This window comes from Thunnus albacares, chromosome 2, assembly GCF_914725855.1.
Source record: "Thunnus albacares chromosome 2, fThuAlb1.1, whole genome shotgun sequence".
Classification (NCBI taxonomy): domain Eukaryota; kingdom Metazoa; phylum Chordata; class Actinopteri; order Scombriformes; family Scombridae; genus Thunnus; species Thunnus albacares.
Genome location: NC_058107.1, coordinates 30,270,435 through 30,500,238, shown reverse-complemented (window position 1 = coordinate 30,500,238; position 229,804 = coordinate 30,270,435). Strand labels below are relative to the sequence as shown.

Here is a 229,804-nt window from a genome sequence, read left to right as displayed (position 1 = left end):
CACACATTTCCTCTTTAAAGCTGTTTTATATTTGAATATTAAAAATTGATCAAATTACTACGTAAGTTGTGAATTACTACATATAATGTGAAATTTGTGGCATAAAGTCTTGCAGCTCATTCTTTGTTTTTTTTTTCTTTTTTACTGCCACAATTTTAGTTTTGGCTCACTCCTTCCACTGTCACTTTGTTTTCAGGCACAGAAGGCAGCTTTGGTAAACCTACTGTATGCTACCTGCTCAGTATCAAACAACAGCTAGCTTGTTAACATAGTGGAGCATTTAATAGCTGAATAACCAAATATCGTCCTGGTGGTGGAGACGAAACAGATCTAAAAGGAGAGTGTATGTATTTGCTGGATGTCTAAATAAGGTCAGCATATCAACTTTAAAAAGGGATAATTAATCAATGATGTGTCCACAGCATCTTGCGCTGCCCTCAAGTGGCCAAAAAATCAATTAAAACAGGTTTGAATACTTACAGAGGAATTTCACCACTGTAAATAGGATGATTTCTTAAGATTAGGTCATCTATGTTGTGCAATTGTGTTCAAAATTGTAAAAAGTATGTCTTCTAAGTGTTGGAAAGTAAGTGTTGGAGCCAAAGGCAGATCGTTAATACAGGGAAGTTTCCTCTTCATCTTGGGAAGAGGAAAGTTTAATGTCATTCATATATAGGCATTTCCCACATTACAACAATAGGAATCAACTTGAAAATCAGTGAAATCACCCTTTTTTAAAAAAAAAATTACATTGTATGCCACCGGGTCTGATTCTGCCTTTAAAGCACAAAAACAGATTGCTTTATGGCACAAATCAGGAAGAGGGTTCTGCTTCTCCAGTACAAATTAGAATATTTTGATAAACTTTTTAGTTTTACAGCACAAATCGAGGTTACATGACAGCCTGTTCCAAGCAAATAACAAGTGATGTAATAGTTGATCCCTGACATGTTTTGGGGTCAAGCTGCTTGTTAAGTAAATGCATTGGATATTTTCTTTGTGGCCTCAAGTCTGTTGAATCCAGATCCATCAGTCATCTGAGACCCCATGTTATGCTGCAGCAGTTATTTCCTGCATTCGGCCTCTTTACAGCTTATTTTGAAGACGTCACAAGTCAGAGCATACAGCTAAGGCACAACATTGCAGTGATGTGGTAAGCCAAGATTCTCATTTCTTCCTTTACAAATTTAAATGGTAATCATAATAATGTGAAAAGCAAAAGCGCTTGAGCACAGTCTGAATCTTTCTGACGGCCACATTAGATGTGGTAATTATTGCCAATTCCTTACCCCGTGGAGCTGCAGAAAGACAGACGCTGCTGCCAAGTCAGAGGCATTGTTGTGGTGACATTTGAGTGGAGGATCAAACCGCTGATGAATAATCCATATTGAAAAGCTGCTCTTTCTGCCAAATGTCAAACAGCAGCAGGAGCCATTGTTCCAGGAGCGGACTCTAAAACTTTTCATTCACCATCATCATAATGCTGTGTCACATCCTGAAGTGAATGTGGCAATGCAGGGTGCACTGAACATGGAGTTGTTTATAATCTGGAGAGTTTAAGGACAGTAGGGTTAGACTGATAAAACAACTATGGTTGAGTAGGCCCTTTATTACGCAGTATTTCACAGACTGTTAGTCACATAATCCACTGCTCTTATGATAGACATCCCTCAGTGACTATGCCTTTTATTGCTATTGCCTTTATTGTTTTTGTCAAAACAAATTTGCAGCACTGATATGCATCCTATACAATGGGATGGACATATGGAGATTTTTTACAAAGTCAAGAGCTAAATAGTGTAAGTTAACGTTAACAGTGCTGGCTAACTAACCAGCTAAAATTGAATTAGCTGATTAGCTAGCTAGCACCTGAATTCCCCTGTCCTTAAAGAAGCTAATTATTTCACTTTTATTCAGTGCTTCATGATGGTCAAAATGCTGTTAACTTTCCCAGTTTGAGGTGAGTAAAATACAATTACTACTTTTCAAACATTTTGGAATAATCATGTTCAAATTTGAAGGTGTCAATCCAAAAATGTTTTTGTTAGTACTCAATTCAGTTTATTTTAGTCTTCTTAGTATAATCATAACTTCTTTATCTGTTGGCTTATTTTGTAGTGTTTCATCTGCAACTTTTTATGCTGCCATCTTGAGAAGGTCTTCTATGCAAAAGAAGTTTCCAACCACAATAGAACTTACCTGGTTGAATAAAAAAAAATAAAGAAAAATCATTTTAAATCCACAGCAAACCTCGGCAGACAGATTTGCTTAGTCTACAAGATCCAATGAAATTCATTTCACAGATACTCTTGATTATGGCTCTGTCTGGTGAACTGAACCATTGGTGACAGAAAATAAATTTTATAGAAGTGTAAAAAATTTCTGTAACTGTAGCTTTGCATGTGTCATCATCACAGCAGTAACCAGTCTATAAATTACTCTCCTATTCTGGATGATAAAAAGGGATCCGTTATGAAGAAGCCCCACGATGAGATCTCACAGCAGCGCTACATCTCACAGATCTAGAAACCCTCACTCTCATCCTCAGCCAGGCCTTTCGACATCCATCCTCTGCTATGCTTTTGTGTGGAAAGTATGAGCCAACATGAACTTCCTGCTCTCTTCTCATTGTTTACTGCAACAGTTGAGGAGATGAAGACAAAGATCTTGATGCTGCAATTAATCATAGGTTTCCTGTGAGTGCTGTAACTTACCTGATAAGCTTTTTATTTTCATAAATTAATCCTTCACTGCTCCAGTTGGCAAACAGAGCAATCCTAATTATCCAGCTACAAAGCCAGGCAATGTTTCAGGGCTTGCAGCGTGTCCCCACATGAGAAAATATATTTGAATTAACAACAAACAGCCTCCATTGGTCATGCTGCACATCAGATTTGGACAGACTAGACAAAACAAATTAGCATGTGCCTACGGTCAGTACAGAGCACACCTAACAGAGGGTTTGCTGTTTTCTGACAGAGGTCCACCGCCCCTGGGCTTCCGTAAACACAAACACACCGCCTTGGTTTCTAAATGTTGGCTGAAAACAGGCTCAGTGTACACAAACATACACCCCTTCATGTCATACACTGACGCAGACTGTGTTCATGGCACAAGTCCTCAAAGTGAACACAGTCTCTCCCGGCACACTTTGCTGTTAATTTAGGCGTTGGTGGAAATGACGCAGTAGGGTAGCCTCAGTGACTCTATTTGGGAATGTATTAAATCACAACCTTTCTGAATGTCTATATAAAGGCTGCTTTGTCCCAGTTACAATTTTCAAGTTGGTTTTTATTATACATGTTTTACACATATACAGATTTAGCTTGGTGGAAAGTACATTTGCTCAAGTTCTTTACTTAAGTACAATTTTGATGCACATGTTAGTGCATAGTTTATAGTTTATTTCCATTTAACATTACATTTCAATCTACTCCACTATATTTCAGAGACAAATACTGTACCTTATACTCCACTACATTTATTTGACAGCTTTAGTTACTAGTCAGAAGACCTAACCGGTCAAGGCAGATGGCTGCCCACCCACCCTGGTTGTGCTTGAGGTTTCTTCCCATTAAAGGGGGTTTTTCCTTGCCGCTGTCGCCAAGTGCTTGCTCATGGGAGAATGTTTGGTCTCTGTAAATTAAAGACTGTGGTCTAGACCTGCTCTATATGAAAAGTGCCCTGGCATAACTTCTGTTGTGATTTGGTGCTGTATAAATAAAACTGACTTGACTTGATTTTGTAGATCTGACATTCAAAACATGATTCATTTTTATAGACTAAACTACCCAACAGTCTATAAAGTAGTTCATATTAGCTTCACCTTGACCAGCTACAACATTAAACTTACACATTCATGCATCAGTAGGGGATTGTGATATGGATGGCATGTTGTTTCACTCTAATTTATATAATGATATTGATATGTACTCTATCATGATGTATCTTTCAATTGATTGATTAAATTGAGAAACCATATATACAGTAAATGAAATAACCAGATCACTTTGTCTGTTTCACTGGCTCATCTGGTGAATTAAATACATGAATAATCAAAGTACTTCATCACATCAAAAAAAAAAAGTGAATCTAGTATTGCTACGTTTGGCTTAATGTGTGTCATTTACAGTATATATCATATTGCCCATCTATATGTATCGGTAGTATTACTTCAATCATATAATATACAGTATGTGAATGTGAGACTGACGGGAACCATTCTGCCGAAGAGTGAATACTTTAACTGTTACTACCTATACAGACATTTTCAAGTCAGTACTTAATACCATACTTTTACCTGTAATGAAGTATTTTATATTGTTGTATTGATACTTTTACCCAAGTAGGATCTGAACACTTCTTCCACTTCTGCAGATTTAACAAGACAGAGTCTGAGGCCGTGCTAGCAGCTCTGTGAGACTGTATTTAGGTACAAACACAATAACAACACAAAGTACAGCTGAGGCTGATCAGAATGTTATTAGTTTAACTTTGACCAGTTGGTGGCGCTAGATGAAAAGTCAAGGTATGACCAAGGTCACCTGAAAGACTGAATATCTGCACCTCATGTGAAATCAAATTCATCCAATAGTTGTTGAGACATTTCACTAAAAATAAAGAATGCAAACCTAATGGTGGAGCTAGAGGAAAGTCAGGGGATCATTGACCGATCGATGGATATCTGTATGACATTCCATGGCAGCCCATCTAATAGTTACTGAGATATATGTCTGGACCAAAGTGGTGGACCAAACCAACCATCCCTAGAGCCACATCGCTAGCACAGCTAAAAGTGCACTTAAAGTTGAAAAAAAAAAGTTTTACCTACCTTTGTGTATCCAGAGGTACAAAGACATCAAAAGTTAATGGCCCTGCAAACAGACAGTGACCCTTTATGTGTTGTAAGTGGAAATAAATTGTATTACCTTGCCCAGGAAACTTAAAGGAAGCCTGAATCCTTGAACTTCCCATGAGGCTAGGTAACCATTGTTCACTTCATTTGTTTTGTTTTTGCCGCAAGTCAAAGTCAAGAAACTCAATTCCCAAGACTTTCCCTTTTCCCCGCAGCACTGAATCAGTTATCTAAAACTTAACCCCTGTATAACCATGTATCAGATGTATCTCTGCTACTTTGCTGTATAAAGGAATAATTCTTTGGTTTACAAAGATTAAAGTAAATTATCTGTTCACCTGTAAATCATAAATACTAGTTCTTATCAGGAAACCACTGATGATTGGTGTGTTTAACCTGATTATTTCAGACCAAGAGATACAGTAAACCAAGCGATACAGTACAGTATCCTACACGGCCTGAAAGGGGAAACTGTTTCTTGAGCAAACTTGCAAATTCCTTACAGATTGAGCTTCACTGACTGAAGACCTTGTTTTTGGAAAAGCAGTTGAAAGAGGCTTGTAACACTGTGGGATTTGTTTCAGGCCAGATAAAGATAACATTAGCAGACGAACAACGAGGTTACTGATCTGAGTTTTACTTGTAACAGAGAAGCATGAAGGCCTTATCGAAGGAGTCGATGAGTTACAGTGCAGCTCTTGTTTGTGGGACTTTGCTCAGCCAGGCATGATGGTGTACCACTTAGTTCTGTATTCAACCTAGTACAAATGTGGCTGTTTAGATCTTAGTAGATCAACTATCACAAAGAGAAGAAACAACTTTGTGTACTCTTTGCAGTGCCGGTAACAACATTCAGTCTGTATATCATCTGCTGGACTATAAAGCGGAATTGATCTCACAAAATGAGACATCTTTACTTTGCTGTATAGAGTTTTAAATGTGCACCACAAATATCAGCATATGCACTCTGATACTAGAGCGGGATAACTTCTGCAGATGCAATCTTCAGGTGCGGCAGTCTCATTTATCTGTCATCCTCTCAGGGCTTCGGAGAGCGTCTTTATCAGGGTTCCACAGAAAGGAATTCGCGAAGACCTCAGATGAAATATGGAGGGATTGGTTTCAGCAGAATCACTACTAGCAGCCCTGAGAGGAGGAGATAATTACCACTTTGACAAGCTTTGATCACAGGTACAGTTATTCTCAGAATGTCGGTGTTGATAGAACAATGAGATGACGAGCCTAAAATTCAGATGAATTTGCCCTAGTTTTTCTTTTTTTTTTTTTTTTTTCCTCGTTCATGTTTATATTCTGAATAGAGGCACTGTCTAGCACATGAAGAGACAAGAAGGACAAAATGAGGGTAGTTGACGTGGCATGGCTTAGCTGTCCATAACTCTCTTTTGATTTTTAGAAGTACAGAAGGGGATCTGATGATGGCTGCTGAAATGTACTATGGAAAAAAAAAGAAAAAAAAAAAAAAAGTGGTGTGTTAGTCATCCATGACCTGTAAATACTGTGGGTGGAATGAATCACCGTGGTTTCTTTTTTGTCAGGGGGCAGCAAATTATTCAATAAAATGACAGAGGGATCAGTGAGGCTTGAGCTGGAGTCAGTTTTAGAAAAGAAGGAGGTGTGGAGTCATGAGGGGTAACGCTGGTGGGAAGAAGAAGAAGGAGAAAGAAAAAAAAAACTCAAGGTGAGGATGTAACCTCACCACAAAGAAGAAAGGTTCAGTTCATCGAGAGCTCTTTGAAAATGCATCCAGACCACAGTGCAGCCCTAAAGCAAACATGACTCCTACACTACCTGTTTGGGCTAAACTAAGATGCAGCATTTGTTAGTAGGGCCACCCAGGTACAGGAAAGAAGAGATCTTTGTGTGTGTGTGTGTGTGTGTGTGTGTGTTTGAAGGTCAAACAAGTCAAATGAGTCAGTGTTTTCCTCTCTGACCTCAAAATGTAAACTGAAGATCCTGTGAATTCTTAAGCAAGCCCTTTGTTTATTATGTTACATGGGTTCTCATAGTTTGCGAGGGCATTTTTCCACTCCTGCGTGATTTCATTTATATTTTACCTCCTCCTGTATCCTACTCATGAGCCCTGCGCTGATGTTGTTATCCTGAAGGCTCAGATGCCTCAGGGGAAACTGCGTCCTGCAAAGCAGCGCCCCCATGATGTCGTTTCCTCCCACGTCGCTGATGCCGTTCCTGTCCAGGTCCAACTGCCGCACGCTCATGTTCACTCTCAACATGTCGGCCAGCAGTCTGACCCCGGGGTCTCCCAAGTTGTTCTCATCTAGAATGATCTGTGTTAGTGAGCTGTTTCCTCTGAGGCTGTCGAAAAGTTCCTTCCAAGCTGCGAGGTCAGCGCCACTTGTCTGAGCCAGCCCTAAGTACTGCAGATGCGAATGATGCCTTAAATATGATGCTAACACCTTCACCCCGTCGCTGCTCAAGCTGTTTCCTCCGATATCCAGTTCCAAAATTGCAAAAACCCTGACAGAGCTCCACCCAGCAGGGAGGTGAGTTAGCATGTTCTGCTCCGATGAGAAAAGCATTGCCTGTTGGATGGCGGCAGCAGCTCTTACTGTTTGCTCCTGCAACTCGGCTATTCCATTCAGCAGGGTCAGCACTCCATGGTCACGCAGTTTGTTTCCAAACAAGCTGTAGATAGGGGGAAAAAAAGTGGTAACCATGGCGATTTGTTTGGATTCCTTCATGACTTGCTCATCTCAAAAGAAAGCCAGTTGTACCATAATGTTAAGTTTTCCATTAAAAGTTACAACAAACATTTTTTCCAACTGTCTAAAAAAGTCACTTACAGGTTTTGTATTTGGTTGTTCTGCAGCTTCATTGAAACTTTGTGATATTTTCATGGCTAGAATTACATCTAATCAAAAGATTCTTCATGTCTGTGATTTTGTACACACTTCCCTGTTATTGAGTCTAACATATAGGGAATCTTTATTCAAATGAAAAGTTGCTTAATTGCACCACAGTTATGGATGATGATGTATGCAGGGAAATATATGCATGCATTTTCATCATCATTGTATGAACAATTTTGCCCCTTAGAGTGACATATTCGATCTGCAGTGCACAACAAAGAAATCGTTCAGCATTTTGGTAAATATGTTATTCACTTCCCAGCAGAGAGTTAGATGAGAGGATTGATACCACTCTCATGTCACATCATATCTGATTAAATATAATCTACAGCCAGCCAAAGATTAGCTTGGTGCAGAAGCTAAGACTGGAAACAGCCTAATTCCTGGCTGGGAGCTGTCACTGGCTGTCTGGCAAATGCCCAGTGCCAAGAATTAGTCTGACACATAACCTTCCTTGTGAAACAGCCAATTGTTTTTACACTCCAGGATTTTATATTGTTTGATTAAACAAACAAGATACAATGTGTTAATCAGTCATCATCAGATGACTGGTGCTGGTAGACTTTGTTACTGTTGGACAGAGCCAGGCTAACTGCTTTCCCATTCCCAGTCTTTGTGCTAAGGTACCGCAAGCAAATAGCTGCTAGCTCTAGTCTCATATTTAACGGACACATGTGAGAGTGGCATCAGTTTCCTCATCTACTGTAACTCTACGCCAGAAAACAAATAAACGTATTTCCTAAAATGTCCTTTAAACACACTATTCTTGTCCTGTATGTGATACCAGCTGTGCATGGACTGCACTGCATCTAATGTATGTCAGCTGCACCCTAAGTTTCTGTCAATATGTCTCTAAGCCTAACACTCTGACATTTACTGTATGTGGTGCATATGAAATAACTCAGAAATGTAAAGCAGTGGGGGCATTTCTTCACATAAATGTCAAGGATTATATAATTCAACGGTGGAAGGCTAAGATTTTATATTCTGAAGAAAAGGCCATCCTTGGATTTGCTTCTCACTGTCTCTTCAATCCTGTTATTTTCTTTTCTAAGTCATGTTATTCAGCGTGTTTCCGAGTCAGATTTTAATGTAACTTGGATCAGTTTAGAGTAAGAAAGCTGAGACTTACTGTAAACTTTTGACCTGAGGCTTCACTCTCAGAACGTCCAGCAGGATGTGAGCACCATATGGGCCGATGAGGTTGAGGTTGAGGTTGAGCAGCGTGACCTCCGACAAGCTGCTCTTCAAGGCCCCCGCCAGGCCCAGCAGAAGGTCGTCTGTCAGGCCCGTGTTCCTCAGAACCAGCTGCTCCACTTCATCAGATGTGCTCAGGACTGTCATCATCGCTTCCAGCTACAGTGACAAACCAAAATAAAGTCAGAAGGGCATTTGAATAGTGCTGTTATTGTTGGATTCGGTTTGGTTTGGTGCGAGACTTTCATTTCCAAAAGTTCAGACATATTTACAAAAGGTCGTCTTTTGACTGGAAAAAAATGATTGGTATGCATTTGAGAGTTTATCCACTTGGCTCGCAAGGATTTCATGAGGCCAAGGGTTGTAGAACTATGAAAAAATGTTGTTCAAGTTAGAAAATACTTTTTAAAAATATGTTTTGCTCCTGGTACAATATGATCTCCTACATGATGATGCAACTCTATGAAGAAGTGATACAAATAGAAATATCTCATCTAACTTGTAGTTCACCTCAACCACCAGACAACAAGTTTCTATCATGCTGTTTATTTGTAAAATACAGAAAGTTTTGTTGCACAGGCGGATTATTTTTTTCCTCTATTCAGACTTTAGAGTATTGCAAACGTACAGTGTTTACTGTTTGTGCGTGACAGCAGCAAAGCACCAAAATGTGCTGGCTGGGAATGAGATGTGAGCGGGACAGGTGCTGGAGGTTTTCTAAACACTGAGTCGAGGTGAGAGTAGAGAGAGACATATGGTCTGGCTGCCGGCCACATCCACTGTGCCACTTTGCTAGACCTTGAGGAATTTTTCAGGAACTGTTGGAAACTTTTTCATCATGATGGATATGACTGAGCCAAATTCCTGCCTGACCCAGATAACGCTCAGTGACCATTTGTTACAACCGTTTGTGTATTAATCTTCTAATAATGGCATAATCCATTAGCTTTAAATGATTTTATAGTTCAATAATCAACTTTTTGCTAATCAAATAAATGTTACATATGGCATAATGCCCTTTTCAGGTTAAGTTACTGAAATATGTATCAAACATTGTGAAGTGTAAAATCATTAAACACACTGACACTGAAATGCATCCATCCCTTTTAAACTGCATCATCTTATTCAAATTAAAAATTGCCGTTTGCATTGGGATATTTTTATGCTTATTAAAAACCTTTTTTTCTGCAGCAGTATATTGCTATTTTATACTATAAGCTGTAAAACTCAATAATCGGTATGCAAACAGGAAAAACATGGTCTGTGCATGGTACTGTATGCATTTATCTTTACACTGATGAGAAATGTATTAAAAGGAAATTATTTTTTATAGTGACAATCAGTTATATTATTTGTCAATTAAACTTTCAGCACTGACACAAATTAACACAGCTGCATACACAGGAATGTGATTGTTTCCAGGGAGTTTTGCCAGTAATTTAACACTAAGAGCTTTTCTGGCAAAAACAAAGATTCACCGCAATAATTTGTGTTGGACACACACCTGTGCCTGCAGGTCTTGTTCTTTAACAGGCTCTTCTTCGCCAGAGCCCTGGCTGGCCTTGTCCTCTTCTTTGTCTGGCTCCCCATCAGGCTGCAGGACAGTGTCACTTTCTGCACTGAGCTCCACATCTGAGCCTGAAGCTTTGGGGCATGATGACAACCTCTTCTGGAGCCGGCACCTCTCCAGAACTTGGCATACAGAGAGAGAAAAAAAAAAAAACCAACTCAGCCACAATAAAACTGTCTCTCTTTATGCCAAGTGTACATATTGATACCTACTGTTGATGTGAGATTGTAAATAATAAAAATCTAAAATTCACTTGGTTCAATAGAGAAAGCAGATCTACTGCAGTGAGATTTATGTATGCTGGCATGTGTGTGTGTGTCTGTGAACAATGTCTGCATAACCTCTCCCACACGTAATCTATCTTTCTTCAAGCAGACTTTGTTCAATTCATCACTTTGTTGTAAATTCAACCTTTTCTGCTAAAGTGTATTATGTAAATCAGTTACAACACTCCGGGGGATTCCAGTCCATTCCTACTGTGCTGTGGTTTCTTTACTCACTGTTTGCCTTGAACCAGTTGTGTTTGTTTGGGACTTGCTCCAACGCAGCACTCATTTCCACACATTCTTCATAGAAGTCCTTCAGTCTTTCCCCATCTCTGTTTTTCCCATTTGATCCCAGGTCCTTCTGTTTCTCTCTGTTCTGCTTAGTCAGTGCTTCCTCATCCTGCAATGACTCTTTAAAAAGAAATACTCCTGTTGCCATTTTTTTCCCCCCACAAAGAATATTAAATGGAAAGACCACATGCATGGACTGAAGGTCGTCTGTAGCTCCACTTGAAAGAGTGGAAGATTTTATTCTCCTTTATTTTTCCATCTTCTCTTACAGGAATGAACACAGCAGCTAAAATGAGTCAAACAGTGCTCACCATGAACTTTGCTTGTCTTGTTCGATCGCAGCTTCTCTGTCGGCGGCGTTGAGACATTGCTGGTTGTTTTCTCATTTTTCTGCTCCTCTCTGGCAGATGATGCTAGACTTTCACATTTTTCTGTCACTGTTGACCTCCGTGAGACCTCGGAGCCCTTGCTGTCATGTCCCTCTTCCCCTCTGCTATTTCCGGCTGTTTTGCCTTTGCTCGCTTTCTGATTAGTTTGACCCTTGTGTCGCTTCTTCTTTGAGATCTCTTTAATCCCAGCTACAGCGGGGTCTTCGCTGTCTGTGGATCCACCGCCACCTTCCTTGGTGTGTTTTCTTGTCCTCCTCACTGATTTCTTCTCTGGTTTGGCGGGCATAAACAGAGGGGATGATGAACATGACTCGATGGTTCCTGCATTGGAGACATTAGAGACAAAATGAAGGGAAAAAATGCTTTGTGGGCCATTTTGTCTTTAAACTACTCCATAGAAATCAAGGATTGGGCCTAATGTCAAAAAAATGTTGATGAATAAGCTTTATGAAGTAATGGAAAATTGAGACACTTACTTCCAGGCTTTGTACCGTTGCCAGGGCTCTGCTCTAGAGGGAGAATTAAGTTCTCCTTTGTGCCGTTGTTCAGTTGCTGGCAGGAGCTGTATTTGTTTCGAAGACTTGTACATCTGAAAAAGATGAAAAATGTGCTTTCATCGTGACTTGCTTTCCCTCCACCGTACAGCCTACCACCACCGTGTCATGCATTATGCATCCTTTATCCCCCCACAATACATTATATCTGCAGACTGATGGTTTTGCCTGATCTGTTTTGACTGGTACTAATTTCACATTTTCTGCCAATGTTATGCTGTTCCTCTCCCAGAGGGTGAAATCTGACCTGTAACAGGGTATCCCACCAGCCAGCCACACAAGTCTGAAGCAGCTCTTCTTGCCCTGTTGGAAGCCAGGAGCATAGCGGTACTCACAACAGGAGCTGATTCTGGCCAACATGATACCATTAACATACAGGGTAGCGCTGAAGGGATAACCTCTGTGTCTCTGAGAGACAAACTGGAACTGCTCTGAAAGGTACAATGAGAAAATATTATGACACACTTGAAAGACAAAGATGGTAATGTTTGACATTTTTAACATATTCAGCGTGGTTATCTGTCTTGTTTGGATTATATTGTCACAAAGATCATCATCACCATTCATAATGCTGTGATATAGTGCTGCTTCTGACTGTTTAGTACTGTCTTTCTGTTGCTGGTTCAAACTGTTACACTCAGTTCAGTATAAAACTAGTCCTATACATACACTGTTTATTAGGATAATGGCTGAGAAACCAGCTCTCTGACGTCTTGCATCAAGATTATTTCTGTGAGTTTCACAGTCTTTCAGTAAGCTTGTAACAAGGCATCAATGTACTATGTGTCACAGCTGAGCTGACAATGCTGCTCTCAGTCACCAGTGAGGGAAACTCCAAAGCAAAAAGCTTCTCATTCAGTCAGTGACAATCATGATTTACTACAGACTGTTTTGCTTGAGGATTTGGTGTTTAAAGGACATAGCTGGCAATTTTCTGTGTTTTTCTTATTGTCAACAAATCATGCAGAGCCAAACCAAGAATACATTGATCCTATTTACAATATTGTGTGTATATCCAAAGCCTGATGTATCATATTTATCCCCAGTTCTATTTACAGTGCTTCGCTTGTTATGCAACATATCACAACCTCTTGACTTTGTACTACATTGTGCTATTTTAATACACTTTAGTATAAAGTCAAGAGGTTGTGATATGTTGCACAACAAGCTAGCGATGCTCTGTAAATAGAAACACGTGCCAATGCATTCGCAGTGGCGTACTTACACAGCACTACTCTTGGAGACTGAAAATGTGATCACTGTTATTGTTATTATGTCTTTGGCGCCGTTCTTAAACAAACTAATATGACCGAACTCTTCAAGGCCAAGGAACACGTCACCCAGCTCAGTTTTGTGGCTCACTGACGTTATTTATTTTTGGACAACAACAGAGGTCTACGGCACGGAGGATTACGATATATCAGGCTTTGGATACACACACATTGTTAGTTTGGCTTTGCACATGAGATTTGTTACCAATTTTTATTCATTTATTTTATTTAAAAGGGACAGTGTACAGTTAAAACATAAATGTCACCACTTGATGCACTGCACCAGATTATAGCTGCAAGCTAATTCACATCTGTAGTCTGGCAGGTCAAAGCAAAAACAAAACAAAAAAAAACAGCAATGAGAAAAATGTAGAAAATTGCCAGCCATATCCTTCAAGATTTGTTTGTACATATGCTAAACAGGTTTAAGAAAAGCCAGAAAGATAAACATGTTTAGCAGAATTATGTTTTGTCATTTTTGTTTCCTAACTGATCATCTCACAACCCAACATTGGAAACCACTTGCATACCGTACTATATTTCACATTTTTGATAATATGTCATATACATACAATATGTCATATTTTGATAGGAAACCAAATCAAGATTCAGTCAATCATACAGCTTATCAAGTCCCATTCAAGAACAATAGACTGAAGGTCACAAGTCCAAGACAAGACAAGAACTGTTGTTATGTTCTTCTACCATCATATTTAGGCCTATAAATTGACAGTCAGTGGTTTCTGATGTGTAAGGGCATTAGTTAGTGGCACTAGATGTACCAGTCTGGTTTAAAAAATAGCCTTATATATTAGTATATTATACATTACTTAATGGTGAACCTTCACTCTGCAGACAAACACTACATATCCCATATAGTAGCCAATATACAGTATATATTTAGTTTAACATCAAGAATACGATAAAGGTAAAAAGAGACATTAATCAGTATAATTTAAGTAGTCCAAACAAACTTTATAAACGTATAGTCCACTTTAAATGTACTTCTATGTGCATTGGCTCCTCCTTTGTTTTATTCCGTCAGCTTCTACAGCTGCAGCGGATTTGTAATCAGATCACACACACACACGCAGTTTCAAGCAGCAATCCACATCTTCTCTCTTCTACACCTGCCTGATATTGTGATTTGGTCCCCGGGGTGACGGCTGTACAGTGTGTATCAACATGCACCAGCTGCATAGATGAAATGTCTTGTCTGCTGACTTTTTTTTTTTTTTTTTTTTTTTTTATGTGATGGTTGTCTATCAGCTTTCTATTCTTGTTCAACTCCAATACTGCCTCAGACAAAATTGCTCATCAATGTCATTACATTATGTTGCTTTAAGGGCTGATGAGTAATTAAATGCGTGAAAAAAGGGGGTGAAATTGTATCATCTCTAATTACCCTCACCCATAGTTTTGGAAATACTGCATGTCAAACTTTAATCTTTCCTGTAGGCAATCTTTTAAACTATCCTAATAGCAAAGACATTTAACACAGATTTTTTTTTTTCATGTATTGTACTTTAAAAGCTAAACGCTCTCTTGTGCACATTCTAGCAACACAGCTTTAAATTTCACAGCTCATACCTCCTGGAGTCACCAAACCCTTGAAGACACAGATATTCTCCCCTCCGTTGACTTGCTGCAATACTTTTAGTTCATCTTGAGTCGACCCCGACCCTGACCCCCGGTGGCCTTGTCCTAGGTAGGTCATTGTCACAGTGACGTTGGATTTCTTTGCCTCTCTTTGCGCCTTTAGGTTACTCTGATATGACGAAGGAGGAGAGAAGAGAGAGCAAAAAAACATTTAAATGCGAAAAAGAAGTGCCAGATCATATTCACTGGGAATGAAATAGATGTCAGATTACCTGTTTTTTAGCGTGACCTCCAGTTCTCTGCGAGCACACTGAAGAGAAAGATCCTCTTCGTTTGTCATACAGGTAAGGGCAGGACTGACTCAGAGCCCCTCTCATTGAACTAAGATTTGAAGCCTTTGTTGTGATGGCAGGGAGATAAACGTCATCTTTACCAGCTCTGCTAGAACGGCCTGTTGGACCCTCCAGCTATAGGTGCATGCAACAATTACAGGGATGTTAAGTATATCACATTTAACATGTTATCCATGTCTTTTGGACGGTTAAAACAATATGAAATGACAATCAAGCTTCACTAATTTAGGGAATCAAGATTAAAATGCTGGAGCTGCTCCACTAACTGTGAGAAAGAGTTCTTTTTTATGGACACAAAATCAGCACATTTCAGCAAAAAGGTCATTTTGGATGTTCAAAAAGACGAAAGCTACTGCAATGTTTAAAAGTTTAAAAATTTAGTAACATGACTCAAAAGTCCTTGAGTAAGTTTTACAAAGTGTCGGCCACTTTTCTGTTCTTTTTTTACTCCTTATTTTAATCATTTGAGTACTTTCATCTCATATTTTTTTCTCTATGTATAGCAGTTACTTGGTTTTCATGAACAATCTCTTTACTTTGTCATTTCTTTTTTAGTACAGTAGTGTTTGCATGTGTGGGTTGTATGTCTGTGTATTTTTTGTGTCAGAAAAGTGCCTGGTGTTGGGCTAACAGACAAAAATATAACTGTAAGGTAATTATTTGTTCAACAAAAATATGAACTATTGAGTCAAAATCTTCCTTAACTTATTTCCATTGTTGACACTAGTGATTGGATGTTACTTTTGGAGAGCATTTCAGGACGTTCGTACTTGTAAATTACAAAAAATGACAGTGTTTTGATTCTAATTAAGATTGGGTTTTGGTTTGTGCACTTTAAGAGCCACAAGTAAAAAAAAACGCAGACCAAAAACCAAATCTGCTCAGTCACGCCCCCTTAAATACAGCATACTCAACTGGAACTCACAACTTGCAGTAAATCTAGAGTATCAATCACTGTAATAATAATAATATACTGTTAAAGAGAGGACAGCTGACCTTGTAGATCTCCACAGTGTCAGGACTCTCGAGGAGAAGGAGTTTGCTCTTGGCTCTGATCAGACTGGCAATGGAGTGGATCATTTTAGCATCTCTACCAGACTGAGCTGGGATCTGATGAAAGATATCATGAATCACTGCTTGAATTCACAAAAGAGGACGTCCAGATGCATTACCAATTATATTCACAATATTGATATGCTTGGAAAAGGCAATTTCAGGCAATTAAACAACCAACAATAAAGATGTGGAGCTTATTAAACACTTACAGGAGTATCTCTGTCTCCTCCATGGACTCCTCTGTAAAACAGATCCTGAAGGAGAGTCTTGCTGTTTCTCCTGTTTCTTCTCATTGATTTCTTTTGATACGACTCCATTGCATCGATGCTCCCACAGCTGAACTGACAACAACATACAGTATATGTTCGATCACATTGTTCTTCAAATGTTTACATGTATAGATCACAAAACTTCAGAAACCAAGAGTTAAGTGTCAGTGCTCTGCCGATATTACTGTGACCTTACAATGATTATGAACACTTACTTATCATGAACAATTACTGCTTGTAATAACATGGTAATGATGGGCTAATATAATTATTTTGTGGTAATTACAGAGGAAACAACCATAAATTGCAGATTCAATTTATTGCCATTGCACAGTAATACCATAGAAAAAACAATTGCTGCTGGAGGAATGGAGGAATAAATATTAAAGAAAAAGTTAGGCGTGTTGGGAAATACACTTTCCTCCCTAAAGTTAGAAGAGAAGATCAATTTAAGTAGGAGCTAGAGCAGATGACACTTAGCTTAGTTTAGCATAGCATATAGACTGGAGGTGGAGGGAAACAGCTAGCCTGGCTCTCTCCAATATTTAAACATACCTTCTAAAGTTCAGTAGTTCACTAAGTAATCTATTCACTATTATCTTAATTATCAATTATTTATTAAAATAGTCATAAATTAACAATTTAATCCATGCTCAAACAGAACAATTAGTGGCCTTAAGGCGTTTTCACATTATTGCAGAAAAACAGTTTTACAGCGCGATGGCTCTGTGCGGATGTCCGTGGTGCACCAAGCACAGTGGAGGTGCAGTGAAAGTTCAAATCTATTGAACTTTGACCCAAGCTGCCCTAACCTTTGTGGCTGCAGCAAACCACTGTTGACCACTGCTTGAACTGAAAGATGGACAAAAAAACTGAAAACCCAACGGTTAGCAGGTTTTTATAAGCCAGTCCACCAGGTATATCAGAGGAGATAAAGAAGACGCCTTATAGTACAGCACCACCAGGAGTTCCATAGTGGTAAATCACTTCACTGACCAACATGGAATGTGAAGTGCAAGACCCTTGTTTTTCTGCTGTAATGTGAATACAACTTTAGGGGGGAATTACATACTGTAATTATTTAGGCCAGGCTTAGCTGTTTCCCCCTGCTTTCTGTCTGTGAGCTAAGCTAAGCTAAGCTAACCACCTACTGACATGAGAATGGTATGATTAATATTCTTATCTAACTCTCAGCAAGAAAGCAAATAAATGTATTTATCAAAATGTAGAAACATATCTTTAAATTGCTCACATTTGGGAGTACCTGGGCTTTGAGCAGCCATATCAACAATAACGATGAAAGTATTGGTAATATTAGAGTTCAGTTTTTGCATTGAGGTAATAAAGATGCAAAACTGTGAGGGTAACAATGGTGGAAAAGCTTCTTAATATGTAGCAAAAGATGTTAACAGTAACATGATAATAAATGGGTCTTGACGATATGATGCCCTTACATCTGTAATTAACAAGACATTAGTGTAAGATGATAATTCGGAGATGTAGGAAGCAATTCAGAGTTTCTGAAACCAGGAGAAAATTATCCCATTATTACCTTATTATTGAGCTGTAATGTGAAGTGCTAGCCAATGATCATATGACAGAAGTGTGAGGAAATTAAATTAAGTTTAAGGGAGGAGGGAGAAGTAGAGCAGGTTTTTTTTTTTTTTAATTCAGTAGAGGCTGAGGATGATATAAAGTACTGAGATGAGAGTTCCCAGGTGAAAATGGATTTTGACTTCCTCTTCTCATTAAACTTGTAAAGTCACTGTGGTTCTGCAGCTCAATGAATAGAGTCAGGCAAGAAAGCGGCCTTGGTTGAGGGTTCAATTCTCACAGGGACCTTGTGTTAAAAACAAAATAAATCTACCTAGGGGAAACTAAATTAATATGACAATGATCTTTAGTATTCCACTCGCGCTAACAAACCTCCATTGTTTCCTGCACAGCTTGTCAGTGAATTACAGCATTTGTAACCCAATCGCTGTATTCTGCGGCCATGTCATCTGCTGGGCTGATTGCCTCTGGGAGAGGAGGCAGCAGGCAGACAGCCATGTCCTGAGATAGCCTATGTATGCATGAGCGCACCTCAATTTCAGATGGTAAATAGCAGAAAAACTAGACCGGAAAAAGTATATGTTTTTATTGCCAAGGCAGCTTCTTCTGCTGAGGGTTATTGTGATTCCCCAAAATGTAAGCAATTACTGTTGTTGCAAGACCTTCCCCTGTGCATTTTAGTGGCTGGAAACATAACAAACCTTGGTAACTAGAACAACAGCAAATCTGGAATGCAGAAAAGATGCGGTAAAAAAATGACTGATATCATATGTAATAGCTGCATGTGTTTTGATTAAGAGCTTGGAGTCATCTGCAGTAACAATGTTCAGTTTGGGAGCTATTTAACAAGCAGATAATCAATTATCTGTGTGGAAGTAACTCAGTGTTACACCTCACTGCCTGTAATCAAAACAGACTGTACATTGCATCATTATATTGTCATTCAGATTTATTCCCTAACTTCAATGTCTTGACAAACACAATTTTTTAAACGGATCACTGCAAAGTCAACTACTTAATACTAATTAATATTATCATAACAGATATATAACATGAAAAGTTTGCAAGAGTTAATTAGATTATCCCTCCCTGCTTTTTGTGCGTAGTGCAAAAGCAAAACATGTTATCACATTGCTTGATTATCACTTGAACATTTCACGGTTATTCTGACTAAGAAGTGTTAATATTTACGACATGATTTGATCCTTCAACAAACTTTCCCACTAATTTTCCATCAAACCCACATAGGAAAGAGAGCTTACCTGCTGTCTTGTTCAGGTACAGAGCTGAATGTGTCTTTCCACCCGGTGATCTGATACGTCCACAGCTGTTGATCTCCTGTTCTCTGCTCTCTCTTCACACAGCCAGCCAGTGACACCTGAGCAGCTGACACCTTTGACTCCGGACACACTGGTCCCTTATCCATCTTTAATCGTCCCTTACCTTCACACCCCGCCCAGCATGTTCTGCTGTTTAAGAGGCATTTTTCTCAAATGATTAAGAAGCATTTTAAAACTCAGTGATTTAATTTATCAATTGATTCATAAAAATGTGTAGAATATCTCCTTATTGCCAGGTTTTCAACTATTTTTTTATTTTTAATTTTGAATCTTTATGCTGACACCAGTATTTTTAATTAGTGTGATTGCTGCACTGTTTGGCTTTTAGAAACTTCTTTTAAATGTCAAAACGTGACTTCTTCAGGAGATTGCAGTGATTTTGGATAATTCTTTGAAATATTGGAATTTATAATGGAAGTCTATGGGAGCAATGTTTGAAAGTTGAAATCTTAACAACTAAAAGTGCTAAAATATTAATATTTCATGAACAGGTGTCCCATGTAGAAATGCTTAACATATTAAAACATGGTACCAATAGCGCCACCATGTGGTGAGTTATTATGTGTTTTACGTTTTGGCTAATAAGTCATGAACCCTGAGGCGAAGCAAAAGAATATTTGCACTGTGTGTTCCTTGGATGAAACCAATTCGACTGATATAGGCCACGCCGATTTCTGCCTAGAAAAAATGTAAGCCATTTTGGATTTTTTTTGTAAACAATTTTTTTGCTTCTTTTGGCACATATTTCATCTAATTTTCATCAAACTTGGTACGTGCCATATTTAGATGATCCCAAATAAATACTTAAAGTTTGTTTTTGAGTATCACTTACTGTTTGTTTGTAATTGGTTAACAACATTTTGAAGGTGTAGCCTGATGCACTTAGGGATGGGGATAACTTTTCAATGCAAGATACGATTACAACCAAATTAGGGAATGTTGTACATACAGCCACATTGCACAAGTGTGTAACATTTCTACAATTCTACCTACAGGGGGGGCTACAGTAACAGTATAAGATGATATTTCTACAATTCTGTTGTCTATAACAAAATAAAACCTCTCCATGAGTGTTAGAGCCATTTATAAAAGAGACATAGCTGGAAATAATTTAGATCTCGCTGTATTTGAATAGCTAAGAATAATAAGCAGTTCCATAGTTTCATGGCAGTATGCTTAATTAGGACCAATAATGATCTGGTTTGTGATTGGTTAAAATTTATAACATGTGCTATGTGCATTTTAGATAGTTAAATTGAAGCAAATGAGCCATGAGAGCACACCATTCTTTGACCATGTTTGCTGTGTACGTGCTTATTGTTCGTGCCATATTTACTATATTTATCATGCTTGTGTAGTATGTTTTAAACGGTTGAAATGAAGAACATGAACTATGGAGTTTTATTGAAGCATGCGTCAACTACATGCTTGGATTCTACTGCTTAAGAGGGCATTTTCAAGAGATAGTTGGGGTCACACTAACAATGAGAATGTGCACAGGATTGAATCATCGCACCAATAGCCCAACCTTGTGGCCATTAGTGAAACACCACCATACTACTTATTAACTGCCATATCTCTTAAATGTAATACTCCATGGTAACCAAATTCGGCAAAGTTGTACAGATGGGGATGCGGAACAAGTCTGTAGCATTTTCAGCAATGCTTTGTGATTTTTTCATCTGTCAGCATTCACACGCATTTTCCACAGGAAATGCACTTTCTAGTTTCTGCAGAAATTGCATTTTCTAGTTTTGCTACTTCTTCTTATTTCACATTCTGCAAGTTTTCTGGACCTTTTCAACTGCTGCATACTTTTTCTGTTTTGAACTATATTCCAGCAATTTTATATTAATTTTTAAACATCAGAATTTATAATGGCAGTCTGTGGGAGGAATGATCCAACTTTCTTGGAACCTTTGTAACTTTGAAACTCAACTGCTCTGACATACATTGGTCTACAGGCTCCATTCAAACTTTAAAACATTCACAAACTTTTCAGAGTCGTTTTCTGTTGTGATATCTTTTGTACTTTCGGAGCAATTTAAGTCCAAAGTGAGGGCTTTTACAGTAGTTTTCACATCTCACCAGTGTGTCATGATCTGGCAGAGGGGAGAGCAGAGATTTTTATGACCAGGAAAAAAAAATTCTAAACACGTCTCACTCCCACAGTTTTAACTCTCCAAGCACATATCATACCTCAAAGTGTTTCCACAAGCCTCCACTCTGTCAAAATGTAAAAATATTTCCCATAAAAGTTATAGGTTTTGAGATTTAAACCTTAATTGATAGGGAGAGCGCTGTCCGGCTCTCATTGACTGTAATACAAACTGTAGGTGTGCAGGTGCTTCATAAACTTGCAGATTCTCTCTTCCTTCAAACACTGTGTACAGATATTATACATTTTCACTCTCAGCTAATCCTTTTGCCACCAATGATGTACAAATCTCTGGGCTACAAGCTTTGGGGTGCTGACACATGATCAGTGGTTAAAAAAATGTTCTGCACTGCCTGTGCCATTGTTTTCCTATGCGTAGAGCGGTCGGTGGTGCCCAACTTGGCAGAAGCGCAACCCTTGGTGTGGCTCGCCACTCAAAATTGGAGAAGGGTCTATTTGCAGTCTTGCAGACCTACATGACACACCCACTTTACTACATGACACACCCCACTGATGTTGTCACCGTAACAGCATGTTACACGACACACATCCTCTGACCTCTAACCCTAACCCTAACCCTAACCCTAACCATCCCACTGCTCATGCCTAAACCTAATGTGTCATGTAGCGAAGTGGGTGTGTCGTGGAGATACTGTGAGTCTGCAGATAGACCTATTGGCAAAATTGCCACCAAGCGCTGTGCTGAAAGTTTTCAAATTATTTCAACCTTGACCTTGATGGCCCTTGACCTTTCACAACACACAAAGCACAACCAATGAGATAACGGCTGTATGTGACATAGCCAGTATACGTGCGCTGCGCTTTGCCTTTGCACCAAGTGTCTGCACTATGCTCTGTCACGGTGAGCGAAGAGCAAATTTCTTATCATCTGAAGGCAGCTTTAGTTTTTGGCAAATCAATTTCTCCTCAACAAAATAGAAACACCTTGTCAGTTCCCCTATTAGATCCCAAGGTTGTGAGTTTGATCACTGTTAAGGGCAGCAATCAGTAGAGTTGAGGGTGAAAAAAACACAGACACATGCAGGTGCTTCCAATCTATTGATTTATTGATTGCAAAAGGCTGTGAGGCTGTCCTTCTGATAAGACCCATCTCTGTCTCTGTTTTAATCACCTCAAATCCTCAGGTTTCATTCACAATTTAAAATCGCCTTTGTCTCACAAACACAGACAAACAATACATATAAAAACAACATAATATTCTGGCACGCACTTGTCGCCTTCTCTAATCCAGTTCCCAGCTACTCCAGCTCGCTTTCATATTATAAAAATGTCAGAAGTGTCTACTTTGCAATTTAAACTCTTAATATGAAAACCTGATCATACTGATGTTCTTCAATGAGTCATGATAGCTCATAGATAACACTTCCATCTCACAGACAGGAGGTCACAGGTTCAATCCCACCCATGGGCAACTTTAATCATGGTAGAATAGTAATTCTACTCAGATTCCAGCAATTTTTCAGTAACGCAGTGTGATTGCTTTCAGCAAAATGCACTTTCAGAAGAAATTGCATTTTCCAGTTATTATTAAGTCCTTACTGATCTGCCAGTAGCTGATACTAACACATGCCAAAGCTGATAAATGCCAGAAAGGGTTTCAGTTTTAGTTTTGTATTACAGAAAAACCTCAGAAACAGCATTTATACCAACAGACACCGAAGACACCAAGACTCAACTTTTTGGGCAGTAAGTGTGGTATATATTGCTGCATTTATAATCCATGTAAAGCAAATCAGAGATTTCTTATGAAACATATTATACATGTAAAAAAATAATTGCTGAAAACATGTAAAAAGACTGTGAACTATGTAGTACTGAATTGTGGAGTTAGGCCGTTAAACTGTTTTTCACCATTTCTGTGTTACCAGTTTTGTTGGGTGTTGTCATGGAGATGGATTTGTTATTATCTCCTCCAAATAGCCCTCATAACTCATGCTAAACTTTTAGTAAGCCAACACAGACGAGATTAAAACATCTGAAAGCTCCAGAAGGAACACTAAGACGTGGATCTTGTGTTGGGATTGTTTTGTCAAACTACTATTTTAAAGGTCAAGAATGAACTTTCATGCATAATAAAAAAGGTGCTGCTGGATGGAACCTCAGTCATGTGAAATGGGATGAAACTGGGACTGAAATAATGTGGAGCAGAACCAGTGACATATTGGTCTTATCTGTGTACTATCTCTGTACTAAATCCATGATTCATTGCATTAAAGTTTTGACTGTGAATGGTTTTGTTGCCAAGCATATTGAGGAAATACAGAGGGAATGATCCCTTTAATCTGAGGTATTAAGATGACATGTGATCACCATCCTTGATGTTTCCACCAGTGGATATGAAAACTATTAAAATCTCCTAAAAAAAAAAGAGGCCAGCAACATGCACGTCTCTTGATCAAGTCGAGAGACTGTACAGATCTTGCTATCATATGGTGTTATTGTTATATAACAGGCATCTTCCTGTAGTTACCCCATAAAGACCTTCTCATTCTCTCTTCATCTCTCCTCTGTGAGCCGTTTGAATGGTTGTACTGTGTACACACCTCAGAGCTCTCAAAAAGCCTTACCCGCCGCGTACACTGGCTCCATGCAGTTTCTTATGTGCCGTGGCACATCCAAAGGACCTCTGGAGGCCAACGGGCTCCGTCTGTCTGCTGGATCCATTACATCCATAAACTGATACGGGGTCTGAGTGTATTTGGTTTGGCAGTGCAGCATTTGCTTCCCGCCATGTTCACTGAAGCGATGTGTCAGTTTATTATGGGCAAGGGAGCAGGAGAGGCGATTCATCATTTTCTTTTGCTCAGCATCTTTTGAAGGCTGAGATTTGTAAAACTCATCAGTGATCAATGAGGAAATAGAGGTTGTCACAGTGAATATTTGGAAGTGTGGCCAAATTGATTATTGATGTTGGACTTTATAAGCTGTGTTAAAGCCATGTAATGGCTTTTTATAGACAGCTTATGTAATATCTTGGTCTCAGGGGACAGTTTAGGTCACTGAGCATTCATCCTGCCTCTTACTGTGAGAACCAAAAGAACAAACTATATTCTGCTTTTTATTGTTCTACACTGCATATAAAATGATGGTCTAAAGTGCCATTTCCAACCTTTTTCGCCCCTCACACCCTGATAGCTGTATCAGATGAGCTCAAACACTCCTTCAGTAGTTGCGATGGCTTTAATGTACTTGTTTGACAGCAATTAAAGGTGAGAAAACACAGTGGCTGGAGTGGATCCATGCCTACATGTGTGAAACCAAACAAGACACAGTTATCTAGAGCTATTTAGAATTCATCTAAATATTTAGTATCTCCCTTTTTTTTCAAAGGGTTTAGTTGAGTTTGAATTCATATTATTACTACAGAAGCTGGATGTTTCAAATTTTTCTATCCATTTAGATTTTTTCCGCTGGAACTACTTTTCTCACACTCTCATTTGCAACCCTCGAGGTGTTACAATTCACTCAGGTTGCTGTATTATTGAGTGGAGCTATCTTAGCTGCCAGTTTATTGATCACTGTGACAACCAATATACTAGCCTCACACCAATTTGTAATCCAATTTGTGTGTTAATTTTCCCCCTTAACACACACCCCAACCCTTTATCTTGTTTTTAAAGCTTAAGTTCACGTTTTCTCTGTCCCATCACAAAAGTCAGGTGCCCATAATAACACTAGAGTAGGTTTTGTTTGTCATAATCATTCCTTCTATTCATAGTGGTCAGTAAGAGATAGTTTCATAATGCATTATAATGCAGTAGTAAGTAAGGAAAAAACTCACAGTCCTCATTCTGTGCAAAAACATACTCCAAAGTTCAGCTGAAGCTAATATGAGGTTTCAGTAGTGTGAGTTATCTTTGCATGAAATTTCCTCTTTTTAACTTCTAGGTGTGAAATGTATCACTGCATAAATGTGAGCGGGGTGTTCCTGAAAAGGTGAGCATCATTCTCAATGAAACTAACCTGATTAAATTAGGGTTAAGAAAAAAAAGTTTACAAGACTAATATAACACATATAATATATTTAATCAAATAGAAGTCTGGCCTTATTCATATTTACATCTAACTCATCAAAAAGCCAAGGACTGTGACACAGATTCTCCCATTTTCTTTGGTGCTGTACAAATTATGATGATTTAAGAGTTAATTTACCATGAAATAGCTCAACAAAACCTTGAAATATTCTGGGGCGTACATGATCAAAAATTTGAACGGCTGTTTAATTTTATGTGTTTACATTAACTTTTCTCTCAAAAGCCTTAAAAAAGAAGGTAAGACGTACTATTATTGTGATTTCTGCAGTATTATATAGTAAATGTTTTTGTCAGTGATTTATGAATGTTGTTGTAGACAATGAAGGTCTCTGAATATGAAAGTTGTTCAAGTCGGTGTCCTTTATTTTTAAACTTTTTTGTAGTATTGTTTGAAAATGTATACAGTACTCTGGAATTGTGAATTCATTCATTCATTATGGTCTTCCTGTAATGAACAATCATTTTCCAGTAAAGAACACCAGGCAGTAAAACAATATTCTGCTGAAACTCCAACAGTATCCATGATGAATTATAATTAGTAAGCCATGCAGTGTGTTTATGGAGCAGCTTCAAGTCGTTCATCTTAATGTGACACATTTACATTCATGGCTCTCCAGTTTCTTATTTTCACATGCCATGTGGTGTTGGAAGAACAACCTGCTTTCCAAAATGTGATTATACATATTGGGAATATCACAAAGTACAAAAGGCACGATAAATGCAAGGCAGAGTCCTGCCACCTACTGTAATGATGAATAAACCTCAGCTGCCATGACATCCCTCTCATCCTGTTGTGTCAATGTTTCACCACTTGAGGGTGCCAGAAGACCAATCAGACACATCATCCAGCTCTGTCACATTGGTTCATTGCATATATATATATAGTGAGCTGGCTGTGGTCCTTGAAACTCTCCCGGTGGTCTGTTGTTGCTCTGTGGCTAATTACCTCCCTATTTCTAAAGTGCTGTATCATCTGTTCCTGCTGTCAGAAACACTAAGTCAAGGCTGCTTATTGCGGCCACTCAAAATTTTCAACTGGCCTTGAGTTGAGTTTCCACAAAATTCTGGACCTGCAGCACATACCGCTGTTGTCGCCAAGCAGTCTGGGATGTACGGAGCACTTTGGCGCCTGGTTGCAACACTGTATCACATTTCATGTTATGGTCAAATTAATTTAATACCAAAAAAACAGCAGTACATGACATGGGAATTATGTTTTCTGGAATCTGGGAATTGGCAGTGGGGAGAAGCAGTGCTCATTGTGCAGAGATTTCACACATTAGGAATTAATCATAGCATGCCAGCAAATACAAACACAAACATGTGTGATAATATGTTATTCTCAGCAACTATTTGCGGTGTTGCCCCCTTGTCAGGTTTTATTTTTTTCACATTAGGAATCATTTACTGGCAGGTGACCTTTACACGTTGCTGTAGCCTCTTCTCTCCCCGGCAGGACATTACCTCTAATATGCAGTGATAGTGAATCAATCAATGCATGAATTACAATAACAGCTGAGCAAATCCATAATAATATTACAGATATAATGACTATTGTGCTGTATCTTATGAGGAACACTAGTCCTTCAGTTTATTAAAATCACCAAATTTGAAGATGAATCATTTCCACTGGACAGTGACAATGTAGTATATCCTTCTTATATACAAAGAATGAAAATTAAACTTATACAAGACATAAGCTACACAAATAATACACATATTTGCATTGGTGCCTTTTTGTTCCACTTGCAAAAAATGTATGTATCTGCAACATTAAGTTTTGTTTGGTTTCACTGGGTGCATATTTTAAGAATTTCTGCTCATAACAATAGTGTTTGGGCCACCGTACATGAGGTTCAACAATGGGGCCTTACAGTATGTGACACCACCTGTCTGAGATCTTGAGTTAACACATCATCCGTGTACTGTGTCAGCGGATGGCATGAGTGGCCTGTTCCATCTGTGCAGAGCAGCAGGGGTGCCGGACCTGATCCCAGCTGGAGTCTGGCATAACCATGTGGCAAGCTGGCACCTGTTTGACCGACAAATGAAGCGGGCTGCATGTGAGGGCTGCAGCAAAAATATGACTGATGCAGCCTTAATGTTGTCCTACCCCCAAAATTATTTTTCCATTATTTCATTATACATAACCAATAGCTACAATAATATAACAACAGATACATTAATCAATCAATTGCACATGCCCATCTACATTAGCAAAAGTGCACACACAGAGTATGATACATAATGTTTGTGCCTACCTCAGGGGAACCCTGTAGTGTCTGCGTCAGAAGAGAAGCTGGTACTCAGGGTAGGAGCCATGAGTTGGGTCTAAAATGATTTTTTGGGGCGGTCTGTTGGTGTATGAGAGCCTGTGATAATGGATACTGAAAACTGTAATATAACAACCAAAGAAGTTGTGTGTTCCGCCTGAAGGGGACATGGGATGGGAGTCAAGTCTTGTAAAGCAGAGATGTGAAATGGTGAGGTTGTGGAAACGCTTTGCTCAGTTGCCAGAAGAAACACTGACCACAAAAATTTTTAACTGGGATCGAGCACACAAATGATTCTTGGTCGAGAGAGGTCACTGCAATATTTTCTCTTTTTTTGAGCAGAATTTTATTTTCAGGACTAACTTGTAGTATAATATAAATACAGTCAAACAAAAACCATTAAAGATCTATAAGGAACAATGCAAGGAGGACATTTGTAATAAGCCAAAGCTTAGAAATGATGTTCAAATCAAAGAAGATTAAAACACAGAAACATATATAACATTAAATTATCAGAGAAGGCAAAGCTCCCTGTGTGCTCAGTTAAGAACTGGTACTTTGAGGTAGGCAGATATAAGAGGATGAATTTCATTTTGTTTCATTTCCCTTTCTAAAATGATTTGAGGAATCATTTGTTTGAAGAGATTCAGTTGAGGAATTCTGATTAGTTTTGTTTTTCTGAAGGTGCTACATCAAGTTGGCTTTTTAATGTGGATATTTTTGTTTTGCTGAGATTTATAGAAATTGTATGGCAGCTAAGACAGAGAACACTGTATCCATAACAGGACTGAATGAAAACTGAATGTTTTGAAATGTACTCTTCTTGAATTTGTAGACCTGTACATTGTGCTCTGTCATGTGACCATCCTGGTCATTGTTGAGGTCTAGTGTCTTATAAGCCCATATGGATCAGGCACCAGAAAAGGTGCAGGACACTCAAATAAACAAATCACTCAATCAATCTGCATACACTTCAAAATTGAGGTTTTGATCACCTACCACCATTATCCACTAAGGGCAGTAATCATTGCTCCGTGGCTTTAAATGTAGCTCTAACACAGGAAGTCTCTGGGTTTTAACCTGACTTTGTGCTGATTTGCATCTGTATAATTTGCATGTTCTCCCTCATGTTCGGATTTATATTTATTTATTTGTATTGCATTTTTATGATGTTTTTACTGTGTGTTATTATCCAAAAGTTTTAGGCACTTTAGGTGTTTAGATTCTTATCCATGCAACACCATCAGGGAGGCATCTGATTGGTCCCAAATTTATTTTTGCAGCATGACAATGACCCCAAACATTCAGCCAGAGACATAAATAACTTTCTTCAGCATCAAGAAGAACAAGGAGTGCTGCAACAGATGGTAGCCCCCCACAGAGCCATGATCTCAACTTCATGGAGTCAGTGTGGGATTACATGAAGAGACAGAAGCAACTGACACACCTAAATCCACAGAAGAACTGTGGCAACTTCTCCATGATGCTAGAAACAACCGACCTGCCAAGTATCCTGAAAAACTGTCCACAGGTGTACTGAGAACTGCTGCTGTTTTAAAGGCAAAGCGTGCTCACACCAAATATTGATTTGATTTCAGTTTCTTTTGTTTAGTGCACTTTGTATAAGGTTAATTGATAAATGAAAACTATTCATGGTATTATTTTTGAAAACATCCTCCCATTACTTTTAGTGCCTAAAACTTTTACACAGTACTGTATATTGGAAATATTTGACTTTAAATCTAGGTTGGAGTTTGAAACATTATACTGTACTTTTACACTGTTGTTTTCCAGTACAGAATGACCGATGTCCAAGTTGGAAGTAGAACAGAGAGGCGATTATGTTACTACTGTGTGTTAGTGTTCAGTTGCCAAGACACCTGAGAAGCCACTGTGGTAGTAATGTAGCTTATCATCCACTGGCCTTTTAGTCAATGGTACTGAATGACAACACAAGCGCTAATTACAAGTGTAAAGAGGAAGCGATTAAATTGGCCCTTCAGGTCATTATGTATCTATATAATTACTTGTTCGTTTGTAGCCTTGAACTACAAATTCCATGATATGTAGCATTTATCTGTCTGTATAAAAGATAAACAGCCTCTTTGTAATTTCCCCACTCAGATCAAGATTCAAATCCTCACATATCAGCACTTCAGTAAAAATAAAATGGAAAAAATGTTGAGTGAGCCATAAAACAGGCAGAATCGGGACAGGCACCTATGAATTTTATTTTAAAAAATCTCAGATGATTTCTGCTTGATGGGAGGTGAAGTGAAGTCACTCCCTGCTGGAGTGTTACAGGCAGGAGATTAGTGTGTCTGACATGAAGGTATGCCTCCTCGGGTTTGTATCTCCATTTATCACACAGCAGTATCCTTACTGAACAAATATCTTCTTTCTTTTTCCAAATAGGCTGAGTGGAGGAGAGAGAGACACAGCCACCAGGGACAGAAGAAAAATCTACTCTGACAATAAATAGTGTATAAAAAAAAATAGCTGTAGCTTTTATTTTATTGTTTGGTGATAGTTTTTATTAATATTTTATCATACACTATCATACAAGTTGCTAGTATGTATTAACATGTTGTGAACTCAAATAATTATCCATTGATACTGAGTCAAGTATTAAAAGTGGGAAGTCAATATAAAAGGAAAACGTGCAAATGGTCAAATAAAAAAAAAATATGGCCTGCTACTTTTGAAGTGTAGTTTCCAGCCAAGAGCCAAGAGGAGAGTGAATACTGAATGACTCCAAATGAATGCTAATATTGCTCCATGTCTGCTGGATGTGTGAATAAGCCACTGTTTGCTGTGTCAACTTTATAGGGTGATAATATGTCAGTGTTGTGTTTACAAATTGCCCCCAAGTGGCCAAAAAATTAATTCATGCATTTAAAATGGCATGACATTTGAATGTAAGCTGTGTGTAATAGTGCTTTAGGACCAAGTGTTCGCATTGCATAACCTCAATAACAAAATATTGTAGCTCTGTGGTTTTGCATATTTACACCAGACAGACTTGAGACTTGAATATCTGAGCTTGAGTCAAGTCTCAAGTAGGCCGAGTCTAACAGCGGTCAAGTTTAAGTCTTCGGTCTTCATTTTTGTAACTTCAGTCTGAAGTCCAAAGAAGAAGTCCAAGTCTTGTATATCAAGTCTACAGCTCAGCACAACACATTCATATTTCTGTCACTCCCTCTGAATCCAAGAGGAGAATCTTTACCCCACGCCGCAATATAACATGCTATACAAGAAGAAGTCCATTATATCAAGGCAGAGATATCAATTTTAACACTGACAGCAGTTCTGATAGAGCAGAATGCGATGTAGCTCCAGTGACTTTTCACGTGGAAAAACCCATTTGCTGTGCTTCTGGAACTGTAACAAGTTATTTGTTATCAAAAGTCATTCTAGGAAATGTAGGAAATTGCTAACCTGAAATAGATAGTCAGGTTGAGGGTAAGACGATGGTGCTCTAAAAAAAAGTACCTTCCAACTCTCCGTAACATGAACTCAGTGTAAAACAGTGTCAGAGTATAAACGAAAAAGCTTTTTTCCATTACTCTCCTATAGTACCCCTGTGTAAAAGGTAACACTGGCACAGAGCATGGTGCAGGTTTATGATGGTGTGTGGGCTGGATATAAGATTCTTCTGAGATCTGTCCGGGAAGTCAATAAAGATGTGAATCTGATTACTAAGCCTCTGTCATTCAGGAACACACTAATGAACTGGTGCTTCTGGTTTGCTGTGTGCTGCCCACACTCAGCTGCAAACAGCCCATCTATAATGGTTTTCACTGATGGCTGCTTGCTGATGGATTCGCAATAATGCGATTAAAGCCATAATAACAATTTCTCGATGTTAATAATAGCAACCTATATGCACATGCAGAAGACAGAATTCAGAGTATTAATGATATTTTAATGATTTGGTTAGGGATGTCAGTGAGTGAAAGAGGCAGATATTGTGGCTTCACTGATGTCTTTTAGTTGCACAGGCTTACGCAGATAGTATGTGGTTTGCTAACAGTTGTTTGCTGATATTATGGCTTCCAGTGGTGTTTCCTTTGACTCCCACTTTTCATCAGATATCTGATCAAACTAAGAACTTAAAGGAAATATTGCATTGCATCAACTGCCTCACCTACTTCGGTTAAGGATTTTCTCCCTTCTCAACTAGTTTGTAAAAAAAAAACAAAAAAACCAGGGAATGTTAATGACTTTGTATGCAACCAAAACCCAAAGTCAATATATCTTGTGACTGTAGTTTATGATAGTTTCTGACAGTTTTCTGTAATCAAATTCGACTGAAAGTTTGCTAGAAATAACACATTACATCATCTTGACAGTATGTTCGCCTAACTATCCAGCAAAAAGAAAGCAGAAAAGCAAGATAATGCTCATCACTAAATTGTAAATGTTCTGTTCCATGGGTCTCTTTAGCAGCAAACACAGTCAAATGTCATAACAACTTATGATTTCCTATGCTGTACATAACCTCTATTGCGTCTATGTAATGTATGCATGTCATGTAACTATGAACTGTTTCAAACTGATGGAGCTCTGAGCCTGAACTTGAATACATTTTAAGATCTTCTGTGTTCTCTTACAGCCCTCCCTGAGTCCTCAGTTCATCCCAGATCATCTGTCTTAAGTGTCACCAAGTTAAGCCGGGGCAGCTGTTAACTTTATAGTGTCCGGGCTCCTCTTCCTAAGGTACATTTCATGACCTCTACAAATATCACTTTCCCCTCAAGTGGGTTTTTGTGTCAACCGCAGCACTTTTTTTAACAACTGCAAAATACATGTGACATCTCCACAACCTTTAAAGATCCCACCGGCATGCAGGGTCAATCTCGCCACACCGCTGGCTCTGTTTGTGTTTATTTTACCGGATCAAAGACTTATTAACTTATTAATGCTCATTTTCAAGGACTGAATACATGTTCTGTATTGTATATGATATGTCAGGAATCTATGTGGGATGATTATACAATGATATTGCGGCAATTTTCCCTTCAGTTACGGTAATACTAATCTTACTTGTCCATATCAAGGATGATATTTTTAGTAGTCAAACATGGCCTTGATCTACGCCAGCACTTACTTTTAGAAATGTACACAATGTGAGCGATTCAGTGAAGGTGATTTATGGCTGCAGCTGGATTTATATATTGGATATACGTAAGTAGGACCTCATTAACTATGAAGCAAATCTGATATGAATGAACAGAGATAGTAATTATCACCTTTCAATGGTGATAAGTTAAGACAACGACAGTTTGAACTACTGCACTCAAGGGAGCGCCCTGGCCAATAAAGTAAATGCACAAGCTGAAGATATAGTTGTCTGTTATGTGATCCTAAATGGTGTTGTTTGAATCGATTGTGTTTTATGGTCATAATGCAGGTTACATGATATAGTATACTAGCAAAAATATACACAATATACAATATACAGATATCCACAACAAAGAACACAGATTAAATGGGATGTGTATTTAACATGACAGGATAAAAGGATAGAAACTGTAAAGGTTAAAACAAATGCACACATGCAGATTTCATTATCTAATGTATTACATACAAGTACAAATAATGGAATTTAATTAAACTACATTAACTCATCTCTACACTTTCTTTTTCCTTCAATAAAAAGTATGTATTAATATGTGTGTAGGTTTCTTCACAGTCTATCCAGATGAAAAAGTCAAAAGAAATTTCCTGATGCTATTTATCTAATCCAATCCTTTCTCCACGCTATCCCATGTTCTACAAAACAGCTTCATCACAGCAATCGCAAAAGTCACCCAGCAACACAAAGACCCAACCAGCATTCACAAGCCACAAACACCTCAGACACATTCCAGACTACATCTTCTTCTAATGTGAGAGGAACGATGTGTTAAGTTTGAGGATCACTTACATGGGTGCCATTGCAGATCGCCTTATTGTTATGACATGATTGACAGGAAGTCTCCAGGGACAGCTGGAGGGGGGCTAGTGTGTCGCAGCTGGCTGGATGCCAGACAGACTCTCTGGCATGTGAGACGTCCTGACGAGACAACTCAGGGAAGTCAGCTGCCTGAGGTCTTTCCTCGCACACGATGACCGTACTGTACTGCGCACTACATCACTCAAATCTGACTGACTGAATGGAGGGTCACCTTTCACAATGTCCAATTCATATCATGAGTCTGTTTTACACATATTTTCTGACCTCTCCTACTGTAGGGTTTGGAAGCGTTTCAGGGATTTTCCCTTAATCTAAAAAACGGTGATGGTGAGGACATTTGTTGCATTAACACATGTAAAAAAGGTCCGGGGCTTATGATCAAATGCCAGGTCTTCCATTTATACATGTACTCTGGCAAACTCTGAGAATGACTTAAAGGAACATTCAGACTCTCTGGGAATTATGACCGTTTGCCGTTAAAACCCAAAATGAAATGAGAACATTAGTTTTTAACTACATTTTTCTGCATACAGCACAGAATTAGCAATGGAACAAAGAAAGGCCATTAAATCAAGATTCACCTGGGCTTTGCTCAGATTTATGACTGTGAGTACAGGACTTGATACATTGCATGCATTCACCAGGCCAAACTGTTGGTCACAAAATAGCTCTGATACATACGTTACATACCTGCTTTGAAACAATACCACCCTGTTTCTAAATGTACAAAAATAAAATAGCAATAGAGTTTTTGGAAGGCATATATCTTAGCTTTTGACAGATGCTAAGTGTTTGCCCTTTTACTAGAGGCAGCTTGTCTATCTGGACTTGTTAGTATGTACTGAGACCACAGATATGAAAATAATGGTGATGTTTTATCTGTGTGAGATTGCCAATAAGCATATTTCTCAAATCTGTGAAAATATTCTTTTACAGAAACCAGATTATTGCTGGATGAGTCAAGACTTGTCTATTGACCATATGTATATATCTCATCCATCAAACTCATAGTCCCAGTTACTTCATCTCATCACTGCCGTGACATAGATACAGGGGGAGTTTGCAGAAATAAAAATTAAGCTGCCACCTGTTCCTCTGTAAAATGTATAGCAGCTATCAGCCCCTGAGCATAATAAACAGTTTAGCTTGACCCCCACGCACATTGTCACTTCATTTGATTTATTGCTTTATAAATAACTCTAAATCTTTTTTGTTTTACTACTTTAGGTTGCTCATCTGCACCCGATCATGCCCCAAATATGTCTGATTAACGACAGGCCCCATTACTTATTCTGGTTTCTGAGTCAATATTTAATTAAAAAAGGTAATACTATTTCATATTAGAGTTATTAAAACAAAAGGATATTGGAATTTGATTAACTATCATATGTTGACTGGTCAGTGAAATCCACAGTAGATTATGATTATTACCCTGCGACAGCTGCAGCATAAATAAAAGGTTCAAGAAGAAACGTAATATACTGCAACTGTCCACCCATATTTTTCCTTTTTTCATTTTTTCATGTCAGTGCAAGTTAAGTGAAAATTCAGACACTTTTACATGAAGAGCCTGTTTATGGTCCAGAAGGGCCTGTCAGCAGTTTCTTTATGATCACAGATTTCAATAAACCCTTGACCTCTTGAAAATTTGGGATTTTATAACCTAATGTCTCGAGTGGCCCCGGGCGGGTGCGGCCAAGCTGCCAAGGTCGCAAAGTGGCCAAATAAAAGCTGCCAGCCAAGTGTTTGGGTCTCAGTGTTGATTCTGGAGGGGGGTATGTCTGGGACATTTCAGAGGAAGGAACTTTAATCATTTCAGTGGGCCTTTGGGGAAATCTCAGCCACTTCTAACTGGATAATCAGAAGGATCTATCATCTCTCTTTATACGTCCTTGGACACCTCTTCTGTTGGATTAATTCATCAGGCCTTGTGGACAGGAGCACAGCCGCTGCTTCACCTGGTGTGTTTGGGTCATTTTGACTTTTGATTATGAATTCTTAAGGATTTTGTTCATAGTATAATTCTCATTTGGTCATTTAAAATGTTTCTATAGATTAATGAGTTAATATCTATCTGTCTGTCTATCTATTGTTTTATTCTTGCTGTTCTAGTACCATGCTCAAGATGAAGGACAGATAAAGAGCGACATGTCTATCACCCAGCATCATGAGGAAATAATTTAGAAACAACAGCAATAAAATGAGAAACTGACAAAATCCGGGAACAAAGTTAAAGACTTTCATTAAGTAAATTTAAAGCCTTAAAAGAAACATGGGATACTCTTCTATCTATCTGTCTATCTATCTGTCTGACCCATGTGCGTTATGCAGATGAGTCAGTCCTATAGACGGAGCGTTGCACTGACAACAGAACAGCAGTGACTAAATTGAATTTGATCTTCCTTGACCTATAGGAGATGAATCATCATACCATCTGAGGTGTTTTTCCGCTGGACAGATATAAATATATAGGCATTCATAGGCATAGGTAGTCACGCGAACCTCAGCGAAACGAAAGAGCGGGTGAGAGATTTGCAGAAGGGGAGCTGACAGGCTCGTGTCACACAGTAACAGAGACCTAAATCCATCTGATGAAAGTGTGAAATGATGAAGTCTAATGTTGCTGCCAACACTAACTGTCAGTATGATAGAAGGGAAACCCTGTTACCCAAAAAGGCACTCATAATCACACAGACAGTAGTAAAATTGGTCAATAATAGGGCTGGGTGATGTGTTTTAAGTCATTATAAAAATGTGAACATTCATTCTTGACCTTGGAAATAGTAGTTCACATACTGTACTAGATTTTCCTGAAACTTTCAACTGTGTCTCTCAGTCTTCATCACGATCTACCATCCACTGATACTGTAAGATGCAGTTGAAAGCTCATGAAAGAGCTAGTAAGTGGACCTTTCTTTGTCAATCACAATATACATATATACCATTCAAATCCATAAACGATAATACTGAATTATCCCACAGCCAGTTATTACCTGTTTATAAGGTGAATAAGCATATTATGTTCAACAACCATTAACTGTTCTCTACTAATACTTATATGACGAGTCACTTAGACAGTTGCAAAGATTAAATATGGAAAATATGTATCTGTAAATTGATAAAAAGTTGTTATTTGCCTTTTTTTATAACTGTTGGGTAAAGGGCAAAAGATGTAAAGTTGTTTGACAGATATTACAATTTAAACTTGAACCCATGTATAAGAAAGTCTCACTCTACCCCTGCATGTCAGCTTATTAAAAGGAATATAAAGGGAAACAAGGCTGGTTAGGAAGAAAACCGGTATTCTCTTGATCTTCCATGCCACATGGTTGCCTGCCTGTGGTCTACACTCACACCAATGACGCAGTAATTAAGAGCCACTGATGGAGGCTTGTGCGAACCAAAAATTGAAAACATGTCAACAATTCCTTTGGCATGACAGTTGTAAAATTGAAGCTCAAACTGGGGTGTGTAAGAGGAGTCTTGGGTTTCAAGCTGCAGGGATGGTGGGATGATGAATCACTTGGGGAAGTTGGTGTGGGTGGTGGGGGTGGGTGGTGTTACTGAGGGGAGGTGGTTTTACTCCTTGGAGCAATTAAGTGCAATGTCCTTCAGAGCAGAAAGCTGTGACAGCAAGTAGTTTGAGGATAGACTGCAGGGAACACAGTGTGTACTGATAAAGCACAGAAGAACAGATCTTGACTGCGGTCTGTGAGCAAAGTACTGAAGAGATAAAACATGGGAATATACAATGAACAAGGGTAAGGGTATTAATCCTATTTATAGCCTTTGTGCTGACACATTTAATGGACGTAAAGTTGATTTTTAAACTTGTTTTGCACCATTTAAATTAACTTCTCATTTTTCGTGTAATTGCAGCAATGTAATTAGGAAATGGAGACAACAGTGTGATGTCATACCGTGACTGTGCACATATTGTAAAGTTCAGTTTGAGACAAAATAATGGTACTTCGACAATTTTCAAAAATAAAAAGGTCTTTGAATCTCTTAATTTGCTTAATGATGACATTTGCTGACATCATCCTTAAGAGCAGATCATAACTCCATAATGCTGTTTGTTTGTGTCTATTTAATTTCATTTTATCACTGTGTGCTGTAGGGCGGCCCTTGAAGAACCAGAGCCCAATCACACAAAGATCAAAGAGAGCAAAAGAGGGTCCCCCCGCCGTCACCGCATGTCAGCCCCATTCTCCAACCGCAGACAGCACAGCAAACTTCCCCCCAGAGATGTCTTCAATGACATGATGTTTATGGGTCAGTTCCTGCATCTGTATAGATCTGACAAGTAGAGTTTCTGATTTTAAAGGGGACTGAACCTTTACTTTCAAGTGCAGTTTTAACGGTTCTAGTTCAATGGTTAGGATGGAGGACAGAAAATGTGTCCATTATAGTATTATGTGACCTGACATTATGAAAAGTAATACAACGTGAAAAGTCCAAGCTAAGAGTCAAGCTTCATACTCTAATATGAGAATGGTAGGTGATCTCATCTTCTCATCTAACTCTCTGAAAGAAAACCATTAAGTGTTTATCCCAAAATGGGGATTTTGAGATAAACCCCATAGGGTCTATCACAAATCAATCTGTTTCACCCTCTAATATAGTTGTCTAATAGCATTTATGCTTATGGTCTCTGTATGAGTGCCCTACTGTCTCGAGGCAGCCTGCTCGAGGCTACTGTGGTCACATTTTAATGTTAAGTCTATGCCTGACAGTAGCACTTGCTACAGAAATCTTTTGTTAATATTTAATGATTAGAACTTGAAAATAATGAGCTAACAATTTCACTTTCCTGTGAAAGTTTTCCATCATTATGTGCATCAATCATGACAAGTCAGAAAACTAGACCTGCATTTAGAGTTTCCATATCTGGTGTAGACATACTGGGCACACTAGCTGCTGTACATACTCTATCAATAAATTCAATCCCTATGGTATTTTTGGCAACTGGCAAACTGGTCCTGGCAACTGATAAACTGAAGTGCAACCCCTAATAATATAGTAATGCAAAGGCCATTAAAGACCTACAGAGAGATGTCAAAATGAAGTACAAAACTGAATAAATGAGTGAAGGAACATAACAAATGTTTCCATGCAGGGCAAGAGAGCTCACTGGATGGTATAATGAGTATGAAAATTATGTGAATCTGATGCAATCACCCAATCTCAACCTAATTGAGCACTTTTCAGAGATTTTGGAGCAACGTGTCAGACAGCACTCTCCACCATCATCATCAGAACACCAAATGAGGGAAGTTTTCTGTGAACGTCATCCCTCTAAAAGCATTTCAAAGACTTGTTGAATCTGTGCCAAGAAGCACTGAAACTGTTCTGGTGGCTCAACTCCTTGCTAAGACACTTTATGTTGTTTTTTTCCTTTAATTTGTCACACATCTGCGCCTTTACAGTCTCATAAATTCACGGAGATCAGTTTGGCAATCTTTCACTTTCCTTGATCATACCTCTTTCTGCCAAGGATCACCATGGAAACCAGTCAAAACAGCCCAATATTATTGAATCTGTGCCTAAATTGACTTGATTAATGCTTCTACAGCATGTAGAGAAATTGAAGTAAAAACAAAAAAAGTTGTTTAAAAGAAAAACTTTTCACTTTTTAATGCAGGTTTAAATCTTTTTTTGCAACTGTCTGCTGCTGATTAGCAGGTTTTAGGTTAACAATTTCTCAGAAAACCATTCAAACTAAACCATAATAGAGCTTTTTTTCTCCTTTTATGGCAAAACCACAACAATAGACCTTTCACCAGCAGAGAGAGAGTACAGAGGATATATGGTGATTGACTTATCTAACTAAGGTTTTGTGTGCTGTTTTGTTTCGCTAGTGGGTGGCTGGACCCAGAAAGACCCGTCTTGTTTGGTAGAGCAGTTCTGTCCTGAGTACAATGAGTGGAGGAAAGCAGCACACATGATCAACAGTCGTGGCAACGTGGCTGTGGGTACACTGGATGGCAAGATCTACACGGTGGGCGGGGAAGATAACGTGCGATGTTACAGCAGCGTGGAGAGGTGAGCTGCAAATTCAGACTGTATTTCCAAAAAATGTGTGCATAATAGTCTCGTCAATTTTTCAAGTATCTTTTTCTTGAAATGTCATTATCAAATAACTTGAATTTTTCTCTTGTGCTACTATGGCTTTAAACTCCTCAAGGATTTCTTGCTAGAACTTCACATCATCCTTTGAATAAACTGAGTTTGTTTTGTAGCGTGTACCTTAAATTAGTTTTAAAACAAATTGTTTTTAAAAATGTTTTAATTTAATGCAAACATCAAACACTTCTGAATCCATAAGTAAAATTGAAATGGTTTAACTTTGGTTTGGGTTTGGATTTCCTGGTGATTCAAATTGAAATGGGAGCAGAGCCAATTAAACAGCATTTCGTTCCAGTAACTCACACTTACTGTTACAGCAGGACAACATGTAAGTGAACAATGTGAAGCTGAATCGATGATTTTGAAATAATTGACTGAATCTGACATTTGGGGATCCTGCAGAGGATTCCTCCCATGTTGAGATAAGCTATGTAAATGTAATGCAGGTGCCACGTGGAGACACTGTCAGGAGCTGTCAGGAGCTGTCAGCAGCGTGTGGCCCAGATGCTGAGGGATGGGACCATGTAGGGCAAGAGATGTCTCAAGGTTACATTCCAAACTAGGAAGCTACATGTAAATACCATTGTCCCATTGTGTAAAGTATATGACTTTATTTAGCCAGAAAAGGGGCCCAAAATTTAAAAAAAATCTTTTACAGTGTTCTAGTCAAGATAGGAGCAGCATATACAACATACAAGACCAAAAAGTCTTGTCTGTATGACAGAGGAAGATCCACATGCAAAATGGTTTTGACAGTGAACAGTTACTTATATGTTCAATATTCACAGAAGAAAATATAATCTGGAAGGCATTTCATTTACCCCAAACAGGCTATGTAAAATGTATTAAATATGCTCATATGCTAATATAGAGTAATACTATACTAATGCTACTATAATAACGTAATACCTAATCCCTGACTCTAATCTTAACCCTCACCAACACTGCATGTGTTCCTTACCCTTCCCCATTCTTGATAAAAGGTCAGATCCCAGTTCTCACTGGTAACAATCGTCCGGATTCAAAGTCAACAATTCACAGCACATCCACTCTGGGGATTTACAGCCATGACACGAAAGCACATGACCAAAACGACTTTGCTTATTCTCAGTTTTCTTCACAGAATACATAACTCATTACCTTCACCTGAGGTCTGGTAATACTGTAAGAATTTACCTGAACTCAACACTTGCGTCATATACACCACCCTGATACTAATGGGAAAGGTCTGATTTGTTGTTATTTACATCACTGAACAGCAGAGGTCAGCATTAAGGCAGAAATTGGATATGGACCTTTGGACATTGAGTACCCTAAGCCATGTTATTAAAGAATTGAGCAATGCGCTGCCCGAAATCCCCACATTGCAGGATTTTCCCCATCTGCTTATGTTGCCAAGACATTTCTCCCTTACAGGGAGAGAAAGTTGAAAATAAACCCCATCTCTCTCACACACACACACACACATGTGCTCTGCTCCACTGTATCACATTTCACCTACTTCCTCTCCTCCTACTCTATCCGATATCTCGAATGAGCTGGCTATGTTCCCAATTCCCACAGATAGTCACTTTTTAACTGAATGCCTGCCAGCTAATCTCAAAATGATTATCCCCAGCTGGCTGCAAACCAGTCGGGAAAGCCACGCTCCAACTGATCAGCTGTTAATGGCCTGAACCAGCCAGCTCTCATTTTGGTTACCTGAGTGTACCTAATCTCTGAGGGCTGGTTACATCGCTGTTGTGACATTTCAGAGGGACTGCTGGCTTCCCACTCAATGAAAAATTTGCCAATTAAAGGGAAGTGTTGTTTTGTGGGATGTGGGGTTTTCTTCTAATGGCCTTGAATGGAGAGAAACTTCTTTTTAATGGCCTTCCCATGGAGAGGAAACACTCACTCAGCTCAAATACTTTCTCTCAGTGTGAAAGTGTGTGTGTGATCCTCAAAAACACATGGTTGCAGGCATACAAAATACTAAAATATATATATATATATGAAAGCTATGAAAGCTTATATCTGTGTATGTTCTATTCATGTTGTTGTTACCAACCGCTGATACCAACACTTTGACATCTCCGCTCCTTGACCTCCATCATGGCAGGTACAACCCAGACACAGATAGCTGGAGTGCAGATGTAGCACCCTTGAGCAGCCCCCGCAGCGGAGTGTGTCTGGTGGAGATGGACGGATACCTGTTTGCTATTGGAGGACACGACGGCACTGCTGCCTTAAATACTGTGGAGAGGTACTGTAGCACGAGTGCTTCTAAAGACCATTATATTGTTGGAGACAATTCCTTTTGTAATTACTGTAAACCAATAAGATTGCACACAATACATGATGAGGTATATAGGGAGCTATTACTGAATTAATAAGACCTTACTTTTTTATAAATCAGTTGTTCACTCATTGGAAATGTTGATTTTCCTTAAAGAGATTAACATGTTCAAAGTCTATTTTTTTCATTCCTATTGTTCCACCATCTGCTATTGTGGGAAACCTCCGTGTTCTTTGAAGAAATGTTCTGATTTGTGCCATAAACAACATAAACGAAAGCAAAGCCTCTTTTACATATGAATGTAAAATGAAATTGGAATGAGTAGGCTGTGTCTTGCATATATCTCAAATGAAAGCATTAGAATTATTTAAATGACCTGACATCTTCTATTACTCCGAAGGCAATGTCAAGAGACTGACTCAGAGGAAGGAATAAATAAATGATTCATTTTGGTTATACAGGAACATTAAGTCCTAATGATCGACAGATCACTTGTTAAACTGCTCTGCTAAACTTCGTCTCATTGCTATAGGTATGATCCAGATATGAACACATGGAGCAAGCAAGCAGCCATGCTGACTAGACGCACCAAAGCTGTGGCTGCTGTGCTGCATGGTCAGTTATATGTGATCGGGGGGAATGATGGAAATATGGCCCTCTCTTCAGGTGAATGACACGATTACAAATAGAAACCTTATCTTTGACATCTATGTAACCTCAGGCACTCACAAATGAAAGCCATTTTTCATAATCGGTTAAAGAGCGGATACAGTCGATACACATGTAGGAGATTGTGTGAGTTTTGATATCTTTCATACTATAAGACCATTATTTTACTTTTAACTGGTCATAGGATCTCATTCTGTTAGGAATATAATTAAAACATAAAATATCCTATTGGCACACACTGTGTGACAAGTCTAGTACAGTTTGTTCTTACATTTCTTACCATCATTTGTCACTGGTGAGTCATTCCAAGTTCTTGCAATTTGATTTCAGTCATATAATAATTATATTTTCTTTTCTCATTACAAAATCCAAAGTTATATTACACACACACTTGTGTATCAGTCTGCCATCCAGACATTTATGTGTTCATGTATCCAGTTACAACGGGGATGAATTATACAAAGTCAAACAACTTTAAGAAGAGGAATAAGATAAAAATGATAAGGATCATTTATTTTTCACGTAGGACTGGTACTTCAGAAAAGTTAACTGTTATTTTTGTGATTGTAGATATTTTGTAAATAGACTTATTCCCACCATTACTTTAAATCTCAGCTTATTTTGACAGCTTTTTGACATGTGGCAGGACTTTAGCCACATATAACGACTAGCTTGACCTTTTGTTTCTTGCGAGCCCATAAACACACGCACGCACACACACACACACACACACACACACACACATACACACACACACACACACACACACACACACACACACACACACACAACTAACAACTAATACTCAGATAAAGCACTCTGACATAAGTTGTTCAAGTATCCAAAGTATCCAGGGAAACATAAAGTACATATATGCACACACACACACTTTCTTGTGCCCCTTTAACTTTCCAAAGAAAACAAGGGGTTTATGTTGTGCTGCCACTTGACAGTGTCTATTTCTAGTCTGTGAGAAGTTCAGGTCAGTAAAATTCCCACAACCCCTTTTTGGTTTCCATCAAGGCTGGGGTCTTTGATTCCAGTAATGACAAAATGACATGATATTATTGTTTTCATAATTCAAAAAATAATGATTACAAAATAAATGGAAAATCTGTTTACATCATGGAATCCTTGCTTTTTTAATATGACAAGTTTACATTTTTCATTTCCAGTTGACACTGTGGGTGTATGTGATGTGCTATTGTGTGTAGCTTTGCATTTTGTACAATGTGTTCTGTGTGTTTTTTGCTTTGTACTGTTTGTTATTATGCTGTTATATGTTTTAATTGTAAGGGACTGCAGATGAAAATTAGCTTGAAGCTAAATCTGGTACAGTGCATCATTTATGTTAAAAAATGTACACTGTCCGGATAAATAAATACAATTTCAATTTAGGACAGTAATTTTAATGCTTTTCATGCATAAAATTGCAATAGATCCATGTAGGATGGACATATCTGTATATAAATATAAACACTGGCTGTCTGTAAGATAGTGTTACTCAGACAGTGTGTGTAGCTGTGTGGTATATATGGCCTCTTCTGACTTCTGCTGTCCTTTGAATGTTCCCCAGTGGAGCGATACAACCCTGTAGACGGTACCTGGTCGGCATGCGCCCAGATGCGGTGTCCAAGGGAGAACGCCGGCTGCACTGTGTACCTGGGATACATCTACGTGGCCGGTGGCAAAGACGAGCTCAACCTGGAGCTCTCTGTTGCTGAGAGGTTTGATCCCGACACCATGAGGTGGACTCCTGTCAAATGCATGAGAAGCAAGAGGGACAATGTGAGTGATGGATCGGATGTCAGACCTCCTTTCTGTTTTAAGGCTCAGTTTGTTTTTACATACTAATGAGACGAAACAGGACTACTATGAATAAGGGCAGGGCATAACTTTCCTTAACCTTTTTCACCTAAAAGAGTCTCAGGGTTTCATTACTGTTTTAGGTTTCCACTGTCTAAATATCTAAATATCTTTCTGGCATGCTGCAACCCTGCAATAGATAGTCAGGGATAGAAAATAGACGGATTTTCTGGTATGAAAACCGAACACTATTGTGAACTTCTGCTCTGATCATGTGCCTGATGGCTAAAAGTTCAGTTTATTCTCAACATAATTTGTGTAAACTGTTGAAATTATGGTGCTACCAAAGTATATAATGGTGGAGTGTCAGTGTTGCACTCTTTGAGGAAAGCCCAGGGCTGTTTCGTAATATTAAAACAGAATAGTCATGTTGGTTTCATCTGATTTAAAAGCATCTTTCTCATAATTACTCTCTGTGTACACTACATCAGATGTCCCTCGTGGTCTTCAATGATGCGTTACTGGCTATCGGAGGCTTCGACGGTGTCACCAATCTGAAAACAATAGAAATTTACAGTCATGAAACCAACACATGGAGGTAAGAAGAGAATCACTGCTGTGACATCTTTGATGCTGCTAAATGCTCTTGGCTGTCGCGGGGTTTTTTTGACCTGGCCTCCAGGAGATCAATCACAAAACGCTCAAAGCTCTGACATCTTGTTTCAATTTCCTGTTGATATTTAAAAGCCAATATGCTTAAAGGAACAGGTCGTGATTTTAATCAATATGATAATTACTGTTATACACCCACAACATTTATATCATGAATACAGATTATAGTTTAAATACTTACACAACAAGGTACAGGGATAACTAGGTCTTAAAGACAGTAATCATACAGTACAAAGTATTCACCTACCTTGTAACTCAATATTTAAACAGCAAGCAGTACAGTATAGTGTGTTTTTAACAGCAAGGGGATTTACTGAGTAAGAATGAGATGGATAACATAAATAATTTTATATATAATCGGATGCCACACTTATGAAGAAGTTAAAGTTTTTAATTATTCACTTAGTGTGAAGTTACACAAGGTGTAGACACTGTTAAAGGGACAAATGTTAACTTTGACTTTACTCAAAGTCATGCAAGACATTTAATAAAAAGTGATATGATGAATGAGGAGAAAGAGAGCAGCTTTATCATCCAGAGTAATTACTCCTACTCATTAAAATTCAAATGTAACATTACGCTAATTAATTTCACAGATGACTATTTCCATCGTGATACAGTTGTAAAGTGAATTTCAAGCTTTGGACAAAAATACTTTAAATCAAGACAAGTCTCAAGACAAGACACACAGACTCGCTTTGTGATTCATGCGCCACGTTCATATAAGGCTCCTACATATTATATAAGCCTTCAGGCGGCTGCTTACTGAATCCGAGTGCTTCACTGTCTGAGTCTGACTGTTTCTCTCTCCGTCTGTTTTTAGACACTTTGGAAGTATGAAGAGCAAGCATCCGGGAGGGCGAGTGGCTGTGCTGCGACTCAACAATGCTCATATTATATGAACAGGACAGAAGTGTTAGAGAAATAGCCTAATGGATGTACGCCAGGCTCCAGGACACAATGTGATATGGTTCACGTAAGGCAGCGTAATGACTGAATAATTGAAGAGTGCACTCAAAAAATGAGACATCGCGGCATTAGTCAAAGCTGGCAACCGCAGTTACAAAATGACTGCAAGCATTAAATTAAAGCCCATTATAGGCTACCAGGTTACCATTAAAGTTATGCCTATTTTTATGTCTCTAGCTTAAAAAAACAGACCTCTTTTATAAAGATGGATCAGTACTGTAATTTTCAGGTTGCTTTTTTTCCCCCATTAAAAGATATGTTGAATTTTAGATTGACAGCCTTCAAATGCAGATTGAATGTGTAACTAACATAATATAAGATAAAAAATCATCACAATGTGAAACAAGATAAAGTAACAAAGTGTTTTTGGAAATCGTGAATGAGAGTCTAATGTAAATATCGCAATTTCATGTTCTTATCATGTGTGTTTATATGGAGTAACAGCTGTTTCTACAGAGTAGAAATGAAGCTTAACATGGAGATAATGCAGGTGTTTGGTTAAAAGAAAGTGCAGGATTCAAAAGACACAAAATACTTAGACTATACAAGTTATTGGATTATGAAACTAGTCGTTTTAACTAGAGCTGCAACGATTAGTTGATTAATTGATTAGTCGACTGACAGAAAATGAATCGCCAGCTATTTTGATAATCGAATAATTGTTTTGAGTCATTTTTAAGGAAAAATGCCAAAATTGTCTTGTTCCAGCTTCTTACATATAAATCATTTCTGGTTTCTTTAGTCTATCTAATATGATATTAAACTGAATATATGTATTTGGGTTGTGGACTGTTGGTCAGGACAAAAGAAAGAAAGGGGAAAAAAAGATGTTTTACTGACATTTTATAGACCAAAAAACTAATCGATTAATCGAAAAAATAATTGACAAATTAACCAATAATGAAAATAATTGTTAGCTGCAGAGCTAATTTGAACCTAAATGTATTTTAAGATTAAATGGATCTTTTGAAGGTAAGAAACTCAGTTGGCTGTTGGAAGTGTAGAAAGTGACCTGGATGATGTAAAAGTGACACATGACTCCTTCAAATAATAAAATGATATATTTTGTGTTTAATGTGTTTGGAGCCTTCATTTCAATTTGTATCTGATATAGTTTTCCTTTTACCATGTAGATGTTAATCACACTGCTACATTTTGTGTGTTGCAACAGCTTCTGTGAACATCTGATCCTACAACACTGACTATAAAATAAATATTTATAGTTCATAATTAAGCTTGTGTAAACATTCACCAAAAACATAAACACAACGAAATCAGCTGGATCAAGTTATGGAAAAGAAATCTATGGGAATCAAGATCTGGAGGGAGATAAGCGAGTGAGTGAGATATGACTGCTGGTATGGGAAGGCATAAGTGGCTGTGTGGGCTTTAAAATGATGACGCTCAGAGCTCTTTCCCCTGGAGAATAACGGGCTGAAATGTGGAGAGGCTGAGCACAAGGAATGCACACAGACCAATACGGTTTTTCTGGAGACATACAGGAACCAGCGGTGTCTCCCACCTGTGACTGAATACACAGAATGAATTTTTTTTTCAATTTGAGGGGGACATTTGTGAAGCAAATAGCAGAGGACAGACCTGTTGCAGGTATGTAGTAACATAAAAAATTAATATATGTAGCCTGCTAAGAGATTGTGAATTCCTAGAAGTCACTAAGAGTTTGCATGTACTGTATATACTCATTGATGTCGGATATTATCACATTTTGAGAGAAATATAATAAATAACTTAATAAGTGGGGACTGTTTTGGTCTTAATATTTTAATCCCAAAGCAATGTTTTGTGACAAATGTTTATATAGTTCATTGGCATGCCGAAGCCTTGGTTTGACACATTTATTTATATTTATAGAGACTGATATGTAACTGTTAGAGCTATATCGGTTCAGTTTCCCATTCATAAATACATAACACAGCAGAAAAGTTGCACTTTCCACCTCTTGCCGACAGATGACTCTAAATGATGAGGACACGGTGTATAAGCATTGGATCAACACCAGGATTTCACACCATGGCATGAAACAGAGAAAGCATTTGTCTAGAAATAGTCCTGCATCTTTAAAACACAGATAACCGGGATTTCACCTCATGATAATGCGGAATTACGCGAGCTACTGTTGGATTTATTCATTTCACTAAAAGCCTTTTTATGAGAAGTTGACTGTCAGCATCAGTTTCCTCAGAAGACACTGAATCATTTCAAGGTTGTCCGGTAGATGGCGAAGCACTCGTAGGTGACTTCAGGTTGGAAAATGAGCGCCCTCCTTCCTGCTCAGTAGGAGGAAAAGATGCTGATGCTGACAGCGAAAGCATGGCAACCACCAGCAGCGACCGCAGCGCGCTTACATGATGTTTTTAGAAGCGTTTGCCAATGCAGCAGAAATCAGCAACTGAGAAACCAAGGAGAAGCGGTACACTCTGTGATTTCAGACCCGGCGTTTGACGTAGGAGCAGTTTAAAACGGGTACACGGGATTGCGAGTTTAGAGGCAAAGAGGACACGAGGGGCACGTAAAAATTAAGTTTATAATCGCCACTGCAGAGCTAAAAATATCAGTTAACGTTCGTCCTCCTTCCGCCAAGCAAAGTAGTTCGTCAACAGTGGCAAACAAAGTTGTTGCTAAGCGACAGTGAAGTCGCCGGGGCTCGCGCATTAATATTTAAATTAACTGTCAGGTGTGCGATAAATCAAACGGTTTCGAAGGCGTGTCAGCCAATCAGAGTTGAAGGCCGGGACTAGTTTTTCCTCATAAACATAAATAACGCACCACGCGAGTCGTTAGGTGGCCAAATAGGGTACAAGTGACTGACAAGCTAGCCTAGCTTGTTCAGGACCAGTCTTCGGTTCTACTGAGGATCTACAGCGGATTGTTTTGATTTACCTGGACGTGTTGAGCTAACTCCACTGGACTTCTGTGACCCCTTAACTGCTGGAGTGGGCTTCCCTCCCCCTTCTTTGTAATTGCAATTTCCCAATGATGACGGAGCTTTCGCAAGGACGCTTTCATGGGAAACATCCTCTGTCACACAAACAACGCTGTATGGAGAGTGTGCGGAGGTTATCTAAACCAAACCAGTGTTTGTAATGATGGGACCCCGGTCAGACACGGGAACATAATCAGGTAAATGAAGTTAGCAAGAAGGTAACCTATGTATGCTTCTATAGAAGAAGCCTGACTTTACTTAGCTACAGTTTCTGTGGCATACAGTAAGTGAACTCTAACTACTTAATTTAGTAAAAACTCAATGATATCAGAACCTTATGGTACAGTTTTGTATTTCCTATGTTGTCATATTGGCAATGGTGCTCTATTGGGAGTTTATTTTTAGCCCTTTGCAGCTGTTTTTTGTTTGTTTGTTTTGTTGTTGTTGTTGTTGTTGTTGTTTTAACGGTTATTTATAGCCTCGCCCTAAAAGTTATGGAAGGATTGTGGTATCATTAGTACATCATGAAACTCGCATTAGCCGTTTTGGAGGCCAAACGTAAAATTGTTCTCAAATATTTTTGCATTTAGATTGTAATGGTTATACTGTGCGGCTTGTTTTTACAGATGGAAATGATCTTTTATGATTTGTGTTGCCATTAATAAACTTTTCTTTGAATTTCACTGCATTTCAGAGATAAATCCTTGTCCAAATGGCAATTTTGACATTTTTTTTTTTCAAAATTTTGTCTTTTATAACCACAACAAAATCTACTGAAATGCTGTCAGTGTCTCTGAGCATGCATAATGTTTTAGATTTTTCTACATGTTACATCAACCCAAGGCATTTTTTAATACTTTATGTGAAGCAGACTACAAATTTTCACACTTAAAAGTCAGCCTCCATTTTTTTTTTATTCCTCTCATCCTGACTCTTTGAGACCAGTTTTTATCTCTGACCTGCATATGTTTTTCTTTGCTCCATCTGCTTTCTTTGCTCTGAATCTTCTCTCCATTAAGTCTCTTACCGGGAGCGACTTTGTTCCCCATTATTATGGTCACTTTGCCTCTTCCATTAAGTCTGCTCTCAAAGGTTGCATACTCTGTATTTTTATAAGGGACAAGGGTTATTTGACTTGCATGGTAGATTTGTGTCATCTTTTTCTTTTTCTTCTTTTTTTTTAATCTTATCATCCACTCTCCTTAGCCTCTCCTTACCCCTGAAGTAAAGGACACATCGAAGACAATGTGTTCTTTGCTCTTCGGCACTCACCTCCTTTTGTTTCCTGTTTTCCTTAACTTTTATTTCCTCATCTCTTCTTCCCTCTCCTCACCAGCGCTCTCCTTTTGTAATCTGCCCAATCTTTCCTCTCTGTCTGTGCTTCTGAGGGTCTGCGCTTTCTCTGTTAATCAGGAAGAGCATGTCTCTGGGTGCTATTAGCCCACTCAAGGCTGCCCACAATGCACTATGTTGCGCACACACACACACACACACACACACACAAATACATATTACCCTGCTTATTGTTCCCTCTGTAGAGGCTTTAGAGAAAAACCAAAGCAATTTCAACCGGATACACCAATAATAGATCATATGATTGGACATTTAAAGCCATCCATAAAATAAGCTGAACATGGCTTCACTCAAGTAGAAACATACACACATGAATGAATCATGTTCAGCCAGAAAGAGCATACATTGATAGGTTGTTCATATATCGTTGAAAGCAGAAGTGTGGTGGAAATGTCAGGGTTGCTCTGCGGGCAGAAAATGGGTTCAACACAAGGTTCGTACGGGTGCTGGAAATCCTTAAATGCTTGAATTTTAACACAGTATTTTCAAGTTTTGAAAAGTACTTGCATTTTGAATAAAGTGCCTGAAACTGCTTGAAATTGTAATTGTAATAAGGTGCTGGAAAAGGTTGAAAACGCAGCTTGAAAAGTGCTTGAATTTGATTTAAGAGAAAGTGTAGGAACACTGTTAACACCTCCAGTAAGAAGATCTCTCACCAAGCTGCATGATGTAAAACATACTCTAAGGTGCCTTCAATAAACACATAAGTAGATACTAGTTTCTTGACTCACCTACTTCAGAATAAACAGTATGAATAATAAAACACCATCCACCGGGCACATGTGAGAAAGTTAACACATTAATATTAAACTGCATTAATATGTGTCGGTGTAATCCTTTCTGTAAAGAGCAGCACATTTCAGAGGGCTCGCTGAACTCTGAGAAGAGTTAAGCTGCGGCACAAGCGGCGGATATAATCGTATTACATCCTCCTTAAGTCTTAAAGAGGTGCATTTTTAATAAGTGTGTTAAAACTATCTTTCTCCCTCTTTCTGTCTTTCTCTCTCTCTATCTCTCTCTCTACCCCACACAAGAGGCAGCCATGAGCCCTCCACGCCGATCATCGAGTTCCCATGGTGACAGGTAATTTCCTGAAACACTTCATTCCCCGACATGTCATAATGAGGGTCACAGTTGGAACACATATACATATACACACACTCACACACGCACTAATATGTAGCTACAAACATTTGCACATGTGCTGTCATGTGTGAGTACTGGCTTTGTATCTTATGTCTCTATTGTAACTGTCTACTTTGATGATAAAAAAAGTCATTTTTCTTTTTGAATAATGCATGGGATTGTCTTTGTTCATTTTACTGTTTTAATAATACATGATGTGAAATAGGAAAATTATTGTACATCAAATCATCTTGTTCAGACTTTCATGCACGACTTGCTTTGACTCAGAGAATCAGGTCAACGTTTAGAATTCCTTTCACAAATCAATTCATTTTTCTTCAACATACAGCATGTCATACTCCCTTTTAACATTCTGTTTTCGCTCATTGTACAACTCTGTAACAGCCCTTGGATTTCCCAGAAGAGTATATCTTCTCCTCAGAACTGGACATTTCCTAGATTGCTTTACAGTATACAATACAGTGGTATGAAAAAGTTTAGGCACCCCTCTGAGGCTGCGTAATAATTTACTCTGTCTCCACAGAAAATGATCACATTGGCATGCCATTCATTTTCTAATAACAAGCTGAATACTGGGGTATTTTCCAGACAAAGATTTTTAGTGTAGCAATATTAAGTTGTATGAAATTAAATCAGACAAAATAGGCTGTGCAAAAAATTTGGGCACCCTTGTCATTGTGTTGAATTGAACACCTGTAACTACTTAGAACTGATTAATTGGAACACAGAATTGGTTTGATGAGATCATTAAGCCTTGAACTTCATAGCCAGGTGCATCAAATCATGAGAAAAGGTATTTAAGGTGGCCAATTGCAAGTTGTTCTTCTCTTTGACTCTCCTCTGAAGAGTGGCAACATGGGGGCCTCAAAACAACTCTCAAATGACCTGAAAACAAAGATTGTTCAACATTATGGTTTAGGGGAAGGCTACAAAAAGCTATCTCAGAGATTTCAGTCATCAGTTTCCACTGTGAGGAACATAGTGAGGAAATGGAAGACCACAGGCGCGGTTCTTATTAAGGCCAGAAGTGGCAGGCCAAGAAAAATATTGGAGAGGCAAAGGCGAAGGATGATGACAATGGTCAAAGACAACCCACAGACCACCTCCAAAGACCTACAACATCATCTTGCTGCAGATGGTGTCACTGTGAATTGTTCAACAATTCAGTGCACTTTGCACAGGGAGAAGCTGTATGGGAGAATATACTTTTCTGCACACACACCACAAACAGAGTCGCTTGAGGTATGCAAAAGCACATTTGGACAAGCCAGCTTCATTGTGGAATAAGGTCCTGTGGACTGATGAAACAAAGATTGAGTTATTTGGTCATACTTGCTACCCACAGTAAAATTTGGTGGAGGTACCATCATGCTGTGGGGCTGTGTGGCCAGTGCCGGTACTGGGAATCTTGTTAAAGTGGAGGGTTGCATGGATTCCACTCAATATCAGCAGATTCTAGAGAATAATGTTCAAGAGTCAGTCACAAAGTTGAAGTTACGCCGGGGCTGGATATTTCAACAACAATGACCCTAAATACTGCTCAAAATCTACTCAGGCATTCATGCAGAGGAACAAGTACAATGTTCTGGAATGACCATCCCAGTCCCCAGACCTGAATATCATTGAAAATCTGTGGGATGATTTGAAGCGTGCTGTCTGTGCTCGGCAACCATCAAACCTAAGTGAACTGGAGATGTTTTGAAGGAGGAATGGTCCAAAATACCTTCATTCAGAATCCAGACACTCATTAGAGATTATAGGAAGTGTCTAGAGGCTGTTATTTTTGCAAAAGGAGGCTTGACTAAATATTGATGTGATTTTTCTGTTGGAGTGCCCAAATTTATGCACCTGTCTAATTTTGTTTTGATGCATATTGCACATTTTCTGTTAATCCAATAAACCTCATTTCGCCACAGAAATAATGCTGTGTCCATCAGTTATTTGATTGATCAAAATGAAACTGCTGATCCAAACACCCAATGATTTATAAATGAAAATAATGGAAATTGTCAGGGGTGCCTAAACTTTTTCATACCACTGTAATTATAGTATATTCTCTCTGGAACCTGATCTGTTGTCAACATGAAAAATGTCATTGCTGTAATGTAACTAGTTTTCTAAGTAGCCCAGTGCAAAAGTGAGCATGTTGATGAGCAGTTGCTTCTCTCCTTCTCATCCTGCAGGACCTCCACCGAGAATCTGCAGAAGAACAACAGCAGCAACTCTGGTGTTATTCTGGACATCTCAACTCTCAAGATGGCAGAAGTCGATTCAGAGGTGCCCCCTCTTCCGCCTCGCTACCGCTTCAGGGACTTACTACTGGGGGACCAGACATTTCAGAATGATGACAGGTAGCATAAAAAAACACTGTGATTGTATGTATTATGGGAAAGGCTGGCCAGATATATTCCTGGAGGAGCCTTTGTGTGTGTGTGTATGTTTGTGTGTGTGTGTGTGTGTGTGTATTTATGCGCGCAAATATCCACTTTATGCTCAAATCTCCCTAGATACTTTAAACACTGTTTCAACAGTCTATGTCAGATAGATTGCTTTGTCTGAGTGTTAGTTTAAGTACCCACTTTCCGACAATAAGCTTCATCTACTTCAGTTACTGTTTTCCTACATTTCCCAGAATTACTTCTCACAATAATCCCCAGAGAGTCTGCCCCTTGCTCAGAACTCGTGGCTACTGAACAAAGAAATCAGTATCTCTGCCTCCTCTGGCTCTACATCCCTGTATAATTTTCACATCAGTTTAAAAGGACTTATGACTGGAAAAAAAATGTTCTCCCCGATTCTGAGGGATTAACACCAAAATTCAAGGTACATTACTAGTAGTGTTAATATGGTCTGATTGCTTTAATAAAAGTGTTTCGGTAGATTTCTCCTTAACGCTTTTTCCTCTTTCTTTGAACTAAGCGTGTAATAGCCTCTCCCTTGGCTCTTGACTGGTATAGTCACTGGAGCACTGGAGTGTTTGGGAGTCTCCTAAGATTTCAATTATTGCTGTTGTTAGAGAGGCACACCAACAGATGCTGTTTGCTGCCCAAGAGAGGAAGAATTAGCCAAGCATCAGCCATGGCTGAGTACTGCGGAGCTCTCCATGGTACTGAAATGAAGCCATATCACTAAAGGATCAGCAATCACTTCAATATTGGCTTGCACAGAGCAAATTGGAGAGCATTGCTATATACTCATTCTATTGCTTTGCCAGTAACATTAAATCTAAAGTTAACAGAGATTCATTATCTCAACTGTTTTACATTGAGAAAGTCACTTCACTGTGTTTGTTAAAAGATCTTTTTAAAGGACCAGTATGTAGGATTTAGTGGCATCTAGTGGTGAGGCTGCACATTGCAACCAACTGAACACCCCTCCCCTCACCCCTCCCTACCAATCGAGTAGAACCTGTGGTGGCCGCGAACGTTGTGAGAGCTGGGAAAGGCCCTCTCTAGAGCCAGTGTTTGGTTTGTCCATTCAGGGCTACTGTAGAAACATGGCGGTGCAACATGGCGGGCTCTGCGGAAGAGGACCTGCTCCCTATGTAGATATAAAGGGCTCATTCTAAGGTAACGAAAACACAATGATTCTTATTTTAATAGGATTATACACTAATTAAAACATACTTATGAATACTTTGTTATATTTCTGCTAAGTCTGTTCTGCTGGATGCCACTAAATCTTACACACTGGTCCTTTAAGACTGTGCTGTAAACTGTTGTAATCCATTATTTTTGGCAGCCGCCTATAACCTGGGGGTGTTTGACATATCAGACACAGTTGCTTTATAATCAGCCAAGACTGTGGCCTTAAGGACCGAGGTTAGCCACAAAAAATGTAGTTACTCAGATTTTGGGACATTTGCCACTGAAACTTCTGCCTCATACGGAATTCTTTCTGTTCCTTCACATATTGGTAGATATTTAAAGTGTGTCAGCCTGTGAACCCTGACTTATCCCATGTTTTGTTACGCCCCTACCAAGGGGTTATATTTAAATGTTTGTTTTGTTGCTTTGCATAGCTGTTCCTGCCTGTAACAGTACCATTTATAATTTTATCAATCGTTAAATCTGACAGACGGTACATTGTGTTTGTTATCTCCCCAACCCAGGCCTTTGGTTGCCAGCAGCAGCAGCAGACATGTTTCAGCAATGAGTCAATAACCTTCCGTGGATGGCTGTGGTCTTTTGCGATTAGCTCATTGATCTGTATCTTGTATGAATGGAAAATGAATATTGCTGCTTGTGAAATTTCACTTTGAACCCAAAATCTTGTATGAAAGCAAATATGACATTCTGTTTTGCCACCATTGTCTCTTTCTCTCTCTCTCCCTCTCTTTGTGTTCACTCTCCCTCCGTCTCTGGGGCTCCCTGCAGTAAATTGCTGTCAGTATGTTTTATATCAATGCAGGATCTTTGGTCTGCACATAACATTTAGAGTTACAGTCCAGTATTCGACCATTTCCCCCCACACACTGGCCATTGTTCTTTCCCAAGTGATGCAGTGATTTGTCAGTATTCGACTACAGACGCTTATTGCTTTGTTTTATTTACGACTCTCCAGTTTTATCCCTACTGTTGACATAAAAGATGACAAATGGTTTGAGCCAAATACGTGTGTGTGTGTGTGTGTGTGTGTGCATGTAGATCATAGTGTGCATGTTTCATCCAGTGGGTCCCCTGTGAAATAGTTTTGATGATCACTATTCAATTGCAAAGGGTAAATGGGGCTTGTTGCTGGGCTACCGGCACATCTAATGCGTGTGTGTGTGTGTTTGCATCCATATACAGTGTGTGTATGCACATGCTAGGTCTTGTCACAGAGCTATATAATCCACAGATCCTGCCATTAAAAAAAACACAGCAGCCTTTGTGTCTTCAAAACAAAGAGCAGCTATAAACTGCAGCTTTTCACACACACCTCTGCACAACGCGTGTTATCAAATGAACGAAGATGCGATAGAAGAAGACACCATTCTCGAAAGCATCTTATGTTGCTGTGCTGTAATTGCTAGTTTCCGAGCTATGGAGTGTAAATGGAAGCAGACGATGTCACTGGGCTTTTGGGACGCTCTATTTGTTAGTAGATGATCTGCTTCTGCTCATGGTTTGTGATCTTGATTATTTTCTGCGCTGATGCTTTGTCGAGTGTAAAGCCTCAAAACAAATTAACCCCCAGAGGGAGAGCCAGAACCACCCCCCTCACTGCCCTGATTGCCTTTTGCATCTGTTTCCTTGTGTCTGTCATAGTGGGCTATGAGAGTAAAAAGCAGTGGGTTGAAGGACTCAAGCAGTGATAAATGACTTAATATAACAGCGTCACTAGAAGGAAGTCCAGTGCTGCAGCTACAAGAGCAGTCGGATTCTCAAACAGGTTTATAACAAAGACAGTTTTAACTGGTTATCAAAACCAAATAATATAAAATTGAGAATAAAGGTGTGCCCTCTGGAAATGTCCATTACTACTACTGTATCAGTGAATTGTGCATATGTGCACAGATATGTTAGAAAGTGAAATTTGAACAAGGAAGCAGCTCTGCAAACACACGTTTGAAGCAGCTCATCTACTGTAAATGACCTCTTTTTTTTATTTTCACTGCCAAACACGGAGTGAGTGACATGGATGAAGTCCTCCGTCATGGTATAATGGTAGAATTGTAATATAATGATTTTATACTTCAGTAGTGTGAATTCTCTTGAAAATCAATTGAGAAACTGTTCATAAACAAAATAAGCAGACAGGAATGTCCTAATCCAGCAACTTAAATACCCGACAAATCAAGGTTCAAGCTTAATGACATTGATGCCAAAATACTGCTGTATAAAAATCCCATAATATTGATTTTCAACTTTACCCACAATGATGTAAAGAAGTGATTCCCAACCTCTTTTTTTGTTTGTTTTTTTGCTTGAGACTCCATCTTATTGCAGGTTGCAAGTTTGTTTATTTTAAAAATTACCTAATTGATGATTACATCTGTTTGTATTGCTGTTCATTGCTTGTTGTCAATGTGAGCCATGTAACGCAATCTCGTTCTGCTGTGCACCTCTAGAGTGTTTTAGAATGACAATTAAGTTAACCTTCAACCGTGAACATTGAAGTTGTGAGTTATTTGATTTTTAGAGGCCAAAAGACTTCAAAAGATCATCTTGTGACCCCTTGTGGGAGTCCTGACTCTCAAGTCAGGAAGACCCTGTCTAATACACCTAAAGGGGCTCAACTTTAACTGAATAGTATAAACAATATGGCAAGATCTCTGCCTGAGGGCAAATTAATTTAGTCCCACAGATGATAACCTCATTGGACTGATAATGTAATGTTTTTGTTGTAACGATCTCAACAAAACTATGAAAACAAGACACAGCTCCTAAAAAATTCAATTGCAACAGTGTTGAATAAATGTATTCATTGACTATGAATGAGTACATGTAGGTGCATTTCGTGATGTGTTTATATAGTTCTGTGGGCAAATGTGAGTCTCTCACTGCAACAATATTAAGGCAATAGGCCTATTTATGCTGTTAGAGTATGTGTGTCCTTGTATTTCCGTTCATCTCTTTGTGTCTATGGTGCGGACGTGGGCGTACACTGCAGGAAGCAGGAGTTTAGAGGGGGGGGGGGGTCTCCCTCCTGAGCTGTCATTATCTCCAGGGTTGGATGTCAAAGGGCCATAATGACGGCTCGGCTGTGTGGGTGTTGAAGAGGGGCGATCACGCTGAAGTCAAAGGTCTGACAAGCGACTGGTCTGTGTGTGTGTGCGAGTATTATCTGCGCAGGTGTTCGTGTATGTGCTCTGAGCGTGGACACACGTGTGTGTGTGTGTGTGTGTGTGTGTGTGCACCTGTTAGTCTCTGATTATACATTTGACTGTGTGTATGTGGGTTTATTCCTCAGTCTGTCAACCAGCAGAGGAGGCCAGCCTCAATCAACGTCAGAAATGGAAACAAGCCACCAGACATCCTCATACCTGCCGACAGGGTTGAAAACAGAACAGCAGGGAGAAAATTAGTTCCATCTATCTTTCCTCCGCATGTCTAATCTTGTTTGGGTTTTTTTTTTTTGTTTTTTCTCTTCTAATCAAGGCAGGATACTGATGGGAGTAATATCGACAGAATGAGTGGTGTTAATTGGTCACTAAATCAGCTCTTAACAGCTTCCTGTGAAATGGTGGCGCTTGGAATGGTGACCCAGCGCTGATGTATGTTCTGCTGTCGAGCAACAGCTAGTCTGCAACACAGATCATTCACTCATGTTGTAAAAATCTCTGTTTCCCAAAATGACAGCTTTACAGCAGCACAGAACTGCTTTTCGAGCCAGGCGGGTATTTCTGAGGTTATCTAAAGTCATTCTTTTACATTGTTGAGTTTTCTGAAGCCACAGGTTTTCCCCTGACACTATATTTATGGCAAAGTATAAATGTCATGTTTTGATATGGAGAGATGGGGTGCATCACTTGGAGTCGTCCCTCTAGATTTGTTTCCGTCCAGAGAGATACTACAGAACCAATCTCCAAGTGGAATAAAGTGTCCTGAGATGATAGTTGTGCTCTGATACTGGCAGCAGCTGTTTGTTTGCGCCGAGTCTGTGGCAAGAGCGACTGCCGGGATTTGATGCTCGGGTAATTTCCATCTGAGCGAGTTTAAGAAGCTGATGATGAGGTAGAAAACAAAGACAAAGAGGGAGACGGAGAACATAAGGAACACAAAAAACCCAGAGGAAGGAAAAGAGATTGGAGGAGATGACAGACAGGAGAAAAGGACCAGAGAGAAATGAGGCAGACAAGTGGAGCGTGACACTGAGTGAGCGAGTGAGTGATGATGATTAGATTCAATAAGTCATGGAGGACTAATGGTCTGAGTGCTTGCAGGCTATGTTCACACTGCACGCCCTCATGCACAATTCCCAAAATTCAGGATGGTGGTTTGTAATTATGATACTTGTGTAAACTGGGAGCGGTGTCAAAAAGTCACACATAGTGTTATAGTTGATTAACTTTAAGAAGAATCGTATCATGATGACATGAACTTATGTCACTGTTATATTTGTTGTCCAAGATAATTATTCCAAACAAGCTGTAATGAAAACAAAATTAGTTTTGATCACACAAGTTGTTATAGTAAGTTTTTATTTTGCATATGCAAAGAGTTTGGTGGTTTTGTTTTGCCATATTAAAATACTGGTATTATAGGTACCCTGTGGAGTTTTTAACTGCTAGAAGCACTATAGAGCCATGGTTTTAAGAGTGGCTGCCTGTTTTGTTTGTGTTGTAAAACAGGGACACACACATGCAGATGTGGCACAATTCACATCCTGCCGCTGGTCTCATGCTAACGCATTACTGGTGGCTGTAATGCACCAACAAAGGCAGTGAAGAAGAAAACTGCTAGTAACAACTGCAAATTTTTTATGCAGACAGAAATGCACCCAATGTGTTTGATACACACAATGTGTTTTGGTAAGAAACAAACAGAAGTTATTCAAATACAACCTTGGTTTGTTTACAAGAAAACTTTTTTTCCTTTTTTTTTAATATTGTGGTGGTGATTTCACTCATGTCACACAGCCGTGATTTATGGTATATGAAGTCAAGTTTTGGCTCAGTTGAATATCTCTGTGGAGGAGGATGTACCATGTGATCTAATTCTGACTTTCCATGTAGTCCAAACTATTAGTCTGTAATTATAACATTTGCATCTCAGTTAAATTGGCATTGACATCTCACATCTCGAGTTGTGACCCTACAGTGTTCCAGTATCATCTCAGCTAAAAGTCTTATGCTCTTGAAAGGCTGAGTGTTGTTACTGGTGGCATGCACGGTTCCACTTAGCAACCAGAGCTTGCAATTCAAACCATAGATGGCATTAGTCACCACCATCAGCAGCAAGTGGGTGGACGACACTTAAGGGCTGCTAGATTCGTTCTCATCTGCAGCTGAGTGTCCGTGTGTCTGTGACACCCCAATCGGTTTAAGGATTACTGTTTTTGTCATGGTGAAGCATGGGTATCAAACACGTTGGTCACATTCTGTCTGTTTTGTCACATTCTGTCGGGGTAAGTTTCTCTAAGGATTTGTGTGGTCAGTGAGCAGAAACTGTGAACAAGTAAACTGTGAAAATGAGAAAGAATCGAGGCTTTGTGTTCCTGAAAATCTCTGTTTGGACATGGGCTACATTTCAGCAATTCCCACTCAGATTTATTTCCCCTTAACGCAGTAGAGGTATTATCGGATGTGGCACAACATGCTTAAGCTGAAAAAACTGAGCATGCAGCTCTGCTAGAGCACATTTATTAGTCTTCATATGAAATCATTTGGAACATCGGTTCCCTGAGGACACAGTCTCAGGGATAGCTTAAATGGGGCAGACAACTAAAGGTAGGCTACAAAGACAGAATTGTGCTGAGAGAAAAATAGAATTGTTTTTTTTCCACACTGTAGAATTTATATCTTTGTGCCGGAAACCTCTGGTGCATTTGCCATTTAGCCCCCATCTTGCCAACTTAATTAGCATCGGTGGAGCTTGCTTGTCAGACTTTAATAAGAAGCTATGATGATGGAGGCATTCGGATGAGGTTGTCAGCACAGCAGAGGGGGTTCCAGTGTTGTGGGTGGGTGTGTGTGTGTGTGTGTGTGTGTGTGTGTGTGTGTGTGTGTGTGTGTGTGAGATGTACAGCGTCACATAGAGGGTTATTCTGTAATAGCAGACTCTGGTTCCTTCCACCTCTGAGACTGAAAATATATGAGGCCTAGATACCGAAGCTGCATTTGAATTGCAAAACACTGCATGCGATTAGTTGTGTAAGCAATTTAAATTTTGCACAATTTGTGCCTTGATGAAATACCAAATTAATTAACACTCACTAATGTCTCTTATTTACATTTATATAGTCCTAGAGGCTGTGAAGTGATTTTTATCTCTAATGCTGTACTTTATTCTCCAGCCTTGCCAAGGCAATCAGGAAAATGTTTCATAATCAATATAGCTGCCTGGTTCACTGATCATGGATTTGCAGCATTATTTTAGAAAAAAAAAAAGCCCAGTGGCAGCTTTTTCAGACAACTCAACCGCCTGCCAATCAAGTGAAGTGTTTTCACCGACTGTCTGTTTACTTAGACACTTTCTAGCAAATCTGTTCATCAAATACAATCTTTGTCTGTGCTGCTTTCAATACAGGATAAAGATACAAAGCATAACAGAATGTTTGATTATTGTTTATGACGCTGATACACAATATTCATAGTACATTGAATACTCACCTGCAACTGTTATTGGCTCTTGTATATTTACAGGCTTTGACACTCCTTTAAAAAAGAGCCAGGCTATAAATCAATATATTAACGTCGTTGTGACACAAGACTTGAAATTATCTGAAATTTTTGTTTTTGTAATATCTTGATACAGGTCCTTAAATGCTGCATGACATACATACGTTTCTTTTAGCTCATTTAGCTATTTTAGACGAATAAATTCAAATATGACGGTTATCATAACCATGTTACTGATGATTTTCTTGAACTTTTCTTACTATATCAAGGCCTCAAAGGTATTTGAAAAGGAAATGATGGTCTTAAATCTTAACTTTTAATTTAAATATAACACTGAAGATCCTCAGCCTGTTACACCTTCTTGTCAATACAAGATTATGAGTCAAATGAATATTCATGTATTGTAAAAGATATTACATTTTTTCCAAGTGAATGTCACTGATTTATAGAAGAAAGACTTACTGTACCTTTTTTGGAGATGTAGAAGAAGTTGTCATTCACACAACAGTTCCCCATATAAGGATTAATACAGACTAGACTTACGAGTTATCACTGGTGAGGAGAAAAATAAAAGTTGTTACCACTATACAATTATGAATTTCTGCAGACTAAAATTCAACATTCACACCACAGGCAAATATGAGCTGATTTGTACTATTTTATGCAAATGAGGATAACAACTCCACTGCTTTTTTGGCACAGCATCACGCTGGGAGCAGTTGTTTTATTCATGAAATGGTTGAACGTGGCCTGTTTGGCCTAATAATAAAAGTGCATGCATATTTGTAAGGAGAAGTTTCAAAGGGAAACTGTAATTATACAAAAAAAAAACCCCAATCTCATATCCAGCAGTTTATTGGGAGTAAATGCTGCAATGCTGCTACACAAGCTGAAGTAGTATTTCTTCATGCTTCAACAAGAACTGTCTGTTCACAGATGTAAGCTGTGGGGGGGGGGGGGTTATTTTGGATGAACCATTTGCTCCAGCAAATGCACTTGACACAAGTGATTATTCCCTCAGACATTGTCATTTTTTGAAAGAGAACATAAAGGTTTTAACCAATAAATGGGTAGTTGAACCTTCTTGCACGAAACGGCCGTTGGCAAAACAGCAAAAGCATCCCTGTGTGTGCGATGTTGCAGAGCGTGTGTGCACTCCTGTGTGTATGTGTAAGCCTGCCAGTGGCTTTGACTAGACTTCTTCCTCCTCTCTGGCTACGCTGTGCTCAGGCAGACAGCTCGCCCACAGCAGCGCCAGCTCACTGCTTTAATATGTTTTGACAGAGGAGGCATTATCACAGCTCTCAACGCCCATCTGCAGCGCGGAGCTGAGGCGTGCCCAATGATTATAGAGCTTTAAAGGGAGGCCTGGTTGTGCACCAAGATTATCTGGCCCATCAACAGATTTGATGAGTTTTTCCAGGCGGACTGAAGCTCAGAAGTCAAAGTCACAGTGAAAAGGAAATCTGTCTTTTTTTTTTTAATGTAATTTTACTTGCAATTATAAATGATAATTGCAAGTAAATCTTATTTCCTCTTATTCAATCAGAATCTTATCTGACAATATGATGATCGGTGCTCCCATCATTCTGTCTGAGACTTCAAATGTAACAGCAATGGCACAATGATGTGGTGCATCTATCAGCTAATGTTTGCCCCCACAACTCAGTTTCCCTTTTTTCCCCTGTGTTTTTTTTTTTTTTTTTTTTTTTTTTTGTTCATTCCTTTGGCTGGAAGTTATTCATCTTGCAGAATCTGGAATCCGTTCAAGTCTATGTGCCAAACATTTCAGAGTGAAATGCTTTACCAGCTATACTCAGCTAATAAGCTTCACTGCAGCTCTCTCTCTCTCTCTCTCTCTCTCTGTTTGTTATATTCCTGCATTTTGGCTACACTCTTAAAATCCTGCTCGGGTCTGATTTATGTAAATATCCAGCGTATTTAATTTGAAGCCGTTCATTGGGGCTAATCTCACTGCGATTTTTATTTATTTATTTATTTATTTATTTTCTCTAGCATCTGTATTGCATTTTTTTTTGGATTTCTACACTTATTATTTGCTTCATCGGAGCAGAATGTGTCTTGTTTTCCTGTTTGTACTGTTATTAGTGCAACCTCGCAGGAGATAAAACCCAAGGCTGTACCGCCATCTGTGTCATTAAACATAAAACGCATTAAAACCGGCTCTGTTTTCTTGTAAGTACACTGTTTCGGTTGTCAGATGAGACTCACACAATTTGCAGTTCTCTGCATCACCACAAAGTGTCTCTGCGCTCAAATCTGTGCTTCTGTGCACTTGTTTCTGCTACTGATGCACTTGTCTGCATCTCTTTCTCTATCATTCCCTGACATATACTTTCCCCCCCAATGAATTCATTTTCTCCTTTGTTTTATGACGTTCATTTCCTTGCACTCAAATGAAACCAGTCTACACACTCACCAGTAATCATAATCTCATCCAGAACAGATTTATTTTTTTACATGATTACATGCAACACTCCTCGTAATTAAACGACATTATAGATCTAATATTCACCCAGCAAAAAAACGATCCATAGTTACATTTACACTGTCTAGCAGCTGTAGTAATGCACTCCAGAACGACATAGGACTGTAATATCCCGCTTTCCAAAATCGTTACTAATCACTGTTAAAAAAAATAATGATGTTTTATGGTGTGACGATGCTTTGGTTAAGGTCTGGTTAGGTTTAGGCACAAAAACACTCGGTTAGAGTCAAGGAAAGATCATGGTTTGGCTTAAAATGATCATTTGAAATGTTGTTTATGCTTCCTTAAAGTTAAAGCGGTAAAAAATGTTCCGACTCGCGGGACTGGACTGCAGCAAAGTCCGCTTTTTGCCATCTTAACTATAACTATCTCGCCATCCACCCAACTCACCTCCTCCTAATAAGGCAAAATCATCTTGACGTCATCTGAACCGCATCACTTCCCCAGGTCATAATCACTATGGCCACTAGATGGCGTTAACGTAACTATAGGTCGTTTTTGTCGGCCTAAATTTTAGACCTATACTGTCGTTTATTTCGTTAAAACGGGCTGATTAAATAACATAAATACATTTTGTGTATGCATGTTATTTTTTTCCCTCATAAAATGCAGAGTTATATTACAGTTTTATCTGCTGAATAATGCTGTTTGGTAATCCGGCAGCAAGTAGAGGTGGGTATACCCTTTATCATTATTAAATCCAGAGGAAGTTGTACTGTATATACACATAACATTATCACCAGTGTTACATACATTCAAATCTAGAAGCTAATCAGTACCAGTCTGTTTTCTAACATTTTAAGGAGTCATGATTAACTGTCACTCAAATCTACAAATGTTTACAGCAGCTGTTGAGGAAAACGGAGAGAATATTTTCACTTTCCAGGGATTAAAACAGGCAACCCTCTATCCGCAGGTTCACTCTTTAATCCCGAGGTTACTATCAACAGATAATTTAATGTGTTTCCTGAAGATTGAACTCAAAATGCCATGTGTAATGACTGCGGAGTGCTTGTGTTTCCTAAATGCATTAGTAATGAGGCAACATTTCATGAGTCTTCTCTGGCTACATTAGAAATTAACTGCATCCTGTAAGCCTGAGACTTTCAATAGGCCTGTAACATCATTACTGTATAATCTATACTAATCTTATTTTGAATTCATGTCTGGACTGGCACAAAGGGGTATCAGCTGGCAGATAAAACCAAGACAGTCTTTTAAATAAAAAAAGAGATGTAGCCTAAATTTGTGTAATGTTTCAAAATTGGAAAGCCTTTCTTGTGCACTTGCGTGTCTTGTTCCAGCTTCCTTGTCGATAATGTGAAAATCACTTGCACGGCTACTGACAAAGATTCCCAACCCTTCATACTGGCAACCAGGAGAAATTCAGGATTTATCTGAAACTTCTTTGTAAAGTTAGCTGCTTTTTAAACCAAACATGGGAGTAACAGTGGCTCAGTATGGTAGGATGCCAACCCCCTTTGTTTGCATGTTTCATTAAGGTGCTCCAGTTTATTCCACTTTCCAAACCAGACACATGCAGGTCACATGGACTGAAGAACATTGATGGCTAATGAGTGTCACAGAGTTTAACTGCCTGTCAAAAGGATGTTAATCCTGATGGAAACAAGGTATCCCTCTGCCGTCTGCCTTAGTGGTGCTGGGTGAGGCTCCAGTACTCTAACAATGAATTGATCAAAGTCAAGCTGCTGGTTTAAAACACTTTTATAGAGCTGCACTGAAAATTAATCACAAACTATTTTGATGATCAATTAATCGTATCCTTTTTTTTCTTTTTTTTTTTTTTTTAAGAAAAAATGTAAAAATTTTCAGATTACAGCTTCTCAAATGTGAATAATTTCTGGTTTCTTTAGTCCTCTGTGATGGTAAACTGGACATCTTTGGTTTGTGAACAAGATAAGACATTTTGATGATGTCATCTTTGGCTTCAAGAGACAGTGATGGACATTTTTCACCATTTTCTGACATTTATTAGAGCAAATCACTGATCAGTTCATTGAAAAAATAATCAACAAATTGATCAATAATGAAAATAAGAAGCTCTACACTTACATAACATTGTATGTATGTTTAATGTAAGTTTTTTTTTCATTCACTTTAGTTTTATAAACTGCAGTTTCTCCTCGGTAAAGGAGATTAAATAGCTGTTATGTTGCTGAATGATAATTCTATCTCATTTATCAGCATATGGTTTAGTCCACACAAGATTGTGTAAATGAACAGATAGGCTACTCTAATATCACTGTGCCTCATAGGTTGTAGATTACTCCAGGTGTGATGTGTTTCCATGCAAACCGGCTGCTGCTGGTGTGTTTTCACGAGGCCACCTGTTCATTTGTCTGTGGCTTCTCATTATTCAGTGACGTGTCTGTAATCAAAACAATAGCAATGGCTGAAAGAAACTGAATAATAATGGAAAATATCAATGTTGAGGACGGATGATATGCAGTTTGATTAACATTTGTCCATTCAGCACCTCCTTGACTTTTTAAGAAGACAAGAAATCAGTGTTTTAAATAAGATAAATTGTGATTGATACGCATTAGTGAATTGTCAGAAATCATTTGAAGCAATGAAGACCAGACGATGCACTGATTGTCATGATGAAGAGATGTGATGGTCGGCACCTTGGTCTGATCAAATTCAAACACGGATAATTACATTTCCCATCTTATGTAACACGTTGGGGAGCCCGTCGAGCCGGCCGAGCGGTTGACGTTACATTGTGACGACGTGTGAATCTCAGAGACGCGAGGGGGGACCATCACTTCTCCATCAGGGATGGAGGAGCGCTCGATAATCAGGAGACAAGCTGATGCTCGCCTCAGTGTGTCTGAGGACCCCGTGATGCGGCAGGGAGGGAGACGCTGTCCCTCCGCCTTCGTGCAGCACAAGTGAGACGGGGGATGCGGTCTCCCCGCGGCGTCGGTCCCTGACTGAGCCTGTTCTGTTACCAGGAGGAGGAAACATATTGGCCGCTCTCTGCTGGAGGTAACACCCGGGGAGGCAGAGAGCCATGGCGGGCGCTAAGCTGACACCCTCTCCCTCCGAGATCGACCCGGACGTCAAGACCGAGGTTCAGAAAACCCCAGAGCCCACCTGGGTCAACCCCTCCAGCCCTCTCCGGACTATGGGCTCTTTTGGGAGCGATGCCGGCCAAAGGTAGCTGCCGCAGATCCGCATGTTTCTGAATGCGGCTCACTTGCACATATGCAGCATTCGCGAAATAACAAGATGCTGCGAGCGCATGGTGCATAAAGTCTTCATAACAACTTAGCTCGTAATTATCCTTATGCAAAAGTTGAGCCGATATTAATATTTCATCACCATAATATTCACCCGTGAATTGATATTTCCCACGGAAATTATATTGGAATATGAGTGACATAATCGTAACGCACCGGGCGGTACTGTATAGGCTTCATTTTCCCCAGCGGGGATAAACATTAGCACCAGCGCGCGTTTTTATGGTCCATTTTCATGATAGATTGTAAACGCATCTGCCTTCAATCATTTTTTTCTCTCAGCATCACTGAGATTCATTTAATGGCTGCAGTGTATAGTGATTACATAATTCGACGGATGCTGCATTCCCATTACAGTTTTATGAATCCCAGTGTTGCTCGCACCTCTGCATTCAAAGATGAAGTTTTATTTTTATGACATATTGCAACCACATTGATGGATATCAATAAAAATGCAAACCACGGGAGATTATGTTGACATACCCTCATGTTCAGATAAACCCACATGTTGTATTTCAGCTGCTCAGCACATGTCTGCACCCTTAGGTTGAATCTGCATGCAGACTTCCACCATCAGGTCACTCTCTTACCATTTGGTAGACAAATTAGATTGTGGTTTTAAGGGAAATGGGTTGAACTCACAACTGAGGGAGATGATGTTTTTGTTTTTTTTTTTTCTTTTCAGAGAGACAAAAGAACTTGAGATGTGCAGAAATGCTGCCATTCAAGCTCAGACTGGCACTCCTATCTGGTTGGATGAGGCTGGTTTGGATGAAAACAGAAAGATTGTGCTTGTTTTGCAGTGTTTCAGAAACCACTGCACAGACACTATATGCTGGTGGTGCATTGTTAAGTCTCTCAGTATTAACAGTGTGCATTTTTCTTGTCAATATTTATTTGAGAGCATTGACATTTTGGTATTTTTGTGATTTAAAAATGAGGGATATAAACATGGACTAACATATCTAATGTTAATTTTATAATCACATTATTGCAAGAACTTATCCAGTCCAGACAATGTTCTCAAAAATAGTAAACGATCATTATGTGATGCAAAAAAACACAGTAGATTAATCTGTAGTATCTAGAACATCTCCTAACTATGAGGCTTTACTGTGTTAAAGCCCTTTAAATATTAATAAATGTTCTCTGTCCTTCACAAGAAACTATAATTTCCCATCAATTATAGAGACCCATTGAGATATCTTCAGTGATGCAAGTCCACAACAAATACTTCATCACTTTTGACTGTTTCTATGTCAACTGCAATCCTTCAATAGACTGGATAAATACACCTCTGCAAGACTGTCCCCTGAGGCAAAATGTGTCTTAAGCTTTGCTGCTCTATTTTGGTCAGATGTCATGGTGTGTTACAGCGTTGGCAGGCTCATCCCATGCAGTGAGTGCAGGTGGCATGACCTTAAAGAGGGGGGCAGACATGTTTTGCTCAGGGGTTGAGGTTTGAGGTGACACTGATTGGCGTCTTTCTTATTATTTTTGATCTTTGTTTGATAATGACCTATTTTTAGGAAACACATTGCAGTGGTGTTAGTGACCCAGTTTAAAAGAAAGCTTTTGCAGTTTTGCTAATAAATGTGAAGTCTGCAGCAGCAATACTGTGAGGATGGTTTCATCTAGTTTAAAGAAGTTCATCCTTCGCCTCTAGGAGTTCAAAGTTTGCAAAGGTGGCAGTTATCAATTCTTCTTCATCCATATAAACTTTATGATCTTTTAAGATCATAGGTTTGAGATGACAGCAACGCTCTGAGCAATCTGCCTGTGTTTTCATCACATTAACAAGCATTGCGGCGATGCAGGAAATGATGACTACAGTAAAGATGAGCGTTAACCTAAAATTGGCTGCTGACTTTGATTTTTATGTCAACGCTAATGATGAATGCAGGTTTAAGCTTTCAGACGACAGGATAACTCAGAGCAATCTGGTTTTTGTTTGCCGTCTTCACAACGAGAAGGATGTTAAGTATTTGGTGACCATGGCAACAGTACAAATAACAATGCTAAAAATACTATGGATTATGGCAGTTATGGTTGTGCTCACAACGATTATGAAGATGGCTCTTGATGGTAGACATTTTTTAATAGAGCAGCTTGTGTTTTGTTTTGTTTTTTTCAATCAAAACTAGCAAAAAAATGTACATAGCTGCAGATCCTATGACATAATTATAAATCATCAATAATGACAGCGAATAATGAGCATGAACGTTATGTGCAATGATAGTAATGATGACAAAGATGACGAGTTTCATGGTGTTGCTGTCGTACTGTAGATGGATGTAGCAGTGATTGTTGATCTGCTGGAACAATCATAATCTCAGATCTCAAAAGCTCAGTGAGTCCACTGAGCAGTGACGGCTGAGAGAACTGTTGATCAGTTTTAAGCATTTGAATGATATTGACCAAGGCTATATTGCAGTGCCAGGCTGTTTGGTATGTAGATAGAATACACTATCTGACACTAACTGTAAATGGCTTAGGCTGTAAAACCTAATGCACCAGTTGGCCAGTTGCCCCAGGCCAACCATATTTGGACCACTGTCAACCATTTAGCTTGATGTGGTTGCCACTGTTGGCAACTGGTACTTATATCTTAAATGATGGATTTCATGAATGAAATGTTTGCCTAGAATCATCATCCTTTTTAGAGATGACAAAACTTCATTTTTACATTTTTTTATTTTTCATTTTCAGTCCACCCAGAGCTGCTGTCTGCCCTCCGCAGGCTGACAGGATGTTGTCAGGAATCGCAGAGCTTTCTAGGTTGTGAAATGTGATCAGCATGGGATTTGTGTCCGGCTGACTCGAGAATAATGAGAGGATGCGTAGAGGGAGTGAGAGAATCAATAATCTGACCCAGTGTACAACAGTTTATCAAGAGTTTATTTATTTTTGCATAATTTACAGCAGCTGGAAATCCCTTTTCTGCTTGTGTTTGTAGAATTCTCCATACAGTGTTGACAACTCAGTACCGTAGGCAGCCAGGCACATTTAATAAGACTTGGAGGATCTTCAAGAACAGAAGGATCGACCATCTTTTAAACACAGGATGTGGTCAAAACAGATAAACTCTCGCAGTTTTATTTTGGCTTCACCCAGCCTCGCCACCACATTGCCTCTGTGAAAAATCTGTTTGGAAAATGGGCATTTTGTTTAGCCTGTTGGTGCACTGCGCAGTGAATGTGAATTTTAGAGCTCAGTGGGAGCTGTTAGTCATGTCCTCATTAAGGCTCCACCAGTCTATGGTCTGTTAGGTTGATTTGAGCTTTTTTTTTTATTGGATATTTGCCAAAACAGAAGCAACTTCATAAAAAGCAGGACTTTAGATTGACACATATGCAGCATAGACCATATTTAATTTGTGATGTTTCAGCAACTGTGAGCCCTCTACAGTCTGTCACTCTGAAGCACTTCCACAATTATTGATCAAGTTTTAATACTTGTTACATTTTCAGTTTTTTTTTTTTTTTTTTTTTTTTTTAAAGTCTTGTGCAGTCAGCAACGCCTCCTTGATATCAAAGTCACAGAGAAGACTTTGATATCGGACATTCATGTTATTCACCACTTGATGGATGTTTTGATGAAGCGATGAATTAATTTTTATATCTTGTACATTTTTGTGCTTTAGCCAAATGATCCACTCGACCGAGCAGAAGAATGAATTAGTCCATGTTTTTAGGGGAGATCTTGAGTTTTTCTTAACGCCTTTTCAGAGGTTTTTCTTACTTGCAAAGAGTAAATTTCTGGCAGTGAGGAAGCAATATCTCTGCAGGAAAATGGCCAAATTTATGGGATATGGGAACAGTAACCGCAGTCCACAGAAACACAATTTTTGTTACCTGAAAGATCATTCAGTATTATTTTCCCTCTTAGTGAGTTGAGTTGAATTCTTCTGTGCACCATACACTGCACATAGATGCATTCTAGGGAAACATAAACTGTCAATGAACTACTAAGTGTTAATCCAGGTCTTTAGGTTCCTTGCAATATTCTAAATCTGCCTTGGGAAATGGATCTTGATTAGTCTACTAAATGAGATTCTTTTTTGGTGTAAGCAATAGTCAGTTGGGAAATAGTGAGAAGATGATGTTCGACATGTGCGCTGTTTTTAATAAATACTGAGATTGATGTAGATGTAATAAAAAGATGAAGCAGCTTCACTGAAACTAACAAAGAGGATTTGTTGTTCTGCAAACCTCTTGTTCTTTGCTTGTCTATATCGTCAACTACTTTAATATAAACATATTTGTTTGCATTGGTTTATAGCTGATCACCTTTTTCCGATATAAGTTACTACAAGGAGCTTTTAACTGGTAATGAAACAGTCTCGTGATGGCTCTGATGCTTCTATATGACCTACATAAGCAAATGAGACCATCAGCGAGAAGATTGGCTATTTATATATAGTTCTTCTAAATGTCTGCCACCAGGTCGGATTCCCCTTGAAATCAGACCAGACGATTTATGGCACGGAGACCGGAAGAGCCTTTGTTTATATTACACGTTGCATTGTAGCACGAGGGAGTACAAAGACAATACCAGGATGGGGGGGGGGATATTCTCTTAATAAAACATTATTTTGTCATTGTTTCACAGCGGTTATGTTCTAAAGCACAAATAAACACACACACACCTCCACACAACCCTGCGGGAAGGTGCTGCATTGCTGGATTTGGTGTGAATGCAGCCTTACATGTAAACAAGGTGTATGAACGGTACTAAAACAAAGTTGACTTTGCTTCACCATCGTCATATTACAAATATTAATCTCACGTAGTCACAAATAGATACAGTCTTTCTTTCACTCGCTTCCAAAACAAATGCACGCGCTAGCCAAGATCTTTATGATAGGAGGTGGTGGTGCTCATGGGAAATGCAGTCTTCATTCCAGGAAAACACACCACTTTTGTCCACAGGGGCCAATAAAATCAACACAAAAATGAAAGTTCCCTTGTGGTGACTTTCATTTCACATTCATTGTGGCTCATGGGAAATGTAGTCTTCATTCCGGGAAAACACCACTTTTGTCCACAGGGGTCAATAAAATCAACACGAAAAATGAAAGTTCCTTGTAATGACTTTCATTTCACATTCATTGTGGCTCAAACCATAATTGTAAATGATTGGACTGTATTTCACAGGTTTGTTTTATCACACAGACTGCAACAGTATGTGTCCTCCTCCCTTTTTGTCTTTATGTTTATTTATAACGCCCCGCTTCCACAGAACAATTACGCTTTCATTTGGATTTTAGTACCCATGGTTTAATGAGTGGTTTTAATATGGTCCTTTGGGTAAATTACATGTTCTCCATCATCATTGTTCATTAAACCAGGAGGATGAAATCTCTCAGCAGTCGAGTTGAGAGTTGAAACTCGGGGGGAAAAAATTAACGCGCTGGTTGCTACACGTGCCCTTAAACAAAATGAACATTTAAAAAGACCTTTTAATGTCAGGAGAATATATTGAAAGGCATTCAAGTGGCTTTTAATTAAGTGTCTGTGTTACTATATGTGCTTGGCTGTGTGTCATGTACATTAGCACTTGTGCGCATTCATAAGTAAAATCATTGATCACATCCATTGTCTCGTTTTCTCCTCCTGCTTCTTTAGAGCATCAGTTAGCAGAGAATCAATTAGGAGGCTTTAATAACATGAGAATGTGGGATAATTTGAGCTGAGCAGCCGAACTCAAGATAGCTCACACAGTCACATATGAATGTCAGCTGAACTGAATCGGAGTCGTGCTCCAGAAAAAAAAACTCATAAAACTGGCTACCCAGAGTACAGAGCTGCACCAGCACAGACCTTTAGAAATATGAGTTGATTCTAAGGAAAGGGAAGGCACCACTCTGATTGAATCATATCCTTGTTAGAGAGTTCTTTAGAATGCCATTATCATTGAGTTTATAATATTTCTAATGAATCACGCGTACACATTAACTCCATCAGTAACCTACAGCTAATGAGAACATCAGTAGGATGTGGATGCAATATCATTAATATATTTACCAGCTTATGCAATTCAAATACTTGTCCTGTATTTGAGGTGGATGAGAAAATCCTCTATCACGGTATATGCAATTATATATTGACATATCAATATAGCAGTGTTTGTGGAAGTTCTGTTGTGAAATAGTTTAGGGATCGAATTACCTCATTGAAAAAAAAATATGTGAATTTTGCAGCCTCATAACCTGCAGACAAAATAACCAGATAATAATGTATTTGTGGCTCAGCCAGAGTTTGAAGTACCTGACAAATAAAGGTGAAAATCTTCATATTGATTCAAAAATCATGTTGTAATTCCAACATATCCACCAAGTAGTTCTGATCATTTATTTGGTAAGACACAATATCTTATAGCAGACAAAGTTTCATCATCTTACATTGTATGTCATCATATCGCCCAAAGCAAGCGGCAACTACCACGACTTGAGGCTGAAGCCAAAGCAGAAGTACCTTAAAGTGCGTTGCCACCAACGCCAGATAGATGCTGGCTCCAATTGACTTCCATTCTAGAAATACTAAGGTAATATTTTTCATCAAGGCATTATGATCTCAGGCCCTCTCTAATGGGTATTCTGGTGGTCATTTAGGAAATTATTGCTCCATTAATAAAATTTGAAAACTTAAGATGATGTCTTTTTATTTTTTATGGTGCTTTCACCATGTCCCGAGGCAATAAGCAAAGTCGTGTTCAAATCATCATTCATATTTTTCCCACTTATTTTTCCATCCTTGTTATCTTTTAGCCATTTTAACTCACGGTTGGGTCTGTTTCAACAGTAAGACTGTAACTGGTAATATAACATGAAACAGAGACACTGTTGCTATGGTTACCTGCAGTTAACATACCTGCAGACTTATTTAGAAGTGAGGTTAAGGTGTTGACCAGAACTGGTGTTTTTGTTGGTTTTGATGGACATTTGCCAGCCAGTCAGAAAAAAAAGGTATTTTCAGTCAACACAGTTCAGTATTATATATTTATTTTCCTTTTTGGTCTGTCTTTTGTGTCTAGTTCATTACTTTTACTGACAGGTTTAGACCAGAATACATTAAGCTACACAGCAGCATCTTTATTATTGTTGTTGTTGTTGAATGTAAGGGGAATCGTTTCTACCTGTGCTGTATATATGTATTTTTTGTCACATTCTGTAGTTGAACCTGAGGTGCCTGTGTGAGTTGTGAGGAACAGTATGGGAGCTGCAGTGTATAGAGAAATGCTGGCAGTCCTCTTGATGCAGGTTAGCAGATTGAAAACTACAAATCCCATTTGCCCTTGAAATTGCTGCAGCGATAGTGTATGTGTGAGAGGCCCTCCCACTTTCTATCAGTCAGTCCTTGAGGCAGTTCTCAGTAAGTGTAATTGAAAACGTACTTTGAAAGTGCTGGTCACTTTCACTTGTAGCCTCAGTAGCTCAGCTCATACTTGTGATTCCAGACCTGCTGCTAAGAGGTGAGAATCCATTTTCTCTTTCATTGAATGTTTCATCATAATTAGAGCAAGTCATGAAGGGCAGCATGATGCTAACTGCATGAATATTAGGATTTTTTTTTGTAATTTACTTTTGAGCAGATTTCTTTGCTTTATTTTTAAAAAGACAGAGATAGAGACAAAGTCAGTGTGCTGAGTAGCTAGTGGAGGCAAAGGGCACCTTGTTTATCTCAGCCTCTACATCAGTTCTTAGCAGCCAGATAGCATCTTTATTGCTCATTGGTGTTGCCAAATAGCCACCAAATGGTAAGACACAGCAGAGGAGTTAATCTCATTGTTGTAATCGACGATATCCCTGAAAAAGCAGGTTATCATTTCCTAATTGTTTTATTTCACTTCTGAACTAACTTTATAAATGGCAGTTGTCAAATGGCTGTAAAATAAGTGTTGCTGTGCCACATACCGTACATCAGTTTGTTGCATATCCTTCAGAGCAGGTCATTTTTGCATTTAACGTTAATTTAATTTAATTTCCAAAATGTGCGACAAACTGTCATTTAAAAAAAAAAAAAAAAAAAAAGATTTTTTCTTTTATTCCTCTTATATGCACTACCGGTCTGAAATAAAGTGAATGAATTGAATATTGACTTTAATCTAACTTTTAAAAATGTAAAACTTTCATGCAGTATAACTAAAACCTGATGAATTAATTCAGGGTCACTGAAAGAGAACATAGTTAATAGCAAACTTCAGTTAATAATTGTTTAGCTGATTAATCATTGAGCATTTTAATTCATCTATACTTTTTTGGTAGCACAAATAGAAAGTCACAGCTGAGTGAACACTGAATGTGGACATACTTTTTTTTTTTTTTTAAATTTTGTTGAAATTCCACTAAAAGTCGTTTGGCAGTAGAGGAATCCCGCAGTTGATGATTTTATTGGGTCGTAGGGACTGTAATAATCGACTGTGCTGCGTTGTTGAAATGGCAAAAGGTCCCTGATTAATAACTGGAATGGTGCAGGTCCTCTCTTGTGACCTAGCTACTTCCTGGGTTTAATGGACACTCCATTAGTCCATTTAGAAAGGCGTAGGCCTGAATGGGATGATGGCATTCAGTGTTTGCCGAAAACCTTTCACCTCAACTGCCAAAATAATGACCTTTTTAAAACACAAATTATTTCACACACAAAATGAATTAACACAAATTCATTTTGACCAACAGACTTTGACCATTTACAAAATTCAATGGGATATATCAACCTAATTTTATTTTTTATATTTGGCCCAAACTTTCAACATGTCTTACTTACTTACTAGACCTACATTTTGCTCACACGTGTATAGATTCCAGTTGAAAGAAATTACTGCAGGTGACATGGAACGATTAGGGGCTCAATTTACCCAGTAATACTACAAAACATTATAGGGCAATTTTTTTTATCAATGTATGGGAGTATGCAGATTATATATACATGAAATGGCCAAAAAAAAGTGACAACTGACTTTTGAACAAGATGGAGCCAAACAAATCTGCTATGCAGTATTGAGTGTGAGTGTATTAGGACATATGTAGTTGTGTATGTGTGTGTATGTACATACATGTAGTGTTAGTGGTTAAAGGAATTATTGGACATTTTGGCAAACACATTTATTTGCTTTCTTGCTACGAGTTTGAGAAGATTGATACTACTCTCATGTCTGTATAGTAAATATGAAAAGCAGCTGCTTTTCTTAGCTTAACCAGTCTCCTGGAGTCTCAGTTAGTTGCCTGGCAACCTCGCGGTGACAGCAACGCTCGACAAAGTTAGTGCGGCCACTGCCTGGCCAAAAATAGGTCAGCACATACCCCCCCAATAAAACCACGGGTCATTTCTTCACTTTCAGTTTTGTACAGATGAAACAAATGATATATAACGTGTTTATTGATGAGGTGCTGATTGGCAGACTGTTCCTCTAAATCCAACATTCAGTTATGACATTAGTCTGAGTCTGGTGTGTCTTTGCTTAGTGATACTAGACAAAAATATAAAGGCAATCGTTGAGGATGTAGAAAGTTGAAACTTGGGTATATTGATAAAATGAATCTCAGACAAGCCAACAACAAATTCTGAAAGGCATAAAAGAATATTAGATTTTTTTTACACATGAAATAACCCTTTAGCTATATTGGTCTAAAGATAAAATCAATAACTACTGTTTTTACGGCTGAATTTTTGCATTACATAAGAAAGATATCAGACATTTTCTGGATGACAATGTGCAAAACAAGAACTGTTGGTATGTTGTCTGTTTGATTCATGTATTGTATTTTATGATTTCCATTCTTTTCAGTCCAAAGCGTGAAGACTCAAACTTTTGTTTTTTTTTTTTGTTGTGTGGACATTTTGCCTTGTCAGAGCAGGAAAGGCACAGCTGTAACTAATAACATTAATGATGGTTCCATTCGATTGATGTCTCAGTAAATCATGCCAGACAGTATACGTGCACAATACCAATCCTCTAGACCCACCCAAAGGGGATGCAGTCACTGTTAATGTTATTAGTTACACCTGTGTTGAATATCCACTGTTCTAAAAAAAAAAAAAAAAACATTGTGCTGGAATCACAGCAAATATGGGCTTCTGTCTCAAGGAGCCCACAGTGAGCTGTACTGTTTGGTTCTCTGTCACTCAGTAATTGTTTTTCCAAAAGAAGTCATAGCAACAGAGTACATGAGTCAATTTGTTTCGCATGTTTATGTTCATGTTTAACCTTTGACCCCTGAACACCCCCTCCCATTTTTCAATGATTTAGATCAGTAAGTGGGTATGTCTCTGTCTGTCAGTTCCCTCAGTGTTACACACTCCCCTCTCTTCCTGGTCATCTCAATATGGCTGCCAATGAGATTGACCGAAGAGGGTGTGTCCGCTGATCCCCCGTGGTTTGCATTAAGTGTAACAACTGTTCTTCAGTCAACTGAAGCATTGTTTATGACTAACTTAATGTACAGTGTTTGCCTTGCATCTCCTCAAGCTCAGATACCACCAATATCTGCTGTATTTACTTGTACGTGGAGTTTGAACGCGACTCATTAAAACCTTGTCGGAAAAGTTTTGACAGTAGGTCTATACTGTGCAGTAAGAAGCAGCCGCTCAAAGACAGGATCTGATGCAGCTTTCTGAGACAATTGATTTTAACGTCTCCTTTTTAATATATTCCAATTGTTCACACACATATTCCAAGAGGTTCCCATAGCATCAGATCCCACTTTGGAGCTTCTTGCTGCACAAACTGGTCAAAATGTCTCCGTAAGGTCGCAAAATGGTTGCATTCTGACTCGGGATGCAAGTGAATGCTAGTAAATAGCAGTGGCATCCTTTTCTTGCTTTCCTCCCCCCCATTGTCTCCCTTCTCTACTTTCTCCACCCCACTCTTTCCTAACCTTTGCCTATCTGTGTCCATGTGTGCTGTGTCCAGGTATCAGGAGGAGTACAGTATGGATTCAACCAATGCCCAGTAAGTCACTAGCAGCATCATGCTTGCATGGCATGGATTGTGCCTGCGGTGGTAACTGTACACAGGACGAAAACAAAAGCACGTGCATACCACTGTTTACTTTGGATTTAGCATACACTGTAAATAGATGTTAAAGTCTTGATTGTGTTAGGAGGTTTTATTACCATTACCTGCAAAGTGGGCAATGATTGTAGTGGTGATGGTACAGAATGCTGAGAGTAACCCATTCATCTGTGGCTACCTTTTCAACAGTTTGTTGTGGCTCAAGAAGCCCATCACAGATTTTTGTCACATTCCATCACACCACAGTAAATGGTGAAAAGGCAGCTTGTGTGTTTTTATTAGCTTTCTCCTGGTTATATTATCTGTCACTTGGATGTGTCCTCAATCTGTCAGTATCGTCAATGTAAGATCTGGGCTTGAAGCATCAATCATGTAAGCAGAGATAAGGAAATCTCTAGAGAAACCAAATCAGTGAAACCAGTGCTGAAAACACAAACATGTCAATTCCTTGTCCTGTACTCACTGTGGACTGTGCATGCTGCGGAGTCTCCCATCATTACAATGTTTAACACAGTTTCAACTGGTGTATTTTTCTCACTTTAGCTTGAATAGGTCTGTATAGCTTGATAAGTAAACTAAACAACAGGCACCAGAAAGTTTTTGGCTTCCAAATTGATTAATTGGACAGAATCAGGGCGCTCTCGGTGCTCTGGACTTCTTGAGAATGATTCTACTAAACCCATAAGTTTGCAAGTGCAGGGAAGTCAGCACATTTAGATTCAGTCATAAACTCCATAAAAAACAAGATTGTGGCTACTGTGGCATCATCCTTAAGTCTCAGAAGGGACGTTTTAAAATCGTGATTTACGTTCATAATTCTCCACAATCTTGACAGTTACTGAAGCCACAAAATCCAAATTTGGTTAAGGGGCGAAAACTAGATGTAACAAAGTGGGGTGAGCAAGTGATAACCACTGCAGCCAAGATGCCTGTCAATCAAGCAAACATGCCCTAACATAGGATCTTGTTAAACCATCATGTATCATTAATGGCAGAATTAGTGCCAAGAAGACATACATTAAAAGATTGAGACCCTCTTTTCTAAAACAATATGCAGCTCATACGTAGAGAGAGAGGTAGGGACCTTTTTCAAATTGTTGTCTGTACAGTCGTTTATGATTTTAGCACCAGCATGTAGCAGCCAATACCAGAACTGTAGTTTACCGTAAGACAGTCTTCTGCAGTGGCTTCACCACTCAGCAATGGCAGATTGCTGCTTGAGTGTAGTGTTTGTTGGGGTTGTGCTGCTGTTGGAAAATGGATTATGATCCTTGGGGATGTGCTAAGTGGTGAGCAATAAGCATGTGTTTCCTTCAACACTGTTTTCCTTTTGTTGTGCTGATTCAGTGTGTGCAATTTCAAACAGATATATTGCTTTCTGGTGCCCTTTGTTTTGTTTTGGGGTTTTTTTTGCATGAAGTGAATCACAGTTACAAGTTGTTAAAGGCAATACTGATTCTAAACAATGTAACACATATTCAACTACTGCTGATGGACTTTGTTTTCCTAGAACAGTCATTTCTTTGTTTTCATTTCTACCACAGTTGTAAAACAACCTCTGCTACCACAGGAAATACTTAACTGCTGTTGCAGTGCACTGAAACCAAAGGTTGTGGTTACTGAACGTGCATCTTTGCATTTTCAGCAACCGTACATTATGAAACCCGTGACATCATCTTGGTTAAGGTTGCTCGACGTGCATCCCTAGCAGGTTCATCAAACATATCAGCTAGTTTATCTCAACATGGAGGTGCCGCCGCTTGATACAGAAACATCCTCGAATAGCTACAGTCGGTAGGTAGCAGATTTTAGAATAAATAATTCCTGAAATGCGTTGAACATCAGAGTGTTGCATACAGAATAGTGAGAGTATCTAAAGTCAGATTTTTTTCCTGTTACATGATTTGAAAGAAACTTTGCCTTCATTTTTTTTAAAGGCTTTATTTGACACTGTGTGGCCTTAACTTTATAATGCTGGCTGCTTGGTGTAGTCTTTTCAAATGGAATACCATCATTCATCAGCAGCTGTCTCTGTAGTGTGAGTGCAGAAGCTGCTATGATATGAGCACATTGTCCTACTTTTGTGAAAGTGGTACTGTGTGCAAACAGAAGACACTTTTTCTTTTTGCCAGTTCATAGGAAAGTCAAATCAACTGAGCAGTGGTAGAATAGTGTGCTCTTTTTATGTAGAGGACATATTATATTGCATTCATAGTTTAGTTTCTGTTTGTTTGACAGAAGCATGTCCTGTTTATCTATACAGAGATCTCCATTTTTAAATTTGGAAGGCAGTTTATTGTAAAGAATTGCAAGGACAAAACATTGTTGTTGTTTTTTGTTTTTTTTAATTGAAAAAGAACAGCTATTATTTACTTTGATTTTCTTGCAATAGAGTAACATCTTTAAAATTGCTGAGTTACTCTGTATAGTGTTGGTGTGATATTGGTTTGCAAATAGGGCACTCAACCAACATCTTGCTAAAAGCCTGAGTCGACCCAAAACTTTTCTGGGTTGGTAACATTGTGTTCATTGTCTCTTTTGCCTTTTGAGGAACGTCCCTTTGTATGTGAAATTGCTTTCTCAAGGACTCCCTACTGTGGACTGCTATCCAACTATCCAGCAATTCAGCTTTGATGCACTCAAAATCTTGACTTCAGTCAACAGTGAGATTAAGTCGTTTTCACAGAAATTGCATAGTCCTCAATAAAATGAGCAGTGTTCTTATTATAACTGCACATTTGAGCCAGAGCTCTTTGACAGACCTTGAAGGACAAGTTACAACTGCTTTGAATCAGCTTTTTCCAAATGCCGATTCAAAGCTAAACTATAAGTTCTGCTGCAGTGCACTTAACCTAGCTCTTACAAAGTGTTTTAGAACACAATACTCTAGGTTCATCTAGGTCCTTCAACACACTGTGTGCACATACAGGGATGCTAATACCCTCTCCACAGCTCCCATGCATATATATATAGCAGGTTACAGAGTGTAAGGATGCCTCAAAGGATCAGAAATGATCTGTACCTGCTCTTTCATGTTGATCTTGTCGGTCCACAGGCCACTCAGCTCCCATTAAAGTGATTATCCTCCCCCTGCTGATTATAACAGAAACTGTACACTTTCCTCTTGAGGTTCCTGGCTTCACAATCCATTTGACAAAGTACCTTCACAGTTGCTGTACTGCCCATGTCTGGCCTGAAGCCCATTCAACAATTTTTTTGCGCTGTTGGAACACCGTAAAGAAGCTATTGGACGACAAGTACCTTTACCACGTGAGGTTTTAGATGCAGTGTAGGTGAAACAGAAGCAGGAAACGACAGAGATGGCATAGCTTTTGAATATCCATGCCTGAGAGTAATATTTTTAGAATCCCTGCAGCTTTTATATCAGGCACACCTCTAAAAGGTGGCGTCTGGAAATGTTTCTATTTTCAACAGTTTACTTTGTCAGAGGGGGGGGGGGCAGACAAACTTGAGATCAGAAAATGTAAAAACAGTATTCAGGCTGTGATGGGAAAGACTGATGCTGTAGTGCTTGCAAGAGAAGTTGCAGTTTTGATGGGAAAAAGGTCTAAAGCCAGAAGGGCTACGTGCTGTTCTGTTGTCCTTATCGTAAACCGTGATACAACTGGCAGGTTCATTCAAGCCACCTGACTGGTCTGGGATAACTGAGCTAATGATTTCCACCTTTGTTGCTATGCCAACTGTTGTTGTAATTTACTTATTCTGTCATGAGTATTTTATGTTGATTTTGGTGCTGCCACTCTGCTTTCTACAGTACCAGATCCTGCAAGATTCTGCAGAAAATTAAATACCGTTTTGATCAGATTTCTGCAGTGCGTGCAGAACCATTTGACATGTGTTGCAGCTTCTTCCCACAGTGCCCATGATCATTTGTGCCCCAGGTGATGCCACACAAGCCTAACTGATATTGCTGTTCACCTTTGCTTGCCACTGCAACACTGACAAATATTCCATGTGGCACAGAGCATCTGGCTGCTCTTTGACAGTATCTTTTTTTTTTTTCAACAGCAGAATGAATGCGGGCATTTTGAACAGCTCTGTTCTGTCAGCCAGATTATCCTGAGGTCAACAAACTGTTTGATGTTTATTTACAGAGTCTACAAAGCAGTTGTAGTCTCTCAGTGTTTCAGGCAAGTGTGCATAAAATTTTAATCCAATCACTGGCAATGGTCATGGTGTACGGGTGTATTGTGTGTGTGTGCGTGGCGTGCGTGCATGCGCGAGTGCGCCACTTAACACCAAACATTTGATCACAAGTCCCACCAGAATCAATCATTTTCTCAGGTTACACTGTTTCTCCACATTACTTTCATCATGATCATAAACTTGTTATTGACTGCCACATATCTTGAATGGCTGTTTTATATACAAGAGGCTCAACATACCATGTGGACTTGTCTGTTGAAGACATAAAGTCATGCTCCATCTATTGTGACTATGTGCAAACATTCCTGGGTTATGCCTTGCCGTAAATGAAGTGAGGCGAGTGGTTCTTAAGAAGTACCATTCTGTCGTGGATGCTGTCTGGCTTCTTGGATATTTGAACTGCTCGTGTTTACATTGGGCAGTCTGGCTAATGTCCATAGATTGGTGGTGATGGTTTGCAGACTACAAGGATGCCAAAGAAGGGAGCGCATTTACTTAAAAGGTATTGCTCTGAGTTTACAGTCATTGGCAGTCAGCAAAGATGGAAGAAGTGCTATTTGTACCCTTAGTTTGAACTGTGATAGAAACACGATAAAAAGCACAGCAGAGTTTTTATCAGTCATTGTTTATGTTCTTGTGGCTGTTAATTATGTGAATATATATAAAAGTAATTATGGTGCATTTCTTCAGCAGTAAGAACTTTTTTCTGTTTGCTTAGTTGGGTGGTCGAAGATAAAAACATTTGCAGTGTGGTCTCTAAGTATTTGACACTGAGACATATTTCATCGTTTTGTTGCTGTAATTCAGTACTTTGTATTTTAAATCAAACAATGATTATAAGGTTATACTGCCATCTATTGTTACATGTTTGTGAGGGATCATGTCCATACGGGTGAACAGTGTGGGAATTGTAGCCATTGTTATACATTGTCGCCAGAATTTTGGGATATTCAAGCTTGACATTGATCTGAAACAAACAACCAAGAAGATTTTAGAGACAAACTGAAGAATCTTTTCAAATCTTATAAGGATTATTAACTATTAAATACGATGAATTTATTTAAGCTTTTAATTTGTACTCTACATATCGGCCCCCTTAAATCTCTGTCAGGCTGTACTTAGGTGATGCTTTGAGTTAAATGCTAACGTCACATGCTAGCATGTTCACAGTGACAATGCTCAAAGGTAAGTCAGGAGATCACCAATGTCAGAAAGATAACTTATTTGGGAATTCCATAAGATTCATTTTCTGGGGAACATGGATGTCTTTACCAAATTTCATGACAATCTGTTGGATAGTTGTTGAGATGTTTCAGTCTGGCATTGCCATCCCTCCAGCAACATTGATAGCATAAAAATGCTGTCACAACAGAAGACATGTCCAACATGTCTATCTCTGTCTGAATACTTAATAGACTGCTCTGCAGTTGTCTAATCTTGGACTTAAATATGAAGGGAAATCCTAACATTAGATTTAGTAGAAATGGAGGCACGTTATCACATGGTTATCAGTGTTTCCCCTTGGTTGACTGTTTTGGCCTGGTAGGGGGGCAAAAGTCGGGAGACTCAGCAACCACACATTTCTCCGTTCTCTATTTCTCTGTTTTGCATCTTCATGTTAGGCTAACCCATTGTTGCTAACTTCAGAGTCCCTTCACTTTTCTAGAAGTAAGGGAAACAACCGTCATGACTTTTCTTGGTCTTGACAAGCTGCAACATTTATTAAGTGACACACAGTAGCCTGTACTGTACTGTACTGTACTGCCAGATTGCTGACCTTATCCTCTGCTCTGCTCGCATTCACTGTCACTTTACTGCCACTTGCCCTCTAGTTCAACCACTCACTCACTGGCTACGTGCAAACATTACATACTCTCCTATTCCTTAGAAGGAGTTACGCTACCAAGAGTTTCCAAGGCAACGACACAGAGGTTGACTCACATTTTGGAACAGTGCTGCTCAGAGGCTCCCAAATGCTATTGATTTCCAAATGAATTGATATTTGGTGTTATTTTTGGCATTAAAAGAATTTTTTTTTTTTGGCCTGGCGGGGGTTCTCGTTGGCCTGGTGGTCTGCCAGACCTGTACAATTCAATTATAGGGGAAACACTGGTTATCATGTCTACCCACACAGAATAACAGACACACATGAGGCTCATTTGTCAAACCAAAAAAGCAAATCACTACATCATTACAACTATTGCATCTGAGTTTATTTTGGAGTCAGATTTCAGGCTCTACTGTGTTGACGTTTTCTATATGAAGTGTAATTGCATATGTACCTGCGCTGTAGTAGGCAAGCTGGGTAAACATGCAGCCTTTGTAGCTGTTGTCCACGTCTATTCTCACAGCTATGTCAATGGAGACTGAACAACATGCATTATTGATCACCTGTTTCGCCAGAATTAGTCTTTATGACAGTCCTTTACTGCTTCTCGAGCAATGGTTTTACATTGTTTGCATATAGCTGTGTGTTTGGGTGGGACGGAGTCAGGGGGATGGGAGTGTGTGGTTGGTGCTTATATACAAGAACATGTCATTGCTTGTTTGTGTCGGCGTATGTGTGTAGCTACAGCTAATTCATCGTACACATGTTCACTCATGTATGTGAGTGAACATTTCCTGCCTTGGAAGCTGTCTCCATGGCGATACAGCCAGGGGAAGGGGGAAGGAGGAACGGGGGATAGCTTGCATTTTACATATTCTTTCTTCCACCTACACGCTATATCTACACATGCAAACCTCCCTAAGGAGTTGGTTACTGTAATTGCCCTCCTGTTCTCTCTTCTTCTCCCCTGTCTTTTTGCACCCACCCTGTATTCATCTTGTCAGACAATGCGGAAGGCTATAAGGGTCTCCTCTGTAACTGCAAGGACATTATTACTTCCCTTCTACGCTCATTAGTGACAACAAACTCTTGACAGTAGAGACCATTATTAGGCTTGACTCGCCACTTGCATCCATCTATCCCACTTACAATGGCTACATCATAATTTGTGGTTAAGTGATCATTTGGTGTCCCTGCCCCTTTTTAATAGGGTTTGTCATTTGATTTGAAGTACTGTAGTTTTAGCAGGAGATGATTGTCAGTTATTAATACATGCTTTTGTGTTAGTGTTCAATATATTGTTCTCTCAAGTTCTCACTAATTCATATGCAGAAAGAGTCCAGACCCAAGTGATACAGCTTGTCAGTAGATTAATTAAAAAATCCTTATCTCAGTGTGTGTCATGTCTTTACAATATGCATATGCATCACAGGAAGTGCACCATTCAGATAATGTCGTTGTATGAAAAATACATCCGTATATATGTAATGGTCTGCATTGTTACATGAAAACAGACGTTACAAGTACCAGTGCTGCACATTGAGGTGCAAGCTCATATGCATTTGTGGCTGATATCGTTGCATTGTGAGGGGGAACTGTACATAATGATATACAGAGGGAAAGTGAATTAATCAGAACAGAGATACAGTTTTTTTTTCTTGAGATAGATCTAGTATGTGACTGGTAGTCTTCTTTGTATTGGAAACCTTCACTGATTGCTCAATGCTTGGTCAGATGTTTGCTTATTGTAAATCATAACTTCGCTAATTTTTTAGTTGCAACGAACAGTTATTTTTATTATTGATAAGTCTGACTTTTTTTTTGATTAAGAAAATAATTGTGTGGCTGTAAAGTTTCATTTTCATTTGCTCTATGTCTGAGTTGATGACATCAAATGTTTGTATGAGAAAAGCAGCAAATCCTCACATCGGAGAAGCTGGAACCAGAAATCTTTCCCTAAATATTTTACCTAAAAAGTTGCCCATAAATTTTCAGGCAAATGACTGATCAACTAATCATTGCAGCTCTAAATTTTATACTGTTTCATTTAGGCAAAGTTCTTGTATGGCAAATTGTTTTATGACTACATTAAAAAGAGACACCTTTGTTGAAAAAGGGCTTAGTTTAGAGCTGCAGCAATTAGTCTAATAATCAATTAGTCGATCAACAGAAAATGAATCGTTTTAGTCACTTCTTAAAGCAAAAGTGCCAAAAATTTGCTGAATCCAGCTTCTCTCGTTGAGGCTTTTCTTTGTCCTACGGGATAATAATGTGAATATTTGGAGTTTAGACTGTTGGTCAGAAAAAAAACAGACCTTTGTAGACACCACCATGTGCTCTAAGAACCAAAACCACACCAAACCAAACGACTAATCGATAACAACAGTAATCGTTAGTTGCAGCCCTAGCTTAGTTGAAAACAGGTTTGAATTCTAAATGCTGAGGTATCACTGCTAAAACTCAGCAGCAGTATAAAACTGTATAAAAAGTATAACTGTGCCTGGACCACAACCATTGTCACATGTGTAATATCTACCGTAAGTGACGCTGCAAATGCACTGCACACAGTATGGTACCATTACACTTATTGGTCAAATGTAATTCACTGTTGCTCTTGGTAAAGTGTTATAAATTTCTATGTGTATTATGTTTTGGCGGGGTTGACTCTGAATACGCATGTTTCTGCACACCAACATCATGTCACTGTTCCCCACAGGGTGCAGGTGGAGTTCTATGTGAACGAAAACACCTTCAAGGAGAGGCTGAAGCTTTTCTTCATCAAAAACCAAAGGTCAAGTAAGTACTGCTGGCAGGGAACATCACACCATTCTCCTCTTCTCCCACAATGCTTAATGGTAAGAGGCTCGCTGCTTGTTTATATGCTCAGAGCTAAATGAGAAAATAAAAGCATAATGTAGGAAATTGCAGCCTGTGATGATGCATATCCAATTTCTGTCTCAGTTGGGGTTTTCATTATTGCATTAGCTGACTCATTGTGAATTACTGTATCCTTTTGGGTGTGCACACTGTTGCCCAGCGTGGACAGAAGAGTATGGCTCATTTGTTGAGAGACGAGGCGGCGGTGTTTTTCTCATTTAAGAGATAAGATTGGCAATATTACAACATCTCTGACGGAGACACCGCTGCACTTCAGCGGTTTGGTGCATTGTGCCGGGAAGCAATTCATTTACATCAAGTTGTAAAAATGTAAATTATCGGGTGGCTGTGGCTCAGGAGGTAGAGCGGGTCGTCCCCTAATTGGAAGATCCGTCGGTTCGATCCCCCGGCTCCTCCTGTCCGCGTGTCAAATTGTCCTTGGGCCATGATACTGAACCCCAAATTGCTCCCAAAGGCTGTGCCATCGGTGTGTGTGAGTATGTGTATATGATTAGAAACCCCTCCTGACCTTGCATGGCAGCCTCTGCAATGTGCATTTCAGTGCTTTTGAGAGCTTGGAAGACTAGAAAGGCGCTATAGAAATGCAGTCCCTTTACCATAACTCAGTGTCTTCGGTAGCAGCATGTCGTTAACACATCCTCGGCAATGACACGGGTCTGCTGTCTTTCTGTCCTCTTGTCATTATCACTAAGCCGCCACAGTCTTTGACATAAAACAACACGGTAATGAAAATGTCACACTTGGCTGCAGGGGTCTTTTGCTCTATATCATCGCGGTGCTGTTTGTGTTTTGTCTGGCTTCAAATCATTTTAACATTGACGCCGGCTTCATCTAAAGAGGTCGTGTCAGGAGAGATTAAGTAGCTGCTGAAGCTGATTGGAAATGGGTAATACAGCTAGCACCCCCCTCTGGCTAGCAAGCATGTCTGCAGCCAGAGTTTCTGTTTTATTCGTGTTTGATGGTGCAGGTCATGTGTGTTTTTTTCAGTATATGCCTGCACTTATTCAAACAGGAAACTGTCCACAGACGTTATTATCTGACCCATCTATTTCTGCACTTTCCCACCAGTCGCTATCTTGGTGCGTTCTTCGTCATTTTTTTTAGGCCATAAAAGTGCTGGTGTTGTGTTATTCTTAGAGGATTTGAAAGTTACACGTCAAAGGAAATCAGTTATGACAGGGTGCCAGAGCTGCACGGAGCTGCGTTAGTCACGCTTCAGGGCTTTGACAGATATAGTCACTTAAGGTTGCTCACTTAAGGCAATCCCTGCACCTAAACTGGTGCTCAAGCAGTGCTTAACTTTCTAGCGAGGAGAGATCTGGCTGCATCCGTCGTCAGAAGTAGACAATCACAGAGCTAGTCACAACACCAGAGGGTTTGAACTTCAGAAAAATGTGAAAAAAAGGGTGACAGAATGAACAGAGAGGGCGTTCGGCTCGAAAGTAAAGCCTGTGAATAAAACACCAGAGATCTAAACAAACCCAAATTCAGCCGATCATCACTTAAGCGAGGCCACTCTCTCAGTTAATTCAGATGTCATTGTTTTTGTCGATCCACAGGCCTGAGAATCCGCCTGTTCAACTTCTCACTGAAGATTCTCACCTGCGCCCTCTACATACTGAGAGTCAGCCTGGATAACCCCAAGGATACCCCATGGTGAGCGTCACACTCTACAGTCATCACCCACTCACTGACTATCCCCTATTCCAGATGTGTCCATATTTTCTGAATACTTGCTTTTTATTGCATGATTAATTGCGGTCAACTCATAATCTGTACAGTTTACTTTGTTTATGTCTTGCATGTCTTTGTGCTGCTCTTTTTACAGATAACTTAGACATTGTGGAAGCATCACTGTTCATACTGTCCATCTCTTTTTTTTCTTGTATTAAGTCCAAACCAACCAGATGACTTACCATATGCCAGAGGAGAAATATTTTCCTGCTGCCATGTGCACAGAACAACAAATATAAAAGGAGATCAGTACAGCAGAGAATCTGTTTTGATGAAAATTTTGTGGATCTTTTCAGTTTCAGTACTTTGGTTATATCAAAGAGGTTCTTGAGAATTATTCCTAAAACTAAAAGCGTAACTTAAAATTCAAATTAAATAAACTCAACATTTAAGTCAATGACATTGTGTGGTTTTGATAACATTAAGAATGTGAATGCATTTGTCTTATTATGAAATTATTTTATTCATTGTCTGTGGTGTGTTTGTGTAACTAAATCATATAAGCGAAGCTGAGTTGCTCTTTCTGTGCAGTCACATGGAAGTTGTAGATGGTCTGTTCACTGCCAGCAGCTTTAAGACACACGTCGGGTTTATTCTTTATGGCAACATACAGCACCAGCTGATGGAAATGTTTCCCAGTGGTCATATTTCCACTCACACACACACATTTTCACGCTCTTTTTGTGTTTCCCTTGTTGCTATTTTTTTTCCACAGTCCAATGTGTCAGAACAACAGTTTGACTAACACAACAGAAACGCCGGGAGAAATCAAATGGTATGTTTTACTGAAAACAGCACTCGGTCGTAAACTGAAGTGTGTTCATCTTCTTATGTTGCAATTATATGGAAATGCATTGAAGTGTGAAGAATTTTTTTTTCTTCTGCTTTCGGACAGGGGGTATATTTTCTGGGTGAACAGACGGGTTCCTGTATGGGCAATACAGGTGAGAATACCAACACTACAAAGAAAGCACTCATAAATCAGATTCCACTGCCTGAACTGAATCTCAATGCAGGATTCAACCCAAAAACACCAGCAGGCATTTATTATATAAAAGCATTGCAGAGCACAGTGGTTCCTCAGTGAAGGTTGAATAGCCAGAAGAGATGAGTTTGCAATTGTTGGGTTCATTTATCTCCTCCTCTGCTTCGCTCCAGGTGACAGTGGCCTTAATCAGTTTCTTGGAGACCATGCTTATCACATATCTCAGCTACAAGGTAAGAAATTGGTCCACAGTCCGCAGTTTCTCTCTGTAATCCATGCTGATGTCTTACAGCTGTCTGATCAAAGACGAGCACTGCCCATTTGTTCTTTCTCGTGGGCTGAAAGCTTTCAGTGTCCAGTCCAACTGCCAATGCCAAGTCAACCCATCAAAGACAGCAGGCCAGGAGTCTTTTGCCACTAATTTTAGAATCAGACCTCACGTACTCTGTCTCAGAAACAGGTTATATAAATGGCCTCAGAGAGCTGGAAGTGCAGTTTAGGATTCATCTAAAGGGTCCTCTAAGGATGCACTTCTGTCCTCAGTTCATACAGATTTAAAGGGACAGTCATGCATAGGTAACATTATTTATTCCATTGAAATAAGTCAAGTTCACACAAATAGCAACAGTCATTCTTTGTATGCAATTCCTTCCATTCCCTAATTAGCAGGTATAAGCAGAGCATTATTGTCCCTTCATTACAGTTATATACAGTATGTAAATGAGGTGAACAAAATATTGGAAACTCTTCACAATGTGGTGCAGACCAATACAACACTAAGAAGAAATTTTAGATTTTACACAGGTGCTGTTGAATGTATTAAATTGTGGGGCTCAATTACCTCAGGAATATCAAGAAGGCACTGTCATATTAACACTGTCCATAGCGTTCCTCAAAGTACTGCCAGTCTCAAAACAAGCTTGTCATTGCTTAGAAATATTAGCTTTAACTTTGCCGTTCTGAGGCTAGAAGTGACTCTTAGACATGTTGCCTCGTAGGTTTCAGCTCCTTCTCCTTTGGTGGTCTCTTAAGTTTGGTCTGGATTTCATTATATACAATCTTTTGTTCCTTTTTTTTACGTCCTGCCATGTCTTTTTTTTTTCTTCTATGCATTTCTTTTATGAGGAGCAAATGCCGAAATCTCCTTTTCTTCAGTTGGCGAGGAACTGTAGCCTCATGAAACGTGAATCATTTGGTGTCACACGCTTACAAGCCAAAATGATCTACAACTGACTAGCGATTTCTAAACCCTGCTTCACTTGAAAAATCCAGTCAGCATGCAGTCCCACTTGCTGATTGTGTAATTAACTGCACCCATAGATTTTGCTTTATGTATATACAGCACATCTGGTCACTGGCTCTTTTGAAGATCAAGTCTGCATCTTGCCAGAGTCCTCAAAGTACTGCAAGTCTCAAAAGACCCCTATATTTTCTTTGAAATATTGCTTTAAGCTTTGCTTCATTATGGGCCATTTTAAATGCATACTGCAGCACATAATGATACTGAGAGGATACTAATAAACATAATTCACATAACACAAAGCAAAAGCAGAGTTTACAAAAAGTTTCAGAATCTAGAATAATGTAGTTATGACATAAAAAGATTTAATTGGAAAAAATGTAATTAATTATTGATATATAAACTCTTGTGGGTCACACAGTAGCTGTGCCCCATAAACAAGCATGTGCTTTGAATGCCGTAAGAGCAAAAAAAACAGGTCAATGCGGAGTACTGTTTCTGAACCTAGGAATAATTACTGCACCACTTCATCCTAACTTTGATCAGTTCAGATAAATACAAGAATTATTATTGTTATTACTGGAATTACACTTTTCTCTCAAACAATCTGCACTTTCATTGGCTCATTGAATTATTTACCGTCAATTTCCATTCCAGGGCAACATCTGGGAGCAGATTTTCCAGATATCCTTCATATTGGAGATGATCAATACAGTGCCATTTATAATCACGGTGAGTAATTAAATTCATTAATCAATCAATCCATTCCACAGGCACCTTTATTTAGGCTGAAAGTCAATTTGGTTTAAGATTGCTCCGAGCAATCTAATTATGAAATGTCAGTGCCCCACTGCCATCTGTACCTCATCTTATACTAGACAATTTACCTTCCAGATACCCTTCATGAATAATTGTCAGTGGCATATTAAATTTCCTTTTCGAGTATGTTAACTGATTAGTATTTATATGTCTCCCTTCCTTCCTTTCTTCCTTTAGATCTTCTGGCCTCCTTTGAGAAACATATTTGTCCCTGTATTTCTTAACTGCTGGCTTGCCAAAGGTGCCCTGGAGAACATGATCGTAAGTATTTTTCAATAATTTATCTATTGTTCCGTACATACCGTAGCTCTATCGCATAACAGGGTTCACCCAGAAACTATTTAGGGTTTATGACTCAGGGCTTTGAGGTTACATTTTCCATCCTCGAGCAGATATATTGCAGGTCACCAGCCTATGAGTAACACCGGCATAAGAGGTGATTGTGTGTAGACAGATAAATTGAGCAGCTTAATTTCTTTCTGTCTGGTTAGTCGACACTGTCTTTTGTGCAAACCCATTTGATTAGCACACCAGCCGATATATATACGTAAGAAGCTAGTGTTATTAGCTACAATAAGTTGTGCAATATTGTTAACATGAACATCAGTTACTTTGATAAATTTGCCTTTTGGCTAATTAGTTGGCTGTCAAAGCTAAAACCAAACATTTGTTCAGATTAACTGAGTTATTTGGAGTAACTCAGAGATTAGAAGGGGACATTTGTTTTCACTTTCCTAAAAAATTGAAATTCAGGCTAGTTAGTTTAGGACTGAACAGACCCTTATCCATACCACACCAGTCTTTTTAAGATATGTCTTATATGGCTTGTTACCTAGAGAACTAGCAAATACTTGCACTCATTCAACTCATCTTAATTCTCCCACCAGCTGCATTTGCTGGAGGTTAAATAAAGGTGTTAATAAAAATGATGAATTTAAATTTTTAGGCATTTAATATATAGGATAAAAACACTTGAAATCTGGTGTTATAATATCAATATTGTCCAGGATGTACAGTAGGTGCAAAGGTAACCGATATAAAGGATTCAAAGCAATTAGATGATATCCAACTGGTGTAGTGTGTGCTCTTGCTGTGATTCAGATGAGAGCATGAGAGAGTAAGTGCTTGATGCCAAGGCGGTAGTTGGGCAGATGGTAGACTCTGCGGCCAAGCAAGCCAGCACATTGAGAGAGAAAGAGAGAGAGAGAGAGAGAGAGAGAGGGAGCAGGGACAGTTTGGAGCACCGGCGACAGGCAGAACATGCTAACAAGATGTGACTGAAAATGAGTCGTGAGCTCCCACGTTTCAAGATGAGCAGTATACTAATGTAGGAGAGAGAAATATGGATAGAGCACTTAAATGTTCTACTGCAGAGGAGAGGACAGTGGAGATGGATGTAGATTGTCTGTAGCAAATATATGGCAAGATTGTAATGAAAGTAGAAATTTTGTCACGTTAAGTTGTATTTAGAACATCTTTTCATTTTCTCCGTCAATATACTATGACACCCAGCTGTATTTATCTGTAGCACCTGACAATAAGGGACGCCCTACGTCCTCTGCTAAACTGCTTCTCCAGTATTGTGCGGTGGATGAATAGCAACTTTCTCAAATTAAACGAAGACAAAACTGAAGTCCTTATCATCGGCACAGACGCTGAAAGAGATGAAATAATAAATAGACTCGAAAATCTGGCCCTACAGGTAAAACCAAAAAGTGAAAAAGCTGGGTGTCGTTCGTGATCCTGACCACAACTTTGACAATCATATCAACAACGTTACTTAAAAAAGTCTTTTATCACTCGAGAAACGTGATGCTAAAAAACCGACTCATGCCTCTGTACTCTCACACTTAGATTATTGCAACGCACTGTATACTGGTTTGCCAAAAAAAACTATCGATTGGCTGCAACTCATCCAAAACTCAGCAGCAAGAATTCTAACAAAAAAACAGTAAAAGAGGTCACATTACTCCTGTGTTAGCATCTTTGCACTGGCTCCCAGTAACGTTGAAGATAGATTTTAAAATTCTTTTACCTGTTTTTAAAGCTCTGAATGAGCTAGCACCTTCCTACCTGTCAGATTGCCTGTCGGAGTATGTTCCAAATCGCTCCCTCAGATCACATGTAGCTGGTCTGCTGAAAGTGCCACTGACTAACAGCAAGAGGCATGGCGATGCTGCCTTCAGTTGTTATGCACCAACATGCTCTCTCCTCATATTAGACAAGCAACCTCAGTTGACAGTTTTAAGAAGCAGCTCAAAACCTACTTCTATGACTTTGCCTTTAATTGATTTTATTCCTTCTCCAGGATTTTATTGTCTTTTACTCTTTTACTATGTCCTCATTGATATTTATCTCCTGTTTTAATATGTTTATGTATGTGTATGTATATTTTATTTTATTTTTTTATACATATATTTTATATTTCTTTTGTAAAGCACTGCATTTTATGTCATGAAAGGTCCTTTATAAATAAAGCTTATTATTGTTGTTATTATTATTATTATTATTATTAAGACAGGGAAGAATCTGTAAAAATTGAGGCAAAGGCAATGAATGTGAAGACAGTAACTGACTTTTTCAACCAATAGCTCCATCTACCCGCCTATGTAATGTATCTCTCCTCTCCTGTCCAGAATGATTTCCATCGTGCCATCCAGAGGACCCATTCTGCCATGTTCAACCAGGTGTTTATCCTCATCTGCACCTTACTGTGTCTGGTTTTCACTGGGTGAGTGAACATCTACTCTTGTCGTTAGTCACAGAAATGCAGCTCTGACCATTGCAGCTCGCAGCAAAATCTGTTCCCTGAAGATTGTACTACATGACCCAGAAAGTGTTTTGACTAGCGCATTTTAAGTATCGCACATGTCTTGGGAAAAAAGCACATTATTTGTAAGAGGGTGATGGTGTGTGTTGGAAAGCAGAGATTGAAAATAAGGTTTATTAGAACATCTCCAGAAAGCAAACATGACATTAGAATGAAAGACAAAATGTAAAGAGTAAGAGTTAGCTGATATTATGAAGCCAATGAACTGTTACTCACAAAAGCAAATAGAAAATGTGTCTATACTATATAGTGATGAAATATAGTGATGTACTGTACACCAATGAACGTTTGGTTCGTTGAATATCAATCCAGCTGCTCAAAAACACAAAGGGGAGAGTAAGTCAGAAAACACAGCAGGAGAAAAAAAAAGGATAAATCCAGAAAAAATGTTTTAAATACATGGCTTCATTTCCTATGTCTCATTGATTCCCACAATTCTAAAACCAAATTTTTAAATCAAGGCTGTCACTTGTCCTTATACTCGGCCACCACCCAGCACACCTGCCTCTTCCACTCCACTCTGTCCAGTTAGACAATCTCATTCCCCCTCCACCTCAGGCTGTCATTAAATCTCCCAACTTATCAATGAAAAAACACAAATGAATTAACACAAGCGATGAGGTGGAACTGACAGATCAATCAATGGTGTCACTTTAAATGACATACTGAACAGTAGCTTAAGCTGTATTGACTCTTGTGCCCTTTGATCTGGAGCAAATTGGATTTTTGTGTCGAGCCCACCAGGCTAAATCATAAATCTGAAGCAGATTCCATGAACCCTTAAATTAGCAAACACATATATTAATTACACACATATTATTTCTTATGTATCTGTGCTAAAATAACACATCATGTATTATTTAGACAGACACATACAATACAATATGTAGAGCAAAACCACTAGATCTTTTATACCAAAATTTGCAGTACTCCTCTAATAATTATCCAAACATCTTCCCTCTTTTATTCTGGTTTGCTCGCTGCTCTGCCTCATCACTAGAGCTACCAGTGAAAATGTCACTTGCTGCTGTTGCCATCCTCACACTGGCCCTGTGTATACAGCTAATCTTCCTCCTCTTCCTCACTGGTTCCCTCCTTTGAATCTGATCAGGTGGCAAAACAACAGACTTCACATCTCTCTTTCTTGCACTGCAGAAACTGTTGTGTACACTGGTAAAATAAAGAGAATTCAATATTTTACACCTTTATATTATTGATTATCTGCAGAGTATAGATCTCAAAACATAAGTATATCTATGAGTGGTTATCCCTGTTTTATACAGTGTTACCCATGAGATAAAGTGCACACACACACACACACACACACACACACAGCTTGGCCAATGACCCTACACCCCAGGATACAGAAACCCTTCCCTTCACATGTTTTTATTTCAATTATATTTACCCACAGGAGACATGTCTGATGTAATACCATCATGTCACTGTGTTAATCTCTTGGTTTTCTGCAGAGCTTGTGGGATCCAGCACTTAGAGAGAGCCGGGAAGGAACTGTCCTTGTTTGACTCGTTCTATTTCTGCATCGTCACCTTCTCCACCGTGGGCTATGGCGATGTCACACCACAGATCTGGCCCTCCCAGCTGCTGGTGGTCATTCTCATCTGTGTTGCCCTTGTGGTGCTCCCACTACAGGTAAAAAGCCGTTTTTTTTCCCAAAGTGCAGCGAGGGCTTCAAAACTTAGTAAACCTCATTTTGGAGTCCTGTCTTATCATTAGGAATTCTTTGATGTTCAGTGACTAGTGATGACCTTATTATGGGGTTATCATTAAATATTAAATGACATTTTCTTGTAGCTTTTTCAGGCTGACAGCGAATAAAAATCTAATAAGGTGCATCTCTCCGCAAATCTTTTTTTAAAATTCAGATCGAGACATGCTGGCCCAGTGCAGTAGAACATGCTGGCTGCATGACAAATCCAACTATTGACTGTATTATTTATTTAAAGAGAAGTAAATATCTTTACTATCCCCGAAGAGCAAAATTGTTTGAGAAATAGAAAAGACCTCCTGCCACCCATAAACTACTGCATCAGCAGTTTTCACTCCTCCTTCATTATTTAATCCTTGTCGGTTTTGACATCATGTCGATTTTGTTGTCATTGTGTCAGTTTGAAGAACTAGCGTACCTGTGGATGGAGAGCCAGAAGTTAGGAGGGAACTACAGCCGCCACCGTGCACAGACAGAGAAGCATGTGGTGTTATGTGTCAGCTCACTGAAGATAGATCTGCTGATGGATTTCCTCAACGAGTTCTACGCTCATCCCAGATTACAGGTACAACAGAAAGACAGACACAAAGGGGTTTTGGATGTTGGATTTTCTGTGCTATAAAACTATAGCTGTCTTTAACAACATTGGAGCCATAACTGTAGTGAGGACAACCCACCTTTTAACCCACCATGAACTAATTTATGTACTAATACAATGAATGAAGTATTTTCTGCATAATAGATACATGAAGGGGATTGTCAAATAACATTTCGATGTATTTGTAGCATTCTAGTTTTAAAGTACAATTATTTAGCAAACTATAGACATATCTAATCATGATGGATCTTAATTCAGTTCCAAGCAGACAAATCACAGGGCTGTGTGAGAACATATATGATTTTAGCATAAATACAAAAGCTCAGCCACTATAAAATACATTTGCTGATCATGAACTCTTAAGAAACCAATCTGCAGCCTATATTTATGCAAAATCATTTGGTAACCATACATGGTAACTTACAGTATGTATGCGGTATGTATCCTCATACTCATGTGGTACATGAGTATGAGGATACATACCAATATATCATAAGGTGAAAAGGATTTAAACTAGAGGTATGGTGAGCTTGTATTTTAGCTGTTCCCCTGTATAAAAAAAAAAAAAGTGAAATGTGGCAACCATACAGCAAATATTCTTGTGTAATCTCCTATAATATTACAGTATAAAATGTTTTTTGGCTCCTTTCTGACCGTACGTCACAATTTATAATATGCAAAGTCACAGTCTTGTCTTGACTAATCATGCTCATATTATTTTGTTTGTGAGCTCTTGGCAACACCAGAGAACATAAACATACGAATAAGGTGCAGTGAAGTGCAGCATAATCTGCTGCCAGTTACCAGAATTTAATTACCCCACGTGGGTCCATGTAGGGCTGATGATGCAGGATGACATCACCAACACCAACTGTCCAATCAATGAGTTACCTGTCTGTCAGTTCTTATTACTTCATGCTTACAGCTCTTGGTTTGTTGTAAAAAAGTCAGCATAAACATGAACTGGACCAGAACTAAAAGGCATCAATGTATTTATTCTTCTTTGGTCTGGAACAAATGAACTAACAGGTGTGAAAACTCCTTTAAAACACCAGACAAGTAACTGGTGCATACATTGTAAGAAACTATGTACAGTATACTGTATGTGCTAGTAGTTGCTTCATGATTTAAATAAATGCATTCATGTTTCTTTGTCTTGCAGGACTACTATGTGGTGATTCTGTGTCCGACTGAGATAGACATTCAAGTCCGCCGTATCCTCCAGATCCCGCTGTGGTCCCAGAGGGTCATCTACCTTCAAGGATCTGCCCTCAAAGACCAGGACCTGATGAGGGCCAAGTGAGTGGCCCACATGTATACAAATACCTGCTGTATACACGTAGTTGTCTCCATGGCAATTATGCAGACGTGGATACAATTTCTGATTGTAAATCTCTCTCTCTAAAAAAAAAAAAAAAAAAAGGGCATGCACCAAGAAATGTAGCACATGTTTTTTTAAATTAATGAATTAATTATGGGTGAGAATCTCAGTTAAAGGACTTAAAATGTAAATTTAGAAGAATCAGAGTCACAGAGGTGCAGCTAGAGGTTGAGATACTTACAAGTCCACTTGGCTGCCCTCTGCTTGCACATCAGTGTAATTGGATTTCACTCCACATCGGTCATCTGTTCACATCAAAAGGTCACATACCTAGGCAGAAATATAAACTGTGATAGATCACATTGGAATATGTTTGACTTGACAGTTTTGTCAACGTCCCTACAATATATTGCAGCACCAGCGTGGCGTTCGAGCTTGTACTGTTGCTTCAGGGGATCTTGCTGCTCACTGGCAGATGGTGTTTTGTTGCTTTATATTACTTGTTGTGATGTTATGACATGAAATTCAATGGGGCCTAACTACCACTCAGTAGCACATGGCAGTGTGAAATCACAGTCATAAATTTATCCAGGAGTCCATTCTCTCTTTTTTTTTTTTTTTTTTTTTACATGCCCCCCCCTCAATGTGCAAAGCTGTGCAGGTGATTAGATGCTGTGGCAATTTCACGCACTGATAACGTTGTAGATAAAATCACTCAGCCAGGTAAATCTTAGAAACATCAGTCTTGCTACGCTGAAAGACTCCCCTATAATCAATTTCATATTGTAGTTCTCTTCAAGTTCACAGAACATGCAAGTTTTTTTGTCACAAATGAATGGATGTGTCACTGTGTCACATCCTGCTAGAATGACACTATTAACCTTTTCAGCCATCGTCATGGAACATTAGCACTCATCCCTGCCTTGCTTTTCTTTAAGGCATTGATCTCCTTCAATAATGGATCAAATGTTTGGTTTAATGTTCTCTTCACAGATACTAAACCTCGACACTGCTTGTCTCTGTTCCTTTCTCTTTTTTTTTTTCGCCATCTCTCTCCATCAATCCTTCAGAATGGACGACGCCGAGGCCTGCTTCATCCTCAGCAGCAGGAACGAAGTCGACCGAACCGCTGCCGTGAGTCATATTAACAATCATTCATCAAAGTCGTTGTAAACCCTCATTTCCCATTTTTATATTCTCAAGATAATAATTATTTTTGAATTGAGCAATTTTCCTTCACACTCTACTTCCTTTACAAATTAGTCGAGAGCTGGAGATATCCTGACGATGTTGTGATTCAGTTGGAAACGACGATGAGTGCTGAGAGCATATTGAGTCTCTGAGGCCAAATTTATGGTCCATGAAATTCAGATCGCATTGACTTACTGGATGAGTGAAATAGGTGAACTGCTTCCTCTCCCACAGGATCACCAGACTATTTTGAGGGCTTGGGCCGCGAAGGACTTTGCTCCAAACTGCCCTCTCTACGTCCAAATTCTCAAACCAGAAAATAAGTTCCACGTTAAATTTGCTGGTAAGTACTTTCTATTCTCTTTTATGCCTCTTACACTTTTCTAAAGAAAAATATACTTTAACTAACACACAACCACTGTTTTTTTCACACATACACTTCTAAATCTAACATACTATAACATTATCCGTTTCCATCAGATCATGTAGTATGCGAAGAGGAGTTCAAGTATGCCATGTTGGCGCTGAACTGTGTGTGTCCGGCCACGTCCACTTTAGTCACACTCCTGGTTCACACCTCCAGAGGACAGTGAGTACACATCCATCTTGTACGTTTATTAGAAATAATTCAAAGCAGCGTTTATTTACTCTGATGTGTAGAGCTGCAACGATAAGTCGATTGATTGATTAGTTGATCGACAGAAAATGAATTGGCAACAAGTTTGCAGCCTCTCAAATGTGATACCTTTAATGTCACATTTTTTCTGAATTCATGACCATGTGGTTCTTTGGTAGACAGATGCAGGGCTACTACAGCTGTTTGAAACGTCAGCTAAGCTACAGAGTGACCCTTGATAACTTAGTTTGGTTTGTTTAAACAGTAGAAGAAGAACTCGTCTTCTTCCCTCTCTCTCACCTTTCACCTTTTTCATTGGGTTTCAGCCTCACATCACCTATCCAAAAGTCAACCAGTGAGACTATTTCTGCTTCCAGAGCGACTCAACTTCTAAGAAACGTTTTTATAGTTTATAAGTTAACTTTCAATTTTGCCTATATTTAATATTCATTTATTTTATTACTCATGAGGACAGATTCAATCCCACTCGATGGTTAATCCTAGAGAAAGATGACTGATACTAATGACTGCAGCACTGGTTTTTACAGTCACACAGACCGTATCTGGTTTTTGTCTCTGCAGAGCTGACTACTGTACCGTCAACACTGCAGAAACTTGTCACTGTCAAGTCAGTAAACATTACAGCGTTCCTTGTTTGACTATAAATCTGCCTGTGTTTTTCACCTTCTGCGTACTCCACAGCAGAGACACAGAGCATCCATTCCCACTTCTATTATGCAAACTTCTGCTGGCTTGAGGCTGTGAAGGTGACGGGAATGGGAATAGACTCGTGGCATGTGACAGGTGTTAATTTAAACATCGTCAAATTGATTAAAAGTTGTGAAGCAGATGAACTGCACTGCACTGTAGCCTTTCTCTCTCTGTTCCGTCCTATCGTCTTTTTAAGATCGTTACTGTGATTTTAATTTCGGAGGCTGGGGAACGAAAGGTCATGAAAGGCCAGACACATTTATCAGCTCATGGGAAAATTGCAGCTTTTGAGTCGCAAATAAAGTCAGAATTGATTTAAAGGTGATTTCTTTTATGCTTTGAAATTACTTTTTGAGCCATAGTTATTGTAAAAACTGAGATGGCGACATCATCTAATTCAAGCAGAAACCTTATTTTTTTTACCTTTTTATAAGAGGGCTGCTGTTTTTCAATAGTCTATCAGTGTATGGTAAAAGTTGGAAACTTCAGTAGGTATTCTGATAAAACTTTTCCAGGGAAGGACAGTTGTCACCAGAGCAGTGGCAGAGGACGTATGGACGCTGCTCTGGAAACGAGGTCTATCACATCCGTTTGTGCGACAGCAAGTTTTTCGGGGAGTATGATGGAAAAAGCTTCACCTACGCCTCCTTCCACGCCCATAAAAAGTTAGTAAAACTTCCACCAGATTAATTTCGGCCACACCGTATTAACATTTTATCTCATTACAGTGTCTAATACATGAAAAAGCATTTTGAACTCCCTCCTTTACCTCACAGGTACGGTGTGTGTCTGATCGGGGTGAAGAGGGAGGACAACAAGAGCATCATGCTGAACCCCGGCCCCCGCCACATCATGGCTGCCACAGACACCTGCTATTACATCAACATCACCAAGGAGGAGAACTCCGCCTTCATCTTCAAACAAGAGGAGAAGCACAACAAGGGCCTGCCCGTCACCGGCCTCTACGACGCCCCCTCCAGACTGCCCGTGCACAGCATCATCGCCAGCATGGGTGAGACTGAGAGAACTGAAGCAGAGAAGGGTTTAGAAGTAGGGAAGGTGATGTTTTGTAGTGGCGGTATGAGCAAAGATTTAGGTCGCAGACACCATTTGATTGGTTGAAAGGGTTTCCATGTTGGAAGAGAAAATGGACGCTTTGTTTACTTGCACTAAATCGCACCGAACACTTTTGAACGGTGGCTGCACGGGTGATGCTGTATGCTTTTGTTGACTGTTATGCATGACTGTTTTCTTACTACATGCTTTTTTACTTTCCTGGCTGACGTGATTGTGTTGTGCTTTTTCTTTGACCTGTGAAGTTGATCAGGCTACTTCATATGGTAAGTTTGGGCATGACACACTTTTTTTTTTTTTTTTTTTTTTTTAAACAGCTATTCACTATTTGTGTTGTTTGATGGAGTTTAATATGTCAAACACTGTATAAGACATAATGATATTTCATTATTATAAATCTTTTCTTAATTCTTCAGTGATTTTAATTATATTTGTTCATCTTTTCACATTAACAATGATATATGCACACAAATCATGTATCTGATGTACCTGATATATGTATTGTGCATTTATCATACATCATATTACAAATAGCTAATACGATGTATGCCAGGAGTATATTTATTGTCACACAATGTCAGTATTGTTTGCTTATTATTTTGCCATAGCTTTTGAGCAGTACATTTTCTCCTCAAGGTCAAATAGCTGAGCTAAAGAATGCGCTATAATGGAGGGAGGCTAAGATGCTGAATAAGCTAAACACGGACTGTATCATATTGAATATGAAAACCTGTTTTCCAGCACCAGAATGTTTTCTGAGATAAAATGGTCACGGGTCCGTCATTCGCTCTTGACTTCAGAGCACATTAGAGTAAATGTGCTGCGCTTGCTATTTCTTAATAGCCTTACAGCGTGCATCTCAGTGGAATACATACAATAAGCCCTTGTTATTTTCAGGTACTGTAGCCATAGATCTCCAGAACCCTGACCCCCCCGAGGAAAGCAGCAAGCTGACCTTGCCGACGGAGAACGGTGCCGGAAGCCGCAGACCGAGCATTGCACCCGTCCTAGAGATCGCTGACTCCTCTGCCATATTGCCCTGTGACCTCCTCAGCGACCAATCAGAGGATGAGACCAACCAATCAGACGAGGAGGGCTCTGTAGGGTCAGAGTAAGTGACGTGGCTGTGGTTGAAATGTAAAAAAAATAAAAAAACGTTAGAGACAGAATGTCGGTGGCCTTGAAGTTTAAAGTATGTCTGGTCTTTCAGTCAGAACATGTAAGAGGTTGCCGTGGTAGTAAAAATTGAAACGTCCTTATAGTGAAAGCATACTGTACTCTATACTTGATTGATGTCACCTATTCTCCTCCTCGTCATGTCTCGGTGGTTGTAAGAGGAGAGATTGATGAGGTTGAAATAGGCGTGTAATCTGTGTATCATGATCCTACAAGGTGCCGACGTGGCAGTGATGAATGTGTCTGACAACACAAGGGAGGTCAGCACTTTTCGTCTTGAATGGAGCTCATGTACGGCGTCCTTACATAGATCCTCACCCCCTCAACACTCATTTATCAGCAGGTCAGACAGATAGTCACCATTATAGTTCAGCAGGTCAGAGGAAATCATTTATCTCTTTGATCCTCTCTTTTCTCTCTGTATGTAGTTTCATTAGACTGAGATAAGTTTAGGATGGATTTTTGTTTGTGCCTCTGTGAATAACACAGTCTGTACTTCAGCACATACAAGACCATCTAAACAGCAACTGGTTAGACTTTGACATCATTGGCTCTCATTAAGTTGGACATAGCATACCCCTCCTAACCCCTGAACCTCTATTACTGTGCCACATGCTTGCTTTAGTAGTTTTTCTTCTTTTAAAGGACCAGTGTGCAGGATTTAGTGGCATCTAGCAGTGAAGTTGCAAATTGCAACACCCCTCCCCTCCCCCTTCCCTAGGAAATTATGGAGGCCACGAAACTCACAAAAAAACATGAATGGCCCTCTCTAGAGTCAGTGTTTGGTTTATCCACTCTGGGCTACTATAGAAACATGGCGGTGCAACATGGCAGGCTCCGTGGAAGAGGACCAGCTCCCTATGTAGATATAAAGGGCTCATTGTAAGGTAACAAAAACACAACAATTCTTATTTTCAGGTGATTATACACTAATTAAAACATACTTATGAATATTATATTCCATTTCTGTCAAATCTGTTCTGCTAGATGCTTCTAAATCTTACACACTGCACCTTTTAAGAGTTGTTAGGTGCAGCCATTGAGGAGGTAGACACAACTGCAATGTGTGCAGAGGACACATTGAGTAAATCTCAAGGTCCCACAGTGCCATCATGTGGTGATCCAGTTGTGATGCATCTATAAACAAAGTCAGAATCTGTTTTATTGGCAAACTAGAGGGCACTGAACTGATTAGGGTAATTGTTGCTCACACATTACAAATCAGGGGACACAAAACCAAATTGACTAAATGAGACAACTAAATCTAAACATGCTGCAAAACAATGTACAGTAATTGTTTGTGTCGTTTTGTAGGTATTGAGCAGAAATTAGTCCTTCAGGCTTAAAAACATCACTGACTGAACAACTGAAGAATGTCACAATGAACTGCAAAGCAGAACATTTTCTTTTTTTACAGTAATTCATGGTGATATTCAGTGTAATAGAATAATGATGAAGGTGTAGTTAGTAGTTCCTTCATAGAACATATAGAAAAAACAGGTGTTGCAGACAGTTTTAATGAAGCTGTGACAGGTAGGTATTTCTATGAGAGTAGATGTCGACAGCATTTTTGGCAGGTATTTGTGGGAAATAGCGGTTGAGTCTTTGACACTACTAAATTATTTACTTTGTACTCTATTTTACAGTAAGTTATTAAAGTTTGCTGTGACTCAGAAGTTTCTTTTTTGCTTCTCTCTCAGTTTTGTGAAGGGCTACCCGCCCAATTCACCCTACATCGGCAGCTCTCCAACTCTGTGCCACCTCCTACCACAGAAAGCTCCGTTCTGCTGCCTTCGTCTTGACAAGGTGAATTCATACACAGGAAAAGAAACGGCTCAGAACTCAACCACAAGAAACCACTGTCAAATTTCAACATGCAATAACCTTATTTCAATCAACAAGAAACTGTTATGTGTCTCCATAGAGCTCAGTAAAACTAAAACCTGGTTGACTTTCTCTTGTCTGAATGATCTGTCTCTGTGTAGGGCTGTACGCATAACAGCTTTGAAGATGCCAAGGCGTACGGCTTCAAGAATAAGCTGATTATAGTGTCTGCAGAGATGGCAGGGAACGGTCTTTACAACTTCATTGTCCCTCTGCGAGCCTACTATCGACCCAGGAAGGAGCTCAACCCCATAGTGCTGCTACTGGACTACCCGTAAGATTACTCGACCGTCCCTCCAACCTGATGTTTGTTTGTTTGTTTGTTTGTTTGTTTGTTTGTTTGTTTGCTTTCTCCTACAGTGAAATAACACAACACAGACTGTGCTCAAGAGACATTTTGTAGACCAAACAATTAATTGATGAATTGAGAAAATAATCAACAGATTAATTGATAATGAAAACAACCGCTAGTTGTAGCCCTCTATCAGACAGTATGCTAATATGTTACCCGGTTACCAACTAGTAAAGCAGAGTTTGACATAGATGAAAATCATTTGGCACTTAAATACAAGCACATTTTCAGAGTGCTAGAATTCCCTGCAGTAGAGTACAGCTTGAAGAGCATGTGTTAACTATTAATCTTGCCTCAAGATATAGAAAAAATAGTTTTACATTATTAATAAAAAGTAGTACTTTATACAGAAAAAAATGACTGAAGTTCAATAGATGTAAAGAATTGGATGAGGAATGTATCTTTATATGCCTGTTAGTGTATATTTGTACAGTAATCATGTTCTACAGAAGCATGTGGGCTTGAAATGGATAATATTTGCAATACATTTTCATATATTTGCAATTTAAAACAAATTGGTTTCAGTAGAGAATTGATAATCACAGCTGGAACGTCAGGATAGCTTTGCTTCAAGATAAAGGAAAAATACTTTTGCATTATTCATAAACAATAGATCTTTCTGCATAAGGAAGCCTTTGTTTTTCAGGATATGTATACGTGTGTGTGCATGTGTTGCAGTTGTCTACACCTTTTTCCCTGCCGTAACTCATTGTGGGTTTCATTAACGTTGGCCAAATCAGCAGATGAAACTGATAAACCACACAGACAGAGAGCCAAGAAAGCTCTGGCTAAGTGACACTCTCAGGAGTTTCCATGGCGACCACTTAAATCTTCCCATTGCATGAGTAATTAAACACATATTTTTCCTGTTGTTGCCTAATAAACCATCATTAAATACAGTGCAAACGGATCAACCCCTTTTTTAAATCAACAAGCACAGGAAACTTCTTCAACAATGTCATAATCCATCACTGTGGTTTCACAAAGACGATTAGCGTTAGATGCTAATTCATGATGTTTCCTGTTTCCTGCAGGCCAGACAACCACTTCTTAGAGGCCATTTGCTGCTTCCCAATGGTTTACTTCATGGCTGGCACTATTGATAAGTATGTCTTTGGATTATATAAACCTGCTCAACTAATTTAATGATTGTGTTCATGTCAGCGGTTGTTTCTTTTTCCATCTTTAATGCAGCTACCAGCAATACGGCTTTAATACAATATATCATGAATAATATGCCATATAACCCTTAATGGATGTTAGCAAACAAAACAGAATGTTTTATGGCCCAATTAAAGAAAACTGTCACCCTAAAACACTAATAAAATAGTAAAAACAATTGTGACATTCAATTGTAGACAATGTCATGTCAAGCTAAGATGTTTCCAGCATAACTACTCACAGAGGATTTCCCATTAACATCAACAGTGGTGTTTGTTTCTGAGGATCAAAAAGAAAGGGCTGCTTTTGAAACTCAGTTTTGCAGTGATGTTCAAAAATCATGACAGCATGAAAGCAAATTTAAAAAGATATAGACACTGATTTCAGCAAAATGCACAGTGCAAATGAAAGAAAGAAATGTGAAAGTAATGTGTAAATCAGTTGCTGGGAAATATCGGTTGTGCGGTCCAATCGAAAGCAATCAATTATGTAAACAGGAAGTCACTGTAGCATCACAAAGTTGTAACTCAACTGTCAAAAACAGCATACCACCATATATTAAACTTGACTATCTTTTGTAAATGTAGGTATGACTTTGTTTTATTTCTGTTTGCAAAAAAATAAAAAATATGTGTATAGTATAGTATATATATATGACTAAATATAATATACTAAATAATGTATATAACAAAACCAATGTTATTTGGTAATTTTATATATTGTTATGGGCATAGCACTTGATAATTTGAGGTCTATTTGTGTTATCTTTGTGAAATTTCACTTAAAATCTTCAGATATGATGACCATATTCCATATTATCTATTTTACTTTTCAGTCTGAGTAGGTCGTTTATTAGCGAGCTAATGTTAGTTTTAACAGTTAAGTCTGTTAGCTACACAACAGTAGGTGTAATATTTAGTAACAACTAATATCTACGAAAGAACTAGTCTGAACAAATGTGTGCGTATATTAAGTCATACAAATTTCCACTTAGCCTAGTTGTAATAGAAATGTATAGTCCATGAAGTAAAAAACACTGCTGTGTTATGTTTTGAATGGACCAGCTTGGACAACCTGCTGCAGTGTGGTATAATCTATGCCGACAACTTGGTGGTTGTGGACAAGGAGAGCACCATGAGCGCTGAGGAGGACTACATGGCAGACGCCAAGACCATCGTCAACGTCCAGACTATGTTCAGGTAACACAGAGAAACATACAATAAATGGTTATTACAGCCAGTGACCAAAGGAGAATCAAATGAGCACCAGACTCCACTTAATTAATTTCTTCATCTGTTCTCAGTAGGACTCTGGAGAGTAAATGCTTGTTTTTTTTTTGGAGTTTGCCAGAATGGAGAATGAGTTAATCTCAAAGTGTTTTCAAAGACAAACTACAGTTGCCAAAGCTCTGAAACTACTCTTTTATTCAACAACCAATATTAAAGGCATTTATCACTGCCACAGCACGCAGCATTTAATCTCTCCACTGTCATCCCACTCTCTCTTTTTCTCCCTGTCTCTCTCAGGCTGTTCCCGAGTCTCAGCATTATCACTGAGCTCACACACCCTTCCAACATGAGGTTTATGCAGTTCAGAGCCAAGGACTGCTACTCACTCGCTCTCTCCAAACTGGAGAAGGTGAGCTGTTCAGGACCGGGGACCCAGACAGTTACAGTAAACAAACCAACATTTTACCATGAATTTACATTGTATCTCAATTCTTGATCATAGTTGTTTCTCCTTTCTGAATCTTTCATGTCTCTTTCAACTTGTAGGTTTTCAAGTGTTAAATTACCTTTTGTTTTATTTTCAAATGCTTCTTCTTGGAGATAAAGAAAAAGAGCAGTAAATCGGCAAACGTACAAGAATAAAGGTGAGATCTTATCGTCTTGTCACTCTGTTTCTCAAATCTTTTATCTTTTGTTGTTCCTCTCTTCAGATAGAGCGTGATAAGGGCTCCAATCTGGCTTTCATGTTCCGGCTGCCGTTTGCTGCAGGCAGGGTCTTCAGTATCAGCATGCTGGATACACTGCTGTACCAGGTGGGAAAACAAACACTGGCTTTTCAGGGTTGAACTTGTCAACTGATAATTTCATCTATCTTATTTTTTTTGAGCTGCTACAGCCAAGTTAAGCTAAGATACAGCTAAGTCAATTTTTTCTAGTGATATTCAGTGTCTTCATCAAGATTCATGTCATAATTACAGGTATTTAGTGTTTTACCTAGATGTGGATCCTAGATTAAAAACATCTGAACATGCGTTTGCACTTAATTCTGTCAGAAGTTAGTGGAAACTTTTGATTCAGGAAAGTGTTTTTGGCTCATCAGCTCTTAATGCTAGATGACTCGGTGCACCTGTTTAAAGCCTTCCAATCGAAATGTTACTTCCAAAAAGCGTTATTGAAATTAATTAATAAAATGTTGCAAAGACATAAAAATATACTGCAGGTGCAACGGGCAGAATTTATTAGCCGAATCTGATATTGAAAGGAAAAATCACTCCTAAAAAACACTGTATTGGGCACACAGAAAAAGGATAATTAGGACCGTTTGTCACAAAATAAGTCCTGAGGTGCAATAAATAAAACAAACTCTGTTACCAAACACTGTGGGAGCATCTGATGGTGTTTTTAATAATTAAAAAGACTTAATGATCACTATGTTGAGGAGCATATACATGCAGAGCAAGTTGTTTTCCAGCTGGACTTCACTTGAGTTGAAAATCTTTTCTCTTTGTTTTTTGACAGTCGTTTGTTAAGGACTACATGATCGCAATTGCAAGGCTTCTTCTGGGTCTGGACACCACGCCTGGCTCTGGGTATCTGTGTGCTGTAAGTCGTGATGCTCCCTCCTCTAAGCAAGGGGATTTGTAAGTCTGAGAAAATGACTGTGAGGTGTGAATCGCCTTGATCCTTGTTCTCCTTCCTCAGATGAAGATCACAGAGGAAGACCTGTGGATCAGGACTTATGGCAGACTCTTCCAGAAACTTTGTTCCTCCAGTGCTGAGATCCCCATTGGGATCTACCGCACCGAGTCACACATGTTCTCAACTTCAGAGGCAAGTTCAGTCTGATCAGATACTTAAATATCTGATACCGGGCTTGTGGTTTGGCTTCAGCTTAGGAACTGCTGTGGCTTTGGCTTACATCCTCACATTCTCCCTTCCATCTTTTTCTTCATTACTTTCTCATCTGCGTTCTTGGTCAAATTCTCATGATGTAATTTCTTACTTTTTCATTTCTCACTTTGTAAAATGTCTTTTCTTTGTCCACATCTACCTTTCATTCTGCTTTCTTTTATAAAGTCAAGATTTTATTCCTCTTTATTCTTTCTAATTAATTGCTTTTATTGCTCAAAGACTTATTTTTCTTTTCCCTTCCCACCTGTCATTGCTCGCTCCTTTATGCATCTCGCTTTTCTATTTTCTCCTGTTTTCTTTCTCCTTTGTTAATTTCAATTTCACCTCAGTTGCATCATTGCCTGCCACTGCTGTGTTGCAATTATTTATAACGGGGATTAATGCCAAGCAGGTAAGGGAAATTAACATTTTTGGCCGGATACCACAGCTTTTAATACATTCTCATCAAAAAGTCCCCAATCACATTGACTATTATACTAGCCAGTGTGATTATTAACTAAGGAATCAACCTCTAAATCGCTATTTGGCAGACTGCGTAAGTGGCTGGTATGAAAAACAAACTCACTAGCCATCAACCACAAGAGTACCAAAGCTGGCAAGTGTTAATTTCCCACTGTTCAATAGTGAATGATGAAATAGTAAATACAGCCCATTTACTATTCTAAGTGCTGATTTAGAGGCTTTTAACAATTTTGTTTGCTTTGGTTGCCCCCATCTTTCATTTCATTTGTCTTTTTGTTTGGATGTCTGTTTGTCCTCGTCTTGTTCCAGTGCAAGGACAGTTACTTACAGGTAAGATCCAAATGTGTTTTTATTTGCCGTCACTCCATGCTGAAGCGTACAATGATGAAAAATACCTTACTGGTATTTTTCTGGCATGAATATACAAAGTTCATAACCATCACATCATGATGGTCACTGAAAACAGCGCTTATAAAAGCATAAAAGACGGAAAAAAGTGGCTTTTATTGTCATACAAACAAGTATTTCCTGAAGCGTAAAACCAAAATAATAAAACACAGTCCAACGCACCTTCCTCTCCCAGTCTCAGGTGTCCATCAACGTGGAGCAGGGTGAGGAGCAGCGTGACCGTAGAGAGTCCTGGAAGGAAAAGACAGCCCACAGAAACTCCACCACGAGCGACCAATCAGAGCACCCGCTGCTGAGGAAGAAGAGCTTGCAGTGGGCACGGCGTCTGAGCAGGAAGAGCGCCAAGCCGTCTAGCCGAGCGGAGCGCATCTCGCAGCAGAGACTCAACCTGTACCGGCGCTCTGAGCGACAGGAGCTGTCCGAGCTGGTCAAGAATCGCATGAAGCACCTGGGCCTGCCCACCGTGGGATACGGTGAGTTGAACGACTGATCGCACGATGGTCACATGATAGGAAGTCTATTTGCTTTCTTACTGTATGTAGAAGTTGATTTATTAAAGTTAAATGTGTAATTCAGTGCAGTAGCTTACAATATATTATTTATTATATGCCAAACATGTATATAGTGCAGCTGGTTTGAACAGATAAATGTATGATTTTTATTTGATTTTGTTCAATTTATAATGATTAAATCATAATTAGTCATAATGTATTTGATAATTAATAATAATGTGAATTATTTGTTGCAGATTGGAGTCTCAGTTCTGTAAACATTTCTTTTAGGTCATAGCGCCTCTGGATGTAGAAATAATGTCATTGATTGATTTAAACCTCACAGGATGGAGCGTACAGTGAGAATCTCAGATTTAAGGGGAGCAAACATTAAAAAGACTGAAATACAAACGGCAGTGACACTTTTTATATTCGTGATCATGGTCTTCATAGGTCAGCAGACCAGCTAAAAACATTACTTGTGTAGATGTGGGCCTGTATGGCTGGTTTGAACGTTGATCTAAGTCAATTAGCTAAAACCGTCATAGCAGCACATTCTTCATATTATAAGGCCAACAGTAAAAGCAGAATGAAATCGCGTATGTAGAGCTGAACTAATAGTTTGGTCAGCAGAACATTAACTCGGCAATGATTTGGATAATCGGTCATTTCAGTCATTTTTAACTGATTACAGCTTCTCAAATGTGAATATTTGGTGGTTTCATTTGTTTTTTTTTATGATTGCAAATTGAATCTCTTTGGTTTCTGGACTGTTGGTCAAACAAAATAAGACTAAATTAAATATGTCATCTTGGGCTCTAGGAAACTTTAAGGGCTGATTTTCTTCCGTTTTATAGAAGAAAAAAGATTCATCAAGACAATAATTGGCAAATTAATGAATATAATGCAGCCATGATGCAATGTTCTTGCTTGATAATGGTGGGTTTATGACCATAAATTAACCAGTGGAACATTTGCAATCTGTAAAGACATGGAAACACTCACTTTTTTTTTTAAAGTAATTTGATAGTTACTGTAGCTGCTGTTACCACTTGTCCTCTTCACTTAGCTTCAGTCTGAAATAACAAATCACACATAATGAATCTCTTTACCTTCTGCCGCTACAAACCTTTAAAAAGGAGAGTAATATAGTTTTGTATTGACCTTCGTCATGTTGAGGCAATCTTTAATGAAGTTGTGTTCATTGTCAAGTAAAAAAGAGCCAAAACCACTCTTAGCTTAGCCTGACAGTAGCTGTTCATTCAACACTAAACTCTGTCTGCTTCCAGCTGGACAGAAAAGGAGTTCAGGTGATGCTTTTGCTCCTCCCGCTGAGGCTTTTCTCAACCAATGAAATTATTTCAGCTTTGAGAAACTTATTTAAAACTTTTTAGTGTGTGTTCCAGTCATTAAATCTCATCTCATTGTCTATTAAGACGTGGTGCTGCGGGTCTTGATAGTTCAGATCATTAACGACATCATACTACATCATACCATTAACTTCATTTTCTCACATGCATCTCACATTCATCAAACTCTTTCTCCATGTGCCATAACACACACACCGTTTCATAGTCATGATCATACCAATATGTGGATGTGAAGACGTCATGCATGAAGATGAAGGAGCACTGAACTTCATCTCAATTGCATTTGATCACAGACTGCAATTGCCTGCATTCTTATCTGCTCACTTCTGTATTTTTTTTTTTTTTTTTTCAATTCTTCTCTCCTCCCAGCTTCATGCTTATAATAAAAAAAGCAGAATCATGCTCCAGATGTGTTGCACTTGTTAAATATTGTGTAACATGTCACTTAAATACCTTTCAGGAAGAACCCGAAAAGGTCGAGATCTTCTTAACCATGAATGTCAGTGAGGATTACTGCGTCAGCATCTTAACATGTGACAGATGAATAATTTGGAATTGATTCTGTGCACACACTAATGCATGGCTTTTTTTTGCATCGCTCTCACCTTTCTAAAGGTTCTTTTTGAAACTGCAAATGCATTCGCTGTCTGCCTGATTTTCTTTCTTTTTCCCCCCCTTCTTCCTCTGTTCTTTTTCCTCCTTTCTTTCTCTGTCTTTTCTACCTTCCCCCTCTTTTGGCTTGTAGAGGATGTTTCTAATCTCACTGCGAGCGATGTCATGAATCGAGTAAATCTAGGATATTTGCAAGGTAAATCGTGTGTTGTTTATTTAACTCATTTACAACATCTGAGTGGTTACCTACCATCTTGTGGAGAAAGGAGTTTGTCCTTTCACCAGCATCCATTGAAGAATAGTGCACTGAATTTATCCACAGAAATAGAAATACTCATTTGTAGATGTTTGTTTTTTTGTTTTTTTTTTCACTCTTTGCTTTACCTGTTTTGGTTAAAGGATAAGGCTGGCGATTTTCTACATTTTTCGTAGTCTCAACAATTCTTATGTGCAGAGTGAAAAGGACAACAAACTCATTGTAGTTACAAGTACTGTGCATTTGTCCAAAGCCTGATATATCTTATTCCTCTGTGCTGTAGCCATCGTTGTCTAAAAACTATTAAAAACAGGTCAATTAGCCACACAGTTGCACCAGGTGACATGTTCCTTTGTCCTGAAGACAATGCGCAGTGGTGTCTTCTGTACAAGGAACTACTCTCCTGAGACTGAAAACGTGATCACTGTTATTAGTCTTTGGAATCGTTTCTAAACAAACTACCGTAATCACACTCTTGATGAAGGAACATGTCATACATTGCAGCGGTGTGGCTCACTGATGTGTTGTCAGTAGTTTTTGGACAACAACGGAGGTTTACGGAACAGAGAAATATGATTTATCAGACTTTGGATACACGCATGATACTTGTAAGTAGATCAATTCATTGTTGGTTTGGCTCTGCACAATAAAATGTAGAAAAAATATATATAGAAAATCACCAGCCTCATCCTGCAATATTTAATTTCTAGTTAATTATAAATGAATAAATTAGGCCATTGAAGTTAACAGTGAATACTGTTGCTTAGAGTTGCAGGACATTTCAGAGCACCCGTATACAGAGGGGACCAGGCCGTCAGGTTAGCTGGTTGATCACAGTACTGCAACTATACTGCATGAATGTGTGCGTGTATGTGTGTGTGTGCGTGCGTGTGTGTGTGTCCTGCCAGTATGAGTGGTAGATCAACAGCCAATCCTCTCACTATCTCACTCTACTATCTCTGCCTCTATCTGGTCTTTTCTGCATTGTGTTTACGTGAGGTGACGTCCCAAATGGCTAGAGTACTGCAGGGCATCAGAGTATGGCTTTAAGAGTGGAGCGGAACGCATTATGTCTGTGGATGGAAGGTTAGATAGTAGAAAATAGATGTAGTATATACCTCACACACCCCGGATATATAAAGATTATATTAGAGGTGTCCTGATGTAAAAAAAAAATAATTGTTTTCTCTGTTATTCTTATTTATCAGGACACATCAGAGTGTATTATCGTACTTATAACATGGCCACTTATCAATTCATAAAGTTTGGTTGTAGTCAGTTTAACCCATGGTTTGGTGTGTTTCACCCGGGAGTCGACTGGTAATGTAGCACAAAGCAGAAGTACTGTTGCTATGGTTACTTGGACTTCAATATTGCTTGCGCAGTAATTTAGAACAGCTGTTAAACTGTTACAGTACAGTCAACAAACATAAGGACAGTGAAACATTTTCCATTGTGTTTGCTCTGTATTAGATCCTAAACTAATGAGCTGATATTATTTTTATAACCTGTATTGACACAAATGTGTGTACAAAACATATTAGTTATATATTTTATTAATCATATACATTAATAATTAGTAATTTAGAAATGGTGTTGCCATTATATAGTTTGTTCACCAGAGAGCACTGACCAGTCTATTTTTCAACAGTAAAATGTCCTGCTCAGCACATTTCTTGGTCACAATTCTTAAAGGAGCAGTGTGTAGATTTAGTGGCATCTAGTGGTGAGGTTGCAGATTGCAACCAACTGAAAACACCTCCCCTCCCCTTCCAAGTGTGTAGGAGAACCAACGGTGGCTGCAAAACATGCAAAAAACTCGAAAGGTCTTCTCTAGAGCCAGTGTTTAGTTTGTCCATTCAGGGCTACTGTAGAAACATGGCGGTGCAACATGGCGGGCTCTGTGGAAGAGGACCTGCTCCTTATGTAGATATAAAGGGCTCATTCTAAGGTAACAAAAATACAACTATTTATATTTTAGGTGATTATACACTAGTTAAAACATACTTATGAATATTATATTCCATTTCTGTCAAGTCCGTTCCGCTAGATGCCACTAAATTCCACACAGTGCACCTTTAAATAACCAAATTTAAGGGATCCTTAACAAAAAATTAATTAATTAATGTGAATAAAACAAACATCAGTGGACATATTATTGGATTTTTTAACTCTAAATATCAATATTGGCCTCTTAATTCCTGTTTTGGTCAGTACACACAGGAATACAATTAATGAAAACAATGACTATAAGGTTCTTCCAGTTAATTTGAGGATGTGTTCATCCATATTGGATGACGAGCGTAGAAGTTGCAACAATTTTAGGGGACCAAGTGTAATGTAAGAACAAAGTCAATAAAGTTACGTTTGAGTCATTTGACTGCAAAGGATTTGCAACCAAATATTAATGTCTAAAGACTACAACCCCCAAACATCAGCAGATATTTGGTATCTTCCTGGTGATGCTCTGCCAGGCCTGTACTGCTTGTTTCAAGAGCTTTTGCCTTCAGTCTTTTTTTTTTTAAAGTGAAACTGCTGTTCAGTTGGATTGAAATCAGGTAACTGACTTTTATTTCACTGATTAACCCCTAATAACTGCTCGGTTGCTGCACTGTTCTGATATTGGAAGACTACGTATTCATATTCCTACACTGCTCGTACAGTGTAGGAATACAACCTAGGTACAACATAGGTACAACCTAGTACAGACCTGACCACCCTCAAATACCCTTAAAATTAAAATTCAGACCGTAAATCTCTGTAATTGTTTGATTTCTAAATCTAATGTCCTAGAATACAGAGCCAAAACAATGAAAAACATCACTGACCTAATACTTTGTGACTGCATTGCATATTTACTGTAGCACCATAGGTTTCAACAACTCTCACCCAATCAAAGAGTATTCTCTGTGGCCATGGTATAATCCATATTTAATGCACTGGGATGTCCACAATGTCTGTTTAGAGGAGAAACAAATTGGGGAACATAACAGGCCTTAACATCACTTACTTAAATCCTGCGAGCATTTGCCTCCACACTTACAGAGTTCTTGATAATTTTCAGTATTATTAAACACTGTAGATTTAACTTCCAGGGGACGATCCAGCAGCAGGTCGACTTCTTCCAGTCTCACACTCGCAGTGTGTTCTGCTTCACTCTGTTTGGTTTGAGTCGCTCTGCATTTGGTCCAGTCTGACGGATGCTGGAGCATGTCCTCTGTGTCTGTGGGTGTGTCACATGTCCCTCTGGGTGGGTTGTGGGGGCTGAGTGTCGTCCGTTGGCATGGCAACCTGCCGCCTTTCCCGGCCTGTCGGTCCAGTGTGGAATGCGCAGGACAATAAAGGAATGCGATGGGGATCAATATGTTGCGTAGCAACGGACGCTGTCTGCATGTCGGCTTCGTTCTGAAGCTGCGCATGAGGTGCTGTTACAGTCAGCAGGCAGCATGGGCCTCCCCTTGTTCCACAAAGTGCCCTGTCAGTAACGGTTAGCCCTTCTTTCTCTTCCACCCCGCCTGGCTTTATAAAGGGCCACAAGCAGGTGGGTTGTCATGGAGACACACATGCCCTCCTTTCCCTCCCTCCGTCCATCACATAACGCAAGTAGGAGCCGCCGGCAGACAGAACATCACGCACATATATAACAAACATAAATAAAACACACTCAACACATTCACACAGTTAATATGAGTCATCTAGGAAATGAATGTTAAAAGTCAGTGAGCTCTTACTGATTGAGACCCTCATAGCACAAAACAATTTCCACAGTTTGCTTAATTAGATTGTGGAAGCAATAAAAAAAACTAACAGAAGAACATCGTTACAACTGTTAATATTATTTACCATTTTATACAATAAATCTTTCCTACTAACTGTAAGAGACTAATTAAAGATTTTACAAATGAATAAATCAAACTGTCAGATCACAGATGTATTCATTTTTTGGTATTTAAAGAAAAATATTAAGATAAAAATGTAAATATGTAGATAAATAACTCAAATTCAGTGATTTAATAATTTAATACAACAGTTATAAATATATGAATTATGAATACATGAGTTAAAAATGGTAAAATCATAACAAAATACATAGTGGAATCTCACATAAAGAGAAGAGATGTATCAGATTTAACGAGGAGCTAATTTCCTTTTGTGATCTGAGCAGCTAGCAAGTATTAATGTTCACAAAAACTTCACAAATAAAATACAACTTAGTTTTATAAAGAAAATGTTCATTTTCAGTTTGGATTCAGAAGTTGTTGTTTCACTTTTCTATTTGCTACCTCTGGTGAATTGTAGTTTTAAGAGAGGAGGTGCACATGATTTCACAGCCTTTATTAAATCCAACCACTTATGTGTTTGACAACAAAAAAAATACAAAGTGAAAAAAGAATATTTGTAAATTCAGATATTTATTTCCCTTTTTTTAAAAGAAAGCAGATTGATTTGTACATTCCAATACTTGTATGTGTTAAATTAATGGTAAATTGTTAAATTAACAGTTGTAATGAGCATCTCTCCTCAATTTGAATTACAGTAGAAACAAAGCATCTCCACATCTATTTGTCTCAGATTTTCCTACCACTTGTTCCTATACTGTGTGGGATACTTTGCTTTTGTCCTCACTGAAACGCTGGAAATGAGGGAGACCCATATTTGCAGCGGTTAGAGGGCTCATTTCCTGGCTGATGTACTGTATAATGGAGGAGGACGAGGGAGGGCTCCAGAGCACCTCCTGAAGGTCTTTTTCTGTCTCTTGTTACAGACGAGATGAACGACCACCAGAACACGCTGTCCTACGTCCTCATCAATCCTCCTCCTGACACCATGCTGGAGCTCAACGACATCGTGTAAGGACCAGAACAAAGTTTACATCTTTCTTTTATGTGGTAGCCTTTGCTATTATAAAACAAAATGATGTCATCCCGTAGCCGGATGATCACGCTACATTACCGTTTTGTTTCACTTCGCCTCTCAGCATGGAGGAGGATAAATATTTGGTTTAAAAATGTGCTTCTTTCTTCAGTTCAACAGTAAATTAAACTGAAGGGCAACCATAAAAAATTAAAAAGTCTTAAGACGAGTCGAGCGAGTTTCATGTTCAATAGTTTATTTTATTTTATTTTTTGTAGCGCACAAATCAGTTCTATTTATCAGGACTATTAATTCCTCTCTATAACTGCATACATGTCCCATGCAAATGTATATATCTATAAATGTAATACATTGTATGAATGCATGTGGTAAAATTGTTGACACTAAATCCATGCTGGTAAGTAGGACGTATCCTGACACATTTATGCATATTGCAAGCCAGATGGCTAAAAGAGTGTAGACTTTAGTGTCTTAACAGGTAAAAATCTGCACATTCATTTACAACATCTTAATTTGTTCAACACTGGAAGCAACCATTTTTTCCATGATAGAGGAGGCCGGTGTGGCAAGACCACTTCTTTCCTTTTGCTGTATTTTTTTATGATATCAGAGCTGCATTTGAGTCTGAGCACTGAGTATTATTATTATTATTATTATTGTTGTTATTATTATTATTATTATTATTATTATTATTATTATTATTATTATTATTATTATCAAATGATACAATAGGATGTTAAAGGGGACATATCATGCACATTTCCAGGTCTATATTTATATTCTGGGGCTCTACTGGAACCTCTCTGCATGATTTACAGTTAAAAAAAAACTCCTTATTTATCTCATACTGGCCGTTTATGCAGCCGTTCAGTTCAGCCTCTGTCTGAAACAGGCTGTTTTAGCTCTTGACTCTTTAAGCCCCTTTAAGAGAAGACATGACCGCATCTGGCAAAAACAAGGGCAAAAGTTCTAGCCAATGGCATGAAAATATTAGTCAACACTGTCATGACATCGTAAAGGTGCAGTGTGTAGAATTTAGAGATATCTAGCAGAACGGATTTGGCAGAAATGGAATATTCATAAGTATGTTTTAATGACTGTATAATCACCTGAAAATAAGAATCAGTGTGTTTTCATTACCTAAGAATAAGCCTTTTATATCTACATAGGGAGCAGGTCCTCTTCCACGAAGCCCGCCATGTTCCTACAGTACCCCAGAACGGACAAACCAAACACTGGCTCTAGAGAGAGCATTTCACATTTTTTGCGGCCACCATAGGTTCTACGAAACCTCACCGCTAGATGCCGATAAATCCTGCACACTGGTCCTTTAAGACGCCATATTTTAACCTGTTCAGAAGCAGTAACTTTGAGTGTAAAGATCTTTTGGCCACCTGTGTCTAATCTCAGTTTTAAAATGAAAAGATAAACCTTCATGTCACACCTGCACCAGATCATGTCCATGTTGTCTCTGCAGGTACATTATCCGGTCCGACCCGCTGGCACACATGCCCGAGGACTCACAGGTGGGGCAGACCCGCAGCATGAGGAACCAGCAGGACTTTGGCACAGAGACAAGAGACGAGACTCACCTCTGAAAACGCCCCCCCATCCCCTCCCCTCCCCTACCAGTCCTCGTCACCCTGACCCTTAAACCTCCGAGCCCCGCCCAGGCGGACGGAGCTCGTCTGTCTCACAGATGAAAGGAAGAACAGCTGTCCATAAGTGAATGTGCATTATGTGTCTGCATTTTAGAGGACGGCCCTGAGAGACCTGCTGTTCCCCACTGAGCTGCTACAGGTGGATGCATGAAGAGTGCCTCGTTATCACCCCCCCCCCCCCCCCCGACTCCCCTCTCGCACACCTACTGTATCTTAAAAGTGACAAACAGGCACTGGAAACAACTCCCTCCTTCCAACCAAAGGACTGAGAGATGTGATAGATGTTTGCGAAGACAGTCAGAAGAAGGTGTTTTTGTGCACATACGGGATATGAAGTCATCGTTTCACTCGACATATTTCGCTCAGGGGTGAAGTTGCCCTCGTGCCACGACTCAGGCCGAGCTCCCCTCCGCCTGCAAAACTCACAAAACTGACACCTGGTCAGAATCTCGGGGCAACTACACCCTTTTTTTTTTTTTTTAATTTCTTTTTAAGATTCCTTTATGATCATTTCGCAGCACTCGCATACATTGAAATTCGTCCTCTGCATTTGACCCATCCTCTACACCAGGAGCACTATGGCAGCCGCAGCGGGCGCCTGGGGACCAGCTCCAGCTCTTTACGCCAGCGCCGGCGGTCAGGGGGCGCTGACAGGAGCATTAACCCCAACACACACACACACACACACACACACGTCTTTTGATTTCACATCTTATCAACAATCATGTTTTCTAAAGATGCACGTAGATGCGTGAAATTCTCGCAATTCAAGCATTTACCATGAAATTACAGTAACGTGCACTTTTCTTAATTTATTACAAAAGTCTGTTTGGTTTGGTGTCTCGTTTCTAATCAGACAGGATTTTCACTTTCTTTAGGAGCACAAACTTTTTTACGACAAACTGTCATCTGTGAATATACACACTGTAGTGGCACTTTTATCGGCCATATTAGCATTTCTTTCTCTGTCGTTGTGTTTTGGAAACTGATTTCTGTATTGTTGAAAATTGAATATTGTTAATTTATTTCACTATTTTAAGTGTCCCATGCCATGTCTGCTCTACTGTATGTGCCATTATTTTTGTTTTATTTGTAAATATCTTGATTTATATATTATGTGCCATTTAGCATCTATTTTGTGATATCAGTGATTTTTTTTTTTTCTTTTCTTTTAAGTCTGACAGACGTTGGCTGAGCCGATATTACCTGCTGATTTTTGCTTATCATGAAAATACATCTGCCAATAAGAAATTATTAGTGCCAAAAGTGCATCAGATAAATTAATACATACAAACTTAATTTAATGTTCATAATACAGGCTCGCCCACAACACAAACTACCAAGTTAATTTCCATTGAAGTTTGCTGTGTAACATTTAGTTACATTTGCTGTTAGTGTAATATTATTAACAAGTTTCACAACTCTTTAATAACTAAACGTAAAAGAAATTGTTTCACATTTTGAGAAAAATGCTTCTTCACTTTCTTGCCAACAGTTAGATGAGATGTTTGATACCACTGACACTCCTGTACAGTAAATATAAGTTTTTGCCAAAGAGTGAAAAAAAAAACAAAAAAAAACATTGTGGTTTTTTTTTTTTACAGGGAGTTATGTGCTGTAATTATTTATTGGCTGGAAGAAGTCTCATCACCACCACGAGATTGTTGAAGCACAAACTAGCTGTAAAACCACAACGTGTCGTTTGTACACTTCAGTTTTTATATGGATTCAACAAAATAGCTGCTGTATAACTTTAGTGTTAATTAGTGAGCTTCAGAGGTGTTGGTAGGTGGATTTTTGTTAGCCTCAGACAGAGCCGGGCTAGTTGTTTCTCCCGGTTCTCAGTCTCAATGCTAAGCTAAGCTAGGCTAACAAGCTACTGGCTGTAGCTCCACATTTAGCACACAGACATGAGTGGTACTGATTTTCTCATCTGACTCTTGGCAAAAAAGCAAAAAAAGTTTATATTCTAAAATGTCAAGTTATTCCTTTTAAGATATCTTTATCAGAAAGTATTATATATTTGTTAAAAAGAATATTGAATTACTTAAACTCTCATATCTATCAGTATCAGCCTTTTTTATATTATTTTACACTCGACTTGAATTCATTCAAGTCAATTTATTGTGATCCTCCAGTTTCATAACTCCTCAGGAGTTGCAGTACGACTGGTAGCAAGAATCGTTTTGCACAGACAGCGACGGGTACGTTCAAATCTTATCAAGTCTATTTTGAACGTACTTGAGCTGAAAAGGAAGTGCTCTCTCCTCTCCGAGTTGTACAGGCCACACCTTGTGTATACGGCAGTGTCAGTATTTAATGTTGAATTATCATTTCTTAGCTTTTAGTTTAATCACTGTAAATAGTAACTTTATATATTCATCGTTTGCCATTTTTGTTCTTTTTGTTTCCGTCTCTTCTGTGTGATAAAAAAAAAAAACAACAACAGTGAAAGAGGACTTGAACTATTTTTGCACTAAGCTCTGCGGAGATGTCTAGAGCATAACAGCATGACCCTTTAATCTGAATCTGTACAACACGGTGGGCAGTATTCACTCATTCCTGTGAAAGCAAAGACAGTCAAATGTGCAGTATCATGTCATGCGTTTGTTGTTTTTGATTTACCTCGCAGGTAAAAGTTCGCAAAGCTTACTTTGTGCCATTTTTATCTGTCAAAGGAATATGAAGCGATAGTCACGATGATGTAATATCAGATGGATTGTTTTCTGCCAGTGTTGGATTTTTGTTTTCTTTATGAACGGGCATAAGCATTTCTCATGTTTTACAGTGTATGTATTATCGCAAAGGGTCCGATCTTTGCTCAGTGGCGCCTCATAAAAGGTCAGTTTACAGGACTGTGTGAGAGCTGAGGAGTTGAAGTGCGAGCGACCGTGATACGGAGGATACGATAAGTGTGCAGATCCTTTAATTTAACGTCTTCCTTGGTCGTCACTTCTGACAAATCTTAACTCTCCACAATCAGTTCACCTCAGATCTACTACTGTCCGTACTTACAATACCACAAGAGGGCATGTACTGTAAACACTAAAAAAAAGCATGTTTTGTTATACAGCTTGCCAAGAATGATCATTTTGTACATTTAGCAGGACATTTAGCGTCTCATGGCTAGAGAAACCCATAATCAAGTCAACTGCTTGCAAATTGGAGCCATTATTTGATACTGTGTATTTATATGAATGGAACATGCATGTCGTCTAGGTGTTATCAAAAGCCCACGTATTATGTTTACCTCCACTTTTATGTTTTTAAGTCATTGTCAAAAAAAAAAAAAAGGGTTGATCCATTTTGTACTATTTCTTATGAGAAGCGAGTGTACTTCTCCATATATAAAATATGAACAAATAAATGCTGCATGCAGCCAGATACACTGGATGAAAAGGTCTTTTTATTTGATCTCAGATCGTCAAACAGCAACATGAGGAGGACAATCACATGCTCCTAGATGTAGATAAACAATTTAGTTGTATTAGTTATATTATATGCTATTATTCACCCACAGTTAAAGGAATAGTTTGACATTTTGGGAAATACTCTTATTCACTTTCTTGCCAAGATTGAGATGAGTAAATCACTCATGTATCTACAGGAGACTATTCTGCTGACATTGCTTGAATGCAGCATATGTTGCATTATGGGAAATGTAGGCCCCAGCGTTAAGTGTTTGTTGTTTGACTCAAACTAGAGACTTAAAGTCAGGATGTCTTGGCCTTCGCTGCTTCGATTTTGACCGTTCTTTTTTTAAATCCCCCTCTTATGAGTCCCCTGACTTTGTAGACGGACAAAACAAAATCGCTGGAGTAACACTTTAATTGCCAGACATGAGAGTCACATCAATCTGTTAGTGTATGTCTCAAAATGTCAAACTATTCCTTTAAGCATTGATTTAATCTCACAAGATTACAAATAACATTTTTCTTAAAGAGTAAATGAAATTACAACATTGTAATGTGATGTCATGTTTACAAAACTTTCAACCTCTTAACTCCTTCAGTGCCTCTGACTTATTGTCCCTGCTGGTTGAGGCGCTGCTTGTTGACTTGCTTCCACCTCTCTCTGGTCCAGCGGCCGTTGTTCTGCACCACCTCATGCAGCAGGTCCATGAAGGCGTACTCGTTGCCATCCAGCAGGGTCTCATCATCCGGTGAGGCGCCGTCAGAAGGAGCCTTCGAGCTTCTACTTCTAGTTTCTGCCCTCTGTCGCTTTGGCTCATTTCTCAGCTCTCCCTTGTCGCAGCTCTTACTGCTGATCTTCCGTGGAAGCTTTTCTGCGGGTTTGAGTTGTTCCAGATTCGGTTTTTGGAGCTTACTTGTCTCTGGTGCGGCGGCTGAGTCCTGGACCCCCTCCTCTTGTCTCAGATCAGTCTGGTTATGAGCATCGCTCAGATGGGAGCAGCAGTTGTTTACATGATCTGACGCGGACTCTGAAGTCTTGTCACTTGGTTTTAAGAACTCGGAGACTTTTGAGAGAACTGGGTCTCGCGTCAGAGCCGTTAATTCTTCCGTTTGCTCGGCTTTGACTCCCCGTTTGTCAAAAAACGACGGATTCTCTTTGCTTTGCACTTTCTTCTCCTCACTTTGAAACTTGAAACACTCACCAGCTCTTTCCTCTTCTTCTTCTTCTTCCTTCATCTTGCATCTTTCCTGCCACTGAACTGCAGTCGGAGGCCAGGTGGAGATCCTCACCATACTTTTACCCGCCTGTGACCTTTGACCCTGACTGTCAGCGGACTGTTTGTTGAAATCATCGGGTTTGTTCTGGTCGGTACCGATGCTCAAATAAGGCACCGTTTCAGTGTTGACAGAAACACAGTGGGTGTCTTCATCTAGAGCTTGTTTCTTGTTTTTCTTCATCTCATCAGTAGAATCTGTGATATTTTCTGCTTCAACACCTCCTGCTGCTTCGCTTTCACTCCCCGCTGTCTGCTTTCCTTCAGATGGGATCTCTGTGTCTTTTGATGAAGTCTCTATCGCAGTTTGTAAAGTCGCTTGATCTTTCCCAAACACACAAAAAGGAGATGTGAAGAGCAAAGCATTTGCCGATTTAGCTCTGACTCCAGTAAACGGTCTCCTCCATCCCGTCTCTGAGTCCTCGTGTTTGTTTCCAGTGAAGTTTCTCTTCTCAGAGAGTCCCGGAGATGCACGACTCAACCTGCCGTCTTCTTTTTGAGGTCCGGGCATCACCGCTTTGCTGTTGCGTTTTCTCCTGTACAGCACGGCGAGGATACAAACCACAAACAGCAGCACGCAGAGGACCACTACAGAGGAGCAGGAAGGTTATTTTTTTTTAAGTTTCTGATGACAAACAGAAATGTGCAAAAGAAAAACGAAACATACCGATCACAGCGATGAACGTGCCGACGATATTTGGATCTGACGGAGGTCGTGGTGGAAATGTGACACGAGTTTCTAGAAAGAGCAGATGAAGCATAAATTATAAATGCAAGAGGAAATATTCTGACTGTGTTATTTTAGTTTTTTCAAATATCAAACAAGAGACACAAAGAACTAAATGTACCAGTGATTCCAGTAGCTGCAGGGTCAGGTACAGGTAGGTCAGAGGATTTAGGGTGGATGGAAGTTTCTGTGACTGATGATGAAGGTGATGAAGGTGAAGTCATGGAAGTTGCTGAAGGAAACAACACAGTAACACTTTATTTTACAGGTCCCTTAATGTTATATTAACTTTATATTATTTGCAGGTGTGTAAGTGTTCATTTTTAGGACATTTTGGAAAACAAAACGCATTTATAGGTGGATTAAATTGTTGTTCTTAATTTTCAAAACTTCTTAGTAAATTAGATTCTCAATAATACTTTAACAGATTGAAAAAAAAAACTTCAATAGTGTGTCAAACAATATGTTAGAATATTAGGTTGTTTCTTAAAAATGCTATAATAAGTTAGCATCTATGAACAATTTATTTAACGGATCCTTCATGTTCCTACTCATTTCCAGGATGTTTTTTCAACAATTTCCTAAAAGTTGCTCCTGTGTAACTTGAGGGACCTTCAAAATGAAGTGTTACCAACAACACACATACAACAACTAGAAAACTCTCACAGAGCACAAAGTTTTCTGAAGATCTTTTTTGCTGTTAACCAGCAGACAAATTATAAAAATCTATGTAATGTATCAATATTCTGATTGTATTGATGAAGAACTAGACCGCAGCAGTAATTAATTCTGTCCACTTGAGGGCAGCACAACAAGCTGTAAACACAACACATAGTATGAACTTGTTAGCAAATTGATGCTTATTTAAACATTAGCAAATTTGCATTCATTTGGGGTTGTGTTTCTGGCCTTCTGGTGACTTAAATATCCAATATCAGTTCCTTAAGCTGCTAATTGCTCAAGTATGTTCAACAGCTGGCTGATAACTAATGTTAAGCAGGTAGTGGGAGTGTTACTGTTACTGCTTTACAACCAAAACAACACGCTGAAAATTTTGCACATTATACATAATCATTTGATCTGCTGTTAAAATAAAAATATTGACTAGATCAGCTTTAGATATAAAATAAAACTGGGATGAAAAGAACAAAATGTACCGGTCAATAAAGTGGGTGCAGGGACATGGGTGGGTGAGGTTTTTGTTCCTGCAGGTTTTGTCACAACTGTTCCTGGAGGGGAAACAAGAGATACTGAACTCACGCTGCAGACAGTTTGACTTGTCATAACTGGAAAACAAGAGGTGTCACTGACGCTGTTCATATATCACAGTAAACTATGACAGCGGCTGAATCCAGATGTCCATTCTTTGGCCTTTATATGTACATGACATGTTCACTGTCGTCAGTTGAAATTCCTGACCCTGTAACTCAGTGTTTTTCTGAACATTTTGATATGCATGTATGATAATGTGTCAGTCTGCTGCTTTAAACAGTAGCTACAATAAATCTGGTCAGAATACTCAGTGATATTTTGCCTTTATATAAACTGTTCAACACTAATAACATTATTCTCACATTAAATCCTCAACTGAGTAAATGGAAAAAAAAAAAAAAAACTTTGCCCATCAGCTTTAGCAGATTATAATAAACAAATATCTATGTTATTAAGCCTTTAGGCCTGTGAATATTCTGAATACATCTCACTATATCAATAAACATACAAACAACAAAACAAACAACAAAACTGAAAAAAAAATCCCCTCAAAAATGTAAAACATTATCACTTCCATATTGCTGAGGATTATGGGAGGTCTGCATCCCCAGCAGACTCTCTGAAAGTCTACAGAAAGTCCGCTTGGGGCCCCATGTCATGTCGACTTGATGAATTGTGGGTTTGGACAGCCCTCAGCACTCGCAGGCTTCCCGGGAACGTGTCCGCAAAGTCTGCAAGTCTGCTAGCGCAGTGAAGTCCGAGTGGTTCAGTGAGACGACATGCACAATATTAAGAGACTGAAACTGGAGCAGCTAAATGGAATTCAGCCATCATTCAATTATTTACATGTGCTTTTCCTTCTGTGACAAAGTGTCACCTGTTACATATAGTATATATATATATATATATATATATATATATATTTATTTAAGGACTGGAGTAAGTATGATTCTTATGATGATAAAAAATGGTTTTAAAAAAAAGGTTTCAAACATCAAACAGAAAGTGAGATAAGAGAAACCAAACATACCAGCAGATGGTCCTGGTGGAGGTGACGTCACACACACCAACACGTTCCACACAGGTCGACCTTTCAGGGATGGAGGACTCTCACAGGTCACCTTCATCTCTTCCTCCAGCAGAGATCTGCTCCCTAGATCTGAGAAGAGAAGCAGCTTTAAAGGACGAGTTCACAATTTTTCAAGTCTGTCCTAAAACAACAGTCAGGAGTCCCAATAAACACTGACACAGGTTTTTCTTGCTGTAATCATTCCTCCAGTTCATACTGACCATTAGAAGATCCCTTCATAATGCACTTACAGCGTAAGTGATGGACAAAATCCACAGTCCTCCTTCTGTGCAAAAATGAGTTTAAAGTTTATCTGAAGCTAATATGAAGCTTCAGCGTCCAAATAAGTCAAATCAAGTAGACATCTTTCATCGTTCGTCTTTTTAGTGCTAAAGTTCCTCTTTTTGTTACTATACTTTCACCGCTGCTCAACAAGGAAACACAAAGAGGGAATTTGATGCTAAAAAGACTGTAAATGTGTCAGATATCCACTTGATATGACTAACTCAGACTGCTGAAGCCTCATATAAGCTCCAGATAAACTTTTAAATGTATTTTTGCACAAAATGACACACTGTGGGTTTTGGCCTCCATCACTTACATTGAAAGCATATTGTAAGGGGATCTTTTAATAGCCAGTATGAACAGGATTGATTACAGCGAGGAAAACCTCTTTCACTGTTCATATGGACACCTGACTGTTGTTTAATATGCTCCTGAAACAGCCTCACTCTTCTGGTTTCATGATATATTTATGGATTACAGACACAAAAACAAAAATTGAAAGGATAACATGTTAAAGTGAAACCACTTATTTCCAACATTAAGATGTCAAAGGATAAAGAAACATAAAAGGAGCAGAAGACATTCAACATAAAAACTAAACAATAAAACCTTGAAATCCAAAAATCACATCACCACAATTTAAATAAAACTTTCTAAATGTGCTTTAAAAACACTTAAACTGTCGTCCGTCTGATATTTCACAAACCTTTTAGAAAGTCAACAAACTCTTCCGCCTCACATGAACAGTCCCAGGGGTTCTCATCGAGTCTCATCCTGGTGGAGTTGAGAGACCTGAAGACTTGAGGTGAGACCTTCGTCATCCTGTTGTCAGACAAGTCCAACTCAGCCAAGTTGGTTAGGAGGTTAAAAGAGTTTGGATCAATAGTTCTGATCCTGTTCTTATTCAGACTGAGCCTCGAGAGGCCAGTGAACCCGTTCAGCATGGACTCGTTCAGAACTTCAATTAGGTTTTGTGTGAGGTTGAGTTCATGGAGGACGGCGGGCCTGCTGAACCAGCTCGGGCTGATCTCTGTCAGGAGGTTCTGCTCTAAATGGAGACTGGTGAGGTTTTGAAAGGAGCTGAAGGCTCTCGCGGCGACTCCCGTGACTCTGGCGTCGGCGATCTTGAGCCTGGTGACAGAGGTGAGGTCGTCGCTGCGTAACGCGGTGGAATTAATTTCTCCGACGTCCTTCAGAATCATCACCAGAGTTGAATAACCGGGGCTGAAAGCTAAGAGAACAGTGTTGTGATTCGGGGTTTCTGCAGGGTTCAATAAATTAAACTCATGACTTTTTAACACCACATTGAGTGTAATTTAATACCTTTTTCACATCATACCATTTAAAGAGTGACAGAAAACCAATCGGGACAAAAAGACCTATAAATATTTATAAGGTACATGAGTTTGTTGACATTTAAATCATATTTTTTGTCATTTAGAGCTGCAACCATTAGTCGATTAATTGGTCGACAGAAAATTAATCAGCGATTCGCTGTTCCAGCTCTTCAAATGTGAATATTTTCTGGTTTTCATACTTGTCTGGGATAATAAAATCAATTCTCTTTGGGTTTTGGTCTATTGTCGGACAAAACAAGACATTTTGAAAAGCAAACATGAGCTCTGGGAACTTGTAAAGGACATTTTTAACAATTTTCTGACATTTTACAGACCACACGAATAATCGATTAATCTGGAAAATGACAGCTAGATTAAACCAATAATGAAAATAATCTTTAGTTGCAGCCCGAATATAATTAATTTATTAACGTGACCTAGACTCAGATAAGTGGCAGAAAGTTGATGAACAGATGAACCAGTTATAAACTACATGAACTGAAGTTAGTTACTGTAGATAGTAGTGACTGTTTGTTACAGATCTGATGCTTCTGACTCAAACTACACTAAAAGGATTAAACAGTTTCATGCAGCACAATCATCTGTCGAGGTTTATCACGTCTCCTGAGAGCCTGCAATCAGAATCAAAGACATTTTATATCTAACATGACTGCCTGCAGCAGGCAGGAAGAAATATTTCACTTTTGTACATGAAATTCAAGACTTCTAAGACCTTCTAAGGCCTTTTTCAAGGGAACTGAATTCTATGCTTTTAGACTTTTCAAAAGCTACAGATAAATGATCTCTGATCAATACATTCAGGTGTTATTGTGTATGAAACTTGACATTAAAGAATGAAAACGGCTGCATTCACTACCTGTTTTCTGACCAAATGCTGCTGTTTATTACACTTAATTTATTCTATTGTATAATATTCAAGAAAAAAAATGAAGCTTGCAGCAAAGCAGATGTAAAACAAGTGTTTTAACTTTAGTGACCTACAGGGACAGTTTCTGTCTAACGTCACTAACACCCTCCAGGACGGTGCTGTGTAGTTTTGTGTGCAGTTACTGACAGGGTCCGCCGCGCCTTGAACGCCCCACTGAGTGGTTGTTTTTCCCCCCTTTCTTTTTGTGGATGTTTAATTTTGTGCCTAAACTGATTCCCCTCTGGGATAATTAAGTTAATCAAACTATATGAACCGTTTTTAGAAAGCAAACACTAATGTACTTGTGTTTAATATATCCTTTTTTTTTATTTATTGACAAAGTCCTGCTTCTGATGCCATCTAGTGGTGATGTTGCACAATGAAACATCAACAGACTGAAGTATTTCTGACCACATTCAAGAGTGATGAATGTGTTCAGATACGCAGGAACTTTCACTCCGTACAGCTCAGTGTCACAAAGATTTTATTTGATCACACTTTAAATAGAAAATTTATTTTGCTCATCAGCTGACAGTAAAACTCTACAATTACGTACTTTAAAAGGTTTTTCATCACCCAGGTTAAGTTGAATGACCTACAGCGTGTATAATAGAGGAAATTCATCAAGACATTTAGAATTAAATCAAGGAAAAAATGATTTTCTTGACATTTTATAAGATGTAAGAATAAATTTAAATCAGAAAACTGTACTGATGAAGTTGACTTTAAGTTAATAACTTTATATTTTTGAGTCATCACCTTGTGGTATCTGCAGGCACAATAAAATCGGTCCTTCTCCGTAACAACAACGGCTCAAACACAGATTCACCACCAACAAAGCGAGAACAGCAACAACTGTGGAGATACAGAACCATCAGGTTAGTTTTGACTTTTGATTTCCTTAAAAAAAAACCCAGTATCAACAGGGAATAACTGCACTTACCCTTCATAGTGGACAATCTGATAAACGCAGGCTTGCAGGTCTACAGTCTTTACTCGAGCTGGAGTGATAAGTGCATCGTTTGTCTTGTGATCACCTGAACCGCCAGGTGTGAAAAAGAAAACACGGTTGTCATGGCAGATGGGTTATGCTTATGAGCGCTGGCGTTAAGGCATTGAAGCCGTTGTTCCAGTTGGTCGGTAGAGAGCGACGCGGTTAGAAACACCAGGGGAGGCCTGAAGATGTTCTGACAACTCGGATCGCTTGAATTAGAAACCCCGCGTCATGTTGGATGATACAGTTTTGCTTTGAGAAGGTGATTAAAACCTTGTGAGGTTAGTTTGAACTTAATAAACGTTAAGAAAAGTGTTCAAGTGATCTGTGAAAAGACATAAATCCTACAATTTGAGGTGTTAGTAAAGCTACCGTGTAAAGATCTGTGACACTAGTGACAGAAAAAACAAACAGTGAGTCTTCACAAATGGACAAATCAAGCCATGAGAAAAGAATAAAAAAATGAAAATGTGACTTTTTTATTCACTTGAAAATTTATTCCGTTTGTTTCAGTGCTTCCATTTTAAAATAAATAGATGGCATGGGATCAAAGATAAAATCAACAAGGATGAAAAGTACACTAGTGTAACAAAAAATGGTGACAAATGCCAATACAATCTTTTAGTTAACATAAAAATACACACACACACACACACACACACATACAATTAAAGATCTACCACCTCCCCCCCACCCAAAGCCCCCAAAAACAAATGCAGCAAATGAGAAATCAAGTATTCTGTTGTTTTTTTGTTTGTTTGTTTGTTTTTTTTTTGGAGACAGCAGTAGTATCATATCAGCGGAGGCCCGTCAGCTTTACTTCTCAGTATTAAATCTTTAGTGTTTGGTTTAGTTCTCACACTGTTAGGGAGCGAAAAAAACAGCAGAATTAGTTCTCATCTAGAGTTTTTATGCCCATTCAAAAAAAAAAAAAAAAAAAAAAAAAAGGTAAAATCCCCCAACAAACAGAAAGTAAAGTGCTCGTGCAACACTTCTGGTTGTTCTCGAGGCCAACAAACGGTTTCTATGTTAAAAAAAAAAAAAAAAAAAAGCACTTTGATGTTTGAACGACAGAGAGAAGAGAGAGACGAAGTGGCAGTGTTTGTCAACACCTTGGAGGAATGTTCTTTAATGTTGGTACATAACTGAACCACAGTCCCCCCCCCCCACCCCACCCCACCCCCACCCACAAACACAAACCCCCCCCCCGCCGCCCCCCCCCCTTTGTGAATATATCAAATACTGTCATTCGAAGCGGTTACAGAGCAGCAGCACGAGGACACTCTTTAAACAACAAGAGTGTGTGGTGTGCGGCTCTCGTGGTTAAAGATGGGACAGGCCGACAAAAACACTAAAGGGAGGGGAGGAGGAGGGGGGAGGGTTGACGGAGGGGAGGAGGAGGGGGGAGGGGTGGGGGTGGGGGGGTTACATTGCATGAAAGAAGCCGTCGACAAGTGTTCATGAGTGCACCTTTATACAGGACAATTCAAGAGTGCCCAGTGGAGAGAGAAAACACAACTAAGCTCTAAACATCAGAGAATCCCCGTTATGATGAAAACACATAACATCAGCTCAAACTCTATACCACATTGCTTTAATAATAATAATAATAATAATCATAATAAAAAAAAAGCTAAAACAAAACAAAAAAAAAGCATCATTTCTGTACCAAAGCCTAATCATTCACCCTCTTTTGACACCCTCAATAAAAAGGATGTTTCGACAAATAAAAGTATTTAAAATGACCGTCGTTAACGTTTTTTTTTTTTTCTTTGTTGTTGGTTTTTTTCGTTGCTATACACATATCCAGTGCTATACGATCAGCGTCTAGTTTAAAAAGCGAGTCGAATAAACAGACGATAGTACCACGATGCGTGAAAGGCCAACGGATGTCCCGAGGGGAGACGGAGAAGCTTCCCTCCTCCCCCCCGTGACGAAAAAGAAGACAGTTCAGAGCAGCAGGTTGTTTTTTTTTTTTTGGAGGTCCCTGGTGAGGCAAAAATTGGCAATGCCAGCCTGATCCGACGGTCCACGGCGGGAAGAGATTTGTTGTTGTTGTTGTTGTTGTTGTTGATGGACAGCAGGGCAGTCCCCCGACTGTCCTAAAGGGTTGTACAAAGGTCCCGCTTTTTTCTGAAAAGAGCATCAGAAATCCCCGATATATATATATACGTCCCCCCCCTTCCTTTTGTCCGAATTTGTCCGAAGGAGAGGCGTTTTTTTTTTTCCCGGAGAGAGAGAAGGAAGGATTTTCGTGCTGCAGCTGAGCTCTCGACCATGACAGTGCTGAACTAATAAATACTTGATGTAAAAAAAGGAACATCCACCACATATGAGAGAGACAGAAAAGAAAAAAAAAAAAGCCACATGCTTAAGTCGTGGTCGTTGTAGAAAAATAAGAGGAAAAAAAAAAAAAATGGAGCCGGACCAAAAAGAACCTGAACAGATCGCACCGAGATCACAGGTGGGAAGAAGCGAATTCAGCCGGCGTTTCTCTTTTTTATTTTTGCAAGCACCAGTCCCTTAGACCACCTGTGACACACACACACACACACACACACACACACATTCACACATCCCTTTTCCCTTGTTCCTGCCTTGGTCCACCTACAGATGACCACGTGTCTGTAAAACGTGGCCTCTCCTGAGTAGGTTTCCAAACCGAGCATGGCGTCGAGCTTTGCTGTGGGCGTCAATGCAGTCTATTCAGGGAAGAAGCAAGATGGGGGAAGAGATGATTCGGGTGACGGAGGGTTAAAAAAAAAAAAAAATCCGCTATTTTCCGCTTTTCTTTGGCACAGCACCTCTCTTGGCCTGCCACAGGTGGTTGTGGATGGTCAGGGCGTCCACGCTGACTGACACAGTCTTGGCGGGGATGACGGTGAACTGCTTCCGGTCTGAGCTGTACTTGTACAGCTTGTCGATCATCTTCTTGCTGATGCTCTTGGGTCCGGTGCCCGTCAGCTTTTGGATCTCTTCGGTGTCGGGGAAGTACGAGTAGAGCGCCCGGAACTGGCAACCGCCGTCACGAAATAAGATCATCATGTGGTTGGACTCGCACTTCTCCAGCTCCTGGTGAGAGAAAGAGGTTGAACGAAAGAAAAGAATGTTGCATTAACATGAAATTCAGGTACGATTTGGTCACATTAGCCGGCATGAATGTTAGTTTAAATCTTAGAGAAGCAAAAAAAAAAATCTGCATGAGCAAACTGACACCACATCTTGTGTTGTTTGGTGCTTTAACTGTTGCTAGGCTAGCTAGTTACTCCCTGCTCATCTACAGTGTGTCTGACATTTAGCCTGACTGGATCATGTTACATTATTTGCTGCAACGGAGGAAATAAATTCTCAATGAGTGGAAAAGTGTTTCCACCTCTGTGCTTAAGGAATGGAAAATAAAAGGTGATCTGTCAGAGAAAAACTGTGATGGAAAATCATCTTGACAGATGGTGAGCTCTCTAAAAAGGAAAATTCTAACAACTACTCAGGTCCGAAGTATCAAAGTTTGTAACTGAGAGTGAAGTAAACTGTCTATTACAGAGTTGATCCACATAGATTCTTGACTACAGAGATTTTTACATAAAGAGTTAAACCAGATATTAAGTAGGTCCATGTGAAGCAGAGAACTGACCTCTAGGATCTGGTTCTTCTGGGGCTCGTTGACTTTGCCGGCCAGGCAGCAGTGGGAGATTGCATTATGGATGATTGGCTTGTTTGACTTGGCGCTGGGCTCCTTGAAGAGTTTAGGACCTAAAGAAGGAAAGCCGTGTATAATGTGACATATAAAGCAAGAGAAAAATAACAGACAACAGCCACTTTGGTAAGAAACTAAAAAGTTATTGTGATATTAAAATAACGACTAAAAAGTATAGAAAGAAAAAAGAGACAAAGGTCCTATTTGTTGTGCTTGTTTTGATGTTTAGATATTTCAGTAAAGCTGAAAATTAAAAAAAAAACAACAGAAAGAAATGTGTGAACTCACCAGTATATTCAGCCATGGAAGTGATGGAGGAAGCGGTGGAGCCGTTGTCCCAGTCTCTTTCTGCAGTCCGACTGTTACGACTTCCAGGAAACGACTCCACAGAGTCGCAGCTGAAACACACAAGAGGAAGGACACGTTCAACAAAAAGGACCAGAGAATCTTTTATTTTTTTACATATAACTTACTGCAACTCATGAACATGAACAGACACACGTACTTTGTTTGTGAGCAACTTACCGCTGGGAGCCAGCGCCTCCAGAGTTGACGCTGTCAGCCTCGTTGGTGGCAGCGGAGGCCAGAGACAGACTGGATCCTGACTGGGTGTTGCTCAGGGTGTCAGCTGAGGACAAATGGAGAAGACACTTTTAGTATTTTTGTAAAAAAAATATAATGTCACTTAAGAAGCAACTGCTAAATAAATATAAAGACAAAGTAACAATCCTTGTCTCAGTAATGTTAGTATTAGTGGTATTAACAAATCTAGGACATTGTATTAAAAAACAGAAAATAACTGGCAGTCAGTGAATGTTCCTCAAACACAAAAACCAAATGAAGCACAACATGTTGAAACGTGTCACGAGAAGTGAAGCTTTATCTAAATGTCTGACTAGTGATGTAACCGTCTTACGTGTGGAAGAAGAGCACTTGGAGAAATTATCGCTGGAGGACTCCTCTCTGAAGACAGACTTGGGTCTGTGTTTCTGCTTCGGTTTGGGGGTTTTGGGCTTTACGAGACCTTGTTCCTCAAACATCTCCTGCTGCTTCCTCCGCAGATACTCCTGCTTTATCAGCTCCCGCCGCGTCTTCTCCTCCTCTTTACGCACGCGGTCCTCCTCGGCCTTCCGTCTGGTATTAAAATCAAACACTTGAATATATCAGCATCGACTGTGTCGTTTGTGGAAATTATACAAATTATAAAGATGAATAAAGTTAGTAACCTGGCTTCATCTCGTTTGAGCTCAGATTCTGCTTCTAGTTGCTGTTTGCGAAGTCGAGCCTCCTCAGCTTTCTTCTGCTGCTTCAGCAAGAACGCTGCTCTCTTCTTAGCGAGCTCATCCTCCGCCTTCTGCTCATCCTGGAACATAAAAACGTAAGCATTTAAGTATTCGGTCTTTAATTTAGCGCTGAAAGGAATAATAAATTAGAGCCACAGAAAATTAAATCGATGAAAATTTTGTCACACGGCAATGATTATTTAATTATTTCTTCTGATGGGGAAAAAAAAGCAATTTGAAGGTTCTTAATTTTAAGATACTGAATCAAGATGGGAATTTGTCATGATTTTTGACAAATTAATAAAATTAATAAATGGATTTCAATTAAGTTTGATTAGTGATTTTATTTCATCCAGATTACCTTGAAGAAGAAGCCCATGACTGACTTCTCTCCGTCACCTCCCTCTGTCGTTCCGTCCTCAGCAGCGTCTTCCTCAGGAGCCTTCAGCTCTGACAAATCCACCTCAATCAGATGAGACTTGGAGCGCTGACTCTCCTCTGATGGTATGTTCTCTTTTCCTGAACCGTCTGAAGAGTTGAGCTCAGACTCTCTCTGGGTGTTGGACAGGCACTCGTCGAAGGACACTTCTGGGGCAGCCACTGCCGTCAGGTCCACTCGTGTCGGAAGACGCATATTGGCCTCGTCGTGAAGCCTGAAAGTGGCGCTCCGAACGTGGCCGGAGCCTGGCCTGTCGATTGTCTCTCCTGCTGGGGCGTTTCTGGGGCTGGGAGTGTCGGGCTGCTCGGTCCTGGGGGACCTGCCCCCGGCTAACTGCCTCAGGTGTGGTAATGTCTCTGACCCACTCTGGGTGGGGGTGAGGGTCCTGGAGACCTGCCGGCTCTGCTCCTTGGCTATCTTTAGCTCTGATGGTTTGGATCTGGAGCTTCGGCCTGATGTCAGTTTGGGGGGTTTCCTGGTGGGGGCGGTGCCAGTGCTGGAGAGGTGCTCCACATAGTGAAAGGATGCTCCAGCCTTAGAGTTACTGTTTTTGTCGCTGGAGGGAGGAGGTGGCGGAGTTGCACCAGGGGGGGACTGTACATTCTGTTTCATCAACATCTCCTGCTGGAGCGACAGCTGCATCATCTGTTGCTGGATGCTGCCGATGGCGTCATTCAGCAGCTCGATGGAGCGGCTGCACTCGTTAAGGTCCAACTCTTCATCGAGATAGAAGCTTCCGCTGTTCCCTTTCTTATCTGCTTCTAAGGCACCTGTCGGGGTGGTTCCCTCCACCTCTTTGTCCCCCCTCAGGGCATCTACGCACATATCATCTTTACTTGATGTTCCTTTCTCCCCATTGAGCTCGTCTTTGGAGAGGTCGGCCTTAAGCGGGTTGGGTAATGTGTCACTCTTGCCACCGCTTTTCTTCACGATGTGCAGGAAGGCTGCCTTACCCAGCTTCTGTCTCTGCCGGGCCGACAGCACTTCCATCTTCTTCTTTTGGTGCTCGATGGCGCGTCGCTTCTCCTCCAGCTGCATACGGAGCTGGACGATTTCAGAAGCTAGAACATTAGCACCGCCGCTACCATCGCCTGTGCGATTGCATCCTCCCATGGGTGAGGTGGGGCTCGGGTCTCTTTTAAGCCTCCAGGTGGAGGCCAGGGGCCCGCTGCTCTCCGACCCATCTGGAGTGGTCCTTTGCGAGCTGGAGGCACTGGAGCGTAGGTCATGGTTGCTGCCAAAGCGTTGCTGCTGGGCTTTGCGCTCGGCGAAGGAGGTCATGCGCACACTTCCGCTGGCCATGCTGCTGGCCTGGGAGTGAGCGCTGAGACACGGGCTGGAGCGACCGCTGCAGCCATTCATGTCTTTGTCCTCGTGCTCTTTCACATTCATGTCCTCTTGGAGTTTGGCTGATTCTTCTTCTTCATCCTCATTAAAGGCTTTCCTGGGCCAGGTGGGGTCTTTAGTTGTAATAGCTTCGTCCAAATCCTCTTCCTCCTCATCCAGGTCTTCCAGCTCAGCGTCAAGGCCCTGGACAGGCTTTGGTTCTTCAGAATCTGAATGCAGGTAGAAACCCCCAGCTGGCTCTCTGGACGAGGAGTCCACACTGCTAGTGACAGTGGGTCTGAACCCTTCTGGACCCTGGGGAGGCTCCTCTGACATATCTGCCTCCTCACCTGGAGGAGAAAAGGTTTGGTTCAAGCCGCAGGGAGCTTTCCTACGAACAGCTGATGTAGATCCATCTCCTCGACGTAGAGAGCCCCTTCCTGAAGACCGGGGCCCCTCACCACTCTCCTCCTCTTTGTTTAGGCATATAGACTTCTCTTTAGCCGTTTTGAGCACGGCAGGCATCAGTGGTTCTAGGTAAAAGCTATCTTGTTCAGGTTTGGACTCAGTGGAAGGTTTGGGTCCCACCCTGGCAGTCGCCTGCATCCCATCAACTTGTTTTGAGATGGCGGGAGCATCAGTCCTGGCAACCGCTACCGGAGTTTCTTCCTCGTCCTCAATGTTGACATTTCCTAGGAGGCCGTGGCCGTTGACTCTGCGCATTGCAGCCTGTGTGGGTTGGTGGACAGAAGTCTGATGTTTGGGCGTGATGTTGATGACGTTGGACGCCAGGCTGTCCTTACTTATAGAGCGGGCAAGACTCACACTGTCACCAGAAACCATGTCAGCATCACTGTCTGTGGCTGAATGAAACATGTAGGGGCTCAGCGTGGACATCGGCCTGCAGAAAGAGAGCAAAGAGAACATTTATAAATTATTAATTAACTGGAAACTCATTCATGAAGTCTGTATAATATACATATTAAAATATACAGTGTACAAGGTTTGATTACATTTCCCATTTAGGCCCCATTTTCTTTTGATTTAACTTCTAATTTTAAGCACAATATTTATCACTGTGACAAGATTACTAAATCACAACACAAGTTAAAAACATTTTCTACATGTGTTATCCAGTCAGGACCTGCCCCATAAAAACAAAGACATTCACACTCAGTTGGGTACAAGTGCAATGTCAGCATACTTTAAGTGCAGAAAGGATAACGAGAGTCAAGTTATGAAGGTTCAACATCCGTTTTTCACTCAAAAAAAAAAAAAAAAAGAGTTTCTTTAAGTAATAATAGATTTATTTTAACCCTCAAGGTTTCCCAAGATATCCACATGAAGGTAAAAACAAGCAAAATATACATGAAAAATTACAGCTCCATTTACAACTAGGGCCTTTTTTTGTATGTGTGTATGACCTGTTTTTTGCTTCATTAAACTTTTGGGAGCTTGCAATATTTGATATTGGGAATATTTGCCATAACAATACATTTTACAGAAATGGACTGACATGTAACCATGTAACAATAATTCAATATTTGCATCCACTGTGAATGCAAATTTTATTCCAAAATCGAGATGAGAGCACACAATCACTTCTTTTAGATTAGAACAGACACTTTGTGTTATTGTACAATGTTCAGGTACGTTAAATTGTTTTTCAATGATTTATCTATCATCGTATGTTTAGCTTTAATCTTTTGTGTTTTATATATCTCCTATTTTTATTGTAAGGTGCTTTGTAACCGTTTTGAAAAGTGTGATATAAATAAAGTTTATTATTACCTTTGCCTCTTGTCGGGCCATGCGACGACAGAGCCTCGAGGTTGTCCGTCCATCTGAGTCAGTGAGTTGGAGCGGTTTCTCAGACCTTTCCAAAAAACACACACACGGACAATTAGGAAGTATGAAAACAGCAGCCGACGACCACCAAAGCACAAGTTGAACATGGACCCAAATCTTTTGTTAGCATGCATAAAAGGGAATAAAGACTCAAGGCTTTAACTGTTGTCCTCACCTGCACCATCCTCTCCTTGCTGCTTCTGTTGCCTCTGTCGGAGGGGCAAGAGCGGGTGGGAGGGACTGAAGGAAGGACCCCCTTTACTAAAAGCCAAAAAGAGAAGAAATCAGTACGACTTTCACCTTGTCAAAGTGATATTCCACTGTGTTTCATGATTTCTAGCAACAAGGTTTTTTGGCAGAAATGCAAAATAGTTGTCATCAAATCAGAATCAGATGAACAGATCAAGCCGTTACACACAGGTTACACAACAGACAAGCAAGTAGTGGCATGAAAAAAATTCCAACAGTTCAATGTAATCCTTTAAAAAGAGCAAAGCTAAACTTTCAGTCTCCCGAACAAGTGCCAACAACGCACACACACAAAACAGGACAATGCAAGAATTGTGTTAACTGTGTGCATATCGTTATTATATTTGGTGAGGGAGAAGCCGGTGTGAGGATAAAAAACCAGACGCTGCTGCGTATCTACCCAACCTTTTGAGGGCTACTGTAACTGCTTAGGAGACAGGAGCATGATGAGGTGGAATGAGGAGGAAAGTGAGAGAAGACTTACAGGGGATCAGAGTCTTCGGGATGCAGGAAGTACCTGTTACAGACTTCAGGGCTGCTCTGGTTATCGGCCATGCCGGGGCTGGCCAGGAAGCTGCGCTTGGTGGCGTTGGAGATGGGCACTGATGGGCGGGCACACTTGGGCTGAGCAATGGATCGAGCTAACAAAAAAAAAAAAAAAAAAGAGGAGAAAAGAGATCATTAAATTGCAGGTAGAGATTGAGGTCGGCTGTCATTAGGAAAGTTTTGGACATTGACTGGGATAGAAAAAAAAAAAATGGTGAAATCTACCAGTTTCTTAATCAACAAGATGCTTAATAAGCTACTTTTCTACAACGACTGAGTTATTTAATGTACTTAAAGGGCTGGTACAGATCGGCACAAAAACAATTATACTTCATCATCTGCTGCTTTTCCATTATGTAAAAAAGTTCAATCTAAAAATAAATGTTCATGTAATGTTAGAATTAAATGGTGACTTCATGTTTTGAGCAACCTTCACAACGCTAGAACCCTGGATGTTGGTTTCATTATATTACATACTGTGTAACATGAAACGGTTTTCATATGCTGGTGTTTGTATGAAAAGCAAAAATTACCGTCTTTAAACTCTTGTAAATCTCTGGGCTGAACAAACTCTGGCTTGACGGTCTCAAACCACCAGAAGAGTTCAGCGATGAACACCATCACATTGTGCTGCACGGAGAGAGAACACATTAGAAACACTTGGATGCTGATGAACAATGGTGTTTAAGAGCACTGATGCATGATGAACAGTCAGATATTTGTACTGCAAGGTTACATTTGTGATAATTATATTTAATTCTATCATATTTATGAAAAACACAGTATGCCGGTCATTCTACCTTGAGCACAAGAGGCGAGTAGAGCATATCCTCCGTTGTCAGATAGAAACTTTTATTCAGATACTCGTTAGCAAACTCTCTGAGTAGCTGGATGTTGTACAGGCTATCAGCGATGGAGGGTACTTCCTTCAGGCAAATATCTGATTAGACAGGCACATGTGAGGGGTCAGATCAGGACACAACTCAATGACCTGATGGCTATAAATGTCACACTGACTGCACTAGGACGGCCAGCCATGTGCAACTGACAAAAATAGTATCACACATGGATATTGAATTCAATGTGTTAGCAAAGAAAGCTTGATGATCGTTACAGGAAAATTCTTTGAGGGGGGAACTGATTATTATTGTGAAGCGGCCGACTCCTGAACGAGGGTGTTGTCTGTGCCAGTGTGGGGAAAGCGTGTGCGAGCGAGCGCATCATACCCTCCAGCTTCATGAGGTCGGGGCAGTAGTAGTGGACCACGGTGAGCAGCGCAGCTCCGTCACAAACATCCCTCATCAGGTCTTCCAGCAGTGGGAAGAAGGGCAGCTGGCGGCCCGAGGCGTGCTCCCGACGATACCGTACCTAACCAGCAGAGGGAGAGGATGAGGATCTAATGAGATGAAAAGCCACAGCAACAACACACACCACCACCACCACCACCACCACTACGGTACTACCAACAAGTGACACATTTTAAAACATCCTAAATGCAGCGACTAGTGTCACAAGTACAAATCTCTTTTGTGCTGAGATTCACATCTGAACTAGTCAAAGCATATATTGATCATGGATGTTTTCAGCTTTAGTTAATGCCCTTAGCTATCGATTTAAGAATCCATCAAGGTTATCCCCGGGAGTTTCACAGCAAAATGCTTTTATTAATAGAAGTAGAAACTCCTCTTCAATTGATCAACAGCAAGTTTAGTGTCAATTTGCTGCTGAATAAAAAGATCCTCCTGATCACCCAGTTTAGGGAGAACCCTGGTTTTATCACGAGGAGATGGGAGGTGGAGGTGTTAAAAGCGGTGATATGAACACAGAGCGGATGGGTCAACCTTCCTCAGGCCTCAGGAGGAAGGCAGCCAGCAGGACAGCCCGGTCTAACCAGGCAACAAGTACCAGCTGACCGGGAAGGAAACTGGGGTAATCACTGGCCCACTTATGGGAAATGACTGTGTAATGGAGAAACTCGCTCACCCCAGATGCACTCGTTTTGGATATATATACACTGTAACTCATACAGCTGGCTAGGATGAACAATAGATTGATTTAAGGATTGAGCAAAACACGACTAACTCAAACGATATCTGCTGAACATTGTTATTCACTAATCACCTGCAGAACTATGATTTGAAACAACATAAATGTGCACTGCACAAAGCAAACTGCACTGACTGGTACTGCTGCCTGGATATGTTTCTGCATGACCTGCAAATATTCACCTAGTTCTGGAAACGCCTCTCTCTATGTTATGACTAATCAATCTTTATGGCGACAGCAAAAGACACATGAAGAAATGAATCAAAGTTATGCAGAAATGCAGATCAAATTAGCCTTGAACCAGTATATTTGCATCACATGACGCAGAATGACAGCAACAAGAAAACTTATTAAGAGTCCAATATAACCTTCAGTAACAGCTAAACCCTTTAATAAAGGAAGGAAAGCTTGATTTTAACACTTACTCTGAGTCCTCAAAACAACCCCTAACACAAGTCTGAAACAACTAGAACTGCAACTAAGGATTATTTTCATTATCGATTAATCTGTTGATTATTTTCTTTATTAATCAATTAGTTGTTTAGTCCATAAAATGTTAGAAAATGGTGAAAAATGTCGACCACTGTTTCCCAAAGCCCAGGGTGACGTCCTCAAATGATAAAATAGTCACATTTGAGAATCTGGATTGTTTTCTTCTTAAAAAATGACAATGATTAATTAATCTAATAATTGACTAATTGTTACAGCTGTAGAGACAACTATGCACTATTTAAACAGATCTCGTACAGCACAACACAACAAAATAAACTAATTTACTTACAAATTTAATGCACAGGATTTGCTCAACATTAACTTTGATTTATTTATGATTTATATATTTCACATAATTATACCGATTGTAGCTCATGCCTACGAGTTAACAGGTGAACTAACCAACTACCAAACAAACTATAGAAGTTCTACTACAAAAGAGAGTTTGAAGTTAAGGGAGTCTTCTCCTGACTAAGAAGGAACACTGTACCGCTTCGGAGAGCTCCTCTGGCTCCAGCATGCATTGGGCCAGCTCGTGCATGACATCAGGCTGACACACACAGAGAGCAGAGATACTGTCAAAGAAGTCCGTGGGCACAGAGGAAACAGTGTGTGTGAGAGCAGAAGAGAGAGAGAGAGAGAGAGATCGGAGAAGAAAGGGGGAATGACAAAGCAGATCAGTGAGAGGAGGTGGCCAGGGATGGGACTGCAAAGCAAAAGGAGTGGTGTAGGCATGGATTTGCTCTTATTCTCACTCGGCAAGCAAATACCACACGCACGCACGCACGGGTGAATCCACATGGCCTACTTGAGCTTGAAATGAGATAGCACACACCGCATAGCTGCAAAGAATATCTGAACAGTTTATAAAAGGTCAGAATAACCTTACACCTGTGTGACAAATTTGCCACGAGGAGAGAAAAAAAAAAAAAAAAAAAAAGAAACAAAAAAGTTACTGTCAGCTTTCTCCCCCCCTCGCTGACACACCGGCTACAAGCAGCAGAGAAATGAGCTTGAATGAGCCATGGTGGAGAGTGTGCGCACATCAACACAGAACTATGCGTGCAAAGGGGGAGAGGGGGAAGAAATTGGGGTATGGGGAGAGAGAGAGAGGAGGGGGGCAGGGGTGGGAGGGGGGGCTGGCATCCAACTTACAGGGACTAGCTTCCAATACCATTTGGAGGGAGACTATCCAGTTTGCAGGGACAAGAGAGGGGGGAGGGAGGGACAGATGAGGAACAGGAGCAGAAAGATTAAATAGGTCAGAGGTCACAGACAAAAGGATCGGATCTGCTTCCGGTTTAAACAGAGAAAAAGAGAGCAGGGTCAGAACAACTCCAAAATGCCTTTAGGAAGAAACATTCCTCATTAATAACTACGTTTCTTCTTGATTTTGTGGAGATGACACTCACCTGGATATAGACTTAAAGAGGGAAAAATATTTCTAATAAAAAGAGAGTTACTTCTAAAATTCCCCACAGGCCAGAAATGTTAAGCTATTGGCAGAAACTTGTTGGCCGTTCTGGATCTTCATTTATTTATTTTTTCTTTTTATCCTTACACTTTGAGATACTTTACCTTTTGGTGGCTGGGGGACTCTAACGGGTGGTGCTTGACTTTGTGTTCCCTTTCTGTGATTTCTCTCATCTTAGTGTTCACCTGCAGAAGAAATAATGAAGGCCAGGTTATGCAGGTAATCGTAGAACGTGTTTACATGCGCTGCTTTGACCTGGTTACTGTAAATCTGTGTATACATGCAGCAGTCTGCAATTTGATTTCACCTCTACACCCCCCCCACAACATTATTTTGGAAGCATTGCTCTCTTATCTTAACAGTTTTTTTCCCTTCACGGTGCAATAAGAGGACAGACAGCATAACTCTTCCTGGAAACCAACTTATTTAGACTTCTAGAGGCAAATTAAATGCTATATAAAGTATCTATTGCTACGTGTAATGATTTCTCTTTTCATCCTCCTGCTCTGCTTTCACACTGACGCATGCATACTGGAAAGCTGACTAGAAACCCAGTTATGTCCTCCAGGTGAAATCTAGCTGAGGAAACACTGCCCATCACAAAAGGACACATTCCTTTCCCCCCCCCCGACAGCGATGGTGTGGGGCATCATGATGAGTAATGGACACACTGAGTCATTGCTTTCGCTACTTCCGGGCCTTCGAACTTACTGACAGATGAGTGCAACATGAGCCTCTTGTATGTGCTACCAGATCCACACTCTTATCTGTTGACCCGTCTCTTAGCACCAGTGACAAACAAGCCACAATTTAACAAGTGGACCACTGTCACTTGATTGTGTCAATGTGAAAACACATTATTCATCCTACATTGTGCCAAACGAGTGAGTGAGTGAGTGAGAGTCATACCATGATTGTTATCAGCTGGACTTTAAAGAGGCTACACAGAAGTATGGAACATGTGTGAAAGGTTTTTATAAAGCACTGTGAAAAGTCTTTAATCAATATGTGCTGCTGTGTCTCTTATATTAAATTTACGCCGCTCATGTCTGTGTGTGTGTGTTTGTGGACCTTGTTGATCCAGAAGACCATAGCGTCCTCCATATCGAAGGGTAGCTCCTTAGAGGCACTGAAGGTAGAGAAGCGCTTGACGGAAGCCACCACTTTCTCGATGCTGATCATCTCCACTGTGTAGGCCATCATCAGGGCATCGATCATGGGCATGTGAGCGCTCTGGATGAGAAAGACAGAAAGAGAAACACAGAGGACAATTCAATTTCATTGGACTCTCCCCTCCACATGTTTCCAATGCAATTAAGATCAAAGCTGGAGGCAAAGAAGCTGAGATTGCAATCTAATGCCATATCAAACATCATAAAACATTATGATGCTCCAAGTGTGGAGCATGATCCGACCATCTGTTTGTTCTTTAATTACACAAAGCAAATCAACCGTTTTAAAAACAGTTACATCTACTCGTTTAAGAGAAAGAAGCCACCAGCTGGTCTGTCACTGGTGAAGTGTATACCAGTTTCTTTGGCAGGTAATTAACCATCATTAAAGGTTGTATAGTGTTAAAAACCTAGTTAGCTTGTGTAATCACTGTGGCGTGAGGATGAACAGGTAAGATTAATGGATTAGGGGTTCTGTCTAATTCAAACCTCTGACGGGACGAATTGGGAGCTTCAAATAATCGCCGTGGCTTAATCACTGCAGCTCACAATTATTTTGGGAATATTATATTTAAGTCTAAGTCTTTATCTTTGTTTTTAAGCAAGGACTGAACAGTTTCATTGGCGGTGCGCTTCTCAAATGTTTGGTCTTGAATGACAAAGTCTACTTTGATTATTTCATCTGTTGATGATCTGTCTTGATTAATCTATGAATCATTTGGTCTAAAATAAATTCTGAAAACAGTGAAAAGAATCCAAGATGACGTCTTCAAATGTCTTGTTTTGTCCAACTGACTAAAAAAGAAAGTGAAAGCTCTCATTTGGGGCGACCACGACCAACCTCACACTGTCTTCATCCTAATATAACAGAGGACCAGCACCGGTATCCCTGCTGCAAGTGGCACAACACCTGGTGCCTCCCAGTCAAAAATCTTCCTCTTTATAAGCAGGGTGGAACCAACGCCAGCCAAATGTTAATTCAATCTCTGCTCTGAGCTGATTAGTTTGTCTGTTCTAAAACCTAATTTGGTCGTCAACCATTATTTCTGAGTCTCATTTTATGCCGATGTCGGTTATTTGTATTTCTAGTCCGCACAGTCAAACCCAATGAATGCAGCACCTGAATCCACTACATGACAAATAATAAACATGCCATTGTTTCAGTCAGTACTTTGTGTAACATGCTGCCTGACTAATCCAATTGATGATGGAAGTGCACAGAGATTAGGCTCGTTAAAATAACGAATGAGAGCTATTCAGAGCTTTTTCTCCACAGCAGGACCCGCAAGGACACAGATGACAACAGTGAAAATCTACTCCCTGATAAACCCGGACTGTAATATACAAGACGGGGACAAGTTTATTTAACAGGAAAAGATAAAGACTGTGTCTACAGGAAGCTGAAGGCTGCTCAAGTTCTGCTGGCTCATTGGATTCACTTACACTGTAGTCACTGTTTTGCTGAGCTGTTTGTGTTTTCAAAAGGAGTTTAAGTACATAGGGCGTGTTCCTTTTAGCCTGGCGGATCTCTGTTCACGGCTGCTTTTACTCTGCCTTCATTTAAAGGATAATTCAGGTTCATTACAACATGGACATTTTGTAAAACTGGCCATTGTTTCCATCGTTATTGCACAGCTGCAAACACAGTAACATTGCTAAAACCTATTTAGATGGGGTAAGGTTGTAAACAAGACAAAAGTATAGCCATAACATCAGAAACCACTTTGTTTGGAAGTAAAATTGAATATGAGTGCACCAGAAATTTTGGCACTAATCCACTGTTGCACTGCGTTCGCAACCAACACAGCAAGTTCAGTAGGTCAAAGTTGATTCAGGATGTCAGTCAATAAACTCTGATGGATGTTTTCCAAACAATAGTTTGAGTGATTATTTTACCATTCCTCTTCATTTCCTCTATGAAATACTGTAAGTTTGTTTAAAAACTGCATGTCTGACTATCTGTATTTCTTGTCCTGTCAGACATCTTTGCATAAGTACAATGTTACAACCAAGTGATATGAAACCAAAATGATCCTTTATATGAAGGGTTAAATAAAAACTGTATTGAAAATGTTTCTTTATACAGATACAAGAAAAAAAAGGAAAAAATGTTGAGTTAAAACATGCAGAACAACAAGCAGAAGACTTGCAAAACAAAGCATGTTATTGCAACAACATTCAGCGTGCCTCAACTTAAAAATGTGCACTAAATTGAGCAACTACATGTCGATAAGTAGTACTCGATAAATACACAACAGGGCAAATATAACAGCGTGATGTACTCTTCGATCTTTTGTTCTTTTGTCCAACACTCTCACTCTGCCCTTCATCAGCACAGCAGGGAACCCCCATGGGGAGCAGGGCTGCTGTTGCCCTGAGCTGTGTGTGTGTACACGTGTGTTCGCACACATACACATTCAAAGGTTTAAGTGGACCCGAGAGGACGGCTAGATTCTTAAGGTTTTACAAGCCTCAGCTGTTGCCCCAACAAGAGTCAGACAAGGTGCAGAGGAACTGTCTGCAAGTATAGGATCTGTTACATTCACACAAAACACAGACACACACACACACACACACACATACACAAGACAGAAAATGCAGGTTTCTATGGAAACGCCTTGTAGAGTCAGCAAACTAGAAGGGGGGGTTCCAACAGTCTATCAGAGATAAGCGCTGTCCTGTCCAGGATTTTCCATCCTCTCACCAGGCTTTGTGTCTGGATGCTTACACACAGGCCTGCGTGGATTATTTTGTCAGGCCACTAGCAGGAAATGCAGACACACATCCCAGCAGCCTGCAGAGAGGAGGCCTGCTCCTCACCGTTGCCGGTTTCCATGGCAACAAAAGGGTAGGAAGATGGCTGAGAGCGAGTGAGCTGGTTGGTGCGTGAAGTGCACTTTGTGAAAATGTGAGACATGAGATCTCATTGCCACAGAGGAGGGGGGGGGGGGGCTCTGTGCTTCGTTCACTACGCTGTGACGTGGTGGTGTTGGTTCAGGTGATGACCTACAGGATGCGGTCTACAAACCGAGGACGTTCAGCCTGTTTAAGAGCTGATCTGTGAAAACATTACAGACGTTACACTCGTACAATGACTACAGTAGAGGTCTACAGAGCTGAGCCATCGGTTTCCGGCTTAAACACATATGTTTATAGTAATTTTTTCAAGTAGAATCTACATTTTATGGAAACTAATGAATCCAACGGGGCAGAACAAGGCTGAATAAGAGGCATTTAAACTGGGCTATGAGGACAAAAGGGGAAGGTTTTCAAGCGCCAACATTCAGCAAATGCTCTTAACAGATCAAAAATGTAGGTGAGAAAATATCACAGACAATAAAATCCATTCTTAGAAGTATTAACGCAAGAGTAACCCTCTTAACCGATGTCCCTGATTAAACCGCCTGCTCTGAGTAGGCTCAGGCACCAGTTATTATTAGGATTTACACTTTTTTTTTTCTCTCCATAAACTTGATAGATGATATTTTCAACAAAGTAATAAACAGAGTTATTTCCACGGTTGGAAACTACAGAGTTAAAGCAACGTCCTCTGATTTAAACATGAACTCTGAACACAAGATAATCCTGCTAATACAGCTTTTCTTTTTTTTTTCCCTCTTTTTTTTGGGAAGACTTGAGTGTTTCCGTTTTCTCATTCATTTAACTGACTGGATTTTTCATCATAATGCAACTCAGTAATCAGTGCCTGTGATCCAGCCAACATCTTGCACATGTCCACAATTTAAAAACAGAATTGTGTTGACTGCAACTGTCATTAATATTGTTACAAAAACGCCAACTTTTATAGGAGAAAGACAAACCAAGTCTGGCCAACGAAAAAAAAAAACCCCTGTTACCATGGCACAATAACAAACACAGCACAAACTCAGTCTTCACACGACCAGCATGAGTAACAGTCAAATTCCTTTTCTTTATTTGAATAAAAGATTATAAAGGGTGGAGCCAAATCATCTGGAGATTGTTCCACTGAGTTGAGCAGCAAATCATATCTTTATATTTCACTTACACACGGTGTATAATCTGAAATAAATGCAAATAACTGAAACTTCATGTCTATTCACAATATTCTAGGGGTTATTCTACACTGGATTTAAGCTTTCTCGGTGTCTCTAACGCCTGTGGTTGAGACTGATTGCACTGCTGGATAAGGATAAAAATCAATAGCCTCATCCCCTGCTTTCACTGTGGTACAATAATACATCAGAAGCAGGAAGAGGTGGGGATGTTACAGGTAATGTGCAAAGTTGTTATAGCTTCCAGCCTGGTTTCCTTCTTCTCTGACAGGCAATCTGTGCTACAAACTGTATTTTGTAAAAATGCTGCAACATTGTGGGGGGTGCCTGGTGCTGAATGTCTCTGTTAAACAACAAGTGTATAAACTATGAGCAGCAGCTTAAAGTGAAATTTGTCTTTTAGTGCATATAAGATGCCAGAAAAAGAATTACCACACCCTTTTTTTCCCGGGCGAATACAACCGTGTCTCTTCCTAATCTTCCCTGCATCCACTCACCATTTTGATGGGCGCGCAGGCCAGGTCTCCCTCTGTGACTGGCGTGTCGTCACTCTCCACGACGTAAATCCCCTTCCTGGACAGAGCCTGGATGACGGACAGGTGGGACTGAAGAGAAGCCGCCTGCTCCGTCTTCAGGATGAGGGCGCAGACGCGGCAGTAGAGCTCGCAGGACAGCAGCAGGCGGATGACGGGCGGCTTGATGTGTTCCTGGTCGTACTGGTCTGTGTAGAACGGGTCCCTTAAGTCCTCTGGGATATGGTCTGCGATGGAGAGGAGAGGTTAGGTGAGTTGTGAAGAAGCCTGTGTGGGTTAAACGTTCTAATTGTGACCGGGATAGAAACAGAAATAAGACAATGTGGCGGTGTATGAAGCAGGAGAATGAGGCTGACTTGAGGGGGGAAAAGTCAGCACCTTTGACCCTTGACAACTCAACCGTACCTGCCTGCACCTATCAAACTTCTGCCGTGTCAACAGGCTACAGGAATGCAACAAAGCACCGCACTGTCTATGTAATATTTGTTCTGTAACAGCTTCAGTTTACTTGGAGTAAACATGAGCATTTGAAATGACAAGTCACGGCTTATTGCCTCGGGACTACGTTGGGAAACAGATCCACGCTGAGCACAGAGCTCAGCGAGAGCAGGCTTCTCACAGGGTTTTCCACAAGGATATGCAGTAGCCAGCTAAGGGGGTCCCGGGGCATGACTCTCTGCTCTCTACTCGGCAGGACCTCTCAGTTGATCTCGCACACACACACATTCATATAGAGCATGTGAGGGGTGAGACTGATATAGACAGATAGGCATGTTTGAAGCAGAGCCTAGTGGTCGTAAATGTACACACATAACAACTTGTGAGTCAAAACTATTTTATTAGAATCAAAAATTAATATAATAAAGTAGCTGGCTGGACTTAAACGAGTAGTCGGCTTATGGAAAGCTCTGTTCTCAGGTGACACGGTGGGTTTCTCCACCAATACTGGAGCCACAAAAACTAAAAGAAACAATGACCTACACAAGAGATTCAGTTGCTATGGATGTGAAGTCATTCTCCAAAAAAAAAAAATCAGAGACCACAGCCATATAAGGGCACGGGACAAAGCATGCTCTATACTCTAAGGTAAACTACACACTGAAGCTTAAAATAGGTCTGGAATGATGCGCAAAACCTGTCCAAAATCCTCCACTTCTCAACAAAATGGTGTGGGCAGAGAAATATCCTTGTTCCATTAAATCTGTTTTGAACTATGCCTGAGCTCCAGCAACACAGCATAAGCCGTGTGTGTGTTAGTGTGTGTGTGTGTGTGTCTGTATGTGAGTGTTCTTAGTGTCTGCTCTCTGCTCTGACTGACAGGATAAAGGGAGCCGCTCGTCAGCAATCTCCTGTTCACGAAAACAGGAAGGCAGGCGGGCAGCTTCTTCCATCGGCTGCCCGACACCGCTATACTTTATGGGAGATAATACACTAAGCACACATACAGAATTGCAGAGGTGTCCCACTTCTTGGGGAAAACATTAAATAAAAAAAATAGAGCCTTTTTAAGTCCTATTGTGTTGCTGGGCGTCGGTTTTCTGGACATTTTTGTGGCCTTCATCACATTGTAGCGAGGGTTTGATTAGAGCTGTAATGACTAGTCAACAAACAGAAAATTAAATTGCCAACAATTTTGATAATTGGTTAATCACTTGAATACTTTTTAAAGAATGAATGCCACAAATGATCTGGTTCCAGCCTCTTAAACCTAAATATTTACTGGTTTTCTTCGTCATCTATAAATGGTTAAATGATCTTTTGGTTTGAAGATGTAAACTTAGAGGAAAATGTGATGGATATCTTTTACTAGTTTATTTGTAGACTAGGTGATTATTTGTTGCAAATTACTAATCCAATTTAATTATTAATGTGACCGTTTATTAAGTATAAGCACATTTTTGTCAGGATTAGCATTGAACAGGTTCAGTTAGTTAACATCACTGGTGGGGTTTCCTAGTTTTAACACGTTTTTCCTTTTTTTTTGTGGTTCTTCCTAAAAGGTAAGTGTTGCTCTTCTCTCTCCTGACTTTGTTTTTGTGTCTGCTCTTCTGCCTGTAAACCGTTCATGTGGCGTATCACACTCTTTGTCATTAGTTGATCCAATTTAGGAAACAATAAAGAGCCTCCCTGCTATTGTAACTATGAAGATATGTGGTCATGTCAGTATAAGATTACATAAAAGGTATTCATTGAAATTGCTGTCTGCCACCATACACATGGTGCAAATAAGAAGGTCATTGTACAGTAGCATTAATCTATTATGCATAACATCCAGTCGTGTGGGTCATTCCTGGAGAGCTGTGTCTGAGTATATAAACACACTGCAACAGTGGGAGTGATTGTGTATGAAAACAAAGGGGTCGGACCAGGGCAAGTCTTCACGTCTGACTTCATTCCACAGACACTGATGTTGCGTGGCAGCTGCCCCTCCACCCTCCCGCCACCAGGAACCAGGCTGAAAACATTTTACTAACAGGGATGGGGTGGAGCACGAGAATGAAGATGAGCTACATAAGAATCAGCCGACCATGATCAGCACAAGCTGAGGGTGAGGACTAGCAATAACCCTGCGATTATGGCAGGTGCTCGCTCTCGCCGGTGTTGTGTCTGGCTGTCTGTCGCTCAGGCTGGGAGCAGCTGTGGCACACACACAGAGGGCAGTAGGACAGGAGTGCATGTACACAAACACAGACGGTGCACGCACGATCAAAGGCTCGACATGGAAGCAAGGGGTGATGAATACACACCAGATGCACCTGAACCCGTCACCACCCCCCCGCATCACGGGGTGGCCGTGTTCATATCTAATGAACTACGTCACTGAGACCGTTTACGTGACTCCGCTACGGTCTGTCACTCATTGGGTGAGTCAGGCGAGCAACTGTGCAGCATTAACAACATAGCAGACACCATATGATGAGCCATAGGGTGAAAAGCATATGGGCCTAATACATTCAGTTCCCATGGGAGGAAGATAATTGCATCTGCACCTGAGGGTTGCTTTCCTGCAGGCTGCCAAAGCTTTGGGGATACTGTATGCTTTCTGAACAGCATCTCCAACCAAGATCATCCGTGGTGCATCGTTACTGTTTGTACAGAGACGTTCTTATGCTCCATCTTTCAGTCTGCGTCATTAGCCAGAGCCTGTGATGACAGTGAACTGAGCAAGCCAATGCCATTATGCCAGTCAACCTTAATATGAACTCAGACTATATTTCAACCTAAGTAATGAACGGTAGAGGGGGTTTTGAACAAAAACACGGGAGGAAAAAACAAAACAGACAATTGCTGTGCAGCCATAACCTGGATTACCATTAAAACTCACGTTTTATTGTCATCTGTTAAATCCTTCCGTGACATCAGGAAATCTGTGTAATGACCACAGATATGTAATGACTTCAAATACAAAGGAAAGCTTGAACTGAACTCTGAAATAATGATGGATGATATGACCAGAGACACTGATGCAACTGACATGCAAAACAGTGAATTACGGGACGTGTGCATCAGATAGCAGAGAAATGAACACTGACCAAGCTTTACTGTTACGATAAGGAGACACCCCACTGCAAATCAAAAGGTAAACAGCAGCCCTGCAGTAAAACAATGGTGGTATGCGGTCACGTTAATCCTGCTACGTTTCTGACCGCTGATGATTCAAACACCTGCCAACCACTCAGGATGTTCTCTGTTGCCATGTCGGAGTTTAGAGGTTAAAAATTTATTATGTGAGTGAAGGCTCTTAGAGAAAATTAGGTCAACATTCTCACACATGACAGCGTTTTTGTTTTTTTTTTTCTCCTCATGGCCAATAGAAAGAAAAGCTGAACTATACTTCCTTCCAAAACAACAAGGCCTGCTGTAATTCATACAGGGCCTGGATTTCAGTGCGGGTATTGCACATAATTTGATCAATTCCCAAAAATCTAGCACTTATAATGCAGGAAATTCCCACGCACACTTTGACACTTTGAGTCACTAGACAGTGATGTCTAATAATGTCCAGCTATCGTTTGCACCAGTGTGGAATTCGGGACACTCTGGCTGGAAGCCCTGCATCGGATGGACCGACTTCCGCTGACAACACACTTGGCGCGCTCTCTCTCCCTCTCTCTCTCTCTCTCTCTCTCTACAAGGCTACAAGCCGCCTCTGCTGCTGCAGCATCTCTCGCTAGCATATACAGACAGGTTTCAATGGTGTGAACTTGAAGGCCTGCAAACAACTTTAACAACATTAATCCTCTGGAATCTCAGACAGGTAACGGTAACATTACAGTGCTGCGCCTTTTACCAGCTGATGTTACAAAACGTCAACTTTAAGTCGACACCCGGACGGCGTTTCTCATCCAGCGGCCTTGAAAAGAAAGCACGAGGCAGACTCAGCAAAGAATGTGATCTAATGCTATTGAAGTTGTACAGTTGCAGCGCGGAGGAGGAAACTAATTTGGTCGTCTGGTTAAATTCATGACAGAGATGGATTTTCCTCCTTTCAGAAAGCTGAGCAATGACACATCAAGTTATGGAAGCTACATTAATGAGAAAGGTCTGTCAGAAATGCACCAAGCTATTGCAAGAAGTACACTTGTGGAGGATGTTGACAAGGCTGCGCTAAAAAGTCCTGTGTTTTCCTTAGTGCTGAATGAGTCCACAGACATAAGTAACAGTAAGTGACTCATTATATTATGTAAGGTATATAGATGACAACAACATTAAAACAAAATTGTCTAGGAACTCTGAAATTGTAGCTGGAAGGGCAGACACCGTTTTTGAGGATGTGAAGCAATTGCTGACAGAGAAGAATTTAGATGGAAATAAACTTGTACTGATGGTGCTGCTGTTATGACAGCATGCCGCCGAGGAGTCAGAGAGGAATTCAACTCAGAGTTGGTGGGTGTGCATTGCACAGCTCATCATCATGCTCTTGCTGTTAGTGACGCAGCCAGATCTGTGCAAGAGGTGAAAAAGTTTCAGCAGGATTTCAGGTCAATTTTTGTATTTTTCAGTAAATTTGCCGTCAGAAGTAACAAGCTGTATGAATTGCAGAAACAACAAATGAGCCCCAACTGAAATTCTTCAGCTCTCTTCATGGTAACAAGTTTAAACAAGCTTTTTGACTTCCACACTCAAAAACCAGCTTTTGATGACATGAAGACCAAGTATGTGAGATCCTCGATAGATTAAATGCTGTTACAATGGATATTGTGTCATGATCCTCTGTTTTGGAACCAAAACAAGCTATTGTGGCAAAAACAGTCCTGTGAGAACTTCTCTCTCTCTGGTGCAGAAAAACTTAAAAACCTACTGACACACTACTCATGTAATGTAAGTGCAGAGGACGCTCAGTCAAGAGTTTGCGATGCTGAAGTAAATCATGGTTTCCGGTGACGCTTCATGTATACTTCATGTTCCTTTCAACAGTTTGTGGAGACTGTGTTGCATGAACATTCATTCATTAGGGTCTATGGTCATACCTATTGCAATTTTGTCATGTGGACTAGATTCACCACACAAAGCAGGATTAAAACTAAATTCAGAAATTCACTGAGTAGAACAAACTTCACCAATCTGATGCTCATCTCAGGGCTTGTTTGATTTGAACAGAGCTGTTATCAAGTGGAAAGAGATGAAGCAGAGGAGACAGAGTACAGGTAAAGAACAGAGCATGGAGACAAGAAGGAGCCAACAAAAGAAAGACTAAAGGACACTGATGCAGCTCAAAGAGATGACCACTAAGAGAGGAGAAGCAGAAAGAGACAACCAACTACAGCATAGTTCAGAGCAGAAATCAACACCCGCCAAGTGCCAAATGTGGGTAGATTTTCCGAAATTACTCATGTTTGTCCCTATACAGTGTAGACACGCTGTTTTTTTCACTCGGCACTGTTTACCGTATGGGACATCAGCTATTCGACATCACAGCTCTCTGCTAACCTGTCACTTGCCGCCGGTCTGATGCTAGCGACCTTTAATTAAATAGCTATTAATATGTCATTATCTCAATGAAATGTACTGAAAAGAATGTATATGCAGGGATTAAAGCAAGAAAAGATCTGTGAGCCTGAAAGTTGTCCAGTAGGAAATGAAATCAGGCACGGTGCCTGAGAATTTTAACTCCTGTATGTGAGACACAAAAGGGCAACTTACTATTTTGGCCAGTAAAAAATATGCTTGGCTAGTGGACTTTTTCCATCTACCAGTTCCCACTGCAGATGATTCAAAAAGATAATTTTGGACACCAGTTCAGAAAACCCCTTAAGCTGGAGGAGAGAGACGAAACGCAATCTGATGTAAGAATAGGACAATGTAAGACTTATAGTTGAGCCCCCGCTGACTCATAGCATATCTAATCTTAAAACATGCCAACACTGTACCGGCTGGTCATATGAAGGACAGGAGTGTCGGTTACTACAGGACACAGGAGTGTTTTAACTAGTGTCACTATTTCACCGTTTTAATTCAACTGGAGCTCCAAATTATGGTTGGTTACCTGCTAGTAGGGGAAGCACAAGAAAACAACAACATGAAGACCATTCAACACTTGTTCCACCACTGTTATGTACCCAAATAAGCTGCTTTTCCACCACATGGTACGGCTCAACTCTATTCACCTTTTTTAGTTTTTCATTGCGCAAAAGTTGTGGACAGTTCCTGCTACTTCGTGGTTCCAAGCGAGCTGAGCTGATATTAAAAAAGTGACGTGAAAACACTGCAAACAACTGATTGTTCGGTCGTTTGTCTGATTCACTGTTTTCCACTGCTTCCTCTCCTCTCTCGACCGACGCCGCGCTGTCTCTCTCTCTCGCACTCTCTCTGTTTCTCTTGTCTTTTTTAAAACGAGCCAGGAAGCCGACTACAAAGTCTGACTTTACTTTTAACGTTATCAAACAAAGAGAAATGTCCTGCCCTACACTGATACTAGAGTGCTTCCTTGTTTTATGAATGAAGCAGTACACAAGTTGAAGCAGCTGCGCTGTGTGTGTGTGTTTGACCAATCAGCGACCGTCATCCCTGCAAACCCCGCCCCAATTGAGGGAGTACTATCTGCAGTGGAAAAACTAAATGCAGAAAACTTAAGCAGAGAGTCAGGTAGAGTAGAGTAGTGCCGAGCTGGTACCATGTAGTGGAAACACGGAATTACAGACCTTAATGCTCAATTCTAATGGATGACACGGTTGTGCTAGCATACATGTTCAGGATTATTTGTCGTGGAGAAGTGTCTCCATAAAGGCCCAACAAATATTTATGTTGCTCTCCTTCCTGTTTATTTTTACCGAGCTGTGAGTTGCAGACACTGAATAATGACGACAAGAGGCAACAGGCGCAGAGAAGTGAGATGTTACAACAACACAATAATACTGATCTGATCGTTCTGACAGCAGTTGCGTGACCAGAGATCGGATATGAATAAGATCTAGGACCACATATGCAAGTTGCCCAGATCTGATATGATAAAAAAAAAAATCAGATTTGGTTTGTTCACACGTCCATGAAAAAAAAAAAAAAAAAATCAGATTTGAGCCACTTCAGCATGGATTGTGGACGCAGCCATAAATACAACAAGCTACACTGTTTGCATTTACAGCAATTTGACAAATCTCAGTTGGAGACACAGTCGCAATAGAACACTTGAGTGTTATACTTAAATAGGTTTCTAATATTTTGCCCATCCTGTTGAGGTCACTTGGGTAGGCTGCATCCCTCACTAGTTTAGTTTTTTTGCTAGGTGTACCTAATAAACTGCCAACAGTTTACATGCCTTCTATTACCAAACCTCAGATCCATATTAAATTAAAGCTAAGCTGCTGACAGTACTGGTGAAGACTGTACTGAATCACAGACACAACAAGTACAGACACAACGACTCTGTACCCAGTGTAATGAAAGTGGACTCAGCATATCAACTACTCAATAGACAATAAGCAGCGATGGTGCTGGGTTTTTTCTGGGACGTTTCTGGTTTTATAGTCACAACAGAACAAATCCTTCAGGGCAGTCCTAAAATTCATACAACTCCACTCAGCACTGAAATCTATTCAGCTCTTCTACTGTATCAACCACAGACAAGAAACATCTAGCCTTGAGGCCCACTTACTAATGCTGATACCATCTTAACAGGGAGTGTGAGTGACTGGCAGCTCAGATCAGTATTTTCCATGCTCTGAGTACAGTCTAGCAAATAAAGCCTAATCCTCACAGTGCTTGTCACTCTGCCTGATTTGGGTTCAATCTCACTGGCCATCCTACAAGAATGGAAGGATGTGGTTAAGTCAGTGAGGGAGGCTTCAGTTGCCAAGTGTCAAGAGGGAATTAGTGTTGGCTCAAGTGCACACATGCACAAATATTTTTTTTCTTTTCTCTCGGGCTCTTGCTGTCAGTGTTTCACCACTGAAGCTCTACACATTCTGCTGAATGTTGAGAAGAGTAAACACATTGTTCCAACAACAACATCTGAAATAACTAGGAGAATAAGAAAATATGCTGCAGATTGGAGGTTCTCTTAAACTATCTTGTTGTCATAAATGTGCCACCTAACATCTAAGAGGGTAAATATATAGATATTACTTACAGGTAAGTCATGCAGCCCATTGGCGATTTAAAGAAAAAAAAACTTTGAGTAGTATGAATGCAAATTAAAATCACTTACCGATGCCATAGGCTTTAGCAAACAGCCACCGCAGGTTGGCAGCTATTTTTGCTCTGGCAGAGTCGTACATCTCCAACGGTACGACGTCCATTGTGCCTTCTGCAACCCCAGCCATATCCACTTTCCTCCTGGTACTGTCCCCGCCAGCACACAAATCAACATCCATCCTTAAAAAATAAAAAAACAAACACATTACAGTCACAGTTAGACTGAACATATTGCTGAGCAAGGGGAAACAGCCAAATAACAGGACATTATCATCCACAATCTGCCAAGCTGCATTTCCCCTTGGCATGACTCGTCAGTGGCTTAGAGTTCTTTTTCAATAAATATTTAATTAAAATCATCATCTGGTGTTTGTTGATTATTAAGGAAAATACTGTTTTGGATGCTGCTCCTAATCCTCCTTTTAGTGGTCAATTAGGCTTACATCTGGCGGTTGAGACATAAGTAGCAAAGTGGCATCCTTGCAGGCATGATCACATTCATTATGTCAAATGCTTGATGACAGAGTGGAGACAGTGTCTCTGCAGTATCTGGTATTGAAATGATGTACCAGTCTACCGCTGCAGAGTAAAAGATATCTGATGATGATGATGATGATCAGTGTAACATTTTCCTACTTTCCATTAATCATCACATAAGCTGCACAAGCCAAAATTACAGGCGGAAAGTAAAACACCTGAGGAATCTTGCTGATAGCTGATAAACTACTCATACCATCGCACTGATTTACAGCCTCAATGTTTACAGTTGCCCAATCCAGACTTACAACTACAGGCAAATGTTCATTTGGTGTCAGGGACCTAAACTCTTGAACAGCTTCTCTGTTAAGATTTGTTTTGCTACTCAGTAACTACCTAAAACTAATATTTATAAACTTGCATTTGAGTATTAAGTGTTTTTTGGGGTGTTATGTATCTTGTACTCATTTATTTTGTTCATCATATTCTATGCACTGTCCTAATCATTTATGTTGTTATTGTTTAGGCATGTTTTTGTCAGTTCTCATGTGAAGCTTGGTAATTTTGTTTTTAAAAGTGCTACACAAACACAGATTATTAGTATTTCTTAACAAAAAAAGACTGTATGCAGTATGTTTCCAGGCAGTGCCCATATCAAATTCAGTACACTTTCACTTTCAACACCAAGCTGATGTCTTGCTGTCTCATTTCCATCCCACTACCACTCTCACCACCGTTTTGTGAGGCTTAAAACACACTGGACAAGCCGTCTTACTTAACATTTGAAGTACCTAAACATTGTGCAACATGTCCTACGCAGCATTTTTAATGACATCAATTATAATATGATCACGATTTAACATTAGAGGACAAACAAGTGCATGCACCTGCTAATACATATTGTAATACTAGTTAAGGTCTGAGCATATCACCTTTATTTCGCCAGAAAAATACAGTTACCTTGGTAACCTTAATGTTAAATTACCTGTAGCATTAACTCAACGTTACCACCTCACCATTATGTTACCAGCAACGGCCCAATGCTGGCTTGTTAGACAAGCCAGGTAATTGCTAATTAACTAGATTAGCTTTAATTATGACTTCTGTATGCTGATGCTGTGATAACCCCATTAACCAGGGAATTACCGTTAGTTGACAGGGTACAACATTTGCATTTGGTTAGCTAAGCGGCCAAGCATGCAAATGTACAGCGGCTAACCGTTAGCTGCTAGTGTGTACTGCATTCATCGGCCCAGTGAATGACGTTAGCTAGCTGGCAAGACATTACCTTGAAAGGTGTGGTGTATTTCCAAGTCACCCTTCAGTTCCGTCGGGGAAAACAGTTAACCAAGGACCTGCCTCGCTTTACAGTGGCCTGCTGTGTGGGAAATAACGTTACACCAGCAGCAGCGACGCATCATAGCCAGCTAATAATGCTAGCAGGGAGGCGGCGGGTCTGGAAGGTCTCCTCCCAGCAACAAGCGCCGATTCGCGGCCTGTGTGACAACAGCTCCACGGCAGACTTCCAGCTGAAACTAATGCCAGGCAAAAAAACAAAAGGGGAGGGTTCTCCAAGCAAGAAACGCGACGTACAGAGGCTCTTCTGATCACAAATCTACCTCTGTGTCAGCCGCCTCATGTTAGACAGCTCTTATTCACAGCGGTGTGTTCGCGCTCTGCCCAAAGAAACGTAATTATCATCCCAGCCTGCGTGAAGGCAACTACTGCGCATGCGTGATTACTTTCCAGACTGTTATTAGTAATACGTGTGATAACCATAACGGTCAAATTCACCACTCCACTACATTTCAGAGGGAAATATTGTACTTTTCTACTCCACTACATTTATTCGACAGCTTTAGTTACTTTTCAGATTAATATTTGACACAATGGATAATATAACAAGCTTTTAAAATACAAAATTTAGGGAATTGACTTAAACCACAAGCATGTCCATTTTAACCCTCTTGAATTATTACTTTATTCCAGTGTGAATTGAACAGGTTCACAATTTTTCAAGTCTGCCTTAGAACAACAGTCAGGAGCCCAAATGAACATTGAAATAGGTTTTTCTTGCTCTATTCATTCCTGTTCATACTGACCATTAGAAGATCAATTCATAATACCCCTACAATGTAAGTGATGGGGCCTCCTTCTGTGCAAAAATGTATTTAAAAGTTTATCTGAAGCTAATATGATGCTTCAGTCATGCAAATGAGTCAAATCAAGTAGATATCTTTCAGTGTGTCTGAATGTGTCCAACATCTCTTTGCAAAGAGAAAAAACTGAAAAAGCATCTCAAAGAAGAATTACTGAGTTTAAGCTCAAATTCCTGATTGTGAAAGTTCAATCCAAACACTTGTCCTTTAACAAAAGTACCTTTGAACCGGTGTTTTGAAAATACTTTTCAATGACGCTTTGTTTTGTTGTTTAGTCGTCCCTGTTTGGTTAAAAGTGATAGGCAATTTGAAGCTATTAGCTGTCAAAAGGTGTAATAAACCTTTTATTTCTCCAGCACTTAAGGCAGACTTGAAAAAATGTGAACCTATCCTTTGATATATATACAGTTTGTCTATGTACATGTTTTTGTTATTGTAGTCTTGTGTTGCCTTTGTGACATTGATCAATGGTGTCATCTAGTGGTGAACAGTGGTATCAGAGGCATTTCAGTAGTTTTGCCAACACTGATTTGTACAGTGGTGGAAGAAGTACTGAGATCTTTTACTTAAGTAAAAGTACATAAGTGTTTGCAGAAAAATGTACTTAAAGTATCTAAAGTAAAAGTAGTCATTATGCAAAATGGCCCAATGTTATATTTATCACACATGTATATATATGATTTGAAAATTAAAATTGATTCATTGTTGTGTACATGTAAGCAGCATTTTTATGTTGTCAAGGTAGAGATAATTTTAACACCTTACACTGTTGAATTGTCTAATCTAAATATACCGATGTATATAATGCATTGGTATATTTATAATGCATCTATACACCAATCAGCCATAACATTATAATCACCTTCCTAATATTGTGTAGGTACCCCTTGTGCCCCTAAAACAGCTCTGACTTGTCAATGCATGGAGTTCAAAAGACCTCTGAAGGTGTCCTCTGGTATCTGGCACCAAGACGTTAGCAGCAGATCCTTTAAGTCCTGTAAGCTGAAAGGTGGGGCCTCCATGGATTGGATGCTCGATCGGATTGAGATCTGGGGAATTTGGAGGCTAAGGCAACACCTTGAACTCTTTGTCATGTTCCTCAAACCATTCCTGAACAATTTTTGCAGTGTGGCAGGCTGCATTATCCTGCTGAAAGAGGTCACTGCCATCAGGGAATACCGTTGCCATGAAGGGACGTACTTGATCTGCAACAATGTTTAGGTAGGTGGTTCATGTCAAAGTAACATCCACGTGAATGCCAGGACCCAAGGTTTCCAAGCAAAACATTGCTCAGAGCATCACACTGCTTCTTCTGGCTTGTCTTCTTCCCATAGTGCATTCTGTTGCCACCTCTTCCCCAGGTAAATGATGTACACGCACTAGGCCATCCATATGATGTAAAAGAAAAAGTGATTCATCAGACCAAGCCACCTTCTTCCATTGCTTCATGGTCCTATTCTGACGCTCATGTGCCCATTGTAGGCACTTTCAGTGGTGGGCAGGGGTCAGCATGGGCGCTCTGACCAGTCTGTGGCTACACAGCCCCATATGCAGCAAGCTGCAATGTACTGTTTTCTGACACCTCTCTATCATAGCCAGCATTAATTTTTTCAGCAATCTGTGCTATAGCAGCTCTTCTGAGGGATTGGACTAGATGGGCTAGCCTTTGCTTCCCATGTACGTCAATGAGCTTTTGGCCCCCTTGACCCTGTCGTAAGTTCACTGGTTGTCCTTCCTTGGACCATTTTTGGTAGGTACTGACCCCACAAGACCTGCTGTTTTGGAGATGCTCCAACCCAGTCAATTAGCCACTACAATTACCCCTTGTCAAAGTCACTCAGATCCTTACACTTGCCCATGTTTGCTGCTTCCAACACATCAACTTCAAGAACTGACTGTTCACTTGCTGCCTAATATATTCCACTTCTTGGCAGGTGCCATTTTAATGAGATAATCAATGTTACTCATTTCACGTGTCAGTGGTTTTAATGTTTTGGGTGATCGGTGTATCAGTGAGAATGTTAGTTAAAGTATAGTGTGACCTTCTATGGTGGAGTTTTGTAATATCAAGAAAATCAGGCTTTCACTGCTATTGTCTTGCATCAGTATTACTATTCCAACAGGGAGGTCTAATTCAAGTATATATTTCAATCTCCACTCATTCAATTTAGGCAATGTTTTATTTTTTAATACAGTTATCTTGAATGACTCATAAAGCACCACTGATCATTTTTATTGTAAAGTTTATAAGATTATTCACTCAGGTAACAATGCTACAGTGGGTGCAAGAGGGTCAAAAACATCAAATATGGAGAAAGACAAACTCTCCACACTTTGGTTTAATTCTAGTATTTAATAATGAAGACCAGCTTTCAGTCACTGGTCCTTCAAAAGGGTAAATGTTTGACAAAAGGGAATATTGGAGCTTATAATGACCTTAAATAATATGTATGGGAAGTGCAGTTGTTAGTATCCAAATACAAAGTTCTATAGATGCAACATATCAAAAAAAAAAAAAAAAAAAGATAAATAAATGCAGAGAACAATCAGGAAAAATCAATATGAGGAAATACTGCACAAAGATTTGGGAGGCTGTCATAAAGTGCAGTACGTCCAACCCTCAAATGCATCCGTAAACACCATGAACGTTATGATGCTTGTATCAAACCCACATGATGTAGTCTAGTGTTCTGTACAGTTATAAAATAGAAAAAAGTTAAAACAAATGTCTAAAAAAGTTGGTAAATGTTCAACATACAGTAAATAGTATTGGTGACAAAATGCACTCAAAGTATCAAAAAGTACTACTTAGGCCCCTGTCAGTATTATATTAACACTGTATATTATTGGATCATGATGCATTGAAATGTGAGTGTATTAATGTTTTAGATGGTTTAGGTGAAGATCATTTTAATTGTTTTATATACTTTATGGCACTTTCATCTGTAATTCATCAAATTTTATGAACTGATCACGTTTTGTTTGTAAAATCTTCATCTGCACAATAACCAGTAACTCCAGCTGTTATATACATGTAGTAGAGTAAAAAGAAGTGCAGTATTTCCCTCTAAAATGTAGTGCAGTAGAACTTTACAGTAGCAGAAATTGTAATAAACCGAACTGAATACCTCACAGGAAAAATCTGTAATACATCTCTGTAGTTCTTTGTTCTGACAGTAAATAACACTCCTTCCCTCATGAAGTTGTCCTGCCACTATTTCGCTAACCGATCATACAATTAAAAAAACACAGAATCCAGAAGAGTACAGCCACAAAAAATAACTTTAATGCAATAGTGATTTAGATGCCAGTAGCCACGAGGCTGTGTGAATGAACAGAGTGTGAGAGTATATTGCATAGGTTGTTGATCTGGGACAGTCCTGCATGAAAGCTGAGTGAGAACATTAACCTCCAACATTTCTTCAGTGTCCCCAAGCAATACAGTTCAGTTTGTTCTTTTCTGTTCCTGTCGACCGATTTTAAATATTTCAGCATTTTCTGTGGACCTTTTTTTTTTTTTTTTTTCTTTTTAAACGTACAATCTCCCAATGTTTGTTTGAGGATATTACAGGAGAGAGATGTTTTTGTATTCATTGCCGATGCAAAGCATGGAGGTGGTGAGACAGTTGCTCACTGTGGCCATGATAAAGATCCATGTCGCTGCAGTGCAGAAAATGTGCAGAGAGGCTTCCAGAGACGTGCACACATCCTGTGTAGAAATCCTCCTTCATTCAAAACTGTTGCATTTCTTTAAATCACACTATGACCTACAGTACCAGTCCATAAGCACATTTTTTTATAATGGTTTGTAAAAACAACATTTGAATCATTTAATTTTTTTTTTTTTTCACATTTGTAGATTAGCTTTGAGGTTTGCTAAAAATTTTATAAATAAGAACAAGTTTCTAGTTTGGCTTTGATATAAATAATGCAATAATACATAGTTCAAACAAACACTTCTTTCTAAAAACATTTAAATATTTTCAAATATTGCATTTACGAAACCATGTCTTGTGGTGCTCTTATTCATAAGCAAAGTTCTAGACAGATTAGTTAAAGCCATTTTCAAATGCCAAACTAGAAGGGGGTAAGCAGAGGTTTGCTAGAACGACAGGTTTAGAAAAACAATCTCAGCCTCCCTGAGCAGAAAGTCACATCAATACCACATTTTAAATATTGAATAAAAACACTCAAAAGCTTGGCAAAACACACCACCCTCCATATGGTTTTTAAACTCTCGATACAAGGCGGTGAGGCGTAGCTCGCCGCCTTGTATCTGGAGATTTGAAGTACTCAATGCAAAGGCTAATATTGTGTATCACACTACCCATTGCAGTTCACACATCTCTAACACTCAAATCAAATATATTTCTTTACAGGTCAACGGAGTTCCATGTCCTTGCTATTGCACAGAAATACATGGTATTTTCAATGGGTACATCTACTGACAAGGCAGGTTATATAAGTGACATTTTGGTTTGGTTTGACAGCATAAATGTTCTTTGCTCTCAACAGAAAAAAAAAAAAAAAAAAAGTAAACCAAAAGACCAACATTGGTTGTGTCTCAATTTCCATGTAGTATTTTCTTTTGTGTGTAAGAAGATGCTTGCACCTCTGCAGCATGAAGTGAGCATGCATCTTCATTCATTCAAATTTTACATTAAAAGGCAACCCCCACCCCCCCCTTTTTTTTGATTAGGCTCCACTTCATTTAAAATCCCATACAGACCCTTCTTTTAACTTCCTCAGTGCTGCAGTGAGCGATATTCATAGAGGTGAACAAGTGCTAAATGAGCGCGACATGATAATATGACATTCAAGAGCACATTGACAATAAACACACAGGCATAATATATCATTTTCTTGTAAAAACATGACTAGACAGAAACAGTTTAGTGTACAGCTTTCCTCTAAAAAAAAAAAAAAAAAAAAAAAAAAGGCGAGAAAGCCAAATAAATATTCTTGAAGAAGCTCGAGGACAAAATATTCTCCTCTATAAACTGAGAGGCGTTTGACCTACAGTGACCTCGCAGGCGGGCTCTCACGGCCGAACGGAGAGAGAGGTAATGTGTCTGAAAGCCCATTTTAAATGAGCTTAACAAACACTTAACTTTGACCACCAGCCTCTCAATTATAAAAGGAGGTATTTAGATGAAAACAAGACAAGGAGGGGGGAGGAGGGGGGAGACGAAACAAAACATGATACTGACAGAAGGTCATACACACATTCACAACTGATGAAATGTAACAATTTAAAGAGACAGACAAAACTGTAATTGATATTTAAATATTGCAAAACATACAAAAACAGTTTTCTTTGAAGTGTAAACATTAAATTGATGTCTGATGTCATTTTTGCACATGGAGAAATTATATAAAATAAATCATGTCTGTCATAACTATAAATTGTTCTCATTAAAATGTAAAAACAACATACTAAATATCAATTTTTATTATTACTGTAATAATAATGTTTATGTTAACATTTGTTTTTGTATAAGTGTTTTTACTGTACTGTTATAAATAGTTATATGTGTAACACCTTATTTCAAACTCCTCCAGCTTTGTCTTTACAAGGCAAAAACAATACTTGTGTCTCTGTCTCAACCAGATACACACACACACACACACACACACACACACACACCCACCCATCCATCCATACACGCACGCACGCACGCACGCATACACACACACAAGCTGCCACAGTCACACAGGGGTTCACCAGGAGGCTCTATGTGCGATTGAGGGTCTGGAAGATTCTGGATATTTGGAGCATGACGGGGCCGGTCTCGGGGTCGTTCATCCACTGGGTGCTGTTCAGAGGATTCTCCAGCATGTCTTCAAACGCTGCACACAAACACAAGTCACACTGTTCAAAAAAATATATCTGATAACTCCAGAAGCTTTAAGAATTAAAAGCATCCTTTCCTATTCTGTCAAGATACTTTCATTTTGTTGTTTCATCGTCTTTAATGTCATTGTATTTACTAGATTTTTTTGATGAATTGTATCAATTTTCTTTTTTAGTACTTATGATCCCTCAGCCTGCCCCATCCAGAGCCTTGTAACCCAAAAGCATCTTATCTATATGATTGTAAAATCCAATCAAAGAAGCTAAAATCAATCAAAGTTACAGAACATGAATTATAAACACTGTAGACTTTTAACTGAGTGTGAAGCTTTGTTTTCATACTGAAAAGTGAATTTCAAGTAGGCCTATAAAACATTGAGGCTGTTTGCGTAGTTTTTACAACAGTTACGCTTTGTGATGTATTTTTCAATATATAGCATGGCTTACAGACTGTTAAATATGCAAAGCCTCCTCATCATCACCTTCAACACCACAGACAGCCCACGTTAAGAAGCTTTTCACAGTGTCTGCGTGCACTTGCTCTTAAAAAGGTATACTATGCTGGATTTTTGGGTTCGTGTTTGTAAACACACAAAGTTGGCCCCTCCTCCCCGGCTCGACACCAGAGTGAGAGAGAGAGCAGCGGTGGTCGAGCGAGCTAGAGATCGAATGAAGAGAGCAAGCGGTGCTGACGAGAACAAAGCCGCGAATCAAATAAATAAAACTTTATTTTCTGATTGTTTCATAGCAGTTATGTTCAAAAGTACGAATAAACACATCCACACCTCTGCACAACCCTGCAGGAAGGTGCCGCATTGCCGGATTTTGTGTGAATGCAGAGCTTCATCCTGTCCACTGTGGCTTCTCTGCTCTGTGTGTGTGTGTGTGTGTGTGTGTGTGTGTGTGTGTGTGTGTGTGTGTGTAGCTCAGCCCTGCGCTCGGTCAAGCAGAAACACAGACCTGCAGCTCTTTATAAATCCATGACATAGAGACAGAGAGCAGCGCAGAGGAGAGAGATGGAGACAGTGATGTAACCTGGTCGCTACGCTACGAGCCCTGACCTCACACCCTGTGCACTGTTATTGGCTGGGGGTTAAACACCCACTGCCCAAAGTCTGATGCCCAAAAACGTCCCGAACACGGCAAAATAATAAGAAAATACAGGCAGAGGGCAGAGTCTCTGCAGATACATACACCACCACACACTTTTAGTGCCTCATAAGTGATGACTGGGAGGGATTAGTTTTGTTTGTATGAGTCTATATATGTTTTTTTTCCCCTGCATAATATACCTTTGAATACTGCTTTGGGAAAGGCATGTAGAAATTTAGGTGTTTGTAGAAACGCTCTTTGGAAACACTCTTAACTTATAAGGTTGATCGTTATTGGGTAACGAGGTCCACGAGGTCCAGGTCTGCTTCAGTGAGTCATTGAGCCTGTAGCTGCAATGAAGTTAAGTTAATACCAGAAAACAACAAGTTTTCACTATTACTTGGGGTAGAATTTTTCTTCAAAGTGTGATTTTTAATGTTTACAAACCCCCCTAACAATCTTAGCTTTTCCACTGAATCTAATTAGACTGTACCGAGCAGAGTCTTGGGATTGGTTAAACCCAGCTGGACCACTGGATTCTCCAGAATGGCTTGGAACAGCGGGCTGTTGGTGTCGATGCCTTTGTCCAGGTCTTCTGGAGAAGGTTTCCTGTCTCCCAGCAGCCACTCGCACTGCAAAACAGAAAAGCAAGTGTGAGAAGGCAAAATCTCTTTCTTTTTGTGAAAACACAATGATCTCTTAAGTAAGAGTTCAGGACAGCTGACTGCTGTCACCAGAGGCGAAATCCGGGCTTTCAAGCTGAAAAAAAAAGTCTATAGTATCAAAAACAGTTGGGGCAGAATGAACCAGTCCTGGAAAACTCTACTGTAGACCAATTTCTCAAATTTAGTACTGCTGTATGTTGTGGATGTGTAAACTTACCGCAGCGTCCTGTTGGTTGTTATTCACTCTCAGAGCATCAATCACCTCCTTTTCATCAAAGCCCATCTCCATCAATGCAATGACAGCCTGAAGAGAAAAAACAGAAAAAGAATTGTGTGTTCAGGTTTCTCAGGAACAGTGTGTGTAGGCGTGTCATTGTGTTGAAAACTGTCAAAACTGTCTTAATACAGACGTACAGTACCAGTCAAACGTTTGGACACACTTTCTCAATCACTGATTGGTACTGTAGGTATACTGGCAAACCCTGCCCTTAACCTAGCAGGTGTTATAATGAGAGAGGTCAATAATAATCCAAGTATGAAAACCCAAACTAGACAAAGCCACCCACTCTTGAGTCAGGTCTGAACTCCCGTTTCCTCCGGATCCTCTTGAAGATCTCTGTGAGCTCGTCCTGCCTGTTGCTTTCGTCTGTGCTGGACTGGTTTGAAAGGCTGCGGAGAAGGTTAGGACCGGACGCTGAGGCCGAGGCTGAGGCTGAGGCAGAGGGGCCTGGTGTGGCGGCGGCCGTAGCTCCCGCTGCTCCGGAAGAGTCCTGGCTAGGTAGCGGCGTGTCTACAGAGGGGTCGTCTACGTGCTCGATCAGCCATTCCATCGCCTGGGTCACCGACATGCTGCGGGGAGAGGAGATTAAAAAAAATAATAATAAAAAGTCTAAATAAGACCAGTAAAAACTCAGAATGTGTCCTCCTTTCTGTGGAAGTCTTTGAGCCCGTTCTTTCATATAATTTCATAGTAAATTCATGCCGTAGATGATTCCAAAGATGTTTTGTGAAGTTGTTGTCAAACTAATACAGACTCACTGGTTCAATCTAAGAGCTTTGATGGCTCTGCTCTCGGGGAAACCCATCTCAGTGAGCTGCTGAAGAGCTGTTTCATCCACTCGATCCTCTTCATCTTCATCCAACATGGCTACAAGACACATAAACACAAAGAGATCTGAAACAAAAGGGTTGGGCAATACCGATGAAATGAAAAATAATCTTTAGGATCCGTTTTTCCAGCAAAAATATATGTTGCAATGTGGTTTAAATATGTGAAACACATGAAAAAATACTCTGATGTCAAACAAAACTCTAAAATATCTGAAAGACAGTACATAGAATATCTAATATCTCATTTTGTCAGAGTTTTTAAACAGAATACAGTTTGTTTACAGTTCAGACAAGGGCAAAGTTAGCACGGTTGTCTCACAGCAAAAGGGTCCTGAGATTGACCTCGACACAGCCAGCTGCAGCCTTTCTGTGCAGGGTTTACGTGTTCTCCTCGTGTCTGTGTCAGCAAACTGGGAGCGCTCCAGTTTCCACCCACAGGTCAAGTGGAAACCCTGTACTGCCCTTAGAAGTGAATGTGTTTGTCTGTTATAAACCGGCAGCTTGTCCAGGGTGTAACCCGCCTCTTGCCCAATGTGTGCTGAGGTTATATGATCCTTGACAGTATGAGTGATTTAAAAACTTGTAAATGATTGTAAGGCATTGTAAGTTTTACCATTGGCCTTTTTGAAGAGCTCAACAGCGTCAGGATTCAAGGCAAGAAGCTTCTGGGCAACTTCTATGAGAGAAACCAGGATTTTTCTAAGCTCCGTCTGAAACTGGAACAACACAAACACACACCTAAAAATCAATACTATCTTTGACACACAATCAAATTCTGAATAGTTTAATTCTTATTCATAGAGTCTGCATGTTATGTTTAACTTTTTTAATAGACTCTGTAGGCTGAATCCGTTCCACAAAGAACCTTACATCTCTGATGTTGTGCTGGGTAACAGTGCGGTCGGTGTGGCGTGTGGAGAGGTTGGCGGTGGCTTTCAGGATAGCATCTTTATCTGGAGCCTTGTTATCTTGTTTTTTCTGTGACAACCAGGGAACACAATGAATACAGATAATAAAAAGCAGGTGTAATAAGATAAAAGAAATGCTTTCTGTTCTGTTTAAAATAAGCCGACAGTTGATTAAGCTTACCTTTTCATCTGCGCTTACGTCTGCCATCTTTGGAAGAGTCGGTGGTGGTCTTTTCTTTATGAGCAGCAAAACATCTACAACATATATGAAAGATGGTCAGTTCACATAAATCAGTGTGGTATGCATGCTTTTTGTAATTATGCCAAAACTGTTTCATACCTTTATCTTTGAGATTTTCGTCAGCGACGGTTTTCGTGTCGGTGAGGACTCTCTCTGTAGCAGCGTGTATAAGTTTATGGTGGGTAAGTGTTTTGGGGTCTTCTAGACTTCCATGTACATACTATAAAATAAGCACAATATAGTTGGGATGTTTTTTTAAAATAAGAAAACAAACAGTGAACAGGTGAATTACTCTGTCAATTACTTTTTCAACACATTAAAAGAACATTTAGTCTATAAACTGTCAGAAAATAGTGAAAGATAACTCACAGTTTACAAAGGGACGATGTAGCGTTTTCAAATATCTTTTTTGTCCAATCAAAAAGGTCCAAAACTTTAAGATATTCAATTTATAATCATATGGAACAGTAAAGCAGAAAAAGTTGAAAATGTTATTTGATTTGTTTTTAGTTAATCGCTGAGTCAATAAATTGGTTACCTGACTGTCAGAAACAATTCATTGACAATAATTTTCATCTCAATCAATTGTCAATCAAAAACACCAAACATTCTCTGGTTTCAGCTTCTCTAATGTGAGGATTTGTTGCTTTTCTCTTTGTTTTAACTTTGTAAATCAAATATCTTTTGAGATTTAAACTGTTGGTCGGACATGACAAGACATATAAAGACATTCACTTGAGCTCTTGGAAACTGTGACAGCCCTTCTTTGCTATTTTCTGTTATTTATAGACTAAACTATTACAAGACGGGTTCACAATTTTTCAAGTCCATCTTAAAACAAAATTCAGGCTCAAATGAACATTGAAATTGGTTTGTTTTTCTTGCTGTAATCATTCCTCCTGTTCATACTGGCTATTAAGATAATGCACTTTGAGGCCAAAATCCACAAGTCTCCTTCTGTGCAAACATTTATTTAAAAGTTTATCTTAAGCTAATATGAGGCTTCAGCATCCAAATTAGTCAAATCAAGTACATATTTTTCAACTTTATAAATCTTTCAAATGTGGCAGATATCCACTCGATATGACTAACTCAGACTGCTGACGCCTCCTATAAGCTTCAGATAATCTTTTAAATGCATTTTTGCACAAAATGACTGTGGATTTTGGCCTCCATCACCTACATTGAAAGCACATTTGAAGGAGACCTTTTAATGGCCTGTATGAGCAGGAGGAATGATTACAGCATGGAAAACCTCTCACACATACATATGTGTGTATGTGTGTGTGTGTGTGTGTGTGTATGTGTGTGTGTATGTGTGTCATCATCATTGGTGAATATCAAAACAAACATGTAGGCAGAATAGAATAAGCAACTGTCATCATGATGCCTGTACACATGTGTTGCTGTTATACAGAATCTGTGCATTTCCCCATGTTGTCATAACAAACATACAGTAGACTGCAGCTTTTAGTTAGGCTTTAGGCCATAGAAGGAGAAGATTAGATGAGCTGTGTAATAATAGTCTGAAAAGAAGCATGCCTCTTAGGATAGCCACTGCAGAAAAGGGACTGAGTCGGACTAGCTAGCTTGAGAGGGGCAGCCAACCTGCTAAATTATAAATAGCAAAGTCTACCCAGTTACTATAAATACAAAGCCAGTGACACTGACAGTTTACACAGAGGGCATGGTAGCCTGCAAACACCCCAGGCAGAGGAGTGACAGGACAAAAAAAGCAACGAGGAAGATCCCCCCCCTTCACCCCCCACCAACACACACAGACACAAACACACAGAGAGAGAAAAACCTACATGTTTCAAGCACTTCTCCTTCAGTTTCTCAACAGTGGTGTCTTCCGTGACCTCCTCCAACCACTCCGTGCCGTCCATTGTGCAGATGTGTATTTTCAACACTTTCCCTGCGAATATCTTCTCCTCCTGTACGAACATACCTGCAGCCGTGAGAGTAAAGAGTACCAGTTCAGTGACGTTAGCTAGCAGCAGTTGCTATGTGCTCCTAGCAAACTAGCGTGCTAACGTTAGCACCCAGCTAGCCGTCGTCCTGTAAAATCCACCGACAACAGAGCAAAAGCGAGCACCGATTAGCTGAGGGCCATTTTCAGTTTCCTCTATCGGTCTGCGGTGCGGTAGCAACCGATTAGCGTGTTCTGTGCTCACCCGGTTGTTTATTTTGCCCAGTTAACAAACAGGCAGCCAGCCAGCGAGTACCCTATTTTTACTGTAATATTTGAACTTTGAACTTCAACGGTGCTACTACGGGTGCATCATGGGAGTGGTAGTTCTTTTACGTCACAGCCCAAACTGGTTCAAAAAGCACCCATCAGCTTTATAAACAGTGTTGGAAGAAGTGCTCAGATCCTTTATTTAAACTGTTCGGTATTTTATTTCATATTTTATTTAATTTGTTTTCCCTTAATCTCTGATAAGAAAGGCTGAACTGGGCATAGCCATTTTTTATACAGTTTTTTATACAGTTATGCATATTTTTATAGAGTCTATGGGCACAGCCTACAACTGCTCCTGAGCCCCAGATCTCCAGGGGGGCCCAAAAGTGTGTCAACTGGTTTGTGTTCATTTAATTGGAGAACTGTGTATGAATATGCACCACTAAACATAATATCAACTGACACAAAAAGGACCATTGACTATTACGTTCTCAGTAAATTGATTAATGTTTGGTCTATATAATGTCAGAAAACAGTGAAAAATGCCCATCATACTTTTTTTAAATCTCAAGATGATGCCTTCAAATGTCTTATTTGTCTGAGAAACAAATCGAATTGAATTGATTATATAAAACAGAGAAAATTAGAAGGTCTTCACAACTGTAACGCTGGAACCAGGGATTTGGGGCATTTATGCAAAAAAAAAAAAAAAACAATATAAAGGCCTTAAGATGGGTTCTGCTTTATTGCCTGATCTTGTGGCTGCGTCTTTTAAGAATTTCAATACCTTCATTATTTTATTTTTGTGTTTACATGTTGCATATTCCTTAGTTTATGTGTTTCAATTACCACACAGAAAACTTGGGACCACATAGTATTCTAACATAGCTAAACTTTACACATTGCACTGAAAACAGGGAGAGACTTGGGATTTACAAGAGGACCAATACTTATTCTTTCCCTGGGGTACTCTAGCAGGTCAAATTCTGATATTAAGATAATATATTTGTACCACTAGAGGGAGACATACTAAGTAAAATAATCATTCTCTGCCCCTTCAGAAAATGCTAAAAGATAAAATGAAATGCGGTGTTTGAGAGAAAAGTCACATTTATTCTAAATGTAAAAATCTACTGACGTATTCATTGTTGCCCAGACCTACCAGAGGCATTGGCTTATACTGAAGTTATACTGTAGTTTATTCAAAAATATTGTGTATAAGATATTGATCTTTAGACATCTTGTATAGCAATTTAAAGAAAAAAGACAGGTCTCATAAGTTTAAGACACACAAGTGCCGTTTATTATATCAAGAAACATTTTTACAGATTGAAAATGAAAGGGAAAATACATTTCTTGCAAATCATAACTTTATAAGTGGAAGAAACATATTGTAGATATTACAAGTTCACTACAACCTAATATTCTTTTAAATTATAACATTTTGCAAACTCTATCAGGGAGTGTCTCACAACTCATCGAAGTAGACACGACTGAGAACGTAGCCAACAGTTCTTCAATTTTTACCAAAGTGTAGCAAAAACATTTCATAACATACACAAATGGTTGCCTCAGTGGATTTTTATGTGTTACAGAACAGTAAATAAATATGAATTTATAAAACCTCAATATTTATGTATTTTTCTTTTTTATGAGAAAAAATGTCTCCTAACAAACAATATATTGTATCTATTTGTATATAGTTCAAATTTATTTATGCATAAGGGACAGTACAATATAAAATATATATTCTGTTCTGTTTGACATTTTAGAGGCTGTTGACTGGTGCGAGACCTATCAAAATTGCATGCTTAAGACATCAGATTTCTTAAACAAAATCTTGCTTACAAGAGAAATGCATAACATATTTACAAAGGGAAGAACACAGCCATAGGCTCAAACTAATAGGAGGGAGAGGGAAAATTAAGTTTCCTTTTCCCTCTGGACAACAACATACATCGTGGCCAACAGGGCCAGTTCTCCAACACCACAGGACTAACAGATATTCAAGCCTGCCTTAACTGCCAATCTCCAAGATGGCATTATACTGTACAACATATCACATCATCATCACCACATCTCTACATATGAATGCAATCAAATCTAGAGGCACAACGTAATGTTGTTCCATTGATTCAATAAATGTACACAACTATGAGTGTAACTAAGAATCACATGACTTTTAAACAGGGAGAATTTGTGGGGAACAGCTCCTTCTGTACATCATTCAGGACCTGTGAATGAAATACAGGACACGTGCTCTGGTAACATTCACAACTTGTTTATCTGCAATATTTCCCACACTTACAAAATGAAATAACACTGGAACTTAAAAATGTGCTCTATAAAATGCCCCTTAATCACGATTCTCTTTATAAACAAGATTATACAAAAAGAAATAACAAAATATAAACAAAGATTGAGAAGTATGAAAAAAGGCAAAGACTAAAAGTCCTCAAGGAAATAAATACCCAGTGTGTATGCCGCAACTTCACTGCAGAAAATAAGTACTAAAAGAAAAGAGTCTCTCTAAAGGACTTTCTGTCCTGCAAATGACCCAACACCATGGATTCCCGAAATTTCTGTAAGCAGGCAATGCGTATAAATAAGACATTAATAAATAAAAAGAATGGATGAAACACAGGTGTTGATGTTAGTATAAAAGCATATAAAAAAGTCCTATTAACTCTTGTTTACAGCTTTGCCCTTTTTCTTTTTTTTTCACAGAGTGCCTTTTTTATAAAAATATATTCAGCAGCTCATCTGGGCGTAAAGATACAAGCTTTTTATTTGAACTGTTCAGGTATATGTCCAATCTGAGACTGCATGCTAGTCGGTGGACTTGAAATGCCTTCTGACCAGTCGGACATGTTGGAATGAGGAGATGAACTTGACCACTGATCCGGGGAGCCCGGGGAGGGGGTCAGAAAGGGGTGGTCAGGGACCTGGACCTGATGGTTTGGGGTGTTGTCCATGGGGCCTGAATAACTGTGCTGGGAGGGAGGGGTGAGAAACTGGGTGCTGGGCATTGACTGGTTGATGGAGGAGGTCATTATCTGGGTCTCCTGCGGCAGGATGGTGTGAATGGGCATGCTGGAGTTGCCTGTGCCCTGCTGGAGCTCCGGGGAACCGAGCTCACCGCTGATGAAGTTCTGGCTGTTGGTTGTGTTTGAGTTCTGGTGCTGCAGTTGGATGGTTTGTTGTTGTTGCTGCTGCTGTTGTTGCAGCTGCTGGAGGTTCTGCATCTGCTGCATCTGTTGAGCCTGCTGCTGCATGATGTGGGGCTGCGGACCCAGTCGGGTGCTCTGGATCCCCTGGTAGGTCATCATCTGAGACAGGCTGGTGTTGGGGTGGCCGTTGTGGAGGGAAGTCATCATCCCGTGCTGTCCCCCCTGGTGCAAACCTCCCTGACCACCGGGTGCTCCTCTCATCGGGTTGAACTGGCTCGGCTGGCTCATGTTGCTGTGCATCCTGGAGAGCCAATCACATTGGCCGTTCATGGCGCCCTGCCCACCAGAGCCAGACACGGGGAGATGGGTAAGACGGGGAGGAAGAGGGTCAAACTGCATCCGGGCCAGCTCCTGTTTGTTAGGCATCACCATGTGGTTTACAGCCAGGTGTGGGTCAGACATGCCCTGCAGATGATTGAGAGATACGGATGGCGACGGCTGGAAAGGTGAGGTCATCATGGGCGGCGAGGCCACATCAGAGACATAGCCGTGGGGGGACTCCAACGAGTCGACCGGAGACAGAACAGCTGAGCTGTCCAGGAGGCTGCCGGGCTTCCCATCCTGTGAATTCTTCTTCTTCACCTTCATGTCTTTGCCCTCCTTGCACCCGATGCCCTTGGTGCTGGGCTTACGTGCCTTTTTGCCCTGACCTTGACCCTGAGGCTGAGGCTGCTTCATGCTGCCCAGGTAGCCATTGGGTGAGCAAAGAGGGGGTGACAAGGTGGTGCTTAGGGACCCTCCATGCATGGGAGGACTTCGTACCAGATTGTACTCGTCCATCAGCCGCACAATATCATGATGCATCCTCTCCTGTGCAATGTCTCTGGGTAGCCGGTCCATGTGGTCAGTTATTTCTCTGTTGGCGAAGTGGTCCAGTAAGACCTTGGCAGTCTCGTAGCTTCCTTCTCTGGCAGCCAAGAACAGAGGGGTTTCCTCCTGAGGCAGACAGAAAGGAGATAACATATTAAGAGATTCAAAGAAGCAAAAGGCATGTTGTTTCGAAAAGATATCTCATTATTGTTTTGCAGTGATAAGCAGAGGAAGAGAAAGAGATTATTTTTTTTACCTTGTTGTTTTGCATGTCCTTGTTGGCTCCGTTCTTGAGTAGCACAATAGCAGCCTCCACGTTATTTACTGCTGCGGCCCAATGTAGGGCTGATTTACCTGAAAAAAACAAAAACAAAAAGGCTTATCAGATCTAAAGCATCCTTTTGATGCAAATGAGGAACTTTTTTGTCATGATTTCTGTCGCTCATATGAGTGACATCAAGCAGAAAAACTTTACCGAAATCATCGATTGCATTGACATCAGCGTGACAGTTGATGAGCTCCTCCACCATGCCCTCCACTGCCAGCCTGGCTGCTAAGATCAGGGGTGTGGTGCCATCATGCATGCGGGCATCCAAGTCCGTCGCGCGGTTCCTTATCAAAATCTAAAAAGACAAGATAGCAAATCAATCCCTTTGAAATTCTTCATTTCAGAGGTTCAAATATTTTCATTAGCTATACTTATATAAAAGTAAATGTTATCCTGTGAGTAATTCTCCCTTCTAGAAATTCTGTAATTAGTAATTCATCAGTTGATTTGTTGTTGTCAATAAAATGACAAAAATGCATTTTTGTTTGGCTTACGTTTAAACAATTATCAGAATTGTTTTTAACTAATAGAGTGATCTCTTAGGAAATAATATTGTAATTTGAACCCACCTGAAACACGCCCTGGGCATCAGCTGCCACAGCAGCATGCAGAGGCGTCCTGCCCATATTGTCCTGGATGTTGGCGTCAGCGCTGGCCTCTAGCAGGCGTTTGGCAGCGTCAGAACGAGCATAGCGAGCAGCCAGGTGAAGAGCAGTTTCACCTGTCCGGTCAGTCTGGTTGTGAAGGTTAGCACCCTGGTAGATGAAGTCATTGATCACATTGGCAGAGGCGTCCTCCTCTTCCTCGCTGTTGCCTGTTTCTAGCCCTCCCCCACTGCAGGATGCAATCATCAGGGGTGTGAATCCATCTGGACGGAGAGAGAGGAGAAGGAGGCACATGAAAGGAGGCACATGTAGGTAAAAGACTGCTTGGTCAGCACGAGCCCAGTAACTGCTACAAAAACACATGAGCCTGCACTTCAAAGCATTAGGCCGATCAAAACAAAGCAACAAACAAATCGAATGTGGATTTGACACTTTTGCCTGCGTTGAATCATCACCGCTCTCTCCTTTTTCGATATTGGATTCTGATCAAGGCCCCGGCACAGGAGAAGCTTCAGAAGAAAAGCGAAGCTAGGGGGATAGAGGCCGGGGCTTGCTAAAGCTGGGCTGCTGCAAAAACGAAGCATTAATATCTAACTGTGAGAGGCAGCTCAGTCAGTCGACTTCGAAAGGTTTTCTCCTCTTCAAAAGGATAGCAAGCCCCAGATCTCACAGATTTGGTCGATTCAAGTGCATCGATCCGCGACGGGGGGAAAAAAAGTGTGCTCTCAAGTTGTTAACCCTGCTACTTTGATTTTTCATAGCTTTTCTTCAGGGAATTTGCGACAAAATTGGCTTTTTGCATTTGATGCCTTCATTGGTTTTTGTAATGTGGCACAGAAAAAAAAACAGAGGCCCATTACTGGTCAAATGATTAATCTGATCAGGAATCAGTGTTTTCCCCCAGGCGCCTGGCTTTCAGCTAGCTGCTTTGAAGAAGATCCTTTACCCTGAGGACATGGGGCTTTAGCAACTCCTACATTAGCGAACAGACACACACGCATACACACACTGACAAAAAAAACACACACGCACTAGAAATGTGAAATGTTCACTCAGTAAAGGCACAAATCAATCATCAATCCAGACAGTGAAATGTGAAATGCTCAGAAAATGTGTGAATCTACCCACACACACACACACACAGAGACACGCACACACACACTACTGGATATGTTCACTAAAAAGTGTACGAGTCAATCTGACAGATTAGTTGTTCCCAACCTTTTTAGCTTGTGACCCTTTAAAATAAGAAATCAATATTTACTTGCCGCCTCTTGTCACAAGTTGTAGCTTTACTGTGCACATAAGTTGTAAGCAGTTCAACAAAAGAGTGATTTTTCTTCTTCGGGTTGTTTTATTTGAAGGATTTTTATAGGTCTATAAAGCAGTATTAGTAGTATTCAGTACATCACAAGAAGAAATTGGAACAATTAGAGGAAAGCCTGAAAAATCCCTTTTGTTTTTAACATGAATATATTTTTCTTTCTAGTGACCTTGTCAGATTTATCTTGGGCTATCAATATTCATTTAGAGTAATTTTGATAAGAGGAAATATTTAAGAATTTCTTCCAAACTTAGATATTCCCATAATATCTCCCACACAATTAGATCACTGCTGACAGATGAAAATTTTAATTAGATTAGTTTATAAAACATTACAATATGTACTTTTGTTTATAAAGGCAACCAAGTCACCCAGAATAAAAAATGAACCAATATTGGGTCCACAGGCAGAGAAATCCCTTTAATTGCCTTTATAGATAAGTAAGTAAGTCTATAGTCACCCACCTGGTCCCCGGACATTGACATCCATGCAGTCATTCTCAATCTCGCCCTGGGGGGGTGTGGGAGCGATGGAGGGGATGCGCAGGTCAGCGGCATCTAAATGCTGCTGGGTCCACTGGCGGTGGTCCGTCTGGTCGTCCACCTCCAGTATAGCCTGCTCGTCAAACTGCTACAACAAGTACAGAAAGAGGTTAGAAAACAAAAAAAAAATAGCATGAGAGGCTAAGTTAAATTCAAATTGTTATATAACAAAAAAGAAGCATTTCGATTAGATGATAAAAAGACATGAAAAAAAAAGAAATAAAAATTGAAAATGTGCAATAAAGTCATAATAACTCCCAAGATTTAAAGTCCAATATTCCAATATTGGTAATTTTGTGTTTAATATTCCAGATTTACTGGTATTCCTCAGAAAATTGTTGCAAAAGTTGTAAAAAAAAAAAAAAAAAATCCTTCAAAGCTCAGCTGTCATATTTCTGTGTCCTTACCCTGAAGCGTTTCGCGTCTGAAGGCTCATCTTCTCCCCAATCATTCTGGGTGTCATCCATGAGTGATATGTCTGAGGTGTTTTTCAGTGGCCTGTGATCAAGCAGAAAACCCCGTGAAAATCCTGGAACTCAAATGCTTCCATCTCATCTGAGCCACTCACCATTAATGGTGCAGCAATGCCGAAAAACAAAAGCATTGATTAAATCCATACCCCACCCCTCTGCTCCAACAAGTCAATTAATGCACACCTAAACCTGCTATATCATTATCATTAATGATCCAGGCAAACCCCCCTTTTCCTAAATTTGACTGATCACCAGTTACCACATTTTGTCCTTCAGAACTAGCCCTTCACCTGACCCGCAAAGAAACAGGTACCCGATGACACTGAGCGCCAATGGTGAATAAACGGAAACTTACTTTAATCCCACCGAATCCTCTCCGACAGGCTCACGTCTCTTCTTCTTGCTAGTCTCTGAGGTCTTGAAGCCCTCGGGGAGCCAGAGGCGCCCGTGCTCATGGCGGCGCTTTCGGGCAGCCACCATCCCCACTCCGAGGAAGGCCAGTATCCCTACGCCGGCCAAGACCAGGTAGATTGGGTAGAGGGGTTGGGTTGTATCGGGGTCCACACCGCCTGGTAGGAAAAGGGACGACATGGTCACGGCGGGAACAGACGTTTAGACCGACAAAAAGATCAGCCTGAGCGTACGAGCAGAGCGAGTCCGGCTCTTCTTCGCCCCACGGTTTCCCACTCCAAAACACACCAGTTTGTCCGCAACCAGCAGCAAGCGCCAGAAACTGACTGACGATCCTCACCGTTTGTAAAGCTAGCTTCTACTATCTATTCAGTAATAATCAGAATTGCTAACCACTTTTCATCAAAAAAGAAAAAAAAAAAGGATGGGGCGTGATAAAAAAAAAAAAAGAAAAAGGGGGGAAAAAAAAGACCACTACCACCTCCTCTCTCCCTTTTCAACCCAGGGTACCAAGAGACAACTTTACCATTTTTTCTTTAAGAGAAAAAAAGGAGGGGGATTAATGAACTTCAAATTACTGCACGCGCTTTAAGCTGTAAAGACGGAGGATTTATTAGGATTCTCGAGATAACAAAGACTCCCAACTTCTAGCACACTCCCGATCAATTTTTCCCCTTCTCTTTTTTTCTACTAACGATTTTGAAATGATAAACTCCCCCAACCTAAACCCTTAGAGATGCATTAAGTCCTGGTATTACATTCAGCGAGGTGAAGGTTGCAGCAGCCCCTCACACTGTGGGATGAAGTGTGTGTGCGTGCATGTGTGTGTGTGTGTGTGTGTGTGTGTGTGTGTAAGTGTGTTATCCATGGATGTATATGTGTACATGTCTGAGAAAGAAAGAGAGAGAGAGATGGAGATAGAGTGTTATATTGTGTGAGCAGGGGGTTGGATGAGCTGATTTGCGGCAATTAACCATTTTGGAGCCTGAAGCCAGTGGATTTACACACTGAGGAAAGGATTGATTGTTTAGGCCATGAGATTCACAATTGCATTTGTTCACCACTGCATAACAAATACACAATCAAAGAGTGTTAGGGTTAGGACCCGACCAGAGGGTGCAACGGATATTCTCAGTTTGAGTGTGGAAGAGCACGTGTCTCATCCGCTTGTGTATGAGTATGTATGTAAAGACACTAGAACAAGGCCCGAAAGGACCATACCAGCGGGCTATTCACTACAAATCACATTTATTTTACATCACGGCTAATTATTATGCAAACCATTTTGTCAGTTTTATATTTGACAGCAGTTTTCCAATCATTCCGGGCAGCATTTTGGTTTCCATTCATATAAAAATCAATTACTAGACCCTTAGAACTAGCTTAAACATCACAGAGAATGTCAAATCTGCATCAAAGTTACATTATTATAATTAATAATAGTTCCCTTTCCTAGCTTTTTGCAAACTTTAAAGAGGAGTATATGGTATTTGACTCAAAATAAACTACAGTGGGGCTCATTGAGTATTAGTATGATTGGTTCATTGGTTGGGAGTTGTTGACAATAAGTGTGTGCTGATAGATTTTCCTCCCATACTGAAATAAATAGAAACAAATGCAGGCCTGGAATGATTTGTAGTTATGAAGCTAAAACCTGCAAAAAGATTGTCATGGTCCTTTAAAGGTGCATCGTGTTGGATTTAGTGGCATCTAGCGGGGAGGTTGCACATTGCAACCAACTGAATTACCCCCACCTGTCCCTCTCCCCTTCCAAGCATGTAGGAGAACCTACGGTGGCCGCCAAAGGCCATCTCTAGAGCCAGAGTTTGGTTTGTCCATTCTGGGTTACTGGATTTGAGTCTCTTGATTCATGCAGATTTCTTTAGGGTATACTCACTGAAAACGGCTTCAATGGTGTAGGGAACGTCCAGTTTGTCGCTGGAGGCCAAAGCCCCGAGGAAGGCTGCGGCATCGTTGGTACTCTGGAAACACTCTGAGGACTGCTGGAAGCACTGACGGTTGTCCACCTCCAAGTGGACGATTGAACTACAGAGAGAAGAGACAGCACATTCGGAGATAATGTTGAGTCAGAATTGAGTAATTTCTGTTTCATATGCAGAATCCTTAAAAAACTGTGCCAGATATTCAGTAAAGGAAACATTTTTAGATATTCTTGCTCACCCTTTGATCTGCAAATGATCCAGCTCCCTCTTCACTCGCCTGCTCCTGCCTTCTACATCATAAAGGCTCCTCTTCACCACATTCAGCACCTTGCCAGGAACCTCTGACCACGTGTCCACCGAGCGCTTCACATTGTACTTCTTCAGCTCCTGTTCATTCCCGTAGTAAGGGTACACCATCATCTCCCCCTTAACATCTTTCCTGAATATCACGTTGGTACGAAGGACACGGCTCAGCTCGCGAAGGAAGCCGAACGAATTGTTGAGTAGCTGCTCGGGCGTGATGTGGACCACCAGAACCAACTGACCCATGGCGAGCTTCTCTGGCATGTTATTGGCACAGTCCAAACCGTCCCACTCACACTCTGCATTGTTGCAGCCCTGGTCGCAGTGGCCGTCAGCGTAGTGGTCCTTGCAGTACTGGTCATACAGAGGGCTAAAGAAAAAAAAAGTTTGGTTAATTTGGAAGTAAAGTTCATCATTATGTTAAGAGTCTTGACCTCTTAGTGATGTTGAGTGAAGGACTATTATATCACCTGAAATTTATCAAAGATTGAAAAGCTTGAGGTGTCCAGAAATGAAATACAGAAATACAAAGAGAGACTAAGGCTGCAACTAACGATTCTTTTCATTATAGATTCATCTGTTGATTGTTTTCTTGATTAATCAATTATTAGTTTGGTCTATAAAATGTCAGAAAATGGTGAAAAATGTTGATCACTGTTTCCAAAAGCCTAAGATATAACCTAAAATGTCTTGCTTTATCCTGACCAACAGTCCACAATCCAAAGATATTCAGTTTACTACCATATAAGACTAAAGAAACCAGAAAATATTCACATTTAAGACATTTTTTCTTAAAAAATGACTCAAAATGATTAATCGATTAGCATAATTGTTTGTGATTAATTTTATCTAATAACAATTAATCAACTAATTGTTGCAGCTCTAATAGAGACGACAAATAAACAGAATTTCAATGGTGTCCTGCTTCCTAAAATGTAGTTTGCTAAAATCCCAGACTGGAAATATACAACTATGGTGATTTAGAAATAAGAAACAGCATTTTCAGAAGGTAAACACCCAAAAATGCCAAATTATGTCTGAAAATTTTAAGATTTTTCCATCTATTTAAATATTGGGAATCATTTTAAGGTCTGTTTTTTTTGGTACAGCAGCATTTCAGGCAACATTATTATGTCACCAAATGTTTTTTAAATTCAACACCACTCACTTGCACTGTCCTTCCAGGTTCTGGCAGTCGAACCCATCATAGAGGCATCCAGCGTTGTCACACTGCGAATCGCACTTTCCGTCGTTGAAGTAGCGCCAGCACTGCAGTGAGGCCGAGCAGTTCTTCCACGGATCGTTGAAGTTGAGCGAGCAGTCGCTGTTGTCCCAGCCGCACGCGTGGTTGTTGCAGAGCACGTCGCAGAACTTGTTGTGCTTATGTTCCTCGCACTGCGGGATCTCACAGACGTCCTCCACCTCCGACGGCGTGACTTCCTGGCCGAACCCTCCGTGGAAGTCGTAATCTAGGATGTGGCATCGGAGACCGTTGAAGTTGGTGGGGCAGACGCAGTGATAAAACGGAGCCTCGGTGGTGTATTCGCATGTGCCGCCGTTGTAGCACGGGTTGGAATTACAGGGGCTGTCGGTGGGATACTGGCATTCGGGTCCAGTGAAGGATGGCGTGCACAGACACTTGGGACTCTTTTGGCCAGAGATGCAGGTCCCTCCATTGCGGCAGTGGAGGCTGCCACAAGCCTGGGCGTCATATTCACATGTGGAGCCAGTAAAACCCTACAAGAAAGGAAAAAATTAGTTATGAATAGCTAATTTTTCATTAAAAATCATCTGGGAATGTATCTGTCTTCCTTTTGAATATTAAAAATGTATCAAAATTCTTATTTTAAAAAGGTATTAATACAAATATCTGTGTGAAAATTCTTAATTTTACTGGACTTTAGAGATGTTAATGGTGGGATGGTCCTGGGTTTTAACCTGAGACTGGTTACATGTCTGAGTTTTCTCCAGGTGCTTCCATTGCAATTGCAAATTCTAAAATGCCTGTAGATGTGAATGAATGTTTGTAAATGTTTTTGTCTGTCTGTGTACATGTTTTCATATATTAGTCAGTTACCAAAAGTATATTTTAAACTATCATTGTGACAATAGGGCTCTTTTAATGCTAACTGTAGTGAACAGTGTCTCCTTCTAGCAAGAAACACAGCAACTTTTGGATGTGTGAGGACATAAAATATGAGTGAAAACACACACACAGACAAAAACTGGTCTCTGTGTGTGTGTGTTCATGTTAATGTCAAAGATGAACCTTAGTATCAACCATGTTTTTTCTGCAGGCAGGTCAAGTGTGTGTATATATGTATGTGTCTGTGCGTACTGTCCCCACAACCTTAATGTTTTATTTCAGGATATGGTTAAGGTAAGAGTTGGGGTTAGGTATGTAGCAGTTGCGTTTAAGGTTAATGGAATGAATGTAAGTCAATAAAATATCCGTACAAGTGACAAAGGTGTGTGTGTGGAAGTGTGTGTGTGTGTGTGTGTACTCACAGGAGGACATTTGCAGATGAAGCCATGCGGGGTGTTACTGGCCACAGCGCATGTCCCTCCATTACGACATGGTTTTCCCTTACAACCATCAAACACCGTGTCACAGCGCTGACCTGAGGAGAGGTCACACAAAAAAAAATGTTTATTAAATGATGTAACGGACTCAAAAGCTTCCTCACATTTTCTTTGATGTTTAGTTGTATGACCCGATATCACATAGAGCGTCTTTACTGATGCAAAAAGCGTAATAAGACAAGAGGAATTCCCCTAAAACCCAGGGACGTAAATGTAAAACATGAAAGAAAACTCAACAGAAGATTCACCCCCTCCTCCGACAGACGTTATCAGAATAGCAATTTAGACAAAATTACAAAAACTAAATACCCCTAAAGCTTAAAAATGGACTGGGACTGACCCATATCCAAACCTTAACCCTAGATACAGCCCAGATCCCTCTCTGTCCTAAAATGGCTGAGTGTGTTCTCCCCTGATCTGCTGTTTTACCAAAAGAGGAAATTCATTTGGTCAGAGTTGCAAAAATATAACAGGCACACACACTCATATTCTCTCTCTCTCTGTCTCTCTCTCTCTCACACACACACACAAAAGCAATTTGTGTCCCTAAAAATAAAAAGATCAACTGTATACAGATGTGCAAAATGTATATAATGTGCACCATCAAAAAAAAATCGAGGATAAAACTCGACATTTACAAACAGCGCTGCTTGTGTTTCAGCTCTTAAATGTTTACCTGTGTATCCGGTGCGACACTCGCAGCGGTAGTTGTTGGTGAGCTGGATGCAGCTGTGCGTGCCCCGCGGGTCACATGGGTTGGAGAGACACTCGTTGACGTCTCCCTCGCAGCGCTCCCCTACGTATCCCGCCGAGCAGATGCAGTGGTAGCCTCCGACTCGATCCACACACTTCCCTTTGTTGAAACACTTGGGCTCCTTGGTGACCGGGTCGGTGAACGGGTTGCAGTCGTCGATGTTGATCTCGCAGTGAACACCTGAGGGAGGGAAGAGTGAGTTTAGATCAAAATAACACTTAGAGGGGGGGAATTCAGCTCTTGAACGCTTTTGCAACATTTAATTAGAATCATGAGTTACAGGAGCTCATTTGTGATTTTAATTTGGTTTAACAGTTTTCTCTCAACCTGCCTTATCTGTTTCTCCTTTAATTTTCAAATAAATTTTCACTTCATCAGTCCTCTCATGAAAACATTTCAGATTCAGCCATAGGCTCTATACATACAGTAAAGGGAGTGATCGATAGCTATAGAAAAAACAATAATGTTAGGAGAAACCCTCTCACTATTAAGTATCACCTAAGACATAAATAATATAAATTAAATTTAACAACAAAAACTAAGTAAATAAAAAATATACTCTAAATATATTCTAAGTGAGTGAAAAGAGCTGTTAGTTTAAAAAATGCTGTACAAGAAACTGTTTATGGATGAATAATGGAAACAAGAGTAAGGCACCAGTCTGGGATCTTTTTTGTACATATATAACACTGATTGATAAACCTGTAGTATGAATAGTAATTAACATTACAATCTATTGCGTGTTTATTCTTCCTAGTTATGTTTTTATTAGCATGTCCCTCGCGCTACTGATTTCATTTATTTTGTATTCTTGTTTCTGTTTTTTTATGCCACTGATGCTACATGTACTGTAAGCAACGCTGCACTGTCATGCACCAAAGATATAAGTAATACAAATCAGAATTAGAAAAAAACAGCAATATTGTACAAGATACTGACTTAACTAAAAATAGACTTAATGGTCTATTAAGGGTAAAGTCAATAGAGAAATTAATATCTCTACCTCTTGAACAATTTAATTCTCCCTGTATGATCACTGACTGTCAGTGTAAAATGGTTTTATTATATTTGGTTTTAATTTTTCTAAAAATGATTTAATATCCGACACAAAAATCCAAGTGAATTAAAAAAAAAAGAAAAAGATTTACAGTGCAAACACTGTGTATTAAAAAAAATCTGAATATTTTGTAAAAATGAAAATAATAAGCCTTAAAAATAACCATTTAATTATAAAGATCAATTTTCCCTCAAACTTTCTTTATTTAAACCAAAGCCTCTGACATTTTTCAATTTCTTCATCAAAATAACCAGTCACATGTCAGCTTTTTCGGGGTACAACCAGCTCGACTGTCACTTTTGGCTGACCTACAACACCCTACCTTCATGTCCGAGAGAAAAATCGATGGTGTATTTGACAAGTAGAGGAAGGGATGGAGGCAAGACGACGGGAGGAGGAGTTTTCAGACATGCCCTGGGTGCTGTTAAGCCCTAATTAATGAAGCGTGGAGACAAGGAGGAGAGGATGGAGAGAGGGAGAGTGGTGTGGAGGAGTGTGCGTGGGGTCTGCTGACCTTGGGTTCCTCGGGGACAGGAGCATTTGTAGGTATTGATCAGGTCAATGCAGGTGCCCCCGTTCTGGCACGGCTGGGAGAAACATTCATTGATCTCATCAGAGCAGTTGGTCCCCACGTAGCCTGGTAGGCACTGGCAGGGAGAAAACACGAGCAAGAGGAAGCCAAGAAGGAGGAGGAGGAAGAGAAGAAGAAGAAGAAGAAGAAGGAGCAAAAAAAAGAGAGGGGAGAGTTTAATCAATGTCTGACGTGAAACAAAGATGTTTTTTTGTTTACCTGGCTGTTTTTCTGGCCTCCATCCTGCCAAGGCCAGCAGATCCTTTATTCCAGTGGAGATTAACATAACCAAGCTGTTTGCCTTCTATTTATAAACCGGCCTCTTTATTAAGGCTGCCTAGTCTAAAGGATTCCTGCTGTACACCCAGCAATCTGAACAAATACATGATGAGCTAGAGTTAGATAATGATATATGACCTTTAAAATGCCAAGTAAAGTGGCCTGTAAGATCCAATTTGAAAGAAAGTCTCTACATGGGACTAAATTTCACAACACAAAATAATGTTTATTAAGACCTCTAAAAGTTAAAATGATATTTAACTGTATTTAAACCTTTCAAATGTCTTAAGTTTGGACACTGTGTAGTTAAGACACTACACAGACTTGATACACAATAAAAAAAGCAGAAGTATATGATTTCTAAATGTGGTGAATAGGTTTCTTACCTTGCAGCTGTATCCACCTAGAAAGTCAGTACAGGTGGCTCCGTTTTGGCAGGGGTTCGGGGTGCATTCGTCCACCTGCTCCTCACAGTAACTTCCAGTATATCCAACCTGGCAGTGGCAGTAATGAACATTTCCAGCGTCCAGACACTGGCCCGAATTACGGCACAGTTGGGCGACTTCGACCCCTACCGAGACAGGAAGAGAGAGAGTCGGCGTTAAGAGTTGTTTTTGAACCAGGATGAGGACACACATAAGGTAAAATGACACTAGTGAACATATTTTCAAAGCAGATTGACCACACAAGCGCTTTTTTTTAAAACCCCAGTACCAACTATATTACCTCTCTGTTTGGCTGCCACCTCACAGGAGACACTTGGTACGTCACAATAAAGGCCCGTCCAGCCAGTCTCACATTCACAGCTGTAGGTGGTGCCTCTCTGCCAGCAAGTTCCCCTGTTCTTACAGGGTGACAAGTCGCACCAACGCACCAAGTTCTGAGGGGTGAACGCACATATTAGATCCAATATGCACTGATTGTATGGTGTTTTGTACAAATGGAAATCAGAGGGTTACATTTTTTTATATCCCAGTGAGCACTGATTTGATGATTTGCAGGTCAAAAAACTCGACTGAACGGCATACAACAGAACTAAACGTGGCTTAAAAGTGAGAGATTTTTAGACATACCAGTTACATATAATCGTATTTAAATGACAATATTTTAATGTAAAGATGGTCCTAGCCTTACACAACGGTATAAAACAATTGAAATGCTGTTGAAATAACGTCTATATGTATCCTCGACATCTAATCAACTTTCACTTTTCAGCCAGATTGGACCCAGTTTTAACCTCGCTACATCTTTTGACTTACAAATCACTAAGTCAGTTCCCGCAAGTGACGTCCAACAGGCTAGCTCAACTTGAAGCCCCTCTCCGTTCACCTACCTGACAGTTGAGTCCATTGTACCCATGCGGGCAGGTACACTTGTAGGTGCCGTAGCTGTCCTGGCATTTGCCGCCATTTAGGCAAGGTTTGGAGTCACACTCGTTGATATCATGCTGGCAGTAGCTCCCGGTGAAGCCTGGCGGGCATAAGCATGTGAAAGTGTTGATGCCGTCCACGCATGTGCCACCATTGAAGCAGGAACTGTAGATTAAAAAAAAAAGAGAAAAATGTGAATGAAATATATCAAAACAGGCTGGAAAATATTCTGCGGCTTATTAGAAAGAAGAAAGGAGAAGAGAGAATCAATAAACCTCTCGTTACTTGAGCTGCTGGCAAATTCACATCTGATTTATCCACAGAAAGTTATCTAAGAACAAATACTCTTATTTAGCGGTTCCTTCATTCAGATTCACAGTGTTTCACATTTTGCCACATGGGGACTGAGATAGTAACTCTACATTAGAGTTAGACAGAAACAAGTCCTGGCATTTTTATAAACTGTACAGTTACAAGGTCATTTAGGGAACAGGGTATGGTATACATACTCAATAGGTGGACTTGGATTTAATCTAAAAAAGCACAAAATTTAATCAGAACCTGACCCAGACTACTTTTGAGTGACACATCACTATGACGTCACCTGAGCTGTCGTGATTCAGCTGCTAACTATTCGCCTCAGTTATAGGTTGTTGTGGAACGTAGGAGCTCTGGTGGATAATCTGGTTGCTTTCTCAGAACTAGCTGATACAAAAAACAGAAGACTGACTATGAACAAACATTCATTTAGGGATGACTGGACGGATGACTGGACAGCGTTCAGTGCGCATTCAGTTCACCGGAGGGAAGTACTGGACCATTGTGCTTGAAGAGTGGGAACATAAAAATGCCACTACAACACCAAACATGCTTGTTTTGAACAAAACTATCCCGAAAACACAGAGGTAAGAGTCACAAAACTGAACTCCAGCAGAATAATTACAAAATCAAACATGAACACTTATATCGGTGTCTCCACCGGGTCATTGCACCTTTTTATGCACAAGTTTAAGGACTTTGTCAGAGGTGTCACTTCTAACATTGATTCAGAAATGCTGTTCATGTGAAGACTTCTGGTGTTTTTGTACTTAACTATCATTATGTAAGCAGCCTTAATGGACCTTTTATGCAGTGTAAATTCATTAAGTGGACCTTGTGTTTGAGTTCTCCTGGGCTACTGTATTTAACTTACTGCTTATGGGTCAAGAGCAATATAAGTCAGCTGTTGTAAATCAATATTTTACCAGAGGGGGCAGTAGTGGACAAGAAAATGTGGTCTACATTAACATTTGAGAGAAAGTGAACCTGTTGATCTGAATGAATGTCCTCACTAACTTGTAAATACACTCACCGGTGTCTTATCTCTTGAAACAGGGTTTAAGTATGACACTCTGATTTTTTTGTGACACTAATATGACACCACGTTTCTGTGAGCTCCGTACCTCTCGGTGCAGTCAGGTGTGTTATTTTCACAGTGGATTCCACTGAAGCCGGGCGGGCAGGTACAGGTGTAGCTGTTGACGCAGTCGGTGCAGTTGGCCCCGTTCTTACACGGGTTGCTCTCACACTCGTTGATGTCCTCTTCGCACTTTGTACCCCGGAAGCCTGGCAGGCAGGTGCAAAGGAAGCCGTTCACCTCGTCTTTACAGAGGCCTCCGTTGCTGCAGGGGTCTGCGGGAAGATGCGTAATGGTGAGTAACTATTTCGTAGCTTGTGTTTCAAGGTCTTTGGCTCGGTATTTGTCACCTTATTTTGATGAATAAGAGCAGAAAGGAGTACAGAGAGAGAAATGAGAGGTCTTACTGGGCTTGCAGTCATCGACGTTGGTTTCACAGTTGCGTCCGGTGAAGCCTGGTTTGCAGCCACAGCGGTAACTGCCCATGGTGTTCTGGCAGGTTGCTCCGTTGCGACAGGGATTCTTCACACACTCTTTGATGTCCACCTCACACGTTTGGCCTTAGAGAGGAGAAAAAGCAATAAAGTAACATCCATCCTTTCTTTAAATTGTAGCAGGTATATACAGGAAGTAAGATAAAACTCCATTGATCACGAGAAGGAAATTAAATACGTTTTTCTTCTTGTTCCTTCAGTTGGATGTTTGAGCGTCACTGCGCCAACTTTGATACTAAAAGGCTGTTTTTGACATTCACCTGCTGAAGGGGGAAAGTTTCTGTGTGTTCATCCTAAACCTGAGTTTAACATGTGGACGTATGATCGTGATTTGTGCCATCACAACTAGATCGGAGCCGACTGTGGTCCAGTATGCAATTTACACGTGTGATGTGGAAACTTGAAGCCTCCAGTGCACATACTGTATACTGAGAAATAGGAGACATCTTTGTGTCCATCAGCAATAAATGATCTCTAAAAGACACACAGGTATGCTGACATTGATGTTTACCTTGCCATCCTTCCGGACAGCCGCAGGAGAAGCTCTGATAGTCCTCTGACTCCTTACACACCCCTCCATGTTTGCAGGGTTTGGAGCTGCAGGGTGCCATCAAGGTTTCACAGTTCTCTCCTGTAACACACAAACACAAAAGCCCTCTTATTATAGCACTACTTTAATTAAAATGAATTACAAATGATGCTTAACTTTAACCTTCATTGTGTGCTATCACACTGAAGTCATGAACTTGGAGATAACCCAACCCAAATGGACACAGAATCATCTTTCAATCAGTGCTATCAGAAGATTTTAGCCAGGGTCTGTCACTATTAGAGGCCTGCGGAGACATTTCCCTATCTGTTTCCACAACACACAGCTCGTACAGGAAGCCAGCTCCAGTTTCCGGCCATTGTGAAGACATTTGCTGTTCTGTGAGACAGGAAGCAGGCAAACAGGAAATGTGTCAAGCACCCCGTTCCCACCCCGGCACAAGCAAAAGCCTTTTATTATTCAAAGTCCTGTGGATTTTTCCAAAAAGACGACTCAACAAATACAAGAAAATGTGCCCTTAGACTTTCCATCATTATCTGTTTTGTCAAATAATAAGTGAGATGACATGAAAATATTTTCCAGCTGCCTTATCAGGGATGCTTTTGTATCGCAGAGGACCAGAGTGAGTCAGAGGTTCGGTGTCTTTCAGGTCTGAGGAAGTCTTGCTGCTGAACTTTACTCGACTGCTATTTCATCCGCAGCACATTTTTCCTCTTTGGCCAATAACTTAAAGCACACAGGCTGTGGAAACTATCCCCCAGTAAGGAAATGCCAGAACACCAGGCTAACATGGGTGTATCAAATATTTTCAATAATATTTTCATACCAGTGTAAGGCAGGATACAGATGCACTTGTAGCCCGCAACGTCGTCAATGCACGTCCCCTGGTTGAGGCAGGGGTTGGAGGCACATTCATTGATGTTGGTCTGACAGTTTGGCCCTGTCATTAGGGAGGACAACATATTACACACAATTCAGGTTAAGTAGAAGGTCGACGGTCAAGTGGATATATGGAGAGAAATGAGGGTTGGAAAACAAACTCTGTAATCCAAAACATTCACACACACACACATAAATACTGACCGGTGAAGCCCATGCGACAGGTGCAAACATATCCGCTGGTCATGTCCTTGCAGGTGCCTCCATTCATACATGGGTTGGATTCACACTCATTGTTGTTGATGTCGCAGTTTTTACCGCTCCAGCCAGAGTCACACAGGCATTTATAGCTGAAGAGGAGAAAACATTTATAATTAAAGCTTGTTAGCAGCGTTGGTCGGGACCTCGCACTCTGGCCCGTCATGATCAGATCATTTTGCTTTTTAAAAATGAGGGATGTTTATTACAAGTGTGGTGTGCTTTTATTTTGAAAGCTTGATTGACAGGATGAGAATTTTCTGCTGGGTGAGACATGTCTGTCCATGCAAGTTGGCGACACCAAATATCTGAGATGCCATAATCTTGAAGAAAACTATGAATTATACGTGAAGACCCGGAGACATCAATATGTTTGGATGATGATCTGTCCAGCGTTTGATTTAAACAGCAATTAAAATCTCCAACGATAATTAAACGATGGGACTCAAAGTTTGGTATTGACGAAAGAAATTTAACGAAAAAGTGATCATCATCATAATTAGTGGCATAAACATTTGCTAAAATAAGAGGATCGTTATACATGGATCCTGTTACAAGTACATAGCGTCCATAACAATCAGTTATCACACTTGTACATTTAAACGGGACAGACCGGTGGATAAGAATGGCTACGTCCCGTGCTTGGCTATTGAAAGTAGACTGATATGATTGAGATATCCAGCTCCTGTGTAGCTTTGAAGTGTTTGATTCTATTAAATGCGTCTTCTGAATAAAAGCAATATTAACACCCAGATCTTTAAGGTGGAGAAGCACCCGGTTAAGCTTCGAGGGCTTGCCAAGACCTCTTACATTCCAGCTGGCTTTATCACTAAGCTTGCTGCTCTGGTGTCACTGTTACCAAAACTCATTCAACAAAACATAGATTGCGATATAAATACATTAACCAGTAGAAGGCATAGAGCAGCCCTGTTATAATGCCTACAAGAAATATATAAGAAACCAAAAGGAAAACTAAAGGAAAGAAAAAAAAAAAGTGTACCCCATACACATCCTCCATGGACGTGCCCCTAACATCCTATAACACAGCTTCGTAGACTATTGCCTATCCCATAAACGCGGTAACTATTTACTACAAGTGCAACCTGGGGTGACCCACACATACGAAAAGAAAAAAAAACAAAACATAAAGCAGCAGACAAATTTTGTCAGGTCATATATGCATATATATATCTGGTTTTAACCTGATTATATGAATTTTGATTCTGTTGAAATGTGAGATGGATCAGGTGGATTTGTCTACTTTTTAAACGAAATTGTAGGATCACCTGAAGGAGCTTGCACACAGCATGTCTACATTGCTTCCGATGCTTTGATGAGACGAATAATTGAGTTTTGGTTTGATCTCTCAACGACATTCCTACGGGCCGTGGCGGCCATTTTTGTTACATAGGTGGCGCTGGACAGCACATTTTGGCACTTTAGGGGTTAATTTTTACATTTCATCAGTGCGTGCCAAATTTGGTGAGTTTTTGAGCATGCTTAGGGGGTCAAATTTATGGTTTAAGGCCTGTAATAATAAAGAAAGAAACAAACACACGAAAAACAATAGAAAAAAAATCTCAGTGATGAATCTCAGTCTGACAAACGCTTCTTTTATCTTGTTGATGCCTTAAAACGTCTTCTTTTATTTCAACACACCCTCAAAAATAATACACAAACAACACATCTGTCTCATAAATTAAATGTGTTGGTTTATATTGGATTGAAAGTGCATTTTAAAGTTGATCTTTCTTTTATAACTATACCAGTAAATCTACTGTCTTGGACCAGGTTATCGGCTGCCTCACCCGTTGATCTTGTCCTCACAGTGACCGTGGATACAGGGATTGCTGAGGCACTCGTTGACCTGAGAGAAGCAGGTGGCATCGTGGTATCCTTCCGGACACACGCAGGTGAAGCTGTTGATGCCGTCGATACAGGTGCCGCCATTGTGGCAGGGGTTGATGGCGCACTCGTCGATGTTGATGTTACACATGGTACCTAAAAGAAAGCAGTGGATGCCTTGTTTACTTCCTGAAGAGTCTTAAACTATGTCATCCCATCACATAAATGTTTTTTTTTTTTGTGTATAGACGTTAAAGTGATGGGTTTTAAAATTACTGCTACACTTTTGCGACGCCTTTCAACCTGATAATCTTGTACTCTGTTTGAAGTATTATTTTAAGATACACCAACGCCAACCCACACAGCAGCAGACAAAGCCACCGCACAATGAAGTCTATATCTCAGCGCAGTGAATGTATCGATTTTCAGAAACATGAGGGGTTTTAAGTCCCTCTTTGTCGGCCACTTGAAGCATTGACGCCATTCAGGCCGGTGCCACGCATAACATAAAGGCAGCCCATTTAGCTTTAAAGCACGAACCGGCTTCCAAGCTTTTAAAAGCTCAACTTTCAGGAATCTTTCAGGGAATCTTTTCTCCTGCTCAAATCCCCGGTGACTGTGTGTGCCAGAGTGTGTGTGTGTGTCCTCTCTTTGTGTGGGAGGGCATCTTGCGTGTCCTAACAGCAGCAGGTTGGGGACAGGGTGGAGCTGGAAAGTGACACCGGTCGAGCCTCAGAGGAGCGTGCTCACTCGCCCGCCATCTGTCACCCTCCTCCTCCTTTTCCGTCCTTACCTTCCATCCTCCAATCCTGCACCTTTAAACACTCGTTTTGTGACCCGGTCACCTGAGAGATGAGCCAACCTGTCTTAAATCAGCTCTACAGCCACATCATGGCTTCCGGCAGATTACAGATCTGTAATGATTTGATACGGCAGGTCGGAGAGAGATGTGACCTCCATCACGCTAATGAGGAAAAACTCTCTAGATCTTAGTAGAAGGCAGCAAAATATGTACACATTATGCACACAAGCCTCCTACTTTGTTGTATCATTTTGTGTTCGTGTATATAAGTTCTTTAGGATTGTATTATTTGAATTAATCGCTGTCTTGTGATTATTTCTCTGTTTCCTTTTGTTTTCCTGATTAAAATCTAAGACTCACTTACATATAATTCAGTTTTGGTAATTATGTAACATCAAAATTCATGCCAATAAAGCTTTTTTTGTTTGATATGAGAGAAGATGGCAAAGCCGTCTTGTCATTCAGAGCTAAATTTTGATGCACTCAGTTGTATTATCATTTGTATTCATTGTCTCATGTATGTGTACATGTACTTATTTCTGCACTCATGATGTCTTTTGCTGTAGTCAGGTCTCTCTTGCAAAGTAGATCTTGATCTCAATGAGATTACCTGATTAAATAAAGGCTTGGTCTTCTACATATTTCATGAAATTTGGTGTATTATACAGGCTTATGTGTAACTCATTCCTAAAATTCCAAACTTTCCACTCCCTCTTTGGGAGGCTGTAAAAGTTTCTACTTCTTCATTTGAGCTTTCATAAAGAGAAGAGTCTTCTAGCTTTCAGAAGTTGAGCTGAATCTCCTGCCACGTAACAGCTTCATCTCTCAAGAGTGAGCAATAACATGTGCGAGTTGCTTACCCGTGTACCCGGGCTCGCAGGCACACTCGTAGCCATTGATCTTGTCGATGCAGGTGCCGTAGTCACAGGGATTGCTCTTGCAGTCATCGATGTTGATTTCACAGTTGATTCCTGGCAAGAAAAAATTGCTTTCAGTGACTAAAAAGTTCAGAAAAAAAGTTTGTATCTGTGTTTGTGTTTGTGTGGTCTCTACCTGTGGCGCCTTTAGGGCAGCTGCAGATGTAAGAGTTCTCTCGGTCCTGGCAGGTGCCGCCGTTCCTGCACGGCTGGCTCAGACACTCATTGATGTTGGTCTCGCACAGCCTGCCGGTGTAACCAGGGTTGCAGTGGCAGCTGAAGGAGGCCAGGCCGTCGATGCAGGTGCCGTAGTGGCAGGGATCAGAGTAACACTCGTTGATGTCTGTCTCACAGTGCTTTCCGGTGTATCCTGGAAAAATAGTTGTATCCTTGTGAGCTGATTTTCTCACTTTTTTTTAACTTTGTCATGTTTTTTTTTTAACATTTGGTATATTTCACAGGCTTAAATGTTTGTCTTTTTCCTACAACTTTAATGTTCCCACTCCCTACTCTACTACTCTACAATTTCAGCTTTTGTTAAAACTTTTTTTTTTTTGTAAATGTGTATACCTTCAGTGCACTCGCAGGTGTACTTGTTGGGCCCGTCTGTGCACTTGGCGCCATTTTTGCATGGTGTGCTGGCACACTCGTCAATGTCTATCTGGCAAAGGTTCCCAGTGAAGCCTGAAAAAACAACAAGAGGGTGTTATTGTGTGCATGTGTGCGTGAAGGAGTGTGTGTGTACAGACACGGCTACTGTGTTCTCACCATTTCAAACCGGTCCCAATCATAATCCCGGGCCCATACTATGAGGGCTCTCAACGAATCAGAAATCTGCATGTTAATTAACAACTGCGCAACACTACAAGCTCTCTATTTTCCCTTTCACTTCTTTTCAGCACGACTCCAAAAGGAGATGGGAGAGTGGGGGAACCAATTCGTTTAAAACGGGAGGGGGTGAGAGGGAGAAATGAGGGAAGAATGAAAGTTGCGTGGCCTCCTGACCAAGGGGTGAGAGACAAAGGAGGGCCTGTCTGCTCAACACAACGCCAAACTGAGGCTGTTGCCTCCTTTGTCCCCCAAAACTTTTCCATCACAATGCGCATTCTCCTGTCTTGCTTTCACTACTTCTCCTCTAACCCCCCCCCTCCACTCCCTTCCCGCCTCTAAAAAGAGCCAGCTTGACCTTTGACCCTTTACTATTCAAACTCCTTGTCATTCAGAATCAACCAGCAGGCTTTCTATTTTTTTCCCGAAGTTATTCTCATCTCACGTTTACTTTCTTCCGCCTCTCCTTTTTTCCCCTTTTGTCACATGATGGTACAGTCCAAGGACTAGTAGGATGTTGTCTGATGAAGAGATAAAGTGCTACTTCCCCTCCCTGTGCCTCCCCCCCCCCCCCCGCCAGGAACACACAGGTGTTTTTTTAAGACCGACTAAGTTGCTTCTAATCTGGTGAGGAAGTATTTGTGTGGCTAGCGGTGAGCTGATGTCTCCCACTGGACTCTGTTAAAACCATTCACTGTTTTCTGACTTGGCCGCACGCATACACATGACGTGAGGACTGCAACGTAGACACAGCAGAGACACGCGTACACATTTACACACACGTATACAAACTGTGGTTAGAGGCTATCAAGGGTTCAGCAAAAGAGGAAGATATAGTAAATAATGCTTTATTAATGATTAATAAATCATTTATTAATCAGTTTCCAGCCACTGATAACATCTTTTGGGCTGACAGGTTGTGAAAAATCTCTTTGGCTGTTTGGACTAAATGACCACTTACTTTCAGGAAAAGAGCTGCAGGAGGATTTGGACCCAAATCTATTTATTAATACCTGTTAAGCATTTATTAATGATTTATAACTGCATTATTACCAAAAAGGAAAAATAAACACCTCCAAAGGATAAGTAACTGTTTATAAATGGTTTATAAGTTATAATTAATGTCTTATTAATGGTAAATAATACGTAATTTACTGATGTTTTATAGATCAATTATGAAGAACAAAGAACACATTTTGGGTAGCTGTGCTGTGAAAAATTCCATTGGCTGGTATTAATCTTTTCTCTTTGGTAATAATGTCGTTATAAATGTTGGTAATCATTAATAAATAGTTCAAACATATTAATAAATGGATTTCAGTCCAGAGAATATGTGGTCATATGATCCAATCAGTCAAAGTGATTCTTGACAACCTTGCAACCTAAAAGTTCTTATAAATGGTGCAGCAGTAGAATTGAAGCACTAACCTCGCATCAATAATTAATAAAACAGACAAGATCATAAAAAAGAAACTTAAGCAACTGAAATATGGAAAATCAGCTGTTTGCAGACCAAGAAGGGAAAACAACACCAGTCTCTTCTGTAAGCGGCGCCAGTTTCCAGCAGTGGGAAATAAGTAACGAAAAGCGGTAGAAATTGAGTGTTTATTTGCCAGAATGTGATGCAAACGTACGTTTCTTCACAGTTCAGTTACAGCGCTCCTGAGTGAAATCAAAAAAAGGCAAAAAAAAAAAAAAAAAAAAAGCATTTCTCACCCAGATGCACACATATGCATACGCACACAAACGAACGGTGAAGCAGAAATGCAAGCATGCACCGAGGCGCAGACAGACATGCACCTCAGCAGCCAAAGAGGGATTTATCCCCAGACTGCTGGAATCAGACATTTCAATGGCTCTCAGTGGGGTTTCCATGGCTATTCCATGTACAGAAATGAAAAGAGGGGACCCTCGCCTCGGGCCTGGCTCGCAACAGGGACAAATTTACATCTCAAGCAGGGCGGTTAAGACCCCTCCCCCTTCTTTACCCCTCCCTTCCTGCTTCAACATAACGGTTTGTGCGTCTCAAACTCCCCCCCCCCCCACCACCACCACCATCCCTCCATCCTCCCTCCCTCCCAAAAAAACACTCACCACCGCCACTTTGTGCTGCTTCCTCACATAACCCTTTCTCACTGTCACACACAGAGTTTTCTTAGACGTTAAGCTCTTGTGTTCACTCGTGTACCCCCTCTCTATTAATTCTAAAGCTTTCTTGTTGGGGTGTCTTTCTTTCTTTCCTTCTTCCTTTCTTTTTCTCTCAACAGGAGGAATCCTGCCTCTCTCCACCCGGGCCGCCTTTGATCCGCCCGACTCGAAGCTTCGCTATTTGCCTCCCCAAAAATAAAGAAAGAGAAAAAAAAAAAAAAAAATCACTTCCACCTCAATGATCTCGCTCAAAGAATGCAAAACAAAAAAACACATTTGAGGAGATCTGAAGAGCCTTCCTTTCCCTTCTTCCTTTCTCTTTTCCCTCTCTCTCCGTGATTCAATAGTTGCATTCCTTCACCCCTGAATAAAACATCAATACCTCTTATCCAAATAGTGTAACAGCAATGGTATTTCTGGAAAGAAAAGGCTGCCGTTAAACAACTAGCCGCCCTCAAAATAGACCAAACGACTACCTCATTCGCCACCACAACACAGAAAATATTTTATGGAGCATAGTCGTAGCTCTGCCTGCTATTATTAGCTCTCCCTTGTTCTCAGTCACAATCAAAAAGTCTTGTTTAGATCTACAAGTTTCTGCTCACTCATCAAGACTTTGTAGAAGGGATAAGAAACTTGTTTAAAAAGTTCAAACTTCCTCAAGCCTTTCCCTATAGATTTTTTTCCCTCTCCTCCTCGATTGCTGCGTTCATTCTGGGCTACCCGGGCCTGCGTAAGCCTGCCTCAGGGCTGGGATTAGTGCCCGTCCAAAAGAGGTGTTTGTGTGTGTGCGAGTGTGTTTGTGTTTCAGAGGGAGGAAAAAGCGAGGTAGAAAAGAGAGATCGACCTCAGTGCCCCCTGGCCCCACGCCCCCTCCCTGCATCATCCCTCCCCCCTTCCCTCCCCCCCCTTTCTGCAGCAGTACGGCAGCCTCACCTGTGGGGCACTGGCAGTGGAAGGCGTTGATCTTGTCGATACACTTGCCGTTGTTCAGGCAGGGGCTGTTGGCGCACTCGTCCGTATCGATCTCGCAGAACTCCCCCTCGTAGCCTGGCCAATTAGCAAGGGAGGAACCAGGAGGGAGATGTATCGGTTAGACAGAGACACGCACTGAGAAGCATTTTCACACTGCTGTTATACACCGCTGTGATGGCTTGAAATTATAAACAGTGGCTCAGATAAAGTGATCTATCGGGTCGTCTATAAAATGTCTTCAAATTTCGCTTGACCAACAGTCCAAAATCTAAAGATTTCTAATTTACATTTCATCATAAAATCAGCAAATTCTCACAATTAAGAAGCAAGAACCAGTGAATGTCTGGTATTTTTGGTTAATAAGTGAAGTTTTAAACATTTAATCAATTATCAAAAATAATTCCTTTTTTTTGTTGATCGAGCAATTGATTAATTGACTTATTGTTTCAGCAGGACCATGTAAATATAAGGAGATCAGGGGCATGGACAAATTAGGCATGTTCTGAGCTGTTAAATCAGCTTTTAGAGTATTTACTCTTTTCATTTTATGAGAGACAAATTTCTATTTTTAATTCATGTCAAGTTAATTACAGGGAAAAGTACAGATACCTTTCTGATGCCTTGTTAAGCTGCAGGAACTAAAATTGTACTGATTCAACCTGAACAGACGACCAGTTGCCGAAACTAAATGAGCAACTTGTAAGTGTGTGTGACTTGCTTGTAATGAGGCCATTTGAGTCTCAACTTTTAGTTAACAGTGAGATTTCTATTTTATTTCAGGGTAACAGCAGTGTTAAGCATGATAAAGTCCATTTTCTGGTCAAACTGTGACTAACCAAATGTCTTACCTGGCATGCAGATACAGTGGAAGTCTCCTATTTGGTCCAGGCAGGTGGCCTCGTTCATGCATGGGTTTGACATGCACTCGTTGATGTCCAGCTCGCAGCGTGCCCCCACGTAACCACGCTGGCACTTACACTGGAACGAACCTTTGGTGTTTATACACTTCCCTGCGTGCTCACACGGGTTGGGACCTGTTTAAATACATTAATACTTTAATTTTACTTTACGCTAACAGGCCATCGTGTACGTACAAGACGTACTGTAGCAAGAAGATATCTGAATGTGATTACATGACAATGAGATGATTTGGGTGGTTTAGTGTTGTTTGCTGAAGCCAAAACCAAAGCCAAGACTGTGTATGATTGCAGCAATAATACCCTTGAGGGGGTTATTTACTGCGATTATGGGTATAATTATGGGTACCAAAGTACCCATAATAGCAGGAAAGAATGAGCTTGTATTTTGGCTTCTATAAAAGAGTTACGAATGGACTTTATTGATTGAAAAGCTCTTGTCAGCAGTATAATTAAATGAATGAAAATCAATGTTTTATGGAATTCATTAGAGAAGTTTAAATGTGTCCTCAGTCTGAAGCTGATCATCATAACATGACAGAGAGACAGAGAGTTGGCAGGTCAGGCGGTGTGAGTTTTACCCAGAGAGCACTCGTCAATATCCAGATCACAGGAAGTACCCACGTAGCCCGGAGGGCAGGTACAGAAGTGATTTCCACTGACGGGGTTGGTGTCACAGTTGGAGCCCTTCTGACACGGGTTGCTGATGCAGGCGTCGTCCAGCTGGCACAGCAGACCTGGTGCACAACAGAGGAGAGGTAGACTTCACTATACTGAACTAAACATCTTCACATCATTTATGTCTGATCCTCCAGCCGGTTTTAAACTTCTCTGAGATGATTTTATGATCTGCAACACTGTGAAATATACCAACAAAATGAAAAAGTCACTCCTATACTAGCACTGTTTTGTTTACTTTCCATTTGTAATTGTCAGTGCTGATTGTTTTACTCACGAGAAATGTGCTCTGAGCACAAGTCTGAGTTTTTTGTTTAACAGGAAACATATTTAACATGGAATGACAAGTTGAGGTGAAGTGAATTACAATCAAAGGGAAATTGACGAAGTACAATATATAGTGTTCGACAGACATACGACGTGTGTTTGCTCTGAAACACCACCGTATTAACATTAAAGATTTGAGTCTATTTGGGGAAGAAAAAGGAGGTTCAAGTAAATAAAACAAAAATAACGGAAGTAACATCTTCAAGTGGCAGCAAGAAGTTAACTAAATATCAAAATGTAGAAATTATATGTCACCTGAAACCTGTAAAAAACATGTTGGAAAAGTGGCAGATCTTATTAGTTGGGAGGTTGGAAACAAGAAATATCCGGCATTTTGGCTTTGAGAGGTTGTGATTGATCGAGTGTCAGAATGGTCAATGAATTTTTTTCCCAATAGACTGATGGATTTATCTATTGTTTCAGCTCTAATCTATAGTTGTTTACATTTCTGTCTTCATGTAATTTTACTGCCTCATGACTCATGACGACAGCTGATCTGTTGGAACTTTTTTTTTTTCCAAATTAAATCCGTTCAGTCTGTGGTTCAGTTAAAGGCACCAAAACCACAGGAAAAGCAAAAGACCGACATTTGTTACAGCCTTTAATTTAAGTTAGTTTTAATTCCACAACCCACAATAAAATGTCAATTAGTCAAAGTCTAAGCAATTTAAGCTTGTAAAAATCAGCATTAAAGCCTCTGGAAATCTGGCTTGAAATAGTAAAAATGCATATATGATATCAAAGTTGAATGTCTCATTAAGCAGCCACAAACATCTGAGTGAGAATAAATGTTCATAACTATTAGAAAACCGTGTTCAAAAGAAAACAGCTCATTTTGGTGTTTAAACCGTCTCTTACGACTATGTACACATGGCAGATCTTGTTTTGATTGACACTGGCTACTGAGGGTTGGCTAACTACAGCCACTAACGACTGGGTTTCCACAGTGCGGAGCCATGCTTCGAACTCACTGAGACTATATTAAATGTACCATCATCAATAAAGGAGGCAGAGGAATAGCTAAACGTAAGACAAACCGAGCAAGAGAGAGCAGGAGAGCGAGAAGGAGACAGCGAAGCCATTGCTAATTGCTAAGCTAAAGTAACTGGCAGGTCTGAAAAGTGTGTAAACAACTGTGTGACATGAGCAGAACTAGTGTAAATTTAAATGTACGGCCGGTAATTAGCTACAGTAATGAAGAATATAGCAAAAATAACTGGGTTGAGATGCAGAAACACTACCAATGACACAGAAACTCCGGCAAAACTGCAGCACGTCACGTTGTTTATGATTGGTTCGCAAAATTTATTGCATCATTTTCATAATATATGTCCAATAAAATGACAATATTTCAAATTTGGATTGAAAACTAACTAATACTTTTTAGATGTTTACTATTATGTACATAAGACCCTAATTTCCATAGTTAGAAAGCTATTGTGGATTTGGGTTTCCAGGGGCTTTAATAGCTAAATTCCCATAAATTATAATAAACAACAACATACCTGTGCGGCCATGAGGACATTCGCAGAAGAAAGAAGCTACACGGTCATGACAGGTGGATCCATGGTGGCAGGCGGCACTGGCGCAGTCGTCGATGTTGTCACTGCAGTCATCCCCGGTCCACCCGTTCACGCACACACACTGGTAGCTGCCGTAAGTGTTGTGGCACGTGCCACCATTTTGGCAGGCGTTGGGCATCAGTTGGCACTCGTCAACATCCTCTGTGCAGAGCTGACCTGTGGGAGAACCAAGGGGTCAGAGGATTATATCACAAAACAATTTGTCTTATGGGCTTAAGTGTGTATGTATGAGTTGAGAGATTTACGGCGTCATCACAACACAAACCTGTAAATTCTGGTTTACACTGGCAGTTGTAGGTGTTGACTCCATCGACACAGGTCCCTCCATTATGGCACTCATGCCCCGGACAGTCATCTATGTTGTGGTTGCAGTTTTTTCCTGTGAAACCTGTGACAGAGAGGGCAGATAGTTGTAACAGACTCCCATGAATATGTTTCCTTTGCTCTTTCACTGCGTCATTTCTACTGCCGGAGGCCTCAGATTTTCAGTTACTCATTCCTCCTGGTTTGAAAACAACATTTTCCCATTTACAACAAAGGGAGGGAAACCTCTCTACGGTTAAATGTGGTCAACTGTCTTTTTCCTCCCTAGAAAGAAGGCAGCTGTACCCTCTTGAGGTCTGTGGCAACTTCACTATGTAATAACATTCACTCTGTTATACAGTTACACAACAGGCAACCGCTGGACTGTACCAATGGCATGTTGGGTAATGCAACATGAGCTAACCCAGTGCAAGTCACTGCTCAACTGTTTTTCATCCCCTTTAAAGAAAAACTTAAAAATCAAATAACGTACAATTATTTTTCACTTATGAATTTAAGGCATAGAGCTGATTAACACTGACTGCATGTTTCTGTTAAAATGTTTAACAGGTTTTAAGAAAATATATTAAATTTCAGCAAAATATAATGAGAATTGGTGCTTCTTTGTTCAGTCTTCACCCTTCATTGCAGCTTTGCACCTAAGATGGCATTTTGTTTTGTTTAAGTAAATGAAATTATCTTTTCTGATACATGTGTATCCTGTGGCGTTTTTTATTAAATACTGTGGTGACAGAGACAGGTGTGACATACAACTAGACCCCCATGTCTGGACTCAAATTGGGGACGTTGCAAACATACATAACCGACACTCCTGCTGTTTTTATTCATCATTTTATTAGGGTTTTTTTTTTTTTGGGGCTCTCTGGTGCAGTGGAGGCATGTGATGGTGAGTAGTTGTATGACATGAATGTTTGTGTCTACAGTAGAAGGAGGTGTTTTCAGAAAAGCGATATCACTCTGATATATCTCATGTCTTTCAAGATGCCAACTAGGGCGTCAACAAACGATTATCTTCGTTATCTATTAATCTGCTGATTATTTTCTTGATTGTTCATTTCGTCTTCATGTGTCTTGTTTTGTTCGACCAACAGTCCAAACCCCTAAAAAAAATAGTATTGGAATATAAAAACAAGTGAATGGAAACATCCCTACTGACACTAGTTTACAGTGTAACAGAAGGAAAGCTTAAATCAGTAACATTAGTCAGAGACAAACCTACAATAACAGATTTTTTGGCCGTGTCAGTGCAGCGGAAACAAGCTGTGTACACAAAACTGACATATTATCACCAATATTATATTGTAGTATAAACGTATTGATTATAGCGACCTAAGAACAATCACCTAACTACCGGAAGTGTGAAATGTTGGGAAATTTTCTTTAACCTTTTCGAGGAAAAGCCTGTTATGACAAGCAGGAGATCGAGGATGTGAAAAAGATGAGATGGAAAGTTGCCACACAGATTCATTACGAGGATTTCTGGACTTGGTGGAAAGCGGACAAAAACAAGCCAAACTAAATCTGCGTGGAGGTGATGAGGTGGTGGGCGGGACTTTTGTCCCACCAAGCTTTGCTTCGCTTGGCTTTGTGAAAAGGATGTTGTCCTTTGACCATTTCCTTATGATAAGCCCCGATGCCTTCCTGCTCTCCCTTGTTCACACACTGTATACACCCAAGCAGAAACACACATGTACACACACACACACACACACATACAGGACACAACATAAGCAGGAACAGCCCTGCCTTGAATGACATCATCGCATAACTAGCCGGCACTGACATTTAAATTCGATTTGAGACTTCAGGAACACTGTGTATTTAAAAACGAGTAACGTGACCTGAAATTGAAAGGATCAAACGATTTACGTCAGCTTACAAACGATTGTTACTTCAACTAAAGCTGCAACAATTAGTCGTTAATCGATTAGTTCATCGACAGGAAATTAATCAGCAACTATTTTGATAATCAAATAATTGTTTTAGTCGTTCTTTTAAGCAAAAATGACAAAATAAATGCTGGTTACAGGTTCTCAAATGTAATGATTTAATGCTTTTCTTAATCATACATGGTAGTAAGATTAATATTTGGGGGTCAACAGAGCAAATTTGTAGGTCAAAGTTCACCAGAGTTGAAAAGATTCACTTTAACCCCATGAGTGAATCCACTGACGCCATAATTTCATTGGAATAAATTGATTTTGCCTTAACAATTTGCCGGCTAGGCCTGAACAGCAGATCATCAGCATCAATAAAGACTTCGCCTCTAATGTAGCTCCCTAACCATGAATGCAGTGTGATGTCTCTACCTGGCACACAGGAACATTCGTAGCTGGTCTCTCCTTTCTGGATGCAGGTGCCTCCGTTATGACAGGGCGACGGGTTGCAGGGCAGGTAACGGCTCTCACAGTACTTGCCCGTGTACTCTGCCGGGCACTGGCAGCGGTAGCCGCCGACCTCGTTGATGCACACCCCGCCGTTCTTGCAGGGTGACGGGCTGGCGTCACATTCATTGACGTCCTGTTTGCAGGTCTTACCGGAGAAGAAGGGTGTGCAGGTACAGATGTAGTGAGACTCAATGGCCGAGCACTGGCCGCCGTTGGCACATGGATTTGAGGCACAGGGGTCGGCTTGTTGGCACAGTTTACCTGAAGGCATACGGAAATAGTGTTCAAATGTCTGATATGTGCCTGTCTAGCCATTTTTCTCAGGGTCAGAGGTTTATTCTGATTTTAAATATCAATTAAATACCATTTAAGTTACTTGAATTGTTTTTGGAGCGGTCTCTGAATGTATTAGCTCATATTTTGCAACGGAGCAAGTCATCTTCCTTTGACAAAATGTTTCACATTTACTTTAGTAAACAGAATCAGAAAAACAAAAAGAAAAAGAATTCTCAATGTGACAATTCAGCATTTTGAAAAGTCCTGATTGATGCAATTTTTTGAAAACCCATTTTAAAAACCAAAAAACGACCTTCTGTCTGAGAGTTAGATGAGAAAAATGATGTCAGTCGCGCATCCGTCCACTCAATATGAAGTTTGAGCCAGGAGATGGTTAGCTTAGTTTAGCATAGAGACTGGAAACAATGACACAGCTAGCCTGGCTCTGTCCAGTAAAAAAGATGTACTAATTAGTTATTAAACAAACAAGATATAACACCTTAATTAGTGAGCTTTAGAGGTGCTAGTAGCTATAGGTTATGCTAAGCTTAGCTAACTGTCTCCTAGCTGTAGCTTTGTATTTTGCAGACATGATTAACAGATATGAAAGTATTGAGACTCTAAACTATTCCCAATCATCTTGCGAGCCCTCACATACTGTATATGCAGCCCATGGTTGAACACAACTGCCGGACTGTCATAAAACTGTTGTGTGTTACCTGACCATCCAGGTGGGCAGCGGCACTTGTATGTCATGAGGCTCTCAAGCTCGCAGGTGCCTCCGTTGCGACACGGCGAGTTGATACAGGCGTTGTCGATGGGCGTCAGGCAGCGGCGGTCGGTGTAGCCCAATTTGCAGGTGCAGCTGTAGTCGACCGTGTTCCCCTTGGACACGGCCTGACACATGCCGCCATTCATGCATGGTGAGCTGGCGCACGGGTCGGGAAACTGGCACCTGCTTCCTACATATCCGTCCCGGCACCTGAGGAAAGATGAGTGAAGAGGTCAGCAAAAGTGTTTCCAGCAGTTCCAGAAAGTTTTCTCCTGAATTTTCCTCTTAAAATAACGATACAGACTCAACGGGAAACTCTTGGATGTTACTTCCTTTAAATTATATAATCAAATGCATTGACTTGTAGTGGGATTTCGCAGTTCTTTCTACTTACACAGACTAACTTGCCTTTTGTTATGGCCCTGCATGCTATTTGAATGTTGACTACTGTGCTAAATTTATGGTCATATATGAGATCATTTAACTCCTTTCACTAGCAGGGATTTACAATGTTTAACTTATTCTAAGAGGCTCGTTAAACTTATCTACATACTGTTAATTGTTTATTTATTGTATAAAGTCACTTATTCACAGTCAACAAAGAAATGAAAGTTTAATCTTTTGTACTCATGGTTAGTGTTATGGTTCTGTTCTTATGACTGAGTTGTTGTTCATGCTACGATGTCAGCTGTTTTTCCTATGATTGTTAAAAAAAACCTGTAAAATCTTTTTTGTTACTTTTGAGCCTCGCTGCTACGTGCAGCTCACAAACATCCAGTAATTGATCTAAAATAAGCTCAGCTCACCATTTAGCATACCTTCAAACTCCAACAAAACATCAATTCATGTCATTTCCTTCATCATGATGGATTACTTTTTAAGTATGACCAGTTAAAAATTCAGGAATTTCAGACTGGACTTTGGCCTGATGACTTTAATTGTATGGAACTCAGACACAAGGTTGGTTTTTTTGATCAATTTAGCTTCATCGTACCCCTGCTGTGAGTAGAAAGAAAAAAAATATCAAACTACCCCTTTAAGTAATTAATTACCAAACAAAACAAAATGTCTAAAATACCACAAAGAACCATTACATCATTACTACGAAGATTGTATAACTCAACAAAAAATCCACAAAATATATTTGTCCACTAATAAATGTCCATTTTTTATTTATTTTCTTCGTTTTATGACTAGCATCACAAAGAGTGGGACCAGTCAAAGGGAATCCCAAACACTATTTATACCTATCCAATCTTTTTCAAGTCAGCGCTGATTGAACAGTTCACAAGGGTAAGACAACACTTAGAACTTGCGAGGGTCATCCTTTTGTGTGCTATTGTGCTCATAAATCAGCTGCTTGGTGTGATAGCTTGTGCCTTTAGTACTAAATATCCATGTCTCTTAAAAGACAGTCCCGCAATGCTGTTTTTACAACGCAGCAACGCAGCGAATGAGAAACCACGCTTTAAACGGGACATTCGTCTTTCTACTGTCACTCCCCTCGAACAATGTGTTTCAGGCTATAAAGCAGAGTGGTCTGAACAGAGGGAGGAGATGTGATGTTTCTCACAGGTTGTGTCTGAGTCATAAACACTGCTCGGACCCCGGCGAACAAGTTCCCATGGAGAGAGAGAGAGAGAGAGAGAGAGAGAGAGAGAGAGAGAGAGGGAGAGCTGCTGCAGATCACAGGGACACATTCACACATTTACAATCACAATGAGAGGACTTGAAGGGTGTCCCCTGAGGATACGCACGGCTCAACAAAGAGGCCACACACACATACCTACACAGCGTGCAGTCTTTTACACACACACACACACACACACACACACACACACACACACAGGAAGATTACTCATGAAGATTACGCACGGGACTTTGTAAGTTTACTGTTGCACTCATACGCACACACAAGGTGATGGTCAAATAAACGGTCCCATAGATTAATCTAATCACACTGCAGCTGTTAGACCAGTGCTTAAACATGAAGTCAATTGATTGACAGTAGAAAATTAATATATTTTTCCATTTATTCATGAGGAGGACACTTCTGTCTAAAGCTTTATGTGTCAATGAGGTATAAAGTGACTTTGGAGACAGAGAGATAGAGAAGGACGGAGAAAGTAAGACCGAAAGAGAGAAAGAGTATATTAGACAAGTGAGTACAGTATTATTTTAACAACAATTAATCAACTACTCATTTAAGTCATTTATCAACTAAAAATGACAAATACTTACTGGCTTTAACTTCTGTCAGTTGTGAGGATTTGCAAATTTTCTCCGTTTTATATCATAAATTGAACATCTCTGGACAAGCGATTTGAAGACGTCACCTTAAAACTGTGATGGGCATTTTAAATTTCTGTTATTTTATCATCTAAATGATCAAATGATTAATCAAACAATAGAAAGATTAACTGATAACTAAATTAATCATAAGTCACAGCTTAGAGCGATACTAAATTTTCAACCTGGTGCTGATATGATACCTGAGTGTCAGTATATACGACGAAAAGATGCTTTTTTGAAGAATATAAACATGTTTTTCTACTCAACTCTTTTTACTTTTAACAAAAGAAGCTTCTGAATCATAAAGTGTCTCAACACAAGACAGTCGTACAAGAGCTTTGATCTAAAACTGACAAAATTACATTTTAAATCAGTAAATATCTGATTAAAGAACAAGACTATGAGTCTGAGGCATTCACAGTCAACAGTTTCTGAGGCTGTGCTACAAATACCATCAGTGTCAAAAAAAAAAAAGTATTACAGTTTGATACCCAGACTTTGTTGCAGCTCTATTTGAGACCAAAACAAACCACCTCAGATGTGCTTCATTACCGCCACATTCCCATTTTCATCACCTTCAGAGATTCAATACTGTTGTCAACAACACTGGGTGGCCAGGGAGGCCGGGTCAGTACAAAAACAAAGCATCTACTCAATAGCATCAGGGGAAGAGAGCGAAAAAATCTGCGGTATTTGGAATTCCTGTTCCTAATCCGTATTTTCCAAAAGTTGAGACACAAGAAAAGCAGCCATCATGGCACCCTTCAGCAGCTCTCGGGGCTGAAATGTGCTCGCTCCGACCCTTTTGTCAGCACTCATTCATCCTGAGGACAAGGCGGCATCTATGCCACGGTGTTTGAGCTGCAAGCCAGCATTATGACAACTTCAAAGCACCGTGCCACCACCTCAGTGCTTGTTATTCTTCCCTCCACAGAGCGGATTTGCTCCAGCATCAGACAAGGGATGGGAAGAGGACGAAACGGAAGAGACTGCGGTGCAACCTCAGTCAAGAAACATGATAGATTTCTGAAAAATGAATTCCTGCACCGAGGAAAATTACACAGGAAAAGTCTAGAAAATCAAACTTCTTAGGTTTTGCTGCTTTTTTTTTTTTCGCACAAGTTTTCGCACAAACAAGAGTTCACTTTGAATGCTTTTGTGTTTCACTCTCACACAAAAACAATATTGTGCATAAAAACATCCTGCAGACATCAAAGCGGCCTTCCCACGACATAAAAACCCGCTGTCACACTCAAATACCTGACCAGAGCCAGCAAGTCTATTAGCCCTGAGGGGCTGGCAGGACCATGTCCCCAAACATTCCCAGGGGGTCCAATGTGTGTGTGTGTGTAGGTGGGGGCTGAGCTGTGGCCCCTCTGTAGGGACAGGCGTGTGTTTAGACAGGGTCTCCCTCTCAGGGGATTAGACAGCCTTAGGACTGTGGCAAGGAAAAGAAAACATCACATGCTAGGCTGGCCGCTGCATAAACAGTAGTAGTGAGTGGTGGCATGTCACCATGTCGACAACGGAGATGGGTACCTTGACTGAGTGTCATTTAGCTTGGGATCGCTGTAGTATTAAGGTCAAACAAGGAGTTGCGGCAAAAGGCAGAAAGCAAGTTGGTCACAAGCCAGAAAATCTCAGAGGTCAAACAGCGATCTTCCATAATAACACACAGCGGAGACAGTAAGTGCTCTCACAAAGGAAACATCCATTCAAAGTCCTGATGGAAAAGTTTGGATTCTTCATTTGCTGGTTAAAAAAAAAAAAAAAAAGCCAGGGAATCAAAAATAAAGCTCAGGCTTTTTTTATCCGATGAGCTTTGATTACAGGACTGAAAGGCAACTGAAAACAACTGTGACCACAATGTCAAATCACAAATTTGCCTGGAAGGCCTTTATAATCTGTCACTAACTGTCCGGTTAGTGGTCTACAAGGAGTCCGGCAATAAATTCCAGAAACCCAATCTGTACATAGAACAAATTACTATCAGCACGGAAAAACGAGTCCAGACCAACAGCCTGTGGACTACTGGCTCAGACTGACTCCCGTTCCATGTCAATAGTCAGTAAATTTCTGCACCAGTTCTGTAGCCATAGCTGGTGCATAGCTTTTTTAGAAACTGCAGGAGTGCAATGCTAAATCAGTGGAGTATGGTGATGCAACTAACGATAATTTTGATTATAGATTAATCTGTTGATTATTTTCCTGATTAATCAATTAATTATTTGGCCTTCAAAATGTCAAAAAAATGTCCCAAAGCCCAAGATGACGACCTCAAGTGTCTTGTTTTGTCCCATTCAACAGTCCACAACCCAAACAGATTCAGTTTACTGTCACAGAGGACTAAATAAATTAGAAAATATTAACATTTGAGAAGCTGGAATAAGAATTTTCGACATTTCTTTCTTAAAAAAATGACTCAAAACTATTAATTGATTATCAAAATAGGCAATTAATTCAACAGTTGACAACTAATCATTTAATCAAGCAACTCTAGTTCATCTAGAGTTCACTATCAAGATTTGATCTCTCAATTCCTGTCGACGCAAGTGACAGAAATTTTTCACTTGGGCTAATACACCACAGCTAGAGACACATTTTTCAAACAGTACTTATCAAAATATCTTCACAGAGTGCAAAAACATATCTTGGTGCAGCTCCACTTTCTGATTTTAGCTGATAAAATAGTTTCATCACCACCTGATGTGGTGTAGCTAGAAATTCTTTCACATCCATAGCCAGTCAGAGAGGACAGTTGAATGTGTGTGTGTGTGTGTGTAGGGAAAGGGGGTGGAGGGGGGGGGGACTAGTGGAGAGAAGCAGTAGATCTGGCTGCTAGAAGGCCAGTCCAGTTAAGCCCCAGTGGTGGCGGGTGCTGAGGTCGTGAGGCGCCACATGAGCTCGCTGGAAAAAGGCCGCAGGGAGCAGGTGCGCATGTTAATGAGGAGACAGCAGCTGCTGCCCCGGCACATTCACCCCCTCCTCCCCCACACCTCCCCTATCCACTAACCCTCCACTCTACCTCCTTCCTCTCCATGGCACCCCATCCTACTACCGTCCTCTAGCCCAGACGGAGGCCAGGGCCGTGCACTGCAAAAATGAGCTTCTAACCTCATGAATTAGTCATTTTGAGGATTATTTTTTTTTATCTGAATACAATTGAACTAATCTGTGGCGGAGAGAGCCGGAGAAAAGTTTGAAAAGTTTTCTTCTAAAAAAGGAAGAAGGGAGGATCTAACTACGTTTAAAAAGTTAATAAAAGTGATTAAAACTATGAATTTATTTCAAGAATGAGGTTGATTTTTCTTTAATTTTTCAGGCTCAACACTACATTGAAGGGCATCTTGAGAGCCCCCACCTCCCCACCCTTCCCCGTCTCACTACTTAGCAGAGAAATGAAGAGTGAGAGAGGAAGAAAAAAGAGACGGAGAGAGAGAGAGAGAGAGCGAAGGATGAGTGGGCCCATTGTTTTTCCTCCCCATTCAGAGTTGACCACAGGCCGGGCGTATTCAGCTGTTATACCTCCTCTTTCCTTTCCTTCCCCTCCTCTTTCTCTCTCTCTCTCTCTGTCTCCCCCCCAAAAATATTTTCTTCTGAATCTTATTTTCATTATATATGGCTCTTCTCTGACTTCTCTCCTTTTTTTTTTTTTCTCATTATTGGTTTTTCCTCCTCTGTTCAAAGCCGTATGGTTGCTGGCATCCGCTCGCTCCCCTCTGTGCACCTTCTTTCCCTCCAAACCCCCCCCTCATCCCCTTTCTCCTACACCCCCCGTTTCTTTTCATAGAGCTGGCTAGATTTGTAAGACACCACATTAGGATTTATAAGTCTCAACTGACGTCTGCTAACTCCCCCCCCCCCCCCTCGAAACTTTCTTCCAAGTTACTTTTAAGCTGCTTTTAAGTGGTCTGCGATGTTTCAGGCAAAAGAAAAGCTTGAAAAAAAAAAATCCAAAACACCCACACACAATCAGTGGGACAAACAAAACAGTCTGAAAGAAAGGAAACTGGAACTGGTTTGGTTGGGTTTTTAGTGGGGGGGGAAAAGACAGAAAGGGGTCACCAGTTCAGAAGGAATTTTGGTGTTTACTCTTAAGAGCCTCCTGTCCTGATTCTTAACCTGAGAAACCTCAATAGAGGCTTGCTGGCAGCCTCACTTTATGGTTCCCTGAAAAAACTCACACCGGCTTTGAAACCGGCATCTGGCCTTCCTCACCCTTGCAAAACAGCCCAGCGTCTCACACCGAGGCCTAAAAGACAAACAGATAGCACTCCTGCACCCTCACCTCAGTGCACGTGGGACGCACTATCCAAACACACTCCGGCTGAGGTGCTGTCAGTAAGTCAACTGTAGCACACGCTAGGCAAAGAATGCTAACAGTTTGCTCTTTAACTTGGCGAGAGCCCGTCAAATACACGCTCAGCACAAAGTAGCCTTTACAGGCATCGAGCTCAACTGCCTCAATAGGAGCTCAAACGTATAAAACAGTGGGGTAAGACAAAAGATAGTCAACGACTCTTTTATGGAGTCCTCTGGTTGTGTTCAGAACAAACATTGCAAAGCAGCTGCTTCAACAAGAGAAATCTGCTGGTCTGGCGAGCGGGATAATCTTAACAGCAGCAGGTAAACTGGGCTGCTGGAAAGGTAAATAAAGAAGACATGAAAAGAAGGGCACAAATCGGAAGCTGAGCAAATATCAGGTGTTTTGGGGGGGGGGGGGGGGTATCGTATAACTCCAGGACAGCAGTGGAATTATCTCTACAGTAAGGCCGATACTGTTATTATCTTCTCTGTCATCCCTGCCCAGTAGACCTCATTGTTCTCCTCTGCGTTCAAATTCTGGGCCGTCTCTTCTTCAATTGCCGCCGCAGTAGCCCGTGGCAACAGGTCTGCAACACTGATGGGATGCATAACAGGGCCGGGCGGCGGCTCGAGCCTGCAGCAGATGTTGTGGTGACATCCGACCCTTGGCCAGGCGTCACTTTAAAGGGGCTTTCCTCAATGTCGGGCCAATCTGCCATCTGCCATCTTTCTGAGGTCACACACAGATGGGGACAGAGGCTCTGAGTGTAATATGTAGGCTACACATGTGCACTGTATACAAATAAAAGTCTGGGGAACGTACACAGATTTTAGGAGCTGTACGGGCCCCTCTCTGGATCCCCTTTAAGAAGCTTAGTGAATTAGGTTGTGCGTTTATTCAATTATTGCGCCGTGTAAAGCTCTGTGGGAGACAGAATCAGTGTCTGGTTCCATTTCTGTAAACGACATAATTAGTAAAATCTTTTTTTTTTTTTAGCAGATTTCAGCAAAAAAACAACAGGTAACCCATGTTGTGGCTGTCAGTTAAATGAAAAAATCTAGTTTAACAGCAACTTGGGTCTTATTTTTGTAGTTTTGACCATCATTTTTATCGATGACATAGTTCTTTTTGTCAAGGTCATTGCTGAGATTTGGAAACGCAGTGACATTGCTTCATCGAAGTGTGACGGGGCAAGAAATGCAAAAGTTCAGGTTATCAAGCACATTGTACACAAGACAGATGAACCGTTTCATTTGGAAGCAAAACAGAAGGTGAATGTACTCAAAATATCTTCAAATCACTCATTTTCACAGGAAAACTGTGCACACAAACACAACTACAGGAAGTACGGTGGGTCAAAATTGTACAAACAAAGTTGGTGATTCATAACCCTTAAACAGAATTTTCTCTTCCAAATAAGTTTTTTTGCCCAGTTACCCTTCTTTTAAACAATGTTTTATCTCAGTGATTAACTTGGTGAGTAAGATGTGATTATTACTGACGGGAATGATGAGCAAACGTTGCACTGGTCTCATCCTTTTAAGGGTAATCTGATGGTTTTCATTTCTGTCTTTTTCCAGTGTCTCCTTTTCTGACAAAGGACTGCTATCCAGGAGTCAAACTGTGTTAGTGGAGCATGTTTGTACCTCTAGTCCCCCCCCCAACCTCCTCTTATCCCTCCTGCCTCCCCACCACCCGTTCTCATTTCCTGGCTGTTTGGTTCCGTGCCTGGGCTAAGTCCCATTTAGTCCGATCTGTTTTAAAAGCATTGCCTGAGTGGAGCCTCTCTCTCCTCTCCTTTTCTTTCCTTCACACTTCCTCGCTTTTTTTTTTTTTGCCCTCTCTTGTATTTTCCCATCAGCATACAGTGGGTTACCACAGTGACAACTCTGCCACCACTGGCAGAGAAAACCAACACTAAAATGCATGCTTCAATCCAGCTTCAATCCACACAAAATTAAGTCTATTCAAATAAAAATAGTTCTTTTACAAAAACCAATCCTGGCACGAAAAACCGGGTTGTTGTTTGTTGTGGAACTGAAACCAAAGTTACCACCGAATCCCCGCTGGCTACACAAATTACAGGGGAAACGCTGCCCCTTCTTTCCCTCTCCTTACATCCATCCTTCTTTTCCTTCCTCTCTAATCGTACAGGAGAGCTGACCTGGCCAGCCCACATCTGGCAGCCTTCATTAGAGACCCTGTTTATTTGGGGAGCATTATGGACACAGCCCATGGGAAAGAGCCAGCTCCCCCTGGGACCAACACAACATTTAGTGTGTGTGTGTGTGTGTGTGTTTGTCGTGAGAGTCATAGCAGCTCTAATGACTGCTGCCACCTCCTACTTTACGAGGCTGGGAACCACTTAAAGGCTTTACGGTTGTCTGAAGGTGTAGCTGACAGTGCAACCGGACCCTCAGGTTGTTACTGTACACGGTGACATGTCATGCGTGGACTCTGGATAAGTGTTGGAGCTCATACACCCTTGAAAAACTGTCATTTCTTTCCCCTTGTGTAACAGATACTGTGATTGGTATCAGTCGAACGATCTGCATTGCTGCTTAACTGCACAAACTGCTCTGTTTCACAACAAAGGCATCACGCTCTATTCTGCTAAATATCCTGCGAGCGAAGGCAGTGAGAGTGACTGGAAGCTAAAAGCACACCTGGCAGACAAAGTCAATCTGTTTCTGTGTTCAGCTGAATGGGCAAAACCACAAGTAATCATGGGTATTATGAAGCATGCCGCTGTGTGGGTGAGTGCATGTCCCTCTTAGTTGTTATACTATAACCCACAGACAGGTGGTCTGGCTAAAAGAAAAAAAAAAAAAAAAAGAAATGAGGAAGTGTGGTTTGGAGAATGCCCAGCGTCTTTGTCTCACACACACATTGACTGTCAGTCCTCTCAGCCTGCGATCAAAGTTTGTGTGATTTGTCTTGGCATATGCCAACCAGGCAGGCTCAAATATCACTAATCCTCGGCGCTGAGGTCCCTCCACCACCAAGTCGCTTCAATCAGCCAGAACGCTCTGCCGATCAGCCCTCTCACCAGCCGGACTCTTGCCAAAGGGAACCCAACACCGGCGGCGGCGGCCATATAAAAGCCTCGCGCTGTGTGTTTCTCGTTGTGTGATGATATGATCAGATACGGCACCTTTTCTTCCCTCGGGCCACTCTGAGGCTGTTTCCTGAGTCTGAATGGAGGTGTAGAGGAGGGATGAGAGGAGGTGGGGGGGTGGGGAGGTGGGTGGGGGGTAGTAGTGTGTGTGTGTGTGTGTGTGGGGAAGGTTAAGATAGACTCATCTGACCAGAGCAAACAGAGGTGCCATTGAAGAATCCCCAGAACCGGAGAGACAAGGGCTCACTTTCATTGATGGGGATGTATACTGTAGCAGTCGCAGCACATACCAGCAAAGAATTAAAGGCTGTGTTTGTTATCTGAGGTTACGTTCACACAAATACAGAAACAAATGTGAAAATCCTGATTATCAATTGAAAGTTTTCACATTTTTATACCTGAAATGTCTGCAATCCACACTGAAATCCATCTATAGATTGAAACATTTCGACACTTCATATCAATAATCTATACTCAACCAGTCATCCATAATAAAAACATGGTGATAATGTCTGTTAGCTACATAAAACACAAAATACAGTGATGAGAGGGGACATGTGTGTTAAAAGTAACAATCATGAAGTATTTCAGTACAGACCAAAATGTTTTTGTATCATACAGCGAGTGTCGACGGTGGCGCTGAATGTTTAAATGGATACTTATTCTTATTTAGGGCTGCAACTAACGATTATTTTGATTATTGATTAATCTGCAAATTTTTTTCTCTATTAATCGATTGTTTTTTTCCATAAAAGGCTAGAAAAAAGTGAAATTTAGAGCTACAACGATTAAACGACTAGTTGACTGACAGAAAATTTATCAGCGACTATTTTGATAATTAAACGCTGGTTTAAGCTCCTCCAACAAATCAGCAGCAAACAAGCACATTATACCTTAAAAAATGAACTAAACTAGTCATCGATTATCAAAATAGTCGCCAATTAAATTTTCTGTCAATCAACTAATCGATTAATCGACAAATCGTTCCAGCTTGATTCTTGTTTATTGATTTACTCCCTGAATTCATCAGTAAATCACTGTGTATTTTTGTTGGATCTTGTATAGCTGCTTGTGTTGAGACAACATCAGATACTGGCACACAGGTAGGTCTGGCTTTTTTAATAGAAAAAAAAGTGTTTTGCAGAAAAATACGTTTTTATAACTCAAAAAAAAAGTGTTTTGGCATTTGTATCGTAACTTGGGGATCCTTTGGGATTGGCGCTTGTATCCAACCGAATTCCAAACGATACCCAGCCGTGGCATGTGTCATACATCAGCGTTTGCAAAAAGGTTTACAGAACAACAAACTGGCAACTTACAGTATAATTTATCTGGGGAGCATATTCATTTGTGGAAAATTCCAACTTAGCATGGATACAAACACAAAAACGGAGTTTATCAAAGCCTCAGTGAAGCAAAACCAGATAATTTATTACTGTCGTTCTGGGTTGTGTCTGCATCCTTACAGTCTGGCCTTTTCTGTACAAACCTCATATTGCCAGAACCTAAATCCAAAAAAAACCCCCCTCTTCACGTGACTTCCCCACCATCAACAGCCTGTCAAAAAACTGTTGCGTTTTTCATCGTGTTGACTGTCTGACAACGAAGGTATGTGATCTCTCAGCAGCTTCCTTCCTCGCTCCGGAGTCGGCCCGACATCTCTCATCTCTCCGGGCAGAGAGAGAGAAGCTCTGCTGCGAACTGCTTTGACTCTGGCCATTGTGCCACTGGAATCTGGGAGTTATTTTTCCTGGTCGGGATTGGCTCGGCTCTGTCACTGCTCTCTGTTACTGCCAAGCCTCTACAGTAAATGAGAGGCCTCCTTGAAGCTCTTTGGAGATAAACTTCAGTCAGAATCTCGCTGGGCCAGGCCAGATATGAGAAGGAGCTGGTATTTATGGTATGGCATGTCAAGTAGGCATCTCTGACAGCCTATATAAATCCAAAGCATCCAATGTCACTTACTTAACCTCGACGTGACACTCGAGTTCAAGAGCGGCTTCATTTTGATTGAGGCGCAACCAACTCAAACCTCTCTGCATGCTGTCATTAGGAAACACTGAAATATTACCAGACTTTATCCTTCAACAGGACAATTAGGCTATCAGTAGACAGTTTACTGAAAAATCTGTGTACTAACTCTTTCCCACATTTGTCTAATAAAGTTCTTGACACCGTCAGACCTCTAACACCTCTCTTTGATGAGTTAACCTCACGTCAAGCTTCGAGCAGGATCCACCTGGTTACAATTATTTCTCGCTGTTTATATCCTGATGCTGCCAGCTGTTCAGCTTTACAAGAACTGCAGCGCCGACTGCGTCAGTGCACTTGCTGTGGAAGTCATCGGTCCTGGAGGATGTTTGCAGGAAGTTTGTCTGAGAGGAGTGACGCTAGTAAACCTGGCTCGGAGTTTAGAGGCTGGAAAGAGAAGCTGGAGAAGTTTGTTGACTTTTGCATTCGGCAAACTGCGAGGATCGGTTTACTGGTAGAGGTCTAGTAAACTACATCTTGTAGAGTACTCAGCCTGTAAAAATAGTTGTGTAATGTCTTCTTCTATGGTTCTGGAAGAGCTTTTTTTTTAAGTCTGAGAAAATAATCCCTGTCACGTCATCAGGGTTATCTTGGCTTGGGTTTAACACTTCCATTTTTTACGAGAAACTCTGTGCTACAAACTGAGGGCATGGAGCTTGAAAGACAAGGCGGGATCTAAGGAAAGATCTTATTTTGACTGTGTAGGATTCAGCCTTTTTCTTCTTTAGCTTGACTCATACTAGGAACTGAAATTCAGGATTCTCAGTCTTTCCTGCATTTAATTTTCACTGTTCACACCCAAAGTGTTGAAACTTTATGGTGTTAAGTATGTTACTTAATAGCTAACCCTTTAGTCGTATAATCCTATTTTCTAAGTTATTATTATCATATTAACTATTATTAACTATTATTATTATGTTATACTGAGTACTTAGCTTCTTATGTCACTGTTAAATTCACACGCTCAACTCATAGCAACACAAATGACCCCCACAAAGGCATCTTTTCCATGTAGCTTCCAAAAGGTTTTGTTCATAAAATTAGGCTCAAATTGGAAAACAAAAATCATTTCCACACATTGTGCACCTTAACGTTAACTCAAAGTTATCTACAGCACTGCAGAATACATATATGGGCAACTTAGCTTTAGATTATTAAAATTATTAAGTGTAGAAGCAACATTTCAGCTCTGAACATTTTGCAGAACTTTTAATCACAAGTTCCCGGGCCCTCTGGTGGCGCAGTGATGACACACACACACACACACACACACACACACACAGACACACACAGAATAATCCGTTTTTGCCCGCTTAAACTTTTCAAACTTCGAGGATGGAGTGAGCGAGCCCCTCATGCCCATCTCCATGTTTAATTGGAGAAGTCTGAGAAGGGGGACAGTGCAGGGGCACAATGATGGCTTTGTGGCCCAGTGAGTAGGTAGGGAAGGTGGGGGGGGGGGGGGGAGTGGAGAGTGGAGAGTGGAGAGGGATTGAGGGGTGAATAACACAACCAGACCAAATTAAGATGTGGCGGGGGGCCAAGATGGCTGCCTGGGTCTTGCAGTCTCGAAGCTGTGACCCGGCTAGCCCAATCATCCGGCGGTCAGCGAGCTTTGCGACCGCTCCAGTAAGATGACACTGGATGCCGCTGCTCATGCCAGGTTGGAAAAAGAGCCAAGTGCAAAGTAGACTATTGTTGTAAAAAAAAAAAAAAAAAAAAAAAAAAAAAAAGAGCTGCAGCTTATTGGTTTACATGTGAACAGAAAACGTCTCCAAATAGAAAACTCTGAAGCACTTCACAGACAAAACGCTGAGATACATTTTTTTAGCGGGTTAGAAAACGTCTACCCTCTGCCATCTGTCCAGGGGAATGAGAGGGAGAGAGAGAGAGAGAGCACTGAGGGCCATTGAGGAGGGGACAAAATCCCAGGAGAGAGGAGGAGGAGGAGGAGGAGGTGGGAGGGTGGGGGGGGGGGTGAGGGGTGGTAGGAGGACAGGGTCTGAGGGTCTCTCTGGGAAGCCTCACCCAGATTAGTCACACAGAATTAATGGCAGCGGAGAACAATGGTTGCCGAGCTTCTGGCAACCCCAGCTGTCGCTCCGTGGAAGAAAAGAAAAACAAGATTTAGGGCTGCGAGAGTTTGGCTGCAGAGGGGAGAGAGTGTGGTGGCAGACACACACACACACACACATACACACATGCACGCACACACACACACACACACACTCTCTCTTGCACAGTGACCCCTGTCCTCATCAATGTCCACTCATTTCTGTCTCCGCTCTGACCATTTGCCTCCCAGAAATAGCAACACCAGAGTGAGCGATTCACATGTCAACCAAAAAATCTGACTCAACTCAAATTCCACAATCACACATTCTCCCAAAAAAAAAAAAAAAAAAAAAAAAAATCCTGCTCTGTGGGTATTCCTCACAATTTGTCGGTTAAAGAGAGAAATGTTACAACTTACTTGCACTCTCCATTCCCATCTGGAGTTGCTTCACACCTCCCCTGGTTCAAACACGACTCCGTGGGCATGGAGCATCTTAGGCCTGCGAATGGAAAGTTTTAATACACCTGCACTTTGCTAAAACTTGTAAGAACTTTTAAGTAAGTCTATTATATCTTAGTGGCGGTTATTACAACAGCTGGGTGGCAGTTATTGCAACATTAACAATGAATCCAGGTGATGAGGCAAAACCGCTTTCCAAATATTTGTGTTCCTCAGGGGTATTATAAATGGCACAGGTATCACTTCAAAAATGTGAAATCTAGGTGTGACTCTTGCCACCTTGAAGTGCAGTTTGTGGGACTTGACACCGGTTTGGCAGAAGCATGCTCTTCTGTGCAGCTGTCCCAAAAAAAAGTGCCATTTGGGGGAGTAACACAGCTTTGCAATAATATAAAAAAACACACTGCTCTGTATCCAAACTGAAAAGGCATGCGTTTACATGCTGGTGAGAAAAAAAACTTGACTGGGTAAAAGTTAAAAAGCATGAACTTGTCCAGTTTGCAGGACAGGAGAGCTGTGGTGATGTTTAGGATAATGCAAACAGGTGTATGAGTTCATATAAGTGAGCGTAATTAACGTTAATTAACATTGAACTTGGGGAAACCTGCAGGATGAGTCCAAAAAGGTGGGAAAATTGTTATACTTCAGTTTCAGTCCATCAGTTTATAAACCAAACTGAATGCAACAAGTTAAAATTAAAGTATAATGCGCCTCTAAAGAGTACATCAGTACGTTTTCTAATATTGTTGAGGCAAAAAAAAAGACTCAGAGGAGCCTAAAAAAAAGTGAGAATCCCCCCGCGCCACTTACCTCGTGTTAGTCCAATCAGCGACAACAAGAAAGTTAGTTTCGCAAAGAAAATATGCATTCCTTCTGGTTTAAAATGGTTGTACAAATCCACGTGGGTTTTTCATAGATCCGATGTGTGTCTTCCTCTTCGTCAGATAAAAACAACGTTCAGTTCATCCTCGAGTAGATCCACAGAGAAAGTTGAGCCGCGTCTATGAGAGCATGAGATGTTGTCACTTGAGTTCCCGAGTTGGAAATGACTTGAGGGACGTTTTTTTTCCTCCACATCGGGGCCGCTCCGCATCTAGGGGCGTAACTTACTCCTCCACAGACACACACACACACACACACACACACACACACACACACACACACACTTGAACAATCACATAGTTGGTCCCCAGACAGACACAAGCTGCGCACAATTTGATGAAGAGATAGTGAGGAAGTTTGTTTTTATTTCTATTTCCCCACGTAGTAATTTGTTAATTGAACTAGTCTGAATTAGTCCAGCGAATAGTTTGTGCCAATGTTTTCACCTATATGCACCCAGAAGTAAGTGTTAGCTTTTTTTTAAGTTGGTAAATAAGACATTTTTACTTTTTAACGCATTATTTACATAGCAAATATAACAGTTTGCTGGTTTACTTAGTTTAACCCTAGCTATTTGTAAAAATCTGATAAATGCTAGGGGAGAACGGGGTTGGTTGTCACAGTAATTAGATGTCACTCCCTAGAGGGTGCTGTTAAAAAATGTCGGTACTGAAATTTTCAGAATTGGGGTCAGAGGTCACCTACAAGGTCAATTCAGGAGTAAAGCCACAGACATATTCCCCAGTGGACGTGTACAACGACAGCTAAGGACACCACGGACACGTAGTAGCTCTGTTTATAATACTTCCTGGAGTCCGCTTGGAGGACGCGTTCAACACATGCGCAGTAGATCGGCGTCCACAGGAAGACAGCGCTGTGACCACGCGGACTGGTGCAGACAGATTTACATAAAATTTACGTTACGCAAACCCTAGCGAACTCTTGCATACTCGTGGACGCGGAAGGTATAACTTCAGCTTAAGACACTGGACATGACTTGAAGTTAGAGAACTTTTAGTGTTTTTCATGTCAAAATGTAAACATCCAGTTCCTCTGTGTTTCTCTTTGAGGCTTTTACACAGTGGGTTTACAATAAAACAATTAGGGGAGCACTATAGTTTAGAGTTAGTTTAGTTTTTTTCTTATCTACACTACAACATGTGATTGATAGCTTTGCCAGTAAATCCCACTTGAGGATGCTTGTCACATTCTCTTCGGGGTCACATTCATGAACATTCAACATGAAATTAAACTTTTTAAATTTATTTTTAAGATTGCCTCCATTTTTAATTTTTCTCCCAATTAAAATAAAAGGACAACCAATCCCATGATGGGGATGGTTGTCACAAGAGCACACGATGTATTTGACAGTCCGTATCTTTGGAACAGAATCAGCTTAAGGAGCGTAAGGTCACTCCTGACAGTTTAGGCTTCCATTACACATTGAACGGGAATCTATTAAGGATTGTGTGACTACTAACCCCGTTCTCCCCTTCTTGTTCACCAACTTATGACGAAAGCTAGGAATTGTTTAGTCTTTTACATGTACATATCAAGTTAAATAGTGACTGTATGAGATAGAAAGAATATACTGTATATATTTGGTACTTTTAGTTCACCCAAACTGTTAAAAAGTTAGTTATGCTAAAGTTAACAGATACATGAAAGATTCAAGCTAGCAGCAAAACAGGCTAAACTTAAAACCGAAAAAGCTGACCAGTAAAGGTCCCGAAAAGTACTAAAATAATAGATTTTTAAGTTTGAAGGTGTAAAAAGTTAGAGGTAATGTTTTAGTAAGTATACCTTAAGTTCATCACAGTTTTGAACCTCAATTTCATGATATTTTAACATTTTGTTTTGGATATATGATTTTTTTTTGTCCCAGAGTACTGTGTAGTTTTGCTATTTTAAACCAGTATCCATTAACTAATAATTTACATGGCCAATTCCAATTAATACTGATACCAACATTATTAATTTTATGCAGTACTTCAATGCAACTACCTCACTCCATGCACCTGTTCACCTGTTGCTAGGAGACAGACACCTGAAATTGTTCCCCAGTGCTTACAGTTACTTTCTACTTAAACACAAACATTTCGCAGCACTGAATTTTTCTTTTTTGAGAGTAAAATTCAAGGCGAAACATTAATTCCTTGTAATTTGTTGTATTTTTTTCTTGAAAAGACACCACATAGAATATAGAAATAAAATATTGGCTTTGGTCTTGACCTGCGCTCCTGCATCAGGTCATCACACCCTGATGGAGCCTGGGAACCAGCCTGTTAGCAGTTCGAATCTTCGAATCTGATAAATAAACGCTGACGGCGACTCACGCAAGTTTTCACTCAGCCAGCCTGCAGAGTCAGCAGAAGCCGGAGCAGATTCCCATCAGGTGGCTTGTGATCGGAGTCTGAGCAGCCTCACACAGGTAACTGCTGTCACGATGCACAGATGAGACAGACTGATAACGTACTGTGTGTGTTTATGGAGTTTGATATTGTCACAGTGGGGTACTTGAGGAATCTACACATTCACAGCAATGCAACTAAATCAGTTGACCTGTCACTTGGGAAAATTAGAAAAACACACATTATATGTTTGTAGCATGACCATAAATTCAATAATGATTATTTGTATAGCAGCTTTCACACAGGAAAAGCTGCTCATAGTGACATGTGGGTCAAGTTTCAGTTGATAATTAGTTCCCAAAATGGATATGGGAGATTGTGGAAAATTCCCCCCAAGGCGCAACCTTTCCCTTTAATGGAAAAACAATTTAGTTTGAGTTTGACAGTTGTTGAACATGGAAAAAGCAGATGACAAAACAACCGCCACTCAAGGTCCACTTACATGCTTGTTTTGGAGCTTTCAACAGGGACTATTAATGTTGAAATGTTATTTTGGGCACTTTTTTAAACCAGAATGATTAAAAAGACCTAAGAGTGCTCAAAATAATAAAAAGTTTGAACAGTTACTACAGTTACATAACTACAAAGTGAACGTAACTCATTGATGATGACCATGTGATAATGTCAAAAACTGAAGAACAAGCAAGTAAGTGGACTTTGAGTGGAGATTGTTTTGGCAACAACAGAGTTAATTCTCATTGCCTGGAGCCACAAACAGTCCATCAGTACAGTGTCTACAGAAGATATTAATTTCAACCTTGGAGGTTTTTGTGTTTTATTGTCTTCAACGTATATTTGACGTGGCTTTTTTGACACTTAACAGAAAAAATCATCATTTTGCAGAGTTGCTTGGAGTGTTTCTTTGTCTTTGTGGTGTATTTTTTTTTGTTGCCTCACCTCAAGTTAAACCTTCCACATACAGGTGTCTATAAAATGGCTGAAATTAGTTAAAAATGACGAAGGTGACATCTTCAAATGTCTTGTTTTGTCCGATCAACAGTACAAAACCCAAAGATATTCAGTTTACTATCATGTTCCACAAAAAGAGCATCAAATCCTCCCATTTGAGAAGCTGAAACCAGTAAATAATTGGCATTCTTTCTTTAAAAAATTATTAAAATGATTATTTGATTATCAAAATAGTTGCCATATTAATTTTCTGTTGATCAGCTAATAGATTAATTGACTAATTGTTTTAGCTCTAAACCTACCCACAGGCTACACACAAGTGATCTCCATTTAACTAATTAACAATTAATTAATGCAACTTCTAAAACCTATTAGCTGCACCAGCGATAACTTATGTGAGTCCTATTAAAAGGATGCTTATGCAAACTTGGATTTTGCATTCATATTGTTTTGTAGAGATCTGTTTTCACTTTGACTACTTCAGGATTACTTCAGTGTTCATCCTTCAGGATGTTTTTACTGGGAGCTGAACCATCCGCAGAGGTCTCCTCCTCTCCAATACAAACGGAGCCGGTGATTAAAACGGGTAAAAACACTGAATAAAGCAGTTTCATTCAGGATGTCCGGTAGTGACTGTGAGCCGAGCTGCTGCTAACGTTTGTTCAGCTTGTTTCTCTGATAACTTAAGATCTAGATGTCCATTGACTAAAATCCTTCATCCGGTTAAAAGATACAGTTAAAAACAACCAAGATTTAAAAAGTTTATCATAAAAGTTTGGCTTAAAACAGAGCAAAAGTCAATTTATGACAGTTTCTGGGGGACAACCACAACACCGATGTATTAGCGTCTATGTGTATACTCTTTGGGAGAGGCCATTGTAGCCGACAACCACAACACTGACATGTGCATCTTATGCGTGTATACTCTTTGGTAGGGGTGTGATGCCATTGACAGGCGACCAGATGAAACGGATCGTTACCTTGATTAAAATGACTCTGAGTTTCTCTGAGTTTGAAAATTGTTGGAAACATCTGGGATAATGTAAGTACATATCTTAAAATATATCACATAGGTCTAGTTGTTTTTAGACATTTTAATGCAGAATAGTTACATATTATAGCTTTAAATGGTCTTTTTCTGTTGATCAGTGTCCAAAAAGCCACATTAAATCTAATTTAATTCTAAACAGTACAAAGTGAAAACAAAGGGGGCGGGTAGTTTTTCCAGACACTGTATTTATAGAGATACAACAGATATTAATGATGCAGCGCTGACATCAAAGCCACATCTTCAGAAATTACTGACACACAAATTAAATCTTCTCGATGCAGCCACTTAGGACTGTTAATCCTATGTTGTGATTGTCTCTTTCAACACCGTCAGCCCCTCATTTGTTTAAGAAACCACAAAGTGACACATGAGAGTCTGCCAGGAGGTTACAGGTAAAACAGCCGCCATGAAACAAAAACACATGAAGCAGACGTTGAACCCCTGAGGGCAGACAGAGCGTAGGAGTGCTGGAAGAGGCAACGATGGAGAGAAACTGTTAAACAGGGAGGAGACAGATCAAGGTAATACTATGAGAGTATTGTCATGTTAAATGTATTATATATCACCCATAATAAGCACATAATCAGCTTTGGCTGTTAACCTGCCTAGATTTGATCTCAATCAGTTAATTACTTTGAGCATTTTAATACAAAGCCTCATTTTGAATTAACACATGTTCAATGTCTAACTAGTGGATCATGTGACATGATCAAAAGCTCCAGAACAGCAGCTACTAAATGGATCTTGAGATTGTGCTGTTTCAAAGGTCAACGACGAACTGAAGCTCAACTTTTAAGACAACATCAAACTGCTCAGAAAAAAAGGAAATTTGAACATCTATAATTTCCATGACGACAGAGCAAACTCCATCTTCTGATGAAGATCATGTGATATGATGAAAAGCTCCAGTAGAACTACAAAATGGACCTTGAGGTGGAATTGTTAAATTAAACTAAATTAATTAAAAGACAACAATTAGTCCGTAAACACCAGTGATGGCCCTTTGTTTTCTTTCTCGTATAGTAATCAGAAGTTTTTCAATCAAATAAACAAAACATAAGTTCAACTTCATGAGGTCACAGTGAACCAAGTAAACATTTAAATATGCAGCTATTATATTTTTTGTGATTCTTACAGTGAAATGCTCTT

At 40.1% G+C, this 229,804-nt stretch overlaps 8 protein-coding genes and 1 long non-coding RNA gene across 20 annotated transcripts; 3 read left to right on the top strand and 6 right to left on the bottom strand.

The window, feature by feature from the left end:
* Positions 1-4,947: 4,947 nt before the first annotated feature.
* Positions 4,948-12,631, bottom strand: LOC122966127. The gene is made up of 7 exons (XM_044330126.1): positions 12,258-12,631; positions 11,933-12,045; positions 11,379-11,777; positions 11,011-11,187; positions 10,445-10,632; positions 8,876-9,099; positions 4,948-7,519 (listed from the first exon to the last, which is right to left on the bottom strand). Exons 1-7 carry the CDS (start codon positions 12,575-12,577, stop codon positions 6,916-6,918), a joined length of 2,025 nt encoding a protein of 674 aa, XP_044186061.1. The 5' UTR covers positions 12,578-12,631; the 3' UTR covers positions 4,948-6,915.
* A 2,187-nt stretch (positions 12,632-14,818) lies between these two features.
* LOC122971514 lies at positions 14,819-16,995 on the bottom strand. The gene is made up of 4 exons (XM_044338214.1): positions 16,499-16,995; positions 16,230-16,343; positions 15,153-15,347; positions 14,819-15,049 (listed from the first exon to the last, which is right to left on the bottom strand). Exons 1-4 carry the CDS (start codon positions 16,604-16,606, stop codon positions 14,852-14,854), a joined length of 615 nt encoding a protein of 204 aa, XP_044194149.1. The 5' UTR covers positions 16,607-16,995; the 3' UTR covers positions 14,819-14,851.
* An 18,656-nt stretch (positions 16,996-35,651) lies between these two features.
* si:ch73-29c22.1 (kelch-like protein 20) lies at positions 35,652-46,960 on the top strand. Of its 2 annotated transcripts, none has more exons than XM_044330094.1 (8): positions 35,652-35,858; positions 38,018-38,172; positions 39,759-39,942; positions 42,128-42,271; positions 42,837-42,970; positions 44,550-44,761; positions 45,271-45,377; positions 46,275-46,960. In XM_044330094.1, exons 2-8 carry the CDS (start codon positions 38,094-38,096, stop codon positions 46,351-46,353), a joined length of 939 nt encoding a protein of 312 aa, XP_044186029.1. In that variant the 5' UTR covers positions 35,652-35,858; positions 38,018-38,093; the 3' UTR covers positions 46,354-46,960. The 2 variants fall into 2 exon arrangements, with proteins under 2 accessions (XP_044186029.1, XP_044186022.1); XM_044330087.1 differs by lacking the exon at positions 35,652-35,858 and adding an exon at positions 37,523-37,658.
* Positions 46,961-48,630: 1,670 nt separating this feature from the next.
* On the top strand, positions 48,631-123,888 carry kcnt1b (potassium sodium-activated channel subfamily T member 1b). Of its 7 annotated transcripts, XM_044330067.1 has the most exons (35): positions 48,631-49,561; positions 51,752-51,800; positions 54,047-54,214; positions 78,814-78,852; positions 87,627-87,706; positions 89,368-89,464; positions 90,258-90,317; positions 90,438-90,486; positions 90,701-90,760; positions 92,425-92,499; positions 92,764-92,847; positions 95,223-95,317; positions 96,889-97,069; positions 97,546-97,710; positions 98,906-99,042; positions 100,135-100,198; positions 100,490-100,598; positions 100,736-100,844; positions 102,098-102,247; positions 102,359-102,594; positions 102,902-102,922; positions 103,554-103,767; positions 105,533-105,638; positions 105,818-105,990; positions 107,103-107,174; positions 108,294-108,428; positions 108,756-108,867; positions 109,169-109,270; positions 109,977-110,060; positions 110,160-110,288; positions 111,141-111,161; positions 111,415-111,712; positions 113,846-113,908; positions 118,734-118,818; positions 120,321-123,888. In XM_044330067.1, exons 2-35 carry the CDS (start codon positions 51,760-51,762, stop codon positions 120,439-120,441), a joined length of 3,735 nt encoding a protein of 1,244 aa, XP_044186002.1. In that variant the 5' UTR covers positions 48,631-49,561; positions 51,752-51,759; the 3' UTR covers positions 120,442-123,888. The 7 variants fall into 7 exon arrangements, with proteins under 7 accessions (XP_044186002.1, XP_044186003.1, XP_044186005.1 ...); XM_044330068.1 differs by lacking the exon at positions 78,814-78,852 and having other exon boundaries at positions 108,756-108,903; XM_044330070.1 differs by lacking the exon at positions 78,814-78,852 and having other exon boundaries at positions 48,632-49,561.
* Positions 121,669-132,388, bottom strand: LOC122966053. Of its 3 annotated transcripts, none has more exons than XM_044330075.1 (8): positions 131,693-132,388; positions 131,509-131,604; positions 129,191-129,715; positions 128,161-128,289; positions 127,076-127,123; positions 126,040-126,150; positions 125,859-125,930; positions 121,669-125,779 (listed from the first exon to the last, which is right to left on the bottom strand). In XM_044330075.1, exons 1-8 carry the CDS (start codon positions 131,697-131,699, stop codon positions 124,527-124,529), a joined length of 2,241 nt encoding a protein of 746 aa, XP_044186010.1. In that variant the 5' UTR covers positions 131,700-132,388; the 3' UTR covers positions 121,669-124,526. The 3 variants fall into 3 exon arrangements, with proteins under 3 accessions (XP_044186010.1, XP_044186011.1, XP_044186012.1); XM_044330076.1 differs by having other exon boundaries at positions 126,040-126,111; XM_044330077.1 differs by lacking the exon at positions 127,076-127,123.
* A 97-nt stretch (positions 132,389-132,485) lies between these two features.
* On the bottom strand, positions 132,486-161,698 carry camsap1b (calmodulin regulated spectrin-associated protein 1b). 2 transcript variants are annotated; one of them, XM_044330065.1, is made up of 18 exons: positions 161,276-161,698; positions 159,524-159,690; positions 150,844-151,106; positions 146,212-146,373; positions 145,245-145,325; positions 142,355-142,496; positions 141,929-142,068; positions 141,662-141,758; positions 141,067-141,223; positions 140,509-140,594; positions 140,277-140,361; positions 137,082-139,386; positions 136,664-136,800; positions 136,354-136,571; positions 135,963-136,065; positions 135,726-135,835; positions 135,375-135,493; positions 132,486-134,815 (listed from the first exon to the last, which is right to left on the bottom strand). In XM_044330065.1, exons 2-18 carry the CDS (start codon positions 159,687-159,689, stop codon positions 134,519-134,521), a joined length of 4,668 nt encoding a protein of 1,555 aa, XP_044186000.1. In that variant the 5' UTR covers position 159,690; positions 161,276-161,698; the 3' UTR covers positions 132,486-134,518. The 2 variants fall into 2 exon arrangements, with proteins under 2 accessions (XP_044186000.1, XP_044186001.1); XM_044330066.1 differs by having other exon boundaries at positions 141,100-141,223.
* A 3,712-nt stretch (positions 161,699-165,410) lies between these two features.
* On the bottom strand, positions 165,411-174,298 carry ubac1 (UBA domain containing 1). Its single transcript, XM_044330078.1, has 11 exons — positions 174,194-174,298; positions 173,828-173,967; positions 172,116-172,236; positions 171,957-172,030; positions 171,738-171,845; positions 171,481-171,583; positions 170,796-170,904; positions 170,324-170,606; positions 169,975-170,061; positions 169,586-169,724; positions 165,411-167,996 (listed from the first exon to the last, which is right to left on the bottom strand). Exons 2-11 carry the CDS (start codon positions 173,963-173,965, stop codon positions 167,881-167,883), a joined length of 1,278 nt encoding a protein of 425 aa, XP_044186013.1. The 5' UTR covers positions 173,966-173,967; positions 174,194-174,298; the 3' UTR covers positions 165,411-167,880.
* Positions 174,299-175,477: 1,179 nt separating this feature from the next.
* Positions 175,478-224,992, bottom strand: LOC122965925 (neurogenic locus notch homolog protein 1-like). Of its 2 annotated transcripts, none has more exons than XM_044330063.1 (34): positions 224,213-224,992; positions 223,361-223,442; positions 209,088-209,350; positions 208,015-208,353; positions 205,647-205,769; positions 205,304-205,537; positions 203,375-203,530; positions 202,725-202,910; positions 201,838-201,951; positions 198,496-198,609; positions 198,062-198,295; positions 197,869-197,979; positions 196,170-196,362; positions 194,308-194,453; positions 194,051-194,164; positions 193,186-193,305; positions 192,588-192,740; positions 192,227-192,455; positions 190,748-190,949; positions 190,141-190,294; positions 189,801-189,985; positions 189,079-189,211; positions 187,430-187,687; positions 186,679-186,791; positions 185,339-185,907; positions 184,106-184,540; positions 183,822-183,970; positions 181,869-182,082; positions 181,448-181,538; positions 180,963-181,128; positions 179,139-179,437; positions 178,717-178,864; positions 178,498-178,595; positions 175,478-178,367 (listed from the first exon to the last, which is right to left on the bottom strand). In XM_044330063.1, exons 1-34 carry the CDS (start codon positions 224,268-224,270, stop codon positions 176,988-176,990), a joined length of 7,563 nt encoding a protein of 2,520 aa, XP_044185998.1. In that variant the 5' UTR covers positions 224,271-224,992; the 3' UTR covers positions 175,478-176,987. The 2 variants fall into 2 exon arrangements, with proteins under 2 accessions (XP_044185998.1, XP_044185999.1); XM_044330064.1 differs by having other exon boundaries at positions 180,963-181,125.
* Positions 224,993-226,426: 1,434 nt separating this feature from the next.
* Positions 226,427-229,586, top strand: LOC122971070. Its single transcript, XR_006399400.1, has 3 exons — positions 226,427-226,715; positions 228,989-229,176; positions 229,348-229,586. It is a non-coding gene; the product is annotated as an uncharacterized LOC122971070 (long non-coding RNA).
* The last annotated feature ends 218 nt before the right edge of the window (positions 229,587-229,804 follow it).

Bases quoted from the DNA above. Each gene is read 5' to 3' on its own strand.
- LOC122965925 (XM_044330063.1), bottom strand. From the start codon at position 224,270: ATGCATATTTTCTTTGCGAAACTAACTTTCTTGTTGTCGCTGATTGGA. The intron at 205,770-208,014 runs GTAGAGACATCA...TCTCTGTCACAG, and splicing joins CGAATGTTCCTGTGTGCCAG to GTTTCACAGGAAAAAACTGC. The intron at 178,368-178,497 runs GTAAAAAAAATA...TGTCTGCCTCAG, and splicing joins AGGACATGCAAAACAACAAG to GAGGAAACCCCTCTGTTCTT.
- LOC122971514 (XM_044338214.1), bottom strand. From the start codon at position 16,606: ATGGAGTCGTATCAAAAGAAATCAATGAGAAGAAACAGGAGAAACAGC. The intron at 16,344-16,498 runs GTAAGTGTTTAA...ATCTTTCATCAG, and splicing joins GAGGAGACAGAGATACTCCT to ATCCCAGCTCAGTCTGGTAG. The intron at 15,348-16,229 runs GTCAGCTGTCCT...ATGCACCTATAG, and splicing joins ACACTGTGGAGATCTACAAG to CTGGAGGGTCCAACAGGCCG.
- LOC122966127 (XM_044330126.1), bottom strand. From the start codon at position 12,577: ATGAATGGTGATGATGATCTTTGTGACAATATAATCCAAACAAGACAG. The intron at 11,778-11,932 runs GTAAGTGTCTCA...TCTCCAATGCAG, and splicing joins CAACGGTACAAAGCCTGGAA to GAACCATCGAGTCATGTTCA. The intron at 11,188-11,378 runs GTGAGCACTGTT...TTCTTTTTAAAG, and splicing joins CAAGACAAGCAAAGTTCATG to AGTCATTGCAGGATGAGGAA.
- si:ch73-29c22.1 (XM_044330087.1), top strand. From the start codon at position 37,636: ATGGGAATATACAATGAACAAGG. The intron at 44,762-45,270 runs GTGAGTGATGGA...ACACTACATCAG, and splicing joins TGAGAAGCAAGAGGGACAAT to ATGTCCCTCGTGGTCTTCAA. The intron at 45,378-46,274 runs GTAAGAAGAGAA...GTCTGTTTTTAG, and splicing joins CATGAAACCAACACATGGAG to ACACTTTGGAAGTATGAAGA.
- ubac1 (XM_044330078.1), bottom strand. From the start codon at position 173,965: ATGTTCGTACAGGAGGAGAAGATATTCGCAGGGAAAGTGTTGAAAATA. The intron at 171,584-171,737 runs GTAAGGTTCTTT...GTGTTGTTCCAG, and splicing joins CCCAGCACAACATCAGAGAT to TTTCAGACGGAGCTTAGAAA. The intron at 170,062-170,323 runs GTGGGTGGCTTT...TTTTCTCTTCAG, and splicing joins AGTTCAGACCTGACTCAAGA to GCTGTCATTGCATTGATGGA.
- camsap1b (XM_044330065.1), bottom strand. From the start codon at position 159,689: ATGGATGTTGATTTGTGTGCTGGCGGGGACAGTACCAGGAGGAAAGTG. The intron at 145,326-146,211 runs GTCCACAAACAC...TTTCTTCTGCAG, and splicing joins TGGTCTTCTGGATCAACAAG to GTGAACACTAAGATGAGAGA. The intron at 140,362-140,508 runs GTGAGGACAACA...TTTTTTGGAAAG, and splicing joins GCAAGGAGAGGATGGTGCAG to GTCTGAGAAACCGCTCCAAC.
- kcnt1b (XM_044330067.1), top strand. From the start codon at position 51,760: ATGAGCCCTCCACGCCGATCATCGAGTTCCCATGGTGACAG. The intron at 103,768-105,532 runs GTAAGTGACGTG...CTTCTCTCTCAG, and splicing joins GAGGGCTCTGTAGGGTCAGA to TTTTGTGAAGGGCTACCCGC. The intron at 107,175-108,293 runs GTATGTCTTTGG...TGAATGGACCAG, and splicing joins ATGGCTGGCACTATTGATAA to CTTGGACAACCTGCTGCAGT.
- LOC122966053 (XM_044330075.1), bottom strand. The intron at 128,290-129,190 runs GTTTGTGAAATA...TTCTCTTCTCAG, and splicing joins GTTTGTTGACTTTCTAAAAG to ATCTAGGGAGCAGATCTCTG. The intron at 125,780-125,858 runs GTATGTTTCGTT...GCTCCTCTGTAG, and splicing joins CACGTTCATCGCTGTGATCG to TGGTCCTCTGCGTGCTGCTG.